This window comes from Pongo pygmaeus, chromosome 19 (assembly GCF_028885625.2).
Source record: "Pongo pygmaeus isolate AG05252 chromosome 19, NHGRI_mPonPyg2-v2.0_pri, whole genome shotgun sequence".
Lineage (NCBI taxonomy): Eukaryota > Metazoa > Chordata > Mammalia > Primates > Hominidae > Pongo > Pongo pygmaeus.
The window spans coordinates 76,254,528-76,521,773 of NC_072392.2; the positions used below are offsets into that span (position 1 = coordinate 76,254,528).

At 51.1% G+C, this 267,246-nt stretch overlaps 4 protein-coding genes, 2 long non-coding RNA genes, 18 other non-coding genes and 2 pseudogenes across 35 annotated transcripts; 21 read left to right on the forward strand and 5 right to left on the reverse strand.

Annotated features, from left to right (window-relative positions):
- The first annotated feature begins 5,644 nt into the window (after positions 1-5,644).
- On the forward strand, positions 5,645-7,024 carry LOC129017605 (collagen, type I, alpha 1a-like; annotated as a pseudogene).
- Positions 7,025-15,698: 8,674 nt separating this feature from the next.
- LOC134738741 (uncharacterized) lies at positions 15,699-27,280 on the reverse strand. The gene is made up of 2 exons (XR_010124726.1): positions 25,990-27,280; positions 15,699-19,831 (listed from the first exon to the last, which is right to left on the reverse strand). It is a non-coding gene; the product is annotated as an uncharacterized LOC134738741 (long non-coding RNA).
- Positions 27,281-29,416: 2,136 nt separating this feature from the next.
- On the forward strand, positions 29,417-70,534 carry NBR1 (NBR1 autophagy cargo receptor). 6 transcript variants are annotated; one of them, XM_054457749.2, is made up of 22 exons: positions 29,509-29,933; positions 30,081-30,308; positions 34,784-34,894; positions 36,994-37,056; positions 38,448-38,466; positions 39,864-39,886; positions 45,294-45,488; positions 48,074-48,151; positions 48,616-48,830; positions 49,660-49,827; positions 50,422-50,631; positions 52,150-52,309; positions 52,404-52,694; positions 53,419-53,568; positions 54,033-54,108; positions 55,560-55,670; positions 56,021-56,185; positions 59,272-59,707; positions 60,782-60,876; positions 61,742-61,799; positions 62,763-62,868; positions 68,974-70,534. In XM_054457749.2, the coding sequence occupies exons 3-22, from the start codon at positions 34,793-34,795 to the stop codon at positions 69,145-69,147; spliced, it is 2,895 nt and encodes a 964-aa protein (XP_054313724.1). In that variant the 5' UTR covers positions 29,509-29,933; positions 30,081-30,308; positions 34,784-34,792; the 3' UTR covers positions 69,148-70,534. The 6 variants fall into 6 exon arrangements, with proteins under 6 accessions (XP_054313728.1, XP_054313725.1, XP_054313724.1 ...); XM_054457751.2 differs by having other exon boundaries at positions 29,511-29,618; XM_054457753.2 differs by lacking the exon at positions 30,081-30,308 and having other exon boundaries at positions 29,417-29,618.
- Positions 70,535-70,852: 318 nt separating this feature from the next.
- Positions 70,853-79,260, forward strand: TMEM106A (transmembrane protein 106A). Of its 3 annotated transcripts, none has more exons than XM_054457758.2 (9): positions 70,853-70,979; positions 71,259-71,448; positions 72,076-72,307; positions 72,867-72,930; positions 74,820-74,973; positions 75,481-75,621; positions 75,729-75,772; positions 76,291-76,344; positions 76,713-79,260. In XM_054457758.2, the coding sequence occupies exons 3-9, from the start codon at positions 72,097-72,099 to the stop codon at positions 76,831-76,833; spliced, it is 789 nt and encodes a 262-aa protein (XP_054313733.1). In that variant the 5' UTR covers positions 70,853-70,979; positions 71,259-71,448; positions 72,076-72,096; the 3' UTR covers positions 76,834-79,260. The 3 variants fall into 3 exon arrangements, with proteins under 3 accessions (XP_054313733.1, XP_054313732.1, XP_063512781.1); XM_063656711.1 differs by having other exon boundaries at positions 70,938-70,979; positions 71,281-71,448; XM_054457757.2 differs by having other exon boundaries at positions 70,869-71,448.
- Positions 71,389-87,997, reverse strand: CCDC200 (coiled-coil domain containing 200). 5 transcript variants are annotated; one of them, XM_054457761.2, is made up of 6 exons: positions 87,721-87,997; positions 83,486-83,813; positions 82,808-82,866; positions 80,682-80,839; positions 76,134-76,306; positions 71,398-71,543 (listed from the first exon to the last, which is right to left on the reverse strand). In XM_054457761.2, the coding sequence occupies exons 1-4, from the start codon at positions 87,823-87,825 to the stop codon at positions 80,813-80,815; spliced, it is 519 nt and encodes a 172-aa protein (XP_054313736.1). In that variant the 5' UTR covers positions 87,826-87,997; the 3' UTR covers positions 71,398-71,543; positions 76,134-76,306; positions 80,682-80,812. The 5 variants fall into 5 exon arrangements, with proteins under 5 accessions (XP_063512783.1, XP_054313736.1, XP_063512782.1 ...); XM_063656712.1 differs by lacking the exon at positions 71,398-71,543 and having other exon boundaries at positions 75,981-76,306; XM_054457760.2 differs by lacking the exons at positions 71,398-71,543; positions 76,134-76,306 and adding an exon at positions 78,270-78,379 and having other exon boundaries at positions 87,721-87,996.
- Positions 87,998-100,561: 12,564 nt separating this feature from the next.
- On the forward strand, positions 100,562-100,752 carry LOC129018560 (U2 spliceosomal RNA). Its single transcript, XR_008495371.2, has one exon. It is a non-coding gene; the product is annotated as a U2 spliceosomal RNA (small nuclear RNA).
- Positions 100,753-106,692: 5,940 nt separating this feature from the next.
- Positions 106,693-106,883, forward strand: LOC129018549 (U2 spliceosomal RNA). Its single transcript, XR_008495361.1, has one exon. It is a non-coding gene; the product is annotated as a U2 spliceosomal RNA (small nuclear RNA).
- Positions 106,884-112,822: 5,939 nt separating this feature from the next.
- Positions 112,823-113,013, forward strand: LOC129018561 (U2 spliceosomal RNA). The gene has a single exon (XR_008495372.2). It is a non-coding gene; the product is annotated as a U2 spliceosomal RNA (small nuclear RNA).
- A 5,939-nt stretch (positions 113,014-118,952) lies between these two features.
- Positions 118,953-119,143, forward strand: LOC129018552 (U2 spliceosomal RNA). Its single transcript, XR_008495364.1, has one exon. It is a non-coding gene; the product is annotated as a U2 spliceosomal RNA (small nuclear RNA).
- Positions 119,144-125,082: 5,939 nt separating this feature from the next.
- Positions 125,083-125,273, forward strand: LOC129018562 (U2 spliceosomal RNA). Its single transcript, XR_008495373.2, has one exon. It is a non-coding gene; the product is annotated as a U2 spliceosomal RNA (small nuclear RNA).
- A 5,939-nt stretch (positions 125,274-131,212) lies between these two features.
- Positions 131,213-131,403, forward strand: LOC129018553 (U2 spliceosomal RNA). Its single transcript, XR_008495365.2, has one exon. It is a non-coding gene; the product is annotated as a U2 spliceosomal RNA (small nuclear RNA).
- Positions 131,404-137,342: 5,939 nt separating this feature from the next.
- On the forward strand, positions 137,343-137,533 carry LOC129018559 (U2 spliceosomal RNA). Its single transcript, XR_008495370.2, has one exon. It is a non-coding gene; the product is annotated as a U2 spliceosomal RNA (small nuclear RNA).
- A 5,939-nt stretch (positions 137,534-143,472) lies between these two features.
- On the forward strand, positions 143,473-143,663 carry LOC129018564 (U2 spliceosomal RNA). The gene has a single exon (XR_008495375.2). It is a non-coding gene; the product is annotated as a U2 spliceosomal RNA (small nuclear RNA).
- Positions 143,664-149,602: 5,939 nt separating this feature from the next.
- Positions 149,603-149,793, forward strand: LOC129018555 (U2 spliceosomal RNA). The gene has a single exon (XR_008495366.2). It is a non-coding gene; the product is annotated as a U2 spliceosomal RNA (small nuclear RNA).
- A 5,944-nt stretch (positions 149,794-155,737) lies between these two features.
- On the forward strand, positions 155,738-155,928 carry LOC129018556 (U2 spliceosomal RNA). Its single transcript, XR_008495367.2, has one exon. It is a non-coding gene; the product is annotated as a U2 spliceosomal RNA (small nuclear RNA).
- A 5,941-nt stretch (positions 155,929-161,869) lies between these two features.
- On the forward strand, positions 161,870-162,060 carry LOC129018557 (U2 spliceosomal RNA). Its single transcript, XR_008495368.2, has one exon. It is a non-coding gene; the product is annotated as a U2 spliceosomal RNA (small nuclear RNA).
- Positions 162,061-168,003: 5,943 nt separating this feature from the next.
- Positions 168,004-168,194, forward strand: LOC129018563 (U2 spliceosomal RNA). Its single transcript, XR_008495374.2, has one exon. It is a non-coding gene; the product is annotated as a U2 spliceosomal RNA (small nuclear RNA).
- A 5,939-nt stretch (positions 168,195-174,133) lies between these two features.
- On the forward strand, positions 174,134-174,324 carry LOC129018558 (U2 spliceosomal RNA). The gene has a single exon (XR_008495369.2). It is a non-coding gene; the product is annotated as a U2 spliceosomal RNA (small nuclear RNA).
- A 5,942-nt stretch (positions 174,325-180,266) lies between these two features.
- On the forward strand, positions 180,267-180,457 carry LOC134738783 (U2 spliceosomal RNA). The gene has a single exon (XR_010124803.1). It is a non-coding gene; the product is annotated as a U2 spliceosomal RNA (small nuclear RNA).
- Positions 180,458-186,398: 5,941 nt separating this feature from the next.
- Positions 186,399-186,589, forward strand: LOC134738784 (U2 spliceosomal RNA). Its single transcript, XR_010124804.1, has one exon. It is a non-coding gene; the product is annotated as a U2 spliceosomal RNA (small nuclear RNA).
- Positions 186,590-192,532: 5,943 nt separating this feature from the next.
- LOC134738785 (U2 spliceosomal RNA) lies at positions 192,533-192,723 on the forward strand. Its single transcript, XR_010124805.1, has one exon. It is a non-coding gene; the product is annotated as a U2 spliceosomal RNA (small nuclear RNA).
- A 39,680-nt stretch (positions 192,724-232,403) lies between these two features.
- On the reverse strand, positions 232,404-239,076 carry LOC134738778 (uncharacterized). The gene is made up of 2 exons (XR_010124787.1): positions 238,936-239,076; positions 232,404-233,452 (listed from the first exon to the last, which is right to left on the reverse strand). It is a non-coding gene; the product is annotated as an uncharacterized LOC134738778 (long non-coding RNA).
- LOC129018565 (U2 spliceosomal RNA) lies at positions 237,082-237,273 on the reverse strand. Its single transcript, XR_008495376.1, has one exon. It is a non-coding gene; the product is annotated as a U2 spliceosomal RNA (small nuclear RNA).
- Positions 239,077-245,881: 6,805 nt separating the features above from the next.
- On the reverse strand, positions 245,882-245,981 carry LOC129018448 (U6 spliceosomal RNA; annotated as a pseudogene).
- A 2,503-nt stretch (positions 245,982-248,484) lies between these two features.
- On the forward strand, positions 248,485-250,780 carry ARL4D (ADP ribosylation factor like GTPase 4D). Its single transcript, XM_054457765.1, has 2 exons — positions 248,485-248,943; positions 249,505-250,780. The coding sequence occupies exon 2, from the start codon at positions 249,577-249,579 to the stop codon at positions 250,180-250,182; it is 606 nt and encodes a 201-aa protein (XP_054313740.1). The 5' UTR covers positions 248,485-248,943; positions 249,505-249,576; the 3' UTR covers positions 250,183-250,780.
- An 11,396-nt stretch (positions 250,781-262,176) lies between these two features.
- Positions 262,177-262,280, forward strand: LOC129018438 (U6 spliceosomal RNA). Its single transcript, XR_008495269.1, has one exon. It is a non-coding gene; the product is annotated as a U6 spliceosomal RNA (small nuclear RNA).
- The last annotated feature ends 4,966 nt before the right edge of the window (positions 262,281-267,246 follow it).

The following is a 267,246-nucleotide window of genomic DNA, read 5'->3' on the forward strand; positions in this document are numbered from 1 at the left end:
CAGCTGATCAAGATGTGAAGATACTGGTACTTAGTCTCTTAAGGAAAATTTGCTTCCAAATTTTAAGCTGGAAAGTCATTGGGATAACTTTTAAAAAGAATTACAGTACGTAGCTTTTTAGATTTTTGTTACTTATTTTTTTTTTTTTTTTTTTTTTTGAGATGGAGTCTCACTCTGTGGCCAAAGCTGGAGTGCAGTGGCACGATCTTGGCTTATTGCAAGCTCTGCCTCCCAGGTTCACGCCATTCTCCTGCCTTAGCCTCCCAAGTAGCTGGGACTACAGGCGCCCTGCACCATGCCTGGCTAATTTTTTGTATTTTTAGTAGAGACGGGGTTTCACTGTATTAGCCAGGATAGTCTCGATCTCCTGACCTCATGATCTGCCTGCCTCGGCCTCCCAAAGTTTTGGGATTACAGGCGTGAGCCACGAAACCCAGCCGATTTTTGTTACGTATGTTAAGAATTGTGTACAAATTGAAATGTCTGTACTGACCCTCAACCAATAAAATCTCAATTATGAAAGAAAGAAAAAAAAAGAAAAATAAGTAATTTTACAGGAGGCCTGAGGTGGGCTAGGGTCACTCTGTGTTCTCCTCCTAGGGCAGGGCCTCACTCTCTTCCCCTCTCAGCAGCCGACTCTCCTGTTGGGGTCGTCTCTGTTGGGGATTCAACATCCCTGGGATAAGAATAACAATGCCAAGGTTTTGACTCTTGAAAGGAGCAATTAAGTTTCTCACCCCCTCCTCATTTTAGATGGGAACCATGAGGGCCCCGTCGTTTACCCCGCATCCCTGTTGAAGATCTCATCCTCACTGGAAGACTCCTTGTCGTGCAGCCTCATGGCTTTTTTTTTTTTAAGATGGAGTTTCACTCTTGTTGCCCAGGCTAGAGTGCAATGGCGCGATCTCTGCTCACCGCAACCTCTGCCTCCTGGGTTCAAGCAATTCTGCCTCAGCCTCCCAAGTAGCTGAGATTACAGGCCTGCGCCACCACGCCTGGCTAATTTTGTATTTTTAGTAGAGACGGGGTTACTTTTTTCTTTTTTTTGAGACAGAGTATCGCTCTGTAGCCCAGGCTGGAGTGCAGTGGCACGATCTCGGCTCACGGCAAGCTCCGCCTCCCAGGTTCACGCCATTCTCCTGCCTCAGCCTCCTGAGTAGCTGGGACTACAGGTGCCCGCCACCACGCCCGGCTAATTTTTTGTATTTTTAGTGGAGATGGGGTTTCACCGTGTTAGCCAGGATGGTCTCGATCTCCTGACCTCGTGATCTGCCCGCCTCAGCCTCCCAAAGTGCTGGGATTACAGGCGTGAGCCACCGTGCCTGGCAGTAGTGACAGGGTTTCACCATGTTGGTCAGGCTGGTCTCAAACTCCCAACCTCATGTGATCCACCCACCTCGGCCTCCCAAAGTGCTGGGATTACACGTGTGAGCCATCCCTCCCAGCCTTTCTAGTTAAAATTCTGTGAGGTTTGTATAAAAGGAATAGAGTGGGGGCCCAAAAACCAGTAAGATGAGAAAGTACTGTTTCCTCAGTTCTAGGATCCATTAAATAAATAAATAAATAAATAAATAAATAAGAGAAAGTAGTGTTTCCTGCCACTTTAGAGGAAGGACTCACATATCCTACCTTCCATCAGCCTTGAAGGAGATGAGTGCCCTCTCTCCAACACCTGGTGGCCTTCCCTACCCCTTCCCCAAAGCCTCCAAGAAGGCCCCTGGCCTGGCCTGATGCCCACTATCAGCAGGAACAGGCACCAAAACCTTTCCCCTTCCTATCCCTCCCCACCTCCGGAAAGGGCTGGGGACAGCAGATGTGTCCTTGTTAGTTCCATCCATTTCAGCTTTGGCTGGGGAGCTAATTTCACTGGAGCCAGGATAAGCATTAGGGTAAGTAACTATTTTTCCTGTCTTGGGCAGTTTCCTCACTGACAAATGAGGGCAGAGTTCTAAGCTCTCCTCTAATTCTAAAATTCTAATGTAAAAATTGCCAGATTAGTGGTGGCGCATGCCTGTAATCCCAGCTACTCAGGAGGCTTAGGCAGGAGAATCGCTTGAACCCAGGAGGCGGAGGTTGCGGTGAGCTGAGATCGCGCCATTGTACTCCAGCCTGGCAACAAGAGGGAAACTCCATCTCAAAAAAAAAAAAAAAAAAATCACCAGACTAATATTTACCTTGAGTGTTATGCGCATCCATGTGAAGAGACCACCAAACAGGCTTTGTGTGAGCAATAAAGTTTTTTAATCACCTGGAGTCAGCAAAAGGAGATGGGGTGGGGCAGTTTTATAGGATTTGGGTAGGTAGTGGAAAAATTACAGTTAACGTGGGTTTTCTCTTGCGGGCAGGGGTGGGGGTAACAAGGTGCTTGGTGAGGAGCTCCTGAGACTCATTGTCCAGGAGAAGGAATGTCACAAGATCAATTGATCAGTTAGGGTGGAGCAGGAACAAATCACAATGGTGGAATGTCATCAGTTAAGGCAGGAGCTGGCTATTTCACATTTATGGTTCTTCAGTTGCTTCAGGCCATCTGGATGTATATGTGCAGGTCACGGGGTTATGATGGCTTAGCTTGGGCTCAGGGGCCTGACATTGAGGATTCTTTTTTATCTTCCTCTGATGCTCTTCTATAAGAATGAATCTGTTTTGGAAGAAAATGCAATTAAGATTATCCATCACAACAACCACTATCTCCAAATCTGTATTCATTCCTTTTAATTCATTATAAGTCTCATCTACCTAATGAGATAACTTTTTTGAAGACAGGAATTGTATGCTGTTTAACAGTGCTTTGTTTCCTCCATAGTTCAGTCATCCTCGATATTTTGCGGGGGACTGGTTCTAGGATACTGCCCCCACACACCAGAATCTGTGAATGCTCAATCCCTTACATATAATGGTGTGCAGTATTTGAATATAACCAACACACATTCCCCCCCACCACCCGATTAACTTTTTAAATTTCTTTCCCCCACCACCCGATTAACTTTTTAAATTTCTTTCCCCCCGAGACAGAGTCTTGCTCTGTTGCCCAGGCTGGAGTGCAGTGGCGTGATCTCGGCTCACTGCAAGCTCTGCCTCCTAGGTTCATGCCATTCTCCTGCCGCAGCCTCCCGAGTAGCTGGGATTACAGGTGCCCGCCACCACACTGGGCTAGTTTTTTTTTTTTTTTTTTTTTTTTTTGTATTTTTAGTAGAGATGGGGTTTCACCATGTGAGCGGGTGGACCTCGTGATCCACCCACCTTGGCCTCCCAAAGTGCTAGGATTACAGGCATGAACCACCGCACCCAGCCTCAGACTAAACTATTATAAAAGAGAAAGCAGAGAGAGTAAGAGCACCTCATATGGAATCACCTACATTTCAGAAGCTGGAGGGAAAGAAAGAGTGGTCTGCTTGATGATATGAAGCATGATCAATCAGTATCAAAACTAGCTTTAGGGTGAAGGCATAGCCAAATTGGAAACTATGGACAAATTTCAGACACTGCACCAAAACTTACCAACCTCAAATCCTAGTTTTCTTCCTTTCTCTTTGGCCACTATCCTCAGTTTCTTTTTTTGTTTTTGAGACAGAGTCTTGCTCTGTCGTGCAGGCTGGAGTGCAGTGGCATGATCTCAGCTCACTGCAACCTCCGCCTCCCGGTTTCAAGCAATTCTCCTGCCTCAACCACCCGAGTAGCTGGGATTACAGGAACCCACCACCGTGCCTAGCTAATTTTTGTGTTTTTAGTAGAGACAGGGTTTCACCATCTTGGCCAGGCCGGTCTCAAACTTCTGACCTCAGGTGATCCACCCGCCTCAGCCTCCCAAAGTGCTGGGATTATAGGTGTGAGCCACTATGTCCGGCAAGTTTCTTTTTACTTAATTTGTATTTATTTATTTATTTGAGACAGGGTCTTGCTCTGTTGCCCTGGCTAGAGTGTAGTGGCGTGATCATACGTCACTGCAGCCTGAACCTCCTGGGCTCAAGCAATCCTCCCACCTTAGCTTCCTGAGTAGCTGGGACTATGGGCTCTCACTACTACACCTGGCTAAATGTTGTATTTTTAGTAGAGACAGAGTTTCATCATGTTGGCCAGGCTGGTCTCAAACTCCTGGCCTCAAGTGATATGCCTGCCTTGGCCTATCAAAGTGCTGGGATTACAGGTGTGAGCCACTAGGCCCAGCCTCAGTTTCTTTTATGGACTCACCTCTACAGATTGGCTCAAATGTCATTATTCTCAGGCTTCTCTCCTGTTTACAGGGGTCCTGGGCCATCCAGTCCAGTCTCATGATATTTGCCACCCAATGTGCTCATGTTTCCCAAACCAGCATCTCTTGTCTAGACCCATCCTCTAATTAGCTGTTTCTCAAGCAACTTTTTGACTGTTGTTTCTTTTTACTTTCCTGGTACCAGGGATAAAAGTCCCCTGAATTCAAACATGAATATTCACCTCACCCAGTCCTCTGGGAGGTCCACCAGTCCCTGTTTTGGGAAGAATGAAGCTGAGCTCTAGCTAAGAAAAAAAAAATTCCATTTGGGGATCTAAAAATTTTGCAGCTTGGAAGCACAAAAAAAAATGTGCAGCTTTGCACAGTGAGTCATGGTGACCAAGTTCTCCTAGTTTGCCAAAGAGTCTCCCAGTTTTAGTACTAAAAGTCCTAAATCCCAGGAAACCTCTCAGTTCCAGGCAAACCAGGTGGTTTGGTCAACCTGACAGGGAGGTGTCCTTTATGAGGTATGGCAAGAGTGAAGGCTTGGCAAAGGGTGGCTGTGCCCATCAAACACAGACAGTTTATGAATACTTGGGTGGGTGGGGCATATGCTTTATTCCCTAGGGCCCTCAGGGCCTTTGCAGAGGTCTGTAAGAGCTGGTGGGGGCAATGGGACAGTGAAATTCGGGTATAAGGCTAATGTGACCTCATTTAAAATCACAGGGTGGAGAGGCCCAGGGACTTTGGGCATCTATTTACATAGCCAAGATCACATCAGATTCAAATTTTATTTAGTGCTTTTTGTATCTATGACTGTCAAACATTGTCACAGTTTAACAGCTACATAATACTCCATCAAAAGGATATTATATGAAGTGTGGTGGCTCACATCTGTAATCCCTGCATTTTTTTTTTTCAAGTATTTATTGATCATTCTTGGGTGGGATGTGGCAGGGTCATAGGATAATAGTGGAGAGAAGGTCAGCAGATAAACACGTGAACAAAGGTCTCTGGTTTTCCTAGGTAGAGGTCCCTGCGGCCTTCCACAGTGTTTGTGTCCCTGGGTACTTGAGATTAGGGAGTGGTGATGACTCTTAACAAGTATGCTGCCTTCAAGCATCTGTTTAACAAAGCACCTCTTGCACCGCCCTTAATCCGTTTAACTCTGAGTTGACACAGCACATGTTTCAGAGAGCACGGGGTTGGGGGTAAGGTTATAGATTAACAGCGTCCAAAGGCAGAAGAATTTTTCCGTAGTACAGAACAAAATGGAGTCTCCTATGTCTACTTCTTTCTACACAGACCAGTAACAATCTGATCTCTCTTTCTTTTCCCCACATTGCCCCCTTTTCTTTTCGACAAAACCGCCATCATCATGGCCCGTTCTCAATGGTCGCTGTCTCTTCAGAGCTGTTGGGTACACATCCCAGACGGGGCGGCCGGGCAGAGGTGCTCCTCACTTCCCAGACGGGGCGGCTGGGCAGAGGCGCTCCTCACTTTCCAGACGGGGCGGCCAGGCAGAGGCGCTCCTCACATCCCAGACAATGGGCGGCCGGTCAGAGGCACTCCTCACCTCCCAGATGGGGCGGCCGGGCAGAGGTGCTCCTCACCTCCCAGACGATGGGCGGCCGGGCAGAGGCGCTCCTCATGCCCCAGACAATGGACAGCCGGGCAGAGGCGCTCCTCACCTCCCAGACGGGGCGGCCGGGCAGAGGCGCTCCTCACCTCCCAGACGGGGCGGCCGGGCAGAGGCGCTCCTCACCTCCCAGACGGGGCGGCCGGGCAGAGGCGCTCCTCACCTCCCAGACGGGGCGGCCGGGCAGAGGCGCTCCTCACATCCCAGACGATGGGCGGCCGGGCAGAGGCGCTCCTCACATCCCAGACGATGGGCGGCCGGGCAGAGGCGCTCCTCACCTCCCAGATGGGCGGCTGGGCAGAGGCGCTCCTCACCTCCCAGACTGGGTGGCCGGGCAGAGGTGTGCCTCACTTCCTCCCAGACGGGGTGGCGGCCGGGCAGAGGTGCTCCTCACCTCCCAGATGGGGCGGCCGGGCAGAGGTGCTCCTCACCTCCCAGACAATGGACAGCTGGGCAGAGGCACTCCTCACTTCCCAGATGGGGCGGCCGGGCAGAGGTGCTCCTCACCTCCCAGACAATGGACAGCTGGGCAGAGGCACTCCTCACTTCCCAGATTGGGCGGCCAGGCAGAGGCGCTCCTCACTTCCCAGTCAGGGTGGCCGGGCAGAGGTGCTACTCACATCCCAGACGGGGTGGCCGGGCAGAGGCGCTCCTCACTTCCCAGACGATGGGCGGCCGGGCAGAGGTGCTCCTCAATTCCCAGACGTGGCGGCCAGGCAGTGACGCTCCTCACCTCCCAGATGAGGCAGCCGGGCAGAGGCGCTCCTCACCTGGGGCGGCCGGGCAGAGGCGCTCCTCATATCCCAGATGATGGGCGGCCAGGCAGAGACGCTCTTCACCTCCCAGACGGGGTGGCTGGGCAGAGGCGCTCCTCGCCTCCCAGATGAAGGGCGGCCGGGCAGGGGCGCTCCTCAGCTCTCAGACAAAGGGCGGCCGGGCAGGGGCGCTCCTCGCTTCCCGGAGGGGGCGGCCAGGCAGAGGCGCTCCTCACTTCCTAGATGGGGTGGCAGCCAGGCAGAGGCGCTCCTCACATCCCAGACGCACATCCCAGACGATGGGCCGCCGGGCAGAGGCGCTCCCCAATTCCCAGACAGGGCGGCCGGGCAGAGGCGCTCTCCACTTCCCAGATGGGGCGGCCTGGCAGAGGCGCTCCCCACTTCCCAGATGGGGCGGCCGGGCAGAGGTGCTTCCCACTTCCCAGATGGGGCGGCCGGGCAGAGACGCTCCTCACTTCCCAGATGGGGCGGCTGCTGGGCAGAGGCGCTCCTCACTTCCTAGATGGGGTGGCAGTCGGGCAGAGGCGCTCCTCACATCCCAGAGGATGGGTGGCCGGGCAGAGGCGTTCACTTCCCAGACGATGGGCAGCCGGGCAGAGACGCTCCTCACTTCCTATACGGGGTGGCGGCTGGGCAGAGGCTGCAATCTTAGCACTTTGGGAGGCCAAGGCAATCCCTGCATTTTTGGGAGGCCAAGGCAGATGAATCACTTGAGGTCAGGTGTTTGAGACCAGCCTGGCCAATATAAAAAGACCACATCTCTACTAAAAATACAAAAATGAGCCACATGTGGTGGTGCATGCCTATAGTCCTAGCTCTGGGACTCTGTCTCAAAAAAAAAAAAAAAACCAAAAGAGGATTTTCAGTGTGTTCCAGAAATGTTCCTATTATAAATACATCTTTGTGCTAAAAGTTTTTTTTCCCTACATGTAAGATTTGTTTCAGGCTAGATGCAGTGGCTCATGCCTGTAATCCCAGCATTTTGGGAGGCCAAGGCAGAAGGATTTCTTGAGGCCAATAGTTTGAAACTAGTCTGGTCAACATAGGGAGACCCCATCTCTATAAAAAAAAGTTTAAAAAAACTTAGCCGCACATGGTGGCACGCTCCTGTCGTTCCAGCTACTTGGGAGGCTGAGGAGGGAAGATCACTTCAGCACAACTGTTCAAGGTTGCAATGAGCTATGGTTGCACCACTGTACTTCAGCCTGGGTGACAGAGCAATACCCTGTCTCTTAAAAAATAAAAATATACATTTTTTTCTGTAGTAATTTGGAAGTACCATTACATGTCAGAGACAGTGCTAAGCACTTTAGATGCATTATTTCCTTTAAATATCATCATAAATAACACTCTGGAGTAGGTAATAGTCTCCCCAGGTAGAAACTGGTGCTTAGAGGTTATGTAATTTTCCCAAGGCCACATAGTTAGTGTGTGATGGCGCCAAGATTTGAAATCAGCACCACCACATACTTTCAAAATATGTTGATGGTGAATTTTGGTTTGTTTACAGCTGTGTCATCTTTTGCCTGGCTTTGCTCTACTGAGCCACCACTGAGCCTTGTATATGTCTCTCTTTATTTTTGGTTATGTGCACTGCCCCAGTGACCATGCAGTTCTCTCTTTAGCACCTCTCCCACTGTGTTGAAATTGCTTGTTTACACTTCCACTCCACCTACAAGTGGAGGGTAGAACTGCATTTATTCATCCTTTTCCAACACATCTAGCAAGACGTAGTAGAGACTCAAGAGAAATTTGTTAATGTATAAAAGGAGAACTCTAGGCCGGGCGCGGTGGCTCACACCTGTCATCTCAGCACTTTGGGAGGCTGAGGTGGGTGGATCACGAGGTCAGGAGTTGGAGACCAGCCTGGCCAACATGGTGAAACCCTGTCTCTATTAAAAATACAAAAAATTGGCTGGGCATGGTGGCTCACACCTGTAATCCCAGCACTCTGGGAGGCTGAGGTGGGTGGATCACAAGGTCAGGAGATCGAGACCATCCTGGCTAACAAAGTGAAACCCCATCTCTATTAAAAAATACAAAAAATTAACCGGGCATAGTGGCAGGCACCTGTAGTCCCAGGTTCTCGGGAGGCTGAGGCAGGACAATGGCGTGAACCTGGGAGGTGGAGCTTGCAGTGAGCTGAGATTGCGCCACTGTACTCCAGCACTCCAGCCTGGGTGACAGAGCGAGACTCTGTCTCAAAAAAAAAAAAAAAAAAATACAAAAAATAAGCTGGGCATAGCAGTGGGCGCCTGTAATCTCAGCTACTTGAGAGGCTGAGGCAGGAGAATCCCTTGAACCCAGGAGGTGGAGGTTGCAGTGAGCTGAGATCTTGCCACTGCCCTCCAGCCCGGGCAACAGAGTGAGACTCTGTCTCAAAAATAATAATAATAATAAGTAAATAAATGGAGAACTCCACTGGTTAAGAGCGAAGGGAAGGATTACTTCTGGATTGAGGAGACTGGAACTGCTGGACAGGTCACTCAACCTGTAGAGTTTCATGCATTTTGGATTTTGCTGATGGTATAACCCCATGGTGAGGTTTAACATGTTCCTCTGGAACAGGAATTAAAAGGAATTAAAAGAAATTAAAGAATGTGTAAGCAGAAACTCAGTTGTATGTAAGAAAACCCAATTGCCCTTGAGAAAAAGAAGGAGCTGAAGTCCTTTAAAAATTAACTGCCTGTTTTTCTGTGGCTAGTGAGCCTTATCTCTCCTCCTTTCCCAGGCATTGTGAAGACCCTGTTTCCCTAGCTGTGCAGCTGCAAGGTCACTAGACAGATAAACTCAAGTCGTAAAAAATGTTTTTCCTTGAAAAGTAAAAAATGATGTAATACATGTCTCAATTAATTGAATAACTGTCTTTGTTTCTCACTTCTGTAATATGCTTCCCCCTGCACAGATCTCCCCCTGCCCCACGAAATGCTTAAAAGGTAACTTAACTCTTTGTTCAGGGCTCAGTCCTTTGGATGTTAATCCACCTGGGCTGGTGCACCTAAATAATAAAGATCCTCCTCAATCCCATCAGTCTCTCTGATTCCTTATCAATCCTGCTAACCCTCTAACCTTATTTCCTGTAAATTAGACTTACAGGCCTAATGAAATTCAGGTTTAACCTTTTGGCAAGAATGCTTTACAGATGGTACTGTGTACTCTTATTAGATCACTTTAGAAGAGGCATGATGTTTGGTTTGTGATTACTTTGTAAAAACAGTATAATAAGTACTCACTAAAGGAAATTTAGAAAATAATAAGCTTAACGCTGGGCATGGTGCCTCATGCTTGTAATCGTAGCACTTTGGGAGGCTGAGGTGGGTGGATCACCTGAGCTCAGGAGTTCCAGATCATCCTGGACAACACGGTGAAACCCCGTCTCTACTAAAAATACAAAAATTAGCCAGGCATGGTGGCCCGTGACTGTGGTGCCAGCTACTTGGAGGCTAAGGCAGAAGGATCACTTGAACCCTGGAGGTGGAGGTTGCAGAGTGAGTCAAGATCACACCACTGCACTCCAGCCTAGGTGACAGAGGAAGACCCTGTCTCAATAAAAAGAAAATAAGGCCAGGCACGGGGGCTCAGGCTTGTAATCCCAGCACTTCGGGAGGCCAAGGCCGGCAGATCATGAGGTCAGGATTTCGAGACCAGCCTGGCCAACATGGTGAAACCCCATCTCTACTAAAAATACAAGAACTAACTGGGCATGGTGGCAGGCGCTTGTAATCCCAGCTACTCAGGAGGCTGAGGCAGGAGAATCGCTTGAACCTGGGAGGTGCAGGTTGCAGTGAGCCAAGATTGCCCCACTGCACTCCAGCTTGGGTGACAGAGCTAGACTCCATCTCAAAATAATAATAATAAGCTGCACTCCAGCCTGGGTGACAGAGCTAGACTCTGTCTCAAAATAATAATAATAATAAGCTTAAAAAATAAAAACTTTAGAAAATACATCACCCAAGTTCCCATCCCTACCTGTCTATCCACAAAACCAAGGCATTCCTGAGAGTAATTCATTTATTATACTAATATAACAAGTGTTTATTAAGTATCTACTACTATATTCAAGTACTATTCTAGGAGATAGAAATACAGCAGTTTACAAAATAAAGCCTGCTTTCACATGCTAGTGTGGTAGATAGTTGATGCAGAATTAAAGAATACATGGGAATAAGTGTATTAAAGAGAAAAAATAAGCAGGGTAAGGAGAAACAGGTAGTGTAATATGTATAGGGGGTAGGTGTACATGGGGGAAGTCAGGAAAGGTTTCACTGAGGTGAGACTAGAGGACAGCTTAATAATGTAAAGAAACACACTATGCAACACTTAGGGGAAGAGCATTCCAGGAAAGAAGGAGCAGAGAAGGCAAACCCTGAGCAGGACCATGCCTGTGTATGCAGGACATCGGATAGGTCATGGTGCTAAAATGTAATAATCCAGGCGGATATTGTAGGGAAAGACCATCAGAGAGGTAGCTGGTAACTTCTGGTAGGAACCTGCAGGCTATTTTAAATCTTTAGCTTTATTCCGCTCTTTTTAATTTTCGTTTTTTGAGACAGAGTCTCACTCTGTCACCCAGGCTGGAGGGCAATGGCACAATCTCAGCTCTCTGTAACCTCTGCCTCCTGGGTTCAAGTGATTCTCCTGCCTCAGCCTCCCAAGTAGCTGGTACTACAGGCATGCACCATCATGCCTTGGCCTCCCAAAGTACTGGGATTACAGGAGTGAGCCACCATGCCCGGCCATCTTTTTAATTTTTAATGTTAATTAATTTTTATAGAGACAGGATCTCACTATGTTGCCCATGCTGGTCTTGAATGCCTGGCCTCAAGCAGTCTTCCTGCTTCGACTTCCCAAAGTGCTGGGATTACAAGTGTGAGCTACTATACCCAGTGAAACTTTTTTTTTTGGGAGATGGAGTCTCACTCACTCTGCTGCTCAGGCTGGAGTGCAGTGGTGCAGTCTTGGCTCACTGCAACCTCTGCCTCTCAGATTGAAGTGATTCTTGTGCCTCAGCCTTCCAAGTAGCTGGGACTACAGGCACATGCTGCCACACCTGGCTAATTTTTTTGTATTTTTGGTAGGGAAGGGGTTGCACCATGTTGCCCAGGCTGGTCTTGAAGTCCTGACCTCAAGTGATCCACCTCCCTCAGCTGGGATTACAGGTATGAGCCACTACACTTAGCCCTAAATGTGAACTTTTGAAATGGATTTTTTGGGTAAAGTCCAGGCAGGACATCAAAGAACAAGTAACCTGGTAGTGCAACAAGAATGTGGTTCTTTTCATTAAATATTTAACTTTTTAGAAAAGGATCACAAGGGCCAGGTGCGGTGGCTCACACTGTAATCCACTTTGGGAGTCTGAGGCAGGCGGATCACCTGAGGTCAGGAGTTTGAGACCAGCCTAGCCAATATGGGGAAACCCCACCTTTGCTAAAGCTACAAAAATTAACCAGGCGTGGTGGCATGCACCTGTAGTCCTGGCTACTTGGGAGACTGAGGCAGGAGAATTGCTTGAACCCGGGAGGCAGAGGTTGCAGTCAGATGAGATTGTGCCACTGTACTCCAGCCTGGGCAACAGAGTGAGACTCCATCTCAAAAAAAGAAAAAAAAAAAAAAGAAAAGGATCACAAGAAAAGCTCGGGGACAGTAACCTTATTGTGAAGGGTTGTAATACAACTCTTGTAATCATGGGGTTTCTGACGTAGCACAGGGCAGTGAAAAGAGAAACACTGAACTAAGTCAGAAGGCTGGGTTTCTACTACCAGTTGTGCATATAAGCAGAGCCACCTTGGGCTAACCACTCTACCTGAACCTCAGTTTCCTTCTCTGTCATTCACCCTGCCAGTCTCCTTGGGCTATTGCAAGAATAAAATTAAATGCTACTTGGGAAAATGCTTCACAACCTGAGATGACTTGTACCAATGTGGGTATTATTACTGGGACCAAATGTGACTTTAAAAAGAAAAACAACCTTGACAAAGAAAACTCTGATTGGTTACTAAATCCCTATTTCTGAGATAAGCTACATTTCAAAGAAATTCTCCGTAAAAGAAAAATTGGATTCAGTTATCATACCAGATGGCTTTCATTCTCACCACTGACTCAATTCTGAAATAATTATATTTCAGTATGGTAATTATAATCTAAGCTATATAAACACACTGTAAACACAAACTTTGAACAGATGAAGACTCCAATATGTAAAAAGGTAATGAATGTTGAGGGAAGACTGTGAAAAGGGAAAAGGAAAAAAATTAAAATGTTCCTCTTCTAGGTCCCGATGAGAGTAAATGTTTACTATAAAAATGATTCAAATATTTTAAACATTTTCAAACCAGGCAATATTTTAGGCCTACTGTATATTTGCATTTTGAGCTTCCAATACGGATAAGTGACTGGAAAAAGCAGCTAGGTTTAGGTTGAAAAACAACCACCCACCGGGGAACACATTTTAGCAAATTCTTCTGAAAGTCAAAAATGTTATAGTCATAGGTAAAAAGTTACAAAGAACTACCAATCGTCAGAAATAGCTGCCAATAGTGACTTAGAGTCCAGCAGAAGGAATTTTAGTTCAAAAAACCTAAAATAGGCTGAAAACCTTACCTACCCTATAGCTACCACAAATAACACTGTTTCCAGTCATGATGAGGAATCACATATTAAGACACAACTGCAAATTGTGCTATACTGGGTACTGTATTAAAAGGAAGTGAAATATGATCCCCATCCTAGAAGTTTCCATATATATGAGTCTAAAAAACCATTAAAAATTAATCTTAAGGCCAGGAGCAGTGGCTCACGCCTGTAATCCCAGCACTTTGGGAGGCCGAGGTGGGTGGATCACGAGGTCAGGAGATCGAGACCATCCTGCCAACATGGTGAAACCCCATCTCTACTAAGAATACAAAATTAGCTGGGCATGGTGGCACACACCTGTAATCCCAGCTACTCAAGAGGCTGAGGCAGGAGAAGCACTTGAACCTGGGAGGTAGAGGTTGCAGTGAACCAAGATGGCACCACTGTACTCCAGCCTGGGCAACAGAGCAAGACTCCATCTCAAAAATAAAAATAAAATAAAAAATTTAAAAAATCTGGGCGCAGTGGCTCATGCCTGTAATCCCAGCACCTTGGAAGGCCGAGGCAGGAGGATCACCTGAGGCTGGGAGTTCGAGACCAGCCTGATCAACATGGAGACACCCCATCTTTACTAAGAAATACAAAATTAGCTGGCTTGGTGGCGCATGCCTGTAATCCCAGCTACTCCGGAGGCTGAGGCAGGAGAATCACTTGAACCCAAGAGGTGGAGGTTGTGGTGAGCCGAGATCGTGTCATTGCACTCCAGCCTGAGCAACAAGAGCGAAACTCCATCTCCAAAAAAAAAAAAAATTAATCTAACAGAAAATAGGAAAAAAGCAATGAAAACCCAGAAAACATACAATAGTTGACTGAAAATAAAAATTTAGCATTAACTTTAATTCTTACATCTTTAATTTTTATGTATCTGAGTTTTTAATTGATGGTTTAATTTGCCAGAATGAGAAAGAACATCCTATTTTTATGACTCTGTCCCATGGAAATGTAATGATAAATGGATCCAAATGCCACACTATTGAGGATTTTTTTGATCACTCTGATTGTCATGAGTAAGTTTTGTGCTTTTTCAAAAGCAGTTTTTTCCTACAATGTCATTTCCTGCTTCTCTGGCTCTGATTTTCAATAAATTGGTAAACTGTAAATCTTGTTTTCCTCTTGTTTTTGTTTAGCTAAAATGTTGAAGGGCAAGGGAGAGGATGGTTATTTATAAATCTTGTATCTCTCTGAAAACAAAACTTGCATTTTCCTTAATCTGATTGACATGACTCCAAATATGAAAAACAACTTTCATAAAGCACAAAAGAAAATTTCCTTGAATTTACCCTTTTTTATTGTGGGTAAGAGGCAATAGGAATAAATTTTCAACTTATTTTTTGAATGTTACTACTAACCACCATATTTTAAAAAATTAATCAAAGAACTAATGTAGTTTAGTTTATTATTTAATTTATTCAACAAATGTTTATTGAGTGGCAACTAGGTCCCAAGTACTGTTTTAACTACTGAATATACAGATGTATGTAAACAAAACAAAAATCTCTGCTGCCCTGGAGTTTACATTCTGTGGGACTAGAGATAAAGGATGGATACATTACATAGAAGGTCAGCTAGTAATAAGTGTTATGGAGAAGCAACAGGAATGGAGGATAAAGTGTGTGCTGGGGGTGTTGTAATTTTAAATAGCAGTGTCTGGAAATGAAAAGGTGGTATTTCAATCAAGATTTTCAGACAATGGCTGGGTGCAGAGGCTCACACCTGTAATCCCAGCACTTTGAGAGGCCAAGGGGGGTAGATCACTTGAGGTCAGGAGTTTGAGACCAGTGTGGCCAATGTGGCAAAACCCTATCTCTACAAAACACACACACACACACACACACACACACATAAATTAGCTGGGCATGGTGATGCACACCTATCGTCCCTGCTACTCTGGAGGCTGAGGTGGGAGGATCGCTTGAGCCTGGCGAGGTTGAGGCTGCAGTGAGCTGTGATAGCACCACTGCACTCCAGCCTCTCGACAGAGATCCTGTATAAAAAAGCCTCTGCATTTCACTGTATGTAAATTATACCTCGATTCAAAAACAAAATGTGAATAGTACAGTCCCCTTTTCCTTTTATAGATGAAGAAAAACAAAGAGTCAGACTTGCTAAAGGCTTTGATGACTTGCAGTATTCTTATTTAAATGTACAGAGCCAGTTTCAGAGAAAGATTCTTCCAAAGACCTATCCCCTCCGTGACACCAACCATCCATAATTTTTTTTTTTTTTTTTTTTTTGAGATGGAGTCTTACTCTGTTGCCCAGGCTGGAGTGCAGTGGCATGATCTCGGCTCACTGCAAGCTCGCCTCCCAGGCTCACACCATTCTCCTGCCTCAGCCTCCCAAGCAGCTGGGTCTACAGGTGCCCGCCACCACACCTGGCTAATTTTTTTGTATTTTTTTAGTAGAGATGGGGTTTCACCTGTAGCAGGATGAGCTGCAGACAAAACTCCTCAGACACCGAGTTAAAGAAGGAAGGGGTTTATTAGGCCGGGGGCATCAGCAAGACTCCTGTCTCAAGAGCCGAGCCCCAAGTGAGCAATTCCTGTCCCTTTTAAGGGCTCACAACTCTAAGGGGGTGTGCGTGAGAGGGTCGTGATCGATTGAGCAAGCAGGAGGTACGTGACTGGGGGCTGCACGCACTGGTAATTAGATTGGAACAAAACAGGAAAGGGATTTTCACAATGCTTTTCTATACAATGTCTGTAATCTATAGATAACATAACCGATTAGGTCCGGGATTGATTTTTAACTACCAGGCCCAGGGTGTGGCATCCGGGCTGTCTGCTTGTGGATTTCATTTCTGCCTTTTAGTTTTTACTTTTTCTTTCTTTGGAGGCAGAAATTGGGCATAAGACAATATGAGGGGTGGTCTCCTCCCTTATTCCCCCACTTTGAGACTCTCACTCAATAGTGGGAGTTCTCACTTTCATTTTTACTACCCATGTCTTCTTGCAAGACAGATCAATAGTGATTTATATAGTACACTTGTGCTGAAGCATTTTGGTATACTAAGGTAGCGATGAAGCTTTTTATCATTTGAAGAAGTACGGGTAGCAAACGAGGGAGCAGCAAGTAGGTTCCTATTACTATTATAACTCTTAATTATAAGAGTTTTATTTTTTTTTTATTTTTTTTATTTTTTAAATAGATAATACTCTTTTTTTTTTTTTTTTTTTTTTAAATTTATGAAGTATTTATTGATCGTTCTTGGGTGTTTCTCGGAGAGGGGGATATGGGAGGGTCATAGGATAATAGTGGAGAGAAGGTCAGGAGATAAACACATGAACAAAGGTCTCTGGTTTTCCTAGGCAGAGGTCCCTGCGGCCTTCTGCAGTGTTTGTGCCCCTGGGTACTTGAGATTAGGGAGTGGTGATGACTCTTAAAGGGCATGCTGCCTTCAAGCATCTGTTTAACAAAGCACATCTTGCACCGCCCTTAATCCATTTAACCCTAAGTTGACACAGCATATGTTTCAGAGAGCATGGGGCTGGGGGAAAGGCCATAGATCAACAGCACCCCAAGGCAGAAGAATTTCTCCTAGTCAGAACAAACTGGAGTCTCCTATGCCCACCCCATTCTACACAGACACAGCAACAATCTGATCTCTCCTTCCTTTCCCCACACTTCCTCCCCTTCTCTTCAACAAAACCGCCATCGTCCTCATGGCCCGCTCCCGATGGTCGCTGTCTCTTTGGAGCTGTTGGGTACACCTCCCAGACAGGGCAGCCAGGCAGAGGCGCTCCTCACGCCCCAGACAGGGCGGCCGGGCAGAGGCGCTCCTCGCTTCCCAGACGGGGCCGCCCGGGCAGAGGCGCTCCTCTCCTCCCAGACGGGGCGGCCGGGCAGAGGCTCTCCTCACATCCCAGACGATGGGCAGCCGGGTAGAGGCGCTCCTCACATCCCAGACGGGGCGGCCGGGCAGAGGCGCTCCTCACTTCCCCGACGGGGCCGCCCGGGCAGAGGCGCTCCTCGCTTCCCAGAAGGGGCCGCCCGGGCAGAGGCGCTCCTCGCTTCCCAGAAGGGGCTGCCCGGGCAGAGGTGCTCCTCACTTCCCAGACGGGGCCGCCCGGGCAGAGGCGCTCCTCACTTCCTCCCAGACCGGGTGGCAACCGGGCAGAGGTGCTCCTCACCTCCCAGACGGGGCGGCCGGGCAGAGGCGCTCCTCACCTCCCAGAGGGGGCGGCCGGGCAGAGGCGCTCCTCACCTCCCAGAGGGGGCGGCCGGGCAGAGGCGCTCCTCACTTCCCAGACGGTGTGGCGGCTGGGCAGAGGCGCTCCTCCCTTCCCAGATGGGGCAGCCAGGCAGAGGCGCTCCCCACTTCCTCCCAGACGGGGTGGCGGCCAGGCAGAGGCGCTCCTCACTTCCCAGAGGGGGCGGCCGGGCAGAGGTGCTCCTCACTTCCTCCCAGACGGGGTGGCAGCCGGGCAGAGGCACTCCTCACCTCCCAGACGGGGCAGCCGGGCAGAGGTGTTCCTCATCTCCCAGACGGGGCGGCCGGGCAGAGGTGCTCCTCATCTCCCAGACGGGGCGGCCGGGCAGAGGTGCTCCTCATCTCCCAGACGGGGCAGCCGGGCAGAGGTGCTCCACACTTCCTCCCAGACGGGGTGACGGCCGGGCAGAGGCACTCCTCACATCCCAGACGGGGCGGCCGGGCAGAGGCGCTCCTCACCTCCCAGACGGAGTGGTCAGGCAGAGGCGCTCCTCACTTCCCATATGGGGTGGCGGCCGGGCAGAGGCGCTCCTCACTTCCCAGATGGGGCAGCCGGGCAGAGGCGCTCCTCACTTCCTCCCAGACGGGGTGGCGGCCAGGCAGAGGCGCTCCTCACTTCCCAGACGGGGCGGCCGGGCAGAGGTGCTCCTCACTTCCTCCCAGACGGGGTGGCGGCCGGGCAGAGGTGCTCCTCACCTCCCAGACGGGGCGGCCAGGCAGAGGCGCTCCTCCCTTCCCAGACGGAGTGGCCAGGCAGAGGTGCTCCTCACCTCCCAGAGTGGGCGGCCGGGCAGAGGCGCTCCTCACTTCCCAGAGTGGGCGGCCGGGCAGAGGCGCTCCTCACTTCCCAGAGTGGGCGGCCGGGCAGAGGCGCTCCTCACTTCCTCCCAGACGGGGTGGCGGCCAGGCAGAGGCGCTCCTCACCTCCCAGACGGGGCGGCCGGGCAGAGGCACTCCTCACCTCCCAGAGTGGGCGGCCGGGCAGAGGCGCTCCTCACTTCCCATAGGGGGTGGCAGCCGGGCAGAGGCGCTCCTCACTTCCCAGATGGGGCAGCTGGGCAGAGATGCTCCTCACTTCCTCCCAGATGGGGTGGCGGCCAGGCAGAGGCGCTCCTCACCTCCCTGACGGGGCGGCCGGGCAGAGGCACTCCTCACCTCCCAGAGTGGGCGGCCGGGCAGAGGCGCTCCTCACTTCCCAGAGTGGGCGGCCGGGCAGAGGCGCTCATCACTTCCCATAGGGGGTGGCAGCCGGGCAGAGGCGCTCCTCACTTCCCAGATGGGGCAGCTGGGCAGAGGTGCTCCTCACTTCCTCCCAGACGGGGTGGTGGCCAGGCAGAGGCGCTCCTCACCTCCCAGGCGGGGCGGCCGGGCAGAGGCGCTCCTCACCTCCCAGGCGGGGCGGCCGGGCAGAGGCGCTCCTCACCTCCCAGAAGGGGTGGCTGGGCAGAGGCGCTCCTCACTTCCCACATGGGGTGGCAGCCGGGCAGAGGCGCTCCTCACTTCCCAGACGGGGTGGCGGCCAGGCAGAGGCGCTCCTCACTTCCCAGACGGGGCAACCGGGCAGAGGCGCTCCTCACTTCCTCCCAGACGGGGTGGAGGCCAGGCAGAGGCGCTCCTCACTTCCCAGACGGGGCGGCCGGGCAGAGGCGCTCCTCACTTCCTCCCAGACGGGGTGGCGGCCGGGCAGAGGCGCTCCTCACCTCCCAGACGGGGCGGCCGGGCAGAGGTGCTCCTCATCTCCCAGACGGGGCAGCCGGGCAGAGGCGCTCCTCACTTCCTCCCAGACGGGGTGGCAGCCGGGCAGAGGTGCTCCTCATCTCCCAGACGGGGCAGCCGGGCAGAGGCGCTCCTCACTTCCTCCCAGACGGGGTGGCAGCCGGGCAGAGGCGCTCCTCACCTCCCAGACGATGGGCGGCCGGGCAGAGGCGCTCCTCACTTCCCAGATAGGGCGGCCGGGCAGAGGGGCTCCTCATATCCCAGACGATGGGCGGCCAGGCAGAGACGCTCCTCACTTCCTAGACGGGGTGGCGGCGGGGCAGAGGCTGTAATCTTAGCACTTTAAGAGTCTGGTAGGTGGAGGTTGCAGTGAGCCGAGATCACACCACTGCACTCCAGCCTGAGCACCACTGAGCGTTGAGTTAGCGAGACTCCGTCTGCAATCCCAGCACCTCGGGAGGCTGAGGCGGGCAGATCACTAGAGGCCAGGAGCTGGAGACCAGCCCGGTCAACACGGCGAAACCCCGTCTCCACCAAAAATACAAAAACCATTCAGGCGTGGCGGCGCGCGCCTGCAATCCCAGGCACTCGGCAGGCCGAGGCAGGAGAATCACAGGAGCCCGAGGCAGGGAGGTTGCAGCGAGCCGAGATCACGGCAGTACAGTCCAGCTTCGATAACAGAGGGAGACCGAAAAAAGGGGAGAGGGAGAGGGAGAGGGAGAGGGAGAGGGAGAGGGAGAGGGAGAGGGAGAGGGAGAGGGAGAGGGAGAGGGACAGGGAGAGGGAGAGGGAGAGCATTATAAGAGTTTTAAATCCTCCTAGCGCTGGGAACCATTTTCTAAACATGGCCCCAGGATCAAATCCATGCCACACTTGCATGGGCACATGTGCCAGTTTCGTCATATCTCTAACTATGTCTTCAACTACTTGCCCTTGATTATCTCTGTGTAGGCAGCAATTAGTAAGGTTAAATTTCCTACAGACCTCTCCTTCAGCTGCTAGCAAGTAGTCGAGAGCTAATCTATTTTGATAGATAGCATTTCTCATCTGAGTTTCTTGCTGGGCCAGAATAGTCAAGGCTCTGCCAGTTTTATTAGTGATTATTTTTAAGACAGCTTGTAACCATATGATTCGGTTGATCATATAAATGGGGATCCGGTATCCCCATGAGCCATCTTGTGCCTAAGTAGCAGGCCCATAATACTGTATGATTCTCTCAGGGGGCCATTTATCATTTTTTCAATTTCTTATAGCTATGCTTCTCTTTTCACGGGAAGCATAGACAGGGAAGCCCAGGAGTTCTCCTGTTTTTATGGACAGTAAGAAGAAAGATAGTTTAATAGTGCCAATAACACAACTACTTGTCAGGCAGCTTAGCGTAGGCTCTATGTCCACATATCCCGTATAGCCCAGTAGGGGCCGTCCAGTCCCGGTGGGATTCTGGGTGGGCCTAAATGGTCTGCAACTTTGGAAATTTACTGAATGGATTTTTCTCTGTATGGTTTGAACACCACCATGTAGTCTTCCTACAGGAAGGGTGAAGTCCTTTTCCACTCTTGCTATATAGTATTGTCTAATGATTGAGGCTTTTAGGACCCAGAAATTATCAGGGTGATTTTTTTGAGCTGGGAATTCATCAGGAACTGGGTCTGTAGGTACTAATTCTCGGGCTTCCCATGGCCATTGATCTGCTATTACAGTTCCTCCACATACCTAACATGAAGTGACAGTGAGAGACTGGGCTACATGCTCGGCTAATTGCAAAAACAAATTTCTTGTTTTTCCTGGAAATTCTGTTACTGGCACATTTAGTTCATCATAGAAAGTTTGAAACACTGACTCAAGAGAGCATTTGTAAACTTCTTCTCGAACCAAGATATTTACTTGAGGATTCAGTCCAGCCCCACTGATTCCTAAGGTCACATGCTCCTCTTTTTTCCAGCAAGGATCAAGGGGATTGGTTATTACTAGCTCTAAGGGGCTACATTGTCCCTTAGTACAGGAAGGGCCATTTTTTTCCTTTCTGAAGGTGGACTGGATCCTTTTCATTTTTTTTTAATCCAAGTGGCCTAAATGACACAAGACCAGTATTTACATTTATTTCCACACAGTCCTAATTTATGACAGATGTACTTATTTTCTGCCATATAGCCTCTTTTCTAATTAAGAGAACCACACTTTATTCCTAACTTATTATTATTAATGACAGCACAGGCATCAAATTTTAAGGTGACTTGTTTGGGCACCCCTTTTTCTTCTGTTTTGGCTAACACTTTACTTGTATCATTTATGAGCCCCCACCAGTCCTCAGTCCTTAATCTTATTTTAAAAACCGTGGTCATGGGAGGTTCAGATGGGTCATAACACACATCAGGTTGGTCACTTCCTGGGCTACATACCTTGTACAGAATAACATTATACAAACAAGTTATTTTTAGGTTCCAGTACACTTATAATAACCATAAAATAATAGGACTGTAGCAACCTTTTGTCCTACCTCAGTGACTTGATGTATACACTGGGAACAGTCCTCACTCTGAGGAAGGTCATTTGAAGTCCTTACTGTAAAAGTTCAAATTTTAAGGAAAATGAGTTCCGCAATGAGTCTTCTCATGCTTCGGCCGTGCGTGGACCAGTCAGCTTCTGGGTGTGAATGGAGCAGGGCTTGTCGTCTTCTTCAGAGTCACTTTGCAGGGGTTGGCGAAGCTACTCCCGTCCACGTACCACTCACAGTCTACTGATGTTTAAGGATAGTCTCAGAGGTTGGGCCTGCTAGAATAAACTGAGTCCAACACCTCTACACAGTTATGTTCAACTAGGCTCTCTGATACCAGGAGCAAAGTGGTGGGGTTTAGGGTGTTGCAAACTTCAATGGTTATGTGGGGATTTTCACATAGCAAGCTTTGGTACTTGGTTAATCTAGCATTTGTAACCAATGAGGTCCTTTGGTAGTCATTAAAGTTACCACAGCATGGGGGGCCTTTATATTCAGGTTTTGCCTAAGGGTTAGTTTATCTGCTTCTTGTGCTAACAGGGCTGTTGCTGCTAGGGCCCTTAGACCTGGGGGCCAGCCTTTGGAAATCCTGTCTAGTTGTTTTGAGAGATAGGCCACTGGCCTTGGCCAGGGCCTCACAGTCTGGGTTAAAACTCCAACTGCCATTTTTTCTCTTTCTGACACATAGAGTGTAAAGAGTTTTGTCAGGTCAGGTAGCCTCAGGGCTGGGACCGACATGAGTTTTTCTTTTAACTCATGAAAACCTCGTTGTTATTGGTTGTAATAGATGTAGTTTATCTAATCTACATTTTTATTAACTGTCACCCACTAAAATATTGACTTAAATCCTGCAGCTATTTGATTCCAAGCTTTAAATTGATCTGGTATTCTTCGTGGGACTCCAATTGAGTCTAAATAGACGTGACAGTTGAAAGACCCATAGGGGCTTCTCTCGCTTTACAATGTCTTTCTTTTCTTCCTTCTGGTTGATGAAATGCCAGGGTGAAAGGGATAGCCAATTGGACTAAAGTACAAGTGCCACTCCAGTTATTCGGCAGAGTGCCCAGTAAAGGTCCATCACAATACCACCACACATCCGCTCGGGGATGAACAAGGGCTGACTGATTGATAAGCTCTTGAAAATTCTTAAGCTAACTGCATCCTTTCAGGTCTCCAAGGAACGCTAAGTTTCCTCCCTGTCGTGAGAGACATGAAATGAACTTAGCGTTAGAAGATGGAGGATGGATGGCCCTTGGGGGCTGACCCACAGGGTGCCGGACTTTGGGATATAGCAGAGAGAGCTTGGCATGACTTATTAATACAGGCTGTAGAATCCTGGAAAAGAGCTACCATGCAGCCCACATCTGGTCGACTGGAGGACCACCTTAGTGGAAAGGGGACAATCTGGGCCTCTGGCCTTCCATGTGCACAAGCATAACAATTGCTTTTGTTTAACGTGCAAAGGGAATATTTGATCCATTTTAACCAGGCATTTGCATCTTGGTATCCTGTCTTCATTGCTAAAGTTTGTTTTAAGTCTTTAACTTCTATGATCCTCTAGTAAAATGAATGTATGGTTTTAGGAAATTACAAAAACTGGTTGGGGCAGTCCATCCTTGCTCTTTAGTGGTCCACAGAATGTTGGACCAACTATGGCATAAAAGCTCTACATCAGGGGACAAGACTCCTGGTTGGCACTGGGGTCTTTATCGAAATCTCCCTGGATTAAATGGTCCTAGTTTACTAATGTCCAGTCTGAGGAGAGTCAGGAGGGACAGAAGTACTTTTCTGAAGTAGAGAGCTGTCTTTGACTTGGCAAGTCTCCACAGGGTATAACAAGACAAGCATTAAATGCAATAGTTTGAGGTGAAATTGACTTGGTTATGTTAATAACTAGATGGTCAGCAATAGAACGAGGAAAGAAAGAAGAGTAATATAATAGATGAAAAGAGTCAGATTTTTCGTAGCTTTAGTTTGGTAGGGTTTTCCTCTGGGACTGTGGCCCATGACTCTGGAGGGGGTGGCGCTTTCTTGACTCCAGTGTGATGAGTCCATCCTTTTTTGCTGTACGAACAGCAGTCTTGGTGGTTAGCAGCACAAGGTAGGGTCCTTCCAGGCTGGCTCAAGTTTTTCTTCTTTCCACTTTTCGATGAGAATGTGATCTTCAGGCTGGTGCTGGTTTACTAGAAATTCTAGGGGTGGTACATGTGCTAAAAGACTTTTAGTTTTTGAGAGAAAGGAAAGTGGAAGATAAACCAAGCATATAATTTCTAAGAAATTGATCTTTTGTTTTAAATGTGGGGATCTTGGCAGTGGACTTTATATTTCTTAGTGCCTTTTTACTCAGAAATTTCCTTTAGCACCTATTTTTATTAGTTTTTAAACCAAAGAAAGCCAAATACCATTTTACATTTAACAGTGCTTCTCGTATGGTTTTTATACCAGATAAGCTAAATTTTATCTTTATATTAGTGTGTTATTAATATTAAACTTAATTTTAATAAAACCTTGTAGACATATGTACCTAATTGTTAATGTTTGACCATAGGTAAGATTTTATAGATTCTTTTTAACCTTTTATAATTTTTGAGAAAGAGCAGGTTGGTGCTTTAAGAAAAACCTGTTATGCTTTTACTTTAATGTCCAGTTCACAGAAAAACTGGATGATACTTCTTTAACTTTAGCTAATATGTTTACACACAGAATTTTCTTTACAATTAACGTTTTGAAACTTGCTTAAATCTTCAAAACAATAATTTTTTTAACTTTTTAATGTAGGTGAAAATGTACATTCTTATGCCTCCTTACAATTCTTTTACCAAAGGTATATTTTACTTTTCTCATACACCTTGCATATAAACTTTTTTTTCAATAGTTTTACATTCAGGAGGCCTAGTTACTTTTAAATTATACAACATTTTTTGCATAAATTTTTTTATAACATTTTTATCTTTCTTGACTTTCGCAGACAATTCTTCAATATGCCTCAACTTTCTGACTTATTACAAATATTTATTTCTTTAAATCACCAGTTAATTTGTTTCAGGACAAGAATTTACCATATAATACTCTTTTTATATAAATTCTGCCCCCCCTTTTTTCCTTTTTTTTCGAAGATGATAACCATTCTTTTCCAAAGCGAACCTTTTTTATGTCTGTGGACTAGACTATCTAAGGCCACAAGAATAGAAGTTACTATAATACATGTTACACTGTTAACTTTTAGCAAACTTTAGTTGAAAACCTTTAAAAAATAAAAAAAAATGCACGTTGTGCACATGTACCCTAAAACTTAAAGTATAACAATAATAAAAAAAAGAAAACCTTGTAAGTTTGGGATTTTAATTATCCTTTGCTATTAATAAGAACTTGTTTTGTCTAAATTATAATTGGTATAGATAGCTTTTTTTTCCTTAACTTTGTATATCTCTTTCTCTCTTTCTCTCTTTGACTTTGTCTCTTGGACTTTCCTTTTGCCTCTGTCTCTTCCTCTCTCTCTCTGTGTCTCTCTGTGTCTCTCTCTCTCTATCCTTGACTGTCTCTTCCTCTCTGTCTCTTCCTCTCTCTCTTTTCCTCTTTTCCTGTCTCTTTCCTTTCTCTCTCTCTGCTGGTCTTTCCTTGCCTCTGCCAGCCACTTATGCTGCTGTTCTCTCAACCACTATGTGTTGGGGGCAGGGAGTCTAAAACCAGCTCTAATCAAGTGTCTATGTAAGGGAACTGGTCTGGGTTCCTTGGCTTATAGGTTACCTTGTGCCATACCTTTGAAACAAGGGACCTGTCCAGGCTTCCTTCTAATGGCCAACCTACCTCTAATGCTGGCCAGTCTATCTTACACAAAGTTTTAGGTTTTCCTGGTGTCATAGCACTCCATAGTCTCCCTTAGATTCTTTTTTGAAATTTGTCAACATAGTTACTAGTGGGGTGGGCTTATTTGTGCCTGACCTATGCTTCTTCAAGAAAAAACACCACGCTCACACCACACACACACCACAAAACAAAGAACCGGTAAAAAGGGCACACACACAGTTTTGCAGTTTGCACCAAACCAAAATCAAAACCAAAATCAGAGTATCCAGAAATCCAAGCCAGGTCAAAACCAAAACCAAAGTATTAAGCAATCCAAGTCAAGTCAAAAACAAAAACCAAAGTGCCAGTACAGGCACACCGTGGGTGATCAGGCCACACTTCCACTCAAATGGAGTAGGCAAGTTCCCAAGACCAATCCTGTCAAGCAATTCAAACCAAAACCAAAGTGCCAATAAAGGCACACCATGGGTGATCAGGCCATGCTTCCACTCAAATGGAGTGGGCAAGTTTCAAAGACTAGTCTTACCAAGTTTTAGATGTCCAGACTCCAAGTGCCCATTCCTTCCCGGTGTTCAGCCACTGCATTGATCCTCCATGGGGGCCTGCCACACACTGCTCTGGCGAGGTGTCCCAATGGGGCAAATGCCTAACTGGGAGCGCCCTCAGGATCCGTGTTGCTTGGGCTGGTTGGAGTCCCCTGCAGGGCAGGCTTAAGCCACTTAAGGAGCTGCCTTGACCATCTGCCATTCACCTCGCTTCCTGGTCAGGGAACCAAGAAATCGAGCTGCAGAAAAAACTCCTCAGACACTGAGTTAAAGAAGGAAGGGGTTTATTAGGCCGGGGGCATCGGCAAGACTCCGGTCTCAAGAGCTGAGCTCCCTGAGTGAGCAATTCCTGTCCCTTTTAAGGGCTTACAACTCTAAGGGGGTGCATGTGAGAGGGTCGTGATCAATTGAGCAAGCCGGAGGTACGTGACTGGGGGCTGCATGCACCAGTAATTAGATCAGAACAAAACAGGAAAGGGATTTTCACAGTGCTTTTCTATACAATGTCTGTAATCTATAGATAACATACCAATCAGGTCAGGGGTTGATTTTTAACTACCAGGCCCAGGGTGTGGCACCCGGGGTGTCTGCTTGTGGATGTCATTTCTGTCCTTTAGTTTTTACTTTTTCTTTCTTTGGAGGCAGAAATTGGGCATAAGACAATATGAGGGGTGGTCTCCTCCCTTACACCATGTTAGCCAGGATGGTCTCGATCTCCTGACCTCATGATCTGCCTGCCTTGGCCCCCCAAAGTGCTGGGATTACAGGTGTGAGCCACAGCCCCCGGCCTAATTCATGATTTATTTTGCCATTTCAAGTGATGGAGCTGGTTTTAGAGCTAGAAGAAAAACCAAAATGCCAGTTAATCTAAACTAGATTCCTGCCCCAGTGCAGAACCAATCAAGACAGGGTCCCTGTCTTTCAGGGACCACAGGATTTGTGTTGAAGAGGAGAGAAGTGGGAGAGGCAGAGCGGATGGAGAACAAGGAGTCATTTTCTATATTTTTAAAGTTCTTCAGTTAAGAAAATCAGCAATTACAATAGCCTAATCTTACTAGACATGTCTTTTCCTCCCTACTATGTAAGGTCAATTCTGTTCATTTGCATAGGAGATAATCATATAGGAATCCCAAATTAATACCCTCTTCTGGTGACTTACCAGATGGGACACTCTAAGATTTTCTGCATAGCATTAAGGACATTTTGTACTTCTTCAACGCGAACAGCAGATAAATCTATCTCTTTCTGTTCCAATGAACTTTAACACATTAGAAAAACATATATCTTTTAAAAAAGTTTATAAAAATGACAACTTCATTTTATCATTTCAAAATAAGGTAAATTGGGCTGGGCGTGGTGGCTCACGCCTGTAATTACAGCACTTTGGGAGGCCAAGGCCGGTGGATGACCTGAGGTCGGGAGTTCAAGACCAGCCTGACCAATACGGAGAAAAAATACAAAAAAAAAGAGCCAGGCATGGTGGTGCATGCATGTAAGAAATTCCAGCTACTCGGGAGCTGAGGCAGGAGAATTGCTTGAACCCACGAGTCAGAGGTTGCGGTGAGCCCAAATCACGCCATTACTCTCCAGCCTGGGCAACAAGAGCGAAACTCCGTCTCAAAAATAAATAAAATAAAATAAAATAAGGTAAATTTAAGATTTGGAAGCTTTTAGAATAATACAAAATGCTTTATTTTTAAAGGTTCTAGAAGTTGCTTTTTGTAATTAGACAACAAATTCTGCATTTTTTCACATATTGCTTCCAACCCTTTGGGTCTTTTCCTTTCTCCAAGAAAGAGACAGCTACAGAGGAGTGACTGACCGGGTAGGTGGTGGTAGCCTTAGCTTTCTCCAGTGTTTCTGGCTGTTTTCTTTTTCTTGCCTAAAACCAAAATCAACAACGACCAAACCAACACCAATCAACGCCTCCTCACCCCTAACCTTTCCCAGTGACCTGCTCTCATCTCAGGATCCTCCTCAAGCACATCCCTGCTGGCAGCATCTGTTACTACTGACGCTCCTCTACTTCCCGCTTGCGCTTTCTCAATAGCGCAAATGGATCCAGTTCTTTAGTTCTCCCTCCCACAAAATCCTGTCTCCTCCCCTTCCCAGACATATTCCTGGCACTTCTTCTTCCGCAAGGGCCCATCCTCTCATATATACCAGCCAGTGTTTGTTTCTTTGTTTTTGAGACGGAGTGTCGTTCTGTCACCCAGGCTGGAGTGCAATGGCGCGATCTCGGCTCACTGCAACCTCCGCCTCCTGGGTTCAAGCGACTCTCCTGCCTCAGCTCCTGAGTAGCTGGCGCGCGCCACCACGCCCGGCTAATTCTTGTATTTTTAGTAGAGATGGGGTTTCACCATGATGGTCAGGCTGGTCTGGAACTCCTGACCTCGTGATCCGTCTGCCTTGGCCTCCCAAAGTGCTGGGATTACTGGCGTAAGCCACCATCCCCGGCGACCAGCCGATGTTCTTATACACATGGTGTCCCCCTCAAGGCACATTCCAGTTCCTATCAGGAGGATTCCTCCTCGGACACACCGTGCCCCCTACCTGATCCTTAGTGCTTCCCTCGCGACCTACAAACTGCCCCTTCCCCGGGGGGTTCACAACGCCTTATGCCTTTCAGGTTCCGCCCCCCGCCCCTCGCATAAAGAATACCCATCTGCCTGCTTCGGAAATTCACTTTCCCTCACCCGTCCCCCGGAGCATCCCTTGGGCCCCTGTCCCTTTGCCGGGGCTCTTCTACCTTTACCCAGAGCAGAGGGTGCAGGCCTCCTGAGCCCAGGGGCCCAGTTATCTGAGAAACCCCACAGCCTGTCCCCCGTCCAGAAAGTCTCAGAGAGCTCACGCCGCGCAGTCACGGTTTTGTTTTTTTTTCCCCCCTACATTGCAGATGTGACTCCCAGTGTTGACGTTGGCCGGGACCTTTGCAAACAAGCCAGGCCAAAAAGGTTCAATATTTACACTGGCTGCTTTAATAAGGGCATTGATCTTATCCCCCGTGAAGGTCACCTCATAGTCCTGCAGAATGAGGGCAGAGTAGATGCAGGCAAGCTGGGAGACGGAGGCCATGGCGCGGGCGAGTGTGGGGCTGGGGCTGGGGCTGCCGGACGCGGTGCTACTCGCCGGATGAAGTGAGGGTCTCACCCCAACGCGGCCTTAGCTTCCTCGGAAGGACCGGGCACCTTGGCGGCAGCTGAGGAAAGGTGTTCCACAGTTTTAATTTATCTGTAATTCCCACGCTTTACTGTTGCCACGGAAACCGCTAAGCAATAGCCTCTCAGAATAGGAAATCAAGACACAGAGGAAGGGCGGGACAGAAAGAGCCTAGGGTCTCTCGGGGCTCTGGATTGGCCATCCAGTCCTCCCCTGGTGACATAAAAAGAAAGAGACGGAAAAGGAAGAATTCTACCTGAGTTTGCCGTAAAGCGCCCGCCCTCTCGCCTCTACGCTTCCAGTTGCGCTTATTACGTCGCAGTAATTGCTGTACCAAGGTCAGAATCGCCACCCGAGGCCTGAATAGCAGCGTAAGATAGTGTCCAAAGCAGTCTTAAGAAGAGGTCCCCTTCCCCCACTCTTTCCGCCCTAATGGAGGTCTCCAGTTTAGGTAAATAAAAGGATTGTTGAGAGGTGGAGGGAAAGAACTACTATTTCCAACATGCATTGCGGAACCAAAGGCCTTGGCCACACTGTTTCTTGGAAACTGTAGTCTTATGGAGTGGAACATCCAATACCCAAGTGGGCACAATTCTCACGGAAATCCGGTGGATAGATTGGAGACCTCCGCCGGCTTACACATGTCAACAGTTATGGATTGGAGTGTTCTTATGTTTTCCTATCTTGAGAGCAGAGACTAGGCCAAAAAAAGATACCTACAACTCCTAGGAAGACTACAATTCCCATCCAGCCCCACGAGTCTCGGGCAAGTAGTCCTCTAAGGTCACTGGCCTGCGGGGACGCAGTGGGCGCCGAATTTGCCTGGGGAAGGGGAAATCCGCTCTGGCCCACATCTGCGCACTCGTAGTTCCGCCCCTCAGCCTCAATGTTTGTTATTGTTGCTCGGCTTCAGGTTGCTTCTGCCCCGCCTCGTCGACCAATCTCCACCAATCAATGGTGTGGTCGTTTTGAGGGACAAGTGGTGAGAGCCAATCATCTTGGCGAAAACTCGGAGAAGCAGGGGACTAGTTACTGTCTTTATCCGCCATGTTAGATTCACCCCACAGGGATAGCGGCAGAGCTGGCCGCGGACGGTCTTTGCATTGGCCTTCGGCAGGCGCCCCCCGGGGGCGGGAAGCTGGTAAGGAAGCAGCTGCGGTTACCTAGGGGTGGGGTCACGTCACACTAAGAGGGTTTGGGGAAGCTCAAGGGAGGAATCATGCAAAGAAGAGGGGCGACTTTTTCCGGGTTTCGGGACAGCTAATCTTTTTAGTGACAGGATAAGAGAGCCCTTCATGTTCAGAGGGATCGAGTTGGCGAGAAGCGCCGGAGAGTTGGAGAGTCTGTAGGTCAGAACATCCGGCTTCTACTGATGGAAGGCCACGACTCCCCAGTGGAATGAGGGCCTACGCAAAGAAAATGAGAGAGAGCCCTCGGGGTAGTGACACTGTCTTGGGAATATGAAGTGCTAGGAAACGAAAACTGGAAGACTAGGATGAACTCTGCAAGTAAAAAAATGACACTACTTACACATCCTTCTCATCCCATCCTCCTTTTTTCGAGACCTTAAAGAGATCTCCTTGGTTAGGGACCTTCGGTTTTGGAAAGGCACTGTTTTTCCTTGTTGTCAAACACTCAGCTTTCAGGCCGCACTTTTTTGCGACAGAGTCTCGCTTTCTCAAAGACCAACCCAGGCTGGTCTTGAACTCCTGAGCTCAAGCGATCCTCGTGCCTCGGCCTCCCAAAGTGCTGGGATTACAGGCATGAGCCACCGCTCCCGGCCTCAGGTCACACATTTTAAAGCCTGGATAACTTGGCTTGTAAAGGCCTCTAGTGGAGACAGTAATCAAAGCTCAGGTTGCCAGGTCTGTTTCATTGAAGGGATTTTGTTGAGGCTGAAAAAAAAAACGACGTGGAGGAAAAGCTAACTTGTGCCAAGCAAAGGTGAGTCAGTGGCATGGACTTAACAATAATGCCAGTTATGAAAGCTGAAGGCCTAGGACCCAGCTATCTGACTCTACTGGCTGTAGACCTAAGGGGCAGATAGGGTTAACCATAGCTTTGGTGTTCACACACGTTTAAGATTAATGCTCCTGCTGAAAGAATTTTTTTACATGTCAGCCAAAGAGAGTTCCTTATGAAGACCTGGATATGATCCAGATAAGCTAGAATCTCCCACTTCCTGTTTTCTCTTAGTTGGCCCACCAGCTGGAGGAGCTCCAGAGTACCTAAATTAATTTCCAATTGTGTAATTTGAGAAAGAGAGAGGAAGATTCATTTCCTTCACAAGTAGGGAAGTGTGTTTCTTGAAGTTGGAAAGTGCAGAATATCCACTTTTGGCGGACTGAGTCACTTCATTTCCCTGATTTTTTGCCTAAGGTCCTGGGGAATTGACAAAGATTCTCAAATTTTAAGGACCCCGATAATTACATTTCATATGAGTGAATACTAGATGTCAGCAGGATTGTTGTTAAGAGACTAATATTATTTTGGTGGTGAACTTGGTTCTTGGTAGAAACAAAGAATGGAGAAAATTGGGGGATAATTGTCTTAGGGTTTCGAAAAAGTGCCTTTAAATTACAGTCTTAATTGTAGTATTTTACAGGACAGTGCATTACATTGTGGAAAACAGTACAGGTTTATGGTTCTAAAGACTGGTTTATTATTATTATCGTTATTATTTATTTATTTATTTGAGACGGAGTCTTGCTCTGTCACCCAGGCTGGAGTGCATTGGCGCGATCTCGGCTCACTGCAAGCTCCGCCTCCCGGGTTCACGCCATTCTCCTGCCTCAGGCTCCGGAGTAGCTGGGACTACAGGCGCCTGCTACCACGCCAGGCTAAATTTTTTGTATTTTTAGTAGAGACGGGCTTTCACCGTATTAGCCAGGATGGTCTCGATCTCCTGACCTCGTGATCCACCCACCTCGACCTCCCAAAGTGCTGGGATTACAGGCGTGAGCCACCGCGTCCGGCCCTATTATTTTTTAAAATGTTTAATTGAACTTAATTTTTTTAAGGAGACAGGGTCTGGCTTTGTTGCCCAGGCTGGTCTTGAACTCCTAGGCTGATGATCCTTCCGCCTCAGCCTCCCAAAGTGCTAGGATTACCAGCATCAGCCACCACACCTGGCCAGTTTTTTATTTTATTTTATTTTTGAGAGAGAGTCTCGCTCTATCACCCAGGCGGGAGTGCAGTGGCATGGTCTTGGCTCACTGCAACCTTGCCTCCCAGGTTCAAGCAATTCTCCTGCCTCAGCCTCCTGAGTAGCTGGGATTAAAGGCCTGCGCCACTGCACGCAGCTAATTTTTGTATTTTTAGTAGAGACGAGGTTTCACCATGTTGGCTAGGCTGGTCTCAAACTCTGGACTCAAACGATCTGCCTGCCTCTGCTCCCCAAAATCCTGGGATTACAGACATGAGCCACTGTGCCTGGCCTTTATTATAATATTTTTTGTATTTGAATGACATTTTGAAAGAACTTGCTTACACATTTTTAATTTGATCCTTATGGTAACACTGTGAGATAGGCAAAGCAGACGTATTAGACCTATTTTATAGGTTAAAGAACCGAAGCTCAAAAGCGAACTGACCTGCTCACAGTTTTATGTCTAGTAATGGGCCTGAGGTATGTCCGGAAGCTAAATCTTCCCAGGTTGTGTGCTCCTCCGCCTCCCCTCTGCCCACCCCCTCTCCCCGCCGCCGCAGACCACGCTGTAAATCCCTGGGACTTAATCTTGTTCCTCTCAACCTAAGCTATTTTTTCATAAAGTCATAAAAACCAATTAAACGTAACCATTCATCAGTAAACAAAATCCTTAATTAAAAATATAATGATCAGAATAGAAATCTGATTAAGGAATTGTTAACTTGTTAGGCATGATAATGATATCTAGACTGTTTTTAAAAAATTCTTATCTTTTAGAGGTACATACTCAATTCTTAATGGATAAAAGCATAGATGTCTGTCAAAATAATCTAGTAGGGAAAGGGTATTGCTGTAAACCTTTGGTTACAGCAAATTGGTCCTGAGTTGATAATTATGGAAGAAGCTAGCTTATGGGTCCATAGGGATTCATTATATTCTGTCCACTTTTGTATAGATTTAAATTTTCCCATAAAAATATTTTAAAAAATAGTCCGGGCATGGTGGCTCATGCCTGTAATCCCAGCTCTTTGGGAGGCCGAGGTGGGTGGTATCATGAGGTCAGGAGATCGAGACCATCTTGGCTAACACGGTGAAACCCCATCTCTACTAAAAGCCAGGCTTGGTGGCGGGTGCCTGTAGTCCCAGCTACTCGGGAGGCTGAGGTGAGAGAATCGCTTGAACCCAGAAGGCGGAGGTTGCAGTGAGCCAAGATTGTGCCACTGCACTTGAGCCTGGGCGACAGAACAAGACTCTATCTCAAAATAAATAAATAAATAAATAAATACAATAATAGAAAATAATTAGATTATTATAGTTTGGTTAAAACATTAGTTGACTATGGTCAGTTCATTGTTGGGGCAGAAGTGGGGGATGCAGGGATATATGTGAATGAGGATAGCCTTGAGTTGATTGTTGGTTTAACTAAGTGTTTATTACTCTCCACTTTTATATATGTTTGAAATCCCCCATTTAAAAAATCAGTACAAGGCCAGGCGCGGTGGCTCACGCCTGTAATCCCAGCATTTTGGAAGGCCAAGGCAGGCAGATCATGAGGTCAGGAGATCGAGACCATTCTGCTTAACACGGTGAAACCCCGTCCCTACCAAAAATACAAAAAAAAAAAAAATTAGCCGGATGTGGTGGCGGGCACCTGTAGTCTCAGCTACTCGAGAGGCTGAGGCAGGAGAATGGCGTGAACCCGGGAGGTGGAGGTTGCAGTGAGCTGAGATCGCGCCACTGCACCCCAGCCTGGGGCGATAGAGTGAGACTCCGTCTCAAAAAATAAAATAAAATAAAATAAAATAAAATAAAAAAATCAGTAGATTGTGAAAAAACATAGTAACTTGGATGGAGGGCATTGAATGCTACCTCTGTGTAGTTCTTGGCTAGTGTTTTGGCCCGAAGTTCTTAAAACTGATAGAAAACCTAGGTTCTCAAGTTAGGACAACCCTCCTTCTGCAAGAAAAATGTAGAATGTCATTCTCAAATCGTACAAGAATACAAGTTCCCTGAGGGCAGAGACCTTATCTCTCTTATCCATGTTGGTATGTCCTGCTACTAGTAAGTGTTTGTTTAATAAACCAGTCATCATAAAGTACCATAAAATATTTAAGGATTTTACAAATGCTAGATGATTTATGGGAATGTGGTCAAAATTTAAATACTCTCAGCATACTTCTGTTTCTAATGTGGAAGTTCCTAATAACTTCAAGATTAATTTTTGTGACTTAAGTACAAGTCTTTATGGCATGGTTTTAGCCTATCTTTCTTTCCTGAAACAATTCCTATTTAACAGTGATGGTAAGTTCCGTAAGAGCAGGGACAGTGTTTCTTTTGTTCATTGCTGTGTCTCCCAAGCCCAGCCCATATTGGGTCCTCACAAGTATTTGCTGAGTGAACTTTTAGTGCAACTTATAGAACCCTTTCTAATGTGTTTTTCTCTCTCCCACCAACCTTCTCAACCCTAGCCTCACAGCATGGAACCACAGGTTACTCTAAATGTGACTTTTAAAAATGAAATTCAAAGCTTTCTGGTTTCTGATCCAGAAAATACAACTTGGGCTGATATCGAAGCTATGGTGAGTGTTACTTTATTTTGTTTCTCCTTGGTTTAAGCATGGTTATTTTTTCCAAAGGTAGCTATTTTTAGCAGTGTTGTTTCATAGCTGTGAAGTCTGTCATAGTTACCATTTCTGGGCCTTTTGGAAAATTGCTTTTGATAGGGTTTCAGTATTCATATATGAGATGTGCCCCAATAAAGGGAACCAACACATAAATTTCCTTTTGAACATTTTAGAAAGGGAAGGTAAAATTGTTTTTAGTGAGATAGGATTTAGAAAACCTATTAATTTTAGAAACAGTATGAGGAGTGAATTGGTGTGGGCTCCACCCCAACCAGATCCCAGGGAAATGTTCTCTTGTGTGAGGATATGACTTGTGTTTTGCACAAGGATATATATGACTTGTGTTTTGCACAAGGATATATATGACTTGTGTTTTGCACAAGGATATATATGACTTGTGTTTTGCACAAGGATATATATGACTTGTGTTTTGCAAGAGCCTATCAATTGTTTTTATTGCTAGGTCAGAGGTTGAGTATCTCAAAGTTGAGCAGGAAAAACTTTCATACCTGCTTAGACAGCAGTTCACCTGTTCCGTTTTTTTGCTAAGGCTTTTCCTCCTCTTGGTTTGCCCTTTGTACTCCTGTTTTTGTTCAGTTTGCAGTGGTGAATGTTTTACTTCCTGTGTTGACTGTGTTTCTCTCTGAAACCCTTTGGTAAAAATCTACGTCTACCTGGTTATATCTGATGATAACTAAAAAGGGAAAGAATTGGTAGATCTTAAAAGATGATCTGAGGTAGTTTTCTGCCTTCCAGCAAATACCTGTTCATACTGTCCTAACAGTGACAGTGAGACCCGTCTCAGAAAAAAAAAAAAGATCGGATTCAGAAAGAAGTTAGATCTTGTTTGCCAAAAGATGTGAAAATCAGTTATCTTTCTTTTCCTAGTAGTTAAATGAGCTGACAGCTTGCCTTTTTTCTTCATTGTAAATTTTAAATTGTAAAATTATAATACATGCCCATTTTAAGAAGAGAAACCATCTCAAGCAGTTAATAGCCCTCCACTCTCCCTCCCCTCATCTGTCACTCCCACCTCTTTTGGGTAACCAATGTTAACAGCCCTGTATGTACTTTACATTTTCCATGTTCATGCAGATATCATACTAGGATCATACTATAAACATTATTTGGCTGGGCACAGTGGCACACGCCTGGCATCTCAGCACTTTGGGAGGCCGAGATGGGTGGATCACTTGAGCTCAGGAGTTTGAGACCAGACTGGGCAACATGGTAAAACCCCATCTCTACCAAAAAAATACAAAAATTAGCTGGGCGTGGTAGCAGGCACCTGTGGTCCCAGCTACTCCAGAGGTTGAGGTGGGCGAATTGCCTGGGTGCTGGAGGTTGAGGCTGCAGTGAGCCAAGATCGAGCCACTATAATCCAGCCTGAGCGACAGAGTGAGACCCGACTCAAAAAAAAAAAAAAACTTTTTCTTTTTTTTTTCTTATCATGAAACTTCAGGAGATATCCATCTATACACATAACTTATATACTGTTCTACAGGATAAACTCTGTCCTATACAAATGTGAGATTAATGGGTCACAAAGCATTTTATTTGAAATTTTAATAGATTCTGCCAAACGCTTTGCAGAACAGTTGTAGCAGCACACAGAGATACATGACAATGTCCTGAAGTTTTGACAACACTGGATGTTATGGCTTTAAAAAACATTTGCTGTTCCCTACCCCACACCCCACCCAAAACACACACACACACACACACACACACACACACACAATTTGGTATTCTGATGAGATGTCATCTCATTGCTTCAATTTGCAGTGTTCTGACCACCAGAAAGTTTGAAAGTCTTCTGATGTATTTGTTAGGTGTTCTGATTTCCTCTTGTATGAATTTTATGTATATTTTTGCCTGGGTTGTTAATTGTATCATTAGCAGTTTTGCTGATACTCTGGGTGTGTTGCAGATATTAACCCTTTGTTATGGGTTGTTATGGTTGTTTGTTGTTTGTCTTTTGATTTTGTGGGGTTTTTTTACTTTGACTTCTGTGTACATTATAACCTGCCTTTAAATGTGTATCTCTTTTATAGGTAAAAGTTTCATTTGATCTGAATACTATTCAAATAAAATACCTGGATGAGGAAAATGAAGAGGTAAAATATATTATGGTACTTATTGCTAGGTGTTCAGAATAGGGATCTTATTTCTCCAGTGATATGGGCTTTAATAATTCAAAATAGTGTTTAGCTCATTTGTGTGGTGGTTTAAATATATTTGATAATTGAATATTCTAATTATTCTAATAATTGAATATTCTAATTGCAGCATCTGAGATGGAGTTGAGAAATGGAGAAGCAACACTGAAGAATATCTCAGAGATAACTTTCACTTTTTAAAAAAAAAGGAAACAGGGTCTCACTATGTTGCTCAGGCCAGTCTTGAACTGCTGGGCTCAAGCAGTCCTCCCACCTCAGCCTCCCAAAGTGCTGGGATTATAGGTGTGAGACACCATGCCTGGCCTGGCCTGAGAGAACTTTTTTTTTTTTTTTTTTTTGAGACGAAGCCTCACTCCATAACCTAGGCTGGAGTGCAGTGGTGCGATCTCTGCTCACTGCAACCTCCAGCTCCTGGGTTCAAGTGATTCTCCTCTCTCAGCCTCCCGAGTAGCTGGGATTACAGGTGTATACCACCATGCCTGGCTAATTTTTGTATTTTTAGTAGAGATGGTATTTCACCATGTTGGCCAAGATGGTCTCGAACTCCTGGGCTCAAGCGATCGGCCCACCTCAGCCTACCAAAGTGCTGGGATTACAGTCGTGAGCTACCACACTGGGCCAAGATAACTTTTAAAATTATATAGTGACCTTAAGTTCACATATAGCACAAGCTACCACTTCATTTATAATAATACAAATATAATGGCTAAGCTTTTTTTTTTTTTAAGAGGGTCTCACTCTGTTGCCCAGGCTGGTGTGCATTGGCATAGCTTGCTGCAACCTAGAGCTCCTGGGTTCAAGGAATCCTCCCATCTCAGTCTTCTGGGTAGCTAGGACATACCTCTGTGCCTGGCAAAATTTTTTAATTCTTTGGAGGGATGGGATCTCACTTTGTTGCTCAGGCTAATGGCTAAGCTTTATTGAGTGGTTACAGTGTGTCAGACTAGCAACAATACCATGTATTGAGTACCTTATTATCATCACTATTTTACTCATGAGGAAACTGAGGCACAGAGAGGTGAAAATAACTTGTCCAAATGCACAAAAACTTGGAAGTAGTAAAGTAGCGGTACAGTCCATACCCTCTGGCTATAGAACTCAAGCTCCTAACCGTTATATTGCACTGCCTCTTAATGTATCTGAAATAAAGGAGGGCACAGTAGATAAGCAATAAAATTTCTTAAGTGTTATTCATGACTAGCAAGTGATACGGAAAAGCTGAACGCTTGGCCTGAGTTTTTGTCTGTCCTATGGGGCTGGTCCTAGTAACAGAAATGCTCAACTGATGAGACACTTATAATTCACTGTTGCTTTTTTTCCTTTTATAGGTATCCATCAACAGTCAAGGTGAGTCCCTGAGAGAGTCTGTTCAGCCTTATTTAAATTCTTAATCTGCTCACTGAGGCATTTCTATTTATACTCAAACCTTATTGCAGTATTAATTTTAGAGTGACATTGCACTGATGGACATTAGTTACCTAGGGGATTTTATTGTATAGCAGTTTTTTATATATAGGATGATGCCTTTGAATGGACCCTAAGGACAGCTTTAATGGGAGGTTCTCATATTTAAGATGCCAGTCCTCTGAAATTAATATGCCTCCCAGTTCAACACATATAAGTATTCCCATGGTGTTGCATTTGTTTCTGACTTGGCATATATATTAATATCAACTTATAAAACAAGTAGTATTCCAAAAGTTTATTTATCAGATGTTCAGAGCTTGGAGTGCATTTTCCCATAGGAACCATGTTATAATTGAAGATTAGTTTCCCAGGATAGCCCCTAAAATCTTAATTTAATCAGGCGAAATGATAGTATTAACACCGAACTCTCTTGAGTCCTGAACATCACAGTGCGTAAATGTGAGGGACCTGGGTTGAGATTTTGTAACTGGAAGATTCCCAGTAGTGATGAAAGAGGGATTTAAGGGGAAGAACTGATCTACAGTAGATGCTGTTTGCAACAAAAAGGGAGTTTGTCAGCAAAAAGATAGTTGCTGTTCATATATAATAAGCTAAGAATTCTTTAAAGTTAGGATTAGCTGTACATTTAACAAATTTTTATTGTATATATTGAAGGTGTACAACATGATGTTACGAAATACATATACAGTAATGCATCGCTTAATGACGGATTTGTACGGAGAAATGCATCAATTAGGTGATTTTGTCATTATATGGACATCATAGAGTGTACTTACACAAACCTAGATGGTATAGCCTAGTACACACCTAGGATATATGGTATAACCTATTGCTCATTGGTTACGAACCTGTAGAGCATGTTACTGTGCTGAATACTATAGACAGTTGAAACACAATGGTATTTGCATATCTAAACATAGAAAAGGTACAGTAAAAATATGGCATTATAATCTTATGGGATCACCATCATACACGTGGTTGACCAAAATGTTAGATGGCAATGGTTACTGTAATGAAGCAAATTAACATATCTGTCATCTCATTATAGTGGCCCTGTGGTGCCCTGAGCCCTCCCCAGAAACCAGCCATAATCTACTCATTTAGCAAAAATCATGAATATAATTTACGATTATTTAACTATAATATGTTCCTCATGTTGTACAGTCCATCTTTAGGACTGGCTATCCTTAATCTTATGGAATCTTTGGTTCTTGAATGAATGAATGGATGTGTACAAAATAAAAATAATTTTAAAATAATAGAATCTTTTGGGGTGTGTGAAGAAGTATCACGGTGTGTATTTTTTGTCCTTTTAGGAGAATATGAAGAAGCGCTTAAGGTAATGATTATTTAATCTCATTCTCAAATAATTTTAAAATATTATTATGGGTTGGTTTTTTTTTTTTTTTTTTTTTTTTTTTTTGAGATGAGGTTGTGCTCTGTCATCCAGGCTGGCATACAGTGGCACAATCTGGGGTTGCTGCAACCTCCACCTCCCAGGCTTAAGTGATCCTCCCACCTCAGCCTCCTGAGTAGCTGGAACTACAGAAACACGTCACCATGCCCGGCTAACTTTTTATATTTTTTGTAGAGACAGGGTTTCACCTTGTTTCCCAGGCTGGTCTGGAACTCTTGGGCTCAAGCAATCTGCCGGCCTTGGCTTCCCAAGTGCTGGAATTATAGGCATGAGCCACTGTGTCTGGCCTAAAATATTTATTGACTGAAACTCAAACCTGAATTCCATTAGTTATGGGGAGAGACTAATAAGTATAAACACAGTGAAACCTATTTATAGGGAGACTGATGAATGGGCACGACACTCAGCAAAAGGCAATTCATAATAAAAAGGTCCTTTTCAGTTATAGTCCCATCTCTTTGCTGGTCTTTGTGCTACTGTTCCAGTGTTTAAAAATACAAATACCTGGCCGGGCGTGGTGGCTCACGCCTGTAATCCCACCACTTTGGGAGGCCGAGGTGGGTGGATCACGAGGTCAGGAGATCAAGACCGTCCTGGCTAACATGGTGAAACCCCGTCTCTACTAAAAATACAAAATAGCCGGGCATGGTGGTGGGTGCCTGTAGTCCCAGCTACTTGGGAGGCTGAGGCAGGAGAATGGCGTGAACCCTGGAGGCGGAGCTTGCAGTGAGCCGAGATTGTGCCACTGCACTCCAGCCTGGGCGACAGAGTGAGACTCCGTCTCAAAAAAAAAACAAAAAACACACAAATATCTTCGCCGGGCGCAGTGGCTCATGCCTGTAATCTCAGCACTTTGGGAGACTGAGGCAGGCAGATCACCCGAGGTCAGCAGTTCAAGACCAGCCTGACCATGATGGTGAAACCTCATCTCTACTAAATACAAAAAATTAGCCAGGTGTGGTGGTGCATACCTATAATCCCAGCTACTTGGGAGGCCAAGGCAGGAGAATCGTTTGAACCTGGGAGGCAGAGGTTGCAGTGAGCTGAGATCACGCCATTGCACTCCAGCCTGGGCAACAAGAGGGAAACTCCATCTCAAAGCCAAATAAAAACCAAAAAATTCTTGATGCCCTTTTTTTTTTTTTTTTTTTCCTAAAGAGGCTGGGTCTTGCTATGTTACCCAGGCCAGCCTTGAACTGCTGGGCTCAAGTGATCCTGCTGCCTCAGCCTCCCGAGTAGCTTGGGACTATGGGTGTGCACCACCATGCCTGGTCTAGAACTATGTTTTCTGGTTCACATTTTTCACCTCTTTCCCTCACTCTGTTCTCTCCTTTTTTTTTTTTTTTTTTTTTGAGACAGAGTCTCACTCTGTCACTCAGGCTGGAGTGCGGTGGCGCAAGCGGCTCACTGCAACCTCCACTTCTGGGGTTCAAGTGAGTCTCATGCCTCAGCTTCCCAAGTAGTTGGGATTACAGGTGTGCGCCACCACACCTAGCTAATTTATTTTGTAGTTTTTAGTAGAGACAGGGTTTCGCCATGTTGGCCAGGCTGGTCTCAAACTCCTTACCTCAAGTGATCCGCCTGCCTCGGCCTGCCAAGGTGCCGGGATTACAGGCATGAGCCACTGTGCACAGCCTACGTCACTCTGTTCTCTATAGCCCATACAATCTTATGTTTAAGGCAGAGATGACAGCCACTTTTTGGACATGGAATGCTTTTTTTTTGTTTTTAGTTTCTGATTTTTAAAAATTTGTATGTTTAAATATAAAAATGTGTATAAAATGTGATGTTTTGAAATATGTATACGTTGTGAAATGATTACCACAATCAAGTTAATTAACACATCCATCACCTCAGATGTAGTTACCCATTGAATACTTTTTTTCTTTTTTTTTGCCACAGAGTCTCGCCCTGTTGCTCATGCTGGAGTACAGTGGTGCGATATTGGCTGCCAGCAGCCTACACCTCCCAGGTTCAAGTGATGTTCCTGCTTCAGCCTTCCTAATAGCTGGGATTACAGGCATATGCCACCACGCCCAGCTAATTTTTGTATTTTTAGTAGAGACGGCGTTTCACCATGTTGGCCAGGCTCATCTCGAACTCCTGACCTCAGGTGATCCTCTTGCCTTGGCCTCCCAAAGTGCTGGGATTACAGGCGTGAGCCACTGCACCTGGTGTCTTTTTTTTTTTTGAGACAGAGTTTTACCATGTTGCCCAGGCTAGTCTTGAACTTCTAGGCTCAAGCAGCCCACCCACCTCAGCCTCCCAAAGTGCTAGGATTAGAGGTGTGAGCCATCACGCCCAGCCTCTTTTTTTCTTTGACATATGTGTCATTCCTTTTGTTGTTGTTTTTTGAGATGGAGTCTTGCTCTGCTGCCAGGCTGGAGTGCAGTGGTGCGATCTTGGCTCACTGTAACCTCCACCTCCTGGGTTCAAGCAGTTCACCTGCCTCAGCCTCCCGAGTAGCTGGGACTACGGGCGTGCGCCACCACACCCAGCTAATTTTTGTATTTTTAGTAGAGACGGGGTTTCACCATGTTGTCCAGGGTGGTCTCAATCTCTTGACCTCGTGATCCACCTGCCTCAGCCTCCCAAAGTGCTGGGATTACAGGCATGAGCCACTGGGCCCAGCGACGTGTGTCATTCTGTCATAGAGGCTGGAGCGCAGTGGTGCAATTATGGCTTACTGCCCCCTCAACCTCCCAGGCTCAAGCAGTTCTCCCACTTCAGCCTCCTGAGTAGTTGGGACCACAGGTGTGCATCACCACACCTGGCTGGTTTTGTTTGTTTGTTTTTGAGTCTTGCTCTGTCACCCAGACTGGAGTGCAGTGGTACAATCTCAGCTCACTGCAGCCTCCGCCTCCTGGATTCAAGCAATTCTCATACCTCAGCCACCCTAATAGCTGGGATTACAGGCATGTGCCACCACACCCAACTGTTTTTTGTATTTTTAGTAGAAATAGGGCTTCGCTATGTTGGCCAGGCTAGTCTTAATCTCCTAGCCTCAGGTGATCTGCCTGCCTCAGCCTCCCAAAATGCTGGTATTACAGGTGTGAGCCACTGTGCCCAGCTACCACACCTGGCTAGTTATTTTTATTTTTAAAAAGTTTTTTTTCACTGACAGCACTTGTTAAAAAAAATCACTTCGATATATTTTTTTGAGACGGGATCTCACTGTCACCCAGGCTGGAGTGCAGTGGTATGATCACAGCTCACATAGCTGGAGTGCAGTGGTATGATTGCAGCCTTGACTTCCTGGGCTCAAGTGGTCTTCCTACCTCAGGCTCCTGTGTAGCTGGGACCAGGAAAATACCACCATGCTCCGATGATTTTTAAACTCTTTTTTTTTAATAGAGACAGGGCCTTGCTGTGTTGCCCAGGTTTGTCTTGAACTCCTGGGCCCAAGTTATCTGCCTCAGCCTCCCAAAGTGCTCGGATTACAGGCATGACTCACCTCTCATCACCCCAAAATACTGTTCTTTTTTTTTTTTTTTTTTTGAGACAGAGTCTCACTTTATTGCCCAAGCTAGAGTGCAGTGGCGCCATCTCAGCTCATTGCAACCTCCGCCTCCTGGGTTCAAGCAATTCTCCTGTCTCAGCCTCCTGAGTAGCTGGGATTACAGGTGCACGCCACTATGCCCAGCTAATTTTTGTATTTTTAGTAGAGATGGGGTTTCACCATGTTGGACAGGCTGGTCTCGAACTCCTGACCTCAGGTGATCTGCTCAGCTCAGACTCCCAAAATGCTGGGATTACAGGCATGAGCTACCACACCTGGCCCCAAAATACTATTTTTATTGGAAAAGTAAATGCTTAATTATAGGACATATCTTTAAGTTTCTTGAGTTTTGTTAGTCTAGAATTAACCTTTTTGGAAACCTGAGTTAAGATTCCATAGAGAAAGTCTTATATAAAAACCAATTAGACCGGGCACAGTGGCTCACACCTGTGAGCCACACAGTGGCTGAGGCGGGCAGATCATGAGGTCAAGAGATTGAGACCATCTTAGCTAACATAGTGAAACCCCATCTCTACTAAAAATAGAAAAACTAGCTGGGCGTGGTGGCGCGCGCCTATCGTCCCAGCTACTCGGGAGGCTGAGGCAGGAGAATCGCTTGAACCCGGGAGGTGGAGTTTGCAGTGAGCCGAGATTGCACCACTGCACTCCAGCCTGGTGATAGAGCGAGACTGCATCTCAAAAAAAAGAAAAAACAGAAAAATAGTAACCCAGTTAAGGAAAATCTTACCTAATTTGCCATCTTAAAACCTACTTTTATGGGTTTTTTTGTTTGTTTTTGTGGAATAAAGCAACACAATACTTTTGTGGTTTTAATAACAAAACCAAGTTTGTGACCGGCCTGGGTAACGTATGACAACAAATTTTTTAAATTAGCCAACAGGCATAGTGACCCAAACCTATGATCCTAGCACTTTGGAAAGCCGAGGTGGGCGGAGCCCGGGAGTTCGAGACTAGCCTGGGCAACATCATGAAATTCCACCTCTACAAAAATACAAAAATTAGCCAGGTATGGTGGTGCGCACCTGTAGTCCCAGTTACTCAGGAGGCTGAGGTGGGAGGATAGTTTGAACTCAGGTGTCCAAGACCAGTCTGGGCAACACAGTGAGACTCCTGTCTCCAAACTAAAACAAAAACCTTAGCCAGGTGTGGTAGCATGCGTGTGTAATCCCAGCTACTCGGGAGGCTGAGGTGGGAAGATCGCTTGAGCCCAAGAGACAGGCTGCAGTGAGCCATGCACTGCATTCCAACATGGGTGACAGAGCAAATTGCCATCTCAAAAAAATAAAAATAAATTTCTAGGCTGGGCACGGTGGCTCACGCCTGTAATCTCAGCACTTTGGGAGGGCGAGGTGGGTAGATCACCTGAGGTCAGGAGTTCGAGATGAGCCTAGCCAACATAGTGAAACCCCATCTCTACTAAAAATACAAAAATTAGCTGGGTGTGGTGGTTGGCACCTGTATGTAATCCCAGCTACTTGGCTTAGGCAGGAGAATTGTTTGAACCCAGGAGACGGAGGTTGCAGTGAGCCAAGACCGTGCCATTGCACTCCAGCCTGGGCAACAAGAGCAAAACTCCGTCTCAAAAATAAATAAATAAACAAATAAATAAATTTCTAGTTAACATTCTTACCAAAGAAATAGCAAGTTGAGTGTAAACATTATCTTTGTTGTTGGATTTAATAAAGCAAACACAAATCCTAGTATTTTCTAGCATAACTTACCACACTCTTGTGTTTTGATGTCTTTGAAATGTTATTTAGGAGAAGATAATCACATCGCACATTTTTGTTTCATAATGTATGCTCTTAGATGGCAGTTAAACAGGGAAACCAATTGCAGATGCAAGTCCACGAAGGGCACCATGTCGTTGATGAAGCCCCACCCCCAGTTGTAGGAGCAAAACGACTAGCTGCCAGGGCAGGGAAGAAGCCTCTTGCACATTACTCTTCACTGGTGAGAGTCTTGGGATCAGACATGAAGACCCCAGAGGATTCTGCAGTGCAGGTATGAAGGGTATGGCCCAGTCTATCCAATATCTTTTCTTTTTTCTTTTTTAAATAAAGCTGAACAGGTTTCTTTATTCTTTTATTATACTTTAAGTTCTGAGATACATGTGCAGAATGTGCAGGTTTGTTATATAGGTATACACGAGCCATGGTGATTTGCTGCACCCATTAACCTATCGTCTACCTTAGGTATTTCTCCTAATGCTATCCCTCCCCTAGCACCCCACCCCCTGACAGGCCCCCGTGTGTGATGTACCCCTCCCTGTGTCCATGTGTTCTCATTGTTCAACTCCCACTTATCAGTGAGAACATGCTGTGTTTGGTTTTCTGTTCCTGAGTTAGTTTGCTGAGAATGATGGTTTCCAGCTTCATCCATGTCCCTGTAAAAGACATGAACTCATCCTTTTTTATGGCTGCATAGTATTCCATGGTATACATGTGCCACATTTTCTTTATCCAGTCTATCATTGATAGGCATTTGGGTTGGTTCCAAGTCTTTGCTATTGTGAATAGTGCTGCAATAAACATACGTTTGCATGTGTCTTTATAGCAGAATGATTTATAACCCTTTGGGTATATACCCAGTAATGGGATTGCTGGGTCAAATGGTATTTCTGGTTCTAGATCCCTGAGGAATCGCCACACTGTCTTCAAAAATGGTTGAACTAATTTACACTCCCACCAACAGTGTAAAAGCATTCTGTTTCTCCACATCCTCTCCAACATCTATTATTTCTTTTTTTTTGAAACCGAGTCTCACTCTGTTGCCCAGGCTGAAGTGCAGTGGTGCGATCTCGGCTCACTGTAAGCTCTGCCTCCTGGGTTAACACCATTCTCCTGCCTCAGCCTCCTGAGTAGCTAGGACTATAGGCACCTGCCACTACGCCCAGCTAATTTTTTTTTATTTTTAGTAGAGACGGCGTTTCACCGTGTTAGCCAGGATTGTCTCGATCTCCTGACCTCGTGATCCGCCCGCCTTGGCCTCCCAAAGTGCTGGGATTACAAGCGTGAGCCACCGCGCCCGGCCTCCAACATCTATTATTTCCTGACTTTTTTTTTTTTTTTTTTTTGAGACAGAGTCTCGCACCTTCGCCCTGGCTGGAGTGCAGTGGTGCAATCTTGGCTCACTGCAACCTCTGCCTCCCAGGTTCACGCGATTCTCCTGCCTCAGCCTCCCAAGTAGCTGGGATTATAGGCACACACCACCACACCTGGCTAATTTTTTGTATTTTTAGCAGTGACAGGGTTTCAGTATGTTGGTGAGACTGGTCTGGAACTCCTGACCTCGTGATCCGCCCGCCTCGGCCTCCCAAAGTGCTGGGAGTACAGGCGTGAGCCACCATGCCCAGCCCTGTTTCCTGACTTTTTAATGACTGCCATTCTAACTGGCATGAGATGGTATCTCATTGTGGTTTTGATTTGCATTTCTCTCTTTTTTTTTTTTTTTTTTGAGATGGAGTCTCACTCTGTTACCCAGGCTGGAGTGCAGTGGCGCAATCTTGGCTCACTGCAAGCTCTGTCTCCTGGGTTCACGCCATTCTCCTGCCTCAGCCTCTCGAGTAGCTGGGATTACAAGCACCCACCACCATGCCCAGCTATTTTTTTGTATTTTTAGTAGAGACGGGGTTTCAACGTGTTAGCCAGAATGGTCTTGATCTCCTGACCTCGTGATCCGCCTGCCTTGGCCTTCCAAAGTGCTGGGATTACAGGTGTGAGCCACTGCGCCCGGCCTGATTTGCATTTCTCTAATGACCAGTGATGATGAGCTTTTTTTCATAGGTTTGTTGGCTGCATAAATGTCTTCTTTTGAGAAGTGTCTGTTCATATCCTTTACCCACTTTTTGATGGGGTTGTTTTTTTCTTGTAAATTTGTTTTAAGTTCCTTGTAGATTCTGGATATTAGCCCTTTGTCAGATGGATAGATTGCAAAAATTTTCTCTCATTATGTAGGTTGCCCATTCACTCTGATGATAGTTTCTTTTGCTGTGCAGAAGCTCTTTAGTTTAATTAGATCCCATTGTCAATTTTGGCTTTTGTTGCCATTGCTTTTGATGTTTTAGTCATGAAGTCTTTGCCCCTGCCTATGTCCTGAATGGTATTGCCTAGGTTTTCTTCTAGGGTTTTTATGGTTTTAGATTTTAAGTTTAAGTCTTTAATCCACCTTGAGTTAATTTTTGTATAAGGTGTAAGGAAGGGGTCCAGTTTCAGTTTTCTGCATATGGCTAGTCAGTTTTCCCAACACCGTTTATTAAATAGGGAATCCTTTCCCCATTGCCTGTTTCAGTCTATCCAATTTCTAGATTTATTTCTCATTGTCTTTGTTGTAAGATTTGCACATTTATCAGAGATTTGGGAATTATTGTGCTCCTCTCTCTGACTTTTGAAACTGGTAATAGTTTACTTCTGTAGAAGGGGAGCAGGCTAGAGACTTTGTTTTCCTTTAGTACGCCTTCATACTGTGACTTTTTAAAAAATTATATACTTGTATGATTTCACAAAAGAAAATTCAGAATAATACACTCCAGGAAAGTATTTTAAATAGAAAAAGTAACCTCTAACATCTCGGCTTGTGTTTTCTCCCAGTCGTTTCCACTTGCTACATGTGACACAGACCAGCCTCAAGACAAGCCCCCCGACTGGTTCACAAGCTACCTGGAGACGGTGAGTGTTCTCTCGCACTTGGGTTTTAACTGTGGTGTTGGCACAGGTGGAATGTGGAAGAAATAGATAACTGAACCCAGGTGGCTGCTGCCTCTGGTACAGGTGAAGAGTGGTAGCTTATAATTTCCAAACTTAGAACAGTTCCAGTCGAGAAAGCTCTAACCTTTGCAGTGAAGTGTCAGAAAAAGAGGGAGTCTAATTCTAAGCATGTAAGGGAGAGGGACAGATCTCTGCTTGAGAAAAAGTTAGAAATTTACTTATCAAAAGGATGTTTTGATATTTTCTTCGAACCAGTTTAGCTGTGGAAGGAATAGACCTTTTGCTATGCTTCTGTCTATTCAGTAGCAGTTGTTTATTGTGTTTTTGTATTATACCAGAGACAGGTTTTAGATCTATTGATATCTTCACACTTTTTTCCAATATTGGAACTGAGTTTTTTCCCTACCTTCTGCTCCATATTCTAGTTCAGAGAACAAGTGGTTAAAGAAACAGTTGAGAAGCTTGAACAGAAATTACATGAAAAGCTTGTCCTCCAGAACCCATCCTTGGGTTCTTGTCCCTCAGAAGTCTCAATGCCTACTTCAGAAGAAACATTGTTTTTGCCAGAAAACCAGTTCAGCTGGCATATTGCTTGCAACAACTGCCAAAGAAGGATTGTTGGTGTCCGCTACCAGTGTAGGTAAGCAGTTGCTTGGGAGTAGCTAGCTAGTGATAGACCTTACAGCTTTTACCTCCCTGGCTTTCTGTGTAGGTAAAGGGAAATTAATTGTACCCTGTTTCTGAGCATTAGATATTGTAGCTGTGAGTTGGAAGCACAAGCTACTCTTCACCCACATGCTTTGTGGGTTGTAACTGTTCAAATTGTTGTGTTCAAAAGTGCATTTGGATTAGCAAAGCCAGGCAAAATTATGTTCCCCTGAACGGACAAAATTAGATCACTAAGGGTAGTTCCTCGGTTGTTCCAAATGCCTTTTGTTGTTGTTGTTGTTGTTGTTGACGACAGGGTCTGTGTCACCCAGGCTGGAGTGCAGGGTGCAATCATGGTTCACTGCAGCCTCACCCTCCCAGGCTCAGACAATCCTCCCACTTCAGCCTGCCAAGTAGCTGGTATCACAGACACGGGCCACCATGCCTGCCTTTTAATTATTTTTTTAGAGATGGGGTCTCCCTATATTGCCCAGGCTAGTCTCAAACTCCTAGGTTCAAATGATCCTCTTCTCCATGGCCTCCCAAAGTGCTGGGATTACAGACATGAGCCACTGTGTCTGGCCCCATGTACTTTCACATCTTACCTTCCTCCCATAGATTTTCCTTTAAAATGGATATGGGTTAAGTGTTATTATGCTCATTTTATTAATGAGGAAAATTGAGGCATGGCATAGTCAGATGGCATGCTCAGGTTACCTGCTAGTTGGTACTGGAGCAAACATAGAAGTATGGTCTTATATCTCCCTACCCCAGGTACTTCCTATTCTGCCATTGTGTATTGTGCCATTCTTTCCCCACAGCCTATGCCCATCCTACAATATCTGTGAAGATTGTGAAGCAGGGCCATATGGCCACGACACTAACCATGTCCTGCTGAAGTTGCGGAGACCTGTTGTGGGCTCCTCTGAACCGTTCTGTCACTCAAAGTACTCTACTCCTCGTCTTCCTGCTGCTCTGGAACAAGTCAGGTAAAACCCTCTACATAGAGATGCTTATTCTCTGATTGACTTCTTGGTTCTGGTGACAAGGTATGAATCACAAAACTACAGATAGTCTCCTTAGTTCTGCTCATTTTCAATTGATGTGCAATAATGAAGACAGTTATCCAAAGTTAGTGAAATAGAAATAATAGCTGTAAAAACAAATTAAGAAACTAAAGTAGGCTGGGCACAATGGCCCATAACTGTTATCTCAGCAACTTGAGGGGCTAAGGTGGGAGGAGTGCTTGAAGCCAAATATTTGAGACCAGCCTGGGCAACATAGCAAGATCCCGCCTCTACAAAAAAATTTAAAAATTAGCCAGGCGTGGTGGTGCCTACCTATAGTTTCAGCTACTTGGGAGTCTGAGGTGAGCAGATTGCTTGAACCCAGGAATATGAGGTGGAAGGGAGCCATGATTACACCACTGTACTCCAGCCTACATGACAGAGTTGGACCCTAATTCTAAAACAAAAAAAGAAATTAAACTGGAAGCTGACACTGATGGAGATTGCAATTGGCTCCACATAGCTTCAGAATTTATTTGTGACTTTCTTTTAAGACTTGCTTTTATTATCTCACAGGCTCCAGAAACAGGTTGATAAGAACTTTCTTAAAGCAGAAAAGCAAAGGTTGCGAGCTGAGAAGAAACAACGTAAAGCAGAGGTCAAGGAACTTAAAAAGCAGCTTAAACTCCATAGGAAAATTCACCTGTGGAATTCAATCCATGGACTCCAGAGCCCCAAGTCTCCTTTAGGCCGACCTGAGAGCTTGCTCCAGTCTAATACCCTGATGTAAGCCCAGGGCTGGGGTGGGAGCCAAAACTTTAGGCCCAGCTCTCTGAAACTGGAACTTCAACCAACTTCCGTCTTATTTATTGGTAGCCCTTAACAGCCAAATCTTTAAAACTTTCCATTATCTGGTCTTAGTATTTTTTTTTTGTTTTTTGTTTTTTGTTTTTTGAGACAGAGTCTTGCTCTGTCGCCCAGGCGGGAGTGCAGTGGTGCGATCTCAGCTCACTGCAAGCTCTGCATTCGGGTTCATGCGATTCTCCTGCCTCAGCCTCCTGAGTAGCTGGGACTACAAGCACCTGCCACCACGCCTGGCTAATTTTTTGTATTTTTAGTAGAGATGGGGTTTCACCGTGTTAGCCAGGATGGTCTCAATCTCTTGACCTCGTGATCCACCCGCCTTGGCCTCCCAAAGTGCTGGGATTACAGGTGTGAGCCACAGCACCTGGCTTTTTTTTTTTTTTTTTTTTTGAGATGGAGTCTCGCTCTGTTGCCCAGGCTGGAGTGCAGTGGCATGATCTAGGCTCACTGCAACCTCTGCCTTCCGGGTTCAAGTGATTCTCCTGCCTCAGCCTCCTGAGTAGCTAGGATTACAGGTGCATGCCACCATGCCCGGCTAATTTTTGTATTTTTTCAGTAGAGATGGGGTTTCATCCTGTTGGTCAGGCTGGTCTCGAACTCCTGACCTCATGAATCCGCCCGCCTTGGCCTCCCAAAATAGTGAGATTACAGGCGTGAGCCACTGCGCCTGCCTGGCGTGGTCTTAGTATTATTAAAAGGTGGTTTGGTAGTTTTTTGTTTGTTTTGTTTTTGAGACGGAGTCTTGGAGTCTCGCCTGTTGCCCAGGCTGGAGTGCAGTGGCGTGATCTCGGCTCACTACAAGCTCCACCTCCTGGGTTCACGCCATTCTCCTGCCTCAGCCTCCCGAGTAACTGGGACTACAGGTGCCCACCACCAGGCCCAGCTAATTTTTTGTATTTTTTAGTAGAGACACAGTTTCACCGTGTTAGCCAGGATGGTCTCGATCTCCTGACCTCGTGATCCATCTGCCTTGGCCTCCCAAAGTGCTGGGATGACAGGCGTGAACCACCGCGCCTGGCCAAGTTTGGTAGTTATTTTTGACACTTGTTTTGTTTCCTTCTTCAGAAAGATAGAAACCACTAAAGTTCAGAATGGCGGGGTCCCTCTCTTCATTGGAGGCAATCTGGAATTGAAGCAAAAGGAACAAATGTTTTAAAAGCCTGACTCTCTAGGTGTTGTATTTATAGGCCCTTTTAATTACTCTTACCATGACTTTTTTAGCTCAGGAGTGAGACCTATCCTTTGTTTTATTGTTTTAAGTTGGTCAGAAAATTTATTGTTTCTAATATGTGGTCCTATACTAGTAATATCAGTATTATTTTTAAGGCAAATGGGTTAGTACATTTTCAAGAGTCACAGTCAGACTCTCAAGCTAGTGTGAGGTATTCAGAAGCCTTCACACCCAACAGCAAGTGACTAAGCATCTGAATTTCTGTTCAGGCTCCCTTTGCAGCCCTGTACCCCCGTTATGCCAACGCTCAGTGCAGCATTTGTGGATGAGAATTTGCCTGATGGGACTCACCTTCAGCCAGGAACCAAGTTTATCAAACACTGGAGGATGAAAAATACAGGAAATGTAAAGTGGAGTGCAGACACAAAGGTAATTTTTCCCACAAAATGCAAAGATGAGGTTATTTGAAGTGGCAGAGTGCTCAGCTGATAAGCTTGCTTTCTCTTCTTACTGTTCTTTTCAGCTCAAGTTCATGTGGGGAAACCTGACTTTGGCTTCCACAGAAAAGAAGGATGTTTTGGTTCCCTGCCTCAAGGCCGGCCATGTGGGAGTTGTATCTGTGGAGTTCATTGCCCCAGCCTTGGAGGGAACGTATACTTCCCATTGGCGTCTTTCTCACAAAGGCCAGCAATTTGGGCCTCGGGTCTGGTGCAGTATCATAGTAGATCCTTTCCCCTCCGAAGAGAGCCCTGATAACATTGAAAAGGGCATGATCAGCTCAAGCAAAACTGATGATCTCACCTGCCAGCAAGAGGTGAGCATTGACTGACAGGCTTTGGCCTAGTATCCAAATCTTAGTTAGAGAGGAGATGGTTAAAACTAAAAGAACCCACTCATAGCTGGTTGTTTTCCAGAAACCTTGAAAGGTTAGCATCTCCCCCCACCCCAACACATTTCTATGCTGATATTTGGCCTCTTCCTTAGGGTGTTTATTTTAGTGTCTTTAGGGTTTTGCTGCAGGTAGTCCTTGAATACTTTTGTACCTCTTTGTAATGTTGCATGGTCAGCCTGTTGACTGCACAAGGGAAAAAGGGGCTCCTGGCCTGGGCTGGCCTGTGGAACTGCTGAACTGATAGCTTTACTCCTTAACATCCATCTCTCCTGAAATACCCTGTGTATGTTCCCTAAATACTAATGAGGTCTTGCCCTGGTTGCTACTTAGTGCACAGTTTTTTAATGCAATTTCCCTGTATTAGTGGGGCAGAGTGTTTACTGCTTAAAGTTATCCAATGTTAATTTTCTGGTTTTGACTATTATAGTTAATATAAGTTGTCATCATTAGGGGAAGCTAAGTGAATGTGAATTCTCTCTGCTGTTTTTACAACTTTTTCTGTAACTGTAAAAATATATCAAAAACATTTATTAAGTTTTTTAAAATATGGAGGTACAGCAGCATTTTTATTTTTGGGGGCATTGTCAGCCTGCCTCTTCAGTTCTGTTGAAGGCCTAAAATTTGTCTCAATCGTTTGTCTCTATAGGAAACTTTTCTTCTGGCTAAAGAAGAAAGACAGCTTGGTGAAGTGACTGAGCAGACAGAAGGGACAGCAGCCTGCATCCCACAGAAGGCAAAAAATGTTGCCAGTGAGAGGGAGCTCTACATCCCATCTGTGGATCTTCTGACTGCCCAGGTGGAAGATTCAGCACTTTGAAGGGCAAGGGACAGAGGGAGAGAGCACAGGCGAGAAGGTGGTAGAGCCATAGGCGGTAATCAGGAAATCAGAGATATGCCCACTTTGATCTAGTCAGGTATATTTAATGGGAAGGAGATCACCCATGGAAGCAAGTTTGTAAGCTAGATGTTTCCTCTTTGAATTGGGAACTCAATCCTGTACTTCCCCACAAACTCCCTTTAGTTGCCTCTTCACTTCGGCCTAGCTAATTCTCCTTCGTACCTGCTGCATTTTCTCTTTCCTGCTATTGGGTTATTTCAACATCTAATTCCCATTTAACTCTTCTTGTTTTCACTTGTCTGGGGACAGGCATGAATTTGAACAGAGTTGAATACAAAATGATGTGGAAATGGTCTACAAGTCCCGTCAAGACATGGCTCCAGCATGCACTCCAAACAGCCTAACATTGTCTTTTTTTATAGGATCTGCTGTCCTTTGAGCTGTTGGATATAAACATTGTTCAAGAGTTGGAGAGAGTGCCCCACAACACCCCTGTGGGTAAGAATGTCACTCATTTCATCTTGTTCATCTTACTAATAGGCATAAAAGTACCACAGCCTAGACACTGGTAGTGTTTTATTCTGAGGAAATGGCAAGGATTTCTCCCACAGTAGGATAGTAAAGCAGCAATCATGGATCCATTTTCCTTCTTTCCTGTCCTTTGTCAAAAGCAACAACATGCTGGGCATGGTGGCTCGTGTCTATAATCCCAGCTCTTTGGGAGGCCAAGGCAGGAGGATCACTTGAGGCCAGGGTTTGAGACCAGCCTGGGCAACATGGTGAAACCCCCATCTCTACAAAAATTACTTTTAAAAATTAGCTGGGTGTGGCCAGGCACAGTGGCTCGCGCCTGTAATCCCAGCACTTTGGGAGGCTGAGACGGGCGGATCACCTGAGGTCGGGAGTTCGAGACCAGCCTGACCAACATGGAGAAACCCCTTCTCTACTAAAAATACAAAATTAGCCGGGCATGGTGGCACATGCCTGTAATCCGAACTACTCGGGAGGCTGAGGCAGGAGAATTGCTTGAACCCAGAAGGCGGAGGTTGTGGTGAGCTGAGATTGCACCATTGCACTCCAGCCAGGAGAAGAGCAAAACTCCGTCTCAAAAAAAAAAAAACAACAAACAAATTAGCTTGGCATGGTGGCCTGCACCTGTGGTCCCAGTTACCAGGGAGACTGAAGTGGGAGAATCTCCTGATCCCAGGAGGCAGAGGCTGCAGTGAGCCAGGATTGTGCCACTGCTCTCCAGCCTGGACGACAGAGTGAAACCCAGTCTCAAAAAACAAACAAAAAAAGAGGCTGGGCACGGTGGCTCACGCCTGTAATCCCAGCACTTTGGGAGGCCAAGGCGGGTGGATTACAAGGTCAGAAGTTCAAGACCAGCCTGGCCAAGATGGTGAAACCCCATCTCTACTAAAAATACAAAAATTATCTGGGCATGGTGGCAGGTGCCTGTAATCCCAGCTACTCAGGAGGCTGAGGCAGAGAGTTGCTTGAACCTGGGAGGCGGAGGTTGCAGTGAGCCGAGATTGTGCCACTGCATTCTAGCCTGCGTGACAGAGCAAGACTGCATCTCAAAAAAAAAAAAAAAAAAAAAAAAAAGCAATAAAACAAGTTCGTGCAAGGCTTTTCCACTATAAAGGAATCCTCTTCTCTTTTTTCCCTCTAGATATTTGTGTCCTTTTGTTCCTTTATGTTCATGGTTTTGTGTCTTGGTTACTGCTTTCCAGGCTAAATAACTGTGATTCTTCCTGCATTGATTGATCTGAGATATTTTGCATACTTACTGGTCTGGAGAAATTTTTTGTAACAGACCTCAAAGCATATCTTGGTTTATTTTAGCCCTGCGGGAGGCAAGAAGCCTACAAACTGCTACTTCTGGACACTGACTGTTGATGATATGATGCTTTCTCTTGATTGATGGTTCTCCTGTCTTCATTCTCCAGATATGACTCCCTGCATGTCTCCTCTGCCACATGACAGTCCTTTAATAGAGAAGCCAGGCTTGGGGCAGATACAGGAAGAGAATGAAGGGGCAGGATTTAAAGCACTTCCCGGTAAAGGATTAAACATTTGTAAAGTATTTGCATCCTCCGTTTCCATATCATACCCTATTTTACAGCTATCCCCTACTGACCCTACCTTAGCATGTAAATGGGCTTGCTTTCTGTAGCATCTCATGTTTTGAAGTCTCCTCACCTTCATGTGGCACAGATAGCGGCTATTCCTTGGTTTAGTTTTAGCATGGGTGATGACTGGTGAATGTTCCTCAGCACTTTAAACACCAAGTGCAGACAAAGTTTAGATAGCAGCTATTCCTTGGTTTAGTTTTAGCATGGGTAATGACTAGTGAATGTTCCTCAGCACTTTAAACACCAAGTGCAGACAAGGTTCGTGTGTCTTTCAGATTCTATGGTGTCAGTAAAGAGGAAGGCTGAGAACATTGCTTCTGTGGAGGAAGCAGAAGAAGACCTGAGTGGGACCCAGTTTGTGTGTGAGACAGTAATCCGATCCCTTACTTTGGATGCTGCCCCAGACCACAACCCTCCTTGCAGACAGAAGTCCTTGCAGAGTGAGTGTCCTTGCATTTCCCCTACCTAACAGGGTGGCACCTGAATTGTGACTGCCAGACTTGACTAGTTACATGTGCTCTTCTTCACTGAGACTGAAGGGAGAGTGATCTTAGTTAGAAGTTCTGATCTTAGCGGGGCGTGGTGGCTCAAGCCTGTAATCCCAGCACTTTGGGAGGCCGAGGCGGGTGGATCACAAGGTCAGGAGATCAAGACCATCCTGGCTAACACAGTGAAATCCCGTCTCTACTAAAAATACAAAAAATTAGCCTGGCGACGTGGCGGGTGCCTGTATTCCCAGCTACTCGGGAGGCTGAGGCAGGAGAATGGCATGAACCCGGGAGGCGGAGCTTGCAGTGAGCCAAGATTGCGCCACTGCACTCCAGACTGGGTGACAAAGCGAGACTCCGTCTCAAAAAAAAAAAAAAAAAAAAAAAAAAGAAATTCTGATCTTGTTTGTGTCTTTAGACTCTACGTATGCTACCTGACTGTTCTAATTAGAGCATCAGGAGCAAAGAAGCCACCATACTCATTTCTCTCATCTTCTCAGGGGCAGAATTACAGCTGCATTCCACAGTGGAATAGCAGCCAGTTGTGCTGCCTGGATTCTGCAGTAAGGAATCTTCCTGTAATTTGACAGAGCTCCTTAGCAGAGACCCCTATGGGTAGCTGAGTTGTCTGCTTTCTCCAAGGGCAGCAGTCCCAGAAACAGTGGATAGAAGCAGGAGTACCAACAAAGTTTCTCAAGGTTAAATTCTGCTGTAATAAATACCTTTATAGGCCGGGCACGGTGGCTCACCCTTGTAATCCCAGCACTTTATGAGGCTGAGGTGGGTGGATCACCTGAGGTTGGGAGTTCGAGACCAGCCTGACCAACATGGAGAAACCCCATCTCTACTAAAAATACAAAAAATTAGCCGGGCGTGGTGGCTACATGCCAGGGATTACATGCCTGTAATCCCAGGTACTTGGGAGGCTGAGGCAGGAAAATCACTTTAACCTGGGAGGTGAAGGCTGTGGTTAGCCGAGATGGCACCATTGCACTCCAGCCTGGCAACAAGACTGAAACTCCGTCTCAAAAAAAAAAAAAAGAATAAATACCTTTATAACAGAAACTTCTAGGTATCAGATAGATAGAACCAATAGCATATATTTTAAGAAGTATCCAAAAATTCAAATATACTGTGTCAAAATAATATTGGAGAATCTCTTTATTATAATCAAATTTGACCTATATCTTTAAATATTATTTATCTTACTTTTGTTTAAAGTATACATGTAAGGCCAGGCACAGTGGCTCACGCCTGTAATCCCAGCACTTTGTGAGGCCCAGGCGGACAGATCACGAGCTCAGGAGTTTGAGACCAGCCTGACCAACATGGAGAAACCCCATCTCTACTAAAAACACAAAAATTAGCTGGGCCTGGTAGCGTGTGCCTGTGATCCATCTACTCAAGACGCTGAGGCAGGAGAATTGCTTGAACCCGGGAAGCAGAGGTTGCAGTGAGCTGAGATCACACCACTGCACTCCAGCCTGGGTGACAGAGTGAGACTCCGTCTAAAAAAAAAAATAATAAAGTGTACACGTGGCCAGGTGCGGTGGCTCATACCTGTAATCCCAGCACATTGGGAGGCCGAGGTGGGCGGATCATGAGGTCAGGAGATCAAGACCATCCTGGCTAACACGGTGAAACCCCATCTCTACTAAAAATACAAAAAATAAGCTGGGTGTGGTGGCGGGCGCACCTGTAGTCCCAGCTACTCGGGAGGCTGAGGCAGGAGAATGGCGTGAACCCGGGAGGCAGAGCTTGCAGTGAGCTGAGATCATGCTACTGCACTTCAGCCTGGGCAACAGAGTGAGACTCCATCTCAAATCAATCAGTCATGTATATCTTTATATTTTTTTCCACATGTGTGTACAAATACATAACAAAAAGGTCTGGAAAGACAATACCAAAATGTTCACAGCTGTTATTCTGATAGGATTTATGGGTAATTTTTTAATTTTTTTTTTGAGATAAGGTCTCACTCTCGCCCAGGCTAAAGTGCGAGTAGCAAGTTTATGGCTCATTGCAGCCACAACATCCTGGGCTCCCCCTACCTCTGTTTCCCAAGCAACTGGGACCACAGCCACATGCTACCACAATGAGCTAAATTTTTTTTTTTTTTTTGTAGAGATGGGATTTCGCCATGTTGCCCAGGCTGGTCCCGAACTCCTGAGCTCAAGCAGTCTGCCTGCCTTGGCCTCCCAACGTGCTTGGATTTTAGGTGTAAGCCACCACATCTGGCCTGGGTAGCTTTTTTTTTTTTTTTTGGGACACCGTCTCTGTCGCCCAGGCTGGAGTGCAGTGGCACGGTCTTGGCTGACTGCAACCTCCGCCTTCCCAGGTTCATGCCATTCTCCTGCCTCAGCCTCCCAAGTAGCTGGCACTACAGGCGCCCGCAACCATGCCTGGGTAATTTTTTTGTATTTTTAGTAGAGATGGGGTTTCACCGTGTTAGCCAGGATGGCCTTGATCTCCTGACCTCATGATCCGCCCACGCTGGCCTCCCAAAGTGCTGGGATTACAAGCGTGAGCCACCGTGCCTGGCCCTGGGTAGCTTTTTTATATCCTTTTTTACCCCCTCAAACATGATTGGCCAGTTTTCTCCCATGACTGCATCATCTTTGTAAAGAAGAGGAGGAGATAGACATATAATCCTGCAATACTCATCTCCTAACTTTTTCTCTTTTTATAGCACTGTAAGTGTATCAGTTTTGGTTTAAACTCTACTCAGTATATTAACCATCACATAAAAAGGAAAAGGGAAGGGATGGAGCTGCCTTCTTTTATGATTCGTAGAGCTTCTTGGAAGCCTGGGTGTTTCTGCCTACCTTGTTTCTGTGAGCTTTGATTCTATTTTGTTTTGCATAGTCTTCAAACTTAGAATATGGTCATGGTTCCAGAACCAGCCCTTCCCTTTAGTTCTTCCCTCTCCTCTGGCTTTCATAATTCTAGCTCATGATCCACAAGGCTTTACCAAGTAAGGATAGTACTTAGGCCTGCTTTTAGCTTCCACCTGAAAATTGGTTGCTTTCATCCTTTAGTGAAATTTGCCTTGCCTGAAGAAGGACCACTTGGAAATGAGAGGGAGGAGATTGTCCATATCGCTGAGGAAGAAGCTGTCATGGAGGAGGAGGAGGATGAGGAAGAAGAGGATGAGCTCAAAGATGAAGTTCAAAGTCAGTCCTCTGCTTCCTCAGAGGATTACATCATCATCCTGCCTGAGTGTTTTGATACCAGCCGCCCCCTGGGGGATTCTATGTACAGCTCTGCGCTCTCACAGCCAGGCCTGGAGCGAGGTGCTGAAGGCGAGCCTGGGGTTGAGGCTGGGCAGGAACCAGCTGAAGCTGGGGAGAGACTCCCTGGAGGGGAGAACCAGCCACAGGAGCACAGCATAAGTGACATCTTCACGACCTCACAGACTCTGGAAACAGTGCCCCTAATCCCAGAGGTAGTGGAGCTTCCACCGCCACTGCCCAGGTACCACTCACAGCCCCCTCAGCTGGGGTGTTCTTCAGAGGTGAAATAAAGAGAGGAACCGACCTGATCTCAAAACCCGTTTTTTCCTCAGTATGGAAAGAGACTATTTTCCATAGTAAAGTCTGAATTTAGATGAATAAAAGTTGTATTTCCCAGTATTTGTGGATTCTGGATTTAAAGAAATATTTGTTTTAGTTGGCCTTAAATTATCTGAGTATAGTCTGTCTGCTTATATTTTGATTACTGAGAGCTGGTTGTGTTTTTTTTTTTTTTTTGAGACAGGGTCTCACTCTGTTGCCCAGGCTGGAGTGCAGTGGCACAATCTTGGCTCACTGCCACCTCTGCTCTGAGGCTCAAGCAATCCTCCCACCTCAGCCCCCTGAGTAGCTGGGACTATAGGCATGGGCCACCATACCCAGCTAATTTTTGTTATTTATTGTAGAAGCGGGGTTTTGCCACGTTGTCCAGGCTGGTCTTGAACTCCTGGCCTTAAGCGATCCAACTGCCTGGGTCTCCCCAAATGCTGGGATTACAGGTGTGAGCCACTATGCCTGGCTGAGAGCCAGTTTTTAAACACAAACATCCCTGGACCTTCCCTCCTTGTTTTATTGACTCTTCAGTAAAGGCAGCAAAAACTCAACCCAAACAGCCATAATTAGGAAGTTAAATCCATTATGGGGAAAAACACTATAAAACCAAACAAATTATTTTTAATTCTCTGGTGAATCTATCTGAATCATTCTTGTCTCCTAATAGTAGGGAAAATGCTGGAGCCTTGACTATAATGTAAACCATTCTCCCCAAAAGCTAGACATTTCCGTTTATTGACACCACTTGATGTAGGTGGGTACATGACCAGACTGAAGCCAACATTTCTAGCTTGCCTGTGGCTAAAGAGGAAAATGGGGTAGAATGTAGCCCTTATGATGGAACCCTAAATCCAGACATGTGATCTGGATCAGAAATGTGAAGCCTCTGTAGAGAATTTGGCACTGCTGTGCTGTGTTTACTATTTCTCCACTGTTGCCATAAGTGCCTTTTCAATTTACTTTCCATATTATGTTTTTCTGAAAGGAGCTCTCCTTGTGTACATCATCATGGTTCCCCAGGAGTGGATTTACCAGTTACCATACCAGAAGTTTCTTCAGTCCCTGATCAGATCAGAGGAGGTAATGATCAGCCTCAGCTTTTTCTCTTTTTCTCTGCTCCTGTCTAATGGAAACCAGGTATAAATAGCCTCTCTCTCTTCGTGATTCTTGGCGGTTTTTAGAAACCTGCCCTTCACAGGCCGGGCGTGGTGGCTCACACCTGTAATCCCAACACTTTGGGAGGCCAAGGCAGGCGGATCATAGGGTCAGGAGTTCAAGACCAGCCTGGCCAACATAGTGAAACCCTGTCTCTACTAAAAAATAGCAAAAATTAGCCAGGCATGGTGGCGGGCACCTGTAATCCCAGCTACTTGGGAGGCTGAGGCAGGAGAATCGCATGAACCTGGGAGGCGGAGGTTGGAGTGAGCCAAGATCGCACCATTGCACTCCAGCCCAGGCAACAGGGCGAGACTCCGTCTTAAAAAAAAAAAAAAGTTGCCCTTCACACTCTCCATGCTCCTCCTGCATACTCTAATTTCTATTCTCTGACTGAATATATTGTTAGACCTCATAGAGCTAGTGGAAAGAACACAGGCTTTGGAGCCAAACAATCTAGGTTCCAGCTCCATCTCCCCCTTTCCTGGCATCAGCAGGTTTCTAATGGCTGTGAGTCTGTTTTCTTACTATAAAATATATCAGTGTGTTAGGATTATAGAGCTGATTTTTCTTATTCAATAAACAGTCATCTTGCATTGCATTTCTGGACAGTTTCTCCTTATCACTTAAACTACCCTTAAAACTTCCCAAATACTTAAAAAAAAAAAAAAAAAAGACTTCAAACACTGTGATCAGATTGCCACCTGCCTCAATAATAGCCTTGCTGTGAGTTATGAAACAGTAGGTGCTTATGGATGCTGCATCTAACCAACAGCTCTTTTGCTTTTAGAGCCCAGAGGCTCATCAGGACTTGTAAACAGCAGACAGAAGAGCTATGACCACTCAAGGTAACAACCTTGTGCAGTCTCTTTTTTCAGAAGCAGGTGGATATTCTTGTATTCCTTCTGCTTAAAAGAGCCTCTCACAGTATGTACCCATCTTCAGAGAGCAGAGAAGGGGAGCCCTCGTTCCTGCTTATTCTTGTTTCTTCTAAAGGCTTTGAGCAACACTGAACAAACGGCTAAAGCTGATGTTTAAGAGTGTTCTATTTGGGAGGCCGAGGCGGGTGGATCATGAGGTCAGGAGTTCAAGATCAGCCTGGCCAACATAGCAAAACCCTGTCTCTACTAAAAATACAAAAGTTAGCCAGGCATGGTGGCGGGCGCCTGTAATCCCAGCTATTCAGGAGGCTGAGGTGGGAGAATTGCTTGAACCCAGGAGGAGGTTGCAGTGAGCTGAGATTGCACCATTGTACTCCAGCCTGGCTGACAAGTGAAACAACATAAAAAAAAAAAGTGTTTTATGTTCCAGACAAGGAAATAATGTCCACAAATTACCTCACTCTTAGCACTGGGGAAAAGGTAGAAAGGTTAAGCCCAGTATACATTTAAATAATTTTTTCTTGGACATACCTGGTTCTCTGCTCCCACTCATATTAGGCCAGTGTCCAGAAAATCACATTTCCTTTGCAAGGTGTTTTCTCTGAGAGAATAATTGAGCAGACAAACTGTTGATATCCTCGTGTGTCCTTGATCACATTAATTTTCAGCTAGGAGTGAGAGCCGTCATGGTTACCAGAGTGGTGTATTTCCTGCAGTGCCCATATCTTGCACCAGTAGAGCTGGGCCCTCCATCAAACCATGATCTGTAGCTATAAAGCTGATAATGAAAGCAATCGTGTTCTCTTTTTCCATCTGATTTTTTTCTCTTAAGGAAATCTTATTTTCTTCCAAGGATTAGAGCCTAGATTATCTTGTAAAAAGGTAATGATTTGTGTTTGTTTGGGGAGATAATTTGGTTTTCCTCTGCAGGCACCATCATGGGAGCAGCATTGCTGGAGGACTGGTGAAGGGGGCTTTGTCTGTTGCTGCCTCTGCATACAAGGCCCTGTTTGCTGGGCCACCAGTCACTGCACAGGTCAGTGTGTGTGTTTTATTTTCCTGAATCTCAACTCCATGTCACCAGTGAAAGTGATGGCATCTGTCTGGGTTGAAGAGTAACATGGCATTGTGGAAAGGGCATAGGCTTTAGATTTAGTCTTTAGTTAACACACAACACAACTCTGCCACTTTTTTTTTTTTTTTTGAGATGGAGTCTCGCTCTGTTGCCCAGGCTGGAGTGCAGTAGCGTGATCTCGGCTCACTGCAAGCTCCACCTCCTGGGTTCACACCATTCTCCTGACTCAGCCTCCCGAGTAGCTGGGACTACAGGCGCCTGCCACCACGCCCGGCTAATTTTTTTGTATTTTTTAGTAGAGACGATGTTTCACTGTGTTAGCCAGGATGGTCTTGATCTCGTGACCTCGTGGTCTGCCCGCCTCGGCCTCCCAAAGTGCTGGGATTACAGGCGTGAGCCACCGCGCCCGGCCAACTCTGCCACTTTCTAACTATATGACTTTAGCCAAGTTACTTAAGGGAAGAAAAGAGAAGAATCTATTAGTGATGATCTATTAATATTTTCTATAGAGAGAAGCTATTCCAGGTGTTGGCACTATGGCATGAATAAAACACCAGTTCTTGGCCAGGTATGGTGGCGCTTACCTGTAATCCTAGCACTTTGGGAGGCCAAGGTGGGAGGATTGCTTGAGCCCAGGAGTTTGAGACCAGCCTGGGCAACATAGTGAGACCCCCATCTCTACAAAAAAATTTAAAAATTAGATAAGTATGGCCGGGTGCGGTAGCTCACACCTGTAATCCCAGCACTTTGGGAGGCCGAGGCAGGCGGATCACAAAGTCAGGAGATCGAGACCATCCTGGCTAACATGTTGAAACCCTGTCTCTACTAAAAATACAAAAATTAGCTAGGCATGGTGGCAGGCGCCTGTAGTCCCAGCTACTCGGGAGGCTGAGGCAGGAGAATTGCTTGATCCAGGGAGTCAGAGCTTGCAGTGAGCTAAGATGGCGCCACAGCACTCCAGCCTGGCGACAGAACGAGACTCCATCTCAAAAAAAAAAAAAAAGGTATGATGGCATGCACCTACAGTCCCAGTTACTTGGGAAACTAAGGTGGGAGGATCACTTGAGCCCAGGAGGTTGAGGCTGCCGTAGTGAGCCACAGTGGAGCCACTGCACTCCAGCTTGGGTGACAGAGTGAGACCCTGTCTCAAAAAACAACAACAAAAAAGACACTGAGTCTTGGCCAAAAACTATGGGAAACAAGTGAGGTGCATGGATACTTAAAGTACATAGTAAGATACTATGCTGGCCAGGTGTGGTGGCTCATGCCTGTAATCCCAGCACTTTGGAAGGCTGAGGCGGGCGGATCATGAGGTCAGGAGATCGAGACCATCCTGGCCAACATGATGAAATCCCGTCTCTACTAAAAATACAAAAATTAGCCGGGCACGGTGATGTATGCCTGTAATCCCAGCTACTTGGGAGGCTGAGGCAGGAGAATCACTTGAACCTGGGAGGTGGAGGTTGCAGTGAGCCGAGATCGTGCTACTGCACTCCAGCCTGGACAACAGAGTGAGACTCCATCTCAAAAAAAAAAAAAAGATACTATGCCAGTGCTATCAGACAGATGAAACACTTCAGCCTGGTGTGCCCAAGTAAGGCTTTCTGGTAGATGATGCCTGAACTGAGTCCTAAAGGACAGAGTAAATGTTCATCAGGAAAGAGGGAGGGAAAGGTCATTGTAGACAGTATAGCCAATAAAAAAGACTTGGAAATGTGAGCATGGAGTGTGAATCTGGTCTAAGAAGAGGAGTAAGACGAAAAAAGACTGGCTGGGCTTGGTGGCTCACACCTATAATCCTAGCAGGTTGGGAGGCCGAGGCTGGTGGATTATTTGCATCCAGGAGTTCAAGACCAGTTTGGGCAACAGGGCAAAACCCTGTCTCTACTAAAAATATAAAAAATTAGCTGGGCATGGTGGTACACGCCTGTGGTCCCAGATACTCAAGAGGCCGAGGTGGGAAGATCACTTCAGCCTGGGAGGCAGAGGTTGCAGTGAGCTGAGATCACACCACTGAACTCCAGTATGGGTGACAGAGTGAGACCCTGTCTCAAAAAAAAAAAAAAACCAAGGCCGGGTGTGGTGGCTCACGCCTGTAATCCCAACACTTTGGGAGGCTGAGGCGGGTGGATCATGAGGTCAGGAGTTCACGACCAGCCTGACCCACATGGTGAAACCCCATCTCTACTAAAAATACAAAAATTAGCTAGGCATGGTGATGTGCCTGTAATCCCAGCTACTCAGGAGGCCGAGGCAGGAGAATCACTTGAACCTGGGAGGTGGACGTTGCAGTGAGCCGAGATTGCGCCACTGCACTTCAGCCTGGGTGACAGAGCGAGACTCTGTCTCAAAAAAAAGAAAAAAGAAAAACAGACCAAATATGTAGGCAGGATGCTGTGTTATGAGGTTTGGATTTTATTTTAAGGCTAATTAATAGGAGCAATTGAAGGGTTTTAAGGAAGTGATTGACATGATGAGATCTGTTCTTAGTAAGATTACCGGCTACATTGTAGAGGCTGGTAGAGCCAGTAAAGAAATCCAGTTGGGTGTGGTGGCTCATGCCTGTAATCCCAGCACTTTGGGAGGCCGAGGCGGGCAGATCACGAGGTCAGGAGTTCGAGACCAGCCTGGCCAATATGGTGAAACCTCATCTCTACTAAAAATACAAAAATTGCCGGGCGTGGTGGCACGTGCCTGTAGTCCCAGCTACTCGGGAGTCTGACGCAGAAGAATTGCTTGAACTTGGGAAGCAGAGGTTGCATTGAGCTGAAATCATGCCACTGCACTCCAGCCTGGGTGACAGAGCGAGACGCCGTCTCAAAAAAAGAGGAAATCCCTAAGAGAATCCATGTATTGGTGGAAAGGAAGGGTAGAAAAGATAATTAAGAGATGGAAATGGCATAACTTTGAGATGATGATTAAGTGGCTAAAAAGAAGTCAAGGATAGGCTGGGCATGGTGGCTCACATCTGTAATTTCAGCACTTTGGGAGGCCAAGGTGGGCAGATCACTTGAGCTCAGGAGTTTGAGACCAGCCTGGGCAACATAGTGAAACCCTATCTCTACAAAAAATACAAAGAAATTAGCCGGACTTGGTGGCGCACACCTGTAGTCCAGCTACTTGGGGGGCTTAGGTGGGAGAATAGCTTGAGCCCCAGAGGCAGAGGCTGCAGTGAGCTGAGGTCATGCCACTGCACTCCAGCCTGGGCAACAAAGCCAGACACTATCTTGGGGTGGGGGGAAAAAGTCAAGGATAAATCCCAAGTTTCTGGCTTAGTACCATTCATTAAGAGCAGAAGAAGAGAACTAGGTCAGTTTTGCTGGACAGTGTTAAGTTTGTGGCATATCCAGGTAAAGGTAAAGATATCCAGAGTGCAGCTGGATATATAGTTGTCCCTCAGTATCTATGATAGTTGGCTCCAGGACCCCCCGTGGGATACTGAAATCCATAGATGCATAAGTCCCTTATATAAAATAGTGTAGTATTTACATATAACCTAGGCACATCTTCTTGCTTGCTTGTTTAGTTTTAGTTTTTTAGAGACAGGGTCTTGCTCTGTCATCCAGGCTGGAGTACAATAACTAGATTGTAGCTCACTGCAGCCTAGAACTCTTGGGTTCAAGCAATCCTCTCACCTCAGCCTCTTGAGTAGCAGGGACTACAGGTGGGCACCACCATGCCTGGCTAGTTTTTTAAAAATCTTTTTGAAGAGATGGGGTTTCACTATGTTGCCCAGGGCAACTAACTCCTGGCCTCAAAACAATCCTCCTGCTTCAGCCTCCCAAAGTGCTGGGATGACAGACTTGAGCCACTGCACCCAGCCCATCTCATATACTTCATCTCTACATTACTTACAATACCCAATACAATGTAAATGCTATCTAAATAGTTGTTATACTGTATTGTTTAGGGAATAATGACAAAAAAGTCTGTACATGTTTCTGTTTTTCTCCCCAAATATTTTCAATCCTTTGTTGATTGATCCATAGATGAGGAACCCACAGATAATGGCAAGCCAACGGTATCCATCCAGATCACAGGGGAGGAATTTGGCCTGGTGATACATGCTTGAGAGTCACTTGCCTACAGATTGTGGCAGAAGCCATCTGATGGAATGAGATGATCCAGGAATAATGGGGAAAGCAAGAAGCAACCTTTAAGGATCAGGGAAAGGAATACTCTGAAAGAAAGCTGGGAACTAGGAGGAAAATGAAGAGAGAGAGTTCTATGCTGGAACTTAGGGAAGGGTGTTTTAATAAGGGGGACATGGTCAACGGTGTTAGATGCTACAGAGAGATGTGAACTGGTGGTGAGGAATTTGAGAGTGGAAGTATGCCACACTTTCAAATAGCCAGGCTACAACAGGCAGAAGCTAGGATACATAAGACAAGAGGAAGCATTCTTAAAGTTGGGTGAGACTTTAGAGATGGGCAAGCCAGCAGTGAAAGAGGTTAATGATAAAGATGAGAGACAGATTGGAGATGGAGAAAGATTTCTGAAGTGGTGAGAGGTAATGAGATACAATGCAAGGTACATTCCATTAACCTGCAAAGGAGGATGGATAATCTATTCTGAAATAAGAAGGTAGAATGGAACAGTGGAATCAGGTTTGGAGGGAAATGCTTAACATGTTTGCATACTGTTCTCATCTTTACATACTTTTTCAACAACCCTGCAAAGTAGGAGGTATGATATATCTTCAGTTCATAAAGGAATCGATAGCACAGTTGGTAAGTAAATGGAAGATTAGGGTTTGAGTCTAAGCCTATCTGCCTCCAAAGTTAATAATCTTTCTGCTGCATAGTTTCAGTATCCCCAGTGTGTGAAATTGGGATAATAGCAGAACCAGAGGCCAGGCGAGGTGGCTCACATCTATAATCCCAGCATTTTGGGAGACCAAAGTTCAAGGATCACTTGAGCCCAGAAGTTCAAGACCAGCCTGGGCAACATAGGGAAACCATCTCTAGTAAAAAATTTAAAAATTTCCCAGGCGTGGTAGCGCGGACGAGTGGTCCCAGCTATTTGGAAGGCTGAGGCAGGAGGATCACTTGAGCCCAGGAGGTTGAGGCTGCAATGAGCTGTGTTCACACCACTGCACACCAGCCTGGGGAACAGAGTGACACCCTGTCTCAAAAAACAAACAAAACAACAACAACAAAAAAACAAGCGTTTAAGGATTTAGGAAGGTAATGCTTCCACCACAGGGCTTGAATGAATGAATGTTAACTTCCTCTTACCTATTCTTTTTTTTTTTTTTTTTTTTTTTGAGATGGAGTCTCGCTCTGTTGCCCAGGCTGGAGTGCAGTGGCGCGATCTCGGCTCACTGCAAGCTCCACCTCCCGGGTTCACGCCATTCTCCTGCCTCAGCCTCCCAAGTAGCTGAGATTATAGGCGCCTGCCACCACGCCTGGCTAATTTTTTGTATTTTTAGTAGAGATGGGGTTTCACTATGTTAGCCAGGATGGTCTCAATCTGCTGACCTCATGATCCGCCCGCCTCAGCCTCCTAAAGTGCTGGGATTACAGGTGTGAGCCACCGCGCCCAGCCCCTCTTACCTATTCTTTTGGAGGAGAAAAAATCAAGAAGCCTTCCCAGGTTGTAATTTCCCAAGCTGTTTTTTTTGTCCAGCTCCTCTGCATATCTGACAAAATTTCCCATAGCATCTTTCAGTAACACTTTTATCTTGCTCATACTTCCCCCATCATCACAATTACATTTATGTTCACAGGGTCTCCGGGGCTTGCTGTCATTCCTTCATCTGGCCAAAAAATGCTTCTTCCTGAAAGTCCCGAGTGAAGCATTCTCCTAGTTCTAAGTACAGTTCATTAGCTCCCCGGTTTCCCTTTTCTCCTCCTTCAAGTACACACATAACTAATCTAAACAGGGCCTTCCCAGTCCGAACCGTTGGTATCAAGTACACAGGAGTGCCATAGCCTTGAATCTAGTTACCTAGTACTTTGAATAAATCTGGAAAGACTAGTATGCTTGCAAGATGATACAAATGTGTAAAATAAACATTTAAATTATACAGAATTTTTTTTTTTTGCTTTGCTTGTCTCTACACAGCCAATAGTTTCTGAAGATCAGACAGCAGCCCTGATGGCCCATCTCTTTGAAATGGGATTCTGTGACAGGCAGCTGAACCTACAGCTGCTGAAGAAACACAATTACAATATCCTGCAGGTTGTGACAGAACTTCTTCAGTTAAACAACAACGACTGGTACAGCCAACGCTATTGAGGAGTGACCTTGTATTAAATAACTGCCTGCTGCTCAGAGATGATCTTTATTCTGTCATTGGGGTATGGGATAGAAGCCCTTGCTTATTTTTAATCTGATGAATCTGTATAGAACCCATTGTTGAGTTACCAAGACAATACCTGTTACAGTATTTTGGGGAGCAAATTAAAGACCAGAACTTAAATTTTCACTTTAGACATTGGATGAATAGTATGAAGACAGTTTTTCAGTTGATTTGGATAAAACTATTTTAGTGCATTGACAAGTTGCATCTTCAACTTCGTATAGAACCATTTTTCTTTCTGCTTTTATTGAAGTTGAGTATTTTTCTTTGGTTAATTTTGGTTATTTTTCTTTGGATTTTTTATGGGGATATCTTAATTTTCAGGTTTTGAAAGACATTAACCTCGGAAGTTGTTTTTAAGAATTATTCTCATAATTTCTGTAATCCACCTCAAGTTTCATAGTTATTTGGCATTGAAATAACACCCAGAGCATGATAGAAATGTTGTTACTCTTCCTCTCTCAAGGAGAAAGTAATTTTCCTGCAATACTTAATAATTGGTACCGTTGCTTTCTAAAGACTCCATGGTGCATTCAAGAGTATCCAACTTCAAGGGAATCTCTGCATTTCAATGAAAGGAGGAAGAGTGTGCTGATAAACCCACCAGCACCTATTGAGCAATGTCTATTATAGTAATTTTGCATACATTTTTATTTAAGGGAAAAAATATAGGTATTGTGAAATATTTTGCTAATCTTGTAGAAAAGGAAAAAATCCTGTTATTTAAAGGGAAAAGTAAATTTAACAGTTGCCTTTTTTCTTAATGTCAGGGCAGATCTTATTTTACAGTACAGTGGGGGAAATAGAAACATGTGAAAGGCGAAAGGCAGGCTCCTAAATTAATGTCAGTGAAGTTCAGGGTGGGCAAATGAGTGTGTGTGAGGTATAGGAAATGCTGATGACTTCTTTAATGCTTGAAGTCCGTTCTAGCCCTAGAAAGCCTAGAACAGGAAGAGGCAGCTGGTGTTCTGCAAAACTTGGACGGGGGCAAAGTTGCTGAAAAAGTTTTGGTTTAACCCCAAGATAAGTGGAAAAGAGCTTGTCCATGAACCCAGGTTCTCACTCTGTTTACAGAAGGGTGTTGAGTACAGTTGGTGAAGGAAGAGGTAACAAAAAATGCTAAATATTTTATCCATGAAAATGACTTCCAGAAAAGGAAGAATATGAACCCCAGACCGAAGGGGAAAAGATAGTTAATAGTATTATCTAACCTGGTTGGTATTTGTAATGAATGGTGATTTTAATTAGTCATTAGCCATAATGATGTTTATTTACAGTATAACTCCTGAATGCTACTTAAATAAACCAGGATTCAAACTGCAAGCCAACCAGGCCGTTCATTATTTAAAACGTTTTAATCGGGGCTTCCGGGTAGAAGGTGGAGCGGCAGGGTGTAATTGGGTTGATGGGTGGGACCTGTCTTGACCATCGGAGTTTTATAGCCGAGGGCCAGGAGGGCCCGGGTTGCCCTCTCAGTTGTACTTGCACATAACCACCTAAAGAATGGTGAAATAAATGTTCTTGGAAATTCCTACCCGGACTGGCTAGTCCTTGCGGAAGCAGCGTCCGGGCCCTCGGGTAACGTTTGAAGAGCTGGGAGCGTCTCAGAACGCTGCGTGGCGAAGGGGCGGACCGGGGGACGAGGGGGTGGGCCCTTAGGGGCTGGGGCGGGACTTCCCTGGGCACTGAGTCAAAGCTTGAGGGGAGTGTCCGCTCCCGCATTTTCGATTCCGCTCGCTGCCGTTTCTGTCGCTGCAGTCGTACGCGGGTAAGGCCCTCCCTAGACCCTTTATACCTGCATTACCTTTCGGAGGTCAAGACACCTCCTGTTGCCGCCTCCTCGCCCAACACACAGGCGCCCCCCGCACGGGTACCAAGCTTGACTAACGGCCTCTCGGGGTGTGTGGTGGGACTTGAAATCCTCCCTTAATGAAGTCACACCTCCGTCCGCTTCCACCCGGTCGGCCCATGGCAGAGCCCCCATGGAGCCCAGGAATCGGCTTGGCCCTTCGGGGAGGTCAGCGTCCTTACTATCCCCACTCTCCAGTGCGGCACATTCGCTCCACTAGGACTCCGGCCGGTTGCTGGCCCCAGGCGGTGCTTCTCCCCACCACTGCCCAGCTCAGCTCAGCCCAGCCCAGCCCACTCTGCCCTTAGAGAACCTTCTCCCCAAAGACTCACTCCAGAAGTCTCGCCCTCGTGCAGCTGAGGAGCCTGGGATCCCAGACCTGAACCAGGTGAGCATCTCTATATTTTAGCCCAGAAAGATCTGTGTGGCTCACTTGCCGGCCTCGTTCTGCCACACAGAGTCCAGATTTAGCCTTGACTTTTCCTAGTGAAAGACAGACCCTGGTATCAGTATGACCCTCCTCAGGCTTTCTTACCCCGCCTCAGAAAGCAGTGAGGTGTCTGCTTTCTCCCAGGGCTTCTTTAGATAGGGGTCTTAACCACACCTGTGACCAAGTCTGGCCTCCTCTCTCCTTGTTTCAAAGAATCTCTTTTCTGCCCTATCCAACTTCCTTCCCTTAAACTGAATGACAGCTCAGCAACTTTTCCAGAGAAAAATTAAATGCTCTGACAATCACTTATGGAAGTTCCTTAAAGTGAAGTAACTTCTGCTTTTCTTTTGTTTTCCCTTTTGTAGGCAGATTGGTCTCTTTTAAAATAATGAAAGGAGTTGAAATGCATTGAGACTTCTGAGAGTCCCATGTGACCACCCAATTTTTCACATCCTATCTTCCTTAGGCTTGAGCTTGCTTAAACTGTGGTGAAGCTCCTTGCCAGTCTTGAGAACTTCAAACCAAAATTACATCTGGCGTCAGTGCTAACAAACTTAGCACTGAACTTTGGTCTTTTCTCATTAGTGAAACCCCCGCCCCCGAAGAATGGGTAAGACGTTTTCCCAGCTGGGCTCTTGGCGGGAGGATGAGAACAAGTCAATCCTGTCCTCCAAACCAGCCATTGGCAGCAAGGCTGTCAGCTACTCCAGCACCGGTAGCAGCAAGTCTTTTTGTTCCTGTGTGCCTTGTGAAGGAACTGCTGGTGCCAGCTTCGTGACTTGTCCCACCTGCCAGGGCAGTGGCAAGATTCCCCAAGGTGAGTGGCCCAAGGCTCTGGAAATAGCCTGGAATCCAGGGAAAGTTCTTAGCCTGTTGGTCTGGGGCAGCCCCTCTGAGTCTCCTTGGATGGGGTTAGATCTGCTCCCGACTCTTGACCTCCCAGTCTCAGGCTGGCCAGGGAGATACTTAACTATCTTTGGGTTCCCTGCAAAAACCTGCCCTCCTTCCCTGGTTGTATTCCCCAGCCCCTTGTGGGAAAGAGGGGTTCTAGCAACACAGTGTGTCTTAGGATTCATTCAGTTCAGGAAGTTACAAATGAACTTTACAAAGATGCTGGGCATCTCTGATTTGCTGGTGACTTTCAGAGATTCTTCATACCTATTAGTGGAAATCTCACTTCCATTCTAGAGATGGCAAAGCTGAGCTGCCAACTTTGGTAGCAGAGTCCAGTGCTTCCAGTCCTGCTCTGGGGCAGATGTGGCATGCTTCTAACATTGCTCTGTGGTGTGGGTGGAGGCATGCTTCTGGGAAGCTGGCACAGTAAATATTTGTCACAGTTGCATCTTGGCCCTCCCTCTCACCTTCTCTCTCTCTAGAGCTGGAGAAGCAGTTGGTGGCTCTCATCCCCTATGGGGACCAGAGGCTGAAGCCCAAGCACACGTAAGCCCCCCTTTCTCCCCTAGCTTCACAAGCCATCGCCCCTGGGGGCTGCTCCCTTTGTCTCCCCTGTTTTGATCCCCCCTAATTTCTTCCTATTAGTTCTTCCATAGAAAGCCTGAGCCTCAGAGGTACCAGCTCCTTACATCCAAGGATTTTTTCCTGATTTAGAAGCTCCTGGACTGGGTGTGGTGGCTCATGCCTGTAATCCCAGCACTTTGGGAGGCCAAGGCAGGCAGATCACTTGAGCTCAGGAGTTCAAGACCAGCCTGGGCAACATGGTGAAACCCCCATCTCTATCAAAAAAAAAAAAAAAAAAAAAAAAGAAAGAAAGAAAAAAGAAGCAGCAGCTGTGGGCACAGCAGATGTCACTTGAGGCCACCAGGTGGCCTTCCTTAAGCATCACTGCTTCCAGGAAGCATGGCCCCCTCTCCAAGACAGGAAGGATCTGGTAGCTCTGCAAGTCCTCCCAGGAAGGAGGGAACAAGCATGTGGCCCTGGCTGCAATTGATTTGAAAACATTATTTTTCTTAAGCACCTCCCTTGCTGAGGCAGTTCAGACTTGCTTGTTTTTCTTCCAGTAGAGATGAAAAACCTATTGTCTACTGTTCTGGGATACTTCAGAACCTCAGGCAGCCCTGGGGCCTACCGTGTTTGTGATCTGAGTCCGTCTGACATGGAGCTCCCTCAACCTCCTCCCAAGGTCCTGGTGTCAACCTGGGAGTCACCACCAAGCCGAACCCTCTCCGCCACCCCACTATACCAGAATTAGAAATCAGGCTGGGCGTGGTGGTTCATGCCTGTAATCCCAGCACTTTGGGGAGGCCGAGGCAGGCGGATCACCTGAGGTTAGGAGTTCAAGACCAGCCCGGCCAACATGGCGAAACCCTGTCTCTACTAAAAATAGAAAAATTAGCTGGGCGTGGTGGCAGACACTAGTAATCCTAGCTACTTGGGAGCTGAGGCAGGAGAATTGTTTGAACCCCGGAGGTGGAGGCTTCAGTGAGCCAAGATCACGCCACTGCACTCCAGCCTGGGCAACAGAGCGAGGCCTCATCTGGAAAAAAAAAAAAAAAAAAAAAAAGGCCTGTAATCCCAGCACTTTGGGAGGCCAAGGGAGCAGATCACGAGGTCAGGACTTTGAGACCAGCCTGACCAACATGGCGAAACCCCATCTCTACTAAAAATAAAAAAATTAGCCAGGCATAGTGGCAGGTGCCTGTAATCCCAGCTACTCGGGAGGCTGAGGCAGGAGAATGGCGTGAACCCGGGAGGTGGAGGTTGCAGTGAGCCGAGATCGTGCCACTGCACTCCAGCCTGGGCAACAGAGCAAGACTCTGTCTCAAAAAAAAAAAAAGAAAAAAAAGAAATTAGCAGTGCACATCATAAGATACTAACAAAGTACTATCTCTTTAATGCATATCTGAATTTTGAATTGGATGGATGGTGTCCTGTTCTGAATGTTAAAATTCAGAACTTCCAAATATGGACTTATTTCTTCTAGTGATAATAACTAGCACTCATTGTGCTTTTGCCATGTGCAGGGACCTGTGATTACTATTTTTCCATATATTAGCTGATAACAAATTCTGTGAGGTCAGTACAATTATCTGCCTTTTACCAACAAGGAAACTGAGACTTAAGGAGGCTAAGTGGGCTGCTCCATGTTATTGGGTCAATGGGAACAGAGAGCTGGGAGTGGAAACCAGGCTGCCTGGCTGCCAATCCTGTGCTCCTACTCATTCTGGGCCACATCTGGGGAGCTAAATGTTGTTGGGAGAGTGTGCAGGGGAAAGCTTTGTATATGGAGAGGAGTGTCTGAACCCCCTCCCAGAGTTTCCTTGGTGTTCAGACTTTTCCATTCCTGCATCCTGGGTCCTGCTTTCCCACAGGAAGCTCTTTGTGTTCCTCGCTGTGCTCATCTGCCTGGTGACCTCCTCCTTCATCGTCCTTTTCCTGTTTCCCCGGTCCATCATTGTGCAGCCTGCAGGCCTCAACTCCTCCACAGTGGCCTTTGATGAGGCTAACATCTACCTCAACATAACGGTGGGTGGCTGCCCTTGGCTCCAAACCCCCCTTCCCAGCAATACTTCGCTGTAAACTTTGTCCAGTGTTGTGACCCTGGGCATGGGAAGCCAGGGATCTTATGGCACCCAGAGGGTGCTGGGAGCCTGAAGAGAAGTAGGAGCAACCATGAGCTCCATGACAGATGGTAAGGATTGGGACTCTACACAGTAAGGGGTCAGAATCCGGGCCAGATAAGTAAATCATAGGGGTGGAGTGGGGTGACAGTGCCTGAGACTCTCTGGATGGACAGGACTGAATGGAAAGAAGCCATACAGGATGGGCCTGGATCCTGAGGCAGCTTAACTTCGTAAAGTTGACCCCTCACCATTCAATGCCCCTCCAAGGGGCTCCCAGTTTTCGTCCTCTGCACCTGAAGCTTGTCATGGTAGATGGGGCTCAGGGCAGACAGCCAGGCTTTTGCAACTGTTTGGCTTTTCCTAAGGATGGGACATCTTCACTCCTCCCTTCCCTTGTCTTCATCCCCAGAATATCTTAAACATCTCCAATGGCAACTACTACCCCATTATGGTGACACAGCTGACCTTCGAGATTCTGCATCTGTCCCTCGTGGTGGGGCAGGTTTCTAACAACCTTCTCCTACACATTGGCCCTTTGGCCAGTGAACAGGTGACTCCCCTCTCCCTGGCCAGCCCTGCCCACTGGTGTGTGGATGTGTGGTAGTGGGAAAGGGGCAGCTGGAGTTGGGGCTAACCCTGTGCCCATTTGGTTGACAGATGTTTTACACAGTAGCCACCAAGATACGGGATGAAAACACGTAGTGAGTACCCCTTGATCTCTTCTCCCCTAGCCGCTTGCCTGGCTTAGGAACCCAATTAATACCCACCAGCTTTCCTGATTGCTTAGCAAATTCTTCAGCCAGCATCTGGCCTGCCCTCCCATGGCCAAGAATGTAATAAGCAAGGGTTCAGGGTCCCCAGCCTCTGCTTGTTTGGACCTTGATTAGAATGAAAAACAGGCTGGAATTTGGTTAATCTTTACAATATGTGACCTTGGGCTCTTCAGCCTGCATTGCTGAGGAAGATGAATGTTTTGTTTGTCTCCTGAGGGGGGGTCCAGCATGTGCCTGGGCCAAGTGAGTGGAGGTCAGAGTGATAGTGCAGCCATGCTGCCACACTCACCTGAAGGGTGGGAAGGGGTGGGAGTGACACTTTGGGGGCACCTGATGGAAGGAAAGAGTTCTGTGGGGTAAGGAAACTGGGACCTGCAGGCATCTTCTGAGCTGACAGCCTGCTCCATGTGACACGTGGTCCCACGTTCTCTTTTCTTCTCTCTCAGCAAAATCTGTACCTGCCTGGAAATCAAAGTCCACCATGTGCTTTTGCACATCCAGTAAGTAGAGCTTGGAGCTCTGGTATCCCTGCTCTCACTTCTGACTTCATTCTCACTCAGCTCCACCTCGTGGGCAGAGAGTCTTCCAAGCTGACCCCATGAATCTTTGTTGGCTCTTGGGAATAGCAAGTCTAGCCCCTTTTCTAAGTCTCACCTTGCCTATAAGCTATTAGGGGCAACAGGCATAGGGCTGTCTGGAAGCTGCTGCAAAACAGGTGGGGCAGCTGTCCCAGGTACCTTGGCAGAGTGGGGAGCCAGAGGGAAGGGCAAATGAGGGAGCTCCCCGCTCCCCACCCCCAGACAGTATAATGGGGCCAGAGCTTTCCTTTTCCTCCCAGCCATGGCAACAAGGCCTGCTTCCTCTCCAGGGGCACCCTGACCTGTTCATACCTGAGCCATTCAGAGCAGCTGGTCTTTCAGAGCTATGAATATGTGGACTGCCGAGGAAACGCATCAGTGCCCCACCAGCTGACCCCTCACCCACCGTGACCTGTCTGCTGTCCCTGTACTCCAGGCACCTGCAACCCTGGTCTATATCTCCCACAACTCCATGGTGACTAAGGAAGGACTACAGAGGCTTTGCCAAAGGAGAAGCCCTGCTTCATTACACCCTTACCTCCCACCCCCTCAGCACAGGAAGCTTGCTTTGAAGTTAACTTCATACACACACACTCATATCCTCCAGTTTTCCCCAGATTCTTTTAGGGGCTGCCATCAGATTCTGCCCTTGGTTAGTCTTTTTTTTTTTTTTTGGTAGAGACAGTCTCACTGTTGGTCCAGGTTGGTCTTGAACTCCTGGGCTCAAGCGATCCTCCCTTCTTGGCCTCCCAAAGCACTTGGATTACAGATGTGAGCCACTGTGCCTGGCTGGTCTTTCTTGAGGAAAATCTGACCTGGCATTTTCTTGAGGCACCTTAGATTCCCTGGAGTGGCACCTGGCCTTTCTGTACTGAGCACCTGCTCGGTCTGAAGGGGCCATTTCACCCCAGCTCCATCAGGGCTGGCCGTCCTGTCTGAATGTGGAGAGAGCTGTAGTTTTATCTGGCTTTTAAAACATAGACCTGCCGGCTGGGCGCAGTGGCTTACGCCTGTAATCCCAGTACTTTGGGAGGCCGAAGCGGGTGGATCACTTGAGGGCAGGAGTTCGTGACCAGCCTGGCCAACATGGTGAAACCTTGTCTCTACTAAAAATACAAAAATTAGCCGGGTGTGGTGGCACGCGCCTGTAATCCCAGCTACTAGGGAGGCTGAGGCAGGAGAATCACTTGAAACCGGAAGGCAGAGGTTGCAGTGAGCCAAGATCATGCGACTGCACTCCAGACTGGGCAAAAGAGCAAAACTCTGTCTCAAAAAAAAAAAAGGAAACTTTTCAAGTTTTCTACCCTCTGATAAGAAAATTTGGGGATATCCAGTGCCATCTCCAAGGACTTTCAGGGGAATCACTTGAAACCGGAAGGCAGAGGTTGCAGTGAGCCAAGATCATGCGACTGCACTCCAGACTGGGCAAAAGAGCAAAACTCTGTCTCAAAAAAAAAAAAAGGAAACTTTTCAAGTTTTCTACCCTCTGATAAGAAAATTTGGGGATATCCAGTGCCATCTCCAAGGACTTTCAGGGGATCATAGATGCTTTTCTGTGCCTATCTGCTTTGACCATGTGAAAAAGTGATAGTCTGCTTCTCTCTGGTAACTTGTCTGCCACCCATCTGATAGTAAGATTAGCCAAGGCCCTTTAGCCCTCTGTCCTTTCTGGTTATTGACTGTTCCTGGTTCCTAGAAAGACAGAGTTGTTCTCCAGCTAAAGCGTCTTCTCTCTATAAAGCAGTTTTACTATTCTTTTCATAGCGGGAGCCAAAATAGTAGAGGAGGGGAGGGAGGCACCTGGCACTCTGTGGGCCTGCACAGGAAAAACAGAGCCAAAGGCAGAATCATTGTATAAGATATTTATTAAAGGAGAGCCTCTAAGTCCACATCCTGAGCCCATGTGAGGGGACACAGGTAGGTCAAACGGTGGGCCCAGCTGCTGTCATCTGAAAGCCTGCAGGAGATGAAGCTATCAGTATCCAGCTGAAGGCTGCTGGGTTCTGTTCCACCACCACCTTAGCACCAGGGCCCACTCTGGTCCCAGAGGCCTCATCTCTCCTTGGGCTTTGACAATGTGGAGCAGCACATCAGCAGGGACTGCTCTAGACCCTCCCTTTCCTGTCACTCAGCTGGGGCTAAGCCCCAGATAACCCCTAGGTTCCCACTGGCTCCTAGTAGAAATGGTTTCTGTACTTTAGCAGAACAGGAAGGATATTTGTTCATTAAAGGTGGCTTGGTCTTACAGCTGGGTGCAGTGGTATATACCTATAGTCCCAGCTACTCAGGAAGCTGAGGTGGGAGGATCTCTGGAGCCCAGGAGTTGAAGTTTAACATGAGCAGCAACATTAGCAAGACCCCGTTTAAAAAAAAAAAAGAGCCGGGCATAGTGGCGCACACCTGTAATCCCAGCTACTCAGGAGGCTGAGGCAGGAGAATCACTTGAACCCGGGAGGCAGAGGTTGCAGTGAGCCAAGATTGCGCCACTGCACTCCAGCCTGGGCAACAGAAGTGAGACTCTGTCTCAAAAAAAAAAAAAAAAAAAAAAGATGGCTGTCTCTTTATCATTCAGACAGAAAGATGAACACAGGTGAGCGGGGAGAGCTAAATTTGAAGTAGGATGCATGGAGAGGGAGAAGTGGTGACAGAACTTGGTAACAAGCTGGCTGGGGGAACGAGGGGAAGGAAGGAGACTGCTGTCTCCAAGCTGAGGTCAGGGTGGTGTTGGCAAGAGCGCAAAAGTCCAGGGAAGCCAGGCTGGAGCTGCTGTGTATAGACTGCCAAATGCGAAGTATTTATATTGTATTCAATAAACTATACTTAAGAGTGTTCAAAAAAGTCTCCTGGGAGTGGGAAGGGAACTAGTGGATACTCCCTATTTCACAAACTTTTCTTTTTTTTCTTTTCTTTTTTTTTTTTTGTTTTTTGAGACAGTTTTGCTCTGTTACCCAGGCTAGAGTGCAATGGCACGATCTTAGCTCAGTGCAACCTCTGCCTCCCGTGTTCAAGCGATTCTCGTGCCTCAGACTCCCTGAGTAGTTGGGGTTACAGACATGCACCACCACACCCAACTAATTTTTGTATTTTTAGTAGAGACAGTGTTTTTTCATGTTAGCCAGGCTGGTCTCAAACTCCTGGCGGCCTCAAGTGATCTGCCCGCCTCGGCCTCCCAGAGTGCTGGGATTACAGGCATGAGCCACTGCACCTGGCAGAAACTGTTTCCTTAATGTTCCAACGGGCAGCAAGGTTTCTTCCCCAGGCCTCTGAGCCACTGATGACATATCCTGCCCTTCTGTTTTCCGTGAGATTGCTCACAGGAGCTCACTCTCTCCCTCTTGCTCCCATTGTGTATCTCTAAAGTCTCTTCCAATTTTACTATTCCTGTTCTGTGCCACCACCATCCCGTTATCTTCCCCAGCTGCTCTCATCAGGAAATGTCGTGGGTTGCACTGAAACGGCCCCTTCAGACCAAAGGCAATGCTATGTAGGCTACAATGAAATACGCAGCTGATCCCTCGGACGGGGCTTGTGATTGAGGTGACTGAGGCAGCCTTTCTCATCATGGAGGAAGAAAGGCCTTCCCAGGGCTTGCACCTTCCTGAAGTCTAACACCCAGGGCCCCCACCCCTACCCACTCCTTCACCTTGGGCTGGTGAACCTCTTGGTTGTCACTGCTAGATGGAGAGGCTGAGAGCCAGGAAGGGAGAGGGCTGTGGGTTTTAGAAGGCAAGCCTCCCTCCCCTTCCCAGGGTCAGGTGTCATGTTCCTGAGGCTATAGCCTCCCTTTCCTCCAAGCTCTTTCGCTCCATCCCTGCCTCCATTGTGCATTTGACAGCTGAGTGCCCCCTGTAGGCCAGACATTGCACTGGGCTTGGAGGTGGGGAGCATCACTGCCTGCTACCACTTTCTGCTGCTGCAGGCCTGCTCTGATGTGATGCGACCCCTCCTTCCCCAGGCTATATCTCAGTAAGCATGGGCTTGGGGGAATGGGTGATGGCTCCAGTGACAGTCATAAACTGAAGCCCCAGACAGACTTATCACTGCTGAATGAGGGCAGGTAGTGATAGTAGTAGGAGTTGCATACTTGGGGGGGACCCAAGACCCAGTTCTCCCATTGGTTTTGCCTAGAGAAGCATAAACTTGCCTTCCACTCTCTTTCTACCCTCTCCATCCCCTTCGTGAGTCCTCCTGCCCTCTTCCTTTCATCTCTGTCTCATAAAGCTGACCAGTCCCGTGATTCCTCCCAGGAAAAAAATTACATTTTGTTCTGGCAGCCTCCTCTTCTAGAGTGGGTGGCTTTTGGAGTGGAGATATTGCTGGATGCTGAGAAGATGTGGTTGCTCATCTGCATTTTGGGGATGGCCATGGGGTCTTGGGTTCAATCTCTGGATCACCACTGCTGTATGTAATCGGTAGACTGAGAAGAGGGAGAGACAGGAAACCAAACAAGTTAGCAGCTTCTGGTTTCAGAACATTGTGTGAAATTCCTTGAGTCCAGAGGAATCAAAGTAAAATGTAGCAGCCCACTCTTCATCCTAGAAGTGCTAGCATCAGGTTCTTTCATCTGTTGCACCTCTGTCAGAGACACCTTTCCAATGCCTTGCACAATTACACAATTATATATTCTTGTTAAGAGTTGCCATCCAGGCCGGGCGCGGTGGCTCACACCTGTAATCCCAGCACTTTGGGAGGCCGAGACGGGTAGATCTTTTGAGACCAGCCTGGCCAACATAGTGAAACCCCATCTCTACTAATAATATAAAAATTAGCTGGGCGTGGTGGTACATGCCTGTAATCCCAGCTACTCGGGAGGCTGAGGCAGGAGAATCGTTTGAACCCGGGAGGTGGAGGTTGCAGGTAGAGTGCAGCTGAGATCCAGCCTGGGTAACAGAGTGAGACTCTGTCTCCAAAAAAAAAAAAAAAAAAAGGTTGCCATCCTGAGTTTGATAGCCTACAATGAGCTGGACTCCAAGCTAAGTGCTTTTAGTGCTCTTTCCTCTATCTATCTGTCTGTCTGTCTCACTCTTTTACCCAGGCTGGAGTGCAGTGGTGTCATCCTGGCTCACTGCAGCCTCCACCTCCAGGGGTCAAGTGATTCTCCTGCCTCAGTCTCCCGAATAGCTGGGATTACAGACGCGCCCTACCACACCTGGCTAATTTTTTGTATTTTTAGTAGAGATGGCATCTCAGCATGTTGCCCAGGCTGGTCTCAAATTCCTGAGCTCAGACAATCTGCTCACCTCGGCCTCCCAAAGTGCTGGGATTTCAGGCGTGAGCCCCTGCGCCTGACCCCTTTCCTTTATTAATAATTTCCATATTCAGTCCTCATGCCACCTCTGTTGAGGAAGTTGTATCATCTATCATTTTATGGATTAGCGCTGAGCAATAGGCCATCCATACCCAGGCATTTTTTCCTTTTTTTTTTTTTTTTTTTTTCAGGGAGGGTCTCACTCTGTTGCATAGGCTGGAGTGCAGTGGTGTGATCACCACTTACGGCAGCCTCAACCTCTGGGGCTCAAGCGATCTTCACCTTAGCTTCCCAAGTAGCTTGGACTCCAGGTATGTGCCACCATGCCCAGCTAGTTTTGGTTTTTTTCGGGTTTTTTTTTTTAAACGAAATCTCGCTCTGTCACCAGGTTGGAGTGTAGTGGCACAATCTCGGCTCACTGCAAACTTTTCCTCCTGGGTTCAGGTGATTCTCCTGCCTCAGCCTCCCGAGTAGCTGGGACTACAGGCACATGCCACCACACCCAGCTAATTTTTGTATTTTCAATAGAGATGGGGTTTCGCCATGTTGGCCAGGATGGTCTTGATCTCTTGACCTCATGATCCACTCGCCTCAGCCCCTCAAAGTGCTGGGATTACAGGTGTGAGCCACTGTGCCCGGCTGCCCAGCTAGTTTTTAAAATTTTTTGTTGTTGTTGAGACGGAGTCTCACTCTGTTGCCCAGGCTGGTCTCAAACTTCTGGGCTCAAGGGATCCTCTCACCTTGATCTCCCAAAGTGCTGGGATTATAAGCATGAGCCCCACACACTTGGCTTTTTTTCAATTTTTTCTTTTTTTTTTTGGAGATGTCTGAACCTGAACTCCTGGGCTCAAGCAATACTCCTGCCTCAGCTTCCCAAGTAGCCAGGACTACTGCACCCAGCTTCCTACCCAAACATTTTTAATGGTGGCAAAGAATAGAGGAATAGACCATCCAGAAGTAATTTGAAATAATTCTAGTCTCCTCCCCTTACTGCTGCTAAGGAGGTTTCTCTGGACTACACACACACACACACACACACACACTCTCTCTCTCTCGCTCGCTCGCTCGCTCTCTGTCTGTCTCTCTCTTTCTCAGTCACCCAGAGTCTGTCTTTCAGGGTCTGTGTCTCTATCTTACCTTGAGTTGTGAATACCCAGTGTTTTTGATGGGGCTAGATTGGCATGAGTTCATGAGACCTGATGATGAAACAAAGTACAGGTTACTCATCCAGCAGTTTTCCAAGGATGGAACACTGCAAGCCTGGAGTGCTTGTGTCTGGTGACCCAGGGGGTGATGGGGGTGCGGTGAGGACAGGCTCCTACCTGGGACAGGGCACAGACTGAGCCCTTCCTGAAGATTCTCAACTAGGAAGCTGTGCTGTGGTTCCCTATTCCAGACCTCACGGGGCTCAGTATATCTGTTAATAAGCCTACAACTCATGTCCCACCCTCTGATCACCCCCACCTCCTCTGTCACACTCACTCTGGAAGAAGGGCTGACAGCTTCTCAACCACTCTCTGCAGAAGTTGGAAGGCTCCTTTGCAGCCATAGGTTGGCATTAACCCACCCAGAGGGAGTTGACCAGCAAGGCATTAAAGGCCGAGGGTACTTGGGAGAGTCAGAGAGGGTAGGGTGGTAGATATGGATTCCGCGCTACAGGGCTGGGTTGGAAGCAAAGGGCTCCTCTCCTCACCACCTCCCACTCCCAGGCTCCAGTCCAGAGTCTGTAAGGATTTTCTGCCCACCCTGGAATCTGTTGTTCATACAGAGATTGCCCTCCAGCTTAGTAGATCCCCGCTGAAGTAGGCTGGTGACCTGGCCTTTGGGAATCCTGGAGATTGCATTTGGAGGTGTGCTGAGTACAACGGGCTTGAGCACTTGCTTGTGTTGGCTGAGGTGGTAGCTGTGGTTGTGGTGGCTGTGGCCCTGGCCATGCCTGTGCCTGCGCCTGTGCCTGTGGCAAAGTTGATGGCTGTGGTGGTGGCTGCGATGGTGGCTGCACTGATGGCTGCTGCTGTGATGGCTGTGGTTGCTCCTGTGATGTCCACAATTTCGCCACTGGTGGTTGCGGCACATTTAACTTCTTAGGTGGCTGGAGTTTTTTCTCCGATTGTTGTTCTTCCTCCTGGTGTTTCTTCAGTTCCTGGCAAGAAGCCCCCGGGCAAGTGGCATCATCCTCTCCCTACCCAATCACCCATCTGCCAGAGAAACTTCAGGGAACAAGGCAAGTGAGTAAAGAAGTATAGGTGGCAGTGGTCTCTGTTCCCTAGAGCTGGAGGCTGAAATTGGGCCTACGCTGTCTGCCTCACCCACTGTGACACCCAAGAACGATTTCTGGGTGGCACAGCCCCAGCCCAGGAAATAGCACTGTCTCTGATCACCTGCTTCCTCACTTGAGAGCTCAGCACTGAAAGCAGTTTTTAGTGCTGGAGGATAAAGAGTAATTCCCGCAAATGTCTTGTGTTTTGTTTTGTTTTTTAGAGACAGGTTCCCACTCTGTCACCCAGGCTGGAGTGCAGTAGCACGATTATGACTCACTGTAATCTGGAACTACTGGGCTCAAGTGATTCTCCTGCCTCAGCTTCGCAAGTAGCTAGGATTACAGGTGCACACCACCATGCCCGGTGAATTTTTTTTTTTTAAATAGAGACAGGGACTCATTATGTTGCCCAGGCTGAAGTGCAGTAAGTGGTGCAATCTTGGCTCACTGCTGCCCCAACCTCCCAGGCTCAAGCAATCCTTCCACCTCAGCCTCCTGAGTAGCTTGGACTAAATGCATGCACCACCATGCCTTGCTAATTTTTAAATTTTCTGTAGAGACAGGGTCCCCCTATGTTGCCTAGGTTGGTTTGGAACTCCTAGCCTCTAGCGATCCTCCCACCTCAGCCTCCCAAAGTGATTTTTTTTAATAGCCCAAGGGTGCTTCTAAACCTTACAAGTGCTTTGAAATAGCAGTGTCAAATAAAAATATAATTCATGCTGGGCCGGACGGGGTGGCTCACGCCTGTCATCCCAGCACTTTGGGAAGCCGAGGTGGGCGGATCACGAGGTCAGGAGTTCAAGACCAGCCTGACCAACATGATGAAACCCCGTCTCTACTAAAAATACAAAAATTAGTTGGGCTTGGTGGCAGGCACCTGTAATCCCAGCTACTCAGGAGACTGAGGCAGGAGAATTGCTTAAACCCAGGAGGCGGAGGTTGCAGTGAGCCAGGCTCATGCCACTGCACTCCAGCCTGGGCGATAGAATGAGACTCCGTCTTAAAAAAAAAGTATGTATATAAATAAAATGCATGCCACATGTGTAATTTTAAATTTTCTTTTTTTTTTTTTTTTTTGTTTGTTTGAGACAGAGTCTCGTTCTGTCCCCCAGGCTGGAGTGCGATGCCCTGATCTTGGCTCATTGCAACCTCTGCCTCCCGAGTTCAAGAGATTCTCCTGCTTCAGCCTCCTGAGTATCTGGGATTACAGGCATGTGCCACCACGCCCAGCTAATTTTTGTATTTTTAGTAGAGGCAGGGTTTCACCATGTTGGCCAGGATGGTCTCGAACTCCTGACCTTGTGATCCACCCGCCTCGGCCTCCCAAAGTGCTGGGATGACAGGCATGAGACACTGCGTCCAGCCACTAAATTTTCTAATAGCCACATAGAAGAAGAAATAGGGCCAGGCGCAGTGGCACATGCCTGTAATCCACGCTTTGTGGCACTGAGACAGGAGGATTGTTTGAGGCTAGGAGTTTGAGGCCAGCCTGGGCAACATAGTGAGACCCGGTCTTTACAAAAAATTAGCTAGGCATGATGGTGCATGCCTGTAGTCCCAGCTACTCAGGAGGCTGAGGCTGGAGGATGGCTTGAGCCCAGGAGATCAAGGCTGCAGTGAGCTATGAATGGGCCATCGCACTCCAGGTTTGGTGACAGAGGAAGACCTTGTCTCAAAAAAAGAAGAAGAAGAAAAAACAAGTGAAACTAATTTTAATTACTTTTATTTATTTATTTTTTGTGTGCAACAAGGTCTCACTTTGTCTCACAGGCTGGAATACAGTGGCGTGATCACAAGGCTTACTGCAGCCCTGACCTCCCAGGCTCAAGTGATTCTCCCACCGCAGCCTCCCGAGTAGCTGGGACTATGGGTGCACACCACTATGCCCAGCTAATTTTTGTATTTGTTTCAGAGATGGATATCACCATGATACCAGGCTGGTCTGAAACTCCTGGGCTCAAACGATCAGCCTGCCTTGGCTCCCAAAGAGCTGGGATTACAGGCATGAGCCACTGTGCCCAGCCTAATAATATATTTTACTTAACCCCATGCATCCAAAACATCAATATGAACATATAATGAAGTATTTTATATTCTTTGTTTTCATACTAAGTCTTCAAAACCTAGCTTGAATTTGAAGCAACAGCACATCTCCAGCACATCTCAATTTGGACACTAAATTTTCATCAAAAATATTTCATTATTTTAGATTTCATAAATTTACAGTTGAAAAAGTAGATGTACATATCCAAATTGTCCCAAACATGCTTAAAATTTTTCCAGTACGTATGGTGAGTGTTTTAAAATATATATATTTTTGTTGTTGTTGTTGTTTTTTAAGATGGATTTTTGCTCTTGTCACCCAGGCTGGAGTGCAACGGCGCGATCTTGGCTCACTGCAACCTCCTCCTCCCAGGTTCAGGCGATTCCCCTGCCTCAGCCTCCCGAGTAGCTGGGATTATGGGTGCGTGCCACCACGCCCGGCTGATTTTTGTATTTTTAGTAGAGGTGGGGTTTCACCATGTTGGTCAGGCTGGTCTCGAACTCCTGACCACAGGTGATCCACCTGCCTCGGCCTCCCAAAGTGCTGGGATTACAGGTGTGAGCCACCGTGCCCTGCCGGGAGCAAGACTGGAGCAAGACTCCATCTCAAATAAATAAATAAGTGAATTAATTAATTAAAGGCCAGGCATGGTGGTTCACACCTATCAACATTTTGGGAGGCTGAGGTGGGAGGATTGCTGGAGTCCAGGAGTTCCAGACCAGCCAGGGCAGCATAGTGAGACCCTGTCTGTATTACAATAATAAAATCAAATAAAGTTTTTAATTTTTTTTTTTTTGTGAGACAGAGTCTCACTCTGTCTGTCACTCAGGTCAGAGTGCAGTGGCACCATCTTGGCTCGCTGCAACCTCCACCTCACTGGTTCAAGTGATTCTCCTGCTTCAGCCTCCCCAAGTAGCTGGAATTACAGGCAAGCGCCACCATGCCTAGCTACTTTTTGTACTTTTAGTAGAGACCAGGTTTCGCCATGTTGGCCAGGCTGGTCTTGAACTCCTGACCTCAAGTGATCCACCCACCTCGGCCTCCCAAAATGCTGGATTACAGCTGTGAGCCACCATGCCCGGCCAAAATAACATTTTTAAAAACTAAATTAAATTTATATAACACTGACCGGGCGTGGTGGCTCATGCTTGCAATCCCAGCACTTTGGGAGGCTGAGGTGGGTGGATCACCTGAGGTCGGGAGTTCGAGACCAGCCTCACCAACATGGAGAAACCCCGTCTCTACTAAAAATACAAAATTATCTGGGCGCGGTGGCGCATGCCTGTAATGCCAGCTACTCAGGAGGCTGAGGCAGGAGAATCACTTGAACCCAGGAGGCAGAGTTTGTGGTGAGCCAAGATTGCACCATTGCACTCCAGCCTGGGCAACAAGAACAAAACTCCGTCTCAAAAAAAAAAAAAAAATTGGTTCTTCAGTCACATTCCAAGACTCAATATAGCATACAGGCTGGGGGTTACCCTATTGGACAGAACATCTTTAAACCTCCCAGGCCTAGTACCCTTGCCTTCCCCCAGACTATTACAAGAGGGAAATTGAGTCAGCTGATAGTGTTCCCCCAACACAGACACAGTCTATCTGAGAGAACGCCAAATGACCTTGCTTTCCTCCTACCCCCAGCAAACAACATTCACCAAATAGTAGGCAGCTTCCTAGGGATCTGTCTCCATTCTCCATTCCCTTCCTGCTCCAGAGAGGACCCTGAAGAACCCAGCCTATCCCATGCACCTGTTCTTTCTGCTGCAGCTCCTGCTGCTGCTGGGCCATCAGCCACCTCCTTCGGTCCAAAGCCATCTGCCGGCGCCGGGCCTCCCAGTGGTAGGCACTACCCATGATAGTGGGATGGTGTGAGGCCCCAGGTGGGGGTGGGGACAGGCAGAGCCCACTGCTCCCACCACCTCTGTCTCTTCCCACTCAGACCCCTCTGCCTATAACTGGAACCACCTCACAATGTGGTTACTGCCAGGGCAACTGGGCAGGCCCCGCCTGCTTTGTTGAGGGAGGGAGGCATTTTTCCCAAGGCTCCCAGGGAACATCTGCAAAGTACCTTTCTCTCCTGGGTCCTGATCAGATAGAAGACCTTCCCACCTTAGCTTTGAGTCTCAGTGGGCCCCATGGGCAATTCAGCAGTAAAGTCTTTTCTCTCTGACTTCTTTCCCCCACTCTTCCTCAGAGGCTTCCAGCTTCATCATCTGACCCTTCCTCTGCTCATCTCTCCCCACTTAGGTCTCCGGAATTACCTTTTTCTCCTTAATCTCTCCTCTCCCCATCTCCCCCATAAATGTCTGTGCTGAGTCAGAATGAAAGAAAATACAAAATCCTACTAAGCCTCACTGAGGTCTGAGCCCCCAGAACGCAAAGGAGCTTCTTAGAAAACACCCTAGCTCTGGAGATTTCTAATGCTGGACTCAAACCTAGCATCTACCTCTTAATTTTATTTTTATTTTATTTTTTATTTTTTGAGATGGAGTTTCACTCTTGTTGCCCAGGCTGGAGTGCAATGGTGCAATCTCAGCTCACTGCAACCTCCACCTCCCGGGTTCAAGAGATTCTCCTACCTCAGCCTCCCAAGTAGCTAGGATTACAGGCATGCACTACCACGCCCGGATAATTTTTGTATTTTTAGTAGAGACGGGGTTTCTCCATCTTGGTCAGGCTGATCTCAAACTCCTGACCTCAGGTGATCCGCCCGCCTCAGCCTCCCAAAGTGCTGGGATTACAGGTGTGAGCAACCATGCCCAGCCTGGGACTGTGCATTTAAGATCACCCCAAGTGTCTGGGCGCAGTGGCCTCTGCCTCCCGGGTTCAAGCAAACAAAAAGAAAGAGCCTAGGCAACCTAGCGAAACCCTGTTCAGGCTGCAGCCTATCCGTACCCCAGCTGTTCCAGAGGCTGAGGCAGGAGGGTGGATGGACACTGGGAGGTGGATGCTGCAGTGAGCAGTGATTGCACCACTGCACTCCAGCCTGGGTGACAGAACCAGGCCCCGTTCCAAATAAATAAAAATAAAGGAACCAGTTTGTAGAAAGCAGGAGAGGGTCCCGTTGAACTTCAAGCCTTCAAGCTACAGCTGTGGCTGGACAGGTTGGACCAGCAGGCTGGAGCAGTCGCCATCTTGGCAGGGATCATTAACCCTGATCTGTCGTCGGGAGGAGGAAGAGCTGATCTTACGCAGGGAGGGCAGGTGGACTATGTGTGGACTCTGGTGATCTGTTTGGGTGCCAGGTGTTACTCCCAGGGCCACCTGTAACTGTGAATGCGCAGGAACCCTGACTTGAGAAGGGCCTGGCCACGGGGGGCTCAGGCCCCTCAGGAATGAGAGTTTGGTTCCCGGTACCCAGGGAAACCACCAGCATCGGCAGAGGTGATAGCTGAGGAGGAGCGGGGATTTGGAGGAGAGACACAGGACGAGTACCGGGGGCAGCCCCGTGATCCACAACTGCTGCAAGAGGGGCTGTTTGTTCGACTCACTAGTCTTCTGCGGCTCTATGCGGTACTAAAGAGCAGAAGACAGAAGATACAAAAACCACAAAAATTAGCCGGGCGTGGTGCTGCGCGTCAATAATCCCAGCTACTCGGGAGGCTGAGACAGGAGAATCCCTTGAACCCGAGAGGCGGAAGTTTCAGCGAGCCGAGATCACGCTATTGCAGTCCAACCTGAGCGTCCGAGCGAGATTCTATCTCAGAAAGTAAAGATAGAATTAAAGTGCCCAGCGCAGTGGCTCACGCCTGTAATCCCAGCACTTTGGGAGGCCGAGGCCGGCAGATCACCTGAAGTCAGGAGTTCGAGACCAGCCTGGCCAACTTGGCGAAACCCCCTTAAAAATACAAAAATTAGCTGGGCGTGGTGGCAAACACCTGTAGTCCCAGCTACCCAAGGAGGCTGAGGCAGGAGAATCACTGGAACCCGGGAGGCAGAGGGTGCAGTGAGCCGAGATCGCGCCACTGCACTACAGCCTGGGTGACAGAGCAAGACTTTGTCTCTAAAAAAAAAAAAAAAAAAAAAAAAAAAAAAAGCATGGGCGCGGTGGCTCACGCCTGTAATCCCAGCACTTTGGGAGGCCGAGGGGGGCAGATCATGAGGTCAGGAGGTCGAGACCATGCTGGCTAACACAGTGAAACCCCGTCTCTACCAAAAGTACAAAAAAATTAGCCGGACATGGTGGCAGGTGCCTGTCGTCCCAGCTACTCGGGAGGCTGAGGCAGGAGAATGGCGCGAACCCAGGAGGTGGAGCTTGCAGTGAGCAGAGATGCACCACTGCACTCCAGCCTCAGCGACAGAGTGAGACTCTGTCTCAAAAAAAAAAAAAAAAAGCCTGGGCCGGTGGCTCACACCTGTAATCCCAGCACTTTGGGAGGCGGCAGGCAGGCAGATCACCAGAGGTTGGGAGTTGGAGACCAGCCTGACCAACATGGAGAAACCCCATCTGTACTAAAAAGCCTCTGAGGAAGAGTGGGGGAAAGAAGTCAGAGAGAAAAGACTTTACTGCTGTATTGCCCATGGGGCCCACTGAGACTCAAAGCTAAGGTGGGAAGGTCTTCTATCTGATCAGGACCCAGGAGAGAAAGGTACTTTGCAGATGTTCCCTGGGAGCCTTGGGAAAAATGCCTCCCTCCCTCAACAAAGCAGGCGGGGCCTGCCCAGTTGCCCTGGCAGTAACCACATTGTGAGGTGGTTCCAGTTATAGGCAGAGGGGTCTGAGTGGGAAGAGACAGAGGTGGTGGGAGCAGTGGGCTCTGCCTGTCCCCACCCCCACCTGGGGCCTCACACCACCTCTTCCTATAATCCTGGAGACCCTACCTAATCCGTCTGGACCTCAGTTTCCTTGCCTGAAGAATAAGTGATAACTTGTTACTTTCTTTCACATAGCTGGTATAAGGATCAAATAGAATAATGGATGGGAAATAAAAGATAAAGTATAAAATTGTTTAGCTACAGGTTGGTATTATTATCCTACCTGACCCTTCCAAGGACTGTGTCCTCAGTAGGTGGAGTGAACAGGTGAGAGGATTATTATTTGAAGCCCAGGAAGGCTTTTGGGGATAGAGACTGTGCATTTAATTTTTTAATTTTTAAATTTTATTTTTATTGTATTTTTTGTTTTTTGAGACGGAGTTTCACTCTTGTTGTCCAGGCTGGAGTGCAATGGCGTGATCTCGGCTCACCGCAACCTCCGCCTCCCAGGTTCAAGCAAGTCCTGCAAGTGATCCGCCCGCCTCGGCCTCCCAAAGTGCTGGGATTACAGGCGTGAGCCACCACGCCTGGCCTGGGACTGTGCATTTAAGATCACCCCAAGTGGCTGGGCGAGGTGGTAATCCCAGCATATTGGGAGGCCAAGGTGGGCGGATCATGAGGTCAGGAGATCGAGACCATCCTGGCTAACATGGTGAAACCCTGTCTCTACTAAAAGTACAAAAAAATTAGCCAAGCATGGTGGCACGTGCCTCTAGTCCCAGCTACTCAGGAGGCTGAGGCAGGAGAATCACTTGAACCCAGGAGGCGGCAGTTGCAGTGAGCTGAGATTGCACCATTGCACTCCAGCCTGGGCAACAAAGCAAGACTCCGTCTCAAAAGAAAAAAAAAGATCACCCCAAGTCGGCCATTGACCTATCTCCTATATATACACACACTTTTACCCAGAGGTATAAATCTTTCTGAAAGCAGTGAGCCCAAGTCCAGCTTCAGGGCTGGGGGCAGGGAAAGGGTTTAGATGAAAAGGATGCTTCAAATCCAGCCTCTAGTGTGGTGGGGATTGGGGTGGGGAGCAGCCCTTGAATCAGAACAGGTCTAATGATTCTGCTGAGACGTTTGGAAAAAAAAAAACAAAAACAGCTTCCAGGAGAGCCTGTCAATTCCAGCAACCAGTGTTGTGGAGTCAGCTTGGGCTTTGGAGTCAGACTCAGGTTCAATCCTGGCTGTGTCAGCTTGTTTCATCCTGCCAAACCTGCAGCTGGAGTTCCCCCAAAAGCAGCAGCAGCGGAGTTCCCACAAAGGAGTGCCCCAAACTGTCCTGAGCTGGGAATCCAAAGAAAGTACTCAACACCGAGGTGATTGGTCCAAAGCATGTATTAGAGGAACTTTCTTGTACACAACATGCTGCAGCAATCCTCCAGATGGACAGTGAGAGAAAAGTGATGTTCTACCTAGCTATGTCGGCAGTGAAGGGTCAGGGTGTAAAGTGTATATAAAGGTTTGAAGAATTTGGCTCAGGACCGGTTTTTTTCCCTCTTAAACCTATATATCTTTGTCAATGGCTATTCAAGGCCCTGGTTTGGATTCAAGCCTTTTGGGGAAAACTTGCAGTGGGCTGAGTCAAAAAGCAGGCAAAGCATTCTGCTTTATGGTCAGGACACAGAACGAAAGCTGGAGGAACTGGAGGACCCTGCACGCTACTAGCTGGGGGTACTTGGACAGGTCAGTCGGGCACTCAGTGTATCCAAGGCCTCTCTCCTTGTTAAGGTTGTCGGGAGACCCCAGAGAATACTTGGAAAATGTCTGCCCTCACAGTGGGGCACCGACCTATGACCAGGTGGTAGGATGGGACGTCCTACCAGCTCTGCTGCTGGGGGCACTAAGGTTTGCTGGATCTCTTTCTCCTCTTGTAAAAAGGAGTACTAGTTCCTTCTCCCAGCACTGAGAGATTGTCTTCTGTAACCGTAGGTACAGGAGGGTTTCCAGATGCAAAAGATGTCATTGAGGCTTGTCACTAGATATTTATCTTCATAGCATATTTATCTTATTATAAATCTAAAAATATTTAGATAGAAAACAATGATAGGAGGGAAAGAAAGGCACTTCAACGGTCTCAATAATTAAATGGGCAAAGGAGGAAGTGGGCTATTTTTGGCATCTCTTCCTCTCTCACTTTCCTTCTTTCCTCCTACCCTGGAAGGAACAGAGATCAGATGGAGAGATACTTAGGGTGGAGGAGGGGGCTTGGGCTGAATTTGGGAAAAAGTCTCCAACCCTCTAAGCCAGTTCTCATGCCAGAGGATTTTCAGAGTGATTCTACCAAAATTGTGCCCTCCTCCTCCTCATCTCCCCACCTATGCCCTTTTTGTTTGTAGAGACAGGGTCTCACCATGTTGCCCAAGGCGGTCCAAACTCCTGGGCTCAAATGATTGATCCTCCCGCCTTGGCCTCCCAAAATGCTGGAATTATAGGCAAGAGCCATCACACCCAGCCTCATCTCCCTTTTTGAGCCTCTCCTGCCTCCCATGTGCACACTGCCTCTCCAGCTCCACCTCTAAGGGTCTGTACCACATTCTACTCTCCCTTACAATCTGGATTTTAACTCACATTGGTCCTCAGGGCCCCACGCTGTCACTAATTTTTAAAGATTTGCACATTTGCATTTTAAAATAAAGCCTGGGCTGGGTGGTTCACACTGTAATCCCAGCACTTTGGGAGGCTGAGGTGGGCAGATTGCCTGAGCTTGGGAGTTCAAAACCATCCTGGGCAACATGGCGAAACACCGTCTCTACTAAAAATACAAAAAATTAGCCAGGGCCGAGCACAATGGCTTATGCCTGTCATCTCAGCACTTTGTGAGGCTGAGGAGGGCAGATCACGAGGTCAGGAGATTGAGACCATCCTGGTTAACACAGTGAAACCCCATTTCTGCTAAAAATACCAAAAATTAGCTGAGTGTGGTGGCACATGCCTGTAGTCCCAGCTACTCAGGAGGCTGAAGCAGAAGAATTGCTTGAACCTGGGAGGCGGAGGTTGCAGTGAGCCGAGATAGTGCCACTACACTCTAGCCTGAGTGACAGAGCGAGACTCCGTCTCAGAAAAAAAAAAAAAAAAAATTAGCTGGGCATGGTGGCGGCAGCCTGTAATCCCAGCTACTTGGGAGGCTGAGGCAGGAGAATCGCTTGAACCTAGGAGGTGGAGGTTGCTGTGAGCCAGGACTGCACCACTGTACTCCAGCCTGGGTGACAGAGCAAGATTCTGTCAAACAAACAAACAAATAAATAAAGCCTGTAGGCTGGGGCATTGGCTCATGCGTGTAATCTCAGCACTTTTGGAGGTGAAGGTGGGAAGATTGTTTGAGCCCAGGAGTTCCAGACTAGCCTGGGCAACACAGACACACCCCACCATTTCCCAACCTCAACTGGCACCATCAACTGGCACACCCACCCCACCATTTCCCAACCTCCATCTCTACAAAAAATAAAGCAAGTTTGTTGTTATTCAAGACCCAGAATCTTCTGTTTTGGAAGAAGCAAAGTGTGGTTAGAAGCACAAGCAGGGCCGGGCATGGTGGCTCACGCCTGTAATTCCAGCACTTTGGGAGGCCAAGGCAGGCGGATTACCTGAGGTCAAGAGATCAAGACCAGCCAAGCCAACATAGTGAAACCCCGTCTCTACTAAAAATACAAAAAAATTAGCTGGGCATGGTGGCGGGCACCTGTAATCCCAGCTACTCGAGAGGCTGAAGGCAGGAGAATCGCTTGAACCCGGGAGGCAGAGGTCGTGGTCAGCTGAGATGGCGCCACTGCACTCCAGCCTGGGCGAAAGAGCAAAACTCCATCTCAAACACACACACACACACACACACACACACACACACACACACACACAGAAGCACAAGCAGATAAGTCCTGTGAAATATCAGCTGCAAGGCCGGGCACGGTAGCTCACACCTGTAATCCCAGCACTTTGGGAGGCCAAGGCGGGCAGATCACTTGAGGTCAGGAGTTCAGGACCAGCCCGTCCAACATGGTGAAACCCAGTCTCTACTAATAATAAAAAAATTAGCCTGGCATGGTGGCCAGTGCCTGTAATCCCAGCTACTCCGGAGGCCGAGGCAGGAGAATCGCTTGAACCTGAGAGGCAGAGGTTGTGGTTGGCCGAGATGGCACTACTGCACTCCAGCCTGGGCGAAAGAGCAAAACTCCATCACACACACACACACACACACACACACACACACAAAGAAGCACAAGAAGATAAGTCCTGTGAAATATCAGCTGCAAGGCCAGGCACAGTAGCTCACGCCTGTAATCCCAGCACTTTGGGAGGCCAAGGCGGGCAGATCACTTGAGGTCAGGAGTTCGGGACCAGCCTGTCCAACATGGTGAAACCCCGTCTCTACTAATAATAAAAAAACGAGCCCGGCATGGTGGCCAGCACCTGTAATCCCAGCTATTCAGGAGGCTGAGGCAGGAGAATCGCTTGAACCTGGGAAGCAGATGTTGCAGTGAGCCAATATTGCATGCTACACTCCAGCCTGGGCAACAAAGCAAGACTCCGTCTCAGAAAAAAAAAAAAAAAAAAGAAAGAAAAAAAAAAATCAGCCGGGCATGGTGGCTCATGCCTGTAATCCTAGCACTTTGGGAGGCTGAGGCAGGTGAATCACTTAAGGTCAGGAGTTTGAGACCATCCTGGCCAATATGGTGAAATGCTGTCTACTAAAGTTACAAAAAAAAATTAGCCGGGCGTGGTGGCAGGCGCTTGTAATCCCAGCTACTCTGGAGGCTGAGGCAGGAGAATTGCTTGAAACCAGGAGGCAGAGGTTACAGTGAGCTGAGATCACGCCACTGCACTGTAGCCTGAGCAACAGAGTGAGACTCAGTCTTAAAAAAAAAAAATAATAATAAGGCCAGGCGTAATGGCTCATGCCTGTAATTCCAGCACTTTGGGAGGCCGAGGCGGGTGGATCACCTGAGGTCGGGAGTTCGAGACCAGCCTAACCAATACGGAGAAACCCCACCTCTACTAAAAATACAAAATTAGCCGGGCGTGGTGGCACATGCCTGCAATCCCAGCTACTCGAGAGGCTGAGGCAGGAGAATCGCTTGAACCCAAGAGATGGAGGTTGTGGTGAGCCGAGATCGCGCCATTGCACTCCAGTCTGGGCAACAAGAGCAAAACTCTGTCTCAAAAAAAAAAACAAAAAAAATCATCTCCATTATTAATTGTACAGATATGATCAATTGCTCTGTCTCTATTATCAGTTCATTCACCAGCAAAGTAGGGGTAATAATACCTCCGTCCTAGAGGTATTGGTATATTAAAAGAAGTAATCCGGCCAGGTGCATTAGCTAACACCTGTAGTCCCAGCAGTTTGAGAGGCCGAGGCAGGCAGATCACCTGAGGTCAGGAGTTCAAGACCAGCCTGGCCAATATGGCAAAACCCTGTCTCTACTAAAAATACAAAAATTAGCTGGGTATGGTGGCTGATGCCTGTAATCCCAGCTACTCAGGAGGCTGAGGTAGGAGAATTGCTTGAATCTGAGAAGTAGAGGTTGCAGTGAGCCGAGGGAGATGGCGCCACTACAGTCCAGCTTGGGCGACAGAGCAAGACTTTGTCTCAAAAAAAAAAAAAAAAAAAAAGGAGTAATCCATGTCAGGCACAGGGTTTAATAAACAGAGATAAACAGAGGCTTTTATTGTAGTATTTCATGATGTTTAAGATGTCATGGATTGTGAGAGGCACCATTATTTTATGTATCCCTCAGAAAGAAAGGAAGAAAGGGAAAAAAAAAGATGCTGACATTTAAACAGCTGTAGTGCTTTTTCCTGGCACTGGATGTAAGATGCATCCTGGTTTCTGAGGTATGAAAATATGGAACAAAAATGTACCCTCCGAATGAATGAAATCATCCAGGCGGGGTAGCTCACACCTGTAATCTCAGCACTTTGGAAGATCATTTGAGGCAGGAGTTCAAGACCAGCCTGGGCAACATAGGGAAATCCCTGTCTCGACAAAAAATTTAAAAAGTAGTCAGGTGTGGTGGCGCATACCTGTAGTCTCAGCTTCTAACTTCCCAGGAGGCTGAGGTAGGAGGATTGCTCGATCCCTGGGGACAGAACAGGATCCTGTCTCAAAAAAAAAAAAAAAAAAAAAAGTGAAATCAGGCACCATCATGGAGTGTGGTCACTTGGAAGCCTAGGCCTTGAGCCTTAGTGTCATCTATCACCTGGAAGACCCTGAACTTTCCCTCTCTGGGCCTGAATTTTCTCATGGACCAAATAAGCACAGAATGGATGTTTCCTCTGGCCTGCTGGGAGGCTATAACACACTGAGAGGCAAGGGCTGCTTTGCTGCTCTCTGCTGCCGCCTGCTGCTGCAAGGAGAGAATCGGACCTTGGTGATGACCCAGCGCTCCTACAGGTGGTAAAGTGCAGCAGGCTGATCTCTGATACCCAATACCCTTGTGATATTTTTTTCTTTTTTTGAGACAGCGTCTCGCTCTGTCGTCCAGGATGGAGAGCAGTAGAGTGATCACAGCTCACTGTAACCTCAAACGCCTGGACTCAAGCGATTCTCTCATCTCAGCCTCCTGAGTAGGCGGTACTACAGGTGTGTGCCACTACACCTGGCTAATATTTTTGTTTTTTGTAGAGATGGGGTCTCACTGGCCTGGCGCGGTGCCTCGCGCCTATAATCCCAGCTCTTTGGAAGGCTGAGGTGGGCGGATCACGAGGTCAGGAGATCGACACCATCCTGGCTAACATGGTGAAAACCCGTCTCCACTAAAAATACAAAAAATTAGCCGGGCGTGGTGGCACATGCCTGTAGTCCCAGCTACTGGGGAGGCTGAGGCAGGAGAATCGCCTGAACCCGGGAGGCGGAGGTTGCAGAGAGCCTAGATCGCGCCATTGGACTCCAGGCTGGGTAACAAGAGGGGAACCTCTGTCTGGGAAAAAAAAAAAAAAAAAAATTGTGAGAATTGTACTCACACCGCCGTCAAAATCTCATGTGTATTTCACACTTAGAGCACAGCGCCGTTAGAACTGACCGCATTTCCAGGGCTCCCTAGACACCTGTGGCTAGCGGCTGCCATACTACCCCGTGCTGGGCTGTAGAATGGGGATGACAAGACAGGGCGGCGGAGATTGGGATGGCGTGAAATGAGGGAAACACTCGCCCGCAGGAAAAAAATTAAATAGCCAGGGGGCACCGAAAGACTCAGTAGTCCACATGAATATCTTGATTATCTCGTAGCTGAGATAATGTAGGGTCCAGCTCTACGGGGTCCGTGGGTTTTCTCTTCGTGTGCGTGCGGAGGCGAGAGACGGTAGAGCTAAAGCCAGAAGACAAAGAGATAGGAAGAAAGACAGCTGGGCCCGGGGGAACCACTGCCACCAAAGCGGGGAGACAGGTAGTGGCCCCGAACGCCTGGAGGCGCTGCTATTTATTGTATTCAAGGCAAGGGGGCAGGGTAAGGAGTGCCAGTCATCTCAAATGATGGATAGGTCACGCGAGTCACGTGTCCACTGGACAGGGGGCGTTTCCCTTTGTGGTAGCCGAGGTGGAGAGGGAGGACAGCAAACGTCAGCGTTTCTTCTATGCACTTATCAGAAAGACCAAAGACTTTGGCGCTTTTACTAATTCTGCCACTGCTATCTTCTCAGAACTGAAAAGGAGGAGCCAGGTGTACAGGCGGAACATGAAAGTGAACCAGGAGGGTGACCACTGAAGCACAGCATCGCAGGGAGACGTTGAAGCCTCCGGCTGACGGCGGGCAGGCCTGGCTAACGTCAGGCCTCCCACAAGAGCTGGTGGAGCAGAGTGTTCTCTATCTCCCCTGGAGAGAGGGACATTCCCTTTCCCGGTCCGCTAAGTAACCCGGGTGCCTTCCCAGGCACTGGCGCCACCGCTAGACCAAGGTCTGCTAAGTAACCAGGGCCTTCCCGGGCACTGGCATTACCGCTAGGCCAAGGAGCCCTCAAGCGGCCCTTCTCCCGGCGTGAATGAGGGCTCACACTCTTGTCTTCTGGTCACCTCTCACTGTGGCCCTTCAGCTCCTAACTCTGTGTGGCCTGGTTTTCCCTAGGTAATCATAATAGAACAGAGATTACTCTGGTAATAGAACAAAGAGTAACGCTACAAACTAATGATTAATAGTAGTCAGATATAATCATATCTGTATCCCATCTCTCGTAAAACTTTTCTTATTCTAATTATTTTCTTTATTATAGTGGAACAGCTTGTGCCTTCAGGCTCTTGCCTCGGCACCTGGGTGGCTTGCCGCCCACAAGATAAGATATATTGCGTTGAACTATAATTTATGTTGATTGCTGAATGGTTTAGGGCGGGGGGAGGGGGGGGCCGCCTGATATTCTGCCCTGGAGGGGTGGCCTCACCCTAACCCTGGCCGTGGCTAATAATAAGGCCCACCTCTTAGGGCCGTGGAGTGAAATAAGTTTCGGAGGTAATGCGCGTAAAGCCCTCAGCCCTCCGCTGAAGTTGCGTTAAGGAAGGAGGAAGGGAGAGGTAAATGCTGAGCCCGCAGGCGGCAGTCTGTGCCTCGGAGAGAAACTTTATCCCAACCTTGCTGGGGGCCTTGACGCCCATCTTGCCCCAAGAGCACCCCGGCAGTCACCCCTGCCCTCTGGGGTCCTGCCACCCCGAGCCCGACCTTCCCCCTTTTCCCCCGCGCCGCGCCGGGCCAGTAGCCTCCTAACTGCGTCTTCTCTGTTGCGGTCTGTCGTGCTCATCACGTTTGCGTCGTTTCTTCGCTCCACAAACGTTTACTGAGCGCCTTCCACACGCCAGGCGCCAGACTCGCGCGGGGAAACAGGGATAAGCACTGAGGAGGGGGTCCCAGCCCTCCGTGATGGGATTTCAGAGCGGGAGATAAAGGGTTGCCCAGAAGGGTGGTGAGTGGAATAGCTGATATAAACAACGGCGGGGTGGGGTGGGGTGCGATGAAATACGCAGGAGGGCTGCTAGTCTTACATATGGGGCGGGTGCCGAGGGCCCTTGAGTAAGGGAGGCTTCCTGGACGGGTGACACCCAAGCGGAGTCCTGACGACCTGCGTCAGAAGTAGCCAGGCGAGGAGGAGGTGAAAGGAGAAAGGAATCCACGTCCCGAGCAGAGAGGCAGCTGTCCCTACACGGCACAGGACACGGTCCGTGCACAGAAGCCACAGGAGACGCAGGCACAGGGGCTGGGGAGAATCCTTGCCGGGCCCTCGCCGCCTCCCTCTGCCGGGTGTCTGGTGCCAGCCTCCTGCCTGGCGGAGGAACTCCAGCCCCTGCTCCCGGAAGCCCCTCCAGGCCTTCGGCTTCCCTGACTCGGCATGGGCCCCTCGTCCCCTCGGGTACGGGGCCGGTCTCCCCGCCCGCGGGCGACGAAGTAAAGGCCCAGCGCAGCCCGCGCTCCTGCCCTGGGGCCTCGTCTTTCTCCAGGAAAGCGTGGACCGCTCTCCGCCGACAGGTCTCTTCCACAGACCCCTCTCGCCCTCGCCCCCCAGTCTCTTCCGGTTCTGTCTTTTCGCTGGCTGGATACAAACAAGGAAGTCGCCCCCAGCGGAGCCCCGGCTCCCCCACGCAGAGGCGGCCCCGGGGGGCGGAGTCAACCGCGGAGGCCACGCCCTCTGTGGAAGGGCGGGGCATGCAAATTCGAAATGAAAGCCCGGGAACGCCGGAACAAGCACGGGTGTAAGATTTCCCTTTTCAAAGGCGGAGAATAAGAAATCAGCCCGAGTGTGTAAGGGCGTCAATAGCGCTGTGGACGAGACAGAGGGAATGGGGCAAGGAGCGAGGCTGGGGCTCTCACCGCGACTTGAATGTGGATGAGAGTGGGACGGTGACGGCGGGCGCGAGGGCGACCGCATCGCTTCTCGGCCTTTTGGCTAAGATCAAGTGTAGTATCTGTTCTTATCAGTTTAATATCTGATACGTCCTCTATCCGAGGACAATATATTAAATGGATTTTTGGAGCAGGGAGATGGAATAGGAGCTTGCTCCGTCCACTCCACGCATCGACCTGGTATTGCAGTACCTCCAGGAACGGTGCACTTCCCTCCGGGGATACATACGTGTGTTTCCTAAAAGTAGAGGAAGAAAGAGACAGAGTACCTGCGGGGCGGCTTGCACGCCCAGTACCCGTGACACGCCGGCTTGACTTAGCTGCTCCTCTTGAAGTACCATGAGGTTTCTGATCTGCGGGCGGTAGACGGTAGGCTTTGCGGCATACTTCCGTTTCCACTGTGACTACTGCGCTTTGGGAAGGCCACGACCTACTCCTTTGGAGGTCCTTAGATCTCAGCTTGGCAGTCGAGTGGGTGGCGACCTTTTAAAGGAATGGGATCCACCCGGAATTGAACTTCTTTCTCCTCTCTCTCTCTCTCTCCCCTCTGTCTCTCTCTCCTCTGTCTCTCTCCCCTCTCTCTCTGTCTCTCTCTCTCTCTCTCTCTCTCTCTCTCTCTCTCTGTCTCTCTCTCTCTCCCCCCCCGCCTCTCCCCCGCTCTCTCTTTTGGTTTCCCCCACCCCCTCCCAAGTTCTGGGGTACATGTGCAGGACGTGCAGGTTTGGAACATAGGTACACGTGTGCCACGGTGCTTTGCTGCACCTAGGTTGGAAGCCCCGCATGCGTTGGCTAATTGTCCTAATGCTCTCTCTCCCCTTGCCCCCCACGCCCCGTCAGGGCCCGGCGTGTGATGTTCCCCTCCCTGTGTCCATGTGTTCTCACTGTTCAGCTCCCACTTAGGAGTGAGAACATGCGGTGTTTGGTTTTCGCTTCCTGTGTCAGTTTGCTGAGATTGAGGCCTTCCAGCTTCATCCACCTTCCTGCAGAGGACATGAACTCATCCTTTTTTATGGCTGCGTAGTAATTCCATGGTGTATACGTGCCACATTTTCTTTATCCAGCCTGTCACTGATGGGCATTCGAGTTGGTTCCAAGTCTTTGCTATTGTAAATAGTGCTGCAGTAATCATACGTGTCCATGGGTCTTCCTAGCAGGAACTTCTTCCTCTTCAGCCCGCTGAGTAGCTGGCGCTTTAAGGCAGGTGCCAACGCACCGGCAACAGGCTTCCTTTTTTGCCCAGGAAAAACTGAGGTGCAGGTAGTATAAGCCATTTATCACGGAACGCACAGGAGCAGAACTCCAAGAAGTCCAAGCATCGTGGCTCCACCCTTCATGCCTGATGCACCGTTAGGCTCCGTTCTAGGTGTGTGTATCCTTTACGGGATCAGCCACCGGCAGTTGCCTTGCAACCACGATGACAAATCTCTGCCGGCTCTTTTGGGTCTCATCCCTGTATGTATACGTTGCATCCCAGCATAAAGATCGGAATGTTCCTTTCGCTGACCCAGTCTCTCACCCTCTCCAAACTCCAGAAATCTTGTCTGTCCTCCGAAGAACTCCCCCTGCTTCTTTCTCTAAAGGCTGTCTTCAGGCCGGGCACAGTGGGAGGTTCGCTTGAGCCCAGAAGGCCGCAGTGAGGTGAGATCACGCCATTGCACTGCAGCCCCGGCGGCAGAGCCGGAGCCCCGTCTCGAAACAAACAAACAAACATACAAACAAAGACAAAGAAAGAAAGAGCCCAGGCAACCTAGTGAAAACCTGTTCGGGCTGGGGCGTATGTGTACCCCAGCTATTCCAGAGGCTGAGGCAGGAGGATGGGTGGAGGTTGGGAGGTGGATGCTGCAGTGAGCAGTGATTGCACCACTGCACTCCAGCCTGGGTGACAGAGCCAGACCCCGTCCCAAATAAATAAACATAAAAATAAAGGAACCAGTTTGTAGAAAGCGGGAGAGGGTCCCAGTGAACTTCAAGCCTTCAAGCAACAGCTGTGGCTGGACAGGTCGGACCAGCAGGCTGGGGCAGTCGCCATCCTGGCAGGGATCATTGACCCTGATCTGTCGTCGGGAGGAGGAAGAGCTGATCTTACGCAGGGAGGGCAGGTGGACTATGTGTGGACTCTGGTGATCTGTTTGGGTGCCAGGTGTTACTCCCAGGGCCACCTGTAACTGTGAATGCGCAGGAACCCTGACTTGAGAAGGGCCTGGCCACGGGGGGCTCAGGCCCCTCAGGAATGAGAGTTTGGTTCCCGGTACCCAGGGAAACCACCAGCATCGGCAGAGGTGATAGCTGAGGAGGAGCGGGGATTTGGAGGAGAGACACAGGACGAGTACCGGGGGCAGCCCCGTGATCCACAACTGCTGCAAGAGGGGCTGTTTGTTCGACTCACTAGTCTTCTGCGGCTCTATGCGGTACTAAAGAGCAGAAGACAGAAGATACAAAAACCACAAAAATTAGCCGGGCGTGGTGCTGCGCGTCAATAATCCCAGCTACTCGGGAGGCTGAGACAGGAGAATCCCTTGAACCCGGGAGGCGGAAGTCTCAGCGAGCCGAGATCACGCCATTGCAGTCCAACCTGAGCGTCCGAGCGAGACTCTATCTCAGAAACTAAAGACAGAATGAAAGAGCCCGGCGCGGTGGCTTACGCCTGGAATCCCAGCGCTTTGGGAGGCCGAGGCCGGCGGATCGCCTGAGGTCAGGAGCTCGAGACCAGCCTGGCCGACATGGGGAAACCCCCCTAAAAATACAAAAATTAGCTGGGCGTGGTGGCCTACGCCTGTCATCCCAGCTACCCAGGAGGCTGAGGCAGGAGAATCGCTGGAACCCGGGAGGTAGAGGCTGCAGTGAGCCGAGATCGCGCCGCTGCACTCCAGCCTGGGGTGACAGAGCAAGAGTTTGTCTCTAAGAAAAAAAAAAAAAAAAAAGAAAGAAAAGAAAAAAGCCTGGGTGGTGAGCGGTGGCTCAAGCCTGTAATCGCAACACTTTCGGAGGCGGCAGCTGGGCAGATCACCAGAGGTCGGGAGCTGGAGACCAGCCTGACCAACATGGAGAAACCCCGTCTGTACTAAAAATACAAACTTAGCCGGGCGTGGTGGCACATGCCTGTAGTCCCAGCTGCTCGGGAGGCTGAGGCAGGAGAATCGCCTGAACCCGGGAGGCGGAGGTTGCAGAGAGCCTAGATCGCGCCATTGGACTCCAGGCTGGGTAACAAGAGGGGAACCTCTGTCTGGGAAAAAAAAAAAAAAAAAAAAAAAAAATTGTGAGAATTGTACTCACACCGCCGTCAAAATCTCATGTGTATTTCACACTTAGAGCACAGCGCCGTTAGAACTGACCGCATTTCCAGGGCTCCCTAGATACCTGTGGCTAGCGGCTGCCATACTACCCCGTGCTGGGCTGTAGAATGGGGATGACAAGACAGGGCGGCGGAGATTGGGATGGCGTGAAATGAGGGAAACACTCGCCCGCAGGAAAAAAATTAAATAGCCAGGGGGCACCGAAAGACTCAGTAGTCCACATGAATATCTTGATTATCTCGTAGCTGAGATAATGTAGGGTCCAGCTCTACGGGGTCCGTGGGTTTTCTCTTCGTGTGCGTGCGGAGGCGAGAGACGGTAGAGCTAAAGCCAGAAGACAAAGAGATAGGAAGAAAGACAGCTGGGCCCGGGGGAACCACTGCCACCAAAGCGGGGAGACAGGTAGTGGCCCCGAACGCCTGGAGGCGCTGCTATTTATTGTATTCAAGGCAAGGGGGCAGGGTAAGGAGTGCCAGTCATCTCAAATGATGGATAGGTCACGCGAGTCACGTGTCCACTGGACAGGGGGCGTTTCCCTTTGTGGTAGCCGAGGTGGAGAGGGAGGACAGCAAACGTCAGCGTTTCTTCTATGCACTTATCAGAAAGACCAAAGACTTTGGCGCTTTTACTAATTCTGCCACTGCTATCTTCTCAGAACTGAAAAGGAGGAGCCAGGTGTACAGGCGGAACATGAAAGTGAACCAGGAGGGTGACCACTGAAGCACAGCATCGCAGGGAGACGTTGAAGCCTCCGGCTGACGGCGGGCAGGCCTGGCTAACGTCAGGCCTCCCACAAGAGCTGGTGGAGCAGAGTGTTCTCTATCTCCCCTGGAGAGAGGGACATTCCCTTTCCCGGTCCGCTAAGTAACCCGGGTGCCTTCCCAGGCACTGGCGCCACCGCTAGACCAAGGTCTGCTAAGTAACCAGGGCCTTCCCGGGCACTGGCATTACCGCTAGGCCAAGGAGCCCTCAAGCGGCCCTTCTCCCGGCGTGAATGAGGGCTCACACTCTTGTCTTCTGGTCACCTCTCACTGTGGCCCTTCAGCTCCTAACTCTGTGTGGCCTGGTTTTCCCTAGGTAATCATAATAGAACAGAGATTACTCTGGTAATAGAACAAAGAGTAACGCTACAAACTAATGATTAATAGTAGTCAGATATAATCATATCTGTATCCCATCTCTCGTAAAACTTTTCTTATTCTAATTATTTTCTTTATTATAGTGGAACAGCTTGTGCCTTCAGGCTCTTGCCTCGGCACCTGGGTGGCTTGCCGCCCACAAGATAAGATATATTGCGTTGAACTATAATTTATGTTGATTGCTGAATGGTTTAGGGCGGGGGGAGGGGGGGGCCGCCTGATATTCTGCCCTGGAGGGGTGGCCTCACCCTAACCCTGGCCGTGGCTAATAATAAGGCCCACCTCTTAGGGCCGTGGAGTGAAATAAGTTTCGGAGGTAATGCGCGTAAAGCCCTCAGCCCTCCGCTGAAGTTGCGTTAAGGAAGGAGGAAGGGAGAGGTAAATGCTGAGCCCGCAGGCGGCAGTCTGTGCCTCGGAGAGAAACTTTATCCCAACCTTGCTGGGGGCCTTGACGCCCATCTTGCCCCAAGAGCACCCCGGCAGTCACCCCTGCCCTCTGGGGTCCTGCCACCCCGAGCCCGACCTTCCCCCTTTTCCCCCGCGCCGCGCCGGGCCAGTAGCCTCCTAACTGCGTCTTCTCTGTTGCGGTCTGTCGTGCTCATCACGTTTGCGTCGTTTCTTCGCTCCACAAACGTTTACTGAGCGCCTTCCACACGCCAGGCGCCAGACTCGCGCGGGGAAACAGGGATAAGCACTGAGGAGGGGGTCCCAGCCCTCCGTGATGGGATTTCAGAGCGGGAGATAAAGGGTTGCCCAGAAGGGTGGTGAGTGGAATAGCTGATATAAACAACGGCGGGGTGGGGTGGGGTGCGATGAAATACGCAGGAGGGCTGCTAGTCTTACATATGGGGCGGGTGCCGAGGGCCCTTGAGTAAGGGAGGCTTCCTGGACGGGTGACACCCAAGCGGAGTCCTGACGACCTGCGTCAGAAGTAGCCAGGCGAGGAGGAGGTGAAAGGAGAAAGGAATCCACGTCCCGAGCAGAGAGGCAGCTGTCCCTACACGGCACAGGACACGGTCCGTGCACAGAAGCCACAGGAGACGCAGGCACAGGGGCTGGGGAGAATCCTTGCCGGGCCCTCGCCGCCTCCCTCTGCCGGGTGTCTGGTGCCAGCCTCCTGCCTGGCGGAGGAACTCCAGCCCCTGCTCCCGGAAGCCCCTCCAGGCCTTCGGCTTCCCTGACTCGGCATGGGCCCCTCGTCCCCTCGGGTACGGGGCCGGTCTCCCCGCCCGCGGGCGACGAAGTAAAGGCCCAGCGCAGCCCGCGCTCCTGCCCTGGGGCCTCGTCTTTCTCCAGGAAAGCGTGGACCGCTCTCCGCCGACAGGTCTCTTCCACAGACCCCTCTCGCCCTCGCCCCCCAGTCTCTTCCGGTTCTGTCTTTTCGCTGGCTGGATACAAACAAGGAAGTCGCCCCCAGCGGAGCCCCGGCTCCCCCACGCAGAGGCGGCCCCGGGGGGCGGAGTCAACCGCGGAGGCCACGCCCTCTGTGGAAGGGCGGGGCATGCAAATTCGAAATGAAAGCCCGGGAACGCCGGAACAAGCACGGGTGTAAGATTTCCCTTTTCAAAGGCGGAGAATAAGAAATCAGCCCGAGTGTGTAAGGGCGTCAATAGCGCTGTGGACGAGACAGAGGGAATGGGGCAAGGAGCGAGGCTGGGGCTCTCACCGCGACTTGAATGTGGATGAGAGTGGGACGGTGACGGCGGGCGCGAGGGCGACCGCATCGCTTCTCGGCCTTTTGGCTAAGATCAAGTGTAGTATCTGTTCTTATCAGTTTAATATCTGATACGTCCTCTATCCGAGGACAATATATTAAATGGATTTTTGGAGCAGGGAGATGGAATAGGAGCTTGCTCCGTCCACTCCACGCATCGACCTGGTATTGCAGTACCTCCAGGAACGGTGCACTTCCCTCCGGGGATACATACGTGTGTTTCCTAAAAGTAGAGGAAGAAAGAGACAGAGTACCTGCGGGGCGGCTTGCACGCCCAGTACCCGTGACACGCCGGCTTGACTTAGCTGCTCCTCTTGAAGTACCATGAGGTTTCTGATCTGCGGGCGGTAGACGGTAGGCTTTGCGGCATACTTCCGTTTCCACTGTGACTACTGCGCTTTGGGAAGGCCACGACCTACTCCTTTGGAGGTCCTTAGATCTCAGCTTGGCAGTCGAGTGGGTGGCGACCTTTTAAAGGAATGGGATCCACCCGGAATTGAACTTCTTTCTCCTCTCTCTCTCTCTCTCCCCTCTGTCTCTCTCTCCTCTGTCTCTCTCCCCTCTCTCTCTGTCTCTCTCTCTCTCTCTCTCTCTCTCTCTCTCTCTCTGTCTCTCTCTCTCTCCCCCCCCGCCTCTCCCCCGCTCTCTCTTTTGGTTTCCCCCACCCCCTCCCAAGTTCTGGGGTACATGTGCAGGACGTGCAGGTTTGGAACATAGGTACACGTGTGCCACGGTGCTTTGCTGCACCTAGGTTGGAAGCCCCGCATGCGTTGGCTAATTGTCCTAATGCTCTCTCTCCCCTTGCCCCCCACGCCCCGTCAGGGCCCGGCGTGTGATGTTCCCCTCCCTGTGTCCATGTGTTCTCACTGTTCAGCTCCCACTTAGGAGTGAGAACATGCGGTGTTTGGTTTTCGCTTCCTGTGTCAGTTTGCTGAGATTGAGGCCTTCCAGCTTCATCCACCTTCCTGCAGAGGACATGAACTCATCCTTTTTTATGGCTGCGTAGTAATTCCATGGTGTATACGTGCCACATTTTCTTTATCCAGCCTGTCACTGATGGGCATTCGAGTTGGTTCCAAGTCTTTGCTATTGTAAATAGTGCTGCAGTAATCATACGTGTCCATGGGTCTTCCTAGCAGGAACTTCTTCCTCTTCAGCCCGCTGAGTAGCTGGCGCTTTAAGGCAGGTGCCAACGCACCGGCAACAGGCTTCCTTTTTTGCCCAGGAAAAACTGAGGTGCAGGTAGTATAAGCCATTTATCACGGAACGCACAGGAGCAGAACTCCAAGAAGTCCAAGCATCGTGGCTCCACCCTTCATGCCTGATGCACCGTTAGGCTCCGTTCTAGGTGTGTGTATCCTTTACGGGATCAGCCACCGGCAGTTGCCTTGCAACCACGATGACAAATCTCTGCCGGCTCTTTTGGGTCTCATCCCTGTATGTATACGTTGCATCCCAGCATAAAGATCGGAATGTTCCTTTCGCTGACCCAGTCTCTCACCCTCTCCAAACTCCAGAAATCTTGTCTGTCCTCCGAAGAACTCCCCCTGCTTCTTTCTCTAAAGGCTGTCTTCAGGCCGGGCACAGTGGGAGGTTCGCTTGAGCCCAGAAGGCCGCAGTGAGGTGAGATCACGCCATTGCACTGCAGCCCCGGCGGCAGAGCCGGAGCCCCGTCTCGAAACAAACAAACAAACATACAAACAAAGACAAAGAAAGAAAGAGCCCAGGCAACCTAGTGAAAACCTGTTCGGGCTGGGGCGTATGTGTACCCCAGCTATTCCAGAGGCTGAGGCAGGAGGATGGGTGGAGGTTGGGAGGTGGATGCTGCAGTGAGCAGTGATTGCACCACTGCACTCCAGCCTGGGTGACAGAGCCAGACCCCGTCCCAAATAAATAAACATAAAAATAAAGGAACCAGTTTGTAGAAAGCGGGAGAGGGTCCCAGTGAACTTCAAGCCTTCAAGCAACAGCTGTGGCTGGACAGGTCGGACCAGCAGGCTGGGGCAGTCGCCATCCTGGCAGGGATCATTGACCCTGATCTGTCGTCGGGAGGAGGAAGAGCTGATCTTACGCAGGGAGGGCAGGTGGACTATGTGTGGACTCTGGTGATCTGTTTGGGTGCCAGGTGTTACTCCCAGGGCCACCTGTAACTGTGAATGCGCAGGAACCCTGACTTGAGAAGGGCCTGGCCACGGGGGGCTCAGGCCCCTCAGGAATGAGAGTTTGGTTCCCGGTACCCAGGGAAACCACCAGCATCGGCAGAGGTGATAGCTGAGGAGGAGCGGGGATTTGGAGGAGAGACACAGGACGAGTACCGGGGGCAGCCCCGTGATCCACAACTGCTGCAAGAGGGGCTGTTTGTTCGACTCACTAGTCTTCTGCGGCTCTATGCGGTACTAAAGAGCAGAAGACAGAAGATACAAAAACCACAAAAATTAGCCGGGCGTGGTGCTGCGCGTCAATAATCCCAGCTACTCGGGAGGCTGAGACAGGAGAATCCCTTGAACCCGGGAGGCGGAAGTCTCAGCGAGCCGAGATCACGCCATTGCAGTCCAACCTGAGCGTCCGAGCGAGACTCTATCTCAGAAACTAAAGACAGAATGAAAGAGCCCGGCGCGGTGGCTTACGCCTGGAATCCCAGCGCTTTGGGAGGCCGAGGCCGGCGGATCGCCTGAGGTCAGGAGCTCGAGACCAGCCTGGCCGACATGGGGAAACCCCCCTAAAAATACAAAAATTAGCTGGGCGTGGTGGCCTACGCCTGTCATCCCAGCTACCCAGGAGGCTGAGGCAGGAGAATCGCTGGAACCCGGGAGGTAGAGGCTGCAGTGAGCCGAGATCGCGCCGCTGCACTCCAGCCTGGGGTGACAGAGCAAGAGTTTGTCTCTAAGAAAAAAAAAAAAAAAAAAGAAAGAAAAGAAAAAAGCCTGGGTGGTGAGCGGTGGCTCAAGCCTGTAATCGCAACACTTTCGGAGGCGGCAGCTGGGCAGATCACCAGAGGTCGGGAGCTGGAGACCAGCCTGACCAACATGGAGAAACCCCGTCTGTACTAAAAATACAAACTTAGCCGGGCGTGGTGGCACATGCCTGTAGTCCCAGCTGCTCGGGAGGCTGAGGCAGGAGAATCGCCTGAACCCGGGAGGCGGAGGTTGCAGAGAGCCTAGATCGCGCCATTGGACTCCAGGCTGGGTAACAAGAGGGGAACCTCTGTCTGGGAAAAAAAAAAAAAAAAAAAAAAAAATTGTGAGAATTGTACTCACACCGCCGTCAAAATCTCATGTGTATTTCACACTTAGAGCACAGCGCCGTTAGAACTGACCGCATTTCCAGGGCTCCCTAGATACCTGTGGCTAGCGGCTGCCATACTACCCCGTGCTGGGCTGTAGAATGGGGATGACAAGACAGGGCGGCGGAGATTGGGATGGCGTGAAATGAGGGAAACACTCGCCCGCAGGAAAAAAATTAAATAGCCAGGGGGCACCGAAAGACTCAGTAGTCCACATGAATATCTTGATTATCTCGTAGCTGAGATAATGTAGGGTCCAGCTCTACGGGGTCCGTGGGTTTTCTCTTCGTGTGCGTGCGGAGGCGAGAGACGGTAGAGCTAAAGCCAGAAGACAAAGAGATAGGAAGAAAGACAGCTGGGCCCGGGGGAACCACTGCCACCAAAGCGGGGAGACAGGTAGTGGCCCCGAACGCCTGGAGGCGCTGCTATTTATTGTATTCAAGGCAAGGGGGCAGGGTAAGGAGTGCCAGTCATCTCAAATGATGGATAGGTCACGCGAGTCACGTGTCCACTGGACAGGGGGCGTTTCCCTTTGTGGTAGCCGAGGTGGAGAGGGAGGACAGCAAACGTCAGCGTTTCTTCTATGCACTTATCAGAAAGACCAAAGACTTTGGCGCTTTTACTAATTCTGCCACTGCTATCTTCTCAGAACTGAAAAGGAGGAGCCAGGTGTACAGGCGGAACATGAAAGTGAACCAGGAGGGTGACCACTGAAGCACAGCATCGCAGGGAGACGTTGAAGCCTCCGGCTGACGGCGGGCAGGCCTGGCTAACGTCAGGCCTCCCACAAGAGCTGGTGGAGCAGAGTGTTCTCTATCTCCCCTGGAGAGAGGGACATTCCCTTTCCCGGTCCGCTAAGTAACCCGGGTGCCTTCCCAGGCACTGGCGCCACCGCTAGACCAAGGTCTGCTAAGTAACCAGGGCCTTCCCGGGCACTGGCATTACCGCTAGGCCAAGGAGCCCTCAAGCGGCCCTTCTCCCGGCGTGAATGAGGGCTCACACTCTTGTCTTCTGGTCACCTCTCACTGTGGCCCTTCAGCTCCTAACTCTGTGTGGCCTGGTTTTCCCTAGGTAATCATAATAGAACAGAGATTACTCTGGTAATAGAACAAAGAGTAACGCTACAAACTAATGATTAATAGTAGTCAGATATAATCATATCTGTATCCCATCTCTCGTAAAACTTTTCTTATTCTAATTATTTTCTTTATTATAGTGGAACAGCTTGTGCCTTCAGGCTCTTGCCTCGGCACCTGGGTGGCTTGCCGCCCACAAGATAAGATATATTGCGTTGAACTATAATTTATGTTGATTGCTGAATGGTTTAGGGCGGGGGGAGGGGGGGGCCGCCTGATATTCTGCCCTGGAGGGGTGGCCTCACCCTAACCCTGGCCGTGGCTAATAATAAGGCCCACCTCTTAGGGCCGTGGAGTGAAATAAGTTTCGGAGGTAATGCGCGTAAAGCCCTCAGCCCTCCGCTGAAGTTGCGTTAAGGAAGGAGGAAGGGAGAGGTAAATGCTGAGCCCGCAGGCGGCAGTCTGTGCCTCGGAGAGAAACTTTATCCCAACCTTGCTGGGGGCCTTGACGCCCATCTTGCCCCAAGAGCACCCCGGCAGTCACCCCTGCCCTCTGGGGTCCTGCCACCCCGAGCCCGACCTTCCCCCTTTTCCCCCGCGCCGCGCCGGGCCAGTAGCCTCCTAACTGCGTCTTCTCTGTTGCGGTCTGTCGTGCTCATCACGTTTGCGTCGTTTCTTCGCTCCACAAACGTTTACTGAGCGCCTTCCACACGCCAGGCGCCAGACTCGCGCGGGGAAACAGGGATAAGCACTGAGGAGGGGGTCCCAGCCCTCCGTGATGGGATTTCAGAGCGGGAGATAAAGGGTTGCCCAGAAGGGTGGTGAGTGGAATAGCTGATATAAACAACGGCGGGGTGGGGTGGGGTGCGATGAAATACGCAGGAGGGCTGCTAGTCTTACATATGGGGCGGGTGCCGAGGGCCCTTGAGTAAGGGAGGCTTCCTGGACGGGTGACACCCAAGCGGAGTCCTGACGACCTGCGTCAGAAGTAGCCAGGCGAGGAGGAGGTGAAAGGAGAAAGGAATCCACGTCCCGAGCAGAGAGGCAGCTGTCCCTACACGGCACAGGACACGGTCCGTGCACAGAAGCCACAGGAGACGCAGGCACAGGGGCTGGGGAGAATCCTTGCCGGGCCCTCGCCGCCTCCCTCTGCCGGGTGTCTGGTGCCAGCCTCCTGCCTGGCGGAGGAACTCCAGCCCCTGCTCCCGGAAGCCCCTCCAGGCCTTCGGCTTCCCTGACTCGGCATGGGCCCCTCGTCCCCTCGGGTACGGGGCCGGTCTCCCCGCCCGCGGGCGACGAAGTAAAGGCCCAGCGCAGCCCGCGCTCCTGCCCTGGGGCCTCGTCTTTCTCCAGGAAAGCGTGGACCGCTCTCCGCCGACAGGTCTCTTCCACAGACCCCTCTCGCCCTCGCCCCCCAGTCTCTTCCGGTTCTGTCTTTTCGCTGGCTGGATACAAACAAGGAAGTCGCCCCCAGCGGAGCCCCGGCTCCCCCACGCAGAGGCGGCCCCGGGGGGCGGAGTCAACCGCGGAGGCCACGCCCTCTGTGGAAGGGCGGGGCATGCAAATTCGAAATGAAAGCCCGGGAACGCCGGAACAAGCACGGGTGTAAGATTTCCCTTTTCAAAGGCGGAGAATAAGAAATCAGCCCGAGTGTGTAAGGGCGTCAATAGCGCTGTGGACGAGACAGAGGGAATGGGGCAAGGAGCGAGGCTGGGGCTCTCACCGCGACTTGAATGTGGATGAGAGTGGGACGGTGACGGCGGGCGCGAGGGCGACCGCATCGCTTCTCGGCCTTTTGGCTAAGATCAAGTGTAGTATCTGTTCTTATCAGTTTAATATCTGATACGTCCTCTATCCGAGGACAATATATTAAATGGATTTTTGGAGCAGGGAGATGGAATAGGAGCTTGCTCCGTCCACTCCACGCATCGACCTGGTATTGCAGTACCTCCAGGAACGGTGCACTTCCCTCCGGGGATACATACGTGTGTTTCCTAAAAGTAGAGGAAGAAAGAGACAGAGTACCTGCGGGGCGGCTTGCACGCCCAGTACCCGTGACACGCCGGCTTGACTTAGCTGCTCCTCTTGAAGTACCATGAGGTTTCTGATCTGCGGGCGGTAGACGGTAGGCTTTGCGGCATACTTCCGTTTCCACTGTGACTACTGCGCTTTGGGAAGGCCACGACCTACTCCTTTGGAGGTCCTTAGATCTCAGCTTGGCAGTCGAGTGGGTGGCGACCTTTTAAAGGAATGGGATCCACCCGGAATTGAACTTCTTTCTCCTCTCTCTCTCTCTCTCCCCTCTGTCTCTCTCTCCTCTGTCTCTCTCCCCTCTCTCTCTGTCTCTCTCTCTCTCTCTCTCTCTCTCTCTCTCTCTCTGTCTCTCTCTCTCTCCCCCCCCGCCTCTCCCCCGCTCTCTCTTTTGGTTTCCCCCACCCCCTCCCAAGTTCTGGGGTACATGTGCAGGACGTGCAGGTTTGGAACATAGGTACACGTGTGCCACGGTGCTTTGCTGCACCTAGGTTGGAAGCCCCGCATGCGTTGGCTAATTGTCCTAATGCTCTCTCTCCCCTTGCCCCCCACGCCCCGTCAGGGCCCGGCGTGTGATGTTCCCCTCCCTGTGTCCATGTGTTCTCACTGTTCAGCTCCCACTTAGGAGTGAGAACATGCGGTGTTTGGTTTTCGCTTCCTGTGTCAGTTTGCTGAGATTGAGGCCTTCCAGCTTCATCCACCTTCCTGCAGAGGACATGAACTCATCCTTTTTTATGGCTGCGTAGTAATTCCATGGTGTATACGTGCCACATTTTCTTTATCCAGCCTGTCACTGATGGGCATTCGAGTTGGTTCCAAGTCTTTGCTATTGTAAATAGTGCTGCAGTAATCATACGTGTCCATGGGTCTTCCTAGCAGGAACTTCTTCCTCTTCAGCCCGCTGAGTAGCTGGCGCTTTAAGGCAGGTGCCAACGCACCGGCAACAGGCTTCCTTTTTTGCCCAGGAAAAACTGAGGTGCAGGTAGTATAAGCCATTTATCACGGAACGCACAGGAGCAGAACTCCAAGAAGTCCAAGCATCGTGGCTCCACCCTTCATGCCTGATGCACCGTTAGGCTCCGTTCTAGGTGTGTGTATCCTTTACGGGATCAGCCACCGGCAGTTGCCTTGCAACCACGATGACAAATCTCTGCCGGCTCTTTTGGGTCTCATCCCTGTATGTATACGTTGCATCCCAGCATAAAGATCGGAATGTTCCTTTCGCTGACCCAGTCTCTCACCCTCTCCAAACTCCAGAAATCTTGTCTGTCCTCCGAAGAACTCCCCCTGCTTCTTTCTCTAAAGGCTGTCTTCAGGCCGGGCACAGTGGGAGGTTCGCTTGAGCCCAGAAGGCCGCAGTGAGGTGAGATCACGCCATTGCACTGCAGCCCCGGCGGCAGAGCCGGAGCCCCGTCTCGAAACAAACAAACAAACATACAAACAAAGACAAAGAAAGAAAGAGCCCAGGCAACCTAGTGAAAACCTGTTCGGGCTGGGGCGTATGTGTACCCCAGCTATTCCAGAGGCTGAGGCAGGAGGATGGGTGGAGGTTGGGAGGTGGATGCTGCAGTGAGCAGTGATTGCACCACTGCACTCCAGCCTGGGTGACAGAGCCAGACCCCGTCCCAAATAAATAAACATAAAAATAAAGGAACCAGTTTGTAGAAAGCGGGAGAGGGTCCCAGTGAACTTCAAGCCTTCAAGCAACAGCTGTGGCTGGACAGGTCGGACCAGCAGGCTGGGGCAGTCGCCATCCTGGCAGGGATCATTGACCCTGATCTGTCGTCGGGAGGAGGAAGAGCTGATCTTACGCAGGGAGGGCAGGTGGACTATGTGTGGACTCTGGTGATCTGTTTGGGTGCCAGGTGTTACTCCCAGGGCCACCTGTAACTGTGAATGCGCAGGAACCCTGACTTGAGAAGGGCCTGGCCACGGGGGGCTCAGGCCCCTCAGGAATGAGAGTTTGGTTCCCGGTACCCAGGGAAACCACCAGCATCGGCAGAGGTGATAGCTGAGGAGGAGCGGGGATTTGGAGGAGAGACACAGGACGAGTACCGGGGGCAGCCCCGTGATCCACAACTGCTGCAAGAGGGGCTGTTTGTTCGACTCACTAGTCTTCTGCGGCTCTATGCGGTACTAAAGAGCAGAAGACAGAAGATACAAAAACCACAAAAATTAGCCGGGCGTGGTGCTGCGCGTCAATAATCCCAGCTACTCGGGAGGCTGAGACAGGAGAATCCCTTGAACCCGGGAGGCGGAAGTCTCAGCGAGCCGAGATCACGCCATTGCAGTCCAACCTGAGCGTCCGAGCGAGACTCTATCTCAGAAACTAAAGACAGAATGAAAGAGCCCGGCGCGGTGGCTTACGCCTGGAATCCCAGCGCTTTGGGAGGCCGAGGCCGGCGGATCGCCTGAGGTCAGGAGCTCGAGACCAGCCTGGCCGACATGGGGAAACCCCCCTAAAAATACAAAAATTAGCTGGGCGTGGTGGCCTACGCCTGTCATCCCAGCTACCCAGGAGGCTGAGGCAGGAGAATCGCTGGAACCCGGGAGGTAGAGGCTGCAGTGAGCCGAGATCGCGCCGCTGCACTCCAGCCTGGGGTGACAGAGCAAGAGTTTGTCTCTAAGAAAAAAAAAAAAAAAAAAGAAAGAAAAGAAAAAAGCCTGGGTGGTGAGCGGTGGCTCAAGCCTGTAATCGCAACACTTTCGGAGGCGGCAGCTGGGCAGATCACCAGAGGTCGGGAGCTGGAGACCAGCCTGACCAACATGGAGAAACCCCGTCTGTACTAAAAATACAAACTTAGCCGGGCGTGGTGGCACATGCCTGTAGTCCCAGCTGCTCGGGAGGCTGAGGCAGGAGAATCGCCTGAACCCGGGAGGCGGAGGTTGCAGAGAGCCTAGATCGCGCCATTGGACTCCAGGCTGGGTAACAAGAGGGGAACCTCTGTCTGGGAAAAAAAAAAAAAAAAAAAAAAAAATTGTGAGAATTGTACTCACACCGCCGTCAAAATCTCATGTGTATTTCACACTTAGAGCACAGCGCCGTTAGAACTGACCGCATTTCCAGGGCTCCCTAGATACCTGTGGCTAGCGGCTGCCATACTACCCCGTGCTGGGCTGTAGAATGGGGATGACAAGACAGGGCGGCGGAGATTGGGATGGCGTGAAATGAGGGAAACACTCGCCCGCAGGAAAAAAATTAAATAGCCAGGGGGCACCGAAAGACTCAGTAGTCCACATGAATATCTTGATTATCTCGTAGCTGAGATAATGTAGGGTCCAGCTCTACGGGGTCCGTGGGTTTTCTCTTCGTGTGCGTGCGGAGGCGAGAGACGGTAGAGCTAAAGCCAGAAGACAAAGAGATAGGAAGAAAGACAGCTGGGCCCGGGGGAACCACTGCCACCAAAGCGGGGAGACAGGTAGTGGCCCCGAACGCCTGGAGGCGCTGCTATTTATTGTATTCAAGGCAAGGGGGCAGGGTAAGGAGTGCCAGTCATCTCAAATGATGGATAGGTCACGCGAGTCACGTGTCCACTGGACAGGGGGCGTTTCCCTTTGTGGTAGCCGAGGTGGAGAGGGAGGACAGCAAACGTCAGCGTTTCTTCTATGCACTTATCAGAAAGACCAAAGACTTTGGCGCTTTTACTAATTCTGCCACTGCTATCTTCTCAGAACTGAAAAGGAGGAGCCAGGTGTACAGGCGGAACATGAAAGTGAACCAGGAGGGTGACCACTGAAGCACAGCATCGCAGGGAGACGTTGAAGCCTCCGGCTGACGGCGGGCAGGCCTGGCTAACGTCAGGCCTCCCACAAGAGCTGGTGGAGCAGAGTGTTCTCTATCTCCCCTGGAGAGAGGGACATTCCCTTTCCCGGTCCGCTAAGTAACCCGGGTGCCTTCCCAGGCACTGGCGCCACCGCTAGACCAAGGTCTGCTAAGTAACCAGGGCCTTCCCGGGCACTGGCATTACCGCTAGGCCAAGGAGCCCTCAAGCGGCCCTTCTCCCGGCGTGAATGAGGGCTCACACTCTTGTCTTCTGGTCACCTCTCACTGTGGCCCTTCAGCTCCTAACTCTGTGTGGCCTGGTTTTCCCTAGGTAATCATAATAGAACAGAGATTACTCTGGTAATAGAACAAAGAGTAACGCTACAAACTAATGATTAATAGTAGTCAGATATAATCATATCTGTATCCCATCTCTCGTAAAACTTTTCTTATTCTAATTATTTTCTTTATTATAGTGGAACAGCTTGTGCCTTCAGGCTCTTGCCTCGGCACCTGGGTGGCTTGCCGCCCACAAGATAAGATATATTGCGTTGAACTATAATTTATGTTGATTGCTGAATGGTTTAGGGCGGGGGGAGGGGGGGGCCGCCTGATATTCTGCCCTGGAGGGGTGGCCTCACCCTAACCCTGGCCGTGGCTAATAATAAGGCCCACCTCTTAGGGCCGTGGAGTGAAATAAGTTTCGGAGGTAATGCGCGTAAAGCCCTCAGCCCTCCGCTGAAGTTGCGTTAAGGAAGGAGGAAGGGAGAGGTAAATGCTGAGCCCGCAGGCGGCAGTCTGTGCCTCGGAGAGAAACTTTATCCCAACCTTGCTGGGGGCCTTGACGCCCATCTTGCCCCAAGAGCACCCCGGCAGTCACCCCTGCCCTCTGGGGTCCTGCCACCCCGAGCCCGACCTTCCCCCTTTTCCCCCGCGCCGCGCCGGGCCAGTAGCCTCCTAACTGCGTCTTCTCTGTTGCGGTCTGTCGTGCTCATCACGTTTGCGTCGTTTCTTCGCTCCACAAACGTTTACTGAGCGCCTTCCACACGCCAGGCGCCAGACTCGCGCGGGGAAACAGGGATAAGCACTGAGGAGGGGGTCCCAGCCCTCCGTGATGGGATTTCAGAGCGGGAGATAAAGGGTTGCCCAGAAGGGTGGTGAGTGGAATAGCTGATATAAACAACGGCGGGGTGGGGTGGGGTGCGATGAAATACGCAGGAGGGCTGCTAGTCTTACATATGGGGCGGGTGCCGAGGGCCCTTGAGTAAGGGAGGCTTCCTGGACGGGTGACACCCAAGCGGAGTCCTGACGACCTGCGTCAGAAGTAGCCAGGCGAGGAGGAGGTGAAAGGAGAAAGGAATCCACGTCCCGAGCAGAGAGGCAGCTGTCCCTACACGGCACAGGACACGGTCCGTGCACAGAAGCCACAGGAGACGCAGGCACAGGGGCTGGGGAGAATCCTTGCCGGGCCCTCGCCGCCTCCCTCTGCCGGGTGTCTGGTGCCAGCCTCCTGCCTGGCGGAGGAACTCCAGCCCCTGCTCCCGGAAGCCCCTCCAGGCCTTCGGCTTCCCTGACTCGGCATGGGCCCCTCGTCCCCTCGGGTACGGGGCCGGTCTCCCCGCCCGCGGGCGACGAAGTAAAGGCCCAGCGCAGCCCGCGCTCCTGCCCTGGGGCCTCGTCTTTCTCCAGGAAAGCGTGGACCGCTCTCCGCCGACAGGTCTCTTCCACAGACCCCTCTCGCCCTCGCCCCCCAGTCTCTTCCGGTTCTGTCTTTTCGCTGGCTGGATACAAACAAGGAAGTCGCCCCCAGCGGAGCCCCGGCTCCCCCACGCAGAGGCGGCCCCGGGGGGCGGAGTCAACCGCGGAGGCCACGCCCTCTGTGGAAGGGCGGGGCATGCAAATTCGAAATGAAAGCCCGGGAACGCCGGAACAAGCACGGGTGTAAGATTTCCCTTTTCAAAGGCGGAGAATAAGAAATCAGCCCGAGTGTGTAAGGGCGTCAATAGCGCTGTGGACGAGACAGAGGGAATGGGGCAAGGAGCGAGGCTGGGGCTCTCACCGCGACTTGAATGTGGATGAGAGTGGGACGGTGACGGCGGGCGCGAGGGCGACCGCATCGCTTCTCGGCCTTTTGGCTAAGATCAAGTGTAGTATCTGTTCTTATCAGTTTAATATCTGATACGTCCTCTATCCGAGGACAATATATTAAATGGATTTTTGGAGCAGGGAGATGGAATAGGAGCTTGCTCCGTCCACTCCACGCATCGACCTGGTATTGCAGTACCTCCAGGAACGGTGCACTTCCCTCCGGGGATACATACGTGTGTTTCCTAAAAGTAGAGGAAGAAAGAGACAGAGTACCTGCGGGGCGGCTTGCACGCCCAGTACCCGTGACACGCCGGCTTGACTTAGCTGCTCCTCTTGAAGTACCATGAGGTTTCTGATCTGCGGGCGGTAGACGGTAGGCTTTGCGGCATACTTCCGTTTCCACTGTGACTACTGCGCTTTGGGAAGGCCACGACCTACTCCTTTGGAGGTCCTTAGATCTCAGCTTGGCAGTCGAGTGGGTGGCGACCTTTTAAAGGAATGGGATCCACCCGGAATTGAACTTCTTTCTCCTCTCTCTCTCTCTCTCCCCTCTGTCTCTCTCTCCTCTGTCTCTCTCCCCTCTCTCTCTGTCTCTCTCTCTCTCTCTCTCTCTCTCTCTCTCTCTCTGTCTCTCTCTCTCTCCCCCCCCGCCTCTCCCCCGCTCTCTCTTTTGGTTTCCCCCACCCCCTCCCAAGTTCTGGGGTACATGTGCAGGACGTGCAGGTTTGGAACATAGGTACACGTGTGCCACGGTGCTTTGCTGCACCTAGGTTGGAAGCCCCGCATGCGTTGGCTAATTGTCCTAATGCTCTCTCTCCCCTTGCCCCCCACGCCCCGTCAGGGCCCGGCGTGTGATGTTCCCCTCCCTGTGTCCATGTGTTCTCACTGTTCAGCTCCCACTTAGGAGTGAGAACATGCGGTGTTTGGTTTTCGCTTCCTGTGTCAGTTTGCTGAGATTGAGGCCTTCCAGCTTCATCCACCTTCCTGCAGAGGACATGAACTCATCCTTTTTTATGGCTGCGTAGTAATTCCATGGTGTATACGTGCCACATTTTCTTTATCCAGCCTGTCACTGATGGGCATTCGAGTTGGTTCCAAGTCTTTGCTATTGTAAATAGTGCTGCAGTAATCATACGTGTCCATGGGTCTTCCTAGCAGGAACTTCTTCCTCTTCAGCCCGCTGAGTAGCTGGCGCTTTAAGGCAGGTGCCAACGCACCGGCAACAGGCTTCCTTTTTTGCCCAGGAAAAACTGAGGTGCAGGTAGTATAAGCCATTTATCACGGAACGCACAGGAGCAGAACTCCAAGAAGTCCAAGCATCGTGGCTCCACCCTTCATGCCTGATGCACCGTTAGGCTCCGTTCTAGGTGTGTGTATCCTTTACGGGATCAGCCACCGGCAGTTGCCTTGCAACCACGATGACAAATCTCTGCCGGCTCTTTTGGGTCTCATCCCTGTATGTATACGTTGCATCCCAGCATAAAGATCGGAATGTTCCTTTCGCTGACCCAGTCTCTCACCCTCTCCAAACTCCAGAAATCTTGTCTGTCCTCCGAAGAACTCCCCCTGCTTCTTTCTCTAAAGGCTGTCTTCAGGCCGGGCACAGTGGGAGGTTCGCTTGAGCCCAGAAGGCCGCAGTGAGGTGAGATCACGCCATTGCACTGCAGCCCCGGCGGCAGAGCCGGAGCCCCGTCTCGAAACAAACAAACAAACATACAAACAAAGACAAAGAAAGAAAGAGCCCAGGCAACCTAGTGAAAACCTGTTCGGGCTGGGGCGTATGTGTACCCCAGCTATTCCAGAGGCTGAGGCAGGAGGATGGGTGGAGGTTGGGAGGTGGATGCTGCAGTGAGCAGTGATTGCACCACTGCACTCCAGCCTGGGTGACAGAGCCAGACCCCGTCCCAAATAAATAAACATAAAAATAAAGGAACCAGTTTGTAGAAAGCGGGAGAGGGTCCCAGTGAACTTCAAGCCTTCAAGCAACAGCTGTGGCTGGACAGGTCGGACCAGCAGGCTGGGGCAGTCGCCATCCTGGCAGGGATCATTGACCCTGATCTGTCGTCGGGAGGAGGAAGAGCTGATCTTACGCAGGGAGGGCAGGTGGACTATGTGTGGACTCTGGTGATCTGTTTGGGTGCCAGGTGTTACTCCCAGGGCCACCTGTAACTGTGAATGCGCAGGAACCCTGACTTGAGAAGGGCCTGGCCACGGGGGGCTCAGGCCCCTCAGGAATGAGAGTTTGGTTCCCGGTACCCAGGGAAACCACCAGCATCGGCAGAGGTGATAGCTGAGGAGGAGCGGGGATTTGGAGGAGAGACACAGGACGAGTACCGGGGGCAGCCCCGTGATCCACAACTGCTGCAAGAGGGGCTGTTTGTTCGACTCACTAGTCTTCTGCGGCTCTATGCGGTACTAAAGAGCAGAAGACAGAAGATACAAAAACCACAAAAATTAGCCGGGCGTGGTGCTGCGCGTCAATAATCCCAGCTACTCGGGAGGCTGAGACAGGAGAATCCCTTGAACCCGGGAGGCGGAAGTCTCAGCGAGCCGAGATCACGCCATTGCAGTCCAACCTGAGCGTCCGAGCGAGACTCTATCTCAGAAACTAAAGACAGAATGAAAGAGCCCGGCGCGGTGGCTTACGCCTGGAATCCCAGCGCTTTGGGAGGCCGAGGCCGGCGGATCGCCTGAGGTCAGGAGCTCGAGACCAGCCTGGCCGACATGGGGAAACCCCCCTAAAAATACAAAAATTAGCTGGGCGTGGTGGCCTACGCCTGTCATCCCAGCTACCCAGGAGGCTGAGGCAGGAGAATCGCTGGAACCCGGGAGGTAGAGGCTGCAGTGAGCCGAGATCGCGCCGCTGCACTCCAGCCTGGGGTGACAGAGCAAGAGTTTGTCTCTAAGAAAAAAAAAAAAAAAAAAGAAAGAAAAGAAAAAAGCCTGGGTGGTGAGCGGTGGCTCAAGCCTGTAATCGCAACACTTTCGGAGGCGGCAGCTGGGCAGATCACCAGAGGTCGGGAGCTGGAGACCAGCCTGACCAACATGGAGAAACCCCGTCTGTACTAAAAATACAAACTTAGCCGGGCGTGGTGGCACATGCCTGTAGTCCCAGCTGCTCGGGAGGCTGAGGCAGGAGAATCGCCTGAACCCGGGAGGCGGAGGTTGCAGAGAGCCTAGATCGCGCCATTGGACTCCAGGCTGGGTAACAAGAGGGGAACCTCTGTCTGGGAAAAAAAAAAAAAAAAAAAAAAAAATTGTGAGAATTGTACTCACACCGCCGTCAAAATCTCATGTGTATTTCACACTTAGAGCACAGCGCCGTTAGAACTGACCGCATTTCCAGGGCTCCCTAGATACCTGTGGCTAGCGGCTGCCATACTACCCCGTGCTGGGCTGTAGAATGGGGATGACAAGACAGGGCGGCGGAGATTGGGATGGCGTGAAATGAGGGAAACACTCGCCCGCAGGAAAAAAATTAAATAGCCAGGGGGCACCGAAAGACTCAGTAGTCCACATGAATATCTTGATTATCTCGTAGCTGAGATAATGTAGGGTCCAGCTCTACGGGGTCCGTGGGTTTTCTCTTCGTGTGCGTGCGGAGGCGAGAGACGGTAGAGCTAAAGCCAGAAGACAAAGAGATAGGAAGAAAGACAGCTGGGCCCGGGGGAACCACTGCCACCAAAGCGGGGAGACAGGTAGTGGCCCCGAACGCCTGGAGGCGCTGCTATTTATTGTATTCAAGGCAAGGGGGCAGGGTAAGGAGTGCCAGTCATCTCAAATGATGGATAGGTCACGCGAGTCACGTGTCCACTGGACAGGGGGCGTTTCCCTTTGTGGTAGCCGAGGTGGAGAGGGAGGACAGCAAACGTCAGCGTTTCTTCTATGCACTTATCAGAAAGACCAAAGACTTTGGCGCTTTTACTAATTCTGCCACTGCTATCTTCTCAGAACTGAAAAGGAGGAGCCAGGTGTACAGGCGGAACATGAAAGTGAACCAGGAGGGTGACCACTGAAGCACAGCATCGCAGGGAGACGTTGAAGCCTCCGGCTGACGGCGGGCAGGCCTGGCTAACGTCAGGCCTCCCACAAGAGCTGGTGGAGCAGAGTGTTCTCTATCTCCCCTGGAGAGAGGGACATTCCCTTTCCCGGTCCGCTAAGTAACCCGGGTGCCTTCCCAGGCACTGGCGCCACCGCTAGACCAAGGTCTGCTAAGTAACCAGGGCCTTCCCGGGCACTGGCATTACCGCTAGGCCAAGGAGCCCTCAAGCGGCCCTTCTCCCGGCGTGAATGAGGGCTCACACTCTTGTCTTCTGGTCACCTCTCACTGTGGCCCTTCAGCTCCTAACTCTGTGTGGCCTGGTTTTCCCTAGGTAATCATAATAGAACAGAGATTACTCTGGTAATAGAACAAAGAGTAACGCTACAAACTAATGATTAATAGTAGTCAGATATAATCATATCTGTATCCCATCTCTCGTAAAACTTTTCTTATTCTAATTATTTTCTTTATTATAGTGGAACAGCTTGTGCCTTCAGGCTCTTGCCTCGGCACCTGGGTGGCTTGCCGCCCACAAGATAAGATATATTGCGTTGAACTATAATTTATGTTGATTGCTGAATGGTTTAGGGCGGGGGGAGGGGGGGGCCGCCTGATATTCTGCCCTGGAGGGGTGGCCTCACCCTAACCCTGGCCGTGGCTAATAATAAGGCCCACCTCTTAGGGCCGTGGAGTGAAATAAGTTTCGGAGGTAATGCGCGTAAAGCCCTCAGCCCTCCGCTGAAGTTGCGTTAAGGAAGGAGGAAGGGAGAGGTAAATGCTGAGCCCGCAGGCGGCAGTCTGTGCCTCGGAGAGAAACTTTATCCCAACCTTGCTGGGGGCCTTGACGCCCATCTTGCCCCAAGAGCACCCCGGCAGTCACCCCTGCCCTCTGGGGTCCTGCCACCCCGAGCCCGACCTTCCCCCTTTTCCCCCGCGCCGCGCCGGGCCAGTAGCCTCCTAACTGCGTCTTCTCTGTTGCGGTCTGTCGTGCTCATCACGTTTGCGTCGTTTCTTCGCTCCACAAACGTTTACTGAGCGCCTTCCACACGCCAGGCGCCAGACTCGCGCGGGGAAACAGGGATAAGCACTGAGGAGGGGGTCCCAGCCCTCCGTGATGGGATTTCAGAGCGGGAGATAAAGGGTTGCCCAGAAGGGTGGTGAGTGGAATAGCTGATATAAACAACGGCGGGGTGGGGTGGGGTGCGATGAAATACGCAGGAGGGCTGCTAGTCTTACATATGGGGCGGGTGCCGAGGGCCCTTGAGTAAGGGAGGCTTCCTGGACGGGTGACACCCAAGCGGAGTCCTGACGACCTGCGTCAGAAGTAGCCAGGCGAGGAGGAGGTGAAAGGAGAAAGGAATCCACGTCCCGAGCAGAGAGGCAGCTGTCCCTACACGGCACAGGACACGGTCCGTGCACAGAAGCCACAGGAGACGCAGGCACAGGGGCTGGGGAGAATCCTTGCCGGGCCCTCGCCGCCTCCCTCTGCCGGGTGTCTGGTGCCAGCCTCCTGCCTGGCGGAGGAACTCCAGCCCCTGCTCCCGGAAGCCCCTCCAGGCCTTCGGCTTCCCTGACTCGGCATGGGCCCCTCGTCCCCTCGGGTACGGGGCCGGTCTCCCCGCCCGCGGGCGACGAAGTAAAGGCCCAGCGCAGCCCGCGCTCCTGCCCTGGGGCCTCGTCTTTCTCCAGGAAAGCGTGGACCGCTCTCCGCCGACAGGTCTCTTCCACAGACCCCTCTCGCCCTCGCCCCCCAGTCTCTTCCGGTTCTGTCTTTTCGCTGGCTGGATACAAACAAGGAAGTCGCCCCCAGCGGAGCCCCGGCTCCCCCACGCAGAGGCGGCCCCGGGGGGCGGAGTCAACCGCGGAGGCCACGCCCTCTGTGGAAGGGCGGGGCATGCAAATTCGAAATGAAAGCCCGGGAACGCCGGAACAAGCACGGGTGTAAGATTTCCCTTTTCAAAGGCGGAGAATAAGAAATCAGCCCGAGTGTGTAAGGGCGTCAATAGCGCTGTGGACGAGACAGAGGGAATGGGGCAAGGAGCGAGGCTGGGGCTCTCACCGCGACTTGAATGTGGATGAGAGTGGGACGGTGACGGCGGGCGCGAGGGCGACCGCATCGCTTCTCGGCCTTTTGGCTAAGATCAAGTGTAGTATCTGTTCTTATCAGTTTAATATCTGATACGTCCTCTATCCGAGGACAATATATTAAATGGATTTTTGGAGCAGGGAGATGGAATAGGAGCTTGCTCCGTCCACTCCACGCATCGACCTGGTATTGCAGTACCTCCAGGAACGGTGCACTTCCCTCCGGGGATACATACGTGTGTTTCCTAAAAGTAGAGGAAGAAAGAGACAGAGTACCTGCGGGGCGGCTTGCACGCCCAGTACCCGTGACACGCCGGCTTGACTTAGCTGCTCCTCTTGAAGTACCATGAGGTTTCTGATCTGCGGGCGGTAGACGGTAGGCTTTGCGGCATACTTCCGTTTCCACTGTGACTACTGCGCTTTGGGAAGGCCACGACCTACTCCTTTGGAGGTCCTTAGATCTCAGCTTGGCAGTCGAGTGGGTGGCGACCTTTTAAAGGAATGGGATCCACCCGGAATTGAACTTCTTTCTCCTCTCTCTCTCTCTCTCCCCTCTGTCTCTCTCTCCTCTGTCTCTCTCCCCTCTCTCTCTGTCTCTCTCTCTCTCTCTCTCTCTCTCTCTCTCTCTCTGTCTCTCTCTCTCTCCCCCCCCGCCTCTCCCCCGCTCTCTCTTTTGGTTTCCCCCACCCCCTCCCAAGTTCTGGGGTACATGTGCAGGACGTGCAGGTTTGGAACATAGGTACACGTGTGCCACGGTGCTTTGCTGCACCTAGGTTGGAAGCCCCGCATGCGTTGGCTAATTGTCCTAATGCTCTCTCTCCCCTTGCCCCCCACGCCCCGTCAGGGCCCGGCGTGTGATGTTCCCCTCCCTGTGTCCATGTGTTCTCACTGTTCAGCTCCCACTTAGGAGTGAGAACATGCGGTGTTTGGTTTTCGCTTCCTGTGTCAGTTTGCTGAGATTGAGGCCTTCCAGCTTCATCCACCTTCCTGCAGAGGACATGAACTCATCCTTTTTTATGGCTGCGTAGTAATTCCATGGTGTATACGTGCCACATTTTCTTTATCCAGCCTGTCACTGATGGGCATTCGAGTTGGTTCCAAGTCTTTGCTATTGTAAATAGTGCTGCAGTAATCATACGTGTCCATGGGTCTTCCTAGCAGGAACTTCTTCCTCTTCAGCCCGCTGAGTAGCTGGCGCTTTAAGGCAGGTGCCAACGCACCGGCAACAGGCTTCCTTTTTTGCCCAGGAAAAACTGAGGTGCAGGTAGTATAAGCCATTTATCACGGAACGCACAGGAGCAGAACTCCAAGAAGTCCAAGCATCGTGGCTCCACCCTTCATGCCTGATGCACCGTTAGGCTCCGTTCTAGGTGTGTGTATCCTTTACGGGATCAGCCACCGGCAGTTGCCTTGCAACCACGATGACAAATCTCTGCCGGCTCTTTTGGGTCTCATCCCTGTATGTATACGTTGCATCCCAGCATAAAGATCGGAATGTTCCTTTCGCTGACCCAGTCTCTCACCCTCTCCAAACTCCAGAAATCTTGTCTGTCCTCCGAAGAACTCCCCCTGCTTCTTTCTCTAAAGGCTGTCTTCAGGCCGGGCACAGTGGGAGGTTCGCTTGAGCCCAGAAGGCCGCAGTGAGGTGAGATCACGCCATTGCACTGCAGCCCCGGCGGCAGAGCCGGAGCCCCGTCTCGAAACAAACAAACAAACATACAAACAAAGACAAAGAAAGAAAGAGCCCAGGCAACCTAGTGAAAACCTGTTCGGGCTGGGGCGTATGTGTACCCCAGCTATTCCAGAGGCTGAGGCAGGAGGATGGGTGGAGGTTGGGAGGTGGATGCTGCAGTGAGCAGTGATTGCACCACTGCACTCCAGCCTGGGTGACAGAGCCAGACCCCGTCCCAAATAAATAAACATAAAAATAAAGGAACCAGTTTGTAGAAAGCGGGAGAGGGTCCCAGTGAACTTCAAGCCTTCAAGCAACAGCTGTGGCTGGACAGGTCGGACCAGCAGGCTGGGGCAGTCGCCATCCTGGCAGGGATCATTGACCCTGATCTGTCGTCGGGAGGAGGAAGAGCTGATCTTACGCAGGGAGGGCAGGTGGACTATGTGTGGACTCTGGTGATCTGTTTGGGTGCCAGGTGTTACTCCCAGGGCCACCTGTAACTGTGAATGCGCAGGAACCCTGACTTGAGAAGGGCCTGGCCACGGGGGGCTCAGGCCCCTCAGGAATGAGAGTTTGGTTCCCGGTACCCAGGGAAACCACCAGCATCGGCAGAGGTGATAGCTGAGGAGGAGCGGGGATTTGGAGGAGAGACACAGGACGAGTACCGGGGGCAGCCCCGTGATCCACAACTGCTGCAAGAGGGGCTGTTTGTTCGACTCACTAGTCTTCTGCGGCTCTATGCGGTACTAAAGAGCAGAAGACAGAAGATACAAAAACCACAAAAATTAGCCGGGCGTGGTGCTGCGCGTCAATAATCCCAGCTACTCGGGAGGCTGAGACAGGAGAATCCCTTGAACCCGGGAGGCGGAAGTCTCAGCGAGCCGAGATCACGCCATTGCAGTCCAACCTGAGCGTCCGAGCGAGACTCTATCTCAGAAACTAAAGACAGAATGAAAGAGCCCGGCGCGGTGGCTTACGCCTGGAATCCCAGCGCTTTGGGAGGCCGAGGCCGGCGGATCGCCTGAGGTCAGGAGCTCGAGACCAGCCTGGCCGACATGGGGAAACCCCCCTAAAAATACAAAAATTAGCTGGGCGTGGTGGCCTACGCCTGTCATCCCAGCTACCCAGGAGGCTGAGGCAGGAGAATCGCTGGAACCCGGGAGGTAGAGGCTGCAGTGAGCCGAGATCGCGCCGCTGCACTCCAGCCTGGGGTGACAGAGCAAGAGTTTGTCTCTAAGAAAAAAAAAAAAAAAAAAGAAAGAAAAGAAAAAAGCCTGGGTGGTGAGCGGTGGCTCAAGCCTGTAATCGCAACACTTTCGGAGGCGGCAGCTGGGCAGATCACCAGAGGTCGGGAGCTGGAGACCAGCCTGACCAACATGGAGAAACCCCGTCTGTACTAAAAATACAAACTTAGCCGGGCGTGGTGGCACATGCCTGTAGTCCCAGCTGCTCGGGAGGCTGAGGCAGGAGAATCGCCTGAACCCGGGAGGCGGAGGTTGCAGAGAGCCTAGATCGCGCCATTGGACTCCAGGCTGGGTAACAAGAGGGGAACCTCTGTCTGGGAAAAAAAAAAAAAAAAAAAAAAAAATTGTGAGAATTGTACTCACACCGCCGTCAAAATCTCATGTGTATTTCACACTTAGAGCACAGCGCCGTTAGAACTGACCGCATTTCCAGGGCTCCCTAGATACCTGTGGCTAGCGGCTGCCATACTACCCCGTGCTGGGCTGTAGAATGGGGATGACAAGACAGGGCGGCGGAGATTGGGATGGCGTGAAATGAGGGAAACACTCGCCCGCAGGAAAAAAATTAAATAGCCAGGGGGCACCGAAAGACTCAGTAGTCCACATGAATATCTTGATTATCTCGTAGCTGAGATAATGTAGGGTCCAGCTCTACGGGGTCCGTGGGTTTTCTCTTCGTGTGCGTGCGGAGGCGAGAGACGGTAGAGCTAAAGCCAGAAGACAAAGAGATAGGAAGAAAGACAGCTGGGCCCGGGGGAACCACTGCCACCAAAGCGGGGAGACAGGTAGTGGCCCCGAACGCCTGGAGGCGCTGCTATTTATTGTATTCAAGGCAAGGGGGCAGGGTAAGGAGTGCCAGTCATCTCAAATGATGGATAGGTCACGCGAGTCACGTGTCCACTGGACAGGGGGCGTTTCCCTTTGTGGTAGCCGAGGTGGAGAGGGAGGACAGCAAACGTCAGCGTTTCTTCTATGCACTTATCAGAAAGACCAAAGACTTTGGCGCTTTTACTAATTCTGCCACTGCTATCTTCTCAGAACTGAAAAGGAGGAGCCAGGTGTACAGGCGGAACATGAAAGTGAACCAGGAGGGTGACCACTGAAGCACAGCATCGCAGGGAGACGTTGAAGCCTCCGGCTGACGGCGGGCAGGCCTGGCTAACGTCAGGCCTCCCACAAGAGCTGGTGGAGCAGAGTGTTCTCTATCTCCCCTGGAGAGAGGGACATTCCCTTTCCCGGTCCGCTAAGTAACCCGGGTGCCTTCCCAGGCACTGGCGCCACCGCTAGACCAAGGTCTGCTAAGTAACCAGGGCCTTCCCGGGCACTGGCATTACCGCTAGGCCAAGGAGCCCTCAAGCGGCCCTTCTCCCGGCGTGAATGAGGGCTCACACTCTTGTCTTCTGGTCACCTCTCACTGTGGCCCTTCAGCTCCTAACTCTGTGTGGCCTGGTTTTCCCTAGGTAATCATAATAGAACAGAGATTACTCTGGTAATAGAACAAAGAGTAACGCTACAAACTAATGATTAATAGTAGTCAGATATAATCATATCTGTATCCCATCTCTCGTAAAACTTTTCTTATTCTAATTATTTTCTTTATTATAGTGGAACAGCTTGTGCCTTCAGGCTCTTGCCTCGGCACCTGGGTGGCTTGCCGCCCACAAGATAAGATATATTGCGTTGAACTATAATTTATGTTGATTGCTGAATGGTTTAGGGCGGGGGGAGGGGGGGGCCGCCTGATATTCTGCCCTGGAGGGGTGGCCTCACCCTAACCCTGGCCGTGGCTAATAATAAGGCCCACCTCTTAGGGCCGTGGAGTGAAATAAGTTTCGGAGGTAATGCGCGTAAAGCCCTCAGCCCTCCGCTGAAGTTGCGTTAAGGAAGGAGGAAGGGAGAGGTAAATGCTGAGCCCGCAGGCGGCAGTCTGTGCCTCGGAGAGAAACTTTATCCCAACCTTGCTGGGGGCCTTGACGCCCATCTTGCCCCAAGAGCACCCCGGCAGTCACCCCTGCCCTCTGGGGTCCTGCCACCCCGAGCCCGACCTTCCCCCTTTTCCCCCGCGCCGCGCCGGGCCAGTAGCCTCCTAACTGCGTCTTCTCTGTTGCGGTCTGTCGTGCTCATCACGTTTGCGTCGTTTCTTCGCTCCACAAACGTTTACTGAGCGCCTTCCACACGCCAGGCGCCAGACTCGCGCGGGGAAACAGGGATAAGCACTGAGGAGGGGGTCCCAGCCCTCCGTGATGGGATTTCAGAGCGGGAGATAAAGGGTTGCCCAGAAGGGTGGTGAGTGGAATAGCTGATATAAACAACGGCGGGGTGGGGTGGGGTGCGATGAAATACGCAGGAGGGCTGCTAGTCTTACATATGGGGCGGGTGCCGAGGGCCCTTGAGTAAGGGAGGCTTCCTGGACGGGTGACACCCAAGCGGAGTCCTGACGACCTGCGTCAGAAGTAGCCAGGCGAGGAGGAGGTGAAAGGAGAAAGGAATCCACGTCCCGAGCAGAGAGGCAGCTGTCCCTACACGGCACAGGACACGGTCCGTGCACAGAAGCCACAGGAGACGCAGGCACAGGGGCTGGGGAGAATCCTTGCCGGGCCCTCGCCGCCTCCCTCTGCCGGGTGTCTGGTGCCAGCCTCCTGCCTGGCGGAGGAACTCCAGCCCCTGCTCCCGGAAGCCCCTCCAGGCCTTCGGCTTCCCTGACTCGGCATGGGCCCCTCGTCCCCTCGGGTACGGGGCCGGTCTCCCCGCCCGCGGGCGACGAAGTAAAGGCCCAGCGCAGCCCGCGCTCCTGCCCTGGGGCCTCGTCTTTCTCCAGGAAAGCGTGGACCGCTCTCCGCCGACAGGTCTCTTCCACAGACCCCTCTCGCCCTCGCCCCCCAGTCTCTTCCGGTTCTGTCTTTTCGCTGGCTGGATACAAACAAGGAAGTCGCCCCCAGCGGAGCCCCGGCTCCCCCACGCAGAGGCGGCCCCGGGGGGCGGAGTCAACCGCGGAGGCCACGCCCTCTGTGGAAGGGCGGGGCATGCAAATTCGAAATGAAAGCCCGGGAACGCCGGAACAAGCACGGGTGTAAGATTTCCCTTTTCAAAGGCGGAGAATAAGAAATCAGCCCGAGTGTGTAAGGGCGTCAATAGCGCTGTGGACGAGACAGAGGGAATGGGGCAAGGAGCGAGGCTGGGGCTCTCACCGCGACTTGAATGTGGATGAGAGTGGGACGGTGACGGCGGGCGCGAGGGCGACCGCATCGCTTCTCGGCCTTTTGGCTAAGATCAAGTGTAGTATCTGTTCTTATCAGTTTAATATCTGATACGTCCTCTATCCGAGGACAATATATTAAATGGATTTTTGGAGCAGGGAGATGGAATAGGAGCTTGCTCCGTCCACTCCACGCATCGACCTGGTATTGCAGTACCTCCAGGAACGGTGCACTTCCCTCCGGGGATACATACGTGTGTTTCCTAAAAGTAGAGGAAGAAAGAGACAGAGTACCTGCGGGGCGGCTTGCACGCCCAGTACCCGTGACACGCCGGCTTGACTTAGCTGCTCCTCTTGAAGTACCATGAGGTTTCTGATCTGCGGGCGGTAGACGGTAGGCTTTGCGGCATACTTCCGTTTCCACTGTGACTACTGCGCTTTGGGAAGGCCACGACCTACTCCTTTGGAGGTCCTTAGATCTCAGCTTGGCAGTCGAGTGGGTGGCGACCTTTTAAAGGAATGGGATCCACCCGGAATTGAACTTCTTTCTCCTCTCTCTCTCTCTCTCCCCTCTGTCTCTCTCTCCTCTGTCTCTCTCCCCTCTCTCTCTGTCTCTCTCTCTCTCTCTCTCTCTCTCTCTCTCTCTCTGTCTCTCTCTCTCTCCCCCCCCGCCTCTCCCCCGCTCTCTCTTTTGGTTTCCCCCACCCCCTCCCAAGTTCTGGGGTACATGTGCAGGACGTGCAGGTTTGGAACATAGGTACACGTGTGCCACGGTGCTTTGCTGCACCTAGGTTGGAAGCCCCGCATGCGTTGGCTAATTGTCCTAATGCTCTCTCTCCCCTTGCCCCCCACGCCCCGTCAGGGCCCGGCGTGTGATGTTCCCCTCCCTGTGTCCATGTGTTCTCACTGTTCAGCTCCCACTTAGGAGTGAGAACATGCGGTGTTTGGTTTTCGCTTCCTGTGTCAGTTTGCTGAGATTGAGGCCTTCCAGCTTCATCCACCTTCCTGCAGAGGACATGAACTCATCCTTTTTTATGGCTGCGTAGTAATTCCATGGTGTATACGTGCCACATTTTCTTTATCCAGCCTGTCACTGATGGGCATTCGAGTTGGTTCCAAGTCTTTGCTATTGTAAATAGTGCTGCAGTAATCATACGTGTCCATGGGTCTTCCTAGCAGGAACTTCTTCCTCTTCAGCCCGCTGAGTAGCTGGCGCTTTAAGGCAGGTGCCAACGCACCGGCAACAGGCTTCCTTTTTTGCCCAGGAAAAACTGAGGTGCAGGTAGTATAAGCCATTTATCACGGAACGCACAGGAGCAGAACTCCAAGAAGTCCAAGCATCGTGGCTCCACCCTTCATGCCTGATGCACCGTTAGGCTCCGTTCTAGGTGTGTGTATCCTTTACGGGATCAGCCACCGGCAGTTGCCTTGCAACCACGATGACAAATCTCTGCCGGCTCTTTTGGGTCTCATCCCTGTATGTATACGTTGCATCCCAGCATAAAGATCGGAATGTTCCTTTCGCTGACCCAGTCTCTCACCCTCTCCAAACTCCAGAAATCTTGTCTGTCCTCCGAAGAACTCCCCCTGCTTCTTTCTCTAAAGGCTGTCTTCAGGCCGGGCACAGTGGGAGGTTCGCTTGAGCCCAGAAGGCCGCAGTGAGGTGAGATCACGCCATTGCACTGCAGCCCCGGCGGCAGAGCCGGAGCCCCGTCTCGAAACAAACAAACAAACATACAAACAAAGACAAAGAAAGAAAGAGCCCAGGCAACCTAGTGAAAACCTGTTCGGGCTGGGGCGTATGTGTACCCCAGCTATTCCAGAGGCTGAGGCAGGAGGATGGGTGGAGGTTGGGAGGTGGATGCTGCAGTGAGCAGTGATTGCACCACTGCACTCCAGCCTGGGTGACAGAGCCAGACCCCGTCCCAAATAAATAAACATAAAAATAAAGGAACCAGTTTGTAGAAAGCGGGAGAGGGTCCCAGTGAACTTCAAGCCTTCAAGCAACAGCTGTGGCTGGACAGGTCGGACCAGCAGGCTGGGGCAGTCGCCATCCTGGCAGGGATCATTGACCCTGATCTGTCGTCGGGAGGAGGAAGAGCTGATCTTACGCAGGGAGGGCAGGTGGACTATGTGTGGACTCTGGTGATCTGTTTGGGTGCCAGGTGTTACTCCCAGGGCCACCTGTAACTGTGAATGCGCAGGAACCCTGACTTGAGAAGGGCCTGGCCACGGGGGGCTCAGGCCCCTCAGGAATGAGAGTTTGGTTCCCGGTACCCAGGGAAACCACCAGCATCGGCAGAGGTGATAGCTGAGGAGGAGCGGGGATTTGGAGGAGAGACACAGGACGAGTACCGGGGGCAGCCCCGTGATCCACAACTGCTGCAAGAGGGGCTGTTTGTTCGACTCACTAGTCTTCTGCGGCTCTATGCGGTACTAAAGAGCAGAAGACAGAAGATACAAAAACCACAAAAATTAGCCGGGCGTGGTGCTGCGCGTCAATAATCCCAGCTACTCGGGAGGCTGAGACAGGAGAATCCCTTGAACCCGGGAGGCGGAAGTCTCAGCGAGCCGAGATCACGCCATTGCAGTCCAACCTGAGCGTCCGAGCGAGACTCTATCTCAGAAACTAAAGACAGAATGAAAGAGCCCGGCGCGGTGGCTTACGCCTGGAATCCCAGCGCTTTGGGAGGCCGAGGCCGGCGGATCGCCTGAGGTCAGGAGCTCGAGACCAGCCTGGCCGACATGGGGAAACCCCCCTAAAAATACAAAAATTAGCTGGGCGTGGTGGCCTACGCCTGTCATCCCAGCTACCCAGGAGGCTGAGGCAGGAGAATCGCTGGAACCCGGGAGGTAGAGGCTGCAGTGAGCCGAGATCGCGCCGCTGCACTCCAGCCTGGGGTGACAGAGCAAGAGTTTGTCTCTAAGAAAAAAAAAAAAAAAAAAGAAAGAAAAGAAAAAAGCCTGGGTGGTGAGCGGTGGCTCAAGCCTGTAATCGCAACACTTTCGGAGGCGGCAGCTGGGCAGATCACCAGAGGTCGGGAGCTGGAGACCAGCCTGACCAACATGGAGAAACCCCGTCTGTACTAAAAATACAAACTTAGCCGGGCGTGGTGGCACATGCCTGTAGTCCCAGCTGCTCGGGAGGCTGAGGCAGGAGAATCGCCTGAACCCGGGAGGCGGAGGTTGCAGAGAGCCTAGATCGCGCCATTGGACTCCAGGCTGGGTAACAAGAGGGGAACCTCTGTCTGGGAAAAAAAAAAAAAAAAAAAAAAAAATTGTGAGAATTGTACTCACACCGCCGTCAAAATCTCATGTGTATTTCACACTTAGAGCACAGCGCCGTTAGAACTGACCGCATTTCCAGGGCTCCCTAGATACCTGTGGCTAGCGGCTGCCATACTACCCCGTGCTGGGCTGTAGAATGGGGATGACAAGACAGGGCGGCGGAGATTGGGATGGCGTGAAATGAGGGAAACACTCGCCCGCAGGAAAAAAATTAAATAGCCAGGGGGCACCGAAAGACTCAGTAGTCCACATGAATATCTTGATTATCTCGTAGCTGAGATAATGTAGGGTCCAGCTCTACGGGGTCCGTGGGTTTTCTCTTCGTGTGCGTGCGGAGGCGAGAGACGGTAGAGCTAAAGCCAGAAGACAAAGAGATAGGAAGAAAGACAGCTGGGCCCGGGGGAACCACTGCCACCAAAGCGGGGAGACAGGTAGTGGCCCCGAACGCCTGGAGGCGCTGCTATTTATTGTATTCAAGGCAAGGGGGCAGGGTAAGGAGTGCCAGTCATCTCAAATGATGGATAGGTCACGCGAGTCACGTGTCCACTGGACAGGGGGCGTTTCCCTTTGTGGTAGCCGAGGTGGAGAGGGAGGACAGCAAACGTCAGCGTTTCTTCTATGCACTTATCAGAAAGACCAAAGACTTTGGCGCTTTTACTAATTCTGCCACTGCTATCTTCTCAGAACTGAAAAGGAGGAGCCAGGTGTACAGGCGGAACATGAAAGTGAACCAGGAGGGTGACCACTGAAGCACAGCATCGCAGGGAGACGTTGAAGCCTCCGGCTGACGGCGGGCAGGCCTGGCTAACGTCAGGCCTCCCACAAGAGCTGGTGGAGCAGAGTGTTCTCTATCTCCCCTGGAGAGAGGGACATTCCCTTTCCCGGTCCGCTAAGTAACCCGGGTGCCTTCCCAGGCACTGGCGCCACCGCTAGACCAAGGTCTGCTAAGTAACCAGGGCCTTCCCGGGCACTGGCATTACCGCTAGGCCAAGGAGCCCTCAAGCGGCCCTTCTCCCGGCGTGAATGAGGGCTCACACTCTTGTCTTCTGGTCACCTCTCACTGTGGCCCTTCAGCTCCTAACTCTGTGTGGCCTGGTTTTCCCTAGGTAATCATAATAGAACAGAGATTACTCTGGTAATAGAACAAAGAGTAACGCTACAAACTAATGATTAATAGTAGTCAGATATAATCATATCTGTATCCCATCTCTCGTAAAACTTTTCTTATTCTAATTATTTTCTTTATTATAGTGGAACAGCTTGTGCCTTCAGGCTCTTGCCTCGGCACCTGGGTGGCTTGCCGCCCACAAGATAAGATATATTGCGTTGAACTATAATTTATGTTGATTGCTGAATGGTTTAGGGCGGGGGGAGGGGGGGGCCGCCTGATATTCTGCCCTGGAGGGGTGGCCTCACCCTAACCCTGGCCGTGGCTAATAATAAGGCCCACCTCTTAGGGCCGTGGAGTGAAATAAGTTTCGGAGGTAATGCGCGTAAAGCCCTCAGCCCTCCGCTGAAGTTGCGTTAAGGAAGGAGGAAGGGAGAGGTAAATGCTGAGCCCGCAGGCGGCAGTCTGTGCCTCGGAGAGAAACTTTATCCCAACCTTGCTGGGGGCCTTGACGCCCATCTTGCCCCAAGAGCACCCCGGCAGTCACCCCTGCCCTCTGGGGTCCTGCCACCCCGAGCCCGACCTTCCCCCTTTTCCCCCGCGCCGCGCCGGGCCAGTAGCCTCCTAACTGCGTCTTCTCTGTTGCGGTCTGTCGTGCTCATCACGTTTGCGTCGTTTCTTCGCTCCACAAACGTTTACTGAGCGCCTTCCACACGCCAGGCGCCAGACTCGCGCGGGGAAACAGGGATAAGCACTGAGGAGGGGGTCCCAGCCCTCCGTGATGGGATTTCAGAGCGGGAGATAAAGGGTTGCCCAGAAGGGTGGTGAGTGGAATAGCTGATATAAACAACGGCGGGGTGGGGTGGGGTGCGATGAAATACGCAGGAGGGCTGCTAGTCTTACATATGGGGCGGGTGCCGAGGGCCCTTGAGTAAGGGAGGCTTCCTGGACGGGTGACACCCAAGCGGAGTCCTGACGACCTGCGTCAGAAGTAGCCAGGCGAGGAGGAGGTGAAAGGAGAAAGGAATCCACGTCCCGAGCAGAGAGGCAGCTGTCCCTACACGGCACAGGACACGGTCCGTGCACAGAAGCCACAGGAGACGCAGGCACAGGGGCTGGGGAGAATCCTTGCCGGGCCCTCGCCGCCTCCCTCTGCCGGGTGTCTGGTGCCAGCCTCCTGCCTGGCGGAGGAACTCCAGCCCCTGCTCCCGGAAGCCCCTCCAGGCCTTCGGCTTCCCTGACTCGGCATGGGCCCCTCGTCCCCTCGGGTACGGGGCCGGTCTCCCCGCCCGCGGGCGACGAAGTAAAGGCCCAGCGCAGCCCGCGCTCCTGCCCTGGGGCCTCGTCTTTCTCCAGGAAAGCGTGGACCGCTCTCCGCCGACAGGTCTCTTCCACAGACCCCTCTCGCCCTCGCCCCCCAGTCTCTTCCGGTTCTGTCTTTTCGCTGGCTGGATACAAACAAGGAAGTCGCCCCCAGCGGAGCCCCGGCTCCCCCACGCAGAGGCGGCCCCGGGGGGCGGAGTCAACCGCGGAGGCCACGCCCTCTGTGGAAGGGCGGGGCATGCAAATTCGAAATGAAAGCCCGGGAACGCCGGAACAAGCACGGGTGTAAGATTTCCCTTTTCAAAGGCGGAGAATAAGAAATCAGCCCGAGTGTGTAAGGGCGTCAATAGCGCTGTGGACGAGACAGAGGGAATGGGGCAAGGAGCGAGGCTGGGGCTCTCACCGCGACTTGAATGTGGATGAGAGTGGGACGGTGACGGCGGGCGCGAGGGCGACCGCATCGCTTCTCGGCCTTTTGGCTAAGATCAAGTGTAGTATCTGTTCTTATCAGTTTAATATCTGATACGTCCTCTATCCGAGGACAATATATTAAATGGATTTTTGGAGCAGGGAGATGGAATAGGAGCTTGCTCCGTCCACTCCACGCATCGACCTGGTATTGCAGTACCTCCAGGAACGGTGCACTTCCCTCCGGGGATACATACGTGTGTTTCCTAAAAGTAGAGGAAGAAAGAGACAGAGTACCTGCGGGGCGGCTTGCACGCCCAGTACCCGTGACACGCCGGCTTGACTTAGCTGCTCCTCTTGAAGTACCATGAGGTTTCTGATCTGCGGGCGGTAGACGGTAGGCTTTGCGGCATACTTCCGTTTCCACTGTGACTACTGCGCTTTGGGAAGGCCACGACCTACTCCTTTGGAGGTCCTTAGATCTCAGCTTGGCAGTCGAGTGGGTGGCGACCTTTTAAAGGAATGGGATCCACCCGGAATTGAACTTCTTTCTCCTCTCTCTCTCTCTCTCCCCTCTGTCTCTCTCTCCTCTGTCTCTCTCCCCTCTCTCTCTGTCTCTCTCTCTCTCTCTCTCTCTCTCTCTCTCTCTCTGTCTCTCTCTCTCTCCCCCCCCGCCTCTCCCCCGCTCTCTCTTTTGGTTTCCCCCACCCCCTCCCAAGTTCTGGGGTACATGTGCAGGACGTGCAGGTTTGGAACATAGGTACACGTGTGCCACGGTGCTTTGCTGCACCTAGGTTGGAAGCCCCGCATGCGTTGGCTAATTGTCCTAATGCTCTCTCTCCCCTTGCCCCCCACGCCCCGTCAGGGCCCGGCGTGTGATGTTCCCCTCCCTGTGTCCATGTGTTCTCACTGTTCAGCTCCCACTTAGGAGTGAGAACATGCGGTGTTTGGTTTTCGCTTCCTGTGTCAGTTTGCTGAGATTGAGGCCTTCCAGCTTCATCCACCTTCCTGCAGAGGACATGAACTCATCCTTTTTTATGGCTGCGTAGTAATTCCATGGTGTATACGTGCCACATTTTCTTTATCCAGCCTGTCACTGATGGGCATTCGAGTTGGTTCCAAGTCTTTGCTATTGTAAATAGTGCTGCAGTAATCATACGTGTCCATGGGTCTTCCTAGCAGGAACTTCTTCCTCTTCAGCCCGCTGAGTAGCTGGCGCTTTAAGGCAGGTGCCAACGCACCGGCAACAGGCTTCCTTTTTTGCCCAGGAAAAACTGAGGTGCAGGTAGTATAAGCCATTTATCACGGAACGCACAGGAGCAGAACTCCAAGAAGTCCAAGCATCGTGGCTCCACCCTTCATGCCTGATGCACCGTTAGGCTCCGTTCTAGGTGTGTGTATCCTTTACGGGATCAGCCACCGGCAGTTGCCTTGCAACCACGATGACAAATCTCTGCCGGCTCTTTTGGGTCTCATCCCTGTATGTATACGTTGCATCCCAGCATAAAGATCGGAATGTTCCTTTCGCTGACCCAGTCTCTCACCCTCTCCAAACTCCAGAAATCTTGTCTGTCCTCCGAAGAACTCCCCCTGCTTCTTTCTCTAAAGGCTGTCTTCAGGCCGGGCACAGTGGGAGGTTCGCTTGAGCCCAGAAGGCCGCAGTGAGGTGAGATCACGCCATTGCACTGCAGCCCCGGCGGCAGAGCCGGAGCCCCGTCTCGAAACAAACAAACAAACATACAAACAAAGACAAAGAAAGAAAGAGCCCAGGCAACCTAGTGAAAACCTGTTCGGGCTGGGGCGTATGTGTACCCCAGCTATTCCAGAGGCTGAGGCAGGAGGATGGGTGGAGGTTGGGAGGTGGATGCTGCAGTGAGCAGTGATTGCACCACTGCACTCCAGCCTGGGTGACAGAGCCAGACCCCGTCCCAAATAAATAAACATAAAAATAAAGGAACCAGTTTGTAGAAAGCGGGAGAGGGTCCCAGTGAACTTCAAGCCTTCAAGCAACAGCTGTGGCTGGACAGGTCGGACCAGCAGGCTGGGGCAGTCGCCATCCTGGCAGGGATCATTGACCCTGATCTGTCGTCGGGAGGAGGAAGAGCTGATCTTACGCAGGGAGGGCAGGTGGACTATGTGTGGACTCTGGTGATCTGTTTGGGTGCCAGGTGTTACTCCCAGGGCCACCTGTAACTGTGAATGCGCAGGAACCCTGACTTGAGAAGGGCCTGGCCACGGGGGGCTCAGGCCCCTCAGGAATGAGAGTTTGGTTCCCGGTACCCAGGGAAACCACCAGCATCGGCAGAGGTGATAGCTGAGGAGGAGCGGGGATTTGGAGGAGAGACACAGGACGAGTACCGGGGGCAGCCCCGTGATCCACAACTGCTGCAAGAGGGGCTGTTTGTTCGACTCACTAGTCTTCTGCGGCTCTATGCGGTACTAAAGAGCAGAAGACAGAAGATACAAAAACCACAAAAATTAGCCGGGCGTGGTGCTGCGCGTCAATAATCCCAGCTACTCGGGAGGCTGAGACAGGAGAATCCCTTGAACCCGGGAGGCGGAAGTCTCAGCGAGCCGAGATCACGCCATTGCAGTCCAACCTGAGCGTCCGAGCGAGACTCTATCTCAGAAACTAAAGACAGAATGAAAGAGCCCGGCGCGGTGGCTTACGCCTGGAATCCCAGCGCTTTGGGAGGCCGAGGCCGGCGGATCGCCTGAGGTCAGGAGCTCGAGACCAGCCTGGCCGACATGGGGAAACCCCCCTAAAAATACAAAAATTAGCTGGGCGTGGTGGCCTACGCCTGTCATCCCAGCTACCCAGGAGGCTGAGGCAGGAGAATCGCTGGAACCCGGGAGGTAGAGGCTGCAGTGAGCCGAGATCGCGCCGCTGCACTCCAGCCTGGGGTGACAGAGCAAGAGTTTGTCTCTAAGAAAAAAAAAAAAAAAAAAGAAAGAAAAGAAAAAAGCCTGGGTGGTGAGCGGTGGCTCAAGCCTGTAATCGCAACACTTTCGGAGGCGGCAGCTGGGCAGATCACCAGAGGTCGGGAGCTGGAGACCAGCCTGACCAACATGGAGAAACCCCGTCTGTACTAAAAATACAAACTTAGCCGGGCGTGGTGGCACATGCCTGTAGTCCCAGCTGCTCGGGAGGCTGAGGCAGGAGAATCGCCTGAACCCGGGAGGCGGAGGTTGCAGAGAGCCTAGATCGCGCCATTGGACTCCAGGCTGGGTAACAAGAGGGGAACCTCTGTCTGGGAAAAAAAAAAAAAAAAAAAAAAAAATTGTGAGAATTGTACTCACACCGCCGTCAAAATCTCATGTGTATTTCACACTTAGAGCACAGCGCCGTTAGAACTGACCGCATTTCCAGGGCTCCCTAGATACCTGTGGCTAGCGGCTGCCATACTACCCCGTGCTGGGCTGTAGAATGGGGATGACAAGACAGGGCGGCGGAGATTGGGATGGCGTGAAATGAGGGAAACACTCGCCCGCAGGAAAAAAATTAAATAGCCAGGGGGCACCGAAAGACTCAGTAGTCCACATGAATATCTTGATTATCTCGTAGCTGAGATAATGTAGGGTCCAGCTCTACGGGGTCCGTGGGTTTTCTCTTCGTGTGCGTGCGGAGGCGAGAGACGGTAGAGCTAAAGCCAGAAGACAAAGAGATAGGAAGAAAGACAGCTGGGCCCGGGGGAACCACTGCCACCAAAGCGGGGAGACAGGTAGTGGCCCCGAACGCCTGGAGGCGCTGCTATTTATTGTATTCAAGGCAAGGGGGCAGGGTAAGGAGTGCCAGTCATCTCAAATGATGGATAGGTCACGCGAGTCACGTGTCCACTGGACAGGGGGCGTTTCCCTTTGTGGTAGCCGAGGTGGAGAGGGAGGACAGCAAACGTCAGCGTTTCTTCTATGCACTTATCAGAAAGACCAAAGACTTTGGCGCTTTTACTAATTCTGCCACTGCTATCTTCTCAGAACTGAAAAGGAGGAGCCAGGTGTACAGGCGGAACATGAAAGTGAACCAGGAGGGTGACCACTGAAGCACAGCATCGCAGGGAGACGTTGAAGCCTCCGGCTGACGGCGGGCAGGCCTGGCTAACGTCAGGCCTCCCACAAGAGCTGGTGGAGCAGAGTGTTCTCTATCTCCCCTGGAGAGAGGGACATTCCCTTTCCCGGTCCGCTAAGTAACCCGGGTGCCTTCCCAGGCACTGGCGCCACCGCTAGACCAAGGTCTGCTAAGTAACCAGGGCCTTCCCGGGCACTGGCATTACCGCTAGGCCAAGGAGCCCTCAAGCGGCCCTTCTCCCGGCGTGAATGAGGGCTCACACTCTTGTCTTCTGGTCACCTCTCACTGTGGCCCTTCAGCTCCTAACTCTGTGTGGCCTGGTTTTCCCTAGGTAATCATAATAGAACAGAGATTACTCTGGTAATAGAACAAAGAGTAACGCTACAAACTAATGATTAATAGTAGTCAGATATAATCATATCTGTATCCCATCTCTCGTAAAACTTTTCTTATTCTAATTATTTTCTTTATTATAGTGGAACAGCTTGTGCCTTCAGGCTCTTGCCTCGGCACCTGGGTGGCTTGCCGCCCACAAGATAAGATATATTGCGTTGAACTATAATTTATGTTGATTGCTGAATGGTTTAGGGCGGGGGGAGGGGGGGGCCGCCTGATATTCTGCCCTGGAGGGGTGGCCTCACCCTAACCCTGGCCGTGGCTAATAATAAGGCCCACCTCTTAGGGCCGTGGAGTGAAATAAGTTTCGGAGGTAATGCGCGTAAAGCCCTCAGCCCTCCGCTGAAGTTGCGTTAAGGAAGGAGGAAGGGAGAGGTAAATGCTGAGCCCGCAGGCGGCAGTCTGTGCCTCGGAGAGAAACTTTATCCCAACCTTGCTGGGGGCCTTGACGCCCATCTTGCCCCAAGAGCACCCCGGCAGTCACCCCTGCCCTCTGGGGTCCTGCCACCCCGAGCCCGACCTTCCCCCTTTTCCCCCGCGCCGCGCCGGGCCAGTAGCCTCCTAACTGCGTCTTCTCTGTTGCGGTCTGTCGTGCTCATCACGTTTGCGTCGTTTCTTCGCTCCACAAACGTTTACTGAGCGCCTTCCACACGCCAGGCGCCAGACTCGCGCGGGGAAACAGGGATAAGCACTGAGGAGGGGGTCCCAGCCCTCCGTGATGGGATTTCAGAGCGGGAGATAAAGGGTTGCCCAGAAGGGTGGTGAGTGGAATAGCTGATATAAACAACGGCGGGGTGGGGTGGGGTGCGATGAAATACGCAGGAGGGCTGCTAGTCTTACATATGGGGCGGGTGCCGAGGGCCCTTGAGTAAGGGAGGCTTCCTGGACGGGTGACACCCAAGCGGAGTCCTGACGACCTGCGTCAGAAGTAGCCAGGCGAGGAGGAGGTGAAAGGAGAAAGGAATCCACGTCCCGAGCAGAGAGGCAGCTGTCCCTACACGGCACAGGACACGGTCCGTGCACAGAAGCCACAGGAGACGCAGGCACAGGGGCTGGGGAGAATCCTTGCCGGGCCCTCGCCGCCTCCCTCTGCCGGGTGTCTGGTGCCAGCCTCCTGCCTGGCGGAGGAACTCCAGCCCCTGCTCCCGGAAGCCCCTCCAGGCCTTCGGCTTCCCTGACTCGGCATGGGCCCCTCGTCCCCTCGGGTACGGGGCCGGTCTCCCCGCCCGCGGGCGACGAAGTAAAGGCCCAGCGCAGCCCGCGCTCCTGCCCTGGGGCCTCGTCTTTCTCCAGGAAAGCGTGGACCGCTCTCCGCCGACAGGTCTCTTCCACAGACCCCTCTCGCCCTCGCCCCCCAGTCTCTTCCGGTTCTGTCTTTTCGCTGGCTGGATACAAACAAGGAAGTCGCCCCCAGCGGAGCCCCGGCTCCCCCACGCAGAGGCGGCCCCGGGGGGCGGAGTCAACCGCGGAGGCCACGCCCTCTGTGGAAGGGCGGGGCATGCAAATTCGAAATGAAAGCCCGGGAACGCCGGAACAAGCACGGGTGTAAGATTTCCCTTTTCAAAGGCGGAGAATAAGAAATCAGCCCGAGTGTGTAAGGGCGTCAATAGCGCTGTGGACGAGACAGAGGGAATGGGGCAAGGAGCGAGGCTGGGGCTCTCACCGCGACTTGAATGTGGATGAGAGTGGGACGGTGACGGCGGGCGCGAGGGCGACCGCATCGCTTCTCGGCCTTTTGGCTAAGATCAAGTGTAGTATCTGTTCTTATCAGTTTAATATCTGATACGTCCTCTATCCGAGGACAATATATTAAATGGATTTTTGGAGCAGGGAGATGGAATAGGAGCTTGCTCCGTCCACTCCACGCATCGACCTGGTATTGCAGTACCTCCAGGAACGGTGCACTTCCCTCCGGGGATACATACGTGTGTTTCCTAAAAGTAGAGGAAGAAAGAGACAGAGTACCTGCGGGGCGGCTTGCACGCCCAGTACCCGTGACACGCCGGCTTGACTTAGCTGCTCCTCTTGAAGTACCATGAGGTTTCTGATCTGCGGGCGGTAGACGGTAGGCTTTGCGGCATACTTCCGTTTCCACTGTGACTACTGCGCTTTGGGAAGGCCACGACCTACTCCTTTGGAGGTCCTTAGATCTCAGCTTGGCAGTCGAGTGGGTGGCGACCTTTTAAAGGAATGGGATCCACCCGGAATTGAACTTCTTTCTCCTCTCTCTCTCTCTCTCCCCTCTGTCTCTCTCTCCTCTGTCTCTCTCCCCTCTCTCTCTGTCTCTCTCTCTCTCTCTCTCTCTCTCTCTCTCTCTCTGTCTCTCTCTCTCTCCCCCCCCGCCTCTCCCCCGCTCTCTCTTTTGGTTTCCCCCACCCCCTCCCAAGTTCTGGGGTACATGTGCAGGACGTGCAGGTTTGGAACATAGGTACACGTGTGCCACGGTGCTTTGCTGCACCTAGGTTGGAAGCCCCGCATGCGTTGGCTAATTGTCCTAATGCTCTCTCTCCCCTTGCCCCCCACGCCCCGTCAGGGCCCGGCGTGTGATGTTCCCCTCCCTGTGTCCATGTGTTCTCACTGTTCAGCTCCCACTTAGGAGTGAGAACATGCGGTGTTTGGTTTTCGCTTCCTGTGTCAGTTTGCTGAGATTGAGGCCTTCCAGCTTCATCCACCTTCCTGCAGAGGACATGAACTCATCCTTTTTTATGGCTGCGTAGTAATTCCATGGTGTATACGTGCCACATTTTCTTTATCCAGCCTGTCACTGATGGGCATTCGAGTTGGTTCCAAGTCTTTGCTATTGTAAATAGTGCTGCAGTAATCATACGTGTCCATGGGTCTTCCTAGCAGGAACTTCTTCCTCTTCAGCCCGCTGAGTAGCTGGCGCTTTAAGGCAGGTGCCAACGCACCGGCAACAGGCTTCCTTTTTTGCCCAGGAAAAACTGAGGTGCAGGTAGTATAAGCCATTTATCACGGAACGCACAGGAGCAGAACTCCAAGAAGTCCAAGCATCGTGGCTCCACCCTTCATGCCTGATGCACCGTTAGGCTCCGTTCTAGGTGTGTGTATCCTTTACGGGATCAGCCACCGGCAGTTGCCTTGCAACCACGATGACAAATCTCTGCCGGCTCTTTTGGGTCTCATCCCTGTATGTATACGTTGCATCCCAGCATAAAGATCGGAATGTTCCTTTCGCTGACCCAGTCTCTCACCCTCTCCAAACTCCAGAAATCTTGTCTGTCCTCCGAAGAACTCCCCCTGCTTCTTTCTCTAAAGGCTGTCTTCAGGCCGGGCACAGTGGGAGGTTCGCTTGAGCCCAGAAGGCCGCAGTGAGGTGAGATCACGCCATTGCACTGCAGCCCCGGCGGCAGAGCCGGAGCCCCGTCTCGAAACAAACAAACAAACATACAAACAAAGACAAAGAAAGAAAGAGCCCAGGCAACCTAGTGAAAACCTGTTCGGGCTGGGGCGTATGTGTACCCCAGCTATTCCAGAGGCTGAGGCAGGAGGATGGGTGGAGGTTGGGAGGTGGATGCTGCAGTGAGCAGTGATTGCACCACTGCACTCCAGCCTGGGTGACAGAGCCAGACCCCGTCCCAAATAAATAAACATAAAAATAAAGGAACCAGTTTGTAGAAAGCGGGAGAGGGTCCCAGTGAACTTCAAGCCTTCAAGCAACAGCTGTGGCTGGACAGGTCGGACCAGCAGGCTGGGGCAGTCGCCATCCTGGCAGGGATCATTGACCCTGATCTGTCGTCGGGAGGAGGAAGAGCTGATCTTACGCAGGGAGGGCAGGTGGACTATGTGTGGACTCTGGTGATCTGTTTGGGTGCCAGGTGTTACTCCCAGGGCCACCTGTAACTGTGAATGCGCAGGAACCCTGACTTGAGAAGGGCCTGGCCACGGGGGGCTCAGGCCCCTCAGGAATGAGAGTTTGGTTCCCGGTACCCAGGGAAACCACCAGCATCGGCAGAGGTGATAGCTGAGGAGGAGCGGGGATTTGGAGGAGAGACACAGGACGAGTACCGGGGGCAGCCCCGTGATCCACAACTGCTGCAAGAGGGGCTGTTTGTTCGACTCACTAGTCTTCTGCGGCTCTATGCGGTACTAAAGAGCAGAAGACAGAAGATACAAAAACCACAAAAATTAGCCGGGCGTGGTGCTGCGCGTCAATAATCCCAGCTACTCGGGAGGCTGAGACAGGAGAATCCCTTGAACCCGGGAGGCGGAAGTCTCAGCGAGCCGAGATCACGCCATTGCAGTCCAACCTGAGCGTCCGAGCGAGACTCTATCTCAGAAACTAAAGACAGAATGAAAGAGCCCGGCGCGGTGGCTTACGCCTGGAATCCCAGCGCTTTGGGAGGCCGAGGCCGGCGGATCGCCTGAGGTCAGGAGCTCGAGACCAGCCTGGCCGACATGGGGAAACCCCCCTAAAAATACAAAAATTAGCTGGGCGTGGTGGCCTACGCCTGTCATCCCAGCTACCCAGGAGGCTGAGGCAGGAGAATCGCTGGAACCCGGGAGGTAGAGGCTGCAGTGAGCCGAGATCGCGCCGCTGCACTCCAGCCTGGGGTGACAGAGCAAGAGTTTGTCTCTAAGAAAAAAAAAAAAAAAAAAGAAAGAAAAGAAAAAAGCCTGGGTGGTGAGCGGTGGCTCAAGCCTGTAATCGCAACACTTTCGGAGGCGGCAGCTGGGCAGATCACCAGAGGTCGGGAGCTGGAGACCAGCCTGACCAACATGGAGAAACCCCGTCTGTACTAAAAATACAAACTTAGCCGGGCGTGGTGGCACATGCCTGTAGTCCCAGCTGCTCGGGAGGCTGAGGCAGGAGAATCGCCTGAACCCGGGAGGCGGAGGTTGCAGAGAGCCTAGATCGCGCCATTGGACTCCAGGCTGGGTAACAAGAGGGGAACCTCTGTCTGGGAAAAAAAAAAAAAAAAAAAAAAAAATTGTGAGAATTGTACTCACACCGCCGTCAAAATCTCATGTGTATTTCACACTTAGAGCACAGCGCCGTTAGAACTGACCGCATTTCCAGGGCTCCCTAGATACCTGTGGCTAGCGGCTGCCATACTACCCCGTGCTGGGCTGTAGAATGGGGATGACAAGACAGGGCGGCGGAGATTGGGATGGCGTGAAATGAGGGAAACACTCGCCCGCAGGAAAAAAATTAAATAGCCAGGGGGCACCGAAAGACTCAGTAGTCCACATGAATATCTTGATTATCTCGTAGCTGAGATAATGTAGGGTCCAGCTCTACGGGGTCCGTGGGTTTTCTCTTCGTGTGCGTGCGGAGGCGAGAGACGGTAGAGCTAAAGCCAGAAGACAAAGAGATAGGAAGAAAGACAGCTGGGCCCGGGGGAACCACTGCCACCAAAGCGGGGAGACAGGTAGTGGCCCCGAACGCCTGGAGGCGCTGCTATTTATTGTATTCAAGGCAAGGGGGCAGGGTAAGGAGTGCCAGTCATCTCAAATGATGGATAGGTCACGCGAGTCACGTGTCCACTGGACAGGGGGCGTTTCCCTTTGTGGTAGCCGAGGTGGAGAGGGAGGACAGCAAACGTCAGCGTTTCTTCTATGCACTTATCAGAAAGACCAAAGACTTTGGCGCTTTTACTAATTCTGCCACTGCTATCTTCTCAGAACTGAAAAGGAGGAGCCAGGTGTACAGGCGGAACATGAAAGTGAACCAGGAGGGTGACCACTGAAGCACAGCATCGCAGGGAGACGTTGAAGCCTCCGGCTGACGGCGGGCAGGCCTGGCTAACGTCAGGCCTCCCACAAGAGCTGGTGGAGCAGAGTGTTCTCTATCTCCCCTGGAGAGAGGGACATTCCCTTTCCCGGTCCGCTAAGTAACCCGGGTGCCTTCCCAGGCACTGGCGCCACCGCTAGACCAAGGTCTGCTAAGTAACCAGGGCCTTCCCGGGCACTGGCATTACCGCTAGGCCAAGGAGCCCTCAAGCGGCCCTTCTCCCGGCGTGAATGAGGGCTCACACTCTTGTCTTCTGGTCACCTCTCACTGTGGCCCTTCAGCTCCTAACTCTGTGTGGCCTGGTTTTCCCTAGGTAATCATAATAGAACAGAGATTACTCTGGTAATAGAACAAAGAGTAACGCTACAAACTAATGATTAATAGTAGTCAGATATAATCATATCTGTATCCCATCTCTCGTAAAACTTTTCTTATTCTAATTATTTTCTTTATTATAGTGGAACAGCTTGTGCCTTCAGGCTCTTGCCTCGGCACCTGGGTGGCTTGCCGCCCACAAGATAAGATATATTGCGTTGAACTATAATTTATGTTGATTGCTGAATGGTTTAGGGCGGGGGGAGGGGGGGGCCGCCTGATATTCTGCCCTGGAGGGGTGGCCTCACCCTAACCCTGGCCGTGGCTAATAATAAGGCCCACCTCTTAGGGCCGTGGAGTGAAATAAGTTTCGGAGGTAATGCGCGTAAAGCCCTCAGCCCTCCGCTGAAGTTGCGTTAAGGAAGGAGGAAGGGAGAGGTAAATGCTGAGCCCGCAGGCGGCAGTCTGTGCCTCGGAGAGAAACTTTATCCCAACCTTGCTGGGGGCCTTGACGCCCATCTTGCCCCAAGAGCACCCCGGCAGTCACCCCTGCCCTCTGGGGTCCTGCCACCCCGAGCCCGACCTTCCCCCTTTTCCCCCGCGCCGCGCCGGGCCAGTAGCCTCCTAACTGCGTCTTCTCTGTTGCGGTCTGTCGTGCTCATCACGTTTGCGTCGTTTCTTCGCTCCACAAACGTTTACTGAGCGCCTTCCACACGCCAGGCGCCAGACTCGCGCGGGGAAACAGGGATAAGCACTGAGGAGGGGGTCCCAGCCCTCCGTGATGGGATTTCAGAGCGGGAGATAAAGGGTTGCCCAGAAGGGTGGTGAGTGGAATAGCTGATATAAACAACGGCGGGGTGGGGTGGGGTGCGATGAAATACGCAGGAGGGCTGCTAGTCTTACATATGGGGCGGGTGCCGAGGGCCCTTGAGTAAGGGAGGCTTCCTGGACGGGTGACACCCAAGCGGAGTCCTGACGACCTGCGTCAGAAGTAGCCAGGCGAGGAGGAGGTGAAAGGAGAAAGGAATCCACGTCCCGAGCAGAGAGGCAGCTGTCCCTACACGGCACAGGACACGGTCCGTGCACAGAAGCCACAGGAGACGCAGGCACAGGGGCTGGGGAGAATCCTTGCCGGGCCCTCGCCGCCTCCCTCTGCCGGGTGTCTGGTGCCAGCCTCCTGCCTGGCGGAGGAACTCCAGCCCCTGCTCCCGGAAGCCCCTCCAGGCCTTCGGCTTCCCTGACTCGGCATGGGCCCCTCGTCCCCTCGGGTACGGGGCCGGTCTCCCCGCCCGCGGGCGACGAAGTAAAGGCCCAGCGCAGCCCGCGCTCCTGCCCTGGGGCCTCGTCTTTCTCCAGGAAAGCGTGGACCGCTCTCCGCCGACAGGTCTCTTCCACAGACCCCTCTCGCCCTCGCCCCCCAGTCTCTTCCGGTTCTGTCTTTTCGCTGGCTGGATACAAACAAGGAAGTCGCCCCCAGCGGAGCCCCGGCTCCCCCACGCAGAGGCGGCCCCGGGGGGCGGAGTCAACCGCGGAGGCCACGCCCTCTGTGGAAGGGCGGGGCATGCAAATTCGAAATGAAAGCCCGGGAACGCCGGAACAAGCACGGGTGTAAGATTTCCCTTTTCAAAGGCGGAGAATAAGAAATCAGCCCGAGTGTGTAAGGGCGTCAATAGCGCTGTGGACGAGACAGAGGGAATGGGGCAAGGAGCGAGGCTGGGGCTCTCACCGCGACTTGAATGTGGATGAGAGTGGGACGGTGACGGCGGGCGCGAGGGCGACCGCATCGCTTCTCGGCCTTTTGGCTAAGATCAAGTGTAGTATCTGTTCTTATCAGTTTAATATCTGATACGTCCTCTATCCGAGGACAATATATTAAATGGATTTTTGGAGCAGGGAGATGGAATAGGAGCTTGCTCCGTCCACTCCACGCATCGACCTGGTATTGCAGTACCTCCAGGAACGGTGCACTTCCCTCCGGGGATACATACGTGTGTTTCCTAAAAGTAGAGGAAGAAAGAGACAGAGTACCTGCGGGGCGGCTTGCACGCCCAGTACCCGTGACACGCCGGCTTGACTTAGCTGCTCCTCTTGAAGTACCATGAGGTTTCTGATCTGCGGGCGGTAGACGGTAGGCTTTGCGGCATACTTCCGTTTCCACTGTGACTACTGCGCTTTGGGAAGGCCACGACCTACTCCTTTGGAGGTCCTTAGATCTCAGCTTGGCAGTCGAGTGGGTGGCGACCTTTTAAAGGAATGGGATCCACCCGGAATTGAACTTCTTTCTCCTCTCTCTCTCTCTCTCCCCTCTGTCTCTCTCTCCTCTGTCTCTCTCCCCTCTCTCTCTGTCTCTCTCTCTCTCTCTCTCTCTCTCTCTCTCTCTCTCTCTGTCTCTCTCTCTCTCCCCCCCCGCCTCTCCCCCGCTCTCTCTTTTGGTTTCCCCCACCCCCTCCCAAGTTCTGGGGTACATGTGCAGGACGTGCAGGTTTGGAACATAGGTACACGTGTGCCACGGTGCTTTGCTGCACCTAGGTTGGAAGCCCCGCATGCGTTGGCTAATTGTCCTAATGCTCTCTCTCCCCTTGCCCCCCACGCCCCGTCAGGGCCCGGCGTGTGATGTTCCCCTCCCTGTGTCCATGTGTTCTCACTGTTCAGCTCCCACTTAGGAGTGAGAACATGCGGTGTTTGGTTTTCGCTTCCTGTGTCAGTTTGCTGAGATTGAGGCCTTCCAGCTTCATCCACCTTCCTGCAGAGGACATGAACTCATCCTTTTTTATGGCTGCGTAGTAATTCCATGGTGTATACGTGCCACATTTTCTTTATCCAGCCTGTCACTGATGGGCATTCGAGTTGGTTCCAAGTCTTTGCTATTGTAAATAGTGCTGCAGTAATCATACGTGTCCATGGGTCTTCCTAGCAGGAACTTCTTCCTCTTCAGCCCGCTGAGTAGCTGGCGCTTTAAGGCAGGTGCCAACGCACCGGCAACAGGCTTCCTTTTTTGCCCAGGAAAAACTGAGGTGCAGGTAGTATAAGCCATTTATCACGGAACGCACAGGAGCAGAACTCCAAGAAGTCCAAGCATCGTGGCTCCACCCTTCATGCCTGATGCACCGTTAGGCTCCGTTCTAGGTGTGTGTATCCTTTACGGGATCAGCCACCGGCAGTTGCCTTGCAACCACGATGACAAATCTCTGCCGGCTCTTTTGGGTCTCATCCCTGTATGTATACGTTGCATCCCAGCATAAAGATCGGAATGTTCCTTTCGCTGACCCAGTCTCTCACCCTCTCCAAACTCCAGAAATCTTGTCTGTCCTCCGAAGAACTCCCCCTGCTTCTTTCTCTAAAGGCTGTCTTCAGGCCGGGCACAGTGGGAGGTTCGCTTGAGCCCAGAAGGCCGCAGTGAGGTGAGATCACGCCATTGCACTGCAGCCCCGGCGGCAGAGCCGGAGCCCCGTCTCGAAACAAACAAACAAACATACAAACAAAGACAAAGAAAGAAAGAGCCCAGGCAACCTAGTGAAAACCTGTTCGGGCTGGGGCGTATGTGTACCCCAGCTATTCCAGAGGCTGAGGCAGGAGGATGGGTGGAGGTTGGGAGGTGGATGCTGCAGTGAGCAGTGATTGCACCACTGCACTCCAGCCTGGGTGACAGAGCCAGACCCCGTCCCAAATAAATAAACATAAAAATAAAGGAACCAGTTTGTAGAAAGCGGGAGAGGGTCCCAGTGAACTTCAAGCCTTCAAGCAACAGCTGTGGCTGGACAGGTCGGACCAGCAGGCTGGGGCAGTCGCCATCCTGGCAGGGATCATTGACCCTGATCTGTCGTCGGGAGGAGGAAGAGCTGATCTTACGCAGGGAGGGCAGGTGGACTATGTGTGGACTCTGGTGATCTGTTTGGGTGCCAGGTGTTACTCCCAGGGCCACCTGTAACTGTGAATGCGCAGGAACCCTGACTTGAGAAGGGCCTGGCCACGGGGGGCTCAGGCCCCTCAGGAATGAGAGTTTGGTTCCCGGTACCCAGGGAAACCACCAGCATCGGCAGAGGTGATAGCTGAGGAGGAGCGGGGATTTGGAGGAGAGACACAGGACGAGTACCGGGGGCAGCCCCGTGATCCACAACTGCTGCAAGAGGGGCTGTTTGTTCGACTCACTAGTCTTCTGCGGCTCTATGCGGTACTAAAGAGCAGAAGACAGAAGATACAAAAACCACAAAAATTAGCCGGGCGTGGTGCTGCGCGTCAATAATCCCAGCTACTCGGGAGGCTGAGACAGGAGAATCCCTTGAACCCGGGAGGCGGAAGTCTCAGCGAGCCGAGATCACGCCATTGCAGTCCAACCTGAGCGTCCGAGCGAGACTCTATCTCAGAAACTAAAGACAGAATGAAAGAGCCCGGCGCGGTGGCTTACGCCTGGAATCCCAGCGCTTTGGGAGGCCGAGGCCGGCGGATCGCCTGAGGTCAGGAGCTCGAGACCAGCCTGGCCGACATGGGGAAACCCCCCTAAAAATACAAAAATTAGCTGGGCGTGGTGGCCTACGCCTGTCATCCCAGCTACCCAGGAGGCTGAGGCAGGAGAATCGCTGGAACCCGGGAGGTAGAGGCTGCAGTGAGCCGAGATCGCGCCGCTGCACTCCAGCCTGGGGTGACAGAGCAAGAGTTTGTCTCTAAGAAAAAAAAAAAAAAAAAAGAAAGAAAAGAAAAAAGCCTGGGTGGTGAGCGGTGGCTCAAGCCTGTAATCGCAACACTTTCGGAGGCGGCAGCTGGGCAGATCACCAGAGGTCGGGAGCTGGAGACCAGCCTGACCAACATGGAGAAACCCCGTCTGTACTAAAAATACAAACTTAGCCGGGCGTGGTGGCACATGCCTGTAGTCCCAGCTGCTCGGGAGGCTGAGGCAGGAGAATCGCCTGAACCCGGGAGGCGGAGGTTGCAGAGAGCCTAGATCGCGCCATTGGACTCCAGGCTGGGTAACAAGAGGGGAACCTCTGTCTGGGAAAAAAAAAAAAAAAAAAAAAAAAAATTGTGAGAATTGTACTCACACCGCCGTCAAAATCTCATGTGTATTTCACACTTAGAGCACAGCGCCGTTAGAACTGACCGCATTTCCAGGGCTCCCTAGATACCTGTGGCTAGCGGCTGCCATACTACCCCGTGCTGGGCTGTAGAATGGGGATGACAAGACAGGGCGGCGGAGATTGGGATGGCGTGAAATGAGGGAAACACTCGCCCGCAGGAAAAAAATTAAATAGCCAGGGGGCACCGAAAGACTCAGTAGTCCACATGAATATCTTGATTATCTCGTAGCTGAGATAATGTAGGGTCCAGCTCTACGGGGTCCGTGGGTTTTCTCTTCGTGTGCGTGCGGAGGCGAGAGACGGTAGAGCTAAAGCCAGAAGACAAAGAGATAGGAAGAAAGACAGCTGGGCCCGGGGGAACCACTGCCACCAAAGCGGGGAGACAGGTAGTGGCCCCGAACGCCTGGAGGCGCTGCTATTTATTGTATTCAAGGCAAGGGGGCAGGGTAAGGAGTGCCAGTCATCTCAAATGATGGATAGGTCACGCGAGTCACGTGTCCACTGGACAGGGGGCGTTTCCCTTTGTGGTAGCCGAGGTGGAGAGGGAGGACAGCAAACGTCAGCGTTTCTTCTATGCACTTATCAGAAAGACCAAAGACTTTGGCGCTTTTACTAATTCTGCCACTGCTATCTTCTCAGAACTGAAAAGGAGGAGCCAGGTGTACAGGCGGAACATGAAAGTGAACCAGGAGGGTGACCACTGAAGCACAGCATCGCAGGGAGACGTTGAAGCCTCCGGCTGACGGCGGGCAGGCCTGGCTAACGTCAGGCCTCCCACAAGAGCTGGTGGAGCAGAGTGTTCTCTATCTCCCCTGGAGAGAGGGACATTCCCTTTCCCGGTCCGCTAAGTAACCCGGGTGCCTTCCCAGGCACTGGCGCCACCGCTAGACCAAGGTCTGCTAAGTAACCAGGGCCTTCCCGGGCACTGGCATTACCGCTAGGCCAAGGAGCCCTCAAGCGGCCCTTCTCCCGGCGTGAATGAGGGCTCACACTCTTGTCTTCTGGTCACCTCTCACTGTGGCCCTTCAGCTCCTAACTCTGTGTGGCCTGGTTTTCCCTAGGTAATCATAATAGAACAGAGATTACTCTGGTAATAGAACAAAGAGTAACGCTACAAACTAATGATTAATAGTAGTCAGATATAATCATATCTGTATCCCATCTCTCGTAAAACTTTTCTTATTCTAATTATTTTCTTTATTATAGTGGAACAGCTTGTGCCTTCAGGCTCTTGCCTCGGCACCTGGGTGGCTTGCCGCCCACAAGATAAGATATATTGCGTTGAACTATAATTTATGTTGATTGCTGAATGGTTTAGGGCGGGGGGAGGGGGGGGCCGCCTGATATTCTGCCCTGGAGGGGTGGCCTCACCCTAACCCTGGCCGTGGCTAATAATAAGGCCCACCTCTTAGGGCCGTGGAGTGAAATAAGTTTCGGAGGTAATGCGCGTAAAGCCCTCAGCCCTCCGCTGAAGTTGCGTTAAGGAAGGAGGAAGGGAGAGGTAAATGCTGAGCCCGCAGGCGGCAGTCTGTGCCTCGGAGAGAAACTTTATCCCAACCTTGCTGGGGGCCTTGACGCCCATCTTGCCCCAAGAGCACCCCGGCAGTCACCCCTGCCCTCTGGGGTCCTGCCACCCCGAGCCCGACCTTCCCCCTTTTCCCCCGCGCCGCGCCGGGCCAGTAGCCTCCTAACTGCGTCTTCTCTGTTGCGGTCTGTCGTGCTCATCACGTTTGCGTCGTTTCTTCGCTCCACAAACGTTTACTGAGCGCCTTCCACACGCCAGGCGCCAGACTCGCGCGGGGAAACAGGGATAAGCACTGAGGAGGGGGTCCCAGCCCTCCGTGATGGGATTTCAGAGCGGGAGATAAAGGGTTGCCCAGAAGGGTGGTGAGTGGAATAGCTGATATAAACAACGGCGGGGTGGGGTGGGGTGCGATGAAATACGCAGGAGGGCTGCTAGTCTTACATATGGGGCGGGTGCCGAGGGCCCTTGAGTAAGGGAGGCTTCCTGGACGGGTGACACCCAAGCGGAGTCCTGACGACCTGCGTCAGAAGTAGCCAGGCGAGGAGGAGGTGAAAGGAGAAAGGAATCCACGTCCCGAGCAGAGAGGCAGCTGTCCCTACACGGCACAGGACACGGTCCGTGCACAGAAGCCACAGGAGACGCAGGCACAGGGGCTGGGGAGAATCCTTGCCGGGCCCTCGCCGCCTCCCTCTGCCGGGTGTCTGGTGCCAGCCTCCTGCCTGGCGGAGGAACTCCAGCCCCTGCTCCCGGAAGCCCCTCCAGGCCTTCGGCTTCCCTGACTCGGCATGGGCCCCTCGTCCCCTCGGGTACGGGGCCGGTCTCCCCGCCCGCGGGCGACGAAGTAAAGGCCCAGCGCAGCCCGCGCTCCTGCCCTGGGGCCTCGTCTTTCTCCAGGAAAGCGTGGACCGCTCTCCGCCGACAGGTCTCTTCCACAGACCCCTCTCGCCCTCGCCCCCCAGTCTCTTCCGGTTCTGTCTTTTCGCTGGCTGGATACAAACAAGGAAGTCGCCCCCAGCGGAGCCCCGGCTCCCCCACGCAGAGGCGGCCCCGGGGGGCGGAGTCAACCGCGGAGGCCACGCCCTCTGTGGAAGGGCGGGGCATGCAAATTCGAAATGAAAGCCCGGGAACGCCGGAACAAGCACGGGTGTAAGATTTCCCTTTTCAAAGGCGGAGAATAAGAAATCAGCCCGAGTGTGTAAGGGCGTCAATAGCGCTGTGGACGAGACAGAGGGAATGGGGCAAGGAGCGAGGCTGGGGCTCTCACCGCGACTTGAATGTGGATGAGAGTGGGACGGTGACGGCGGGCGCGAGGGCGACCGCATCGCTTCTCGGCCTTTTGGCTAAGATCAAGTGTAGTATCTGTTCTTATCAGTTTAATATCTGATACGTCCTCTATCCGAGGACAATATATTAAATGGATTTTTGGAGCAGGGAGATGGAATAGGAGCTTGCTCCGTCCACTCCACGCATCGACCTGGTATTGCAGTACCTCCAGGAACGGTGCACTTCCCTCCGGGGATACATACGTGTGTTTCCTAAAAGTAGAGGAAGAAAGAGACAGAGTACCTGCGGGGCGGCTTGCACGCCCAGTACCCGTGACACGCCGGCTTGACTTAGCTGCTCCTCTTGAAGTACCATGAGGTTTCTGATCTGCGGGCGGTAGACGGTAGGCTTTGCGGCATACTTCCGTTTCCACTGTGACTACTGCGCTTTGGGAAGGCCACGACCTACTCCTTTGGAGGTCCTTAGATCTCAGCTTGGCAGTCGAGTGGGTGGCGACCTTTTAAAGGAATGGGATCCACCCGGAATTGAACTTCTTTCTCCTCTCTCTCTCTCTCTCCCCTCTGTCTCTCTCTCCTCTGTCTCTCTCCCCTCTCTCTCTGTCTCTCTCTCTCTCTCTCTCTCTCTCTCTCTCTCTCTCTGTCTCTCTCTCTCTCCCCCCCCGCCTCTCCCCCGCTCTCTCTTTTGGTTTCCCCCACCCCCTCCCAAGTTCTGGGGTACATGTGCAGGACGTGCAGGTTTGGAACATAGGTACACGTGTGCCACGGTGCTTTGCTGCACCTAGGTTGGAAGCCCCGCATGCGTTGGCTAATTGTCCTAATGCTCTCTCTCCCCTTGCCCCCCACGCCCCGTCAGGGCCCGGCGTGTGATGTTCCCCTCCCTGTGTCCATGTGTTCTCACTGTTCAGCTCCCACTTAGGAGTGAGAACATGCGGTGTTTGGTTTTCGCTTCCTGTGTCAGTTTGCTGAGATTGAGGCCTTCCAGCTTCATCCACCTTCCTGCAGAGGACATGAACTCATCCTTTTTTATGGCTGCGTAGTAATTCCATGGTGTATACGTGCCACATTTTCTTTATCCAGCCTGTCACTGATGGGCATTCGAGTTGGTTCCAAGTCTTTGCTATTGTAAATAGTGCTGCAGTAATCATACGTGTCCATGGGTCTTCCTAGCAGGAACTTCTTCCTCTTCAGCCCGCTGAGTAGCTGGCGCTTTAAGGCAGGTGCCAACGCACCGGCAACAGGCTTCCTTTTTTGCCCAGGAAAAACTGAGGTGCAGGTAGTATAAGCCATTTATCACGGAACGCACAGGAGCAGAACTCCAAGAAGTCCAAGCATCGTGGCTCCACCCTTCATGCCTGATGCACCGTTAGGCTCCGTTCTAGGTGTGTGTATCCTTTACGGGATCAGCCACCGGCAGTTGCCTTGCAACCACGATGACAAATCTCTGCCGGCTCTTTTGGGTCTCATCCCTGTATGTATACGTTGCATCCCAGCATAAAGATCGGAATGTTCCTTTCGCTGACCCAGTCTCTCACCCTCTCCAAACTCCAGAAATCTTGTCTGTCCTCCGAAGAACTCCCCCTGCTTCTTTCTCTAAAGGCTGTCTTCAGGCCGGGCACAGTGGGAGGTTCGCTTGAGCCCAGAAGGCCGCAGTGAGGTGAGATCACGCCATTGCACTGCAGCCCCGGCGGCAGAGCCGGAGCCCCGTCTCGAAACAAACAAACAAACATACAAACAAAGACAAAGAAAGAAAGAGCCCAGGCAACCTAGTGAAAACCTGTTCGGGCTGGGGCGTATGTGTACCCCAGCTATTCCAGAGGCTGAGGCAGGAGGATGGGTGGAGGTTGGGAGGTGGATGCTGCAGTGAGCAGTGATTGCACCACTGCACTCCAGCCTGGGTGACAGAGCCAGACCCCGTCCCAAATAAATAAACATAAAAATAAAGGAACCAGTTTGTAGAAAGCGGGAGAGGGTCCCAGTGAACTTCAAGCCTTCAAGCAACAGCTGTGGCTGGACAGGTCGGACCAGCAGGCTGGGGCAGTCGCCATCCTGGCAGGGATCATTGACCCTGATCTGTCGTCGGGAGGAGGAAGAGCTGATCTTACGCAGGGAGGGCAGGTGGACTATGTGTGGACTCTGGTGATCTGTTTGGGTGCCAGGTGTTACTCCCAGGGCCACCTGTAACTGTGAATGCGCAGGAACCCTGACTTGAGAAGGGCCTGGCCACGGGGGGCTCAGGCCCCTCAGGAATGAGAGTTTGGTTCCCGGTACCCAGGGAAACCACCAGCATCGGCAGAGGTGATAGCTGAGGAGGAGCGGGGATTTGGAGGAGAGACACAGGACGAGTACCGGGGGCAGCCCCGTGATCCACAACTGCTGCAAGAGGGGCTGTTTGTTCGACTCACTAGTCTTCTGCGGCTCTATGCGGTACTAAAGAGCAGAAGACAGAAGATACAAAAACCACAAAAATTAGCCGGGCGTGGTGCTGCGCGTCAATAATCCCAGCTACTCGGGAGGCTGAGACAGGAGAATCCCTTGAACCCGGGAGGCGGAAGTCTCAGCGAGCCGAGATCACGCCATTGCAGTCCAACCTGAGCGTCCGAGCGAGACTCTATCTCAGAAACTAAAGACAGAATGAAAGAGCCCGGCGCGGTGGCTTACGCCTGGAATCCCAGCGCTTTGGGAGGCCGAGGCCGGCGGATCGCCTGAGGTCAGGAGCTCGAGACCAGCCTGGCCGACATGGGGAAACCCCCCTAAAAATACAAAAATTAGCTGGGCGTGGTGGCCTACGCCTGTCATCCCAGCTACCCAGGAGGCTGAGGCAGGAGAATCGCTGGAACCCGGGAGGTAGAGGCTGCAGTGAGCCGAGATCGCGCCGCTGCACTCCAGCCTGGGGTGACAGAGCAAGAGTTTGTCTCTAAGAAAAAAAAAAAAAAAAAAGAAAGAAAAGAAAAAAGCCTGGGTGGTGAGCGGTGGCTCAAGCCTGTAATCGCAACACTTTCGGAGGCGGCAGCTGGGCAGATCACCAGAGGTCGGGAGCTGGAGACCAGCCTGACCAACATGGAGAAACCCCGTCTGTACTAAAAATACAAACTTAGCCGGGCGTGGTGGCACATGCCTGTAGTCCCAGCTGCTCGGGAGGCTGAGGCAGGAGAATCGCCTGAACCCGGGAGGCGGAGGTTGCAGAGAGCCTAGATCGCGCCATTGGACTCCAGGCTGGGTAACAAGAGGGGAACCTCTGTCTGGGAAAAAAAAAAAAAAAAAAAAAAAAATTGTGAGAATTGTACTCACACCGCCGTCAAAATCTCATGTGTATTTCACACTTAGAGCACAGCGCCGTTAGAACTGACCGCATTTCCAGGGCTCCCTAGATACCTGTGGCTAGCGGCTGCCATACTACCCCGTGCTGGGCTGTAGAATGGGGATGACAAGACAGGGCGGCGGAGATTGGGATGGCGTGAAATGAGGGAAACACTCGCCCGCAGGAAAAAAATTAAATAGCCAGGGGGCACCGAAAGACTCAGTAGTCCACATGAATATCTTGATTATCTCGTAGCTGAGATAATGTAGGGTCCAGCTCTACGGGGTCCGTGGGTTTTCTCTTCGTGTGCGTGCGGAGGCGAGAGACGGTAGAGCTAAAGCCAGAAGACAAAGAGATAGGAAGAAAGACAGCTGGGCCCGGGGGAACCACTGCCACCAAAGCGGGGAGACAGGTAGTGGCCCCGAACGCCTGGAGGCGCTGCTATTTATTGTATTCAAGGCAAGGGGGCAGGGTAAGGAGTGCCAGTCATCTCAAATGATGGATAGGTCACGCGAGTCACGTGTCCACTGGACAGGGGGCGTTTCCCTTTGTGGTAGCCGAGGTGGAGAGGGAGGACAGCAAACGTCAGCGTTTCTTCTATGCACTTATCAGAAAGACCAAAGACTTTGGCGCTTTTACTAATTCTGCCACTGCTATCTTCTCAGAACTGAAAAGGAGGAGCCAGGTGTACAGGCGGAACATGAAAGTGAACCAGGAGGGTGACCACTGAAGCACAGCATCGCAGGGAGACGTTGAAGCCTCCGGCTGACGGCGGGCAGGCCTGGCTAACGTCAGGCCTCCCACAAGAGCTGGTGGAGCAGAGTGTTCTCTATCTCCCCTGGAGAGAGGGACATTCCCTTTCCCGGTCCGCTAAGTAACCCGGGTGCCTTCCCAGGCACTGGCGCCACCGCTAGACCAAGGTCTGCTAAGTAACCAGGGCCTTCCCGGGCACTGGCATTACCGCTAGGCCAAGGAGCCCTCAAGCGGCCCTTCTCCCGGCGTGAATGAGGGCTCACACTCTTGTCTTCTGGTCACCTCTCACTGTGGCCCTTCAGCTCCTAACTCTGTGTGGCCTGGTTTTCCCTAGGTAATCATAATAGAACAGAGATTACTCTGGTAATAGAACAAAGAGTAACGCTACAAACTAATGATTAATAGTAGTCAGATATAATCATATCTGTATCCCATCTCTCGTAAAACTTTTCTTATTCTAATTATTTTCTTTATTATAGTGGAACAGCTTGTGCCTTCAGGCTCTTGCCTCGGCACCTGGGTGGCTTGCCGCCCACAAGATAAGATATATTGCGTTGAACTATAATTTATGTTGATTGCTGAATGGTTTAGGGCGGGGGGAGGGGGGGGCCGCCTGATATTCTGCCCTGGAGGGGTGGCCTCACCCTAACCCTGGCCGTGGCTAATAATAAGGCCCACCTCTTAGGGCCGTGGAGTGAAATAAGTTTCGGAGGTAATGCGCGTAAAGCCCTCAGCCCTCCGCTGAAGTTGCGTTAAGGAAGGAGGAAGGGAGAGGTAAATGCTGAGCCCGCAGGCGGCAGTCTGTGCCTCGGAGAGAAACTTTATCCCAACCTTGCTGGGGGCCTTGACGCCCATCTTGCCCCAAGAGCACCCCGGCAGTCACCCCTGCCCTCTGGGGTCCTGCCACCCCGAGCCCGACCTTCCCCCTTTTCCCCCGCGCCGCGCCGGGCCAGTAGCCTCCTAACTGCGTCTTCTCTGTTGCGGTCTGTCGTGCTCATCACGTTTGCGTCGTTTCTTCGCTCCACAAACGTTTACTGAGCGCCTTCCACACGCCAGGCGCCAGACTCGCGCGGGGAAACAGGGATAAGCACTGAGGAGGGGGTCCCAGCCCTCCGTGATGGGATTTCAGAGCGGGAGATAAAGGGTTGCCCAGAAGGGTGGTGAGTGGAATAGCTGATATAAACAACGGCGGGGTGGGGTGGGGTGCGATGAAATACGCAGGAGGGCTGCTAGTCTTACATATGGGGCGGGTGCCGAGGGCCCTTGAGTAAGGGAGGCTTCCTGGACGGGTGACACCCAAGCGGAGTCCTGACGACCTGCGTCAGAAGTAGCCAGGCGAGGAGGAGGTGAAAGGAGAAAGGAATCCACGTCCCGAGCAGAGAGGCAGCTGTCCCTACACGGCACAGGACACGGTCCGTGCACAGAAGCCACAGGAGACGCAGGCACAGGGGCTGGGGAGAATCCTTGCCGGGCCCTCGCCGCCTCCCTCTGCCGGGTGTCTGGTGCCAGCCTCCTGCCTGGCGGAGGAACTCCAGCCCCTGCTCCCGGAAGCCCCTCCAGGCCTTCGGCTTCCCTGACTCGGCATGGGCCCCTCGTCCCCTCGGGTACGGGGCCGGTCTCCCCGCCCGCGGGCGACGAAGTAAAGGCCCAGCGCAGCCCGCGCTCCTGCCCTGGGGCCTCGTCTTTCTCCAGGAAAGCGTGGACCGCTCTCCGCCGACAGGTCTCTTCCACAGACCCCTCTCGCCCTCGCCCCCCAGTCTCTTCCGGTTCTGTCTTTTCGCTGGCTGGATACAAACAAGGAAGTCGCCCCCAGCGGAGCCCCGGCTCCCCCACGCAGAGGCGGCCCCGGGGGGCGGAGTCAACCGCGGAGGCCACGCCCTCTGTGGAAGGGCGGGGCATGCAAATTCGAAATGAAAGCCCGGGAACGCCGGAACAAGCACGGGTGTAAGATTTCCCTTTTCAAAGGCGGAGAATAAGAAATCAGCCCGAGTGTGTAAGGGCGTCAATAGCGCTGTGGACGAGACAGAGGGAATGGGGCAAGGAGCGAGGCTGGGGCTCTCACCGCGACTTGAATGTGGATGAGAGTGGGACGGTGACGGCGGGCGCGAGGGCGACCGCATCGCTTCTCGGCCTTTTGGCTAAGATCAAGTGTAGTATCTGTTCTTATCAGTTTAATATCTGATACGTCCTCTATCCGAGGACAATATATTAAATGGATTTTTGGAGCAGGGAGATGGAATAGGAGCTTGCTCCGTCCACTCCACGCATCGACCTGGTATTGCAGTACCTCCAGGAACGGTGCACTTCCCTCCGGGGATACATACGTGTGTTTCCTAAAAGTAGAGGAAGAAAGAGACAGAGTACCTGCGGGGCGGCTTGCACGCCCAGTACCCGTGACACGCCGGCTTGACTTAGCTGCTCCTCTTGAAGTACCATGAGGTTTCTGATCTGCGGGCGGTAGACGGTAGGCTTTGCGGCATACTTCCGTTTCCACTGTGACTACTGCGCTTTGGGAAGGCCACGACCTACTCCTTTGGAGGTCCTTAGATCTCAGCTTGGCAGTCGAGTGGGTGGCGACCTTTTAAAGGAATGGGATCCACCCGGAATTGAACTTCTTTCTCCTCTCTCTCTCTCTCTCCCCTCTGTCTCTCTCTCCTCTGTCTCTCTCCCCTCTCTCTCTGTCTCTCTCTCTCTCTCTCTCTCTCTCTCTCTCTCTCTCTCTGTCTCTCTCTCTCTCCCCCCCCGCCTCTCCCCCGCTCTCTCTTTTGGTTTCCCCCACCCCCTCCCAAGTTCTGGGGTACATGTGCAGGACGTGCAGGTTTGGAACATAGGTACACGTGTGCCACGGTGCTTTGCTGCACCTAGGTTGGAAGCCCCGCATGCGTTGGCTAATTGTCCTAATGCTCTCTCTCCCCTTGCCCCCCACGCCCCGTCAGGGCCCGGCGTGTGATGTTCCCCTCCCTGTGTCCATGTGTTCTCACTGTTCAGCTCCCACTTAGGAGTGAGAACATGCGGTGTTTGGTTTTCGCTTCCTGTGTCAGTTTGCTGAGATTGAGGCCTTCCAGCTTCATCCACCTTCCTGCAGAGGACATGAACTCATCCTTTTTTATGGCTGCGTAGTAATTCCATGGTGTATACGTGCCACATTTTCTTTATCCAGCCTGTCACTGATGGGCATTCGAGTTGGTTCCAAGTCTTTGCTATTGTAAATAGTGCTGCAGTAATCATACGTGTCCATGGGTCTTCCTAGCAGGAACTTCTTCCTCTTCAGCCCGCTGAGTAGCTGGCGCTTTAAGGCAGGTGCCAACGCACCGGCAACAGGCTTCCTTTTTTGCCCAGGAAAAACTGAGGTGCAGGTAGTATAAGCCATTTATCACGGAACGCACAGGAGCAGAACTCCAAGAAGTCCAAGCATCGTGGCTCCACCCTTCATGCCTGATGCACCGTTAGGCTCCGTTCTAGGTGTGTGTATCCTTTACGGGATCAGCCACCGGCAGTTGCCTTGCAACCACGATGACAAATCTCTGCCGGCTCTTTTGGGTCTCATCCCTGTATGTATACGTTGCATCCCAGCATAAAGATCGGAATGTTCCTTTCGCTGACCCAGTCTCTCACCCTCTCCAAACTCCAGAAATCTTGTCTGTCCTCCGAAGAACTCCCCCTGCTTCTTTCTCTAAAGGCTGTCTTCAGGCCGGGCACAGTGGGAGGTTCGCTTGAGCCCAGAAGGCCGCAGTGAGGTGAGATCACGCCATTGCACTGCAGCCCCGGCGGCAGAGCCGGAGCCCCGTCTCGAAACAAACAAACAAACATACAAACAAAGACAAAGAAAGAAAGAGCCCAGGCAACCTAGTGAAAACCTGTTCGGGCTGGGGCGTATGTGTACCCCAGCTATTCCAGAGGCTGAGGCAGGAGGATGGGTGGAGGTTGGGAGGTGGATGCTGCAGTGAGCAGTGATTGCACCACTGCACTCCAGCCTGGGTGACAGAGCCAGACCCCGTCCCAAATAAATAAACATAAAAATAAAGGAACCAGTTTGTAGAAAGCGGGAGAGGGTCCCAGTGAACTTCAAGCCTTCAAGCAACAGCTGTGGCTGGACAGGTCGGACCAGCAGGCTGGGGCAGTCGCCATCCTGGCAGGGATCATTGACCCTGATCTGTCGTCGGGAGGAGGAAGAGCTGATCTTACGCAGGGAGGGCAGGTGGACTATGTGTGGACTCTGGTGATCTGTTTGGGTGCCAGGTGTTACTCCCAGGGCCACCTGTAACTGTGAATGCGCAGGAACCCTGACTTGAGAAGGGCCTGGCCACGGGGGGCTCAGGCCCCTCAGGAATGAGAGTTTGGTTCCCGGTACCCAGGGAAACCACCAGCATCGGCAGAGGTGATAGCTGAGGAGGAGCGGGGATTTGGAGGAGAGACACAGGACGAGTACCGGGGGCAGCCCCGTGATCCACAACTGCTGCAAGAGGGGCTGTTTGTTCGACTCACTAGTCTTCTGCGGCTCTATGCGGTACTAAAGAGCAGAAGACAGAAGATACAAAAACCACAAAAATTAGCCGGGCGTGGTGCTGCGCGTCAATAATCCCAGCTACTCGGGAGGCTGAGACAGGAGAATCCCTTGAACCCGGGAGGCGGAAGTCTCAGCGAGCCGAGATCACGCCATTGCAGTCCAACCTGAGCGTCCGAGCGAGACTCTATCTCAGAAACTAAAGACAGAATGAAAGAGCCCGGCGCGGTGGCTTACGCCTGGAATCCCAGCGCTTTGGGAGGCCGAGGCCGGCGGATCGCCTGAGGTCAGGAGCTCGAGACCAGCCTGGCCGACATGGGGAAACCCCCCTAAAAATACAAAAATTAGCTGGGCGTGGTGGCCTACGCCTGTCATCCCAGCTACCCAGGAGGCTGAGGCAGGAGAATCGCTGGAACCCGGGAGGTAGAGGCTGCAGTGAGCCGAGATCGCGCCGCTGCACTCCAGCCTGGGGTGACAGAGCAAGAGTTTGTCTCTAAGAAAAAAAAAAAAAAAAAAGAAAGAAAAGAAAAAAGCCTGGGTGGTGAGCGGTGGCTCAAGCCTGTAATCGCAACACTTTCGGAGGCGGCAGCTGGGCAGATCACCAGAGGTCGGGAGCTGGAGACCAGCCTGACCAACATGGAGAAACCCCGTCTGTACTAAAAATACAAACTTAGCCGGGCGTGGTGGCACATGCCTGTAGTCCCAGCTGCTCGGGAGGCTGAGGCAGGAGAATCGCCTGAACCCGGGAGGCGGAGGTTGCAGAGAGCCTAGATCGCGCCATTGGACTCCAGGCTGGGTAACAAGAGGGGAACCTCTGTCTGGGAAAAAAAAAAAAAAAAAAAAAAAAATTGTGAGAATTGTACTCACACCGCCGTCAAAATCTCATGTGTATTTCACACTTAGAGCACAGCGCCGTTAGAACTGACCGCATTTCCAGGGCTCCCTAGATACCTGTGGCTAGCGGCTGCCATACTACCCCGTGCTGGGCTGTAGAATGGGGATGACAAGACAGGGCGGCGGAGATTGGGATGGCGTGAAATGAGGGAAACACTCGCCCGCAGGAAAAAAATTAAATAGCCAGGGGGCACCGAAAGACTCAGTAGTCCACATGAATATCTTGATTATCTCGTAGCTGAGATAATGTAGGGTCCAGCTCTACGGGGTCCGTGGGTTTTCTCTTCGTGTGCGTGCGGAGGCGAGAGACGGTAGAGCTAAAGCCAGAAGACAAAGAGATAGGAAGAAAGACAGCTGGGCCCGGGGGAACCACTGCCACCAAAGCGGGGAGACAGGTAGTGGCCCCGAACGCCTGGAGGCGCTGCTATTTATTGTATTCAAGGCAAGGGGGCAGGGTAAGGAGTGCCAGTCATCTCAAATGATGGATAGGTCACGCGAGTCACGTGTCCACTGGACAGGGGGCGTTTCCCTTTGTGGTAGCCGAGGTGGAGAGGGAGGACAGCAAACGTCAGCGTTTCTTCTATGCACTTATCAGAAAGACCAAAGACTTTGGCGCTTTTACTAATTCTGCCACTGCTATCTTCTCAGAACTGAAAAGGAGGAGCCAGGTGTACAGGCGGAACATGAAAGTGAACCAGGAGGGTGACCACTGAAGCACAGCATCGCAGGGAGACGTTGAAGCCTCCGGCTGACGGCGGGCAGGCCTGGCTAACGTCAGGCCTCCCACAAGAGCTGGTGGAGCAGAGTGTTCTCTATCTCCCCTGGAGAGAGGGACATTCCCTTTCCCGGTCCGCTAAGTAACCCGGGTGCCTTCCCAGGCACTGGCGCCACCGCTAGACCAAGGTCTGCTAAGTAACCAGGGCCTTCCCGGGCACTGGCATTACCGCTAGGCCAAGGAGCCCTCAAGCGGCCCTTCTCCCGGCGTGAATGAGGGCTCACACTCTTGTCTTCTGGTCACCTCTCACTGTGGCCCTTCAGCTCCTAACTCTGTGTGGCCTGGTTTTCCCTAGGTAATCATAATAGAACAGAGATTACTCTGGTAATAGAACAAAGAGTAACGCTACAAACTAATGATTAATAGTAGTCAGATATAATCATATCTGTATCCCATCTCTCGTAAAACTTTTCTTATTCTAATTATTTTCTTTATTATAGTGGAACAGCTTGTGCCTTCAGGCTCTTGCCTCGGCACCTGGGTGGCTTGCCGCCCACAAGATAAGATATATTGCGTTGAACTATAATTTATGTTGATTGCTGAATGGTTTAGGGCGGGGGGAGGGGGGGGCCGCCTGATATTCTGCCCTGGAGGGGTGGCCTCACCCTAACCCTGGCCGTGGCTAATAATAAGGCCCACCTCTTAGGGCCGTGGAGTGAAATAAGTTTCGGAGGTAATGCGCGTAAAGCCCTCAGCCCTCCGCTGAAGTTGCGTTAAGGAAGGAGGAAGGGAGAGGTAAATGCTGAGCCCGCAGGCGGCAGTCTGTGCCTCGGAGAGAAACTTTATCCCAACCTTGCTGGGGGCCTTGACGCCCATCTTGCCCCAAGAGCACCCCGGCAGTCACCCCTGCCCTCTGGGGTCCTGCCACCCCGAGCCCGACCTTCCCCCTTTTCCCCCGCGCCGCGCCGGGCCAGTAGCCTCCTAACTGCGTCTTCTCTGTTGCGGTCTGTCGTGCTCATCACGTTTGCGTCGTTTCTTCGCTCCACAAACGTTTACTGAGCGCCTTCCACACGCCAGGCGCCAGACTCGCGCGGGGAAACAGGGATAAGCACTGAGGAGGGGGTCCCAGCCCTCCGTGATGGGATTTCAGAGCGGGAGATAAAGGGTTGCCCAGAAGGGTGGTGAGTGGAATAGCTGATATAAACAACGGCGGGGTGGGGTGGGGTGCGATGAAATACGCAGGAGGGCTGCTAGTCTTACATATGGGGCGGGTGCCGAGGGCCCTTGAGTAAGGGAGGCTTCCTGGACGGGTGACACCCAAGCGGAGTCCTGACGACCTGCGTCAGAAGTAGCCAGGCGAGGAGGAGGTGAAAGGAGAAAGGAATCCACGTCCCGAGCAGAGAGGCAGCTGTCCCTACACGGCACAGGACACGGTCCGTGCACAGAAGCCACAGGAGACGCAGGCACAGGGGCTGGGGAGAATCCTTGCCGGGCCCTCGCCGCCTCCCTCTGCCGGGTGTCTGGTGCCAGCCTCCTGCCTGGCGGAGGAACTCCAGCCCCTGCTCCCGGAAGCCCCTCCAGGCCTTCGGCTTCCCTGACTCGGCATGGGCCCCTCGTCCCCTCGGGTACGGGGCCGGTCTCCCCGCCCGCGGGCGACGAAGTAAAGGCCCAGCGCAGCCCGCGCTCCTGCCCTGGGGCCTCGTCTTTCTCCAGGAAAGCGTGGACCGCTCTCCGCCGACAGGTCTCTTCCACAGACCCCTCTCGCCCTCGCCCCCCAGTCTCTTCCGGTTCTGTCTTTTCGCTGGCTGGATACAAACAAGGAAGTCGCCCCCAGCGGAGCCCCGGCTCCCCCACGCAGAGGCGGCCCCGGGGGGCGGAGTCAACCGCGGAGGCCACGCCCTCTGTGGAAGGGCGGGGCATGCAAATTCGAAATGAAAGCCCGGGAACGCCGGAACAAGCACGGGTGTAAGATTTCCCTTTTCAAAGGCGGAGAATAAGAAATCAGCCCGAGTGTGTAAGGGCGTCAATAGCGCTGTGGACGAGACAGAGGGAATGGGGCAAGGAGCGAGGCTGGGGCTCTCACCGCGACTTGAATGTGGATGAGAGTGGGACGGTGACGGCGGGCGCGAGGGCGACCGCATCGCTTCTCGGCCTTTTGGCTAAGATCAAGTGTAGTATCTGTTCTTATCAGTTTAATATCTGATACGTCCTCTATCCGAGGACAATATATTAAATGGATTTTTGGAGCAGGGAGATGGAATAGGAGCTTGCTCCGTCCACTCCACGCATCGACCTGGTATTGCAGTACCTCCAGGAACGGTGCACTTCCCTCCGGGGATACATACGTGTGTTTCCTAAAAGTAGAGGAAGAAAGAGACAGAGTACCTGCGGGGCGGCTTGCACGCCCAGTACCCGTGACACGCCGGCTTGACTTAGCTGCTCCTCTTGAAGTACCATGAGGTTTCTGATCTGCGGGCGGTAGACGGTAGGCTTTGCGGCATACTTCCGTTTCCACTGTGACTACTGCGCTTTGGGAAGGCCACGACCTACTCCTTTGGAGGTCCTTAGATCTCAGCTTGGCAGTCGAGTGGGTGGCGACCTTTTAAAGGAATGGGATCCACCCGGAATTGAACTTCTTTCTCCTCTCTCTCTCTCTCTCCCCTCTGTCTCTCTCTCCTCTGTCTCTCTCCCCTCTCTCTCTGTCTCTCTCTCTCTCTCTCTCTCTCTCTCTCTCTCTCTGTCTCTCTCTCTCTCCCCCCCCGCCTCTCCCCCGCTCTCTCTTTTGGTTTCCCCCACCCCCTCCCAAGTTCTGGGGTACATGTGCAGGACGTGCAGGTTTGGAACATAGGTACACGTGTGCCACGGTGCTTTGCTGCACCTAGGTTGGAAGCCCCGCATGCGTTGGCTAATTGTCCTAATGCTCTCTCTCCCCTTGCCCCCCACGCCCCGTCAGGGCCCGGCGTGTGATGTTCCCCTCCCTGTGTCCATGTGTTCTCACTGTTCAGCTCCCACTTAGGAGTGAGAACATGCGGTGTTTGGTTTTCGCTTCCTGTGTCAGTTTGCTGAGATTGAGGCCTTCCAGCTTCATCCACCTTCCTGCAGAGGACATGAACTCATCCTTTTTTATGGCTGCGTAGTAATTCCATGGTGTATACGTGCCACATTTTCTTTATCCAGCCTGTCACTGATGGGCATTCGAGTTGGTTCCAAGTCTTTGCTATTGTAAATAGTGCTGCAGTAATCATACGTGTCCATGGGTCTTCCTAGCAGGAACTTCTTCCTCTTCAGCCCGCTGAGTAGCTGGCGCTTTAAGGCAGGTGCCAACGCACCGGCAACAGGCTTCCTTTTTTGCCCAGGAAAAACTGAGGTGCAGGTAGTATAAGCCATTTATCACGGAACGCACAGGAGCAGAACTCCAAGAAGTCCAAGCATCGTGGCTCCACCCTTCATGCCTGATGCACCGTTAGGCTCCGTTCTAGGTGTGTGTATCCTTTACGGGATCAGCCACCGGCAGTTGCCTTGCAACCACGATGACAAATCTCTGCCGGCTCTTTTGGGTCTCATCCCTGTATGTATACGTTGCATCCCAGCATAAAGATCGGAATGTTCCTTTCGCTGACCCAGTCTCTCACCCTCTCCAAACTCCAGAAATCTTGTCTGTCCTCCGAAGAACTCCCCCTGCTTCTTTCTCTAAAGGCTGTCTTCAGGCCGGGCACAGTGGGAGGTTCGCTTGAGCCCAGAAGGCCGCAGTGAGGTGAGATCACGCCATTGCACTGCAGCCCCGGCGGCAGAGCCGGAGCCCCGTCTCGAAACAAACAAACAAACATACAAACAAAGACAAAGAAAGAAAGAGCCCAGGCAACCTAGTGAAAACCTGTTCGGGCTGGGGCGTATGTGTACCCCAGCTATTCCAGAGGCTGAGGCAGGAGGATGGGTGGAGGTTGGGAGGTGGATGCTGCAGTGAGCAGTGATTGCACCACTGCACTCCAGCCTGGGTGACAGAGCCAGACCCCGTCCCAAATAAATAAACATAAAAATAAAGGAACCAGTTTGTAGAAAGCGGGAGAGGGTCCCAGTGAACTTCAAGCCTTCAAGCAACAGCTGTGGCTGGACAGGTCGGACCAGCAGGCTGGGGCAGTCGCCATCCTGGCAGGGATCATTGACCCTGATCTGTCGTCGGGAGGAGGAAGAGCTGATCTTACGCAGGGAGGGCAGGTGGACTATGTGTGGACTCTGGTGATCTGTTTGGGTGCCAGGTGTTACTCCCAGGGCCACCTGTAACTGTGAATGCGCAGGAACCCTGACTTGAGAAGGGCCTGGCCACGGGGGGCTCAGGCCCCTCAGGAATGAGAGTTTGGTTCCCGGTACCCAGGGAAACCACCAGCATCGGCAGAGGTGATAGCTGAGGAGGAGCGGGGATTTGGAGGAGAGACACAGGACGAGTACCGGGGGCAGCCCCGTGATCCACAACTGCTGCAAGAGGGGCTGTTTGTTCGACTCACTAGTCTTCTGCGGCTCTATGCGGTACTAAAGAGCAGAAGACAGAAGATACAAAAACCACAAAAATTAGCCGGGCGTGGTGCTGCGCGTCAATAATCCCAGCTACTCGGGAGGCTGAGACAGGAGAATCCCTTGAACCCGGGAGGCGGAAGTCTCAGCGAGCCGAGATCACGCCATTGCAGTCCAACCTGAGCGTCCGAGCGAGACTCTATCTCAGAAACTAAAGACAGAATGAAAGAGCCCGGCGCGGTGGCTTACGCCTGGAATCCCAGCGCTTTGGGAGGCCGAGGCCGGCGGATCGCCTGAGGTCAGGAGCTCGAGACCAGCCTGGCCGACATGGGGAAACCCCCCTAAAAATACAAAAATTAGCTGGGCGTGGTGGCCTACGCCTGTCATCCCAGCTACCCAGGAGGCTGAGGCAGGAGAATCGCTGGAACCCGGGAGGTAGAGGCTGCAGTGAGCCGAGATCGCGCCGCTGCACTCCAGCCTGGGGTGACAGAGCAAGAGTTTGTCTCTAAGAAAAAAAAAAAAAAAAAAGAAAGAAAAGAAAAAAGCCTGGGTGGTGAGCGGTGGCTCAAGCCTGTAATCGCAACACTTTCGGAGGCGGCAGCTGGGCAGATCACCAGAGGTCGGGAGCTGGAGACCAGCCTGACCAACATGGAGAAACCCCGTCTGTACTAAAAATACAAACTTAGCCGGGCGTGGTGGCACATGCCTGTAGTCCCAGCTGCTCGGGAGGCTGAGGCAGGAGAATCGCCTGAACCCGGGAGGCGGAGGTTGCAGAGAGCCTAGATCGCGCCATTGGACTCCAGGCTGGGTAACAAGAGGGGAACCTCTGTCTGGGAAAAAAAAAAAAAAAAAAAAAAAAATTGTGAGAATTGTACTCACACCGCCGTCAAAATCTCATGTGTATTTCACACTTAGAGCACAGCGCCGTTAGAACTGACCGCATTTCCAGGGCTCCCTAGATACCTGTGGCTAGCGGCTGCCATACTACCCCGTGCTGGGCTGTAGAATGGGGATGACAAGACAGGGCGGCGGAGATTGGGATGGCGTGAAATGAGGGAAACACTCGCCCGCAGGAAAAAAATTAAATAGCCAGGGGGCACCGAAAGACTCAGTAGTCCACATGAATATCTTGATTATCTCGTAGCTGAGATAATGTAGGGTCCAGCTCTACGGGGTCCGTGGGTTTTCTCTTCGTGTGCGTGCGGAGGCGAGAGACGGTAGAGCTAAAGCCAGAAGACAAAGAGATAGGAAGAAAGACAGCTGGGCCCGGGGGAACCACTGCCACCAAAGCGGGGAGACAGGTAGTGGCCCCGAACGCCTGGAGGCGCTGCTATTTATTGTATTCAAGGCAAGGGGGCAGGGTAAGGAGTGCCAGTCATCTCAAATGATGGATAGGTCACGCGAGTCACGTGTCCACTGGACAGGGGGCGTTTCCCTTTGTGGTAGCCGAGGTGGAGAGGGAGGACAGCAAACGTCAGCGTTTCTTCTATGCACTTATCAGAAAGACCAAAGACTTTGGCGCTTTTACTAATTCTGCCACTGCTATCTTCTCAGAACTGAAAAGGAGGAGCCAGGTGTACAGGCGGAACATGAAAGTGAACCAGGAGGGTGACCACTGAAGCACAGCATCGCAGGGAGACGTTGAAGCCTCCGGCTGACGGCGGGCAGGCCTGGCTAACGTCAGGCCTCCCACAAGAGCTGGTGGAGCAGAGTGTTCTCTATCTCCCCTGGAGAGAGGGACATTCCCTTTCCCGGTCCGCTAAGTAACCCGGGTGCCTTCCCAGGCACTGGCGCCACCGCTAGACCAAGGTCTGCTAAGTAACCAGGGCCTTCCCGGGCACTGGCATTACCGCTAGGCCAAGGAGCCCTCAAGCGGCCCTTCTCCCGGCGTGAATGAGGGCTCACACTCTTGTCTTCTGGTCACCTCTCACTGTGGCCCTTCAGCTCCTAACTCTGTGTGGCCTGGTTTTCCCTAGGTAATCATAATAGAACAGAGATTACTCTGGTAATAGAACAAAGAGTAACGCTACAAACTAATGATTAATAGTAGTCAGATATAATCATATCTGTATCCCATCTCTCGTAAAACTTTTCTTATTCTAATTATTTTCTTTATTATAGTGGAACAGCTTGTGCCTTCAGGCTCTTGCCTCGGCACCTGGGTGGCTTGCCGCCCACAAGATAAGATATATTGCGTTGAACTATAATTTATGTTGATTGCTGAATGGTTTAGGGCGGGGGGAGGGGGGGGCCGCCTGATATTCTGCCCTGGAGGGGTGGCCTCACCCTAACCCTGGCCGTGGCTAATAATAAGGCCCACCTCTTAGGGCCGTGGAGTGAAATAAGTTTCGGAGGTAATGCGCGTAAAGCCCTCAGCCCTCCGCTGAAGTTGCGTTAAGGAAGGAGGAAGGGAGAGGTAAATGCTGAGCCCGCAGGCGGCAGTCTGTGCCTCGGAGAGAAACTTTATCCCAACCTTGCTGGGGGCCTTGACGCCCATCTTGCCCCAAGAGCACCCCGGCAGTCACCCCTGCCCTCTGGGGTCCTGCCACCCCGAGCCCGACCTTCCCCCTTTTCCCCCGCGCCGCGCCGGGCCAGTAGCCTCCTAACTGCGTCTTCTCTGTTGCGGTCTGTCGTGCTCATCACGTTTGCGTCGTTTCTTCGCTCCACAAACGTTTACTGAGCGCCTTCCACACGCCAGGCGCCAGACTCGCGCGGGGAAACAGGGATAAGCACTGAGGAGGGGGTCCCAGCCCTCCGTGATGGGATTTCAGAGCGGGAGATAAAGGGTTGCCCAGAAGGGTGGTGAGTGGAATAGCTGATATAAACAACGGCGGGGTGGGGTGGGGTGCGATGAAATACGCAGGAGGGCTGCTAGTCTTACATATGGGGCGGGTGCCGAGGGCCCTTGAGTAAGGGAGGCTTCCTGGACGGGTGACACCCAAGCGGAGTCCTGACGACCTGCGTCAGAAGTAGCCAGGCGAGGAGGAGGTGAAAGGAGAAAGGAATCCACGTCCCGAGCAGAGAGGCAGCTGTCCCTACACGGCACAGGACACGGTCCGTGCACAGAAGCCACAGGAGACGCAGGCACAGGGGCTGGGGAGAATCCTTGCCGGGCCCTCGCCGCCTCCCTCTGCCGGGTGTCTGGTGCCAGCCTCCTGCCTGGCGGAGGAACTCCAGCCCCTGCTCCCGGAAGCCCCTCCAGGCCTTCGGCTTCCCTGACTCGGCATGGGCCCCTCGTCCCCTCGGGTACGGGGCCGGTCTCCCCGCCCGCGGGCGACGAAGTAAAGGCCCAGCGCAGCCCGCGCTCCTGCCCTGGGGCCTCGTCTTTCTCCAGGAAAGCGTGGACCGCTCTCCGCCGACAGGTCTCTTCCACAGACCCCTCTCGCCCTCGCCCCCCAGTCTCTTCCGGTTCTGTCTTTTCGCTGGCTGGATACAAACAAGGAAGTCGCCCCCAGCGGAGCCCCGGCTCCCCCACGCAGAGGCGGCCCCGGGGGGCGGAGTCAACCGCGGAGGCCACGCCCTCTGTGGAAGGGCGGGGCATGCAAATTCGAAATGAAAGCCCGGGAACGCCGGAACAAGCACGGGTGTAAGATTTCCCTTTTCAAAGGCGGAGAATAAGAAATCAGCCCGAGTGTGTAAGGGCGTCAATAGCGCTGTGGACGAGACAGAGGGAATGGGGCAAGGAGCGAGGCTGGGGCTCTCACCGCGACTTGAATGTGGATGAGAGTGGGACGGTGACGGCGGGCGCGAGGGCGACCGCATCGCTTCTCGGCCTTTTGGCTAAGATCAAGTGTAGTATCTGTTCTTATCAGTTTAATATCTGATACGTCCTCTATCCGAGGACAATATATTAAATGGATTTTTGGAGCAGGGAGATGGAATAGGAGCTTGCTCCGTCCACTCCACGCATCGACCTGGTATTGCAGTACCTCCAGGAACGGTGCACTTCCCTCCGGGGATACATACGTGTGTTTCCTAAAAGTAGAGGAAGAAAGAGACAGAGTACCTGCGGGGCGGCTTGCACGCCCAGTACCCGTGACACGCCGGCTTGACTTAGCTGCTCCTCTTGAAGTACCATGAGGTTTCTGATCTGCGGGCGGTAGACGGTAGGCTTTGCGGCATACTTCCGTTTCCACTGTGACTACTGCGCTTTGGGAAGGCCACGACCTACTCCTTTGGAGGTCCTTAGATCTCAGCTTGGCAGTCGAGTGGGTGGCGACCTTTTAAAGGAATGGGATCCACCCGGAATTGAACTTCTTTCTCCTCTCTCTCTCTCTCTCCCCTCTGTCTCTCTCTCCTCTGTCTCTCTCCCCTCTCTCTCTGTCTCTCTCTCTCTCTCTCTCTCTCTCTCTCTCTCTCTCTGTCTCTCTCTCTCTCCCCCCCCGCCTCTCCCCCGCTCTCTCTTTTGGTTTCCCCCACCCCCTCCCAAGTTCTGGGGTACATGTGCAGGACGTGCAGGTTTGGAACATAGGTACACGTGTGCCACGGTGCTTTGCTGCACCTAGGTTGGAAGCCCCGCATGCGTTGGCTAATTGTCCTAATGCTCTCTCTCCCCTTGCCCCCCACGCCCCGTCAGGGCCCGGCGTGTGATGTTCCCCTCCCTGTGTCCATGTGTTCTCACTGTTCAGCTCCCACTTAGGAGTGAGAACATGCGGTGTTTGGTTTTCGCTTCCTGTGTCAGTTTGCTGAGATTGAGGCCTTCCAGCTTCATCCACCTTCCTGCAGAGGACATGAACTCATCCTTTTTTATGGCTGCGTAGTAATTCCATGGTGTATACGTGCCACATTTTCTTTATCCAGCCTGTCACTGATGGGCATTCGAGTTGGTTCCAAGTCTTTGCTATTGTAAATAGTGCTGCAGTAATCATACGTGTCCATGGGTCTTCCTAGCAGGAACTTCTTCCTCTTCAGCCCGCTGAGTAGCTGGCGCTTTAAGGCAGGTGCCAACGCACCGGCAACAGGCTTCCTTTTTTGCCCAGGAAAAACTGAGGTGCAGGTAGTATAAGCCATTTATCACGGAACGCACAGGAGCAGAACTCCAAGAAGTCCAAGCATCGTGGCTCCACCCTTCATGCCTGATGCACCGTTAGGCTCCGTTCTAGGTGTGTGTATCCTTTACGGGATCAGCCACCGGCAGTTGCCTTGCAACCACGATGACAAATCTCTGCCGGCTCTTTTGGGTCTCATCCCTGTATGTATACGTTGCATCCCAGCATAAAGATCGGAATGTTCCTTTCGCTGACCCAGTCTCTCACCCTCTCCAAACTCCAGAAATCTTGTCTGTCCTCCGAAGAACTCCCCCTGCTTCTTTCTCTAAAGGCTGTCTTCAGGCCGGGCACAGTGGGAGGTTCGCTTGAGCCCAGAAGGCCGCAGTGAGGTGAGATCACGCCATTGCACTGCAGCCCCGGCGGCAGAGCCGGAGCCCCGTCTCGAAACAAACAAACAAACATACAAACAAAGACAAAGAAAGAAAGAGCCCAGGCAACCTAGTGAAAACCTGTTCGGGCTGGGGCGTATGTGTACCCCAGCTATTCCAGAGGCTGAGGCAGGAGGATGGGTGGAGGTTGGGAGGTGGATGCTGCAGTGAGCAGTGATTGCACCACTGCACTCCAGCCTGGGTGACAGAGCCAGACCCCGTCCCAAATAAATAAACATAAAAATAAAGGAACCAGTTTGTAGAAAGCGGGAGAGGGTCCCAGTGAACTTCAAGCCTTCAAGCAACAGCTGTGGCTGGACAGGTCGGACCAGCAGGCTGGGGCAGTCGCCATCCTGGCAGGGATCATTGACCCTGATCTGTCGTCGGGAGGAGGAAGAGCTGATCTTACGCAGGGAGGGCAGGTGGACTATGTGTGGACTCTGGTGATCTGTTTGGGTGCCAGGTGTTACTCCCAGGGCCACCTGTAACTGTGAATGCGCAGGAACCCTGACTTGAGAAGGGCCTGGCCACGGGGGGCTCAGGCCCCTCAGGAATGAGAGTTTGGTTCCCGGTACCCAGGGAAACCACCAGCATCGGCAGAGGTGATAGCTGAGGAGGAGCGGGGATTTGGAGGAGAGACACAGGACGAGTACCGGGGGCAGCCCCGTGATCCACAACTGCTGCAAGAGGGGCTGTTTGTTCGACTCACTAGTCTTCTGCGGCTCTATGCGGTACTAAAGAGCAGAAGACAGAAGATACAAAAACCACAAAAATTAGCCGGGCGTGGTGCTGCGCGTCAATAATCCCAGCTACTCGGGAGGCTGAGACAGGAGAATCCCTTGAACCCGGGAGGCGGAAGTCTCAGCGAGCCGAGATCACGCCATTGCAGTCCAACCTGAGCGTCCGAGCGAGACTCTATCTCAGAAACTAAAGACAGAATGAAAGAGCCCGGCGCGGTGGCTTACGCCTGGAATCCCAGCGCTTTGGGAGGCCGAGGCCGGCGGATCGCCTGAGGTCAGGAGCTCGAGACCAGCCTGGCCGACATGGGGAAACCCCCCTAAAAATACAAAAATTAGCTGGGCGTGGTGGCCTACGCCTGTCATCCCAGCTACCCAGGAGGCTGAGGCAGGAGAATCGCTGGAACCCGGGAGGTAGAGGCTGCAGTGAGCCGAGATCGCGCCGCTGCACTCCAGCCTGGGGTGACAGAGCAAGAGTTTGTCTCTAAGAAAAAAAAAAAAAAAAAAGAAAGAAAAGAAAAAAGCCTGGGTGGTGAGCGGTGGCTCAAGCCTGTAATCGCAACACTTTCGGAGGCGGCAGCTGGGCAGATCACCAGAGGTCGGGAGCTGGAGACCAGCCTGACCAACATGGAGAAACCCCGTCTGTACTAAAAATACAAACTTAGCCGGGCGTGGTGGCACATGCCTGTAGTCCCAGCTGCTCGGGAGGCTGAGGCAGGAGAATCGCCTGAACCCGGGAGGCGGAGGTTGCAGAGAGCCTAGATCGCGCCATTGGACTCCAGGCTGGGTAACAAGAGGGGAACCTCTGTCTGGGAAAAAAAAAAAAAAAAAAAAAAAAAATTGTGAGAATTGTACTCACACCGCCGTCAAAATCTCATGTGTATTTCACACTTAGAGCACAGCGCCGTTAGAACTGACCGCATTTCCAGGGCTCCCTAGATACCTGTGGCTAGCGGCTGCCATACTACCCCGTGCTGGGCTGTAGAATGGGGATGACAAGACAGGGCGGCGGAGATTGGGATGGCGTGAAATGAGGGAAACACTCGCCCGCAGGAAAAAAATTAAATAGCCAGGGGGCACCGAAAGACTCAGTAGTCCACATGAATATCTTGATTATCTCGTAGCTGAGATAATGTAGGGTCCAGCTCTACGGGGTCCGTGGGTTTTCTCTTCGTGTGCGTGCGGAGGCGAGAGACGGTAGAGCTAAAGCCAGAAGACAAAGAGATAGGAAGAAAGACAGCTGGGCCCGGGGGAACCACTGCCACCAAAGCGGGGAGACAGGTAGTGGCCCCGAACGCCTGGAGGCGCTGCTATTTATTGTATTCAAGGCAAGGGGGCAGGGTAAGGAGTGCCAGTCATCTCAAATGATGGATAGGTCACGCGAGTCACGTGTCCACTGGACAGGGGGCGTTTCCCTTTGTGGTAGCCGAGGTGGAGAGGGAGGACAGCAAACGTCAGCGTTTCTTCTATGCACTTATCAGAAAGACCAAAGACTTTGGCGCTTTTACTAATTCTGCCACTGCTATCTTCTCAGAACTGAAAAGGAGGAGCCAGGTGTACAGGCGGAACATGAAAGTGAACCAGGAGGGTGACCACTGAAGCACAGCATCGCAGGGAGACGTTGAAGCCTCCGGCTGACGGCGGGCAGGCCTGGCTAACGTCAGGCCTCCCACAAGAGCTGGTGGAGCAGAGTGTTCTCTATCTCCCCTGGAGAGAGGGACATTCCCTTTCCCGGTCCGCTAAGTAACCCGGGTGCCTTCCCAGGCACTGGCGCCACCGCTAGACCAAGGTCTGCTAAGTAACCAGGGCCTTCCCGGGCACTGGCATTACCGCTAGGCCAAGGAGCCCTCAAGCGGCCCTTCTCCCGGCGTGAATGAGGGCTCACACTCTTGTCTTCTGGTCACCTCTCACTGTGGCCCTTCAGCTCCTAACTCTGTGTGGCCTGGTTTTCCCTAGGTAATCATAATAGAACAGAGATTACTCTGGTAATAGAACAAAGAGTAACGCTACAAACTAATGATTAATAGTAGTCAGATATAATCATATCTGTATCCCATCTCTCGTAAAACTTTTCTTATTCTAATTATTTTCTTTATTATAGTGGAACAGCTTGTGCCTTCAGGCTCTTGCCTCGGCACCTGGGTGGCTTGCCGCCCACAAGATAAGATATATTGCGTTGAACTATAATTTATGTTGATTGCTGAATGGTTTAGGGCGGGGGGAGGGGGGGGCCGCCTGATATTCTGCCCTGGAGGGGTGGCCTCACCCTAACCCTGGCCGTGGCTAATAATAAGGCCCACCTCTTAGGGCCGTGGAGTGAAATAAGTTTCGGAGGTAATGCGCGTAAAGCCCTCAGCCCTCCGCTGAAGTTGCGTTAAGGAAGGAGGAAGGGAGAGGTAAATGCTGAGCCCGCAGGCGGCAGTCTGTGCCTCGGAGAGAAACTTTATCCCAACCTTGCTGGGGGCCTTGACGCCCATCTTGCCCCAAGAGCACCCCGGCAGTCACCCCTGCCCTCTGGGGTCCTGCCACCCCGAGCCCGACCTTCCCCCTTTTCCCCCGCGCCGCGCCGGGCCAGTAGCCTCCTAACTGCGTCTTCTCTGTTGCGGTCTGTCGTGCTCATCACGTTTGCGTCGTTTCTTCGCTCCACAAACGTTTACTGAGCGCCTTCCACACGCCAGGCGCCAGACTCGCGCGGGGAAACAGGGATAAGCACTGAGGAGGGGGTCCCAGCCCTCCGTGATGGGATTTCAGAGCGGGAGATAAAGGGTTGCCCAGAAGGGTGGTGAGTGGAATAGCTGATATAAACAACGGCGGGGTGGGGTGGGGTGCGATGAAATACGCAGGAGGGCTGCTAGTCTTACATATGGGGCGGGTGCCGAGGGCCCTTGAGTAAGGGAGGCTTCCTGGACGGGTGACACCCAAGCGGAGTCCTGACGACCTGCGTCAGAAGTAGCCAGGCGAGGAGGAGGTGAAAGGAGAAAGGAATCCACGTCCCGAGCAGAGAGGCAGCTGTCCCTACACGGCACAGGACACGGTCCGTGCACAGAAGCCACAGGAGACGCAGGCACAGGGGCTGGGGAGAATCCTTGCCGGGCCCTCGCCGCCTCCCTCTGCCGGGTGTCTGGTGCCAGCCTCCTGCCTGGCGGAGGAACTCCAGCCCCTGCTCCCGGAAGCCCCTCCAGGCCTTCGGCTTCCCTGACTCGGCATGGGCCCCTCGTCCCCTCGGGTACGGGGCCGGTCTCCCCGCCCGCGGGCGACGAAGTAAAGGCCCAGCGCAGCCCGCGCTCCTGCCCTGGGGCCTCGTCTTTCTCCAGGAAAGCGTGGACCGCTCTCCGCCGACAGGTCTCTTCCACAGACCCCTCTCGCCCTCGCCCCCCAGTCTCTTCCGGTTCTGTCTTTTCGCTGGCTGGATACAAACAAGGAAGTCGCCCCCAGCGGAGCCCCGGCTCCCCCACGCAGAGGCGGCCCCGGGGGGCGGAGTCAACCGCGGAGGCCACGCCCTCTGTGGAAGGGCGGGGCATGCAAATTCGAAATGAAAGCCCGGGAACGCCGGAACAAGCACGGGTGTAAGATTTCCCTTTTCAAAGGCGGAGAATAAGAAATCAGCCCGAGTGTGTAAGGGCGTCAATAGCGCTGTGGACGAGACAGAGGGAATGGGGCAAGGAGCGAGGCTGGGGCTCTCACCGCGACTTGAATGTGGATGAGAGTGGGACGGTGACGGCGGGCGCGAGGGCGACCGCATCGCTTCTCGGCCTTTTGGCTAAGATCAAGTGTAGTATCTGTTCTTATCAGTTTAATATCTGATACGTCCTCTATCCGAGGACAATATATTAAATGGATTTTTGGAGCAGGGAGATGGAATAGGAGCTTGCTCCGTCCACTCCACGCATCGACCTGGTATTGCAGTACCTCCAGGAACGGTGCACTTCCCTCCGGGGATACATACGTGTGTTTCCTAAAAGTAGAGGAAGAAAGAGACAGAGTACCTGCGGGGCGGCTTGCACGCCCAGTACCCGTGACACGCCGGCTTGACTTAGCTGCTCCTCTTGAAGTACCATGAGGTTTCTGATCTGCGGGCGGTAGACGGTAGGCTTTGCGGCATACTTCCGTTTCCACTGTGACTACTGCGCTTTGGGAAGGCCACGACCTACTCCTTTGGAGGTCCTTAGATCTCAGCTTGGCAGTCGAGTGGGTGGCGACCTTTTAAAGGAATGGGATCCACCCGGAATTGAACTTCTTTCTCCTCTCTCTCTCTCTCTCCCCTCTGTCTCTCTCTCCTCTGTCTCTCTCCCCTCTCTCTCTGTCTCTCTCTCTCTCTCTCTCTCTCTCTCTCTCTCTCTCTGTCTCTCTCTCTCTCCCCCCCCGCCTCTCCCCCGCTCTCTCTTTTGGTTTCCCCCACCCCCTCCCAAGTTCTGGGGTACATGTGCAGGACGTGCAGGTTTGGAACATAGGTACACGTGTGCCACGGTGCTTTGCTGCACCTAGGTTGGAAGCCCCGCATGCGTTGGCTAATTGTCCTAATGCTCTCTCTCCCCTTGCCCCCCACGCCCCGTCAGGGCCCGGCGTGTGATGTTCCCCTCCCTGTGTCCATGTGTTCTCACTGTTCAGCTCCCACTTAGGAGTGAGAACATGCGGTGTTTGGTTTTCGCTTCCTGTGTCAGTTTGCTGAGATTGAGGCCTTCCAGCTTCATCCACCTTCCTGCAGAGGACATGAACTCATCCTTTTTTATGGCTGCGTAGTAATTCCATGGTGTATACGTGCCACATTTTCTTTATCCAGCCTGTCACTGATGGGCATTCGAGTTGGTTCCAAGTCTTTGCTATTGTAAATAGTGCTGCAGTAATCATACGTGTCCATGGGTCTTCCTAGCAGGAACTTCTTCCTCTTCAGCCCGCTGAGTAGCTGGCGCTTTAAGGCAGGTGCCAACGCACCGGCAACAGGCTTCCTTTTTTGCCCAGGAAAAACTGAGGTGCAGGTAGTATAAGCCATTTATCACGGAACGCACAGGAGCAGAACTCCAAGAAGTCCAAGCATCGTGGCTCCACCCTTCATGCCTGATGCACCGTTAGGCTCCGTTCTAGGTGTGTGTATCCTTTACGGGATCAGCCACCGGCAGTTGCCTTGCAACCACGATGACAAATCTCTGCCGGCTCTTTTGGGTCTCATCCCTGTATGTATACGTTGCATCCCAGCATAAAGATCGGAATGTTCCTTTCGCTGACCCAGTCTCTCACCCTCTCCAAACTCCAGAAATCTTGTCTGTCCTCCGAAGAACTCCCCCTGCTTCTTTCTCTAAAGGCTGTCTTCAGGCCGGGCACAGTGGGAGGTTCGCTTGAGCCCAGAAGGCCGCAGTGAGGTGAGATCACGCCATTGCACTGCAGCCCCGGCGGCAGAGCCGGAGCCCCGTCTCGAAACAAACAAACAAACATACAAACAAAGACAAAGAAAGAAAGAGCCCAGGCAACCTAGTGAAAACCTGTTCGGGCTGGGGCGTATGTGTACCCCAGCTATTCCAGAGGCTGAGGCAGGAGGATGGGTGGAGGTTGGGAGGTGGATGCTGCAGTGAGCAGTGATTGCACCACTGCACTCCAGCCTGGGTGACAGAGCCAGACCCCGTCCCAAATAAATAAACATAAAAATAAAGGAACCAGTTTGTAGAAAGCGGGAGAGGGTCCCAGTGAACTTCAAGCCTTCAAGCAACAGCTGTGGCTGGACAGGTCGGACCAGCAGGCTGGGGCAGTCGCCATCCTGGCAGGGATCATTGACCCTGATCTGTCGTCGGGAGGAGGAAGAGCTGATCTTACGCAGGGAGGGCAGGTGGACTATGTGTGGACTCTGGTGATCTGTTTGGGTGCCAGGTGTTACTCCCAGGGCCACCTGTAACTGTGAATGCGCAGGAACCCTGACTTGAGAAGGGCCTGGCCACGGGGGGCTCAGGCCCCTCAGGAATGAGAGTTTGGTTCCCGGTACCCAGGGAAACCACCAGCATCGGCAGAGGTGATAGCTGAGGAGGAGCGGGGATTTGGAGGAGAGACACAGGACGAGTACCGGGGGCAGCCCCGTGATCCACAACTGCTGCAAGAGGGGCTGTTTGTTCGACTCACTAGTCTTCTGCGGCTCTATGCGGTACTAAAGAGCAGAAGACAGAAGATACAAAAACCACAAAAATTAGCCGGGCGTGGTGCTGCGCGTCAATAATCCCAGCTACTCGGGAGGCTGAGACAGGAGAATCCCTTGAACCCGGGAGGCGGAAGTCTCAGCGAGCCGAGATCACGCCATTGCAGTCCAACCTGAGCGTCCGAGCGAGACTCTATCTCAGAAACTAAAGACAGAATGAAAGAGCCCGGCGCGGTGGCTTACGCCTGGAATCCCAGCGCTTTGGGAGGCCGAGGCCGGCGGATCGCCTGAGGTCAGGAGCTCGAGACCAGCCTGGCCGACATGGGGAAACCCCCCTAAAAATACAAAAATTAGCTGGGCGTGGTGGCCTACGCCTGTCATCCCAGCTACCCAGGAGGCTGAGGCAGGAGAATCGCTGGAACCCGGGAGGTAGAGGCTGCAGTGAGCCGAGATCGCGCCGCTGCACTCCAGCCTGGGGTGACAGAGCAAGAGTTTGTCTCTAAGAAAAAAAAAAAAAAAAAAGAAAGAAAAGAAAAAAGCCTGGGTGGTGAGCGGTGGCTCAAGCCTGTAATCGCAACACTTTCGGAGGCGGCAGCTGGGCAGATCACCAGAGGTCGGGAGCTGGAGACCAGCCTGACCAACATGGAGAAACCCCGTCTGTACTAAAAATACAAACTTAGCCGGGCGTGGTGGCACATGCCTGTAGTCCCAGCTGCTCGGGAGGCTGAGGCAGGAGAATCGCCTGAACCCGGGAGGCGGAGGTTGCAGAGAGCCTAGATCGCGCCATTGGACTCCAGGCTGGGTAACAAGAGGGGAACCTCTGTCTGGGAAAAAAAAAAAAAAAAAAAAAAAAATTGTGAGAATTGTACTCACACCGCCGTCAAAATCTCATGTGTATTTCACACTTAGAGCACAGCGCCGTTAGAACTGACCGCATTTCCAGGGCTCCCTAGATACCTGTGGCTAGCGGCTGCCATACTACCCCGTGCTGGGCTGTAGAATGGGGATGACAAGACAGGGCGGCGGAGATTGGGATGGCGTGAAATGAGGGAAACACTCGCCCGCAGGAAAAAAATTAAATAGCCAGGGGGCACCGAAAGACTCAGTAGTCCACATGAATATCTTGATTATCTCGTAGCTGAGATAATGTAGGGTCCAGCTCTACGGGGTCCGTGGGTTTTCTCTTCGTGTGCGTGCGGAGGCGAGAGACGGTAGAGCTAAAGCCAGAAGACAAAGAGATAGGAAGAAAGACAGCTGGGCCCGGGGGAACCACTGCCACCAAAGCGGGGAGACAGGTAGTGGCCCCGAACGCCTGGAGGCGCTGCTATTTATTGTATTCAAGGCAAGGGGGCAGGGTAAGGAGTGCCAGTCATCTCAAATGATGGATAGGTCACGCGAGTCACGTGTCCACTGGACAGGGGGCGTTTCCCTTTGTGGTAGCCGAGGTGGAGAGGGAGGACAGCAAACGTCAGCGTTTCTTCTATGCACTTATCAGAAAGACCAAAGACTTTGGCGCTTTTACTAATTCTGCCACTGCTATCTTCTCAGAACTGAAAAGGAGGAGCCAGGTGTACAGGCGGAACATGAAAGTGAACCAGGAGGGTGACCACTGAAGCACAGCATCGCAGGGAGACGTTGAAGCCTCCGGCTGACGGCGGGCAGGCCTGGCTAACGTCAGGCCTCCCACAAGAGCTGGTGGAGCAGAGTGTTCTCTATCTCCCCTGGAGAGAGGGACATTCCCTTTCCCGGTCCGCTAAGTAACCCGGGTGCCTTCCCAGGCACTGGCGCCACCGCTAGACCAAGGTCTGCTAAGTAACCAGGGCCTTCCCGGGCACTGGCATTACCGCTAGGCCAAGGAGCCCTCAAGCGGCCCTTCTCCCGGCGTGAATGAGGGCTCACACTCTTGTCTTCTGGTCACCTCTCACTGTGGCCCTTCAGCTCCTAACTCTGTGTGGCCTGGTTTTCCCTAGGTAATCATAATAGAACAGAGATTACTCTGGTAATAGAACAAAGAGTAACGCTACAAACTAATGATTAATAGTAGTCAGATATAATCATATCTGTATCCCATCTCTCGTAAAACTTTTCTTATTCTAATTATTTTCTTTATTATAGTGGAACAGCTTGTGCCTTCAGGCTCTTGCCTCGGCACCTGGGTGGCTTGCCGCCCACAAGATAAGATATATTGCGTTGAACTATAATTTATGTTGATTGCTGAATGGTTTAGGGCGGGGGGAGGGGGGGGCCGCCTGATATTCTGCCCTGGAGGGGTGGCCTCACCCTAACCCTGGCCGTGGCTAATAATAAGGCCCACCTCTTAGGGCCGTGGAGTGAAATAAGTTTCGGAGGTAATGCGCGTAAAGCCCTCAGCCCTCCGCTGAAGTTGCGTTAAGGAAGGAGGAAGGGAGAGGTAAATGCTGAGCCCGCAGGCGGCAGTCTGTGCCTCGGAGAGAAACTTTATCCCAACCTTGCTGGGGGCCTTGACGCCCATCTTGCCCCAAGAGCACCCCGGCAGTCACCCCTGCCCTCTGGGGTCCTGCCACCCCGAGCCCGACCTTCCCCCTTTTCCCCCGCGCCGCGCCGGGCCAGTAGCCTCCTAACTGCGTCTTCTCTGTTGCGGTCTGTCGTGCTCATCACGTTTGCGTCGTTTCTTCGCTCCACAAACGTTTACTGAGCGCCTTCCACACGCCAGGCGCCAGACTCGCGCGGGGAAACAGGGATAAGCACTGAGGAGGGGGTCCCAGCCCTCCGTGATGGGATTTCAGAGCGGGAGATAAAGGGTTGCCCAGAAGGGTGGTGAGTGGAATAGCTGATATAAACAACGGCGGGGTGGGGTGGGGTGCGATGAAATACGCAGGAGGGCTGCTAGTCTTACATATGGGGCGGGTGCCGAGGGCCCTTGAGTAAGGGAGGCTTCCTGGACGGGTGACACCCAAGCGGAGTCCTGACGACCTGCGTCAGAAGTAGCCAGGCGAGGAGGAGGTGAAAGGAGAAAGGAATCCACGTCCCGAGCAGAGAGGCAGCTGTCCCTACACGGCACAGGACACGGTCCGTGCACAGAAGCCACAGGAGACGCAGGCACAGGGGCTGGGGAGAATCCTTGCCGGGCCCTCGCCGCCTCCCTCTGCCGGGTGTCTGGTGCCAGCCTCCTGCCTGGCGGAGGAACTCCAGCCCCTGCTCCCGGAAGCCCCTCCAGGCCTTCGGCTTCCCTGACTCGGCATGGGCCCCTCGTCCCCTCGGGTACGGGGCCGGTCTCCCCGCCCGCGGGCGACGAAGTAAAGGCCCAGCGCAGCCCGCGCTCCTGCCCTGGGGCCTCGTCTTTCTCCAGGAAAGCGTGGACCGCTCTCCGCCGACAGGTCTCTTCCACAGACCCCTCTCGCCCTCGCCCCCCAGTCTCTTCCGGTTCTGTCTTTTCGCTGGCTGGATACAAACAAGGAAGTCGCCCCCAGCGGAGCCCCGGCTCCCCCACGCAGAGGCGGCCCCGGGGGGCGGAGTCAACCGCGGAGGCCACGCCCTCTGTGGAAGGGCGGGGCATGCAAATTCGAAATGAAAGCCCGGGAACGCCGGAACAAGCACGGGTGTAAGATTTCCCTTTTCAAAGGCGGAGAATAAGAAATCAGCCCGAGTGTGTAAGGGCGTCAATAGCGCTGTGGACGAGACAGAGGGAATGGGGCAAGGAGCGAGGCTGGGGCTCTCACCGCGACTTGAATGTGGATGAGAGTGGGACGGTGACGGCGGGCGCGAGGGCGACCGCATCGCTTCTCGGCCTTTTGGCTAAGATCAAGTGTAGTATCTGTTCTTATCAGTTTAATATCTGATACGTCCTCTATCCGAGGACAATGTATTAAATGGATTTTTGGAGCAGGGAGATGGAATAGGAGCTTGCTCCGTCCACTCCACGCATCGACCTGGTATTGCAGTACCTCCAGGAACGGTGCACTTCCCTCCGGGGATACATACGTGTGTTTCCTAAAAGTAGAGGAAGAAAGAGACAGAGTACCTGCGGGGCGGCTTGCACGCCCAGTACCCGTGACACGCCGGCTTGACTTAGCTGCTCCTCTTGAAGTACCATGAGGTTTCTGATCTGCGGGCGGTAGACGGTAGGCTTTGCGGCATACTTCCGTTTCCACTGTGACTACTGCGCTTTGGGAAGGCCACGACCTACTCCTTTGGAGGTCCTTAGATCTCAGCTTGGCAGTCGAGTGGGTGGCGACCTTTTAAAGGAATGGGATCCACCCGGAATTGAACTTCTTTCTCCTCTCTCTCTCTCTCTCCCCTCTGTCTCTCTCTCCTCTGTCTCTCTCCCCTCTCTCTCTGTCTCTCTCTCTCTCTCTCTCTCTCTCTCTCTCTCTCTCTGTCTCTCTCTCTCTCCCCCCCCGCCTCTCCCCCGCTCTCTCTTTTGGTTTCCCCCACCCCCTCCCAAGTTCTGGGGTACATGTGCAGGACGTGCAGGTTTGGAACATAGGTACACGTGTGCCACGGTGCTTTGCTGCACCTAGGTTGGAAGCCCCGCATGCGTTGGCTAATTGTCCTAATGCTCTCTCTCCCCTTGCCCCCCACGCCCCGTCAGGGCCCGGCGTGTGATGTTCCCCTCCCTGTGTCCATGTGTTCTCACTGTTCAGCTCCCACTTAGGAGTGAGAACATGCGGTGTTTGGTTTTCGCTTCCTGTGTCAGTTTGCTGAGATTGAGGCCTTCCAGCTTCATCCACCTTCCTGCAGAGGACATGAACTCATCCTTTTTTATGGCTGCGTAGTAATTCCATGGTGTATACGTGCCACATTTTCTTTATCCAGCCTGTCACTGATGGGCATTCGAGTTGGTTCCAAGTCTTTGCTATTGTAAATAGTGCTGCAGTAATCATACGTGTCCATGGGTCTTCCTAGCAGGAACTTCTTCCTCTTCAGCCCGCTGAGTAGCTGGCGCTTTAAGGCAGGTGCCAACGCACCGGCAACAGGCTTCCTTTTTTGCCCAGGAAAAACTGAGGTGCAGGTAGTATAAGCCATTTATCACGGAACGCACAGGAGCAGAACTCCAAGAAGTCCAAGCATCGTGGCTCCACCCTTCATGCCTGATGCACCGTTAGGCTCCGTTCTAGGTGTGTGTATCCTTTACGGGATCAGCCACCGGCAGTTGCCTTGCAACCACGATGACAAATCTCTGCCGGCTCTTTTGGGTCTCATCCCTGTATGTATACGTTGCATCCCAGCATAAAGATCGGAATGTTCCTTTCGCTGACCCAGTCTCTCACCCTCTCCAAACTCCAGAAATCTTGTCTGTCCTCCGAAGAACTCCCCCTGCTTCTTTCTCTAAAGGCTGTCTTCAGGCCGGGCACAGTGGGAGGTTCGCTTGAGCCCAGAAGGCCGCAGTGAGGTGAGATCACGCCATTGCACTGCAGCCCCGGCGGCAGAGCCGGAGCCCCGTCTCGAAACAAACAAACAAACATACAAACAAAGACAAAGAAAGAAAGAGCCCAGGCAACCTAGTGAAAACCTGTTCGGGCTGGGGCGTATGTGTACCCCAGCTATTCCAGAGGCTGAGGCAGGAGGATGGGTGGAGGTTGGGAGGTGGATGCTGCAGTGAGCAGTGATTGCACCACTGCACTCCAGCCTGGGTGACAGAGCCAGACCCCGTCCCAAATAAATAAACATAAAAATAAAGGAACCAGTTTGTAGAAAGCGGGAGAGGGTCCCAGTGAACTTCAAGCCTTCAAGCAACAGCTGTGGCTGGACAGGTCGGACCAGCAGGCTGGGGCAGTCGCCATCCTGGCAGGGATCATTGACCCTGATCTGTCGTCGGGAGGAGGAAGAGCTGATCTTACGCAGGGAGGGCAGGTGGACTATGTGTGGACTCTGGTGATCTGTTTGGGTGCCAGGTGTTACTCCCAGGGCCACCTGTAACTGTGAATGCGCAGGAACCCTGACTTGAGAAGGGCCTGGCCACGGGGGGCTCAGGCCCCTCAGGAATGAGAGTTTGGTTCCCGGTACCCAGGGAAACCACCAGCATCGGCAGAGGTGATAGCTGAGGAGGAGCGGGGATTTGGAGGAGAGACACAGGACGAGTACCGGGGGCAGCCCCGTGATCCACAACTGCTGCAAGAGGGGCTGTTTGTTCGACTCACTAGTCTTCTGCGGCTCTATGCGGTACTAAAGAGCAGAAGACAGAAGATACAAAAACCACAAAAATTAGCCGGGCGTGGTGCTGCGCGTCAATAATCCCAGCTACTCGGGAGGCTGAGACAGGAGAATCCCTTGAACCCGGGAGGCGGAAGTCTCAGCGAGCCGAGATCACGCCATTGCAGTCCAACCTGAGCGTCCGAGCGAGACTCTATCTCAGAAACTAAAGACAGAATGAAAGAGCCCGGCGCGGTGGCTTACGCCTGGAATCCCAGCGCTTTGGGAGGCCGAGGCCGGCGGATCGCCTGAGGTCAGGAGCTCGAGACCAGCCTGGCCGACATGGGGAAACCCCCCTAAAAATACAAAAATTAGCTGGGCGTGGTGGCCTACGCCTGTCATCCCAGCTACCCAGGAGGCTGAGGCAGGAGAATCGCTGGAACCCGGGAGGTAGAGGCTGCAGTGAGCCGAGATCGCGCCGCTGCACTCCAGCCTGGGGTGACAGAGCAAGAGTTTGTCTCTAAGAAAAAAAAAAAAAAAAAAGAAAGAAAAGAAAAAAGCCTGGGTGGTGAGCGGTGGCTCAAGCCTGTAATCGCAACACTTTCGGAGGCGGCAGCTGGGCAGATCACCAGAGGTCGGGAGCTGGAGACCAGCCTGACCAACATGGAGAAACCCCGTCTGTACTAAAAATACAAACTTAGCCGGGCGTGGTGGCACATGCCTGTAGTCCCAGCTGCTCGGGAGGCTGAGGCAGGAGAATCGCCTGAACCCGGGAGGCGGAGGTTGCAGAGAGCCTAGATCGCGCCATTGGACTCCAGGCTGGGTAACAAGAGGGGAACCTCTGTCTGGGAAAAAAAAAAAAAAAAAAAAAAAAAATTGTGAGAATTGTACTCACACCGCCGTCAAAATCTCATGTGTATTTCACACTTAGAGCACAGCGCCGTTAGAACTGACCGCATTTCCAGGGCTCCCTAGATACCTGTGGCTAGCGGCTGCCATACTACCCCGTGCTGGGCTGTAGAATGGGGATGACAAGACAGGGCGGCGGAGATTGGGATGGCGTGAAATGAGGGAAACACTCGCCCGCAGGAAAAAAATTAAATAGCCAGGGGGCACCGAAAGACTCAGTAGTCCACATGAATATCTTGATTATCTCGTAGCTGAGATAATGTAGGGTCCAGCTCTACGGGGTCCGTGGGTTTTCTCTTCGTGTGCGTGCGGAGGCGAGAGACGGTAGAGCTAAAGCCAGAAGACAAAGAGATAGGAAGAAAGACAGCTGGGCCCGGGGGAACCACTGCCACCAAAGCGGGGAGACAGGTAGTGGCCCCGAACGCCTGGAGGCGCTGCTATTTATTGTATTCAAGGCAAGGGGGCAGGGTAAGGAGTGCCAGTCATCTCAAATGATGGATAGGTCACGCGAGTCACGTGTCCACTGGACAGGGGGCGTTTCCCTTTGTGGTAGCCGAGGTGGAGAGGGAGGACAGCAAACGTCAGCGTTTCTTCTATGCACTTATCAGAAAGACCAAAGACTTTGGCGCTTTTACTAATTCTGCCACTGCTATCTTCTCAGAACTGAAAAGGAGGAGCCAGGTGTACAGGCGGAACATGAAAGTGAACCAGGAGGGTGACCACTGAAGCACAGCATCGCAGGGAGACGTTGAAGCCTCCGGCTGACGGCGGGCAGGCCTGGCTAACGTCAGGCCTCCCACAAGAGCTGGTGGAGCAGAGTGTTCTCTATCTCCCCTGGAGAGAGGGACATTCCCTTTCCCGGTCCGCTAAGTAACCCGGGTGCCTTCCCAGGCACTGGCGCCACCGCTAGACCAAGGTCTGCTAAGTAACCAGGGCCTTCCCGGGCACTGGCATTACCGCTAGGCCAAGGAGCCCTCAAGCGGCCCTTCTCCCGGCGTGAATGAGGGCTCACACTCTTGTCTTCTGGTCACCTCTCACTGTGGCCCTTCAGCTCCTAACTCTGTGTGGCCTGGTTTTCCCTAGGTAATCATAATAGAACAGAGATTACTCTGGTAATAGAACAAAGAGTAACGCTACAAACTAATGATTAATAGTAGTCAGATATAATCATATCTGTATCCCATCTCTCGTAAAACTTTTCTTATTCTAATTATTTTCTTTATTATAGTGGAACAGCTTGTGCCTTCAGGCTCTTGCCTCGGCACCTGGGTGGCTTGCCGCCCACAAGATAAGATATATTGCGTTGAACTATAATTTATGTTGATTGCTGAATGGTTTAGGGCGGGGGGAGGGGGGGGCCGCCTGATATTCTGCCCTGGAGGGGTGGCCTCACCCTAACCCTGGCCGTGGCTAATAATAAGGCCCACCTCTTAGGGCCGTGGAGTGAAATAAGTTTCGGAGGTAATGCGCGTAAAGCCCTCAGCCCTCCGCTGAAGTTTGCGTTAAGGAAGGAGGAAGGGAGAGGTAAATGCTGAGCCCGCAGGCGGCAGTCTGTGCCTCGGAGAGAAATTTTATCCCAACCTTGCTGGGGGCCTTGACGCCCATCTTGCCCCAAGAGCACCCCGGCAGTCACCCCTGCCCTCTGGGGTCCTGCCACCCCGAGCCCGACCTTCCCCCTTTTCCCCCGCGCCGCGCCGGGCCAGTAGCCTCCTAACTGCGTCTTCTCTGTTGCGGTCTGTCGTGCTCATCACGTTTGCGTCGTTTCTTCGCTCCACAAACGTTTACTGAGCGCCTTCCACACGCCAGGCGCCAGACTCGCGCGGGGAAACAGGGATAAGCACTGAGGAGGGGGTCCCAGCCCTCCGTGATGGGATTTCAGAGCGGGAGATAAAGGGTTGCCCAGAAGGGTGGTGAGTGGAATAGCTGATATAAACAACGGCGGGGTGGGGTGGGGTGCGATGAAATACGCAGGAGGGCTGCTAGTCTTACATATGGGGCGGGTGCCGAGGGCCCTTGAGTAAGGGAGGCTTCCTGGACGGGTGACACCCAAGCGGAGTCCTGACGACCTGCGTCAGAAGTAGCCAGGCGAGGAGGAGGTGAAAGGAGAAAGGAATCCACGTCCCGAGCAGAGAGGCAGCTGTCCCTACACGGCACAGGACACGGTCCGTGCACAGAAGCCACAGGAGACGCAGGCACAGGGGCTGGGGAGAATCCTTGCCGGGCCCTCGCCGCCTCCCTCTGCCGGGTGTCTGGTGCCAGCCTCCTGCCTGGCGGAGGAACTCCAGCCCCTGCTCCCGGAAGCCCCTCCAGGCCTTCGGCTTCCCTGACTCGGCATGGGCCCCTCGTCCCCTCGGGTACGGGGCCGGTCTCCCCGCCCGCGGGCGACGAAGTAAAGGCCCAGCGCAGCCCGCGCTCCTGCCCTGGGGCCTCGTCTTTCTCCAGGAAAGCGTGGACCGCTCTCCGCCGACAGGTCTCTTCCACAGACCCCTCTCGCCCTCGCCCCCCAGTCTCTTCCGGTTCTGTCTTTTCGCTGGCTGGATACAAACAAGGAAGTCGCCCCCAGCGGAGCCCCGGCTCCCCCACGCAGAGGCGGCCCCGGGGGGCGGAGTCAACCGCGGAGGCCACGCCCTCTGTGGAAGGGCGGGGCATGCAAATTCGAAATGAAAGCCCGGGAACGCCGGAACAAGCACGGGTGTAAGATTTCCCTTTTCAAAGGCGGAGAATAAGAAATCAGCCCGAGTGTGTAAGGGCGTCAATAGCGCTGTGGACGAGACAGAGGGAATGGGGCAAGGAGCGAGGCTGGGGCTCTCACCGCGACTTGAATGTGGATGAGAGTGGGACGGTGACGGCGGGCGCGAGGGCGACCGCATCGCTTCTCGGCCTTTTGGCTAAGATCAAGTGTAGTATCTGTTCTTATCAGTTTAATATCTGATACGTCCTCTATCCGAGGACAATGTATTAAATGGATTTTTGGAGCAGGGAGATGGAATAGGAGCTTGCTCCGTCCACTCCACGCATCGACCTGGTATTGCAGTACCTCCAGGAACGGTGCACTTCCCTCCGGGGATACATACGTGTGTTTCCTAAAAGTAGAGGAAGAAAGAGACAGAGTACCTGCGGGGCGGCTTGCACGCCCAGTACCCGTGACACGCCGGCTTGACTTAGCTGCTCCTCTTGAAGTACCATGAGGTTTCTGATCTGCGGGCGGTAGACGGTAGGCTTTGCGGCATACTTCCGTTTCCACTGTGACTACTGCGCTTTGGGAAGGCCACGACCTACTCCTTTGGAGGTCCTTAGATCTCAGCTTGGCAGTCGAGTGGGTGGCGACCTTTTAAAGGAATGGGATCCACCCGGAATTGAACTTCTTTCTCCTCTCTCTCTCTCTCTCCCCTCTGTCTCTCTCTCCTCTGTCTCTCTCCCCTCTCTCTCTGTCTCTCTCTCTCTCTCTCTCTCTCTCTCTCTCTCTCTCTGTCTCTCTCTCTCTCCCCCCCCGCCTCTCCCCCGCTCTCTCTTTTGGTTTCCCCCACCCCCTCCCAAGTTCTGGGGTACATGTGCAGGACGTGCAGGTTTGGAACATAGGTACACGTGTGCCACGGTGCTTTGCTGCACCTAGGTTGGAAGCCCCGCATGCGTTGGCTAATTGTCCTAATGCTCTCTCTCCCCTTGCCCCCCACGCCCCGTCAGGGCCCGGCGTGTGATGTTCCCCTCCCTGTGTCCATGTGTTCTCACTGTTCAGCTCCCACTTAGGAGTGAGAACATGCGGTGTTTGGTTTTCGCTTCCTGTGTCAGTTTGCTGAGATTGAGGCCTTCCAGCTTCATCCACCTTCCTGCAGAGGACATGAACTCATCCTTTTTTATGGCTGCGTAGTAATTCCATGGTGTATACGTGCCACATTTTCTTTATCCAGCCTGTCACTGATGGGCATTCGAGTTGGTTCCAAGTCTTTGCTATTGTAAATAGTGCTGCAGTAATCATACGTGTCCATGGGTCTTCCTAGCAGGAACTTCTTCCTCTTCAGCCCGCTGAGTAGCTGGCGCTTTAAGGCAGGTGCCAACGCACCGGCAACAGGCTTCCTTTTTTGCCCAGGAAAAACTGAGGTGCAGGTAGTATAAGCCATTTATCACGGAACGCACAGGAGCAGAACTCCAAGAAGTCCAAGCATCGTGGCTCCACCCTTCATGCCTGATGCACCGTTAGGCTCCGTTCTAGGTGTGTGTATCCTTTACGGGATCAGCCACCGGCAGTTGCCTTGCAACCACGATGACAAATCTCTGCCGGCTCTTTTGGGTCTCATCCCTGTATGTATACGTTGCATCCCAGCATAAAGATCGGAATGTTCCTTTCGCTGACCCAGTCTCTCACCCTCTCCAAACTCCAGAAATCTTGTCTGTCCTCCGAAGAACTCCCCCTGCTTCTTTCTCTAAAGGCTGTCTTCAGGCCGGGCACAGTGGGAGGTTCGCTTGAGCCCAGAAGGCCGCAGTGAGGTGAGATCACGCCATTGCACTGCAGCCCCGGCGGCAGAGCCGGAGCCCCGTCTCGAAACAAACAAACAAACATACAAACAAAGACAAAGAAAGAAAGAGCCCAGGCAACCTAGTGAAAACCTGTTCGGGCTGGGGCGTATGTGTACCCCAGCTATTCCAGAGGCTGAGGCAGGAGGATGGGTGGAGGTTGGGAGGTGGATGCTGCAGTGAGCAGTGATTGCACCACTGCACTCCAGCCTGGGTGACAGAGCCAGACCCCGTCCCAAATAAATAAACATAAAAATAAAGGAACCAGTTTGTAGAAAGCGGGAGAGGGTCCCAGTGAACTTCAAGCCTTCAAGCAACAGCTGTGGCTGGACAGGTCGGACCAGCAGGCTGGGGCAGTCGCCATCCTGGCAGGGATCATTGACCCTGATCTGTCGTCGGGAGGAGGAAGAGCTGATCTTACGCAGGGAGGGCAGGTGGACTATGTGTGGACTCTGGTGATCTGTTTGGGTGCCAGGTGTTACTCCCAGGGCCACCTGTAACTGTGAATGCGCAGGAACCCTGACTTGAGAAGGGCCTGGCCACGGGGGGCTCAGGCCCCTCAGGAATGAGAGTTTGGTTCCCGGTACCCAGGGAAACCACCAGCATCGGCAGAGGTGATAGCTGAGGAGGAGCGGGGATTTGGAGGAGAGACACAGGACGAGTACCGGGGGCAGCCCCGTGATCCACAACTGCTGCAAGAGGGGCTGTTTGTTCGACTCACTAGTCTTCTGCGGCTCTATGCGGTACTAAAGAGCAGAAGACAGAAGATACAAAAACCACAAAAATTAGCCGGGCGTGGTGCTGCGCGTCAATAATCCCAGCTACTCGGGAGGCTGAGACAGGAGAATCCCTTGAACCCGGGAGGCGGAAGTCTCAGCGAGCCGAGATCACGCCATTGCAGTCCAACCTGAGCGTCCGAGCGAGACTCTATCTCAGAAACTAAAGACAGAATGAAAGAGCCCGGCGCGGTGGCTTACGCCTGGAATCCCAGCGCTTTGGGAGGCCGAGGCCGGCGGATCGCCTGAGGTCAGGAGCTCGAGACCAGCCTGGCCGACATGGGGAAACCCCCCTAAAAATACAAAAATTAGCTGGGCGTGGTGGCCTACGCCTGTCATCCCAGCTACCCAGGAGGCTGAGGCAGGAGAATCGCTGGAACCCGGGAGGTAGAGGCTGCAGTGAGCCGAGATCGCGCCGCTGCACTCCAGCCTGGGGTGACAGAGCAAGAGTTTGTCTCTAAGAAAAAAAAAAAAAAAAAAGAAAGAAAAGAAAAAAGCCTGGGTGGTGAGCGGTGGCTCAAGCCTGTAATCGCAACACTTTCGGAGGCGGCAGCTGGGCAGATCACCAGAGGTCGGGAGCTGGAGACCAGCCTGACCAACATGGAGAAACCCCGTCTGTACTAAAAATACAAACTTAGCCGGGCGTGGTGGCACATGCCTGTAGTCCCAGCTGCTCGGGAGGCTGAGGCAGGAGAATCGCCTGAACCCGGGAGGCGGAGGTTGCAGAGAGCCTAGATCGCGCCATTGGACTCCAGGCTGGGTAACAAGAGGGGAACCTCTGTCTGGGAAAAAAAAAAAAAAAAAAAAAAAAAATTGTGAGAATTGTACTCACACCGCCGTCAAAATCTCATGTGTATTTCACACTTAGAGCACAGCGCCGTTAGAACTGACCGCATTTCCAGGGCTCCCTAGATACCTGTGGCTAGCGGCTGCCATACTACCCCGTGCTGGGCTGTAGAATGGGGATGACAAGACAGGGCGGCGGAGATTGGGATGGCGTGAAATGAGGGAAACACTCGCCCGCAGGAAAAAAATTAAATAGCCAGGGGGCACCGAAAGACTCAGTAGTCCACATGAATATCTTGATTATCTCGTAGCTGAGATAATGTAGGGTCCAGCTCTACGGGGTCCGTGGGTTTTCTCTTCGTGTGCGTGCGGAGGCGAGAGACGGTAGAGCTAAAGCCAGAAGACAAAGAGATAGGAAGAAAGACAGCTGGGCCCGGGGGAACCACTGCCACCAAAGCGGGGAGACAGGTAGTGGCCCCGAACGCCTGGAGGCGCTGCTATTTATTGTATTCAAGGCAAGGGGGCAGGGTAAGGAGTGCCAGTCATCTCAAATGATGGATAGGTCACGCGAGTCACGTGTCCACTGGACAGGGGGCGTTTCCCTTTGTGGTAGCCGAGGTGGAGAGGGAGGACAGCAAACGTCAGCGTTTCTTCTATGCACTTATCAGAAAGACCAAAGACTTTGGCGCTTTTACTAATTCTGCCACTGCTATCTTCTCAGAACTGAAAAGGAGGAGCCAGGTGTACAGGCGGAACATGAAAGTGAACCAGGAGGGTGACCACTGAAGCACAGCATCGCAGGGAGACGTTGAAGCCTCCGGCTGACGGCGGGCAGGCCTGGCTAACGTCAGGCCTCCCACAAGAGCTGGTGGAGCAGAGTGTTCTCTATCTCCCCTGGAGAGAGGGACATTCCCTTTCCCGGTCCGCTAAGTAACCCGGGTGCCTTCCCAGGCACTGGCGCCACCGCTAGACCAAGGTCTGCTAAGTAACCAGGGCCTTCCCGGGCACTGGCATTACCGCTAGGCCAAGGAGCCCTCAAGCGGCCCTTATTTGTGTGTGAGAGAGGGCTCACACTCTTGTCTTCTGGTCACCTGTCACAGTGTCCCTTCAGCTCCTGACTCTGGATGGCCTCGTTTTTCCTCGGTTATAATAACAAAGATTAATAATAAAAACTAATAATTGATAATATCCATATATAATCTGTATATCCTATGTCTAATATAACTTTCTTTTATCCTATTTTCTGTATTATATTGGAACAGCTTGTGCCTTCATTCTCTTTCCTCGGCACCTGGGTGTCTTTCTGCCCACACTGACTGAGCCAAGTGAATGGAAAGTAAGTCACACTGTGGTGATATACACATGGTAAACGTGAATGCAGTGATCTTCATACCATATCTACTGAGCCATGTGAATAAAAAAATAGATTCAGCAGAGTGATGTTCATGCGGTAACTGGAAGTCAATCATCTTCATACCACATCTAACTGAGTCAAGTGAATCGAAAATTAGTCAGACTCTGGAAAGCAAAGTACAGGTTATAAATTTAAATGACAGGCTCTTTATACCCCTCTGACTGAGCCAGGTGAATTTAAATGTAGTTAGACTCTGGATAGCGATGTACATGTGACAAATATGAATGCAGTGATATTCATACCGCATCTGACTAAGCCAAGTGAATTGAAAAGTGGTAAGACCCCTAATAGTGACATACACGCCATGACGTTGAAGGCAGCAATCTTCATACTGCAGGTGAGTGAGCCAAGTGAATCAAAAAGAAGTTAGACTCTAGATAGTAACGTACACAGAGAAAACTTGAATGCAGCAATCATGTTACAGAAAGAGGCCCCAGTCCAGACCCCAAGAGAGGGTTCTTGAATCTCACACAAGAAAGAATTCAGGATGAGTCCACAGTGCAAAGTAAATGCAAGTTTTTTAAGAAGGCAAAGTGGTGAAAAAACAGCTACTCCATAGACAGAGTAGGACATTCCCAAAAGGAAGAGGAGGAACACATCTATCCTAGGTACAATGCTTGCATATTTGGGGAGATGTGCTCTGCTACAAGGGTTTGTGATAAAAGATTAATGTTCTTAATTTCTATATTTTGCAAGAACCGATATGATCATCTTTGAAGCAAAATTAGGAATGCCTTTGTTCTCCAGATATCGAGATATCTGGACACTGCCACGTTTGGGTCTGTTTAGTAAACATTATTTATTCCCTTAGCCATAAACATCTAGAGGCTAGGAATGCCTGACTTTCTCAGAATCCAGCCCAGAAAGTCCCAGCCTCATTTTCCTAGCCCTCACTCAAAATGGAGTCGCTTTGGTTCAAACGCCTCAGACATATCTCCCCACTCCCTTTACAAGAGGACACTTAATCCTAAGGGTTGCAGAAAGATGAAGATCTGTCTTGTGTAACTTCTTCAGGCTGAATTGGGGCAATGATATTGCTGCCTAACTATTACAGTCTCCTGCATTCGGGATAGAGAAAAGCTCAGAGAGCGTTGGTATGGTAAAGGTCATTCATAACTCTGAGTTCTGATGAAAGGTGATATCTGGAAGATTAGTAAGTGTCCAATTTAAAAAAGCATTGAGTGAGCTTGTCTTGCATTCCTACACAAAGAGCTCAACCACAATATTTTCCACAGCAGCAAAGCAAAATAAGTAAAATTATTCCAAGTAAACTAAGGAGTCTTTCCAAGAACTGGGCAGTTGTTGAAACCAAGCCAATATAGGGTCGACTGACAGCATGCCAATGGCAGAGATATGAGTGTCTAAAGCTTTCATACCCTTGGTAATAGTATGTGAATAGTCAAAAACATACACACAACATTCAATTTTGATCAAAGCACATGTTTCCCCTTGGGCTGATGTTAAAATGTCCACATACCCAGCAGTTTATCTGATTATGTAGAGAGGCTAAAGTCTATGCCCACTCAATAAGTTAATCTCTGCATGATTCCAACTTCTACACAAAAGTAGAATCCCAATCCATATCTTTATGTTACCCATCCCTTTCATTTCTTCTGAACAGGAGTTGGAGGTCACTGCTTGGCTCACAGGAATAAACGGGATCAGTCTGTGTTCCACCAGATTGCGGGACTTCATAAGAGACAGGTTTCATTCGAGATAAGTGGAGCCAGCTGTTTATTCCCAGAAGTTTAACTATAGCTGGCATACTGAGGAGAACTTGATAGGGTCCCTTCCATTTTGGGGAAAGTTGATCTTCTGGGAATACTTCCAGGTTTCTAATAGGACTCAATCTCCTGGCTGGGTTGTAACAAGAGTCTCTTTCTTAGTGGGGGAAGGGAGTCTTTGGTTTCCATATTTAAGGAGTGCATTTTGCACTTGTTCTAAGTTGATCACATAATTCTGTAGCTTGAAAGTATCTATGTCTATTAGGAGGTCTGTAGTTAAGAAAGGCCTTCCATACATAATTTCAAAACTGGTGAGCCGTAGATTTCCCTTAGGGGCCACTCAAACACGTAATAAGGCTACAGGTAATAAAGACAGCCAGGTTTCTGATATCTCCTGGCATAGTTTAGCAAGATTCCTTTTTAGAGCTTGATTAGCTCTTTCTACTTTCCCTGAAAACTGTGGCCTCCATGCCGAGTGAAGGCGGTACTGAATTCCTAGAGCTGAAGATACGTTTTGGGTAATTGTCACTGTGAAAGATGGCCAATGATCGCTCTGTAAACTCTTAGGCAGCCCAAATCTAAGATTTATTTCCTTTAACAGGAGTTTAGAAACTTCAATTGCCTTTTCAGACCAGGTAGGAAAAGCCTGAACCAACCAGTAAAGGTGTTAATGAATAATAATAAATATTTAAACCCTTTACATAGGGGCATCTGAGTATAGTCTATTTGTCAATCTTCAACAAGGTACATTCCCCTATGCTGAACAGGGCTTATTAGAGAAGGAGGTAAAGATTGGTTATTTGGGTTATTCCGGGCACATAGGTCACAGGCCCGAGTTACCTGCTTTACCGTTTTAAGTAAGTCTTTTCCTACAAAAAGCCTGGGCATTAATTGAAACAGGGAATCTCTTTCCAGATGAGTAGAGTCATGCAAATACTTAGCTATTTTCCACCGATTAGCACCTGGTAGTAACAGCTTGTCATTGATAAGCCAGCCAGAAGGATCTTGAATTAAACCCTGACCTTTAGCCCATTCTTGTTCCTCTTCAGTATACCCAGGTTCTGTCATTACCATGGCTGAGGGCACTAACATGCCAACAGGTCCAACTGGCTCCTTTAATGCTGCTGCCTTAGCAGCTGCATCTGCAAAGGAGTTTCCCTTAGCTGCACTAGAGTCTCCTTTTTGATGTCCTCTGCAATGGATTAGAGCTACTTCCTTGGGCAGCAAAACAGCATCCAATAGATTCCGAATTTCCAAGTGATGTTTTATAGGGGGACCCTTAGCAGTTGGAAGGCCCTGTTCCTTCCAGATAGCAGCATGAGCATGAAGTGCCAGAAAGGCATACTTAGAATCAGTATAAATGTTAATTCTTAAGTCCTTTCCCAATTGCAGGGCTCTATTAGGAGCTATTAATTCAGGCCAGGTGCGGTGGCTCATGCCTATAATCCCAGCACTTTGGGTGGCTGAGATGGGTGGATCACCTGAGGTTGGGAGTTCAAGACCAGCCTGACCAACATGGAGACACCCCATCTCCAATAAAAAATACAAAATTAGCCGGGTGTGGTGGTGTCATGCCTGTAATCCCAGCTACTCAGAAGGCTGAGGCAGGAGAATTGCTTGAACCTGGGAGGCAGAGGTTGCAGTGAGCCGAGATTGTGCCATTGCACTCCAGCCTAGGCAACAAGAGCGAAACTCCGTCTCAAAAAAAAATTAAAAAAATAAATAAATAGTTCCCTCTCCCTCTCCCTCTCCCTCTCCCTCTCCCTCTCCCTCTCCTCGGTCTCCCTCTCCTTCTTTTTTCGGTCTCCCGCAGTTATCGAAGCTGGACTGTACTGCCATGATCTCGGCTCGCTGCAACCTCCCTGCCTCGGGCTCCTGTGACTCTCCTGCCTCGGCCTGCCGAGTGCCTGGGATTGCAGGCGCGCGCCGCCACGCCTGAATGGTTTTTGTATTTTTGGTGGAGACGGGGTTTCGCCGTGTTGACCGGGCTGGTCTCCAGCTCCTGGCCTCGAGTGATCTGCCTGCCTCGGCCTCCCGAGGTGCTGGGATTGCAGACGGAGTCTCGCTAACTCAATGCTCAATGGTGCTCAGGCTGGAGTGCAGTGGTGTGATCTCGGCTCGCTGCAACCTCCACCTACCAGCCTCCTGCCTTGGCCTCTTAAAGTGCTAAGATTACAGCCTCTGCCCTGCCGCCACCCCGTCTAGGAAGTGAGGAGCATCTCTGCCTGGCCGCCCATCGTCTGGGATGTGAGGAGCCCCTCTGCCCGGCCACCCTATCTGGGAAGTGAGGAGCGCCTCTGCCCGGCCGCCCATCGTCTGGGATGTGAGGAGCCCCTCTGCCCGGCCGCCCTATCTGGGAAGTGAGGAGCGCCTCTGCCCGGCCGCCCTGTCTAGGAGGTGAGGAGCGCCTCTGCCTGGCCGCCACCCCGTCTGGGAGGAAGTGAGGAGCGTCTCTGCCCGGCTGCCCCGTCTGGGAAATGAGGAGCACTTCTGCCCGGCCGCCCCGTCTGGGAGGTGAGGAGCGCCTCTGCCCGGCTGCCACCCCGTCTGGGAGGAAGTGAGGAGCGCCTCTGCCCGGCTGCCCCGTCTGGGAGATGAGGAGCACCTCTGCCCGGCCACCCCGTCTGGGAGGTGAGGAGCGCCTCTGCCTGGCCGCCACCCCGTCTAGGAGGAAGTGAGGAGCACCTCTGCCCGGTTGCCCCATCTGGGAAGTGAGGAGCGCCTCTGCCTGGCCGCCACCCCGTCTGGGAAGTGAGGAGCGCCTCTGCCCGGCTGCCACCCCCTATGGGAAGTGAGGAGCGCCTCTGCCCGGCCGCCCACTCTGGGAAGTGAGGAGCGCCTCTGCCCGGCCGCCCACTCTGGGAGGTGAGGAGTGCCTCTGCCCGGCCGCCCCGTCTGGGAGGTGAGGAGCGCCTCTGCCTGGCCGCCACCCCGTCTGGGAGGAAGTGAGGAGCACCTCTGCCCAGCTGCCCCATCTGGGAAGTGAGGAGCGCCTCTGCCCGGCTGCCACCCCCTATGGGAAGTGAGGAGCGCCTCTGCCCGGCCGCCCACTCTGGGAAGTGAGGAGCACCTCTGCCCGGCCGCCCACTCTGGGAGGTGAGGAGCGCCTCTGCCTGGCCACTCCGTCTGGGAAGGGAGGAGCGCCTCTGCCCGGCCGCCCCGTCTGGGAGGTGAGGAGTGCCTCTGCCTGGCCGCCACCCCGTCTGGGAGGAAGTGAGGAGCACCTCTGCCCGGCCGCCCTGTCTGGGAAGTGAGGAGCGCCTCTGCCTGGCCGCCACCCCGTCTGGGAGGAAGTGAGGAGCGCCTCTGTCCGGCCGCCACCCCATATGGGAAGTGAGGAGCACCTCTGCCTGACCACTCCGTCTGGGAGGTGAGGAGCGCCTCTGCCCGGCCGCCCCGTCTGGGAGGTGAGGAGCGCCTCTGCCCGGCCGTCACCCCGTCTGGGAGGAAGTGAGGAGCACCTCTGCCCAGCTGCCCCGTCTGGGAGATGAGGAGCACCTCTGCCCGGCCGCCCCGTCTGGGAGGTGAGGAGTGCCTCTGCCCGGCTGCCACCCCGTCTGGGAGGAAGTGAGGAGCACCTCTGCCCGGCCGCCCCCTCTGGGAAGTGAGGAGCGCCTCTGCCTGGCCGCCACCCCATCTGGGAGGAAGTGAGGAGCGCCTCTGCCTGGCTGCCCCATCTGGGAAGTGAGGAGCGCCTCTGCCTGGCCACCCTATCTGGGAAGTGAGGAGCGCCTCTGCCCGGCCGCCCAGTCTGGGAAGTGAGGAGCGCCTCTGCCCGGCCGTCCAGTCTGGGAAGTGAGGAGCGCCTCTGCCCGGCCGCCCTGTCTGGGAGGTGAGGAGCGCCTCTGCCTGGCCGCCACCCCGTCTGGGAGGAAGTGAGGAGCGTCTCTGCCCGGCCGCCCCGTCTGGGAAGTGAGGAGCGTCTCTGCCCGGCCGCCCAGTCTGGGAAGTGAGGAGCGCCTCTGCCCGGCCGCCCCCTCTGGGAAGTGAGGAGCGCCTCTGCTCGGCCGCCCCGTCTGGGAAGTGAGGAGCGCCTCTGCCCGGCCGCCCCGTCTGGGAGGTGAGGAGCGCCTCTGCCCGGCTGCCACCCGGTCTGGGAGGAAGTGAGGAACACCTCTGCCCGGGCGGCCCCGTCTGGGAAGCGAGGAGCGCCTCTGCCCGGGCGGCCCGTCTGGGAAGCGAGGAGCGCCTCTGCCCGGGCGGCCCTGTCTGGGAAGCGAGGAGCACCTCTGCCCGGGCGGCCCCGTCGGGGAAGTGAGGAGCGCCTCTGCCCGGCCGCCCTGTCTGGGACGTGAGGAGCGCCTCTGCCCGGCTGCCCTGTCTGGGAGGTGTACCCAACAGCTCAGAAGAGACAGCGACCATCGGGAGCGGGCCATGAGGACGATGGCGGTTTTGTTGAAGAGAAGGCGGGGAAGTGTGGGGAAAGGAAGGAGAGATCAGATTGTTGCTGTGTCTGTGTAGAAAGGGGTGGGCATAGGAGACTCCATTTTGTTCTGACTAGGAGAAATTCTTCTGCCTTGGGATGCTGTTGATCTATGGCCTTTCCCCCAGCCCCCTGCTCTCTGAAACATATGCTGTGTCAACTCAGGGTTAAATGGATTAAGGGCGGTGCAAGATTGCTTTGTTAAACAGATGCTTGAAGGCAGCATGCTCTTTAAGAGTCATCACCACTCCCTAATCTCAAGTACCCAGGGGCACAAGCACTGCAGAAGGCCGCAGGGTCCTCTGCCTAGGAAAACCAGAGACCTTTGTTCATGTGTTTATCTGCTGACCTTCTCTCCACGATTATCCTATGACCCTGCCATATCCCCCTCTCCGAGAAACACCCAAGAATCATCAATAAATACTTCATAAATTAAAAAAAAAAAAACATAACAATAAAACAATTCCCCTGCCCTCAAACCTACCTCCCAACTTAAAAATATACTAGTAAGTTTTCAAAAAAAAAATAAAAAATAAAAAAAAATAAAAATAAATAAATAAATAAATAAAGCTGTTAATTGTCCCTTTTGAGCTGACGTAGAAGCTGGTAAGGCCTGAGATTCAATTACCTCGTGTTTACTGACAACAGCACACCCAGCTTTTCTGTTTCCCTGGTGCACAAAGCTATTTCCATCTGTAAACCATTCTACTTCGGGATTATCTAGAGACTCATCTTTTAAATGTGGATGGCTGGAGTAAACTTGCTCCATAACTTGTATCCAAGAATGATCTGGGGTGCCTGTGGGTTCAGGCAAGTAGGTAGCTGGATTAAAATCTGGCATACTTTAAGTGTTATATCAGGAGCATCTAGTAACAAAGCCTGGTATTTATTCACAGGAAAAGAGAAGAAGCCATTTCTGTCTGCCTTGTCATTTCCAAAACATACTACTGTTTGCAGCTGAGTTAATAAATCCCTTCCCAACAAGGGTGGGGCATTCAGGAGAAAACCAAAGTCCCTGAAGAGCAGCTTAAAGGATAGGTAAAATGGCATCTATGGGCCTGTCTATCCCCTTGACCATACAGTTTTGGGATGAGAGAGGCCCATTATAATGGGTCAAAACAGAGTAAGCATTCTAGAAGGAAGTTAATATTATTACCTGTCATGTCAAGGGTTATCTGAGGCTACTCAGAAGATATGGCTAGTTGTCCGACGGGAGGTGTAGTGGAAGGTCTCCGGCCCCATCACTCTTGGGCTTGCCTGGTTATTTTGGCATCTGGTTTGGGTGCAGATGGCTGCTGTAAGGTACATGGATGTGCTTTGGTCAAGGAATAGCCCGAGGCAGATATCCAAGCCTGCATGACTCAGTGAGACTGGTGCACAGGCGCTCGCTCACCTCCACTTGTTATATAACCTGTTTGTGTAAGCTCATACTTGGCTCTACACCACTACTGTCTGTAAAAGGTATAACTGCCCTGCTGACACTGTGCACGGGGGCTCAACGTGGCTCAACATGGCTCTTGTACAGGCACTGCTGCCCAGTAAGAGAGTGAAGCTACTGACCCCTGTAAGGGAGAATGACTGTCTGGCAGGTGGACAGAGGGGAGCCAGGACATGGCTCAGCTTGTGCCCAGAGAGAAAGGTTAAGCTACTGATCTTAGAGCTGGCCTTGCAGGCCAGTTGAGCAGCTGTGAGTGGGAGCTAGCTGCTGAGAGGAGCCAGTCAGAGCAGACAGCCAAGATAAAGGCGAACAGTATAAAAGAGCTACTGTGAGAGAACTGCTGATGAGAGAGCTGCTGAATAAAACTACATTTCACCTGTCTACAGCCCCCTGAGTGTTCTTTCAGCTATTCATCTATCCACCCACTCCTCTCAGACCTCAGCATGGGCTGCACCCTAACCCTGGGCATGACATTTGTCATATTCACGGCCCTGGACCTAACAGCTCCCTTTGGAGGAAGACTGGGCAATCCCTCTTCCAATGACCAGTTTCCTTACAGTGTGTACACTGATTCATGCCCAAAACACGCTGACTTGGACACCCAGCTTTGGGCTTCCCACATTTCAGCTTCCCTTGTTCAGTCCAAGAGCCAGGAGAGCAACTCTATGTAGGAGGTGAGCTTAAGCCTGCAGCCAACAGCTGCACCTTGTGGGAGGTCCTTCTTCTCCTCTTTCTGCTTCCTGTGCTTTGCCCCCGTTATTAAAAACTAAAAATGCCATATCCAAAAGCTGTTTCATAGGAGTCTACGGACACATAGTCACATAGTGGGGGGTTTTGTTTGCTTTTTTTTTTTTTTTTGAGACACAGTCTCGCTCTGTCACCCAGGCTGGAGTGCAATGGCATGATCTGGGCTCACTGCAACTTCCACCTCATGGGTTCAAGCAATTCTCCTGCCTCAGCCTCCCAAGTAGCTGGGATTACAGGCACTTGCCACCATCCCCAGCTAATTTATATATTTTTAGTAGAGACGGGGTTTCGCCATGTTGGCTAGGCTGGTCTTGAACTCCTGACCTCAAGTGATCCACCCACCTCAGCCTCCCAAAGTGCTGGGATTACAGGCTTGAGCCACCACACCCGGCTCCCATAGCTGTTTTTTGTAGTTTCCTGTGGATATCAGGGGCAGACTGGGTTATAAAATGTCCTCCCAAAAGGGTTTGTTTTTCCTTTGAGGCAGGATCAGTGATATTATACTTCCCGAGAGCTTCAACTAAATGCCCTTGAAACAAACCTGGATTCTCATCTTTATCCTGAGAATCTTCCTTAAGCTGTTCATAGATAACAGACTTTTTCATACATTTCTTCATCCCTTCCAACGAACAAGTGACCATATGATCTCTCCTCCTCCTCCCCAAGTCCTCACTGCCCCTTTGATAGTTCCACTCTGCATCTTGATCTGGAACTGCTACACTTCCTTCCTGATATATAGTATGGTTCGGGTTGCGAGCCAATACCTCATCTGCATGGGTCCTAGCTGTCCCCAAAATGCATTGTTTCTCCTCCACTATACAACACAGAGACAACAAAACATGCAGATCCTCCAAGTTAAACTATAGGTCAGAGTTGATTTCTCAAACTCATCTATAAATTTTCCTGGATCTTTGACAAATGACCAAGCTTCTCTCTATATAGAGTCAAATCTGACGTAGAAAAAGGAACATGTACTCTCACAGTGCCCTCTTCCCGATTTGCCACCTCTCTAAGTGGACAAAGATTTCCCTTTGGAGGTTGATAGGAGGCTCCACTATGAGTAGTACTCGGTGGGCTAAGTTCTTTGTGGGAGTGGTGGGTATAGAGTGGGACTAGCTGGGTAAGGAGAAGGGACGAAGGGTTCTCAAGAACCTTCAGGTGGACTAGAGGGAGAAAGAAATGACACATCTGAACCTTCAGAGCTGACAGAAAGCGGTTCTGCTCCACCCAAAAATGCCTGCTGAACCACAGCAGGGCTTGCATTAAAGGATCACCTAGTATGTCTAGATCTTTTTCTTCTTTTCCTCTCATCAAACATGATTCATATTATCCAAATAACGTAAGTGAGCTGAGCCATGAATCTTAGATAAACCACAACATGGACTTCGACAAAAATGTCCAATAAGGCAAAATAAATGAAGAGGATTTAGGTGGGAACAACCAGAGCAACCAATAACAGCAGTGTGGATTGGAAAAGAAAAGCAAACCTGCTTTGCCGGAATCCAAGAAAAGAAATAAGCTTTTTGTTTTTCTTTTGAGACAGAGTCTCGCTCTGTTGCGAAGGCTGCTGGAATGCAGTGGTGCAATCTCGGCTCACTGCAAATTCCGACTCCCAGGTTAAAGCGATTCTCCTGCCTCAGCCTCCCAAGAAGCTGGGATTACAGACATCCGCCACCACACCTACTGTTTGTATTTTTAGTAGAGACGGGGTTTCACCATGTTGGCCAGGATGGTCTCGAACATCCGACTTCAGGCAATCTGCCCGCCTCCGCCTCCCAAAGTGCTGGGATTACAGGTGTAAGCCACCGCACTTAGCTACAAAGGAGTTTTTTCAGTGTGCAAAATCAAACAAAACAGCAAGGAGAAAAGTCCCCTGATTTCCATCCTAGTGCTTCTCAATCACACTTAGCATGGCAGCAACAAAACACAACCACATCTATCTAATCTTATTGCTCACAGCTGTTAAATACCAAATCTCAACCAGCAATTTTAGAGACGGATCCTCCAATGCTTTTTGTTCCCAGTGTGTCACAAGCAAACGGACAGAAATCGGGAGGGACACAGGAGAAGAATAAGTTAAAATCCCTAAGACCAGTTAAATGAAGTCTCCAGAAAATGACACTGAAACGGAGACAGCAACCAAGACAAGGAGGACAAGGCAGATTAATACAAAGAGCATAGCCTGCGGCGTCAAACCTGTTTTTTAGACGACAGGGATTTTACTGAGAGGGGCCTCTAACCCCCTAAATCTTAGAAGGGACTCTAACCCTCCTAGGTCGGGCCTCTAACCCGAAGTCGGCCAAGCGTCCTTGCCTTTTATTAAGAGGGGCCTCTAACCCACTCTCTTTTAGGAAAGACTCTAACTCCATTAAGTTGGGCCTCTAACCCAATCCCATTCTTTACCCGGGCACTCCACCACTTACCCAAAGTCGTCCAATCAGTGCTGCAGTCTACTTCCTTTGGGTTGGGGGAGTTTTTTCAGTATCGTCCCTTCCGTCGTTCGCCAGAAATATGTTATAGGACCCCAACACTTACCCAAAGCACTATAGTCCCATCTGTGGTGGCCAGAAATACGTCACAGGAAAAGGGCCGCAATCCAGACCCAAAGAGAGGGTTCTTGGGTCTCGCGCAAGAAATAACTCATGGCGAGTCCGCGGTGCAAAATAAAAGCAAGTTTATTATGCAAGTAAAGTAGTGAAAGAACAGCTACTCCATAGACAGAGTAGGGCGTTCCCGAAACTAAGAGAAGAAACGTATCCACCCTAGGTACAATGCTTGTATACATGGGGAGAGGTGCTCTGCTACAAGGGTTTGTGATAAATGATTAATTTTAATTATTACATTTTGCAAGAATCCCTATTACTACCTTTAAAGCAAAATTAGGAAGGCCTTTGTTCTCCAGATATCCAGCTATCTGGACAGTCGGGTCTCTTCAGTAAACATTAATTTGTTCCCTTAACCGTAAGCATCTGAAAGCTAGGAATATCCTTCTGAGAATGCAGGCCCGTAAGTCCCGGCCTCATTTTTCTAGACCCCACTCAAAATGGGGTCGCTTCAGGTTCCAACGCCTCTGACAGTCATACTACATATGACTCAGCCACGTCAATGGAAAAAGTAGACTGGATAGTGACGTACCCGCAGAAAACGAATGCAACAATCTGTCATACAGATCTGACTGCAGTCTGATTCTGCAGTGAAGCAGAGGCGGTAAACTTGAATGCAACGATCTGCATCCCACAAAGCCACGTAAATCCAAAAGCAGTCCGACTTTGGATAGTGAAACACATGCGGTAAACTTGAATGGAAAGATGTTTATAGTGCCTCAGATGGAGACACGTAAAAATGAAAAAGCAGTCCCACTTGGGATAGTGAAGTACGGGCGCTGAACTTAAATAGGACAGTCCGCATATGGTATGTGAGTGAAGCAAGTAATAGCAAAGGGCAGTCAGATTACGGAGACTGATGGAGACTGAAGTGAGTGCAGTAACCTTTAATTCAATGATCGTCACGCCACAACCAAGTGAAACCGGAAGCAACTAAGCTCTACTTTGGAGAGCGGGCCAGCTCTCCAAAGCACGCGCGGCCAGCTTAAAAACTACGGCGCTGATAGACCCCAGTGATCGGACGTAAGGGTGCAAACGTAAAAGGCATGCAGCCAATTTAAAAACAGCGGCGCTGATAGGCCCCGACGAACCAACGTGAACGCGTAAAGGGATTAAATACGACAGTACTAACAGACCGTGACAACTAGACTTAAGAGTGTAAACGTAACACACACGACGAGGTCTGTAACAATGGTCCTGACAGATACCAACAGCCCAAAGTAAACACGTCGATACTCCCACTTTTGCTAATGTCACACGTTGAAAAAAATTCTCCAGTTAACGATAAGGACCAACAAGAACCGACAGAAAAACCCTTTCTTTGAACATCTTAAAAAAAAAAAATTCGCATCACTCCACCGCCAACAGCACAACAAAACATCAACAGCACCAACATCCTTCTAAAACACAGTTGTTCCGATCGGCCACTGTACTCCTTCTCCCACACATCCTAATATCAGGGTGACAGATGTCACCTCAATAACTCTCTCTCCTAAGTCGAGATTGTGTATCTTTATCCAAATTTTAACACTTGCCTAAGTAATATTGTTACTATTTCGGAGGATATTCACTTTCCTTTTCTGCTCCCATAACGCCCGAGAGAAGCAGCCATTTTAAATTTGCATGCCCCGCCCCAGACGCGCCGTGCCCTGCCTGCCAACCACTGAACAGAAAGCGCCTGTAAATCACTGGAATCTTGGGAAAGCTCCTTAGGCTTCATTGCCCTTCAGGAGGAAAAACCCACAACGAAAAAGACACGAAGAGCTCTATGACGCTCTTCTTTCCTCCTCCTCCTCCCCCTCCCCTTCCCCTCCCCTCCCCGTCCGCCTCCCTTCCCCTCCGCCTCCCTTCCCTCCGCCTCCCTCCCCCCCTCCGCCTCCCCTCCCCCTCCCTTCCCCCTCCCCCTCTCCTCCTGACCTAGCTGGCATCCAACATTAAACTTTTTTTCACACATACATTGAAAGAAATGTTTGGTGAACACCCGTATGCCCATCACCTAAAGTCATCTTGCTGTACTTGCTTTATTATATGTGTTACAGACGTGTAACTACAGTTTTTTTTTTTTTTGAGACGGAGTCTCGCTCTGTCGCCCCGGCTGGAGTGCAGTGGCGCGATCTCGGCTCACTGCAAGCTCCGCCTCCCGGGTTCACGCCATTCTCCTGCCTCAGCCTCCCGAGGAGCTGGGACTACAGGCGCCCCCACCACGCCCAGCTAATTTTTTGTATTTTTTAGTAGAGATGGGGTTTCACCGTGTTAGTCAGGATGGTCTCGATCTCCTGATCTCATGATCCGCCCGCCTCGGCCTCCCAAAGTACTGGGATTACAGGCGTGAGCCACCGCGCCCAGCAATTACATATTTTCTATAGCTGCACCCATGGAGACAGGTACTCAGGTCTAGTCCCTCTAGCCATTTCTCAACTGTCTGGTCCGGCAAGTTTTTGAGGAGGCCAGGGTGCAGCCCCCAGGGGAGCACATGCTCTGACTGGTTGCAGGGCTGGGCAGAGCCTTGGGAAAGGGGCCCCTGTAAGAGTTAAAGAAAGAGGAAATAAACACGAAAAGAGTTTCGCTCTTGTTGCCCAGGCTGGAGTGCAATGGAGCGATCTCGGCTCACCACAACCTCCGCTTGCCGGGTTCAAGTGGTTCTCCTGCCTCAGCCTCTCGAGTAGCTGGGATTACAGGAGCGCACCACCAAGCCTGGCTAATTTTTTTTTCTTTTTTTTTAGACATTTTTTTCACCATGTTGGCCAGGCTGGTCTCCAACTCCTGACCTCAGGTGATCCACCGGCCTCAGCCTCCCACAGTGCTGGGATTACAGGCGTGAGGTACCGCACCCAGCCCCATATTACTATCTTTAAAGCAAACCTGAAAGCAACGATCTTCATACCGCATCCCACAAAGCCACGTAAATCCAAAAGCAGTCCGACTCTGGATAGTGAAACACATGCGGTAAACTTGAATGGAAAGATGTTTATAGTGCCTCGGATGGAGACAAGTAAATGAAAAAACAGTCCCGCTTGGGATAGTAAAATAGGGCCGCTAAACTTAAATATAACGATCCGAATATCGCATCTGAGTGTGCCAAGTAATAGCAGAGACCAGTCAGAATACGGATACTGATGTGGGTGCGGTAACCTTTAATCCAATGATCGTCACACCGCATGTGACTAAACCAAGTGAAACCTAAAGCAGCCACACTCTCCAAAGTACGCGCTGCTGACTTACACACAAGTGTGCTAACAGGCCCCGAAGATCCGATGCAAACGCGTGGAGGTAACGAAAGAAGCTACCATTCCACCTTGTCAGCAGACAGCGTTTAGAGATCTCCTTTGCTGATGTAATGCGAAATAACAGTAACTGATAGTGCAAGTTCAGCACTTAACCTCAGCCTAAATGACCAAGGCGCTGACGGCATTAGCGTTCGTCCACAGCCCTCCTCCTCTTACAGCCAAGTGTATTAGTAGGTCCCAACAATCTGAGTGGAGATGACAAGAGGCTCCCATTCTATGAGTGGAGATAACAAGCTGATGACGAAACCTGGGTGCTCCCCCCATTGCCACCCAGCAGGCAGCACCGGCCCCGCTCCCGGAGCCCTCCATCCTGCCCCTTCCCAAACCCCCATCAAAACACCAACCCAGTCTCCTCGCTCTCAAGCCATTTTCCAACCTGCCTGGGAGCCACTCTGATCTCCCAGAACACCTCATTTTGTGAATTCTAAACCTTTTCACACCTTCTCAGTCCCTGTGTGATGTCACCAGTCTCAATTTCCAAAATAAATTTTGGGTCAGTGGTGGGGGTGGGGTCCATCTAGTTCTGCAGAGTGGGAACAGCACAGAAACTACCGGACTTGCTGTGCACATAGTCCAATTTGGGTGGAAAAGCCTCCCCACTGGAATGGGTGGCCTCTTGTCAGTGACAAAACCAAGGGATTTGCTAGTCCCTCATTTACACACTGGTTACTGAGTGCCTCCCGTTGAGTTGAACACTTTCACTTCCGGGAAAAATTCGTTGTTCCAGACCAAGTTGACTACTGTCTTCACCGGACATTCTAAGAGGTGCTTTTGGTCCCAGGGAAATACCCCGGAAGCTGTGAAGTACAACAGCCTTAGGCCCTGTCCCAAATATTCTGATTTAATGGCTGTAGGGTGGGGCTAGGACCTCAGGATGATTCACTCCACCGAACTATCCGGTCGTCCTGAAGTATAGCCAAGGTTGATAAGCACTGATAGACACGGAAGGAATTTTCACTCCCCTTCAGGAAAGACCTTTCTAGGTATGACCTCCTTTGGCTGTCATTGTTCAGAATGGTGGAGGGGGGGGGGCGGTCTGGCAAGAGCGAGTCTTAGGGCTAAGACTAAACCCAATTTATAGGATTTAAGTCCTCTAGATGGGAGGTGGGACAACTGGGAGTGCTCACTTGTTCACATGTACATCTGCCTTGTGTATTTCCACCAGAAACCGTTCCTCATTATACTGTCTGCCTGGGCCGATCCCTCCTGTCATAAGTTGACACAAGTAAATTGAAAAGTCCTAATCACCTAATCTTGGTGGAGTCTTCAGGTTTTTCCAAATATATCACTTTCAAACAAGGATAATTTGATTTCTTCCTGTCCTTTTTTTTCCCCTTTTTTTCTTTTCTTTTCTTTTTTTTTTTTTTTAAAAGACAAAGTCTCACTCTGTCACCCAGTCTGCAGTGCAATGGCACGATCTCAGCTTACTGCACCCTCTGTCTTCCGGGTTTAAGTGATTCTCAGGTCTCAGCCTACTGAGTAGCTGGGACTACAGGTGTGTGCCACCATGCCCAGATAATTTTTTTATTTTTGTAAAGGCAAAATTTCACCATGTGGCCTAGGTTGGTCTTGAACCACTGGACTCAAGTAATCCTTCTGCCTCTGCCTCCCAAAGTGCCAAGATTACAGGTGTGAGCCACTGCGTCCAGCAAGAATAATTTCAATCTCTGGTAAATGCACCTGATAGAATTCTGAATTTCCAACTTCTTTGTCTTTTCTTTTCTCTTTTCTTTTCCTTTCTTTCTCTCTCTCTCTTTCTTTCGTTTCTCTCTGGTTGCCCAGGCTGGAGTGCAGTGGGGATCTTCGCTCCCCATAGCCTCTGCCTCCCGGATTCAAACAATTCTCCTGCCTCAGCCTCCCGGAGTAGCTGGGATTACAGGAATGCGCCACCATGCTCGGCTAATTTTGTAGTTTTTGTAGAGACGGGGTTTCTCCATGTTGGTCAGGCTGGTCTCGAACTCCCAACCTCAGGCGATCTGCCTGCCTCAGCCTCCCAAAGTGCTGGGATTACAGGCGTGAGCCACCGCGCCTGGCCGTTTTCTCCAGTTTCTTTAAATTTCCTCAAAATGGCTATTTTGAATTCTCTGTCTAAAATGTCACGTCTCAGTTCCTCTGGAATTGAACAAACATGGTTTGGTGAGATCATGTTTTCTTGGATGGTCTTGATGTTTGTGGATGTTTGTTTTGTCTGCATATGGAAGAATTAGGCATTTATTGTATTTTTCACAGTCTGGGCTTGTTTCTGTGTGTCTTTCTTGGGAAGGCTTTCTGGGTATTCCAGGATATGTGTGCCCCAAGCCCAATCATGCTGTGATTCTTATAGACTTGTAGAGGTACTACCCTGGTGGTTATTGGGGGAAATTCAGCCAGATATTGGGCGAAATTCACCCCAATATTTCACGTAGGTTCTTTTCTATTTTCCCTAAGTGTCGGCCGGTCTGAGAAATAAAGGGACAGAGTACAAAAGAGAGAAATTTTAAAGCTGGGTGTCCAGGGGAGACATCGCATGTCGGCAGGTTCCGTGATGCCCCGGAGCCGTAAAACCAGCAAGTATTTATTAGTGATTTTCAAAAGGGGAGGAAGTGTATGAATAGGGTGTGGGTCACAGAGATCATGTGCTTCACAAGGTAATAGAATATCACAAGGCAAATGGAGGCAGGGCAAGATCACAGGACCACAGGACGGGGCGAAATTAAAATTGCTAATGAAGTTTCGGGCACGCATTGTCATTGATAACATCTTATCAGGAGACAGGGTTTGAGAGCAGACAACTGGTCTGATCAAAATTTATTCGGCGGGAATTTCCTCATCCTAATAAGCCTGGGAGTGCTATGGGAGACTGGGGCTTATTTCATCCCTACAGCTTCGACCATAAAAGACAGCCCCCCTCCCCCCGAAGCAGCCATTTTAGAGGCCTACCCTCAGGGACGCATTCTCTTTCTCAGGGATGTTCCTTGCTGAGAAAAAGAATTCAGCGATATTTTTCCCATTTGCTTTTGAAAGAAGAGAAATATGGCTCTGTTCTGCCCGGCTCACTGGCGGTGAGAGTTTAAGGTTATCTCTCTTGTTCCCTGAACATTGCTGTTATCCTGTTCTTTTTTCAAGGTGCCCAGATTTCATACTGTTCAAACACACATGCTCTACAAACAATTTGTGCAATTAATGCAATCATCCAGGGTCCTGAGGTGACATAAATCTTCCTCAGTTTACGAAGATGACGGGATTAAGAGATTAAAGACAGGCATAGGAAATCACAAGGGTATTGACTGGGGAAGTGATAAGTGACCATGAAATCTTCACAATTTATGTTCAGAGATTGCAGTAAAGACAGGCGTAATAAATTATAAAAGTATTAATTTGGGGAACTAATAAATGTCCATGAAATCCTCACAATTTATGTTCTGCCATGGCTTCAGCCAGTCCCTCCATTCGGGGTCCCCAACTTCCCACAACAGTGGTCTTGGATGAGATCCGAAAGAATTCTCTGGATTACCAGGCAGAGACTCTTGTTCTTTTCCCTTACTTTCTCCCAAATAAATGGAGTCTCTCTCTGTGCTGAGATGCCTAAGCAACCCTGCACTGGTTCAGACCCAAATCCAGCACAGCACCGGGTCTCACTCAAAGGCCTGCTATATCCACTACCTGCTACCACCTATGTCCCCTCAAAGCAGTAGAGCTCTAGGATCAGGTGGCCAAGCCAGCCAGGATTATGTCCCTCCCTTTAGGGCAGTGAGCTCCCTCAAGCCCTGGGTGGGTGCTGGGATGCTGTCTAGGAGCCAAGGTTTGGAGTCAAGACTTTAGAAATGTAACTGATGTTTTATTCTACTGCAGTTAAGCTCCTATGCAAACCACAAGAAAAAAGTTCTCCCCACTTTTGGCTAACTGCAAGATGCCTCCGATGAGGCCTCCTACCCAAACAACCTTTCTTATTTGCAGGGACCAGGCTTTCTTACTCGCAGGGACCAGGCTTCAGCTCCCTGACAGGATGAATTAAAAAGTCAAATAAAGGTCGGGCGCGGTGGCTCAGGCCTGTAACCCTAGCATTTTGGGAGGCCAAGGCAGGCGGATCGCTTGAGTTCAGGAAACAAACCTGGCCAACATGGTGAAACCCCCTCTCTCCTAAAAATACAAAAATTAGCCGGGCGTGGTAGCGAACGCCTGTAATCCCAGCTACTCGGGAGGCTGAGGCGGGAGGATCGCTTGAATCCGAGAGGCAGAGGTTGCAGTTAGCCGAGATGAGGCCACTTCAGCCTAAACAACAGAGTGAGACTCAATACAAAAAAAAAAAAAACAAAAAAAAAAAGAGCAGTTGGAAAGCAATAATATGAAAAATGAAACAAAAAGTAACCGCAACATTGTGAAAAACTAAACAACGTCGCTTCTGGCGTTGGCTTATAGATGATCACCTATGCTTTTTTCATTCGGGAGTCCAGAAACTGGCAACGCACCCACTCCGTATGTCAAGATACCTGCAAACAACTCTTCTTCCCAGCTTCGGAACCCCGGGTTGCGCTTTCTCAATGAACACTCGCTCATTCTCAAACCTGCCTAAGCACAAAAAAAAAAAACACCGTACACTCTTCACTGAAAACACAAACGTACAAAGCATGCAACAATATCAAGATAAACCACCTTTTCTGGTAACTACATACTTTGACCCTCAAAACGGTGCACTGTCTGTGGAAGCACTGCAATACCACATTAATACGCAGAGCAACTAGAACCAGCTCGTACTGTGTTTTTCTGCTCCAACCACCTACCTAATACATCGATCTGGAATAAACAACCTACAAGACATTAAACCGATAAAAACAAATACTACATTCTATTCGGAAATTGAAAACCGACAACAACACGTTCCCCTTCGGCCACAGCACTCATTCTCCCACTCATCCTGAGCTCATGGTAAGAAAAATGAGCCTCAAGTAAAGAAGCACTGTCTTCCCTAGGTTCACACGGTGTTCCTTGATACAATTTGTAAACATTGCATAAGTAATACTGTTACAAGTTTGGGGGGGATATTCGCTTTCTCTTTTTGTTCCCATAGCTCCTGAGCGGAACAGCCATTTTAAATTTGCATGCCCCGCCCCACAGGCGCCGAGCTCCGTCCTCCCTGCAGGCTGGCCCTATTACCACCATCTAACATCATCTTGCTGGACTTCCTTTATGTATTTATTTAAGGCGGATTCTCGCACTGTTGCCCGGGCTGGAGTGCAGTGGCGCCATCTCGGCTCATTGCAGCCTCCGCTTCCCGGGTTCACGCGATTCTCCTGCCTCAGCCTCCCGAGTAGCTGGGATTACAGGCGCACACCAGCACATCAGGCTAAATTTTTGTATTTTTAGTAGAGATGGGGTTTCACTATGTTGGCCAGACTGGTCTGGAACTCCTGACTTCGTGATCCGCCCGCCTCGGCCTCCCAAAGTGCTGGGATTACGGGCGTGAGCCACCGTGCCCGGCCTGGACTTACTTTATTATATGTTATAGACATGTAATTACATGTTTTGTATAGTTGACCACACGGAAACAGGCACTTACGTCTCCGTCCCTCTAGCCATTTTTTAACCGTCTCGACCGGCGAGTTTTCGTTGAGGCGAGGGCGCAGCCCCGGGAGAGGGAGCGCTCCCTCCCACAGGTTCGAGAGCTGGGCGGAGCCTTGGGAAATGGGCCCTGGTAATCTCCGCTCAGTGAGTGGCGCTGCGAAGCTGCTTCTGCCCGGGAAGGAGGCGAGGGGCCTGGAACCGCCGAGGGAACCACCTGTTCTGACGCCCTCGGGTGGGCCCGGAGGACCGAGTGGCTGGGGCGGCGCGGGGCGGGGGGCTGGGCGGGAGGAGCAGGGGTCCCGGAGGTGACCCCGGAGGGCGTCGGATCGGGCTGGGCCTCGTGGGCTCCCCGCCCGCGGAGGGGGCAAGCAGAGGGAGAGCGGTAGCACATTGAGCGCGACCACTACTTCCCTGTAAACGCGAGAGCTCAGACAAGCCACGGGGGGCCAAGGCCGAGAAACCGGAAGACCGGCGCGGAGACCATAGCACGCTCCCAGGAAAGAGCGCGAGGGCTTGGGCCAGGATGGGGGCGGTGAGGGGACTGAGGAGTGGCCAGATTCTGGGTGTACTTTGAAAGCAGAGCTGATGGCCTTTGCGGACAGTTGGGATGAGGGGTGAGAGAAAGGAGTGGAGGGTGACTCCAGGGGTTTGGCCAGAGCGACTGCCATATTCAGCCTGGGCAACAAAAGCGAAACTACGTCTCAAAAAACAAAAGTCTGCCAGGCGCAGTCCCTCACTCCTGTAATTTCAGCACTTTGGGAAGCCGAGGAGAGCGGATCATTTGAGGTCAGGAGTTCAAGACCAGCCTGACCAATGTGGTGAAACCCTGTCTCTACTAAAAATACAAAAATTACTCTGGTGTGGTGGCAGGGGCCTGTAATCCCAGCTACTTGAGAGGCTGAGGCAGGAGAATCTCTTGAACCCGGGAGGCAGAGGTTGCAGTGAGCTAAGATAGCACCACTGCACTCCAGCCTGGGGAACAGAGTGAGACTCTGTCTCAAAAAAAAAAAAAAAAAAAAAGTCGACGACACATAAGGCTGAAGGAGACTTAAAGAGACCTGACAACCAAAAGTGACAAGTGATCCTGGGCCAGAAAAACCTAAAGGACTTTATTTGGACAATTGGTGAAATGTGAACTCGGACTGTAGATTCCAGTATGGAATTAATGTGAAACTTCCAGAAGGCCTTTGTTCTTAGGAAACACACCGAAGTATTGGTGGACTGGGGGGTGAAGGGACATCCTGTGTGCAAATTACTTACCAATGGTTGAGAAAAAAATGTACATAGGTGTCTTCTTATGAGTGTGTGTGTGTTGTGTAAGAGAGACAGACAAAGAGTGAGAGAGAAAATTATAAAGTAAATGTGGCCATCAAGGGGAGAGAGAGGGAGTGAGGGAGGGAGAGACAACAGAGAGAGAGAGAGAAAATAAAGAGCACGAACTTGGGAGTTAAGCGGTGTGTCCCTGAACCCCAGACTTCTTGCTTTACCAACTGTATACTTTGCGGGGATGGGGAAGAGGGTAGAAAAGTTCTCCATGTAAGTCTTTTAACTATTCTACAAGTCTCAAGTTATTCAAAGATTGAAATAATTGAGGCTGGGCACAGCAGCTCATGCCTGTAATCCCAGCACTTTGGGAGGCTGAGGTGGGCAGATCACCTGAGGTCAGGAGCTCAAGACCACCCTGGCCAACGTGGTGAAACCCCATCTCTACTAAAAATACAAAAATTAGGCAGGTATGGTGGTGCATGGCTGTAATCCCAGCTACTAGGGAGGCTGAGGCAGGACAGTCGCTTGAACCTGGGAGGCAGAGGGGGCAGTGAGCCCAGATGGCATCACTGCACTCCAGCTTGGACGACAGAGGGAGACTCTGTCTCAAAAAAATAAATAGGCCGGGCGTGGTGGCTCACGCTTCTAATCCCAGCACTTTGAGAGACGGAGGTGGGCAGATCGCTTGAGGTCAGGAGTTTGAGACCAGCCCGGCTACCATGGTGAAACCCCATCTCAATTACAAATACAAAAATTAGCCCAGCGAGGTGGTGGGCGCCTGTAATCCCAGCTACTCAGGTGGTTGAGGCAGGAGAATTGCTTTAACGCAAGAGGTAGGGGTTCCAGTGAGAGATTATGCCACTGCACTCCAGCCTGGGTGACAGAGTGAGACTCTGTCTCAAATAAATAATTAATTAAATTAAATAAAAGAGAGGGGGAGAGAGAGAGAATGACAGGGACAAATATAGACAAGTGTTTGGAGGAGTTTTCCTGTTAAAAGAAGGGAGATGAGATGGTAACTATAGAGTGAAGTGGGGTCAAGGTAGGGTTTATTTTATTTATTTTTAGGGTTTGTTTTAAAGTGGAAACAATAACAGCACTTTTACATGCTGGGGGTGGGCAGGGGGCGGGGGCTGGAAGAGAATACAACCCAGAGAATATGAAGGATACAGGAGAGAGAGGGAGAGTTGCCAGAGGTAAGGAGGGATGGATGGGTTCCTGTGCCCAAGTGGCAGGTGGGCCTTTGCCAGGAGCACGGATGGCTCATCCACAGCACCAGAGGGGAAGGTAGAAGTGGTGGTTACATGTGGAGGAGGTGGGTGGATATGTCCTGGGAACTCATGGAAGTTTCCTCTGATTGTTTCTATTCCCCTGGGGACATAGAAAGCAAGGTAGTCAGCTGAGGCTCTTTGGAGGTTGAAGAAGAAAGTGAGAATCAGCTGTTTGGAAAATGTAAGATCTATACATTAGGGAAACAGGATGATTTCACCTCTCAACACTAAGAGGCTCACCTGAGTCAGTGATTGCAAAGTTAACCCCCACTATACCACCAGGGTCCCTTGGACCCAAAGTTATAGCTGACTAATCCATTCTTCTTCCCAACCCGAGCCCCCATTCATTTCTGTTTCTTTTTGGAGCAATTCTAGATGTACATACTGATATTTCATGACCTTTGTTCTTTTACAGGTCTTCCAATGAAATAAATAAGGCCTTGTGGGTTGTTCTCTTCGTGTGCAGAGAGGAGAGACGGTAGAAAAATAAGACACGAGACTAAGAGATGGTAGGAAAGACAGCTGGGCCCAGGGGGCCACTACCACCAATGCACGGAGTCCAATAGTGGCCCCGAATGCCTGGACGTGCTGCTATTTATTGTATACAAGGCAAGGGGGCAGGGTAAGGAGAGTGAGTCATCCCAAGTGATTGATAAGGTCAAGCAAGTCACATGGGGGTCTTCTTTGTGGTAGCCGAAGCAGAGAGGGAGGACCGCATACGTCAGCATTTTTTCTATGCACTTATCAGAGAGATCAAAGACTTTAATACTTTCACTAACTCTGCTACTGCTATCTTCTAGGAACTTAAAAGAGGAACCAGGTGTACAGGCAGAACATGAAAGTGGACAAGGAGCGTGACCACTGAAGCACAGCATCACAGGGAGGCGTTTAGTCCTCCGGATGACTGCGGGCAGGCCTGGATAATGTCAGACCTCCCACTAGAGCTGGTGGAGCAGAGTGTTCTCTAACTCCCCCCAAGGAAAGGGAAACTCCCTTTCCCAATCCGCTAAGTAACGGTTGCCTTCCCAGCCACTGGCGCTACCGCAAGACCAAGGTCTGCTAAGTAACGGGTGCCCTCCCAGGCACTGGTGCTACCGCTAGACCAAGGCGTCCTCAAGTGGCCTTTATCAGGATGTGACAGAGGACTTTCACTCTTATCTTCTGCTCACTTCTCACAATGTCCCTTCAGCTCCTAACTCTGTATTGGCTGGTCTTTCCTCGGTTATAATAATAATACAGAGATTAATACTAAAAACTAATGATTGATAATATCCATATATAATCACCTCTATATCCTATTTCTTTTTTTTTTTTTTTTTGAGATGGAGTTTCACTCTGTTGCACTGGAGTGCAGTGGTGTGATCTCAGCTCACTGCAAGCTCCACCTCCTGGATTCACACCATTCTCTCGCCTCAGCCTCCTGAGTAGCTGGGACTACAGGCGCCTGCCACCATGCCCAGCTAATTTTTTGTTTTTGTATTTTTAGTAGAGACAAGGTTTCACCCTGTTAGCCAGGATGGTCTCAATCTCCTGACCTCGTGATCCGCCCGCCTTGGCCTCCCAAAGTGCTGGGAGCCACCGCACCCGGCTCTATATCCTATTTCTAATATAACTTTTCTTATTCTAACTATTTTCTTTATTATATTGGAACAGGTTGTGCCCTCAGTCTCTTGCCTCAGCACCTGGGTAAGTTTCTGCCTACATGTAACTAGTGACTTCAAGTATTCTGTTTTATCTAAGAAGTACAACGAAGGTCATGAGAAGCCTGAGTAGGCCTGAACTACAGCTGCCTGGGCACCATAGTGAAGGTTATAAGATAAGCCCATGCCCAGACAAACCTAGATAAGGGACATCTAGGTTGCTTGGCAACAGTCATGTGCAATCCTGTCTTTGTCCTGCCTCTGTATCCCTGCTTTTCACACCACCGTCAGCTTGCTTCAAGCTAGCCCACCACCTTCTGTGAAGTATGTATAAAAGTCAGGTGCTGTCTTTGTTCTGGGCCCAGTCTTTTGGACGTTGAGTCATCTGGGCCTGAGTGCACTCAATAAAGATTCTCCTGTTTCAACTCGAGGTCTCTCTCGTCCTCCTGAATCCTGCAACATTTCCAGTAGAGACAGGATTTCACCATGTTGGCCAGAGTGGCCTCAAACGCCTGACATCAAGTGATCTGCCCACCTCTACCTCCCAAAGTGCTGGGATTACATGCATGAGCCACCATGCTCTACCGTTTTCTTCCCTTTTTAAACAGAATAAAACTCATTATGTCTTGCAATGACCATATAGATCTATTGTTAGGCCCTCTTATAACCTGTCAGCACCATCCAGCCAAAGGCCACCAGGAACACACCTGTCATGACATGAGTTAGCTTTGAGGGAGAACGTTTTGGATGCCATGGGGAACTGTGGGGCAAATAAGTAAGAGGGTGTCAGGGATGGCTTATTGTAGGATTTGGGCACGTGTTAGGTGGTTTGAGGAGTCCTTTCTCTGGGATGCTCTCAGGAAGTGGGGGTAATTCTATGATTGAGGATCTTAACAAATCTCACCAAGAAGGAGGGAAGAGTAGAGGAAGGCCAAAGCCGTAATTGGCTAAAGTAGCAGCAGTCGATCCTATTAGCCAGGACACGGGGTATGGCCTGGCTGTGAATCCCAGACCCACTTCTGGTTCTGCTTTTCTCTTTCCCAAAATCCAAGACACATTGTGGGATCTTAGCGGTCTTACTTCTTCTGCATCTTGAAATGATTTGCTATTTCATCATCCTGGGAAATCTTCTGTAGTTAATTCATTGATTCCCAAAAATGACTTAAGAGTCTTCAAGAGGCCAGGCACGGTGGCTTACGCCTTAATCCCAGCACTTTGGGAGGCCGAGGCGGGCGGATCATGAGGGCAGGAGTTCAAGACCAGCCTGGCCAACATAGTGAAACTGTGTCTCTACTAAAAATACAAAAATTAGCAGGGCATGGTGGTGCATGCCTGTAATCCCAGCTACTCAGGAGGCTGAGGCAGGAGAATCGCTTGAACCTGAGAGGTGGAGGTTGCAGTGAGAGGATTGTGCCACTGCACTGCAGCCTGGGTGACAGATTGAGACCCTCTCAAAAAAAAAAAAAAGAGAGGTGTAAGAATTAAAGAGGAAAGAAACATGAAAGGGGAGGGGATGGGCAGTGGGGGAGTGGAGTAACATGTACCACAGAGTAACAGAGGGAGGGGTGGTAGAAGGTGATTGGAGAGTGTGACCCTGCAAGTGGATGGTGGATGGCGTTATGGCATCAGCAATGACAAGATCTAGACTTAGACCAGGGAAGTGAGTGGCTGGGGTAGGTAAGGCCTAGGTCAAGGAACTGGGGAACTGGGTGTCAATTGATGACAGGAGTTATGTTGGAAAGTGAGCCAGGAGCTAAAACCTTCAAGGAATAAGTAAGTGTTGGCATGAGAGTGACGGGCCACCAGGACAGATGACAGCAATAAGGGGAGGTAGTGGGCGGTATGGGTACAAGGCACAATGGAATGAGGGGTGGGGAGAACCAATAGAGAAAGGAAAGCAATCAATGTCCTTAGTGGAGGATAGAGCGAAAGAAGAAAGGAGGCTGGGAATAGGGAGGACAGTAGGAAAATGAGCAAGGTTTCAGGAATCAGACATGGGATAAGAGATGAAGCTTCTTGTGCCTGACCCACACAGAACAGAAATGCAGAACTTCAGGGTCATTCTACAGTGAGTGGCAGATACATGGAAGACAGCTGCAGCATTAGTTCTTTGCACTTACTACCTGGGGGATGTCACCTCTGTCCAAGTATAATGCCCGAGGGGTTCGCCTTGCCTGCTGCCTAAACAGAGCTGATTCATCAGAACAGGGGAATTACAATAGAGAAAGAGTAATTTGGCTGGACGCAGTGGCTCACACCTGTAATCCCAGCACTTTGGGAGGCCAAGGCAGGTGAATCACCTAAGGTCAGGAGTTTGAGACCAGTCTGGCCAACATAGTGAAACCCTGTCTCTACTAAAAATACCAAAAATTAGCCGGGCGTGGTGGCACGTGCCTATAATCCCAGCTACTGGGGAGGCTGAGGCAGGAGAATCACTTGAACCTGAGAGGCGGAGGATGCGGTGAGCCAAGATCCTGCCATTGCACTCCAGCCTAGGCAACGAAAGTGAAACTCCATCTCAAAAAAGAAAGAGTAATTCATGCAGGGCTGGCTGTGTGGGAGACTGGAGTTTTATTATTACCCAAATCAGCCTACCCAAGCATTTGGGGAGCAGACTTTTTAAGGACAACTTGGTGGGTAGGGGGAAGCCAGTGAGCCCAGAAGTGCTAATTGGTGAGGGATGAAATCATAGGGAGTTGAAGCTGTCTCCTTGTGCTGATTAAGTTCCTGGTGGGGGCCCCAAGATCACATGAGCCAGTTAATCAATCTGGGTGGTGCCAGCTGATCCATCAAGTGCAGGGTCTGCAAAATATCTCAAGCACTGATCTTAGGAGCAGTTTAGGGAGGGTCAGAATCTTGTAGCCTCCAGCTGCATGACTCCTAAACCATAATTTCTAAACTTTTTTTTTTTTTTGAGACAGAGTCTCAGTCTGTCGCCCAAGCTGGAGTGCAGTGGCAAGATCCTGGCTCACTGCAACCTCCACACCGCCTCCCAGGTTCAAGCGATCCTCCCACCTCAGCTTCCCAAGTAGCTGGGAGTATAGGCATGTGCCACCACACCCAGCTAATTTTTGTATTCTTTAGTAGAGAGGGAGTTTCACCACATTGGCCAGGCTGGTTTTGAACTCCTGACCTCAGGTGATCTACCTGCCGTGGCCTCCCAAAGTGCTGGGATTACAGGGGTGAGCCACGAGGCCCAGCCCATAATTTTTAATCTTGTGGCTAATGTTAGTCCTCCAAAGGCAATCTAGTCCCCAGGGAAGAAAGAGGTCTGCCTTGGGAAAGGGCTGTTAACATCTTTGTTTTAAACTATAAAATAAAATATAAACTAAGCTTCTCCCAAAGTTAGTTCAGGCTATGCTCAGGAATGAATAAGGACAATTTGGAGGTTAGAAGCAAGATTGGGTCGGTTAGTTAGATCTCTTTCACTGTCTCAGTCATAATTTTGCAAAAGCGGTTTCACAAGCAGTAGATACCAGGAGCCTCTGAAGACCACCATAGCAGTCCTCAGTGCCAGGCAAATCCACTAAAATAGAAACACCAGGCTTCGCCAAGAAGGGAAAACAAAAACAAAAACAAAACAACTTTATCGCACATTTCAGTAGAATTTCAGGGACAGGCTGGGTTTGGTGGCTCACAACTGTAATCCCAGCACTTTGGGAGGCCCAGGTGGATAGATCACTTTGAGGCCAGGAGATCGAGACCAGCCTGGCCAATATGTCGAAACCCATCTCTACTATAAATACAAAAAATTAGCCAGACATGGTGGCGTGCACCTGTGATCCTAGATACTCCAGAGACTGAGGCACAAGAATCACTTGAACCTGGGAGGCAGAGGTTGCAGTGAGTCGAGATTGCATCACTGCACTCCAGCCTGGGTGAGAGACAGAGACTCGAATTTCCATGGACAGGCATTCATGTTCAGGAGAAGGGGGGTCTGGGCACTGGAGTTGGAGGAAAGAGCCTCAGTGAAGGTACAGAAATGTTAAGCACAGGGCAATCAGAAAATGAGGGGACCAGTTCATACACCTACGACCCATCCAGCCACCTGAGAAGGTAGGATCTGGGCCTTAGCCTGTCCCAGAGAATGCAGTAACGCCCTGTCCCAGAGAATGCGGGCTCCACGTGGGCTCCTTCCTACTGTAATTGCCCCCATTACACCCACATCCATCCCCTCACAGACTGGTTCATATGCCAGACTCAGCCAGCGGGTGGAGCTTCTCCCGGGAAGCCACACCTCCACCTCCCCAACACGCAGCACCCCAGCCTTGCTCTGACAGTCTCTTCCTTACATCATGGCAGTTTTTCATCAGGGAACCACTGTCTCCACAAGCCAAATGCTGTTGTAGGCCAATCAGACTCTGAAATCCATGCACCTTTGTTAGCAGGTCATCGTGGAGGATGCACCCATGGAAGGCGGCCTTCCACCCCCATCCTATAAGAAGAAGGCCACTTCAGCAAATAGAATAAAGAGTCTGACAATATCTTTTTTTTTTTAACTTTCTTGTTGTGGGCCAACCAGTAACCATGATCATGACCACTTTTGAGAATCAGGGCTCTTTGCAGCTGGGGCAATACTTCTGGATCGGGATCAACCTATCATGGAGGACCTGGTATTAGAGGACACGTTGACAACATAGAATAATACAGGCAAGTACAATCAAGGCATTAAAAGTCCTCACATCAAGATGGACATGGCCTTCTCCCAGTCCATTCCACATACAGCATTTATTTGGCCGGCACTGCTGTGTATTTCTTCAAGAATGCATTTTCTCCTAATCATTCCATTTCAAACAGAGCCACGGCTTTAAATGCTTAGGTTAGTCTCAAAAGAGGTGAGTCCCTTTCAGCATCTCATGGGGCATACTGTATCTCCTTTCTTTCTTCTTTTAATTTTTTTTTTTTTTGAGACAGAGTTTCACTCTCGTTGCCCAGGCTGGAGTGCAATGGCGCGATCTCGGCTCACTGCAACCTCTGCCTCCTGAGTTCAAGCGATTCTCCTGCCTCGGCCTCCTGAGTAGCTGGAATTACACGCATGTGCCACCATGCCTGGCTAATTTTGTATTTTTAGTAGAGACGGGGTTTCTCCATTTTGGTCAGGCTGGTCTCGAACTCCTGACCTCAGGTGATCCACCTGCTTCAGCCTCCCAAGGTGCTGGGATTACAGGCGTTAGCCACCGCGCCTGGCCTGTATCTCCTTTCAAAAAGAGATGCTGTCCTTGTCCACTTTGGGAAGCCAAGGAGGGCGGATCACCTGAGGACAGGAGTTCCAGGCCAGCCTGGCCAACATGGTGAAACACTGTCTCTACTAAAAATACAAAAATTAGGTTACAATGAGCTGATGGACCCACCCGGGGTCAAGACAGTGACCAAGCGAAATGGGCGTGGGCGTCACGAGGTGTCTGCGGAAGGAAGTTGGAGGAGAGCGGTCCGAGCTCTTTTGAGGAAAGTTATTACTGTGAAGAGCGGAGCTTCAGCGGTCTGGCTGGGTCGGAGGCGAAAGCGGAGCCCATGAGCCCCTGTCCCCCGCCCCCTTCCCGGGGCCGCAGAGAGAAGTCCGACTGCGACTGCGAGATCGCGCCCTGAGCGGGCTGCCGCCCTGGGAGTCACAGCCCCGCCCCGCTCCCTGCCCTGTCGGTGGGGACTGGGGACAAACTACTTAACCTCTGGACTCTCAGTTTCCCCAACTGGGAAGTGGAAACACCAATGCCTACCTCGTGGGGTGGAGGGAGCAGAAACGGAGCCGAGGGCGCGACCGTGGCTCAGTAGTCTGGAATGTGGGTCCCAGTATCCGACTAGCTTCCCCCGAAGGGGTCTTGGCTGTGATACCGAAGCACCTGAGCAACTGCGTTGCCTGCCGACAATACAATAGAAAGCATTTACTGTTTGGCCTAGGCTGTGTGCTAAGTGCTCTCCTCATTACAAACTCGCAAAGGTTACCTACAGACGGAAACCTTGAGACGGAGGTTAAGCAGCTTAGGCAACAGAGCGAGACCCAGTTTCTACCAAAAAAAATTTTTTTTTTAATTAATTTTTTTTTTTGAAACGGAGACTCGCTCTGTTGCCAAGGCTGGAGTGCTGGAGTGCAATGGCACAATCTTGGCTCACTGCAACCTCCACCTCCCGGGTTCAGGGTAGTGTCCTGCCTCAGCCTCCCAAGTAGCTGGGATTAGATCTTTTAGCAAGTTGGGCAGATGACTCATGCCTGTAATCCCAGCACTTTGGGAGGCCGAGGCAGGTGGATCACCTGAGGTCGGGAGTTCGAGACCAGCCTGACACCAACATGGAGAAACCCCGTCTCTACTAAAAATACAAAATTAGCCAGGTGTGGTGGTGCATGCCTATAATCCCAGCTACTAGGGAGGCTAAGGCAGGAGAATCGCTTGAACATCCCTTCTCTGGTCTCATGGAAAAATGGTTTGGAAATGGAAGGGACTCATGACCTCAATCTTTTCCTCCCTTGCAATTATTATTGGTGTACTCATTCTTGTAGGTTGTGTCATACCTTGCATTTGTGGATTTGTGCAAAGGCTTATAGAAACAGCTCTTACCAAACCCCTCTCCATTCTCCCCCACCCTACTCGGACAAACTCCTACTTCTAGACAACCAAGAGGAGCAACAAAGCCAAAATATGTTAGAGGAATTTGAAGAGGAAGAACTATAAAGTCAAGAGGTGGAAAATTGCCAGAAACAGTAAGTTCCTCTTCAAAGCTTCCTTGGTCTTTCTTGCCCTGTACACAGCCCTTCCTGCTTAATCAGGAACGAGCACTTGTTTCTCTGTTTAATGGGTAACTAGCAAACCTCTTACTCGGTAAACAACCCTTCCCACCTAGTTGGTAATGGACAGCCTCTCCCTTCCCGCCTAATTGGCCTTATTCAATTTCAAGCACTAGTCAATTGGGTCAGCTTAGACTGTGCTGTCCAACTCCAGCAAATGGGGAAAGGACACAGAAACAGAAACTGTGTTAGGGATAAAAACCCCTGCTCTACCCTGCTTGGTGTGCTCTTGGGATCAGTCAGACACAAGCTGTACCCTTCTGCAGAAGTAAATGTGCCTTGCTGAGAAATTCTTTGTTTAAGTGGTGGTTTTTCTTTGCAGCACCGAACACTTGTTTCTAACACCTGGGAGGCAGAGGTTGTGGTAAGCCGAGATCTTGCCATCGCTCTCCAGCCTGGCGCCATGGCTCACATGGGAGGCTGAGACAGGCAGATCACTTGAGCACAGAAGTTCGAGATTGGCCTGGACAACATTGGCGAAACCCCGTCTCTACAAAAAATACCAAAACTAGCTGGGCATGGTGGTGCAGGCTTGTCATCCCAGCTACTTGTGAGGCTGAGGTGGGAGGATAGCTTGAGTCCAGTAGGCAGAGGTTGCAGTGAGCTGAGATCATGCCATTGTATTCCAGCCTGGGTGACAGAGCCAGACTCTGTCTCAAAAAAGAAAAAGAAAAAAAAGTGGTGGAATCTCTTACACCAGTAATGGGGTGTACCTTTTTGCATGCTTAAGATCTTCTATTTTCCCCTCTCCCTCTCCCTCTCCCTCTCCCTCTCCCTCTCCCTCTCCCCTTTTTTCGGTCTCCCTCTCCTTCTTTTTTCGGTCTCCCTCTGTTGCCGAAGCTGGACTGTACTGCCGGGATCTCGGCTTGCTGCAACCTCCCTGCCTTGGGCTCCTGTGACTCTCCTGCCTCGGCCTGCCGAGTGCCTGGGATTGCAGTCGCGCGCCGCCACGCCTGAATGGTTTTTGTATTTTTGGTGGAGACGGGGTTTCGCCGTGTTGACCGGGCTGGTCTCCAGCTCCTGGCCTCGAGTGATCTGCCTGCCTCGGCCTCCCGAGGTGCTGGGATTGCAGACGGAGTCTCGCTAACTCAATGCTCAATGGTGCTCAGGCTGGAGTGCAGTGGTGTGATCTCGGCTCGCTGCAACCTCCACCTACCAGCCTCCTGCCTTGGCCTCTTAAAGTGCTAAGATTACAGCCTCTGCCCCACCGCCACCCCGTCTAGGAAGTGAGGAGCGTCTCTGCCTGGCCGCCCATCGTCTGGGATGTGAGGAGCCCCTCTGCCCGGCCGCCCATCATCTGGGATGTGAGGAGCGCCTCTGCCCGGCTGCCACCCCGTCTGGGAGGAAGTGAGGAGCGCCTCTGCCCGGCTGCCCCGTCTGGGAGATGAGGAGCACCTCTGCCCGGCCGCCCCGTCTGGGAGGAAGTGAGGAGCGCCTCTGCCCTGTTGCCCTATCTGGGAAGTGAGGAGCGCCTCTGCCTGGCCGCCACCCCGTCGGGGAAGTGAGGAGCGCCTCTGCCCGGCTGCCACCCCATATGGGAAGTGAGGAGCGCCTCTGCCCAGCCGCCCCTTCTGGGAGGTGAGGAGCGCCTCTGCCCAGCCGCCCCGTCTGGGAGGTGAGGAGTGCCTCTGCCCAGCCGCCCCCTCTGGGAGGTGAGGAGCGCCTCTGCCTGGCCGCCACCCCGTCTGGGAGGAAGTGAGGAGCACCTCTGCCCAGCTGCCCCATCTGGGAAGTGAGGAGCACCTCTGCCCGGCTGCCACCCCCTATGGGAAGTGAGGAGCGCCTCTGCCCGGCCGCCCACTCTGGGAAGTGAGGAGCGCCTCTGCCCGGCCGCCCACTCTGGGAAGTGAGGAGCGCCTCTGCCCGGCCGCCCACTCTGGGAGGTGAGGAGTGCCTCTGCCCGGCCGCCCCGTCTGGGAGGTGAGGAGCGCCTCTGCCTGGCCGCCACCCCGTCTGGGAGGAAGTGAGGAGCACCTCTGCCCGGCTGCCCCATCTGGGAAGTGAGGAGCGCCTCTGCCCGGCTGCCCCATCTGGGAAGTGAGGAGCGCCTCTGCCTGACCACTCCGTCTGGGAGGTGAGGAGCGCCTCTGCCCGGCCGCCCCATCTGGGAGGTGAGGAGTGCCTCTGCCCGGCCGTCACCCCGTCTGGGAGGAAGTGAGGAGCACCTCTGCCCGGCTGCCCCGTCTGGGAGATGAGGAGCACCTCTGCCCGGCCGCCCCGTCTGGGAGATGAGGAGCACCTCTGCCCGGCCGCCCCGTCTGGGAGGTGAGGAGTGCCTCTGCCCGGCTGCCACCCCGTCTGGGAGGAAGTGAGGAGCACCTCTGCCCGGCCGCCCCCTCTGGGAAGTGAGGAGCGCCTCTGCCCGGCCGCCACCCCGTCTGGGAGGAAGTGAGGAGCGCCTCTACCCGGCTGCCCCATCTGGGAAGGGAGGAGCACCTCTGCCCGGCCACCACACCGTCTGGGAAGTGAGGAGCACCTCTGCCTGGCTGCCCCATCTGGGAAGGGAGGAGCACCTCTGCCCAGCCGCCACACCGTCTGGGAAGTGAGGAGCGCCTCTGCCCGGCCGCCCCCTCTGGGAAGTGAGGAGCGCCTCTGCTCGGCCGCCCCGTCGGGGAAGTGAGGAGCGCCTCTGCCCGGCCGCCCCGTCTGGGAGGTGACGAGCGCCTCTGCCCGGCTGCCACCCGGTCTGGGAGGAAATGAGGAGCGCCTCTGCCCGGGCGGCCCCGTCGGGGAAGTGAGGAGCGCCTCTGCCCGGCCGCCCCGTCTGGGAGGAGAGGAGCGCCTCTGCCCGGGCGGCCCCGTCTGGGAAGCGAGGGGCGCCTCTGCCCAGCCGCCCTGTCTGGGAGGTGAGGAGCGCCTCTGCCCGGCTGCCCTGTCTGGGAGGTGTACCCAACAGCTCCGAAGAGACAGCGACCATCGGGAGCGGGCCATGAGGACGATGGCGGTTTTGTTGAAGAGAAGGGGAGGAAGTGTGGGGAAAGGAAGGAGAGATCAGATTGTTGCTGTGTCTGTGTAGAAAGGGGTGGGCATAGGAGACTCCATTTTGTTCTGACTAGGAGAAATTCTTCTGCCTTGGGATGCTGTTGATCTCCGGCCTTTCCCCCAGCCCCGTGCTCTCTGAAACATGTGCTGTGTCAACTCAGGGTTAAATGGATTAAGGGTGGTGCAAGATGTGCTTTGTTAAACAGATGCTTGAAGGCAGCATGCTCTTTAAGAGTCATCACCACTCCCTAATCTCAAGTACTCAGGGGCACAAACACTGCAGAAGGCCGCAGGGTCCTCTGCCTAGGAAAACCAGAGACCTTTGTTCATGTGTTTATCTCCTGACCTTCTCTCCACTATTATCCTATGACTCTGCCATATCCCCCTCTCCGAGAAACACCCAAGAATGATCAATAAATACTTCAGAAATAAAAAAATAAAAAATAAAAAAAAAAAAAGAATCAGAAAGGCTTTATATTTAACCCAACTCTAGACACTACAGAACAATAAAGCAAGGCCTTCAAAATGAAAAAAAAAAAAAAAAAAAAAAAGATCTTCTATTTTCTTTTCTATGAGCTGACTGCTCAGATCCTTTCCCCACTGGCCTTTGAATTGTTGATCCTTTGTATTGGCATCCCTAACCTACTTGTTCTAGTCTATGATTTCAGTTACACATCCAACTTTTGTTTTTTAAGATGGCTAACCAGTTGCCTCAGCATCATATATGGAGCAGCACACCTTTTCATCAGTCTGAGATGCCACTTTTATCATATAATAAAGGCCTCATATATACGTAGGTCTGTTTCTGAAACTTTCTTTTAAACCAAACAGCCTTCTGGTATCATGGCTGTTTTTTAAACTTTTGATTGATTGTGTACCTACCTTTGTATACCTACCTTTGTGTACCTGTGAATGTGGCCTTGTCTGTGTGGTTAGCAAGGAGCATGTGTTCCATTCCTCCTCTGGCTGCCCTTCAACACCATCCACTGCTCACAATGCTGCCAGGGAAGCCTGGGCACCTCCAGAGGTGCCAACCTGACCATGCCAAGGCTGCCAACTCCAGGTGCTTCTAAGGTTTTCAGTCCTTGGGTACCAGAAGGCTGCCAGGTTTCCTGCCAGCTGAGGAGAGCAGCCTATTCAACTATTCAGCCTATGCAACTCCAGGTCCTGCTATTTCTGTTTTTCTTGGCCCTGATTGCACCTCAGTTTTTGCCCTGTCTTCTGGAATGGCTCCTTCAAATTCCTCTTTTCATCACATCAGTTTTCACAGGTAGTTGAAGAGATCTGCTTGGAGAGAGATACCATTTGTTTCCCTATTTTCCTTTGCCTCCTCTCTGACTCCTTCCACCACCCCCGCCCCCTGCCCAGCCCCACCATTCTTTTCTCTCCCTCCGGGGCCTCTTCACAGTTACCAACCAAAAACTTTCACTTATAGCAACAGAAACAGAACTGTGCCAATCTGTGTGGCCTTGGTGGGGGAAGGGAGATTGTTTGGCTGCAGCAGCCAGCAAAGTTAGTGTTCCATATGGCTCCTTTACTTGTTTCTGTTTGTTTGTTTTTTTTTTTTTTTTTTTTGAGACGGAATTTCACTCTTGTTGCCCAGGCTGGAGTGCAATGGCACGATCTTGGCTCACCACAACCTCTGCCTCCTGAGTTCAAGCGATTATCCTGCCTCAGCCTCCCTAGTAGCTGGGATTACAGGCATGTGCCACCACGCCTGGCTAATTTTGTATTTTTAGTAGAGACGAGGTTTCTCCATGTTGGGCAGGCTGGTCTCGAACTCCCGACCTCACGTGATCTGCCTGCCTCGGCCTCCCAAAGTGCTGGGATTACAGGCATGAGCCACTGCGCCCGGCTGTTTTTTTGTTTTTTTGATACACAGTCTCACTTTGCCATCCTGGCTGGAATCCAGTGAAGAGATCGTGGCTCACTGCAGCTTTGACCTCCCAGGCTCAAGCAATCCTCCTGCCTCATCCTCCCAAGTAGCCGGGACTACAGGTGCGCATCACCACAACTGGCTAATTTTTTTTGAGACGAAGTCTTGCTCTGTCACCCAGGCTGGAGTGCAGTGACACAATCTCAGCTCACTGCAACCTCTGCCTCTCGGGTTCAAGCGATTCTCCTGCCTTAACCTCCCAAGTAGCCGGCACTACAGGCGTGCACGTCCAGCTAATTTTTGTGTTTTTAGTAGAGACAGGGTTTCACCATGTTGGCCAGGCTAGTCTTGAACTCCTGACCTCAAGTGATCCATCTGCCTTGGCCTTCCAAAACTCTGGGATTACAGGTGTGAGCCACCATGCCCAGCCACTTGGCTAATTTTTGTTAATTTTTTTTTTTTTTTTTTGGTAGAGATGAGGTCTACCTCATCAAGGCTGAGTCTAAAGACCCATGGGCCAGGGTGCTTATTGAGAACAGAGTACGTGGCACCATTAGGGGCAGAGGATGGAAGCAAGCACATATGAAGCTAGGCATGGTGGCATGCGCCTGTAGCCCCAGCTACTCAGGAGGCTGAGGTGGAGGGTCACTTGAGCTGGGGAGGTCGAGGTTGCAGTGAGCCATGGTCATGCCACTGTCCTGCACCACGGGCCACAGAGCGAGACCTGAAAAAAAAAAAAAGAAAGAGAGAGAGAGAAAGAAAGAAAGAAAGAGTTAGTTGAAAATCTTGGAGGCCTTTGAAAACATAGAGAGACTGGACTTCTGTTTCTATGATCAGGGGTGAGGTATACAGGTGGTCCCCAGTAGCCATGGACTGGGAGAGATGACACAGAGATACTATTTTGTGTAAGAGAAGAGGAGTACATGTTTCAGAATTGCAGGAACACCAATGTGTAACGAGCAGGCAGGCTGAGAGAAATGACAACATATGTCCTTATAAAGACTTAGAGGCAAATGTTTAGAGCAGCATTATTCGAATAGCTCTGAACTGAAAACTACTCAAACATCCATCAGTGGGTGAACGGATAAACAAAATGTGATATTCAGGAATAAAAACATAATGGTACAACATAATGGCACATGCCGCAACGGGGATGAACCTCAGAAACATTACGCTCAGAGAAAGATATCAGTCAGACACAAAAGACCACATACAGTGTGATTTCCTTCATATGAAATGCCAGGAACGGGAACTCTGTAGACATAAAGTAGATCAGTGGTTAACTCAAGATGAGGGTGGGAGTGGGCAATGACTGTGTAGGGGAGGCAAAACTTTACCTCTATCTCCTTAGGGTCTCTGCTGGGCCTGAGACTCAAACTGACATAGATTAGCAGGAGGAAAGCATAGACACTCAATGTAAGTTTTACGTGACACGGGAGCCCTCATAAGGAAATGAAAACCCAAGGCCACGATCATATATGTGCATTTGTTTCGGTTATTTTTCGCCTCCCCTTCCACTTGCCATTCTTCTCTCCCCTGCTCTTTTGTACTGCATAGAGCTGCATAAGGGTCGTGAGCCAAACAGCAGCCCCTCTTGCTGCAGCTGGTTACAGGGCTGCCCCTGCTACTCATCCTGTGCCTCATGGGCAACATGTTATGCCCATGTCCAAGGTACAGAGAAGTGGACCCAGAGCCAGGGAGCTGTGGTAGGGACCCTTGGGCGGGGCGGGAGGTGCTTACTGAGAACAGAGTCCATGTCACCATTAGAGGGAGACGGTGGAAGCAAGCACGTTTGACAATCCTGTGTCTGCCCTGTTTCTGGAGAGGCAGATGCAGACAGCAGGTCAGAGGGAATTTGACTGGACAGGAAGTTGGGGGGGGGGGTTGAGGGTAGCCATTGCATATAACCAAACCTGTTACTCATTTCTTTGATATCTGATGTCATTGTGACATGATCTAGAAACCTCTGTCAAAATAGTGGTCTTCCTAATGACACTAAACAACAACTGAGACTGTTTATTGAGTTTGTGAAATCAAGGAGTGGCTGCTCTTCTAGAAGCAGTGAGTTGATGTCTGTTCTAACATTGTTCTGAGACAAGGAAACCTTTTTATACTTTAATAGCCAGGGTCAGAATTTCTCAGATCGCATATTTGCATGTAGCACAGGAGATGCTCTTTTAATAAAAATCCAGAAATTTGTTGTGCACGTTATTCAATAGAGAACAATATCAAATTAAACCAACAACAATGACACTTAACATTTGCCCAAAGCTTGGTAAATGTTGATGGTCACTGTGTACCTTCAGATAGCTGTGTACTCTATCAGAGAGAATGATTTCAAAATCAGTTGAAGAGAAAACGCCTCTGCCTGCCTGTACCTGTATATTACTGTCAATGTCAATCAGGAATGTGTGGGTTCATTCCAGTTATTTTCCGGCCCTCATTCTACTTGCCATTCTTTCACCTCCTGCTCTTTTGTACTGCATAGAGCTACAGAAAGTTAGTGAGTCAAATGATAGCCCCTCTTGTTGCATTTGGTCACAAGGCTGCCCCTGGTACTCAACCAGTCCTCTCCCCTCCAAATCCCCCCCTCCTTCTCAGCTGTCACCTCTGTTAATCCTGGTGGTTTCCCTGGCTACAGTGACCCAAACTCTCATTCCTGAAAAGTCTAAACCCCTCGAGGCCACATCTTTCTCAAGTCAGGGTTCCTGCACTTGTCCATTCATGTCACAGGTGGACCTGGGAGTAACACGTGGCACCCAAACAGATCACCAGAGTTCACACATATTCCACCTGCCCTCCCTGCATAAGAGCACCACTCCCTCTTCCTGATGATGCTTCAGGGCCATTAATCCCTGCCAAGATGGTGTCTGCTCCTGCCTGCTAGTTCAACCTGTCCAGCCACGGCTGTAGCTTGAAGGCTTGAAGTTCAATAGGACCCACTTCTGCTTCCACCCTTTCTTTCCTTTAATTTTAATTTTTATTTATTTGAGACAGGGTCTGGCTCTGTCACCAAGGCTGGAGTGCAGTGGTGCAATCACGGCTCACTGGAGCATCCACCTCCCAGACTCAATTGATCCTCCTGCCTCAGCCTCTGAAATAGCTGTTGTACAGATATTCATCACCCTGAACAGGGCTTCACTACCTTGCCTAGGCTGTTTCTTTTGTGCTTTGTTTGTTCGTTCGTTTGTTTTGAGATGGGGCTCTGGCTTTGCCGCCTAGGCTGGAGTGTAATGGCGTGATCTCACCTCACTGTGGCCTTCTGGGCTCAAGCCATCCTCCCACCTGGGCCTCCCAAAGTGCTGGGATTACAAGCATGAGCCACAGTGCCCGGCCTGAAGACAGGCTTTAGAGAAAGAAGCAGGGGGTAGTTTTGCCAAGGCCAGACAAGATTTCTGGAGTTTGGAAAGGGTGAGAGATTGGGTCAGCAAAAGGAACATTCTGATCTTTATGCTGGGATGCAATTTATAGATACAGGGATGAGACCCAAAAGAGCTGGGAGAGATTTGTCATCATAGTTGCAAGGCAACTGCTGGTGGCTGATCCCGTAAACGATATACATACCTAGAATGGAGCCTAAAGAAGCATCAAGCATGAAGGGTGGAGCCACGATGCTTGGACTCGAGTTCTGCTCCTGTGTGTTCCTCGATAACTTAAATTACCTGTGCCTCCATTTTTCCTGGGGAAAAAAGGAAGTTTGTATCCAGTACATTGGTGCCTGCCTTAAAGTAGAACTACTCCAGGGGCTGAAGAGGAAGTTCAGCTGGGCGTAGTGGCTCACACCCGTAATCCCAGCAATCTGGGAGGCCCAGGCAGGTGGATCACCTGAGGTCAGGAGTTCGAGACCAGCCTGGCCAACATGGTGAAACCCCGTTTCTACTAAAAATACAAAAATTAGCTGGGCATGGTGGCGGGTGCCTGTAATCCCAGATACTCGGGAGGCTGAGGCAGGAGCATGGCTTTAACCCGGGAGGCAGAGGTTGCAGTGAGCCGAGATGGTGCCGTTGGACTCCGGCCTGGGCACCAAGAGCTAAACTCCATCTCAAAAACAAAAAACAAAAACCAAACAAACAAAAAGAGTAAGTTCAAGTCCAGCCTGGGCAACACACCACTGGAATCCATCCCTTTGAAAGGTCATCACCCCTCCACTGCCAAGCTGAGATTTACAAGCCCTCCAAGTAAAGTCGAACATGTTCCCTACTCGGAAATGAATATTCTCGTTTTGGGTCCTAGGATACTCTCCATAAATCATGAACCTTATGATACTTAAAGGAGTAAGAAAACCTACCAACTATCCTAACCTACCCGGCGCAGTCTTTTCTTTCTAACCTTGCAAACACGTTGTATCCCAGGAGAGGGAGCACCGTTCCTGGAGGTACTGCAATACCAGGTCGATGCGTGGAGTGGACAGAGCAAGCTCCTATTTCATCTCCCTGCTCCAAAAATCCATCTAATATAATTGTCCTCGGATAGAGGACGTATCAGATATTAAACTGATAAGAACAGATACTACACTTGATCTTAGCCAAAAGGACGAGAAGCAATGTCGTCGTCTTCCTCCCTGCCATCACCGTCCCACTCTCATCCACATTCAAGTCGCGGTGAGAGCCCCAGCCTCGCTCCTTGCCTCATTCACTTTGTCTCGTCCACACCAATATTGACGCCATTACACACTCCGGCCGATTTCTTATTCTCCACGTTTTAAAAGAAAAATCTGCCGGGCGCGGTGGCTCATAGCAGTAATCCTAGCACTTTGGGAAGCCGAGGCGGGTGGATCACAAGGTCAGGAGATCGAGACCATTCTGGCTAACACGGAGAAACCCCGTCTCGACTCAGGAGCTCGAGACCAGCCTGGGGAACACGGTGAAACCCTATCTCTACTAAAAATACAAAAAAATTAGCCGGGCGTGCCGGGCGCGGTGACTCACGCCTCTAATCCCAGCACTTTGGGAGGCCGAGGCAGGTGGGTCACGAGGTCAGGAGATCGAGACCATTCTGGATGACACGGAGAAACCCCGTCTCTACTAAAAATACAAAAATTAGCCGGGCGTGGTGGCACGTGCCGGTAGTCCCAGCTACTTGGGAGGCTGATGCAGGAGAATCTCTTGAACCTGGGAGACCGAGGTTGCAGTGAGCCAAGATGGCGCTACTACACTCCAGCCTGGGCGACAGAGTGAGACTCTATCTAAAAAAAAAAAATACGAAAATACAAAAATTAGCCAGGCGTGGTGGCGCGCGCCTGTAATCCCAGCTACTAGGGAGGCTGGGCAGGAGAATCACTTGAACCCGGGGAGGCAGAGGTTGCAGTGAACCGAGACGCGCCACTGCACTCCAGCCTGGGCGACAGAGCGAGACTCCGTCTCAAAAACAACAACAAACAAACAAAAAACAAAACAACAACAACAACACAAAAACCAAGAGAAATCTTACACCAGTTCTAGTTCCGGGGTTTCCGGGCTTTCATTTCGAATTTGCATGCCCTGCCCTTTCCCAGGAGGCGTGGCCACCGCGGTTGACTCCACCCCCCCGGGCCCGCCTCCAGCTAAGGAGCCGCGGCTGGGCTAGGGGCGACCTCCTTGTTCGTATGAGCGAAAAGACTGAACCAAAAGAGACAGGGGGTGAAAACAAGATAGGTCTGTGGAAGAGACCTGTAGGCGGAAAGCGGTCCCTGTTTTCCTGGAGAAAGACGAGGTCGCAAGATATCATCACAAGAGGAAACCAGGCTGCGCTGGATCTTTACGTCGTCACCAGCGGGCGGGGAGACCAGCCTCGTACCCACTGGACAACGGGCCCATTCCGAGTCAGGCAAGCGGAAGGCCTGGAGGAGCTTTGGGGAGCAGGGGCTGGAGTTCCTCTGCCAGGCAGGAGGCTGACACCAGACACCGGGCAGAGGGAGGCGGCGCGTGGACGGCGAGGGCCCGGCAAGGATTCTCCCCAGCTCCTGTGCCTGCGTCTCCTGTGGCTTCGGTGCACGGACCGTGTCCTGTGCCGTGTAGGGAAAGCTGCCTGTCTGCTCGGGACGTGGATTCCTTTCACCTCCTCCTCGCCTGGCTACTTCTGATGCAGGTTGTCAGGACTCCGCTTGGGTGTCACCCGTCCAGGAAGCCTCCCTTAATTAAGGGCCCTCGGCACCCACCCCATATGTGATTAGCAGCCCTCCTGTGTATTTCGTCGCACCCCGTTGTTTGTATCAACAACTCCACTCACCACTCTTCTGGGCAATCCTTTATCTCCCCCTCTGAAATCCGATCGCTGAGGGCTGGGACCCTCATCAGTACTTATCCCCGTTTCCCTGCGCTAGTCTAGTTAGTGCCTGGCGAGTTGAAGGCGCTCAGTAAACGTTTGTGGAGCGAAGAAACGACGGATAGGGCGTAATGAGCACGACACACTCAATCAGAGAGGACGCAGTTAGGAGGCTATTGGCCCGGGGCAGGCGTGAAGGGGGAAGATCGGGCTCGGGGTGGGAGGACACCAGAGGGCGGGGTGACTGTCGGGGTGCTCTGGAGGAAGATGGGCGTCAAGGCCCCCAGCAAGGTTGGGATAAATTTTCTCTCTGAGGCACAGACTGCCGCCTGTAGCGTCAGCATTTACCATTCCCGTCCTCCATCCTAACACAACAGTTGAGATGAGAGTTTCTGTCTCTTTTATTTGATTTCAGAAAAGCAAGAAGGTATCATAGATCCGATAGTGACACTCAGTCAGTCATGCTCCCCCTGCAGGATGGAAAGCGGGATGGCAGGGATTGCCTGGTGAACAACCAGGTCAAAAAATATAAACTGTGCCTTTCCCAATGCCAGCCTCGGGTCCGAGGAGGGCTCCACGTGCATTATCTCATTTAGTTCACTCAACAGCCCTAAGAGATGGGCGTTATTATTAGCCACGGCCAGGATTAGGGTGAGGTCAGTCCTCTAGATTCGAATTTCAGGGGGTGATCCTCCAGAACCCTTCAGTAATCAAAATAAATAATAGTTCAATGCAATATATCTTATCTCGATTATAAGATAATCAAGCCATTTATCTGGATTGCTGAGTCTTTTGGTGCCCCCTTACTTTTTTTTTAACCTCTCAGCGTTTCCCTCATTTCACTTTACCCCGATCTCCACCGTGTCATTGTCATCTCCATTCTATTACCCTGTGAAGTGCAATATGGCAGCCACCCACCTCGGCCTCCCAAAGTGCTGAGATTATAGGCGTGAGCCACTGCGCCTGGCCTATCTATCTGTCTGTCTATCTATCTATCTATCTATCTATCTATCTATCTATCTATTCTTTTTTCTGAGACGGAGTCTCGCACTGTCACCCGGGCTGGAGTGCAGTGGCTCTATCTCAGCTCACTGCAACCTCCGCCTCCCGGGTTTAAGCGACTCCCCTGCGTCAGCCTCCCAAGTAGCTGGGACTACAGGCGCGTGCCACCACACCGGACTGATTTTTTATATTTTTAGTAGAGACGGGGTTTCACCGTGTTAGCCAGGATGGTCTCCATCTCCTGACCTCGTGATCCGCCTGCCTCGGCCTCCCAAAGTGCTGGGATTACAGGCATGATCCACCGCGCCTGGCCATATCTATCTATATTTTGAGACAAGGTTTCCCTCTGTTGTCCAGGCTGGAGTGCAGTGTTACGATCACGGTTCACTCACCATATACCAAGATAAATGCCAAGTGGGCCAAAGATTTCAAAGTGAAAAAAATGGAACTATAAAAGTATATAAGGGCCAAGGCCAGGCGCGGTGGCTCACGCCTGTAATCCCAGCACTTTGGGAGGCCGAGGAGGGCGGATTACGACGTCAGGAGTCAGAGACCAGCCTGGCCAATGTAGTGAAACCCCATCTCTACTAAAAATAAAAAAAGTAGCTGGGTGTGATGGCACGCACCGGTAGTTCCAGCTACTCAGGGGGTTGAGGCGGGAGAATCGCTTGAACTCGGAGGTGGAGGTTGCAGTGAGCCAAGACCATGCCACTGCACTCCAGCCTGGGTGACAGAGTGCGACTGTGTCTCAAAAAAAAAAAAAATATATATATATATATATATAAGGGCCAAGCACGGTGGTTCATGCCTGTGATTCCAGCACGTTGGGAGGCCAAGGGGGGCAGATTGCTTGAGCCCAAGAGTTTGAGACCAGCCTGGGCAATATAGCAAGACCTCGTCTCTACAAATAATTTTTAAAAATAAAAATAAAAATTGTAAAAAAAAGACCAAAAAAAAAAAAAAAGTATAGAGGACGCCAGGGGTGGTGGCTCATGCCTGTAATCCCAACACTTTGGGAGGGCAAGGTGGGAAGATCACTTGAGCCCAGCAATTCAAGACCAGCCTGAACAACATAGGGATACCCTGTCTCTACAAAATAATAATAATAGGCCGGGCATGGTGGCTCATGCCTGTAATCCCAGCACTTTGGGAGGCTGAGGTGGGCAGATCACCTGAGGTCGGGAGTTCGAGACCAGCCTGACCAACGTGGAGAAACCCCGTCTCTACTAAAAATACAAAATTAGCCAAGTGTGGTGGCACATGCCTGTAATCCCAGCTACTGGGGAAGCTGAGGCAGGAGAATTGCTTGACCCAAGGAGGCGGAGGTTGTGGTGAAGTGAGATGGTGCCATTGCACTCCAGCCTGGGCAACAAAAGCAAAACTCTGTCTCAAAAAAAAAAAAAAAAAAAAAAAAGGGCCAGGCGCTATGGCTAACGCCTGTAATCCCATCACTTTGGGAGGCCGAGGTGGGCAGATCATGAAGTCAAGAGATCGAGACCATCCTGGTCAACATGGTGAAACCCCATCTCTACTAAAAATACAGAAATTAGCTGGGCGTGGTGGTGCGTGCCTGTAGTCCCAGCGGCTTGGGAGGCTGAGGCAGGAGAATCGCTTGAACCTGGGAGGTGCAGGTTGCAGGGAGCTGAGGTGGTACCATTGCACTCCAGCCTGGGCGACAGAGCGAGACTCCATCTCAAAAATAAAATAAATAAATAAATAAATAAATAAAATAAATAGTAATAATAAATAAAAAATTAGCCAGGCATGGTGGTGTGCATCTGTGGTCTTAGCTACTCAGGCAGGCTGAGGCGGGAGCATCACTTGAGCCCGGGAGGTTGAGACCAGCCTGAGCAACATAGTGAGACACCATCACTATTAAAAGGAAAAAATGTAGTAAAATATGAAGCTTTTTTCTTTCTTCTTCCCTCTCTCTCCACTTGTCACCATGTTTTTCACTTTCTATTTCATGATCGCACTCCTCAGGCACAGGACACAGGTAGGAGAGTACAGACTCTTGCAGGAGTCCAGAGGCCCTCTGTCCCACAACTTAGGATGGTCCCTGTGACCTCAAAACTCACTAGTCAAGTAGGAGGTCTGAGCTCCCGGTGGGGTAACCAGCCATCCAGTTTGCTAGGGGATTAGGGGTTTCCTGGAATATGGGACTTTGAGAACTAAAACTGTCAAAGTTCCAGGTGATCAGGGAGAGTTGGTTACCCTAGAGCTCTGAGCTGTGCCAGACCTCAGAGTGGGCTCCAAATTTTGGGGGAAATGAGAACAACCATCCTGACATAGTTCACAGGTGGCTTTCCCCAAGGGTGGCACATGCTGAAAGGATGCAGTCGGGGGGATGCAGCTGGTCTTCGGTGGTCTGCAGAGCCCACAGGGAGGCAGAGGAGCCCCCCCACCCCACCAACTATGGGCTTATTGCCTTTCACACACCAAGTCCCAAGAGCCCATAACACCTCTTTCGACCATCAAGGCCCTCATTCTGCTCCTCAGGAAGTCCTGGCACCCAGGCCATGAAATCTGGTTTTGAGACTGACATTCTTGCTGAGATCTAAGAGCCTGTGAGTTTCCTTTTGTGTCCAATAAGGGCTAATCCTGGGTGGTCTATGACTGCCTGTCTGCAAGGTCACAGAAGGACGTAACCTCCATCTGCTGTTGCTTTCCTGATGGCTCCCTTGGTCTCCTGCAAGTTCTCCAATGCCAGCTTAGTCTTTGTTCAACTCTACGTTTTCTGGAGAGAACCCTTCTTGGCACTGTCACCTCTGTTCACATAACTCTCCTCCGAATCTCCAGCCTCCTTCTCTAGCCACCCCTAGACATTCTTCTTGGGAACCCCCATCCCCAGGCTGTCCGAATTCCCTCTGGCCTCTCAGTCCTTGGATGCTGAGGGCCACTCCCTTTTCCTTCCTCAAGTCCTTACTTTCCTTGGCTTCAGGCACTTGCAGCTTTGTGGCCTTTTAAAGTCCTGTGGTTTCCCTTCTACCTCTCCAGATGCTGCTTCTCCATCTTTCACTTCATTCCCCTGCCTTGAATGTGGAGATGCTCATGATAGTGTTATGGAACCACTTTCCTCCTCTCACCCCATTGCTCCCTGGGGAATTCCACCCATCTCAGGACTCTTTTCTCACTGACAACCCAAGGCCACTCCTCCAACTAAGGCCTCCCCTGAGCTCCAGGCTCCTGAGCAAATGGACTCTGGACATTTGTCCCCACGTGGATAGCCTGCAGAGATTACACCATGGCTGCAACTGAGCTCTTGAAAACCTTCCCGAGGCTAAGCACGGTGGCTGGCGCCTGTAATCCCAGCACTTTGAGAGGCCGAGGCAGGTAGATTGCTTGAGCCAAGTTTGAGACCAGCCTGAGCAACGTGGTGAAACCCCGTCTCTACTAAAAATACCAAAATTAGCCAGGCATGGTGGCACATGCCTGTAATCCCAGCTACTCGGGAGGCTGAGGCAGGAGAATCGCTTGAACCCAGGATGTGGAGGTTGCAGTGAGCCAAGATCATGCCCTCCAGCCTAGGTGAAAGAGCAAGACTCCACCTCAAAAAAAAAAAAAAAAAAAAAAAAAAAAAAAAAAAAAAAAAAAATTAGCTGGGCGTGGTGGTGAGAGCCTGTAAGTCCCAGCTACTCAGGAGGCAGAGGTGGGAGGATCACTGAAGCCCAGGATATGGAGGTTGCAGTGAGGTGAGATCACACCATTGCACTCCAGCCTAGGTCATAGAGTAAGACCCTCTCTAGGAAAAAAAAAAATCTTCCCAACCCTGCAGCCCTCTCCTGCCTGCCTCAGTGTTCCCCGGACCTAATTGACCCTCTGTAAATACATGGAAAATGTCATCAAAATTAGAGTTTCTGCTCAAATAGTGTTCATTTTAATTTGGTATCAAACACACACTAAAAACTTGAAGAAGGTGTATTTTCTGCCTCCAACCTGAAACTGTAGGAAAGACCCTGTCTGAAAGGAGACTTCGGGAGCCGACAAAGGAACCTGAATAACTTCATCCATTACGACTCCGCTTTTCTTCACCAATCAGGCGGTGACAAATACATCCACCAGGGAGCAGCATCTACTTATTTCTAGCCCCTGGCTCCATCCTAGGACTTGATTTTGGGGTGGTTGCCAGGGAAAGAGTTCCTGGTTGGGGAGAAGGGTATCTTTGGGGCCCTTTCGCACATTTTTGCCCCACAGTCATACTTAGCGATAGGTTGGGTTTTCTCCATTTTGTTCATGAGGAAACAGAACTGGGATTTGAAAAATGGGCCTTCGTGATTGCCGAGCTGATAACTGCTCCGTAGCGTCCATTCCCCCACCCCACCCCCTACTCCTGCAGACTCCTCTTTCCCTCGTTTGTTCACGAAGACAGGTAATTGGTTAAGATGCTGCAGAGACAAGGATGTTCTCAGCCACTTCCTAGACGAGCTCCACCCATCCTCCTACCCTCCCTTACTTCAGAGCATGGACTGTTATGGGGAAACGACCTGGAGACATCTAAAGCCCCTCATTACAGGATGAGGAAACCGAGGCTCCCAGGCGGAGAAGTTACTTTTTTTTGAGGCGGAGTCTCGCTCTGTCGCCCAGGCTGGAGTGCAGTGGCGCAATCTCGGCTCACTGCAACCTCCGCCTTCCCGGTTCCAGCTATTCTCCTGCTTCAGCCTCCGGAGTAGCTGGGACTACCGGCGTGCGCCACCACACCCTGCTAATTTTTTTGTATTTTTAGTAGAGACGGGGTTTCACCATGTTGGCCAGGCTGGTCTTGAACTGCTAAGTTCAGGTGATCCATCCGCCTCAGTCACCCAAAGTGTTGGCATTATAGGCGTGAGCCACTGCGCCCGGCCAGAAGTCGCTTTTTACTTTTTCAAGTCACACTACTAGTGAGGAATGGAAGGATGGGACTCACGCACTGAATTTCAGTCTGGTGTTCCAGCATGTCCTAAGGGCAACCTCTCTCTCCAGTGTCATCCCCATTTTTGGTCCTTGTTTTTCTCCTTTAAGTTCCTCCTCTCCAATAAAGGCCTGAGAGTTCTATAATACTCAGATACTGCCTAGAAATGCAGGGTTTGTAGGAATTCCTGGCCAACCCAGTATCAACAGAACCCCCAAGGGCCCAAGGACCCCAGGCTGGGAAACTCCCACGCTAAGAGTGGAGGTTTGGTTCTCATACTCAGGGAGCCCTCTGATTGCATTTATTCCATCATGCATTCATTAATTCACACAAGATTTTCTGACTGCCTGTGTGTGCCAGGCATGGTGCTGGTAGAGCTACAGATAAGAATCAGCTGCTGCCCTTGATCACTTAGTCTGGTGGAGGAGACAGCTCTGAGGAAGAATGATGCTTATCTGATTCAGTGTCACTAAACCTTGGCTCAGTGTCGCCTCTTTGAAACTTTCTCCTGCACACTCTTCCACCAATCTAAAGTAGTTCTCTAGCCACATGTGGTGGCATGCACCTGTAATCCCAGCTACTCAGGAGTCTGAGGCAGAGGATCTCTTGAACCAAAGAGTTCAAGGCTGCAGTAAGCTATGGTCTTGCCACTGCCCTCCAGCCTGGGTGACAGAGTGAGACCTTGTCTTTAAAAAAAAAAAAAGGCCGGGCGCGGTGGCTTATGCCTGTAATCCCAGCACTTTGGGAGGCCGAGGCTGGCAGATCACGAGGTCAGGAGATTGAGACCATCTTGGCTAACACGGTGAAACCCCGTCTCTACTAAAAATACAAAAAATTAGCCGGGCGCGGTGGCCGGCGCCTGTAATCCCAGCTACTCGGGAGGCTGAGGCAGAAGAATGGCATGAACCCGGGAGGCGGAGCTTGCAGTGAGCCGAGATAGCGCCACTGCAGTCCAGCCTGGGCGACAGAGCGAGACTCCATCTCAAAAAAAAAAAAAAATTATTTTTATTTTAATTTTGAAAAAATATGGAATGCTTCATGAATTTGCATGTCATCCTTGCACAGGGGCCATGCTAATCTCTGTATCGTTCAAAAAAAAAAATGATTGCTTAATGTACAAATATTCAGATGTTCTCTGCAGGGTTTAGTGTAGGCCCATAGCTTAGTGCTACCTGGACGAGCTGGGCCCCTTTCTTTACTCCTCCCCAGCCCCACCTTCTCCTTCCCATTTGTTCATTAACACCTTCTCTGGCAAACATGAAAGAGGGAAGGGTGGGGTAGGATTGTCAGTTTCATTTCCTTTATCAGATAAGTGATAATTTCTATCTTGGATGTGAGTCCCAAGAAAGATTATAGGAGCCATGTTAAAGAAGCTTCAAAGATTGTGGAAGAGACAAGACAACTTGTGTGTTTTCAGGTTCTGTGTGTTTTCAGTCTCATAGCCATTTAACATTTGTTCAAAGCCAGGTTTGGCCAGTTTCTAGCTGGATGACCTTCAACAAATTACCTAACCTTTCTGTGCTTCAGTTTCTTCTTTTTAGACTAACCATACTTACTTCATGGGCTTGACTTGTGTATTAAAAAAGGAAAAGTAAGCAAAGTTCCTAGACCAGAGCCTGGCATGCAGTGGCCACTCAACAGTGCAGTGGTTCTCAACTGCTGGGCCTGCTCCGTCTTCTCCTCTCCTAACTTCACCATGCTCAGCTCTGTCTCCTGTACATTAGCTGCTGCTGCAACCTGTCACCCTCCAACTTCGGGTGTAACAAACTAATTTCCTAAGGTCTTAATCTTAGACTAATTTCCTAAGGTCTTTAGGGATTTGGGGAGGCTCCCTGCATTGCTGGGGAAACCAGGTGGCTGGTTTTGTAGTGGAGGGGGGAAAAGGAGGTGGCAAAGCACGCTGGTGACAAACAGATGGGAAGCTTATTTATCAGCACTTGATTGAGGCCAGGGGGCAGGAAAAGGCTGGGCCCTGCTGTCTGGCAATGACTTCCCTTCTCTTTTTTCCAATCCCTCTCACACATAGCCCTTAAAAAGATTAATACTGAATTACACAATAAATAAAATAATCCACGCCTATAAATCCCAACGCTTTGAGAGGCGGAGGCAGGCGGATCACCTGAGATCGGGAGTTGGAGACCAGCCTGACCAACATGGAGAAATCCCGTCTCTACTAAAAGTACAAAATTAGCTGGGCGTGGTGGCACATGCCTATAATCCCAGCTACTCGGGAGGCTGAGGCAGGAGAATTGCTTGAACCTGGGAGGTGGAGGTTGCAGTGAGCCGAGATCGCGCCATTGCACTCCAGCCTGGGTAACAAGAGCAAAACTCCATCTCAAAAATAAATAAATAAATAAATAAAGTTATAATTTACAATTTCATTCTTCTTTGATTGGGCCTCTCCCCTCCCCCACCTAATTGCTGTTGTCCTTTTGGTCACACTGCCCCTTTGTGACATCTCCTTCCTTTCAGGGCTGCCCAGACTGTAGCAGGCTGCAGTGGCTGGGGAGACCCTACTCATTCCTGTGTCCCTCCTAACCAGTCCTAGATAGGGCTAAAGAACGTCTATAAACCTTTCCAGAAGCTTCCAGTTGACACATTCTCTCTCTCCTCTGAAATCCTACAAGTGCTATCTCATGATTTACAAAGACCCAACACATGTGCTGTCTCATTCTGTCACAGCCAGTCTTAAGTCTTAAGCCCTTTGAGGCCTGGCTCTACAGCCCAGACATCCTCTATTTCTCCACCATCTCTCTGTCTCATTCAGAGCACACAGTATGAATGAGGTCAATAAACACACTGTTTTTTTTGTTTGTTTTGTTTTTTTTGAGACGGAGTCTTGCTCTGTTGCCCAGGCTGGAGTGCAATGGCGTGATCTCAACTCACTGCAACCTCTGCCTCCCCGGTTCAAGTGATTCTCCTGCCTCAGCCTCCCGAATAGTTGCAATTACAGGCACCCGCCACCACACCCAGCTAATTTTTGTATTTTTAGTAGAGACGGGGTTTCACCATGTTGGCCAGGCTGGTCTGGAACTCCTGACCTCAGGTGATTCGCCCACCTCGGCCTCCCAAAGTGCTGGTATTACAGGCATGAGCTACTGTGCGCGGCCCAGTAAACACTTTTTTTGTTTGTTTGTTTTGTTTTGAGACAGAGTCTTTCTCTGTCGCCCAGGCTGGAATGCAGTGGCGTTATTTCAGATTACTGCAACCTCCGCCTCCCGGGTTCAAGCGATTCTCCTGCCTCAGCCTCCCGAGTAGCTGGGATTACAGGCACCCGCCACCACGCCCGGCTAACTTTTGTCTTTTTATTACTGATGGGGTTTCACCCTGTTGTCCAGGTTGGTGGAACTCCTGAGCTCAAGTGATCTGCCTGCCTCAGCCTCCCAAAGTGCTGAGTTTACAGGTAAGATCCACTGCGCCTAAACATACTGTTGAGTGTAACCTCAAATAAGTCATTTAACCCTTCAGGGCTTTGTTTATCTGTAAAAGGCAGACAACAGTCCCTAACAGGCTATTGTAGATAATGAGCTTAGCACTATGAAGCAGCTGTTTTATGGGGCTCCACGTTCGCACAGGTTTGACAATTGAATTATGAAAGATAAAGACTTGTCAGCCTCTCCGAGTAGATCCTTTGGCCGAAGGAGTGTTCATGTGGGGTGGTATCTTGGCCTGGTGGAGGGGGATGCGATGGTAGTGCGAATATTAGGTATTCGTATCTTTCCTCCCGTGTCAAACGTTGCCAGGCACGTTCCTTTCGCGCCTCCCACCCTCCATTCCGGATTAATTCCAAGTTTAATTCCAAATATTAGAGTGTGGTAGAAAAGGTCAAATAGAGCAGCCACGGACTAAGCAATCGTCCCTCCGCGTGTGGTGGGGGCTGCAGCGCCTGTAGCTCCACGCTCCGCCCCGCCGCCGCTGATTGTCCCGCGCCTTGTGACGTCACACGCGGGTTTTTAAGGCCGAACCCTAGGCAGGCTCTGCAGAGGCAGCGGTTGGAGGCGCGCTGGGTGTCTGCGGGGGTCTCGCGGGGCGGCTGCGGTGTTTCACTGGGAAAGGCTGGAGGAAAGCGCGGCTCACGAGAGGTAAACGGACACTGCAGACCGTGCTGAGGCGGCCCCGGTGCCGGGCCGCTGGAGCTGGGGTCCGCCATCGGAGGAGGGCGGGCGGGAAGGGGAGCGTCGCGGGGCGGTGGGGCGGGGGTCGCGGAGTAAGGAAGGGCACCGTGTCAACGGCTTGGAGCTGCGGAGGGCGGGTGGGAGCCGGACTCAATCTCCGGTCTCAGCGTCTGCACCCTAACTCTTAGTTTGGGGGCACTGTCGACTTCCCCCGTCCCGCGGGGATCTTGCCTGGGGGATGGCGCCATAAGCTCTGAGAAGAGGCTCTGGAAGCCCACTGTCCATGGATCGAGCCCTCACCCCCCACTTGAGTGGCCCAGGACCTGGGAGTGTCTCTAGGTCCTATCGCCCCCCTCACGACCCCCCAGGGAGTGGGGGAACACCTCTGTTGTGCCTTAAAAAAAAAAAAGGAAAGGAATTTTAAAAATGAAGGATGGGCGGCTGATTTAGGAAGGGATCAAGAAGTTGCAAATCTTGTGTGTATTATTAAACGTCTCCTTTTTCTCCCACGACATTTTCTTGGTTCAGATAACCCAGTTGTGCTCCCTGGAACCTTCAATTTCAAGGCCTCCCTGCCTCTACTAGGCGCCTTAGCTCACTATGGGGAACCACTTGACTGAGATGGCGCCCACTGCCTCCTCTTTCTTGCCCCACTTCCAAGCCCTGCATGTCGTGGTCATTGGGCTGGACTCTGCTGGAAAGACCTCCCTCCTTTACCGCCTCAAGTTCAAGGAGTTTGTCCAGAGTGTCCCCACCAAAGGCTTCAACACCGAGAAGATCCGGGTGCCCCTCGGGGGATCGCGTGGCATCACCTTCCAAGTGTGGGACGTCGGGGGGCAGGAGAAGCTGCGACCACTGTGGCGCTCTTATACCCGCCGGACAGATGGTCTAGTGTTTGTGGTGGACGCTGCGGAGGCTGAGCGGCTTGAGGAGGCCAAGGTGGAGTTGCACCGAATCAGCCGGGCCTCGGACAACCAGGGCGTGCCAGTGCTGGTGCTGGCCAACAAGCAGGACCAGCCCGGGGCACTGAGCGCTGCTGAGGTGGAGAAGAGGCTGGCAGTCCGAGAGCTAGCAGCCGCCACTCTCACTCATGTGCAAGGCTGCAGCGCTGTGGACGGTCTGGGCCTGCAGCAGGGCCTGGAGCGCCTCTATGAGATGATCCTCAAGAGGAAGAAGGCAGCTCGGGGTGGCAAGAAGAGACGGTGACCCGAGCCCCCCCTCCCTTTCCTCCCACCTAGTAGGGGTCTGCACACTTGGACAGCAGGGTGGGGCCAGCCTGTGACCTCTCAGTCACACTGGGGTGCAGGACCTGTCCACCTCAATGAAGGAGAGAGGAGCATGAGGGGTCCTGTTTTGGCGCCACACAGGGGTGGGGATGGGAGATGGGATGTCTTTGCACATCTCTCTCATCGTCTCTGAAGAAGTGGGCGCTGCAGGACTGTGGAGACGTAAATGTAAACTGTGACTCTACCTCGACCCTGTTTCTTGTTTTTCTTCTCTGGCTATTTAATTGGATGTGTTTGGGGGCGGGGGGGATGGAAGTGACTTGGAGAATGTGTTTGGGATGAAATAACTATCTCCCCGTCCTCTGTCCCCCAACTGGGGAGTCTCCCCAGGCTGCTTTTCTAGGGATACCAGTCACGTAGTTTTTATTTTTGTGTCTGTGAAAGTGCCAAGAACCCCTCCCCACATTTGTAGATCCATGACCCTTTTTATGAGCCGTATGTGTCCTCTGTATTATTGTTATTAACTATTTTTTAGCATTTGCCTGTAAGTTATTAAAGACTGATAACTGTAGCTCTTACCTTGGTCTGGGGCATTTTCCTCTCCTTATCTTGCCCCAGAGACAATTCAAGATTTCTATATGGGGTTGTGGCGCAGGGGGAGGGAGATTTATCTTGAAGCTGAATTTGCAAAGCAAGCACTTATAAAAATTAGATTGTGTATTATGGGATGGCTTGTGAAAATTATAGGGGGGAGTGGAAAACCCCTCAAGCTATTGCCTGATCTCTGTAGTTTTTTGGGTGGGGTCACTTCCTTTTTTTCCAATTTAACACCCCTCCCCTCATCCTCTGGGTCTTACTTGTCCCTTATATCAAGTGCTCCTTGCAGATTTAACTTCAAATTTTGCTAGTCTGAGCTGCTCCTAGGTTCTTGACCTTGGTGACACCTAAGTCTATATAGGTAAGTCCTCGAAGAGCCATTCTGTTGCCATCCTCCCCACTTCCCCAGTCTCAGGTTGGTTTGATTTTTTTCCTCCTTGTAAGATGTGGTGAGAATGGAAAGTAATTCCTCCCTGGCCTTAAGTCACCTCTGTGTACTCAATCCTGCTGACTGGCTCACTGGCATGATGGCAGCGGCTGGTGCTAGGGAGGCCTGGGCTGGATTGAGCCAGCCTGGCCCTGGTGACTAAGCCATGAGTTTTCCAGCTCTGGGAATGGTAGCTCTTCTCACGAGAGGGGCAGAAGTAGTAGCTGTTTGTGCTTGGTGGCGGAGAGGACTGCTGGACATACACCCTCCAGATTCCAAGCTAGAAGGGGGAAGACATAAGCCCCCAATATTTGTGGTGATCGTAAGAATAAAATGCTAACATTACAAGGGCTTGAGTGCCCCTACTCACCAGCACTAGGGCCAGCTATGTCTGATAACGTAGAACACTTAGATCCTCTTAATCTTCTGGGTGGGAGCAGTGAGTAAGAACTAAGCACAAGGCCAGGCACAGTGGCTCACGCCTGTAATCCCAGCACTTTGGGAGGCTGAGGCAGGAGGATGGCTTGGGCCCAGGAGTTCAAGACCAGCCTGGGCAACATAGGGAGACCATGTCTCTAAAAGAGAAAAAAAACAAACACAATTCTTTCCAGTTGTCCCGCCCTCCAGCCACCCCCTGCCACCTTTTCTGCAAACACAGAATCCCCAAAGCAGGTTCAGCGTTCACACCCCGCTTCTCCCCAACTCTGTCTCCTCCAGAATCAGATGAAAGGACCCGGGGAGAAAGAGAAGGTGCCAGCAACCCCCACTTCTGGGGAAGGTTTCCTAAATAACTTGCTTCTTCCTACCCAGCGCTGCCAGAAGCTCAGATTTGGTCCCCTCCCCATCCCTGTAGCTGGCAGGATGGGGGTGAGTGTGCCTTGATCCGGAAGGGTGCCCAAGTGTGCGTCAGTGCTGGGGCCTGCTTGACATAACTGCTGGGCTGGTTCTGCTGGGAACATGTGCTACCTGCCCCTCCCCCAGACACACCTGTGACTCCTCTCCCAGTCTTTTTGGGGCACAGTCCTATAGCCCAAGGATAGGTTGAGGCCCCAGTCCAGGCTGGAAAGGAACTGGCCAGCACTGACCCTCTGTCCTGCCAGGAGATCTTTCCTCCCTACCCACCCCACCCAAATTCTGCTCTTTTGTCTTAAAATCTTCAATTATACATTTTCATTTCTTGTCACTTGGTGTACTTAGGTCTCCAGATTTGGGGGAAGAGGTGCGGAGGTGTTCCCCCATCCCTAGCAGAGGGGCCTCCAAGATGTCAGCTCCTGATTCTAGCTCTTCCAACCACACTCCTTCCCCACCTGCTTAAAACAGGTATCTTCTCCTTCCCCACGCCTAGCCCTGGGGGCGGTCAGGGATCGTAGTCCACAGGAGGCCTTTGAATGTCCCAGGCTCTTCCCCAATCCCTCTGGCCTGACTGTCCAGCTGGTGGCACTAAAGGAAGATGGGGGCTGGTGTCAGAGAGAGATGGAGAAGCCAACTGCTCTGCCAGAGTAGTGGGGAGAGGGGAACACTGGGGAATTCTGAGTAGAAAGCCACAAATTGTGGCCGGGTCAGAGTCAGGAGCTTTGGAATAATCCTCCTGCCTTGGCTCATCAAAGGGACTGGAGAGCTGGAAGGGAGGGGATCACTTCCTATCTGCAGGATGAGAGAGGGAGAGAGAACCTCTCATTCTCCAGTCCTGCCCAGAGATTCTGCATTTTGAACTCAGGGCAAGGGCAAGGAATGAGGGTGTGATCAGGATGGAGAGTGGGGTTATACTTGCCCTGTACTGGCTTCTCTATTAAGTAGGATTTCTTCGAGACCCTGGCATGGGTGCTGAGGAGATCTTCCCTGGGGGCCAGGAGTGGTGTGGCTGAGGCTAGGTGCCTGTAAAGTTGAGGGAAACCTGCTGTAGACCTAGAGTTCCAGAGTAGAGGCTTTTTTTTTTTTCTCTTTTACCTAGGCTGGAGTGCAGTGGTGCGATCTTGGCTCGCTGCAACCTCCACCTCCCCGGTTCAAGTAATTCCCATGTCTCAGCCTCCCAGGTGGCTGGGATTACAATCATGCACCACCATGCCTGGGTAATTTCTGTATCTTTAGTAGAGATGGGGTTTCGCCACGTTGGTCAGCCTGGTCCTGAACTCCTGACTTAAGTGATTTGCCTGCCTTGGCCTTCCAAAGTGCTGGGATTACAGGCGTGAGCCACCATGCCCAACCCCAGAGTTGAGGCTTTCTTCTGAGCTGCTCTTCCCCATCCAGCCACCCCTTCTTGCATAGGTTGGAATGTAAAATCCAGATGGAAGCCTTCCTTTCCTGGAGCTCCTCATCATGAGGGCAAAGATGGCAGTGATCCCCCACTTTCCCATGCCCTTTTCAGTCCTCTCCATGCTGCAAGGGCTCAAGGAAGACAGGAAGGAAAGAAGTCCCTAAGGCCCAGAGTGGGCAGTGACTTGCCTGCCACTTAGCAGTGCACCCAGCTCCTTCCTCCCAGGCCAGGTCTTTGTACTCCCAGGGCAGAGGATAGGAGGTAGGAGACAGGGAGCGAGCACAGTTATCTCAGAGCTCGGATTCCCCCGCCCCACTTCCCTCTCCTTGATTAGATTAAGGACCAGCCTTCCGCTCTCTCACTCCCCTTCCTGGGGAGTAAGAGCTTTATCTCCTAAGCCCAGCAGAGGTCTGGCCTCAAATCTGGCCAGAAGTTCCCATCCTTCCTTTATCCTGACCGCGTGTCATTGCAAGTCTTTCTTGAGATGGACACCTCCACCAAGCCCTGGGAAGCGCTGAGTTCTGCCCAAGTGCTAGGAGCACACAGGACAGCATGTTCTCTAACACAAGCCTGTTTTGAATGGGGCCAGTGGGTAGAGGAAAGGGAGGGAGTGAGGGTGGCAAGGGAGACCCAGGACAGCATTCAGCTGGAAAGGGTGGGCAGTGTGGCTGCACTTCATTTCCAAGGCCATCTGTTGGGAGTTTGTGGGTGGATGCATGAGACCTCCTCCTCTGGATGAGCCAGAAGAGGGTATTCACTGTTTCCTTAAAAAATTTTTTTGAACATGTTAGATATTCCTATTCTTTTTATTTTTTATTTTTGTAGAGATGGGGTCTTGCCCTCTTGCCCAGGGTGGTCTGGAGCCCCTGAGCTCAAGCGATCCTCCTGCCTTGGCCTTCCAAAGCACTGGGATTAGCAATACAAGCCACCACACCCAGCCATGTTCCTTTTTTTTTTGAGATGGAGTCTCGCTCTGTCGCCCAGGCTGGAGTGCAGTGGCATGATCTCGGCTCACTGAAAGCTCCGCCTCCCGGGTTCATGCCATTCTCCTGTCTCAGCCTCCTGAGTAGCTGGGACTACAGGTGTCCGCCACCACGCCTGGCTAATTTTTTTGTATTTTTAGTAGAAACGGGGTTTCACCATGTTAGCCAGGATGGTCTCGATCTCCTGACCTCGTGATCCACCCGCCTCAGCTTCCCAAAGTGCTGGGATTACAGGCGTGAGCCACCACGCCCAACCTTTTTTTTTTTTTTAATTTTTATTTTACCCTGAGAGTTTTTTGTTTGTTTTTGTTTTGAGACGGAGTCTCGCTCTGTCACCCAGGCTGGAGTGCGGTGGTGTGATCTCAGCTCACTTCAACCTCCGTCTCCCAGGTTCAAGTGATTCTCCTGCCTCAGCCTCTGGAGTAGCTGGGATTACAGGCACATGCCACCATGTCTGGCTAATTTTTCGTACTTTTAGAAGAGATGGGGTTTCGCCATGTGACCAGGCTGGTCTCAAACTCCTGACCTCAGGTGATCCACCCGCCTTGACCTCCCAAAGTGCTGGGATTACAGGCGTGAGCCACTGCACCCGGCCAGCTGCTTCTTTTTAAAAAGAAAAATTTTCTCTCCCTCATTGGAAAAGTAATAGATCTTATAGATCTCTATGTGGAAGAAATCTAAATTTAGAAAATGAAGAAACCTAATCTCACAACTTGTTTAATGAAACATTAAAAAAGAAAAAGAAAATGAAGAAACTGGCTGGGCATGGTGGCTCATGCCTGTAATCCTAGCACTTTGGGAGGCTGAGGCAGGTAGATCCCTTGAGCTTAGGAGTTCAAGACCGGCCTGGGCAACATAGCGAAACCCCATCTCTACAAAAAATACAAAAATTATCCAGACATGGCGGCACATGCTTGTAGTTTCAGCTACTTGGGAGGCTGAGGCAGGAGGTTATCTTGAACCTGGGAGGTCGAGGCTGCAGTGAGCTGAGATTGCACCACTGCACACTAGCCTGGGGGACAAAGTAAGGTCCTCTAAAAAAAAAGAAAAAGAAGAAACTTTATAATCTCAACTTTAGAGCTAACCGTTGTGAACAGGTTTTTATATATTCTTCTGGGAATTTTTTTCTCTGCATGTACAAAAGAGGTATGTCTATAGAACATATATGGAATTATATAAAGCAAACAGTTTTGCTTTTCTCATTTATATCTTGGACATGATTCCATGCATGCCATTATTCCATTATACCACTGCCATCTTTGCCCTCACGAGGAGGGACTTCAGAAGGGAAGGCTTCCATCTGGATTTTTCTCATTCTTTTTGATGACCACATGAGATTCCATTGTATGAATGTACCATCATTAATTAATTAAATCACTTGTTGAAGACACAGTCTGCCCACAGCCATGGTCCTCCTTGCATATATATTTTTTGGTACACTTGGGGAAGCTTTCCCATAAGATATATTCCTAGAGTTGCAATTGTTGTGTCAAAGGGTATATGTATTTAAAGTTGTCATAGATACTGCCAAAGTTTATGTGTTTGTGTAGAGGTTGGGTGGGAGGGAAATTTAATCCAGCTTCCTCATCCTCTATTCCCAGATCTTAAGGCTTTTTCAAGCTGAGATGTGTGTATATGCTAGAGGAGACATTGCAGTGCTCTTGCTTTTTTTTTTTTTTTTCTTTTTTGAGATGGAGTTTCGCTCTTGTTGCCCAGGCTGGAGTGCAATGGCGCGATCTCGGCTCACTACAACCTCCACCTCTTCGGTTCAAGTGATTCTCCTGCCTCAGCCTCCTGAGTAGCTGGGATTACAGGCATGTGCCACCATGCCTGGCTAATTTTGTATTTTTAGTAGAGGCAGGGTTTCTGCATGTTGGTCAGGCTGGTCTCGAACTCCCAACCTCAGGTGATCTGCCCGGCTCGGCCTTCCAAAGCGCTGGGATTACAGGCATGAGCCACCGCACCTGGCCTCCTTATTTTATTTTTTTATTTTTTTTTAATTTTTTTCACCAGAGCTGCCAGTAAAGGTGCCTTTGCTTTTTGGGAGGCAAGGAATAAAATCACCAGCAACTCAGCAGAGGATTTGCAGGGATAGCGAGTAAGCTTAGGCTCACTTTCCAGGGCTAAGGATTGAGCGCCACCTGGGACTGCCTGGCTGGTGGCGGAGGTGGGCAGATGGTGAGGACTCCCTAGCACCCAGCTTGTCACAGACGTCAGGCAGAGTGGGCGAAACAAGTCCTGAAATAGATTTCCGGGATTTGGCTTAGGGAGGAAGTGAGGCTGAGACCAAGAGTGTATGCTCTGAAGGGAACACAGAGAAGGAAACTTCAGCCCGAATGAATTGGGCAGCAGTGGAGCCCTGGACCTCCCCCATACAGACACCCCACCCCCATGTAGGGACTCCCACCAACTGCTATAGCTCGAGGACTCTTGTAAAAGGAAGCAGAAGCCTGAAGTAGCAGATATCTTGGTCACTCTGGAGTGTTTGGGGCTTGACTTAAGGCTCCTGGGAAAATCTTGGGTCTATGTCCCTCCTCAGTGGAGTAGGGAGGTGGGGAGGTGGGGAGGTGGGGAGGTGGGGAGGTGGGGAGGTGAGGAAGCGGGAGAGCTTATCTCTTTAGCAGTCCCCACCTCCTCCTATTAAATTTGTTAAATCTCATGAGAAATCCCTTGGAGGAGGGTAGGGGGATAGCTGGGTTTCAAAAGCTTGTTGAAAGTGAAGTTCTGTGCTTTTGATTGTATTTGTTTTTATAAGATTACCATTGCTTTGCATTCCAGATGCCTCTCTTATCCTTAAGGAGAGAGAAGACAGAACTGCTTACTCACTCTCTGGAACTCTCCCAGCCTGATGGGGGAGGAACAGAGCCACCAGTCTGACTACGCAGTGCCCCAAACAGTAACCCACAAGGCAACATACAGGTTAAGACTTGGCTCTGCCACCAACTTCTGTGACTTTGACCAAGCCATTTCTAGTCTCCTGGCCTCAGTTTACTCATCTGTAAACTGAGGGGATTGAGTAGGCAATAGCAGATCTTTTGTAGTTCACTTTCTATGGTTCTCAGTACAAGGTAGGCATGGGAAGCTCTTTAATAGTCTTTCTTCATCTCTGTTTTTTGTTTTTGTTTTTGTTTTTGTTTTTGTTTTGTTTGTTTGCTTGTTTTTGAGACGGAGTTTTGCTGTCACCCAGGCTGGAGCGCAGGGATACAATCCTGGCTCACCACAGCCTTGACCTCTCAGTTTCAAGTGATTCTCCCATCTCAGCCTCCCAAGTAGCTGGAACTACTGGCATGTGCCACCACGCCCAGCTAATTCTTTTATTTTTTTAGAGACAGGATCTCTATCAGTTAAGGTTGGAGAATTTATCTGGGAAGGCTTCCTGGAGGAGGTAAGGAAAAGAAGTCAACTTGGAGCCAGAATTAAGTATTCTGATTAATGAGAGACCTGGAGCATTGTAGGCTTCGGAGCACTTTTTTGGCTCCACCTACTGCTCAGGAGGAAAGGCCTGAGTCTGAGGTTTAATAGACACAGTTTTGTTCCTCCTTTCCCTGTAATTACCTGGCCTGAGACACTCCCAGACTCTGTCCACCACTCCTGTCCTTCAACTCCTCCCACTGTCACCTGAGGATAGGCTGTATCTAGATTCACATTCTCTACCTCCTACTCCAGAAGCGTAGGTTGTAGGGCAGGTGTCAAGGAAGGGACTCCCAAGCTCTAGACCTGTGGTGTCCAATATGGCAGCCATGAGCCACACATGGTGATTGAACATGGGGAGTGTGGCTGGTCTGAACTGAGATATGCTGTACGTGTAAAATACACAACAGACTCAGAGCCTTCATATGAAAAAAGAATGTAAAATTTCTTATTAATAGTTTTTATATTGATTGTACATATGTTGAAATGATACTTTTTATATAATGAGTTAAATAAAATGATTAAAATTAGATTCAGTTGTTTCTTTTTAACATTAAAAATGTGACTATCAGAAATATTAAAATTACATGTGTGGCTCACATTCTTCACATTCTGTTTCTTTTCTTTTCTTTTCTTTTCTTTTTTTTTGAGATAGAGTCTTGCTCTGTCGCCCAGGCTGGAGTGCAGTGGCGTGATCTTGGCTCACAGCAACCTCTGCCTCCCAGGCTCAAGTGATTCTCCTGCCTCAGCCTCCCAAGCAGCTGGGATCACAGGCGCCTGCCACCATGCCCAGCTAATTTTTGTATTTTTAGTAGAGATGGGGTTTCACTATGTTGGCCAGGCTGGCCTTGAACTCCTGACCTCGGAATCCACCCACCTTGGCCTCCCAAAGTGCTGGGACTACAGGCGTGAGCCACCGCACCCGGCTTCACATTCTGTTTCTATGGATAGTGCATCCACATATTTGGGGCGAAGGAGCATTATGAGTAAAAGAATGAAACACTTATTTTCCTTTTTGTCTGAAATCAGAAGAGAAACAGGGCCAGGCGCAGTGGTTCATGTCTCTGATCCCAGCACTTTTGGAGGCTGAGACGGGAGGATTGCTTGAACTCAGAGTTCAAGACCAGCCTGGGCGACTAAAGAAGATCCTGTCTTTACAAAAAGAAAAATTAGCCGTGCATGGTGGCTCCTGTGGTCCCAGCTACTCAGGAGGCTAAGGAGGGAGGATTGCTTGAGCCCAGGAGGTAGAGGCTGCAGTCGTTGTGTTCAAACCACTGCAACTGCACTCCAGCTTCAGTGAGAGTGAGACCCTGTCTCAGAAAAAAAAAAAAGAGAAACAGACCAGAACTGCAACAGTATGGAAGGAAGGTAAATTATAGCAAGGCCTTCTTGATAGGAAGGACTGAAAAACCTGAAAGATCTACATACCTCTTTTCCTGGAAAGCTTTCGGAATAGGAGAGGACTTTGCATATCTTAAATCATTTTAAGACAGTATCTTATCATACTGTGATTCTCAGTGATCCAAACTTAGTTACTTAGCAGGTGATTTTCCTGGGCTTGTTCAAGGTGTTTTCACCACACAAACAACTCTTAATTGTCTACTTGGTGATGAGCCCAGATACCTGGAATCCACAGAAAATTCCTAACGTGATTTTACCCAATAGTTTCTAATCTTTCATCAGACTGCTGAGGCAGCAGCAACAGTGTTGACAGACTGAGGTTTCATCATCCTGCCCTCCCCTGCTGCCTGTCTCTGCCCACCCTCTACCCCCGGGAAAGTGCTGGAGCAGAGGGAGGGTTCAGGGAGGCAATATTGAGGAGGAACATGCCAGCTGGGGGTCTGGATAATCCACAAACTGGATTATCTGCCCCTGACTTTCATAGATATAAGCAGGTGGCCTATATGTAGACAGGATGTACTGGGATGAGCCATGGGCATCTGGTTAACGTGTGTGTGTATATGGGGGGGTGGTCCTACAATAAATTCCCCCACCTACTTATCTCCCATCCAGAGCATTAATTCAACCAATCACTCCTTCTTTCAATTAACCACATATAATATGAATAGTATTTAGCATTATTTACTGTAGTTTCATAGTGAGAGACTAGAATTTTTTTTTTTCAAGACGGAGTCTTGCTCTGTCGCCTAGGCTGGAGTGTAGTGGCGCGATCCGGGCTCACTACAACCTCTGCCTCCTTTGTTCAAGTGATTGTCCTGCCTCAGCCTCCTGAGCAGCTGGGATTACAGGCTCATGCCACCAGGCCCAGCTAATTTTTGTATTTTTAGTAGAGACGGGGTTTCACCATGTTGGCCAGGCTGGTCTTGAGCTACTGACCTCATATTATCCACCCACCTCGGCCTCCCAAAGTGCTGGGATTACAGGTGTGAGCTACCACTCCCAGCCGAAAAAAATTTTAAAAATCTTTATTGTGCACTGAAGGCTGACTAGGGGCTGACACAGCATCCTAGACACTGGAGCTAAGGTGCAATTTGTACCCAAAGAAGTGTCTTAGATCTGGTTCTCTCGATGTGCAGACTAAGATGGGGATTTGGGTGGTACATGGTTTATTGTGGGGCAAACTCTCAGGAGAAGGGAGGAAAGGAAGCAGGGTGGGGCAGAGAGTGGGGAAGCAAGGATGTGCTTCACAGCTGAGTCTGGTTTTAGCTTGATCCTGTGGGAAGCTCTGGGTGGACAACTGTATGACAGAAAGGATCCCACCTGAGTCAGGGAGGCTGGTTTTTTATGTCCCTGTCAGTCAGCTAATTGGCTGCCCTCTAGGCCAAGGGCAAGTCCAGAGATGGAGAGCCATTGGCAGTCAAAACTCACAGTCAGCACTGGGAATCTAGGTGGAGCACCAAGGCATCCACTCAGGGAGTAGCCTGAGAAGAGGAGTGAGCTGACCCGGGCAAGCACAGCCCTGATTGTTATCCACACTTGGCAACCCAGTCCTCTTTCTACTCTCACTCTCGGCCTGGCCTCAACCCTTATCTGCCCTTGTCCCACCTTGTTTCTCTTTCTGTTTCTTTTTCTTCTTCTTTTTTCTTTCTTTCTTTTTTTTTTTTTTTGTTTTTTTTGACAGCGTCTCACTGTGTTGCCCAGGCTGGAGTGCAGTGGCATGGTCACGGCTCACTGCAGCTGGAACTCTTGGGCTCAAGCGATCCTCCCACCTCAGACTCTCTAGCAGCTGGGACCACAGGTGCACACCACCATGCCCGATAATTATTTTTTGTAGAGACAGGGTCTCACTATGTTGCCCAGGATTCCTACCTCTGATCCTGCCTTGTCTGTTTTGAGAAGGTTTATCAGGTTGAAACCTTGAGTTTCTTCAAGAGCCTCCAGGAGGCTGCGGCTACTGAGTCATTCCTTGACCTCTTTCCTTGCCTATGGGTCATCTGAGCCCCACTGTTCCCTTAGGCAGAAAACTTTGATATCCTTGGGGACATCTGACCCTAACCCCTTCTCTTGCTCTTTCTCCTTTATTGGGTGTACCCATCCCACCTCCTGTGGTGGAGAAAGGACAGTTCAAGAGAAATTCATTCTCAAGGCTTGACTCCTACTTAAACATCCTAGGACACATTCCCTGGAAGGGGAAGGGTGCGTCTATACTGGCTTCCTTAGAAACTTCAGAACAGAAAAGACGCCTCCTTTCCCTACCCCCTCCCCAATTCATACAGGGGCTGGGAGAGAGGAAGAGATTATTGTTTCAGGGGATGGGGGGTGTGGATGGACTAACTGCTGAAACTTCCTTTTCTTCTGGCACAGTCCTATTTGTAGAAGTGCCAGAGTCCTGGGGAGAAAAGCAAGAGAGGGAGAAAAAGAACATTCTTTGAGGGCGTTTGGCTGCTCTTTTGCACTCGAGATCAAACAGAGAAAATCCAGCATCATGCCCTCCCCATCTTTCTGTCCCTAGCATGTAGATGTCTTGTGGTGTGTCTCATAAATGCACATGCACATGCATGCAAACACACACACAAACACACACACACACCCTCGCACTGTTGAAACCAGAGCTGCTGGCTCCAGGGAGGGGAGTGAAGAAGCAGCTGTGGACGGGTATGGGTGGCCACATACCTGCCCTTCTGGGAGGTGACACTTCCACTCCACCTCCACAGGTTTCATGTTGACCTCACCCTAGCTTTGGCCCAATGTTGTCAGGATGGGCAGAAGGATGGCAGAGTTAAGCTGGCCCAAAGCCAGTAAGCAAAGAGTTCTCAGCAGGCCCTTGAAGTGCCAGCAAATCTGTTCCCCCAAGGACCAAATCTGGCGAAAACTCAGCTTAAAGCACAGCAGTAGCACATACTGGCTTCAGCAACACATATACTAAAATTGGAATGATACAGAGAGGATTAGTATGGCCCCTGCATAAGAATGATACGCAAATTGATGAAGCATTCCATATTTTTCAGTTTGTCAAACATTTTATTCTTTTGAATAAAACCAACATGTCTATAACTTAACAAAAAAGTAGCGTAGCAGCAGAGATTGGGCCTAGATCACTAGGTGAACTTCAGTGATGGCTGAGAGAAGCACCCTGGAGACTTCTTGAGGGTTGGGGGAAGCCCCCATCTTCCCTGAGGGATTGTCAGAAGGCAGGGTGCATGCCCAGGATAAAGTTCCGGGTCTGGATTACAGAAAGTGACCCTGGCAGCCCAAAACCTTTGGCATCGCTGAATCAGGAGGGATTTTGACTGGCCTCATGTCACCCCCAGTAGGCTGGGACTGGAGCTCTAATTGGCTGTAATTTGTTGATGAATGCAATTTGCAGCTGCCTTCTCTCCCTGTGACAGGCCTCAATTAGAGCCGCCAAAGGGATCTAGGGTGGGAAGGGGAGCTGGGATGTTGTTTCCAACTCCTTCCCCTGGTCGGCTCTCAGCACTCTGCCCCTTCCTGAAACAAGAGGAGGTTCTTGAGGCTAGTTAATTGTCCCCCAGCTTGGCCGGGGAACGGTGGCTCACGCCTGTAATCCCAGCACTTTGGGAGGCCGAGGTGGGTGGATCACGAGGTTAGGAGATTGAGACCATCTTGGCTAACATGGTGAAACGCCATCTCTACTAAAAATACAAAAAATTAGCCGGGCATGGTGGCGGGCGCCTGTAGTCCCAGCTACTTGGGAGGCTGAGGCAGGAGAATGGTGTGAACCCGGGAGGCAGAGCTTGCAGTGCGCAGAGATCACGCCACTGCACTCCAGCCCAGGCAACAGAGCGAGACTCCGTCTAAAAAAAAAATTGTACCCCCATTTACAGTCAGTGATATAATTTTAGAACAAGTGGAGAGTGAGAAAGGTATAAAATGAAGGCTGCCTTCCTGCAGGTTGGTCTGGATGCTATGGATTTTAAAACTTGACCACGTTTCATGTTTAGTACTTTCTTATTTATTTTAGAGCTTCTGAAAATTCTATAGAAAGGAAGACTTTTGAGCTAAAATGTTTATTTCTATCTTATAGTCCTTTCTCCCTCTTACCAGATAAAGGAAAAAAATAGAAATCAGAATGATGGAAAAGAGAGAGAGAAATAAGGCAATCAGCTCTCCACTGACATATGATTTTTTTTTTTTTAGAGACAGGGTCTTGGTCTGTCACCCAGGCTGGTGTGCTGGGGTGTGATCATAGCTCACTGCAGCCTCAACCTCTTGGGCTCAAGTCATCCTCCCACCTCAGCCTCTTGAGTAGCTAGGACTACAAGCATGTACCACCATGCCTGGCTAATTTTTATGTTTTTTGTAGAGATGGGATCTTGCTATATCACCCAGGCTGGTCTTGAACTTCTGGCTTCAAGTGATCCTCCTGTCTTGGCCTCCCAAAACGCTGGGATTACAGGCATGAGCCATCATGCCCAGCCGCTGACATACTTTTTTTTTTTTGAGATGGAGTCTCGCTCTGTCACCCAGGCTGGAGTGCAGTGGCACCATCTCAGTTCACTGCAACCTCTGCCTCCCGGGTTCAAGCAATTCCTCTGTCTCAGCCTCCCGAGTAGCTGAGAGTACAGGCATGCATCTCCACTCCCGGCTACTTTTTGTAGTTTTAGGAGAGACAAGGTTCTGCCATGTTTGCCAAGCTGGTCTCGAACTCCTGACAGGTGATCTACCCACCTTGGCCTCCCAAAATGCTGGGATTATAGGCTTGAGCCACTGCGCCTGGCCTGACATACTATTTTAATCAGAAGAATCACTTGAACCCGGGAGACGGAGGTTGCAGTGAGCCAAGATCACCCCACTGCACTCCAGCCTGGGCGACAGAGCGAGACTCTGTCTCAAAAAAACAAACAAACAAACAAAACCACTAGGGAACATTTAGTCCAATGGCTTTCAAATTCTTTAAAAAAGTAACAGGACCAGGGGCTGTGGCTCACGCCTGTAATCCCAGCACTTTGGGAGGCCAAGGTGGGTGGATCACCTGAGGTTAGGAGTTCGAGACCAGCATGACCAACATGGAGAAACCCCGTCTCTACTAAAAATACAAAATTAGCTGGGCGTGATGGTGCATGCCTGTAATCCCAGCTACTCCGTAGGCTGAGGCAGGAGAATCACTTGAGCCCGGGAGGCGGAAGTTACAGTGAGCCAAGATCATGCCACTGCACTCCAGCCTGGGCAACAAGAGCGAAATCCCGTCTCAAAAAAAAAAAAAAAAAGTAACAGGGGTCAGGTGCGATGGCTCACACCTATAATGCCAGCACTTTGGGAGGCCAAGGTGGGCAGATCACTTGAGGCCAGGAATGGGAGACCAGTGTGGCCAACATGGTGAAACTCCATCTCTACCAAAAATACAAAAAAGTTAGCCAGGTGTGATCTCAGCTACTTGGGAGGCTGAGGCAGGAGTATCACTTGAACCTGGGAGGTGGAGGTTGCAGTGAGCTGAGATTGCACAACTGCACTCCAGCCTGGGCAACAGAGTGAGATTCCATCTCAAAACAAACAAACAAACATCTAACCTAGAAGCTCAATGTGTAAAACACGACACAACTGATCCAGTTAAAGTGGAACTGGGGGCTCTGAGCCCCATTGGACTGGCCTCCTCCCTAAATCTAGCCTCTCCTACCCCTTGCCTTGGTGGCCTCCCTATGACAGCTATAAGGTTCAGTTAGATTGACCAACTCATCCTAGTTTGTCTGGCTTTATTTATTTATATTTCTTCTGAGTGGCCAATGCAGTATACCAGTCCCAGCTGGCTCAATTTGTCTAGTTCTAGCTCTGAAAATCCTGCATCCTGAGAAATATCTGGAACCTGGGCAAACCAGGACAGTTGGTTGCCCTAGGTTCAACAGAGCATGGTTTGAAAACTAGTGATACAATCCCTTTGATCTATTGATGAAGATACTGAGCCCATAAGAGATGTGGTAGTTTGAAGTCCCATAGATAGATTATCATGCCCAAGAGTGACCTGCATTGGGGTGGTGAATATTGCTTCTCTGCCCCGTATCTCTGCGAGAAGTTAAACTGTCCATCGCCAAATCTCTCTTCTCCTTCAAGACCCCCTTTTATGAAGCCTTCCTTGGTTCTTCCAGAAAGAGTTGTGTTCTGTCTTCTAATTCTTCTTTTAGAGTACTTATCAGGTAGAGTTATTTTTAATCTTGGGTCTTTCCATTCAGACTGGAAGTTTCTTGGTTCTAGGTCCCATTTGTTTTCGTATCCCTCAGCACCTAGTGCAGGGTCTGGCATAGAGTAGGCACTCAAAAATATTTTTAGATAGATGGATGGATGGATAGGTGGACAGTTGGATGGATTTGGAGGATGGGTGGATGAAGAGATGGGTGGATAGATGAATGGATGGGTTGGAGAATGGATAGATGGAATGGATGGGTAGAGAAAATGACGGATGCATGGAAGGCTTGGTACCTTGTTGAAGAGAGTGGCATGAAACAATTAGGAAGTTTCTAGGCAAGTTCTTCTTGCATCATTTCCCCGCTACTATGGCCATTTTCCCTGAATTCGATTTTTCGAATATCTAATGTACGTACATTCAGATGCAAGGACCAAAACAACTTCCCAAGCCAATTAGAAGTCACTTAAATGTGTCATTTTTGGATTATTTGTGCCATTGCTTTCCTGTACAGAAAGTTATGGTTTAGCTACACAAATACAATATTTGATGAGAATACCTCAAATAGGCAGCTGATGGCAATGACGAAGACTGTCTGAAAATAAAACAGCTTGAAAATATCTGACAGTGGAGAGTGTAGGAGGCAGGGACAGAGAGTAAGCCACTGGTGCAAATAGTGAGCAAGGCAATCAGGACTTGAGGACTGGAAAGGCAGGAATTATGAAAGAAGGATTCAAGACACACATTAGAAAGACTTCCCAATTATGTTTGGAAGCAAAACATTAGGCTAAATGATTATTTGTGATTTTTAAAAATTTTATTTTTGAGACAGGGTCTTGTTATGTCGCCTATGCTGGAGTGCAGTGGTGTGATTATAGCTCACTGCAGCCTTGATCTCCCAGGCTCAAGTGATCCTCTCACCTCAGCCTCCTGAGCAACTGGGACTACAGGTGTACGTCACCATGCCCAGCTATTTAAAAGAATTTTTTTTTTTTTGGCCGGGCGCGGTGGCTCATGCCTGTAATCCCAGAACTTTGGGAGGCCGAGGTGGGCAGATCACGAGGTCGGGAGATTGAGACCATCCTGGCTGACACAGTGAAACCCCGTCTCTACTAAAAATACAAAAATTAGCCGGGTGTGGCGGCATGTGCCTGTAGTCCCAGCTGCTGGGGAGGCTGAGGCAGGAGAATGACGTGAACCCGGGAGGCGGAGCTTGCAGTGAGCAGAGATCGCGCCACTGCACTCCAGCCTGGGTGACAGAGAGAGACTCTGTCTCTAAATAAATAAATAAACAAATAAAAGAATTTTTTAGTAGAGATGAGGTCTTGCTATGTTGCTCAGGCTGGTCTTGAGCTCCTGAGCTCAAGTGATCCTACTGCCTTGGTGTCCCAAGGTGCTGGTACTACAGGCATGAGTCAACACACCCAGCCTATTCATGATTCTTGACCTACTACTCACTCAAGTAAAATTTATTGAGCATCCATTCTGACCCATATATCAGGCTAAGCACTTTCACTTGTATTATCTCAGCCCATCATGGCTGGGGACAGGAAGATGGAGTTCACACACTCTTGATGTGCACGTTTTTCTTAGGCGATCTCCTCCACACCCGTGCTTTTAACCACAGAAGTTACTTTGACTCTCTAGTCCAGCTCTCCTCTTGCCCCACACCTTTCTTTTACCCTGCTGCTGACTCTCTCCCTCTAGATGTCTGCAGGTGCCTCCAACTCAAGGTACTCCACACAGGACTCATCTGTTTTCCCACTAAACCTTCTCCTCTGCCCAGATTCCCCATCTCTACTCATGGCACTCTCACCTGACCCACTCAACACCCA

Excerpts from the sequence above, each read along its gene's own strand:
- NBR1 (XM_054457753.2), top strand. The coding sequence starts at position 34,793 with ATGGAACCACAGGTTACTCTAAATGTGACTTTTAAAAATGAAATTCAA. Across the intron at positions 52,310-52,403 it reads AGTGGAGTGCAGACACAAAG|CTCAAGTTCATGTGGGGAAA; the intron begins GTAATTTTTCCC and ends TGTTCTTTTCAG. Across the intron at positions 56,186-59,271 it reads CAGACAGAAGTCCTTGCAGA|TGAAATTTGCCTTGCCTGAA; the intron begins GTGAGTGTCCTT and ends TTCATCCTTTAG.
- TMEM106A (XM_054457758.2), top strand. The coding sequence starts at position 72,097 with ATGGGTAAGACGTTTTCCCAGCTGGGCTCTTGGCGGGAGGATGAGAAC. Across the intron at positions 75,773-76,290 it reads ATACGGGATGAAAACACGTA|CAAAATCTGTACCTGCCTGG; the intron begins GTGAGTACCCCT and ends CTTCTCTCTCAG. Across the intron at positions 76,345-76,712 it reads CATGTGCTTTTGCACATCCA|GGGCACCCTGACCTGTTCAT; the intron begins GTAAGTAGAGCT and ends CTTCCTCTCCAG.
- CCDC200 (XM_054457761.2), bottom strand. The coding sequence starts at position 87,825 with ATGGGTAGTGCCTACCACTGGGAGGCCCGGCGCCGGCAGATGGCTTTG. Across the intron at positions 82,867-83,485 it reads CCAGGATTCCCAAAGGCCAG|GTCTCATGAACTCATGCCAA; the intron begins GTCACCAGCCTA and ends TTTCATCATCAG. Across the intron at positions 80,840-82,807 it reads CTGGGTATTCACAACTCAAG|TCTACCGATTACATACAGCA; the intron begins GTAAGATAGAGA and ends CCCTCTTCTCAG.
- ARL4D (XM_054457765.1), top strand. The coding sequence starts at position 249,577 with ATGGGGAACCACTTGACTGAGATGGCGCCCACTGCCTCCTCTTTCTTG.